General features: G+C 38.0%; 5 protein-coding genes and 1 long non-coding RNA gene across 9 annotated transcripts; 3 read left to right on the top strand and 3 right to left on the bottom strand.

The window, feature by feature from the left end:
- Positions 1-12,959: 12,959 nt before the first annotated feature.
- On the top strand, positions 12,960-37,128 carry rgs17 (regulator of G protein signaling 17). 2 transcript variants are annotated; one of them, XM_026933348.3, is made up of 6 exons: positions 12,960-13,314; positions 15,280-15,524; positions 25,564-25,694; positions 32,439-32,513; positions 32,869-33,100; positions 34,774-37,128. In XM_026933348.3, the coding sequence occupies exons 2-6, from the start codon at positions 15,522-15,524 to the stop codon at positions 34,957-34,959; spliced, it is 627 nt and encodes a 208-aa protein (XP_026789149.1). In that variant the 5' UTR covers positions 12,960-13,314; positions 15,280-15,521; the 3' UTR covers positions 34,960-37,128. The 2 variants fall into 2 exon arrangements, with proteins under 2 accessions (XP_026789149.1, XP_053088936.1); XM_053232961.1 differs by lacking the exon at positions 12,960-13,314 and adding an exon at positions 13,682-14,071.
- Positions 37,129-46,390: 9,262 nt separating this feature from the next.
- Positions 46,391-76,178, bottom strand: pcnx2 (pecanex 2). The gene is given in 48 exon segments (XM_053232958.1): positions 46,391-48,094; positions 49,574-49,804; positions 50,108-50,286; positions 51,168-51,331; positions 51,672-51,946; positions 52,966-53,196; positions 54,240-54,384; positions 54,793-54,896; positions 55,102-55,335; positions 56,392-56,645; positions 57,252-57,467; positions 57,905-57,963; positions 58,153-58,282; positions 59,123-59,179; positions 59,182-59,225; positions 59,658-59,755; positions 59,757-59,783; positions 59,785-59,839; positions 60,312-60,384; positions 60,387-60,452; positions 61,315-61,366; positions 61,368-61,393; positions 61,396-61,425; positions 61,428-61,481; positions 61,901-61,976; positions 62,058-62,163; positions 62,296-62,309; positions 62,311-62,385; positions 62,387-62,445; positions 63,059-63,136; positions 63,221-63,289; positions 63,292-63,331; positions 64,235-64,428; positions 64,520-64,553; positions 64,665-64,700; positions 64,702-64,755; positions 64,757-64,804; positions 64,807-64,822; positions 64,900-65,045; positions 66,463-66,598; positions 66,789-66,867; positions 66,995-67,137; positions 68,101-68,242; positions 70,755-71,858; positions 72,378-72,411; positions 72,512-72,626; positions 72,840-73,042; positions 75,752-76,178. Coding segments are annotated over 48 exon segments (6,123 nt in total). The 5' UTR covers positions 75,905-76,178; the 3' UTR covers positions 46,391-47,929.
- A 2,857-nt stretch (positions 76,179-79,035) lies between these two features.
- map3k21 (mitogen-activated protein kinase kinase kinase 21) lies at positions 79,036-104,268 on the top strand. Of its 3 annotated transcripts, none has more exons than XM_026942835.3 (11): positions 79,036-80,811; positions 90,759-90,939; positions 92,432-92,580; positions 93,456-93,631; positions 95,107-95,347; positions 95,471-95,593; positions 97,003-97,101; positions 98,455-98,605; positions 99,707-99,801; positions 99,894-100,577; positions 101,978-104,268. In XM_026942835.3, the coding sequence occupies exons 1-11, from the start codon at positions 80,013-80,015 to the stop codon at positions 102,370-102,372; spliced, it is 3,093 nt and encodes a 1,030-aa protein (XP_026798636.3). In that variant the 5' UTR covers positions 79,036-80,012; the 3' UTR covers positions 102,373-104,268. The 3 variants fall into 3 exon arrangements, with proteins under 3 accessions (XP_026798636.3, XP_053088761.1, XP_053088762.1); XM_053232786.1 differs by having other exon boundaries at positions 79,039-80,811; positions 101,981-104,268; XM_053232787.1 differs by lacking the exon at positions 97,003-97,101 and having other exon boundaries at positions 79,041-80,811.
- A 1,126-nt stretch (positions 104,269-105,394) lies between these two features.
- Positions 105,395-110,550, bottom strand: il22ra2 (interleukin 22 receptor, alpha 2). Its single transcript, XM_034303158.2, has 6 exons — positions 109,941-110,550; positions 109,712-109,844; positions 108,707-108,885; positions 107,740-107,909; positions 106,133-106,291; positions 105,395-105,791 (listed from the first exon to the last, which is right to left on the bottom strand). The coding sequence occupies exons 1-5, from the start codon at positions 109,999-110,001 to the stop codon at positions 106,145-106,147; spliced, it is 690 nt and encodes a 229-aa protein (XP_034159049.2). The 5' UTR covers positions 110,002-110,550; the 3' UTR covers positions 105,395-105,791; positions 106,133-106,144.
- Positions 110,551-111,251: 701 nt separating this feature from the next.
- LOC128318050 (uncharacterized) lies at positions 111,252-154,617 on the bottom strand. The gene is made up of 3 exons (XR_008301493.1): positions 154,509-154,617; positions 128,486-128,587; positions 111,252-112,419 (listed from the first exon to the last, which is right to left on the bottom strand). It is a non-coding gene; the product is annotated as an uncharacterized LOC128318050 (long non-coding RNA).
- On the top strand, positions 117,704-183,835 carry prim2 (DNA primase subunit 2). Its single transcript, XM_026945162.3, has 14 exons — positions 117,704-117,821; positions 119,782-119,935; positions 120,046-120,158; positions 120,778-120,881; positions 121,530-121,650; positions 123,494-123,589; positions 123,956-124,093; positions 145,329-145,396; positions 152,792-152,864; positions 154,564-154,749; positions 170,726-170,852; positions 171,738-171,820; positions 178,255-178,323; positions 183,239-183,835. Exons 2-14 carry the CDS (start codon positions 119,791-119,793, stop codon positions 183,461-183,463), a joined length of 1,548 nt encoding a protein of 515 aa, XP_026800963.1. The 5' UTR covers positions 117,704-117,821; positions 119,782-119,790; the 3' UTR covers positions 183,464-183,835.
- Positions 183,836-225,986: the final 42,151 nt, after the last annotated feature.

Here is a 225,986-nt window from a genome sequence, read left to right on the forward strand (position 1 = left end):
AATAAAACACCTCTGTATTGTTCCCAAGCCTGCCTCCTGCTTCCTCATGGAGCTGGTGCGAGCGTCAGTGGGTGGCCCACCTGTTGCCGCTCCTGACTGATGAAGCCCAACTCGCGGCCCAGCAGCTGCCATTCACCAACATGCTGGACTACCTGGACCTGAAACAGGTAGTTTTGCAACTGGTCGGCCACACCCCAGAACAGCACCATCAGCGCTTCCATACCCGTGTTCGCCCAGAAGCTCCAGGACACCTGCCGGAGGTGGCTGCTGACTGAGAGTCTTGGCACCGAGGATTTGATCGACCTCGTGGTAATGGAGCAGTTCGTCGCCCAACTTCTGGTAGGGACGGTGGCGTGGGTCCAGTGCCACTGATCGGCGTCGCTCGACGAGGCAATGCAGCTGGCAGAGGACCACATGGGGCATACGAGCCCCTCCCTTCTCCCTCTCTCGCTCTTGTGTCTCTCCCCCTCCTCCTCGCCCTTTCTCCATCCCTTCTCCATGGAAACGGAGGCCAATTCCCCCAAAACCCATTCCCCAAACCCGTCCTTTCCCTCCCCCTTCCTCTCCCCCTGTGTCTGTCACCTCTCCCCCCAGGTGGGTGAATCTAGGGCCACAGGTGTGGGAGTAAGGCCTGAGAAAGTGTGCTGGTGCTGCAGGGAGCCTGGGCATTTCTAGGACCACTGCCACGTGATGGAGGTGGGGGAGTTGGTCCAGATCCCTGACGCACCGCAGGCCACCCCCAATCGAGCCAGGTCGAACCACATACCAGTTAGTGTTCAAGGGGGGTACATACCACGCATTGATGGATTCAGGCTGTAACCAGACCCCAAGTCACCAATGCTTGGTTAAAGGTGAGGCACTGAGAAAGGCACATTTGTTGAAGATGAGTTGTGTTCACAAATATTTGCTAGTGCCAGTCAATATTCACTTCCTGGAGCAAAAATATAGAGTAGAGGTAGCGGTTAGTCCTCGCCTTACCCATCCACTAATCCTGGGGACAAATTGGCCTGGGTTCCAAGCGTTAGCAAGAGAAATGTTTGTGGATGGGTCCTGCAGTAGTGAAAAACTGTGTGGGATGTGCGCAGCATTGGCTGGGGAGGCTAGGTGAGGCGTGGCTCTCTTTTATTTGACACTGGATTTGACAAATTATTCTGACGTCACCAGCCCCCTGACTGATCTCACTAAGAAGGGGGCGCCAGATCTGGGCCAGTGGACGGAGCCGTGCCACCAGGCTTTTACTCAGGCAAAAGCTGCACTCTGTAGCGGACCGCTCTTGCATTCTCCTAACTTCTCTCTCCCTTATATTTTGCAGACTGACACATCAGACAGAGGGCTGGGGGCCATATTGTCCCAGGTGGTGGAGAGGGAGGAGCACCCCATGGTGTACATCAGCCGCAAGTTCTCCTTGCAAGAGATGAAGTACAGCACGATAGAGAAGGAGTGTCTGGCCATCAAGTGGGCGGTCATCATCATCCTACTATCTGTTGGGACGGGCCTTCACCTTCTGTTCGAACCACGCTCTGCTCCAATGGCTCCACTGCATGAAGGATGCCAACGCGCGGATCACTCGTTGGTATCTGGCACTTCAGCCATTTAAGTTCGAGGTGGACCACAGGCCGGGGGCGCAGAAGGCTGTGGCAGATTTCCTCTCTTGGCAGTGAGGTTTAGAAGATAGGTCAGAAGAGGTCCATGGGTGAGGAAAGTGAAGAGAAGAAAGTGTTATGGGTTATGGGTTAGTTAACTATTTGACACTGCTAAAGCATGCTTTTTAAGTAATAAAAAAGTAATGCTTTTGTAGCATAATTCAATAAAAGACATTAAAAGGGATGGGTGTGGACATATGAACAGGAATTGATGAATGTTTTAAAATTATTACCAAATAATTTTTTGATTGTTTTTCAATACATGTTCTTCGGTTTCAAACCTACAGTGACAGTTCCAAGGTAAAGTCATCAGAAATCACTGGAGTGTCAAGATCAGAGGAAGATACATGGCCTCAGGAGGTGTGAAGTAGCTGTCATCTCAGATATAGGCATGTGGATTCAACATTCTCCCTCATCTTTACTCAACTAAACATCCACATGTAAAAATCAATCTTCCATTTTTCTTTTGCTTTATAAAAGTTAACTTATAACTGCTGCCAGATCCAATATAGAATCCGTCTGATAAAAGCACTAATGGGTAATGGGTGTTTATAATGTGAAGCCCCTTTCAGACCAAAAATACATGTGAGAGATTTGTTAATACACATTTCCCAGCACAAGGTCAAACTACTGATTAATAACAGTTTATCAATGGAGAACAGGTGGTTTATTACACATTAATGAGTCAAATGAAGCAAATATTATCATCTATAGACTTCATTAAAATGGAACCAACACTGACCAAGCCTTGTGCCAGACAAAAGAAAAACATACATATTAGTTTGATAAAGAAGTAAACAGTCCACGTTAACAGACTTGGGCTTGTTTATTATCCCTATTTCTTTTATTTCACAGAAAAAAAACATTGACTGATAAGCAATGCTCTAAACCCACATTATATTCTGTAATATTGTGGCAAGACAGCCAATCACAAATGGTTAATGAGTCAAATGAGGCAAAAATTATTAACCTCCAAAAGGTATTGAGGTGAGAACTAAAAGCAATCGATAAAATCAGAGCTAAAGTTCATTACATTTACATTTACAGCATTTGGCAGACGCCCTTATCCAGAGCGACTTACAATAGTGCTTTGAAGTCTATCAAAAATACATTCTGATATTGGCTCACTAGGTCACAAACTAGGAATACCATGAGTCCAAAACTCTGTTGGGGATTTTTTTTTTTTTCAGAACAAGCAGGTGTGTGGCTACTTTGACCTTCTACCACTGCACCATCTTATCACACAGAACAGGATGTGATATGAAAGCCAAAATCAGGAATGTAGGAATATTCACTGAAAAGGTTATGTGTCAAAATATGAGGAGAGGTTTTCTCCTGACCTGCAAATATAGGAGCATAAAAAGGCTATAGCAGAGAACTTGCCATTAAATTTATACTATTAAAATTGCATTAGTGGACTAATACACATACATGAAAGTCGCTTATTTTCAAATGACTGTCACCAGTCTATGTACACTCTTAGACTAAACCTGGAAAAATTGTTTGGTTAGTCGCTTCGGAGGAACCCTCAAAGGTTGTGTAGAATCCTTCAACATCCTGATTAAGTATTCAAAACACCATCAAGGAACCTCTTTATAAGAGAATATTTTGTACACAGTTTGTTGCAAATACATAAACCTACATAGCCAAGATTATTCTGGGCCAGAAGTATTTGAGGTTAAGTCATTACATCAGTTTATTCCACAGTGTTGTTGATTTCTCAAATCTGATTGGTCAGAAGGTTTTGATTAATTTTCTATAACAACAAGGGTTATATTTTTACGTGCTCATTCTAATACATCCACAGGGGCCTGTATGGCAGGATTAAACACTAATAATAAACAAAAAATGTATTTTCATTGATATGGTGAAGCTTTCTGTAAGGAGACATTTGTTTTTCATTTATGGAAGGAGTGTCCAGTGTTTTGAACTATGGGAAAGTCTTTTTGAGGGCATTATGATTTCTGCTTTCTCTTTAAAATGACAAGCTGATTTCTTTGCCTTATTAACTTCAAAATAGAGAAAAAAGAGAAGCTGATGATAGCTGCTATAACACAAGTGATAACACAAACTAACTTGTTTCATGGATGTTCCACAATATTAAATGTAACTACAAATGGTTAAAGAGAATGACGTGTTGTTCATTAATAAATGAAAGCTTATAATCATTGGCAAATTGCAGTGGTATTAGAGGAATAAAACATATGTGATTTTGGAAAATAATCAACGTTGCTTAATCAATACCACCCTAGCGCTGATGTTTTAAAATGATAACAAATACATTTTTGTCTTAGTGCACGATTCTAGTAACAATACACCTGCTACATTCAGCCCATTTAAAAGCTAGTTATTTGTATTATCATCATCAGGAGTGGATTAAACGTTTATCACAGAGAAAACTCAGCTGTGTTAAATAAATTTTTGTCAGGGCGAACTCATGCCTGGTGTGTGCTGTAGGCTGCATTTCATAACTGTTGTTGCTGTATACCTTCATCTGAGTTCCATTTGATTCCTATTTGTATTAAAGCATGATAATGATTAGTGATTACTGTTTCTCATTATAGCTTTAAAGTAGTGAAGAATACTTTTAACATCTAGGATCTTCCTTTTAAAAACAGTTCCAATACTGTGACATGGACCATCCAAAAAAAAAAAAAAAGTTAGTAACCATGTTTTCTAGGAGCCTAGGTGTGTTTTCTTTTGCTCAACAAAATAGACTTTATAATAGTGAAAACTATAATGAATTTTCATGGTGTCACCCAGATGAGGATGGGTTCCCTTCTGAGCCTGGTTCCTCTCAAGGTTTCTTCCTCATATCATCTCAGGGAGGTTTTTTTTTCTTGCCACTGTTGTCTCTGGCTTACTCACTAAGGATAAATTAATAAAAGTAAAATTTATATCCTGAGTTTATATATTTCTCTAAAGCTGCTTTGTGACCATGTCCATTGTTAAAAGCGCTATACAAATAAATTGAATTGAACTGAATTAAATTCATAAACCTTAATGGGTGTATCTCTGGAGAACCCCTAATAGTTCTATGTTGTTGCTTCTGTAATGCACCAAAGCCTTTGAGAATGCTATTTTGTTCTGCTGTACACTTGTATATGGCTAGAATGACAATAAGCCTCTCTAATCTATTCTAATGTATTCCAGTGATATTACTTATCTCTAGTAGGAGCTATCCATTTAAAGTGCTCAGCCCACCTCAACCTCATCCTCTTAATTCGGAGGAGCAGCGGCTCTACTCCAAGGCTCTCCTGGATTGCTAAGCTCTTCACCCTGTCACAGAGAGGAAACCCAGCAACCATGTGGACGACCCTCATTTCTGCTGCCTGTATGTCTTCTTTCAGGCACTGAGGGGTTTTCGTAGCACTGGAATGATGATTGACTTGCGTGTGTGTTTGTGTGTGTGTTTAGTTGTGGTCTTTGTTCTTTCTACAACCATCTAACACTTGTTTTTAACTAGTTGGTGGACACTTGATCATGCAGCACTTGTATTTCTGTCATTATTTCTTTAACAGCCGATTGCTTGGATTGAATTCTGCTTCACTTGCTATACTATCCATGGTAATTTGGGCATTGCTGTATATTTGTATACACAGTGTGCATATCTCTTATTTGCATATATGTATATTCGTATACCTATTATATTTTTTATATTATAACCTAGTGTAATACCATTCATATTGGTATCTGCTCAATAAGTTATGTACATTTTCTCCACCCATAGCCTTGTGCTTATTTATTTACTGTATACAGTACTCTGCAAAGGTCTTAGGCATGTGTACAGCAAAAGAACAAAGACGCCTTCAAAAATAATGAAATTAAATGTTTCTACATTTAAAAAATACTATAAAGAGCAGTAACAAACAGTAACAGTAACAAATGGAACAAAGTCAATATTTGGTGTGATGACCTTTTGCTTTAAAAAAAAAAAAAAAGAGTAGTCTCAGGTACAATTTGTGCAGTTTTATAAGGAAATTAGAATATATAATATTCTATATTCTAAACTAAAATCTACCTACCTATACATATATATACACATATATTAACACTGGAAGTATAAATTTATGATTTTTTTTATCCTGCCTGATTCTCTGTCTATGATTTGGACAGATATATGCATACTTCAAATCTCATTTATAAATATAAATAAGCAGGCAGTGAAATTTTGGAAGGAAGACTGAAGTTATAGGTTGGATAGGTGGAAAGCTATGGGAAAACATGGAAGCATGTAATTCTGTCTAACTGCAGGACTAATCATATGCACATATATTAGATTATATATTTTAAAACACACAATATACAGTACTGTGCAAAAGTCTTAGGCACCCTATTTTTTAGTACAAACTCTGTTATAGATTTGTATTTTATGACTTCTACATTATTGATTCAGTACAAAAACATTTTAGATTTCCAAACATTAGTTTTCCAGCACAAAATTAAATGCTACAGAACAATGTTTGTATGGCAGTAAAGAAAGCAGAATATTACATAAGAGACACTTTTCAGACAAAAAAAACATAATGAAGGCTGCTGGGTTTTGCTGCAAAAATAAGAAACAAGTGCAACAGTCAAAGTCTCCTTTGTTTCCTTTATTACTGTTTACTGCTCTTTATAATATTTTTTTAATGTAGAAACATTTAATTTCATTATTCTTGAAGGCATCTTTGCTCTACAGCATTTCTTTGCACGTGCCTAAGAATTTTACACAGAAATGTGTATTAAAACCACTACAGATACTGTGGGATTTCACTCAGTTAAGCTTCCTTAAACAAAAACCAACTCCACAGAGCTCTTTTGAGATGCTCTTAGTAGTATTCAAGTCAAGTCAAGTGGAGTTTATTGTCATTTCAACCATATACAGCCAGTTAGTACATTGTGAAATGAAACAACGTTTCTCAACGAAACTTGGTTTCTCTAGGACCAAGGTGCTACATAAGGCAAACACAGAACAACACAGAACTACAAGGGACTACATAAATTTATACATAAAGTGCATAAGTGCAAACATGTGCAGACAGCACAAGACAGTACAATGACTATTGGGATAGACAATGGGCACAGTAAGTACCAGTGCAGCGCCGACCAGTACACAGTTCTATTAGAAAGTGAATCCAGTGACAATAGTGCAAAGAGTACAATATGCAAAGAGCAGCCTATGTTCAGTATAATAAATATTGTAGCAGCATAATGTAATGTGCAAAACTTGCAAAAAGAATTGCAAAGAGGATGGAGGATGCTCAGTTGTGTGTGTATATATGTATGTATGTGTGTGTGTGTGTGTGTGTGTTCTTTCAGTCCAGTTTCTTGGTGTTTAGGAGTCTGATGGCTTGACTGCAATAGGACTAAAGTCTGATGGCTTATTCTGTAATAGGACTAAAAGCTAGTATTTAGTATTTTAAGGCTGGCAACAAGGACATTGTGAAGGACATGCCCTGGGTGTAAATTGTGTTTGTGGTATAGAGCAGTGATGATTAAACTGCCTCTCATCAAAATCTGTTCAGAAGAATACTATTGGTGTATAAATTGACACCATCTGTGCTGCTGTCAACATCAGGTCTGGTGATGATGAATGTGTAAATGTTATCGAAGTATCATGATGGTATCCAACTCTGTTTAGACTGACAATGAAACTCTCTTCAAAGGCAATATGGTTTGGAAGCCATGGTGGCTTCAGATAATAAGAAATCTCATTAGATTATTAGATATCTCATAATATATAGTGGTGTCCAAAAGTCTGAGACCACTAGTGAAAATGCTTCTAGTTGGCATTCTTTTTCAATTTAATGCACAGGTTTTCATTACAAATGATATTATCAGCAAATAACGTGAGTGAAAAGTAGAATCTTAGAAATATTTACATGTATTTCAGAGTTTCTTACTATTTGGTATGTCCCCTTTTTGCTTTAATGACAGTGTGCACTCGAGTTGACACAGACTCCATAAGTTTGTGTGAAACCTGATCATCCATGTAAGATCACATTAATCAGAGTGTCATCTGAACACTTGCTTCAACGGAAGGGATAAAACTCACTGAAAATCTGACCTTTTCTACAAAGAAGTTAACATGGTCAATATCACAAATTTGCTTACATTTATATAGTGACCTAGAAATTGTGCAATATTGAATAGTCAAGATGTTGCACGTTTCCTTTTTTGTTTTAGAATTTTCCTAATTCTAAAGCTTTCTGTTTGTTTCCAGTTTTAAATTTAAAAATCCAAGATTGTCTCAGACTTTTGGACCACACTGTATGTACATATTACAAAATCTATGCCATGTAAAAATAGCCAATAAAATAAAAATACATCTATTAACATGCAATTATGCACACATAAAAATTATTTTTTGGAACATAAATGAGCAGGCTGTATGTATTTGGAGGGGACATAGAGGTTAAATGTTGGATAAATTATAAGCAATAGGAAAAGAAAGGAGTACTGAGATCCAAGGAAGCATGTTAGACTCTCTAATTGCTAAATGGAGGGAGTTCCTGGAGAGTAACGGCTATTATGCAGAAGGCAGACAGCTGGAGAGAGTCAGTGGAAAGATGGAAAATGTTCCAGAATATATAGCAGACTGAAAGGTTGAGGGAAAAATAAGCAAAGTAGGAAAGTAATTACATAAAAGAGAACAAAAATGGGAGTGCACATTTTGCAGATGAACATACTTCTGCCAGCATTATGACCATCCCTGTACTGAGACTCTATAAAGATTTATTTTGTTGTGATTTAAACCACTCACTGGGCAACTAAAGACAAGCACCAGTTGAACATACAAAATAGGGGCCATTTCTAGTCATACATGATGGATCTCTCCCTTTTAAAAATTCCCACATAAACAAACAAAAGGCCCATTCAGGAAATAAGTCACATGTAAACATCCTAAATGACGCTAAGGTTTTTCTATCATGAGGTTGAAAAGAGATCGGGGTGGTCTGGGAATTTACTGTATGTCTGAATACACAACGTTGATTTTTATCCAATGCATTATGTGTACTTGCAACAATATTTGTTACTTCATTCTCTTTGCACTCTGAATACATCAATAAAATCTCCATAGTTCCATCCATTAGAAGGTCCACTGCTGTTCATCAAAGCTAAACTGGTCCAGATCACTTTCTAAAGGTTTAAGCAGCCATTTTTTGTTGTTGTTGTTGTTTTTTTTTAAACTATACTGCTTCAGGTAAGGAGGCAGGAAGGCAGCTATGGAGTCTAGGTCAGGGAAACTGCTGAATATGGTTTCACTTTGTACACCCTGGCAGCAAAAATTGGAATGAACAGACCAGAATGGAAAGTGCCTAGCACCCCAGTCTCAGTCGGAACTCATCTGGACAGACAAGAGTTCTCTCTCAATGAGTTTATTCTGCCATCTCTTAAAACTGACAACTTGCTTCACAATAGACTGCCTCAGCCCATGGTCAAATCCCTACCATCGACCAAGCTTCACATGGACAATGAGGTTATGATAAGCTTGCGAGAGAAACTGTGTCTGAAAGAGGATCATTCAGAACCAAATGCACTTCATGTCTGCAGACCCAATATTCATTCACATGTAATACTCGGTATCAAGAAAAGAAAGTGCACATTTCCACTTGTCCAACATGGTGGTAGAGCTCCTACCTGGTGCCTTGTGAAGCAGAGCCCATGCACTGTCTGTCCTGAGACTAGAGTTGTGGAAGCTTATATCAGTTACTGTATGCCCTTTTAGAGTCCATGCCCCTTCCTTGCTGTCCTTTTACTACAATGTTGGTGATAAGTGGTGTTACAGGTGCAATTAACTTTGAGCTGCTGTGGTGGCACAGTGGTGCACACACTACGTACATAGCGCTGCTGACTCAAGGTCCCCAGTTTGACCTGGAGTTTGGGTTACTGTCTGTGTGAGTTTTGCATGTTCTCTCCATGTATGCATAGGTTCCTTCCTGGTTCTCTGATTTCCTACCATCTCAAAAAAAAGAAAATGCCAGTCTAATACTACAGTAAATTCCTCCTAGGTGCAAATGAGTGTGTGAATGTGTGTCAAAACATAATAACAGATTATTATTGGGAAATGGTTTTTAATGCAGTGGTATCAGAGCCCTCTGGAGTATTTAATGGTCACTGGTCTTTGTGAATTGTGATTCAGGCTGTTTAACAGAAAAAAGGGATATTATTTAAAAACACATTCAAAGGTAATTAAAAAGAATGATCATCACATAAGCTATTATTCTATAATTATTTTTTATCTATACACTCTTAGAAAAAAGCTTCATAAAGGGTTCTACCCGGAAGCGTCTCTGGTGAGGAAACTTTCTGTGGTGTGGTTCTACACAGAACCTTTAACCATTCCCGCAGAGATACAAAGAAATTCAATGTGCTTTAACCTGTTTGGCTATGAATGCTTTCTGATTTTCAATAATTATTTTTCACTTTGATTTTCCTCAGGCTTACACAGGCATTAGGAAGCAAAAAAATGTAGAAGTAAATGTGTACAACTCAGAAATGTATTTTGCTGTGAGTTTAGTGCCTAAGGGTATGTTCATTATTTTATATTATCACATAATTGGGCTGCTCAGCGTGAACAATATTTTAGATTGATTTTCTTCAGGCCTACAGTCAATTAGGGGCACGAGCTAAGATTCTATGCTAGCACAGTAGCACAGAGAAATCAAATTTTATATATGTATATAAAAATATATATTCACATAAATATGTAGTGAAGTCTGGAGGTCGGAGCATCATGATATGGGGCGGCTTCTCTGCCAATGGTACTGTGGCATTACATGTCATCTAAGGAAACACAAATGGAGTGATGTACCAGGACATATTAGAGGAGAATTTAATCTCATCAGCCTAAGAAACTGAATCTGGGAGAAGATGGACATTTCAACAAGACAACGACCCCAAACAGACATACAGCCAAACTTAACAAACAGCCAAAATAACCCAAGACAGGTTTCTAAAAAAAAAAAAAAAAAAAAAAAAAAGGAAGAAGATGAAGGTGCTTGCATGGCCTAGCCAATCTCCTAACTATTTAAGTACAAAGTCAAAAGACATCATCTGTGTACACTTATAGTGGATATATGCACTGGAAGTGTATTAACAATAAAAAAGTCTCTGAATACTTATTTCCCGTCACTGTATAGACATATGATACAGGACTTTTGTTTGAAACATCTTCTTTATCTGCAAACTTTGTATACTAGGCTTAACTTTTTCTACATCTATGATTATTACATATTATATTACATATTATTACATATTACAGATTATTACATACATAAACATATGCATGCATATATGCATACATATATACATATGTACTGTACATGGTTTTCACATCTTACAGCCTCAGAAACACTTTACTGATGAAGAACATTTGACCAAAACATCAATTTCTGTGTATAAATAAGTAACTACAATCCCGTTAAGATTCAATAAAACTTCCCCTCAGATGACAAAATGATTTATTCATTTCATACTTTTTGGGCTATTTTATAATTTTTTTTTATTTCAATTTAGCTTCCAAATGGAAACTAATTTAACATGATAATGGAAAGTAATCAGAAATATATTACCAAGATAATGGAGTGCTTCTAGTTACTGATTATGGTTTTAATCAGGCAATCAATAATATGTACCGCAGTAGAAATTTAGAAAATAATATTTCCACTAAAGTACTGCAGACTTTTCTCTTCTGGGAAGATGTATATGCTATAAGCATCCAACACAATATAGGCAACATCTGAATCATTCAACAGAGCCACTGCAGACATAATGTGACACTTTTATAGTCTATTCTTCCTAATGCAATGTTCCCCGGTTGACGTCTATGTTATATAATACAGTAGTCTACAGGCCACTAATGTAATAGATATCCCGTCATAGATAGACAAAAAAAATTTTTAAGACAGCAGTTAAATTAGAAATTAGAAAGAAAGGGTACAGGAAATCATTTAAAGGAAAATGATAGATGTCCCAAAACAGACACATTTATTTTATCCGAATGCTAAAGTTATAGGAATATTTTCTACTCTCATTTTAAGAAATGAAATATTGAAATAACTACTGAAATAAATGATTGCGATAGAATTAGTTTCCAGTTTTATATTAAATCTTAACAAGTCGACCAAGTTTTTCATAATGTGAGTATCACTGCCCAGAATTGCAGTTACACAACACATCATTTGTGGAGTTTCACCTGTTCTCCCTGTGTCCATGTGGGTTTCCTCTGGGTTCTCCAGTTTCCTCCCTTCTCCCAAAAACATGCTTACAGGTGGACTGGCTATGCTAAGTTGCCCCTATGTGTGAATTCACTGTGTCCCTGCTTCCTGCACAGTGTTCCAGGGATACTCTCTGGATCCACCCTGACCAGGATAAAGCAGTTACTAACGAAGAATGAATACATTTCCAGTGAAATAGAGTTTCAAAGAGTATGATCAGTGCTAAGAAGCTGATCATATTCCCTGATACATAAATAGATCATTTAAGATGAATTATATAACACTTTCAGCACTTCTATATGTCTTTCCATCCAATTGAGAGTTGAATGTGTATTATAAAGGTGTTTGATGTCTTAAAAAGTAGAGTCGTGAAATGTGTAGCAAAGTTCAGCAACTAATGTATCAGCGCCTCCTAGTGGACATCCAGGCTGTATTGCAAGAGCAGAAACCAAAGCAAAACCAACACGCTGTAATGGTGTTCTTAACTCATACACAGGAATCAGACATGAGCAGCTTATAAATGTGTGTGCATAGAGATAAACCTTGATGAAGCATTAAAATGTACGCCTCATTCGGCTAACTTTCCTTCTAATAATGAATGAATTCATAAAAAGATTAATTAATAAAACATATATACAAGATACAAGATCATCTCATCTTACTGGCTATTTTTTTTTTCAACTTATTGCTACTGTTATACGATAACACAATATGGTATTTATTTATTTATGTGTTTGTTTATTTATTTAACTGTTTTTTTTTTGTTTGTTTGTTCGTTTTTGAGGTCGCTTAATTACTGTAGATCCAATGCATTGTCATAAATACTTTTTGCATATTACATAATTTTATTAATTTAATTTAATTTAAAAAGATCTTGTGAACTTTACGGATGTTAGGTGCAATGAGATTTTTTTTTTTTTTTTTTTTTTTTTACAAAGCTCATATTTACATTACTCCTATTACCACTATTGTTTTTTTTAAGTATTAAGTCTGAAATATAAATATGTGAAAGAAAACACAGACATATTAAGCATCACATTTTTGCTGTCATGTGAGAGCACATACAGTAATCCAGGTATGCTAAAATAACTTTCTCTGCATGGCCTTCGTCGTGACTGTGAGCATGCACCGCATACTACCGCACTAAATAGTCTAAACAGTGCGACCCTTGGGTTACTATAGTTACCGTACTATTTTTCCGTACTGTTTAGTAGGGTAGTATGCGGGTTTGGACGTATAGCCTGCAGCTTTCGGTCCGTGCGCGTTGACAGCTGGAGCCACGCGGCGCATGCGCAGTGCGATCCCCACTGGCTCGGTGCTGAAGTTGGGCGGATGGCAGAAAAAACAGGGTGAGCGCTGATGGAGATAAAACGGCAGGGCGTGCGTTCGCCGCGTGACACCGCGAATTTCGGTCAAAAACAACTGTAAAGTCAACGCATTCAGAAGAGTAACGCCAGGAAAAGAAGAGGGTAAGGCGAGAAATGTTCTTTTGCCGGTTTCAAAATGTCCCGCTAGCTCTCGGCGGCTAGCAGCGCTCGCTAGCTCGTCGTGTAGAATATGAATCGGCTAACGTTAGCTAACCGAAAAGTAGCCGTCCTGAACAAAATGCGGTTCTGCTGGTCGTGAGCTCGAAACTGTAAAGCGATAGCAAATAATTATGGTTATATACGAGCTGAAAGACATGTCTCCGTGGCTTTGCGCTTTTTTTTTTTTCTTTACCTGCAGTGACTTGGTTCAGATGCACAAATCAAATCTTTTCACAGCTGCAAAGTGAGAAGAGCAACGCCAAAGCGCTTCAGCAATCCAGCCCTCTTCCCATCACACACAGAAATCCTGCAGGGCTGGAGCTATTCCTGACCGAGTGCTGCTCATTTCTCGCTCACTTGCACCCGAAACACCAGCGACTACACTGGACGGGGTTCCTTTTTTTCTTTTTTCTTTTTTTTTTTTTTTTTTGCGTGAAAAAATCGAGACCCCTTCATCCTTGTCGTTTTCCCACGCTTCCAAACAGTAGCTATCCGCCCACTATCGCTTCTTGAGTCCCCTTCCTTTTGATCGCCCATCTGCTTTCCATCAGCTCCTTATTTAAGACCTGACAGATGAAGCACACTAAATAAATAGTCCTTCTTACCTACAGAAGCACTGAGGATGAACCAAGCTGGGTTATGCTTCACTTTATTAATGCTGTAAAGTGCACTGGGCCTGGACTGGGTGAGACTTCTTAAGGTGAAGATGATCTGATGATGGTGATTGCACCTCTTACACTTTTTTTTTTTTTTAGACATTTCTTTTCTCTTCTTTTTTTGCCTGTAGTTTGCAGGTGAGAGAGCCAACAAGGTCTCACACTAACAAATTCATAACAATTCAAACACACAACTCAAATCGTATCAAAAATATAAGCGTTAAGGTTAGAATTAGGGGCTGGGTTGGCATTCGGACCTTTACGTTTTTTTCTTATTTAAAATAAGTTATACCACAACACTTTTGAATTCGTGACTCTGAGCAGTCAGGTGTTGATTATTTTTCGATAACAGCAGCTCTGACAATAATTTACGTCGCAGGTTTGTATTAAAGCACTTGTTCTAGTACGCTATTGTTTCTATAGTAACCGCACTTTCAAAAAATACGTTTATAATCGTTGATATGGTGAAGTTTTCTGTATTATGGAAGGAGTCTCCAGTGTCAGCGCCTTCTTGTCCCACCCCGAGAGAGTACTTTCTGGTGACTTTCCACTTTCCGGTTTCTCGGTAACATGACAAGCTGTGTTTTTTTTTTTTTTTTATCTTATTATCTTCAAGAGACAGAAAAAAAGAGCGACTGATGAGGTAACAGTTGTTTATACCCACCGTAACATAAGTGACAGCAGAAACTTGTCTCCACAACTTTAAACGTAACTATAAATGGTTAAAAAGCACAACTTGTTCATTAATAAGTTAAAAATTCAAATCGTTTGCAAATGTCTGTGGTAAAAGAGGAATAAACGGAAAACGGAGAAAGCGGAGCATGCCGTTTTAGGAAAATAGCAAGAAATTATTGATTGTTGTTGATTATTTTCCTACAACAGCATGTCCTGGCATGTTGTATTACTTGCATTTTATTAGTGCAACCACATCGCCTTTGTTTATTTCAATTCATCCGAATTTCTCCTGAGATCAAGATCCTGTTTCTAAAGGAAGCTAAAGTTCAAAATTATAACTGGTAGAGAGAATATTCAATGTGATGGCCGCTCTAGCGTGTAACAAGGATCGTTGTGTTGCAGTGGCTTTGGGAAACTCGACCCAGGTTGGAGAGCGGACAGGATTGACATCTTTCACATCTTAGTTCAGTCAGTTGGTTATTGACCACTGATGGATCTGTATCTGGCATAGCATGTTAATTAACATGAATGTTTCATTTTGCTCGCACACAAAAGTAACAGTTTTTATTATTTTTAGATGTTTTATCCTGGTGTTCCTTGCCCTTGATTGAAGAAAAGGATTTGCCTGTGAATACCAGGTGTAGCAAACCTACCTCTACCTACCACACCTTCTCTTCAAGCATCCTGAACCAGTGATGGTAAGAGAAGAAACGAGAGGCCACCAGTGCGTTTGTATCCTGGCACCGTTCCTAACTCAACGTTCGACTGTATCGCCATGAGGTTTCTGCCTGATCTGTGGATGGAGAGCTGCTAATTTGCATGGTAGGTTTTGCACATTATGACACTTTAAAAACTCCTTTGTGAGACTATTGAATGAAGTCCTGTATAAAAAGTTTGTGCTTTCTGAGCCTGTGATTCCCTTTTAAACACCAGGGCTGCAGAGGAAATCGCATACATTTTCGTGAAATCGCATACAAAATCACAGTTTGTTCACATCACTAACCACACTGGACTGAGTTCTCTGAAAGCATCACAGCACAAAGATCCTCTTAAAATGCTAGAGCAAGCATTAAACACCAGTTTAGACCATCTTAACTTTACAATGCTTTTGTGAAACTGGGCCTTGAACACGTGTTGCTCTGTTGGGTGTCTGATACACAGTGATTGTTTGCAGTGCAAAAAAGCATTTTCGATTTATTTGATTCAAAATGCACTACTGAAGTGGCAGATATGCATGGGTATTAAAAAGCACTTCCTGCTTGGTGAATGAAATATGCTGATGTTAGAGCCTTATTATTTCATTCAAAGGGCCTGATATTTTTTGAGATGTAGTAGTAAAATATGTGCAGCAGTTTCAGAGTTTAATGAGGCCAGTTAAGTTTCGCCTGTTTAATATTGCCTTGTTGAAATTAATGATGATGAACGTCTAAGTGATTTAGTACAGTGTAGATAAAGAGACAGAGAAAGATCCATTTAAATGCACAAATTTCAAGTATCTTGAAAGCTTTTATTTTAAAATAAATTTCTTATCAAATTCCTTATTTGGAATTTAAAATGATTATCATAACAGGGAATAATCATTAGAGATTTGCCCTAGAGGAGAACGTCAGTAGAGTAGCAAGATGTTAAATGTTCATAAATGTTTTGTTTCACATTAAATGGTTGAAGTAAACTATAAACAAAAATACAGTGATGTTTGTCGCAGCACTTCACATTTACAAGCCACATTTAAGATTAATTGATTATCTGTTGATTAATTCACATGACTAATCAATTATTAAAATGATCTTGTTACAGCACCCCTAAATATTATTGTGCTACACTGCAAAAGAAATCATTTATGCTGTGTCATAACTAATTTGCTCAAACTTGCTAAAATCTCAGTTTAGTTGTCTTGTCGGGAATTTGGATTGTGTTTCAGAGCAGGAGTAGAAAAGACTTTTTCACATTCTCCTAAAATACAGAGTATTTTTGTAAGATAATTGAAAATGAATTAATCGGCACGTGTTGAATGTAGCGGTTGTATCATCAATATACACAATCTGACTCTATCAAAGTGATACATTCATCCTGCCGTGTTGGCAGAGAGGGCTGAAATGCAGTTTAGTCAGATGAAATTAGTGGCTAATACGATAGAGAAAGATGTTTTCAAAATAAGATTGTATCTGTGTCATTTGTGGGATGATTTTTCCGGAGTTCATCGCTGTTGCTTGGTTGTAGTTATTAAACACTAATGTGGCACCGCGGCTTGATTAATCATGTTGTGCGTCGAGTAAACAGGAGGTCCTGGGTTTATTTTGTCCCTTTTATTCTTAAATTCTTTGACATTTATATTGTGCATCTTTTGAACGTTTTAACACCTCTTTATTGTATTACTGTAGAGACAAATATTTATTTTAGGTAATGTAGGAAATAGAAGAGCTCTAATTCTAGTCACATCAAATCAACTTTTGTTATTCTGAACACCATGTGTTAAAGAACTCGCAAATTATGTACTTTTTTTTTTTTATGTAACCAGTTTTCCAGCTATAGATCCTTTTCACACATCTGGGTTCTATGTGACGGAAGTCATCAATGTAGGGAAAACATGACCGCAACGGCACTATTTATGCATTAACATATTACATTACTACACATATCTTAACATCTAAGCATGAATCATACACAGTGGATATAAAAAGTCTACACACCCCTGTTAAAATTGTAGGTTTTTGTAATGTAAAAAATGAAACCAAGATAAATTGTGACAGATCTTTTTTCCACCTTTAATGTGATATAGCAACCAACAAAATTCAAGTGAAAAGCAAATAGAAATGTATTTTGAGGAAGAAAAAGAAAAAACTTACAATAGCCTGGTTGCATAAGTGTGCACACCTCTTAACTAATACTTTGTCAAAACACCTTTTGCTTGTAATACACCACTCAGTCTTTATGGGTGAGAGTCTACCAACTTAGCACTTACTTACTTTGCAATTTTATTCCTCTCTTCTTTGTACAAATGCTCAATGAAACAATGAGATCCTGTACATGCTTTGTAACTTCTTTGTGGATCATGGCTTAAGCAGTCGGATAACACTAAAAAGATGTTAAAAAATAAATAAATAAAAAATCCTACAGCTGATCTTTATTTGGGCTTAATCAGAATCACTTCATTAATGACAGCTGTATGATAATTACTCCTGAACATGAGTTTGAATGTGACTGATTCATTCTGAGCACTGTCACATGACCCATTATAAAAGGGTGTGCACACTTATGCAAGCAGGTTACTGTAAGTTTTTTCTTTAACAGGGGTGTGTACACTTTATTAATATTCACTGTATGTTGCAAGTGAGTCAGTCTGTTTTATTAACAGTGTTTAGATTACTTATTTATTTGTTGTAATTGTGTTTTGTTCACAGCGCTTTGTGGTGCAAAGGTATTAGCGCTGCTGCCTCTACAGTAACAACACAGGCCACAATATGGTAGCTCAGTATGCATCTATTAATGTTTTGAGCCCAAAAGTCAAGAAGTGTCCTGTTAATCTTATCCAAGAAACCGAAAAATGTAACATAATTTACATGTAATCAACAGTGTATTTTTGTACTGTTTGCTATCATAAACATAAAGCACTAGCATTTCCTGTATGGAAAGTCAAGTTCATTATTACTGTCATCAAATTTATATACACACATATAGTATGTAAGTGCCTATGGGATCACAGTACAACATAAAAGACAGTACAAATAGTGTGACAAGTTTATCACAATACAGTAAATAGGCACCAGCTAACAAAGCAGAACAAGAGGAGAAGCATCAGGATAAACATAAAGGTCAGAGAACATGTAGGAATCAACTTCTTTCCCTAAACATTGTAATTCACTGAAATAATTGTGAATCATACCTGGGTTTAAAATTTCTTAGGAGTAGATCATGTAGGTTTTCAATGGGTACTCTCATACTTTCTTCTCATTTTCCAAACACATACCACTATTGGCTGATCTAAATTTCCACTAAGTGTGAACGTGTACATACTATATGTCTTTTTTTTTTTTTGTGATCCAGAGTGTATTTCTGCTCTGCCTCCAGTGTTCCTGTGATAGGCTCTGTATCCACCGTAACCCTGACCAGGATAAAGCAGTTACTGAGAATTGATGAATGAATAATTTTGTTAGGAAAAGGCCAGCATACAGCACATCTGTCTCTTTTGGGGCTTCAATCAGAGATGATGACTTAAGTTGTTGACTAAGGTTCAAAAGTTATATCACTATTTATGTGAAGAAAGTTCTGTGAGTTGGTTTACACAAGTTACAGCTGGATAATATTGCAAAAAAAAAAATGTAATCTTGATTTTTTTCAAATTTACAAACAATTCTCATTTACAATTTCAGTTTTTTAATTCTTACATAATGCAATTGAAAAATAATGCAATATATTTCAAAGGTTTTTTTTATTAGAATGGACTTTGGAAAGTGTAGATGTTCAAAAATAGTAACAGCACCATCTACAGCAAACATTGCAATGTTTATTTTAAATAAAGGATATTTAAATGAAGGATATTTAAAAGAACCATTGTTTGCCCTATTTGCTATAGATGGTGCTGATACTATATTTGCACAACTTAATGAACCCTTCTTTGGCACCATGTCTTCTGTGATATGAAATGCCACCGCATCAGTAATTTCGTTCCCCCAGGGCATGGGGGGGAAAATGAAAATGTTTCAGCTAATGCTGCGTTCGACTAGAGGTCGCAGCTTGTAATTCCCAACCTCCATCCAGTGAAAGCTAAACTTGAAATTCCTACTCATCAACTTGGGGTAGTCTTCTCAACTGCGAATTTCTTTCCCATTTAAGGAGTGACGTCAAATCAGCATGGCTGCTCAGAGCATCAGCAGTAACCACAGCAGCACTTCTTATCTTTAAATGAGTTATACTGTATGTACAAGTATTTGCTTTAGATCATTCAACATGCAGACACATTCGCTTTCTAAATCTATAACACTGACTATACAGATCGCTGTTTGAGGAGGAAAATATACATCACTCAACACAGTTAGTAGGCTAGCTTGTTCTTAATAAAAGACGAACACGGAGGCGAACATTTTTTCCACTTGGTCTGTCGAATGTGCCGAGGTAGAAAATGACGTAATTCTGGCGAATTACCACTTACGAGGTAAGTTGAATGCAGCATTATATTTTACATGAACTTTTTCATGTGACCTTTCAAACCTGTACCAATTCCATATCTCCAAAGTGATATTTCCACCTTTCTTTACTATGAGTAAAGAGGCTGTTAAGGCACAGGCTATAGGAGGAGTTAAGAAGGCTGTCTTTTCCATTCATATTGGTTTAAAAAAATGTTAATGTAATATGTACAGTATATGTAAACGTGAATATACAGTATATGTAAACAACAATCTTGATTAGAACATTTTGAAAATCGTGTTAATTAACATTAATTAATTAATTGTGAAAATGTGGTCCTTTTTTGTCTGCTCCCCATTCAGATTATTAAAATTACCTGTGTGTAGCCTCTAAGTTTGCTATATTTTTTTGTGAGTAGAAGCATCCTTACTACATGTATGTAACTCAACTCTATTGATTAGTACATTGTTATTTAAACAGATACACATCAGAACAAACATACTCATTTCTGGATTTGAAATATATCTAAATCCATCTTTTTATCAGGTATCTTAGAAGCTTCCTAATAATTACAGCTGCAAAAAACAAACAGAATACCAAATAAGTAGGATTTGTATTACAAGGCATCTAAGCATTGTTGAAGTGGAGCTACAGGAAGTAATCAGCAGAATTGATGCTAATCTATTTTAAGCATTTTGTCAAAGCATTGATGCAGTTTATTGTTAATAAATGAATGTGAGATGGACTCGTTCTACTTCACATGGGGTGTGTGTTGTAACATCTGTCTCGAGGGCGCTAACACTGTGCAGTCAGCCATCGCTGTGCTTTGTGCTCTGCATCACTTGCTGCGCTGGAATGTGTGTACAGTAAAGTGTTCAAGAACGCAGAACACTTCCATGGGGACTGTTAGGGAAAACAGGATAAAGGTACAAAAACACATACAAAGCTGTATGACTATGCAATTATAAAGATGTTTTTCAGACTTCCTGGAAACAAGCTGAAATATAGCTGAGGCAGCAATTGCCAAAGAACATGAACATTCTTGCGTAGTCCCAGCATGTGACAAACAAATACACCAAATATGGTGTCAGTACACAAAAGCTTAGCCAAAATATGACCTCAGTTTTTGTTTCCAATAGCAACCCTCCAGTGAACAAAGAACACCAAAGTCCATGTTGCTAAGTTCATGGCCTGTTCATGTGTTCTCTTTAGCATCATCACCATTGTCATTGTTAATACATTATAGGTATAAAATATTAAAAGTTCTATTGATTACTTTTGTCAGGCGACATCTGAATATCAAATTTGATAATGATTTGAGCAGGAGTAGTGAAAAATTTAAATTCTAGATGGCTCTGTATACAGTGGATTCAAATCTATATGGCCAAAGAGGGGCAACTCCCTATTAATGATGCCCATTGTTTTGGAATGGGATGTTCAACAAACACATATGGGTATGATGGTCATTTGGCCATATAGTGTATCACAATGTTTCTTGTACTAGGATTACCAAAGAAATCATATGAACAAAGAATCATGCTTTTATGTCAAATGCCTAAACAATTTCCATCATATTTTAATCAGACCGCCAAAGTGTAGTGTCAGTACACCAAGTTTACTGTCAGTACATTAAATAACTCTTGAGATTGAGTATGGCCTTACTTCCAGTTTGCTGTTTTCCCTATAAGTGGTCACTGCTGTTAGTTCTTCAGCTCTGAATAACAGAGAAGACTGAACATAAAAGTTATGGTTATGGTCCAAGATGGTGGACTTAATCATAATGATTTGACTTATAGGCAGTTGGATTGTTGTTTGTCTGATAAATGCTTAAAGTTATATGTAGAAATGTATGTCCAAACATGGCCTGTTGGTGGCACTAGAGGGTTTAAAGGGCACACCCAAAAAAAATAAGTAAAAAGATTTATTTTTGGTGCAAGATTTATTTGTAGTCTCCTCCAGGATGACTATGCCCCCATCCATAGGATCACTGAATGGATTGATGAGGCTGAAAATGATGTAAATCATATGCTATGGCCTTCACACTCACCAGATCTCAACTCAGTTGAACATCTGTGGGAGATTTTAGATTGACGTTAGACAGCGTTCTCCACCACCATCATCCCGACACCAACTGCGAGATTAGCTTTTTGGAAGAATGGGGATCATCCCTTGAATATACTTCCAGAACTTTGTAGAATGTGTGTTAAGACACATTTAAGCTGCTCTGGTGGCTGGTGGTGGCACAAGACCTTACTAAAACACAACATTCTATATATGGGTGTAGTGTGTCCATTATGTTTCTTTTCAATTTGACTGAACTGACTTTAAGGTGGTGCAGCAGGTAGCGTTGGTGCCTCACAGCTCCAGGGTTTCAGGTTTGATCTGGTCATGATCTGTACAAAGTTTTGCATGTTCTTTGTTGGTAGGTGAATTCACTTCTAAAAATTGCCTCTATGTGCAAATGAGTGTATAAGACTCTGGATTAGGGTAAAGTGTTTACTGAAAATGAACGAATGAATCTATGAACTGAATACAGATCTGTCTTTCATAAGGTCTTTGCCTTTCTATGTTTGCTTGTATGGAAGTTTGATTGACCATGGTTTGCGTCCCTGACTTAATTGTCAATTGGAAATAATGGTACAATGATGTTCTAAAAGAGTGTACTGACATGCAGACAGTAAACCTGACACAAATAGCACTGTTTACTTCCTTTGTTTACTTTACAGCTTGTTTAGATCATTGGGAGTCTGTAAACAAATGAGATTATTCACGTTGAGATTATTCAAATGAGATTATTCATAAATATGCCGTAAAATCCAGTTCCTGGTACTGAATGCCAGGGATGAATCCAGTTGACCTGTGTTCCACATCGATGTCTGGATGTATGGCAGTTTCACTTTGGAACAGAGTGCAGTGATACTCATAACGTTGCACAATCCATGCACTCTGCTTTAATAAGTTTTCTAAAAAAGTGACCCACTTGGATTTGAAATGATTCCCAAATCATGGCAATGTATGCTAACCCAACACACATGGTGCTAATTCAATTAGCCACACCCAAAATGTTGAACCGTGGTTTAGAAAAGTACACAGAGGCTCTTTGTCCATTGGTGACTTTCTAAGCTAGTGTTGAATTCTTACAGCACATGGATGAGGGAAAAAAAATTACAGATGGAAAGTACAGGTTAGAAACGCACCACAGATGTCTTCTGAACCACTGCTAGTTTATTGTTGTTTTCTCTAGCTCACTGAGAGCTTACTCTTTTGCATATTTCCCAAAGTATTTGATGAATACAACAGGCATAAACAAAGGAGTTCCTCACCATGTTTTGCATCAATATGCATGTTTTCCACTGCCTAACTGGTGCTGGCCATGCATTGTATGTCTACCTTTAATGACATGAACGAAGTCATAATACACAACACAAAGGTGCTCATTTGTGCTCATTTTAGCTGACCTTTGATTGCTGCTCTTGGATCACTATGAGAAATGCAGTGTATTGTAAGGTTTGAAGACAATATTATGGATTTGCGGGTAAGAACATCACGTCATTTTACATTATGTTGTATTCTACTGAGTAGTGTGATTCTTCCCTGAGTGGGGAAGAAGACTTTTTTTGTTGTCTTTGCTATATTTTGTACAAGAGGGTAGGTTGGTTATCCATGGCTATGCAGAATGCTGCACTGTATTCTTGTTATGGAGGACAAGTTATTGCAGAAATGATTAAGGTACAATACTACAGAGTGTGTATTTGTATTTATTTTAGCTGAATATCTTTGAACAGCAGACACATTCTCAGTGGTTCTCTCACACATCAGAATTTTTGTTGAGCTTTTTTGCTGTTTTCTTTATATGAAAGTCCGTTGCTGAAAAAATCCAGTCACCCATTTAAACAGAATGACAAGCAAAAGAAGATGCTTGTAAAAAAAATAGTAACTTGAGACTTGCAGGCTTAGAAAAAAAATGGTAAATGTAGAACCCTTAACCCTGAATTCACACCAGATTGAATGAGATCATGACGCTGTATGTGACATGTGTACACTATGCTTGTGCGGTGTGTCTGGTATGAATTGGCCTAAAAGATTCTTTGCATTGTCTCTTTGAAGGTACCTTTAAAAGAGACAATTCCACAAAAGACCATACAACAAATGGTTTCTCCTTCATACAGGGTATTGAAATTATCGAAATATCGCAAATGCAAATATTGCGATATGCATATTGCAAGGGCCTTGCGATAACCGAATGATTTTAATACTTCAAAAAAGTTATGAAAAGTCAAAATCTTAGGGCAACGCAGATAGCAGAGAATGCTTTCTTTTCCTCAAAAGAACATAAAACTTGTTGGTTATGTTATTTTAAGTTTTTAAATATATATATATATATATATATATATATATATATATTTATAAGTATAATTTAAATTGATTTTATACACTTATAGCATTATCATACCGCATATCTCATTATTTAACAAGTTATCGCATATTGCATTTTTCTTCAATATCGTGCAGCCCTACAAGGTAAAACTATTTATTAAGTTCAAAGTTGAGTTCAAATCCCATCACCGCGAGCAAGTCACTACTGAGTCATTGATTAGAACCCTTAACCCTCCATTCCTTCGACTGCATTATTTCTCAATAGGAAGCCGAATGAATAAATAAACAAACATGAAAGTCAAGTTAGAGGACTGCAATTAAAAATGCTATCTACAGATAAATTGACAGCAAATCATAAAAGAAAATATGTAAGTCATGAAGGTCATGAAGATTTCCTTTGAATTGTAGCCAGCTTAAGTTATACGAGCAGGAAAGCTGTAGCATTTCAGCCTCAAGATTTTGCTTTAATGGCTAATGGCTCTTGTTAAGACGCTGATGTGTTTCTCAGATGAGTGCTACTGTTCAGGCATGTTTGTGCAACTGTCTGTCCTGTAGCTACTGTGACTATAGACTATAGACAGTTACTTTCCTGTTTAAGCATATCAAAAGTATTACCCATTATGCAAATCATACCTGTAACTTTAAACAAAGCATATTTAGATTTGCGCTGTTCCTCCCTTCGTTTTAAAGCCCCGGCGCCCAATAGGATTTCGGTAGTTTCCATGATCTGTTACTATTTTCAGTTTAATTTGTTTTATATCACGCATGTCTTCCTTGTGTACTAAAAAGGAAGCAGATAAAGCAGCATCATGACGCTGATACTTTTGTAGTGATGTAAGGAAACCTGAACAAACCAGTGTGTTAGATGAATACTCTTTGAGCATCTTACTGCCTGCTGAAGTAGAGAATATGAAGTTGGAACGTTTTTGTGGATTTTCTGTACAGAAAATTTGAGATCACAGAAAAATGCATAACCTTTTGAAACTTTTCTTGGTCTTAGCTGTATTCACAAAGGCTCAATGCCCAATTATTTGATTTGAAATTATTTGAATAATAAGTATACAGACATTCGGAAAATTTGCAATCCATGCCATTTCCTGTAGCACATGTTAACTTGCCAATGACTATGATGTCTCTAAAGTGTTCTTACATTACAATTAGACCACGAAAGCCTCCAAAAAACTAAATTTAAAATCCGCATTCTAAGATTTTGTCTAAGTAAAAATTGAATGTAAAAATTGAAAACTGAATGTCTAAAATCTGTTTGTTTTAACAAGATATGATCTCAGTTAAGTCTTCGCTGCATTAACATGAGGTGTTGTGATGAGTTTAACTGAAGGTTGTCCTGATGTTTGTTTAGCCGCAGAGTGTGAGTGGAGTTGAGATGAGGAAACAGCAGCAGGCCCACATTGAAGGACCCCCTCAGGCCCCCGGGCACCCGAGACCGAACACCTGCTGTCTGTGCTGGTGCGGCTGCTGCAAATGCCTCTGGTAGGTCACGTCCTGTTACAGGAAAAAAGCCAGATACGGAAATTAGATTGGATAAAACTATTAGTTGCTATGTGTATTGTAGCTATTGTTAGCTGTTTGCAACTTCCACTGGAATTTTAGCCATTATCATTACCAATTCTGATCAAATCCTGGATATCATTTCAGTACAGGGCATCACATATTCCAACTGGGATGCATCAATACCTTTTTTTAAGACCAAGTACAAGTATGTGTTGTTCGGTAATCTGATACCGATGATACCAATACCTAAACTGATACAGAAATGAGTAATCTACTTAGTATTAATCAGGATTGTCACAGAACATTTATTTCAGATCTGTTTACATTCCCCCGGGTTAAAACTGTGGCCATGAAATGCACGCACGTGTGTGTTCATGCGCTGAGGCTGCTATGCCTGTTGTTCATAAGGTACATTTTTGTTTTCATTGTGTTGGAATCCCTCGTTGTCAATAACCAATATTGGCTGTTTGCCAAGAACAACATATTCCGTAAGCGCTGTTATTTTCACTTAGTGTTGTCTGTAGACTGGTTCAGCTTCAGTTCCTGCCGTATACTGCAGAGTTTTAAGATGTTTTTTTTTTAATCAGGTTATTGTAGGAAGATGCTGTAGTTCCTCCTTTTGATATTTTCACCGAGAACAGTTTGCAGTCTGCTTTGATTGATTGCCATCATTAATCACGAAATACGTCCAGATCGCTGACATTTAATGTCATCTGTTCAATAGCCCAACAATGTACATAAGGCTTATGTCACATAGTATCATGTGATATTAGATGCTGGTATCAGAGCATTTTTCCATGTGTGAGTAAATGAGCAGTGCATTGGACCGGTACCTGATATGATTATCTGTATTGATGCATTCCAAATTGAAATATTAATTAACATAAAGCTTAACATTAGTAGTAACAAGTGTGCATATAAATAGTCGTTTGGTAATATTACAGCTTATTAATTCTTTATTCAGGGTTCTCATATAGGTGTTACCTGCTTCTCATTAATGAATACCATTTTTTTGGAAATGTATTTAAACCCCTTATGTAAATTGCTACCAATATTTTAATTGTTGTAGAAATAATCATGTGATATTGCTTTCAGCTTTAATTCAAGGGGTTTAACAAAATATAGCATTAACTGATTAGGAATTACAGCAATTTTTACAGAGTCCCTCCATTTTCACAGGCTCATGCTGAGACAGAGGACTGTGAAAACACTTAAGTGTTACAGACATATTACTAATCATTACTTAGCCTACACATTGCCAGAAAATGAACTTACAATATATACACACATATTAGCTATGAATTAATGTCTGCTATGTGACCCCCACTAAAGTGTTACCAAATGCTGATTAGTTACAGGTTTGATCAGAGCTGCACTGTGCTACATTTTTTGTGCAAACTCTGAAAGAGTCCAGAAAGCAAAAACAGTATAACCTAAATAATACTGATAAACAATATTTCTTCTGTTCCTCTGCAGTGAAATACAGTACTGTGCAAAAGTCAGTTTGTAGTTGCTAGAAATAGCTTTTTTTTGCAATGAACCACACTAAAATAGGAAGTTCATTCTTTTACATACTTTTCAGTGTGAACAGTTTCAGCCTGGATGTAAGGCTATTCTACAGGCTGTTCTCTTGTTAAAGCTGTGTCTTCTGAAACCTTATTCTGTTTTCATAAAAATATTCTTAACTTGCAGCACCTGGGAAATCTTTTTTTGAATATTTATTGTTTTACAGCCAAAAGGTAGTAGCTCTGGGGTCTGTGTATGTTGCATTCATTCATTTTTCCTTTAGAAATTTTAAAAAATATATGCAAATGAGATGTTTCTTGGCAATCCTAAGCCACTATGCCACTAGGAGGTAGTAAATAGCTAGTAATGTAAGCTAAAGTAATATGTCGTTATGTTGTATTATTTAAAATAAAAGCACTTTTCTTGTTTATTGTTACGATAGTTATGACATTTCTGTACATCCAACCAAAGAGCTCTGTTATTGATTTGTATTGATAGTTTAAAAAAAAAAAAACACATACAGTCATACAGTCAGGTCTATAAGTATTTGGACGGTGACACAATTTTCATAATTTTGCCTCTGTACACCACAATGAATTTGAACTGAAGCAGTCACGACATGATTGAAGTGAATTTAACAAAACTATTGCATGTTAGGAATTACAGCCATTTTTTTACATAGTCCCTTCATTTTCACAAGTTCAAAAGTAATTGGACAAACAAAGACAATCATAAATATTAGGATTATTTTTAATACTTGTATGCAAATCCTTTGCAGTCGGTGACTGCCTGAAATCTGGAACCCATGGACATCTTCAAATGCTGAGTTTCATTGAGGTGCTTTGCCAGGCCTTTACTGCAGCTGCCTTCAGTTGCTGCTTGTTTGTGGGTCTTTCTGCCTTCAGTTTTTTCTTCAGTAAGTGAAAAGCAGCTCAATTGGTTTGTGGTCAGGTGTCTAATTCTGCCGTTTAAGAACATTCCATTTCTTCACCTTAAGAAGCTCTTGGGTTGCTTTCGTGGTATGTTTTGAGTCATTGTCCATCCGTACTGTGTCTAATCTGTTTTTTCTGTACTTGATTGTTACCAGTGGTTTGCATCTTGAGGTCAACCATCTGTATTTACATTCATAAAGGTGTCTCTTGATTGTAGACTTGACAATGATACCTACCTCCTCCAGAGTGTTCTTGACTTGGCTAGATGTTGTGAAGGGGTTTTTCTTCACCAGGGAAAGAATTCTGCGATCATCCACTTTAGTTGTCTTCCGTGGTCTTCCAGGCCTTTCAGTGTTGCTGACCTCACCAGTGCATTCCCTCTTTTTAAGAATGTACCAAATTGTTGATTTGGCCACTCCTAAAGTTTCTGCTATCTCTCTGATAGGTCTGTTTTGTTTTTTAAGCCTTATTATGGCCTTGACACTTGCATCGGCATCTCTTTGGACCACACAGTGAGAGTTCCCATGAACAACTACCAAATGCAAATGCAAATCCAGACCTTTTATCTCCTAAATTTGTCAAGAAATAATGAGGAAACAGGCCGCATCTGGCCATGAAACTGGTTATCAGTCAATTGTCCGATTACCTTTGAAAATGGAGGGACAAACTTACATAATTATAAGGATTATTTCTAATACTTGAATGCAAATCCATGGAACCCATGAACATCTTCAAATGCTGTGTCTCCTCCCTTGAGATGGTTTGCCAGGCCTTTACTGCAGCTGCCTTCAGTTGCTGTTTGTTTGTGACTTTTGACAAAACTGACAGTTTTGTCTTCAGTAAGTGAAAAGCATGCTCAATTGGGTTGCAGTCAAGTGACTGACTCTGCATTTCATTTTTTTTTGCCTTAAGAAGCTCTTCGGTTGCTTTCGTGGTACAATTTGGGTCATTATCCATCTGTACTGTGAAGCACTGTCCTAACAGTTTTGCAGCATTTGACTGAATCTGAGCAGAAAGTATAGCTCTGTGCCCTTCAGAATTTGTCCTGCTACTTCTGTAGCAGTCGCATCATGAATAAACACCAGTGACCCAGTTCCACTGGCAGCCATACATGCCATAACACTGCCTCCACATGTTTGACAGATGATGAGATATGCTTTGGCTCATGAACCCTTCCTTTACTTATCCATACTTTTCTCTTCACATCATTCTGGTACAAGTTAATCTTGCATCTTGAGGTAAACCATCTGTATTTATATACATGAAGGCGTCTCTTGATTGTAGACTTTGATAATGATAGGCCTACCTCCTCCAGAGTGTTCTTGACTTGGCTAGATGTTGTGAAGGTGTTTTTCTTCAATAAGAAAAGAATTCTGCAATCGTCCACTTTAGTTGTTTTCTGTGGTCTCCCAGGCCTTTTGGTGTTGCTGAGCTCACCAGTGCATTCCTTCTTTTTAAGAATGTACCAAACTGTTGATTTGGCCCTCCTAAAGTTTCTGCTATCTGTCTGATAGGTCTATTTTGTTTTTTCAGCCTAGTGGGGCCTCCTGCATTTGCATCAACATCTCTTTGGACCACATAGTGAGAGTTCCCATGAACAACTACCAAATGCAAATTCAACGCTTGGAATCAATTCCAGTCCTTTTATCTCCTTAATTTGTCAAGAAATAATGAGAAAACAGGCCACATCTGACCATGAAACTGCCTATGAGTCAAATGTCCAGTTTACTTTTGAGCCTGTGAAAATGAAGGGACTAAAAATGGTTATAATTCCTAAACAGTCAATGCAATATTTTTGTTAAACCCCTTGAATTAAAGCTGAAAGTTTACACTTCAATCACATCTTGATTTCTTCATTTCAAACCCATTGTAGTAGTATACAGAAACAAAATTATGAAAATTGTGTCACTGTCCAAATACTTTTGGACCCAACTGTATAGTATATTTACTGTATTAGTTTTCTATTTTATTTTTTTCTTTAATTGTAATTAATTTTCTATTTTTATGTAGTATAGGGTTCTTTATAGCTCCTTTTCTATTTTCCAATGATGGGAAAATTTTCAGGCATGCCATTTTTTCTCCTTCACTTTAATCCCTACACTCATGTGAACACAAATATCACAAAAAAATAAAGAAAACATTGGGGGTGGGGGGGTGAGGGGGCACAAACCTGTGTTTATAAGGTCGGGTTTCCACAACCATTCCCTATTATGCTCTGTATTTATCAGCTGTGTAGGCCTCTATTTCTGTCCCCACATCACATGCAAAACAGCTGTGTGGAACACTTTATATATTTAGAGTGCTCTCAGCATGTGTGGACCCCTTTGGCTAGCAAGCTCAATTATACTTACACAATAGAGACTTTGAGAAAGGAAAGGCAGCCTCTCTTGTCTCTGAACCCAAAATAGAAAGTCTTGAATGGCTTTGGGAATTATCAGATCGGTTAGTTGAGTGAGAGAAAGTTGCTTGGGGGGGGGGTTTTATAATCTTTTTCTTACTAATCATTTTTCTGGGAATTGTTTACACTTTGGAGATTCTAGTTTAAATTCTTTTCAAGACACTTTGCCACAAAGGGAAAACCTCTCTGGAAAACCCATCGTTACTCCTGCTGCTCTTAGGGCCATTAGCAACATATCCGGAGTTCCTATTCCTGTGTCTTCAGTGGATTGATTCAGACCTTGAACTCAAGCCACCATCATTAGATGAATGGATCTTTGTGTAGCCAATGGCTTACCTGTGTGATGAAAGGAAGCACTGCTTTGCCTTCTACATTATTCACCCTAGCATAGCTGAATAGTCCATTCACTTCTACAAGTGGAACTGAAATAATTTTTTGAATACTGCTGTTGTTAGATACATCTGTAGGATTTCTTTCCAGCTTTTCAGTACATCCCTGGGCCTGTAACATCATGTTAGAAAGAAACAATGTAGTATAGCTTAATTAACCTCAATTTCTAGGGAAATGGCACCCGCATGTCTGACCACCAATAATCAGGAAAGGTTTTAGGCTATGTTACAAATTCCAGCCATGTGAGTCAAATAATTATTTAATCATCAAATTATATTTCCATAATTACTAGTAATGCACAAAAATAAAAATCTTGGCCATAACCGACTTTCAGAATACACCTTCCAAAAACCAAGTGCTGGATTTTTAATTAGCCTTTTTGTAAAATTTCAGAGAATATTTTATTATTCTTGGGAATTAAATCAAATTATGTTACATTATATTAAGTGTTGATTAATTTTCTGTAACAGCAGCTCTGGCAGTTTTGACTGCAAGACAAGTCACAGGTATATATTAATGAATTCTACTTTAATATCATGTCTATAGTATCAACTCATTCACAGAGACATGTTTGGTGGATGATAAATATAGAGAGGAGACATGTATTTAACATTTATGGATGGAGTCTCCAGTGTCAGCACTTTGTAACAGACAGTAGTTTGCCACCATTGGAAAGTCTTTAGACCCGAGCACTTCCAGTTTTCAGTTCGACAAACATGACAAACAGCGGGGTTTGTCTGTTTGTTTGTTTGTCTCATTAACTTCAAGAGAAAGGAAAAAGTGAGGCGGGTGAGGGAACAACTGTTTATAACTGCTGTAATGTAAATGATTACAGGAACAAACTCGTCTCCACAACATTAAGTGTAACTAAGAAATAAAGCACAGCTTATCATCCATTGATAAACTGAAAATTGTAACCATGGGCAACAATTTCTTATCCTGAAGTATAAGAAAAATAAAATATTTTAAGTGCTGTTATAGGAAAATAATAGCACTTCAGAGTGGTAACTCTAACTCTGCTTTGTGGTAAGCTGTGTCACACCACCCTGCTGTGGATTATTGTCCTGTAACAGCACATTCTGTGTATGTTTAGTCCTTATTTAAAAAAACCCACAAAATCACTGATAAAGATAAAATCACTTATATTTATTCTACACAAGCAGCATAAAATGCTAATCCAGCTCTACAAGAAACACATAAATATGAAGGTTTTTTCATCCAGCCACTGCTGTAAGATATTTATGCATGCATGGTACAGACCAGGCATTGCCAGGAAGTGTGATGTAGTGTATGCGCTTATGAAAATGGCACACGCGTGTGATACCAATCAGTCAGAGGATACAGACATTTTAAAATCTAGAATGAAAAGAAATGAAATGAAAATAAATTTCATTACTTAAAAATAATGTGTGCCCTTTTCTTACTGGGTGATGCTAGACTGGTTTTCTTCACAGAACTCAGTGCTTTTATTCAGCCCCATTGGTACTTCCCCTTTAGGAATGAAGAGAGTAGGGAACATCCCGAGCGGCAAACATGTACAAAAATGGACAGCATAGAAGCAACAGAAGAACAGTAAGTAATCAGCAGCTTTGTTTTTAATTCTCCACTGAACAGTGAGCAGGGATCTATTTGAGGGGTGGATGCAAGGTGATTCCATAGTATTTTTGCAACAAAATAAATTAAAAAAAACAACACTGACAAGAATCATCCTCCTTATTCTAAATTGTTTTTAATATTATTAATATTTTATAAATATAAATTATGGTTCTTTTATATAACGCTTCTCAAAGATTCTCAGCCATTAAAGCTTAATAAAGTCCTATTTTTATCCCTACAGTTTTTCAATTTTTATCCCTACAGTTATAACAGTATATTATATTGGTTATTAAAGCCTTACTGCCTGTGTTGCATTCCTCTCGTGCTGAAGGCATCCCACACTGGATGAAGTTGTAGCCTGGGCACGAAGCTTCGAGCTCATGATGCGCTCCTCAGAGGGCAGAGACATTTTTCGGCAGTTCCTCCGGTCCGAGTACAGTGAGGAGAACCTGATGTTCTGGATAGCCTGTGAGGAATTAAAGAAGGAAACCAACCCAGCAGCTATAGATGAGAAAGCAAGGATCATTTATGAGGATTATGTTTCTATCCTGTCACCAAAAGAGGTAGGATGTCAATATTTTAGTCTGTATTTTTTATTCCAGCTTGGATTGAGCATGTCATGACTGGCATGTCTATAAAGGCTATATAAACACCATCGCTGGGAGAGAAGCTCTCATGGCACATCATTTCATTTCCTGACACATTCATTATAACTTACTGCTAAAGGTGTAGGAGTAAACAAAGCCTCTAATTGGTGAATATGTGTGATTGTTATATTCTGTTTCCATGTAATTCGGATGAGAAGCAGCTGTCTGAAATGCAGCTCTAGCAATAACTCGAGCTTTCTAACTTTTAAAATGTTGACCAGTGATTCCTCAATGCTACTTCATGCATTGAATACACTCTTATACTGAGACATAGAGGTTTGTAGTGCAAATTTACAGTTCAGCAGATTGGCTAATGACTAGGGCACAACAATTTCAAGATTGCCAGAAACCATCAAAAAGATTACAAATGCCACTCCATGCCTTTTTTTTTTTTTTCAAATCTAGGTGATTAGAAAATAGCCCAAAGATGTTTGAGCACATCAGCAATGACCAGTGCAGGTTGTTACATTGTGTACCATCACCTACAGCAGGTTTTATTATACTATCTACTGTATTCTTTATATGTATTTAGAATATATTTATATGAAGTTTGTATTTATATAGCATTATACATTTTGTGGAATGGCATTCTTTAACAATGTTTCTGCAATTTTTTTCCCCAAAAACTTTTCAGATGAAATTTAGACGCATCCCTAGCATTTCTAGTCTAAATAGGACATAGTGACTAATAATTATTACATAGACAGACCTGCTAGCCTTTACGCATTTTGGGTAGGAACTATGCGTCGTAACATCGGAATATGCGTCGGAATACGTGTTATCACTCTAAAAAATACACAAAGTGCATTTCCTAATTTTTCCCCAATAAAAATGGCAGATGAGTCAATCAACATGTGAATCTAGAATGACTGACAGTTGTGTAGCTGTTTTGAACTCTCTGATATTAACTACCACCTTGGAAGTCCTGCCCCCTTCCCCATCTCACATTAGTTATCCCTCGTGTCTATTTCCCCACGTGAATGATGCACTGACGCCGTGGCCTCACTTTCTGTCAAGGTAAATAGAGAATGGTTTGAGTTTGTTAGCGTCTGTTTGTCTGTGTATATTTGACTTAGCTAACATTAGACAGATATATAGTTAACATCATTTAACTACTGAAAATCTCTGGCGAATATAGTAAAAAATTGCACTTTTTCACCCGTACGAGGCACTTTTTGTCCACTCATGCGCTTTCCTTCGAGAGGTTTTATGCCGCCCTGTGGCCACAAAAAAAGATGATAAAATCCAGAGTTCAATAAATAATTCGATTTTTTATTTATTATATTTTAAATATTATTCACCATAAACAATTCTTCCTAAGCTTTGATTGCTAAACAACATAACAGACAAAGATATGACTTGATGAAAAATGACTTGGTGATTAGGATTACTGATATTAAAACATAGCGCATTTATACAGAATTTAGTTATTGTGATGTGGTCACAGGTGTGCATATACAACAGCATGTACAGTTTTACAGCAGCTATGAACATGGCTCAGCCAATCAGATTTTAAAACCGAAACAATCTGTTTTATACTGTTTTTCTTGCTATATATGTAAGTTATAGAAATATGTTGTGTTTTGTAGGTCAGTTTGGATTCCCGGGTGAGGGAGGGCATCAACCAGAGCCTGTCAGAGCCCAGCAGCCTGATGTACGAGGAGGCACAGCTCCAGATCTACACGCTCATGCACAGAGACTCATTCCCACGTTTCCTCAACTCATCTGTTTACAGGGACCTCCTGGAACGAAAGAGAGCCTGCTTAGACACCTAAGGTTCCAGCCAAAAACTCAAGACAAAAAAAAAACGTCCTAAGGTGCCACTACGGAAAGGTGTGAGGTTTCCTATACATAGAGCGAGTAGTTAAGCAATTCTTACCGTCCAGTAGTGAGCCCGAAGTTCACTTCCTGTTTAAGTGCCAATATGAGCTGCTCAGCCAACTGTGACAAAAAGAATCGTGTAAGGAAAACCATCCGAGCCCTACTTCCTGTTCTTTACTTCTCCTTCCCTCTGTCTGTCTGTCTGTCTGTCTCTCTCTCTCTCTCACCCTCCACGTGTTCCCCTTTCACTTGCCTCATGTGTTTGAGGACAGCTGAATAATGATCATTTTTATGATTGGATAAGAGTTGTTACAACAGGTAACGCCTGACTTTGCATGATACAAGATTTTGGAATTGGTTCTAGCTTTGACGTTTAACTCCTGGCAGGACTGCAGTGGTTTTCGAATAAGAAATGTACGTCTTATGCTGTCATGAGGAAAGAGCCTTTAAAGCTCTTGTAAGCTAAGGGAAAATGTAGTTTTGACAATTTTTCTGTTGGAAGCATTACCACTGTCATCCGTCTGCCCAATTTCTCGTCCGTCGTAACAACTTTTTCACTGGGATATGTAAGGGCTAGTGTTGTGGTTGGGCAGCTAAACAAACCATGAACATGACTTTCCTCTGCAAAAATCACAATGCCTCGATATCGATTAAGGGCACAGAAGCTGCTGACGCTGACCAACAACCACAGTTAATTGTGCGCGTCCTCCCAGGCCCTCCCAGTCCACTCGTCCCTGAGAGAAGCACAGGTACTGTATGTCACTTGTTGTAAGCATTGCTGGATTAAGAGTTTTGCTTGAAAATAAATCAGCAACATCTCAGAGGTACGTGAGAGAATTAGAACTGTCATTTACATTGAAATGCCTTTTTTTTTTAAACCAAGTCTTAAGGTTGTGAACACTGCCTTGTTTTTAAAGGCATCACTGTATTTGAAATAATGACTTATGTCTTTGTTCAGGCACTGCACAATGACACATTTTTCTCAGAGGTGATGTTAAGTAACATGCTTCTGGTTTTAATATAAAAGTTTGTTTTGTTTTGTTTTTGTTTTTTTGTTTGTTTTTGTTTTTTTTTGTGGACTGATTTGTATTGATGGTTAGCTGATTATATGTGTAGGCTTCATGGACTTGTCTGTATGAAGCTCATGAAGCATTTTGACTGTTGGCCGCTTTGTGGTGATAGTGTTTTAAAGAGGCCACCAGGAGCAGTGCACAGCCTGTTAGCATGCGTTTATGTCTTTGTGCACTGAACATGTCAGAATATACAATCCGAGTAACCACTATGGATGAAATTGCGCTAACCATTCTTGAAAGCGTTTCTATACGGTTAGAATTTTTGTCCCTGAAAATGATAGTATTTTCAGCTCAATTTTCTTAGATTCAGACTTGAATCTTTTGCTGTCAACTCGATGCCAATTTATTTCCTGTTGCAGCAGCCAGTGCATGACAAAACAGTATATAAATGCCTGCTTGGTATCATCACGTTCTCGTCTCTTAGCTTTTAATAAGAGTAAATTACGCCGATCGTATCCTTGTTCAACACGCTTTGAGTTTGAAGATGGCACTTTGATGAAATGGTTTGCTAATGAGTGAGCCCGAGTTCGTTTTGAATTTCCTTTTTTTTTTTTTTTTTTTGGTGCTTGGAAAAGCACTTAAAGTGCCAATCTCTAGATGTACAATAATTCACTGAAGACCTTTGTCACTCAACCAGCATTGCACTGATGCCATTTTTAAAATCACTGTTATAGCATTAGTGGATTCACACATCAGCATCAGCCAATGCGAAGAGAGAACTAGGTCAGCCTGCAAGCCTTTACACGTCTTACTAAAAAACAACTTGCATGCGTTTCCAGGATTTGGACCTGAATTGAATTGGAGTGCGTTTGTTTCTCATTCAAAACGTGAACTTGCTGACTCAAAAGACAATAAGGGAAATTTACTGAATATAACTTGTGTGTATTAATATATTTTTTAAAAATACAGCTATTGTTGGAGGGGCCGAGAGACGTGTAGTGGGAATCAGTGACAGTGTTGAATCATCTTAGGTTAGTACAAGTGCTTTGGCCTCTTAGATATCAGTGAAAGTCTATGGTGAGTATTTTTAATAAAAGTGGTACAAGCCCACATTCAGCGTGCCATTGTAAGCTCTTCTCTTCATACAAAACCACGTGTGCCATCCCCCTGATTAGTGTTGGCATACGTCACATATTACCAGTTTAGAATTTAAAGCATGCAGCCTCTTTTAATGGTTATTTTACATTTAATACACATTTATTTCTATTGAATTTTTTATTAATGCTGAAGCATTGGGAAGTAATGGCCTTGAACTGCGTTTACATTTAAACAGTGTGCCATGCAGTTTGTGAGCGATGAGTCAGCAGGGCACAGAGTTTGAGATGATTGGCTGGATGTTTTTTTTTGGATATGTCACATAAAAAATATTTAAAAGCTGAGAGCAGTGTGCTGCAGATGTTTGTGTTTTGGTGTTCGAGCCAAAAAAAAAAAAAAGTGATAAATTAATCCATGACGGATTTTTTTTTTATTCACTGGAATAATGAATTTCTAAGGTTATATTGTTACACACAGTAGACAAAAACAATCAATTGTGTAAATGTTCATTTTACTTAAGGTACTGAACAGACAAAATAAAGATTAATTCTGATGTATCTCAGATACTGAGTAATATTGGATATACTAAAATGTTTCAGCTAGTGTTCACATAGGAACTGATGTGTGATGTCATGGATTAATTGACACATTTAATTTTTATGCTTTGGTTGATTTTATCCTGCCATAGGAGATGAAGAGTTTTTGCTTGAAGGCTGTCTCAGGGAACAGCCAGCTGTTGACTGATAGTTGCAAAACATGGCATTGTTTGAAACTCTCTTTCTGCATTTCTTGCTGAAAGGCTCCTTTTTGTAAACATGCGGAATGGACTCTTAGATCATGTGTGATCAGAGGAGCTTTGTAGTGACTGACATGTCTCGGAAAAATTTCACTGGGTTTCCTCTACCTCTCATGTTGCATTTTTTTTGTTCACATTTAGTTCAATTTGTTTTTGTTTTCTTTTTTTTGTTTGTTTGTTTGTTTTTTTTTGATCTACTTGAAGCCTAACACTGTAAATGACATGTGCACATGTATACTGAGGTTTGACAAAGAGTAGCTATTATTTGTTGATTTTATTTTTTTCACTCAGCATAATTAGATAAAGATTCAGGAAACACACTGTTTAAGGGCTAATCTCATTTTGCCTATGCAAATATGTTAAGTGTCAGATCGGGAGAGACGATGGTCGAGGGACGTTTTTCAAGAAATTGGATGGAACATGGTTTACATTTCCCTTTGCTGATATTCTTCAGTCTAGGTCGGAAAATATGTTTTGTTTTATTTCTGTATATATAAATATATATATGTATATGTATATATATATATATATATATATATATATATATATATATATATATATATATATATATATATATATATATAACAAATATATGAAAATAGTATACCTTATTGATAAAAAAAGATACTCAATTAACATTCAATTAAATAAATTTGTGTTGTGTCAGCTGTGGTTGTTTTTAACATCTAGTTGGAGAAAATGCACACACTCAATGTACAAGTGTCCAAAATATTTTCAGAGCAGTCTTCTGTATGTGACAGGAAGGGTTTGGGTGTGAGGTGGTGTCAATACCGTAAATTACAATCCAGTCATACAGAATGAACGAATCAACACTCAACGTGTCTAGTTCTAGTTTTTATGGTGCTTCAGTCTCTTTGACACAGGTCAAAGGACTGTTTTAGGCACTTTAACATGCTTTTCAAGAAGATCTCTACCTATCTACCTCTGTTCTTTTTCATTCATTCTATCTTGCTTGTAATCACAGTAAACCATCTCATATCTCGCTCATGTCACCTTTCCAGTTCAGAGGCATTAATTGAAGGTGAAAGTGTTTTTTTATTTATTTTTTTAACTTTGTACCTGTGAATGGCACCTCATGTCAAGAACACTGCGAAATAGAAACCTCACAGAGGAAGGTTTAATGAGTTTAAAACAGTGGCAGCTCAGACATTAGGAGTCTGTAGTAGTGAGAGGAAGTACCACCACACTCACAGAATAAGGGGCACTAAATCCTGTTTCCTTGTTGCTGGGGTGGTGGTATCTTTTGTACCTTTAATATGTCTGTAACCTGGAAATGTGGATGTAGTGCAGCTCTAAGAAAGATTTAATGAACACAACTGAACTGTAATGACATTTTAGAGGGTTTAAAGGTACACTACATGCATCTTTCTAGGTAAAAGATGTATACTAAAGGTACTAAAGATAACAGGATCACCACAGTGACAAGGAAACAGTTTAGTACCCTTTTTTTCTGAAAGTGAGAGAAACAATGATCTTAACCCTCTTGGAGATGCTGTCTTACTTCGACTTCTTTTCAGATAAAAGTGTCTACCAATTAATGTCTTGTACTTAAAAATAGAACCATCTATGACGAACTGAAGAAAATCATTGTACTAAATCCAACTAATAGTTGCTCTAATTTTTTTAATGACATGATGTTCATGGTAATGTTTAGTCTCAATACACTCAGCATTCAGTCAGAGGGTCAATATCCTTTACTGGAAGATAAAGACAGGCCAATAATGTCACGTGACCACACCCCAAGAGAAAATATTGACTCAGTGTTGCACCTTAGCGCCGCACCCTTACATGAGCCAGTGTTTTATGGCTTGAGAACCGCCGAAGGAACTGAAATTTTATTAGTCACATTCATGAACACGTGCACTAAGAACACTAAGCAGACAAATGAACAGATCTCTATTTATCACTTCACTTACACTTTTATTCATTAGACTTTCAGAATTCATAAGCGCTGATGCCGAGGCCAGGCTTGCACATTGTCATCGTCACTGTATAGCGGATCATTTCCTGCTATTTCCTAATGCCATGCATTAATATTATATATTTCTCATGAACAAGATTTAAGGTATCCATGCTTTTTGTGTAGTTCATTCATTACAACACATCAACAGTTTTTTTTTTTTGCCTTCCTTTGATTTATAAGTGCAAACTTTAGCGCTGATGTGTACTGTATTTGCAGCAATTTACAGATTTATTACCTGCCAAATGTTTACCTAATCTGTCGACATGTAATAGCATGTAATAACATGGACAGTTGAAAAGGTTGAACTTTATTGCTTGTGAAGAAATGGAAAGAAGTGAGAAAAGGGTGTGTCTGCATGCAGAAGGATCACACTGATTCAGTTTGAGAAATATTTTATACAGTGTGAAGAGGTTGGAGAACGCTTGAGGTTACATTTGTTTAACTTGGACATAATTGTGAAGCAGCATGCAAAGTGCATGAGCAGATATACACATTACTACAGTTCACTAATTATGATATTAATGTATTTCATCCCATTTTACTGGATGAATTTATAAAGTAAAAACCAGATACATACACAACACAGTTGATGTTAAGAACTGGGTATGCAATTTGAAAAGGTTATGGTCGGTAATTTAAAAAATAAAACAAAACAGTATTTATACTACAGAACCAGGAGGAACTGTTGTCAAATAATATTTTTTTTCTTCCTATTTAAGGCTGCTTCAGGTTTAAAGAGTCTGTGTATCTGTTTTACAGGAGTGGTCTGATGATGCCAGGAATGTTCTATATCATTTACATTGGTACATTTGTGCTGTTTAATTCAGATACAGAGGAACCATCTGTTACAGATACACAATTTGTTAGTTTTGTTATGGAGGTCATAGTGCCCAGACTTGCCAATTCCACTGACCAGAGGCATTATTACTGACTAAAGAATTTGTCCAAAGATCCGGCATGCATCACTGTATACTCGAGGTCACCCAAAAAAACTCCCATAATGAGAAATAATTGGGGCAACTGAGAGATCTTTAGATGATTTTAACATTTAAAAATGAGTTTCATCCCAGACGTTCTGAGTGTCTTCACATGTAGACCTGAATCTTTGCGTTCTGTTACATGGGAAGATGTGTCAGTACAGATAAAATAATGTAAAAGAAAAAACAACTATGATCAAAATGACTGCTAATTGAGTGCAAATCTAATTCTCTACATTGTCTGTGCTGTTCTACTTTTCAGCCCAAACTTCTATAGGTGAGTACCAGCAAATATGCTGTTTGAAATGTCTGTGCACTCTGGAATTACATTTTCCATCAGTGTAATTCTTAAAAATATCCAACAAGCATGTCTGTTTATTATGGCTAGAAGATTTGTGTCTAGTTTACTGACTTTCCTCACAACAACCAGGATGTAATGCCATAAAGCAGCTGCATAAACAAAACCCTGGAACAAAATAGGAAGACAGACTTAAATTTACTGACCTTTCTGCTTTTGTAGGTTTGGTAAGACCTTTCCTCCTACTCAAACTGCACCAGTAGCTTCCAACAAACTACATCCTGAACCAGTGTGTGTTCCATTAAATGTACACATCCTGTAGGGCTTTGGGTTGAAATGAAGTGCAGTATCACTTTAAAGCTTTAAAGTCACAGATAAAAGTTTTAGAATAATTACACTGACATTTGCCTTTCAGACTTTTTGGGGAACATGTCAGATTCATTGATGGACTCTAAATGAACCATATAAATAATTGCATATAGAATATATTACAAATTACAAATACTACCAAAAAACATTACAACATTTCAAACATTACAAAAAGGTCAGGGAGAAATAATACTCCAATTTTTAAAAGCCTCCACACTTTTTGTTAAATCATTTAAATTAAAGATATAATTACTGTTTTTGTTGTTGTTGTTGTTGTTGTTGTTGTTGCCAGGGATAGAAATGACAATACCTTTGTATACACATATTAGTGTGATTCAATCCTATATATTCAGCTTGCATTTGCTAATTACATAGTTGACTTATTGAGAACACAAAAGACTGTGTGAGTATGTGTTAAAGTACTGCAATATGCAGAATTTGTCCAATGGTTTTTTATTTCTTTCTGTCTTTAAGTTGGACTTAGGGGTAAATGTTTTAAAACTATAACATGACTTTGAAACCATGATATACCAAAAACCTGGTATTGGTTTTAACTTGAAAATACCACTCCCACTCACAATAGTAGGAATGATTAAAATTCTCTTCATATTAATGAGATGATTGGCTGATGCTAATAGAAAAAGTTATTCATCCTAAAGCATATTATTTAGGAACTATAATGAAACTAATAGGAAAGGTACATAGTTATGAGAATGAAGGTCTGGGACCTGTTGATGAAATTCTCTGACATTTCTGCTCTTTTTGTAGGTGTACAAATGTGAAACTTGTAGTCAAATTGAAAATACTGGTGCTTTTGCTCTGTATAAGCAGTATTTGCAGTACTGTACTTCATAAGCTACATAGCAAACCAACTTTAAGAAATAATTGTAAGTATCTGTTAAAAAATATTATTTTTAAGTAGGTGCTTGTACACTATATGGCCACTATAGTTTGTGGACACCTGACCATCACAGCCATATGTGGGCCTTCCCCAAACTGTTTTAGACACAAATTTGTAAGCTCACAATTGTATAGAATGACTTTGTATATTGTGCAGAAAGTGATGTCCATGAAGTCATGGTTTGTCAAGGTTGGAGTGGAAGAACTCGAGTGGCCTGCACAGAGCCCAGACCTCAACTCCACCAAACACCTTTGGGATAAACTGGAATGCCGACTTCACACCAGGTCTTCTTATTCAATTGGCACCTAACCTTTTGTGTTCTTGTGGCTGAATGATCGCAAATCAGACTGCACCCCAGGCCTCCTCACCCAACATCATTGCCTGATCTCACTAATGCTCTTGTGACTGAAATCCCCACATCCACACTCCAAAATCTAGTGGAAAGCCTTCCCAGAAGAGTGGCGGTTATTATAACAGCAAAGAGGAGACTAACTCTGGAATGGGATGTTCGAAAAGCACATTTAGGTGTGATGGTCAGGTGTCCAAAAACCTTTGGCCATATAGTGTATATCAGCATACAGGAGGGAGGATTTCCCCAAAATTGTAGCATGTACTGTATGTGGTGTGTGGGAAATAATGGACTGCATGGCAAGTGTAGTGTAGTGCTTCTACATCCTTCATGGAGGATCCTCATGGGCTCTCTTTTGAAAGGCAACTGAATCGGACCTATAAACGAAACCTTCTTTTTGTGAATTATGTAAAGGCTACAGTGATTTCTGATACTCTGGAGTGCATGTTAAAGTGTTCGACGTTGTCATTGTCTGTGTGGGAGGCCAAGCTATTAGCATGCACACGTTTGTTCACAATGTTCCGCTCAGCATAAAGATTACCTTTAATTATATTTAATTATATTATATAACATCCTAAATTGAGGTACGTTTAAGGAAGTGCATTAGTGTAACTCATCATCCACTTACTTTTTTGTTCAATCAGATTCAAATCCAGTGTCATTTTTTGCCTCTGTGGTAAAACCTACTTATTTGTTGAATTGTTGTATTGTACGTCTATCTGAGTTTTAAATATGGGCACCAACATGCATTTTAATGCCAGATGATTTCGTCCGTTCCTCTATAACTGGCCTGTAGTATCTGTGTCTCTAATAATGGTGCAAGGAGGCAATTGCTGACTCATAGCTGTGTATGAAATCTGAAAATAAAACACTTTTTTTCAGTGGCACTGAGCCAATAATTTTGGGATTATTTATTCATCTTGTTTACAGATTACAGGTGGCTTTTTTTTCTCACAGAAATAATGCATAATAATTTAGTATGATCCCCTGTTTGATATCAAACAGTGTGTAAGGCCGTAGGCTACTCTTGAATGTTCTTTTGTATTTTATTCATTTTTGTGTGATTCAGATCTACTATATTATACACTCATCAGCCACTTCATTAGGAACACCTGTACACCTGCTCATTCATGCAATTATCCAAACAGCCAATCATGTGGCAGCAGCACAATGCATAAAATCATAAAATCATAGTCAAACGCTTCAGTAAATGTTCACACCGAACATCAGAATGACCAGGTGATGTCTTTCCAATCATCAACTGTCCAGTTTCACTGACCCGTGTCCACTGTATCCTCAGATTCCTGCTCTTGACTGACAGGAGTGGAACCTGATGTGGTCTTCTGCTGTTGAAGCCCAAGGTTCAGCTTATTGTGCGTTCTGAGATGCCTTCCTGCTCACCACGGTCATAAAGAATAATTATTTGAGTTACTGTAGCCTTCCTGTCTGGTCATTCTCCTCTGACGTCTTTGACCAGTGTGTTTCTGCCAACAGAACTGCCGCTCACTGGATGTTTTTTTGTTTTAATCACCATTCATTGTAAACTCTAGAGACTGTTGTCTGTGACAGTCTCATGAGATCACATTTTTCCCCATTCCGCTGTTTGACGTGACATGTATCTGCATGATTTTATGTATTGCACTGCTGCCACATGATTGGCTGATAATTGCATGACAGTGCAGGTGTAGAAATGTTTCTAATAAAGTGATCAGTGAGTATATTATATTGTAACATATATATATATATATATATATATATATATATATATATATATATATATATATATATATATATATATATGTATGTATGAGAATGTTAGAGAAAATAAGAAAAGTTTGATCATTATTTGTAGTGTTTATACATTGTCATTTTTCCCATTCCTGTGAGGGATGCCAGATATTCCAGAGTTGACTGCAGAAAGATAAAGGTGTTATTATTTTTCATACCTTTGCAATAAGGTAATAATTAATAAACAGACGTTTAGTAGGTCTGTCGAAATCGTGTACATACTGGCAAGTCTGCAGTGTGCAGAATCCACTAAACCCAGCTGTTTCTCTCGCGTCTGTCTCTCTCATTTTTAGCCAAAATCTGTTGAGCAAAATTTACAGCATGATAAAGTCTCTCACCTAACGAGCTTACACAATACAAGGTCATAAATGATGGAGCCTTAACTTTTTCCCTTTCAATTATGAAATTATTTCTATGTCCATAAAATCCTTCATAAAAACATATTCCTGTGCGGTTTTATTTATTTATTTATTTATTTTTGTTCTCATGTGGATCACTCAATGATGTCATATAGTGACGTTTACCAATTGAGAAAAAACCTTCATAGAGAATTAATCTCAGAAAAAACTTCCATCCTACCTTCCTATGTCTTTTTAAAAATGCCTCCTAATTGCATCAAGCAGCTTTTAGTAAGCTCGTTCTTTTTCCCTTTTTGATTATGAGTCAGAGAGCAACGGAAATGGCATGTCCATGACTGCAATGTATTTGTACATCAAAAAAAACTCAAATACATTCGTGCCCTGATCTACTAAGATGCCAAATAAAGAGTCCTAATTTCCGTGTGCAATCTGATAAATTGGGTATGTAGTAAGTGGATGTCTTGCGGGTGATGCACAAAAAATAATTGCTTAAATCACATCATGTTCAAAGAATGTAGAGAAAACAATATTTATAAGGTTATGAGAGTTATTTTTGAGTGTGCTAATTGTTTTCAATCACAACAGCCAGTCCAGATCACAAAGAGCCTACCGGGAACGAAGACGATGGCAGGATATAAGTAGAAGAACAAAATAATAACTGGCATATAATAAAACCTCAGCAAATAAATACAGTGTCAGTTCAATAAAAACAGCAAATAAAACAGCCTCTAGGAAGCCTGTTTTCATCACAGGAGGAAATTAAAAATAATACAACTTCATAATAACAAGCAAATTAATACTTAATGCAAATAATGCAAAAGTTTCTCAAAATTACTAATATTCATAATTTTGAAAAATGTTCACTACATTTTGAGAAACTAAATTACAGTTAAAAACTCATAGTCATAATTCTGAGAAACTTAATCCTTATTATGAAAAACTGAGTCATAATTTTTGAGAAACTGCCAATTTTGAAAAACTTAATGATTATTATGAAAACCTGAGTCATAATTTTGAGAAACTGTCATTATTATGAAAAACTAAGCAAAGTTTGAGAACCTTAATGTTTATTATGAAAAACCATTTTGAGAAACTTTATTATTATGAAAAATTGTCAGAATTTTGAGAAACTTGATTATTAACATTATTATTTTTTAAAAAAAAGTCAGTTTTGAGAAACGTAATAGATATTCTGAAAATCTAAGTCATAATTTTCAGACACATTGCTTTGTATAAATCAGAAAGTCAGAATTCTAAGGAACCATCTTGTTAAATATAGTATATGGTTTTTATTTTGTCTTTAATTGGTTAATACCTGCCCTTCAGCTGTATTCATTTGCACTCATAAATGCTGTTCATTCAGGGTGCAGTAGATCCTGCTGCAGGTGCAAATTAATTGGTAATAAATCAGCTTGGACATTTTTGTGGGTTTTATGAAATTTATTCTTACGTGTCTTAGTTGGCTGCATTTGTTCTAGGCTTCAGTATGTGAACAGAACAAGGTTGTTAAAAGTTTATTGTCCAAGATGACTGCTAGTGTGCATGAAATGATGAATAGTGAAATGAGAGTTCGTAGAAAAGACTAGTCAGCAGTTTTGTTTTATTAAAAACATGTTGAGGAGTGGATTCCTATGTTTGAGAAAGTGATTCCCATGTTTATGAGCTTTCAATCGTTTAGGATTTAACAATACCAATATCATTAAACAAAAAATACAACATGACATACACAGTGTATTCATCTTGTGTACACAAAGGTGAATACTATCATTAACAGACGATTCTGAGTCTCCTTCAGTGGAGTCATTTATCTACATACGTGTCCAAATCTGTTAGACAATATTTGCTTGACAGTCCGAATGCCGTACAGACCCATTGTAGCAGATACTTCTATTAGATGAGGTCATTTTTGTGAGGTACTATTGACACTTCAGGCTTAATTAACCATCACGCTACCATCTTAATTAACGAAAAATAAAGCACATGCTGCAGGTGCCAAATATGTTAGACTGTCACATAACAGATGTGGCTGCTTATGATGCTGAAAATATTTAAAATCCACCAGCATTGTATTAAAATCTGAAAAATGAGAAAAGATCTTAATGAAGATACCAAGTGTCTTAATTTTTGTGGTTAAATGCACATCGGAATGAATTTCTTGTAGTGTCCATGCTTTGGGAGCCATTGTGCATATATAAAGCAGCGACACGATGATGATCATGTTCCCGTCTAATGTCCAGTGATGAACTGCTAAGGAAATTATACTTCATTTTGTTCTTGCGTTGAATATTCTGTGCAGGGTGTCAGAGCAAGCATTCCACTTCTCATCCTCTTTTATATTATTTGTCAGTATACAAACCCCCTAGAAGTGACGGACAAATTTCAAGTGACTTGTTGGTCTGTTTGTCGTTTTTATTTTCTGTAAAGGGAGGCTACATGCGTCAGTGAGATCTTACAGTCTGTGGATGACGGTAGTGTTGCCACCTCACAGCTCCATGGTCCCCGGTTCGATCCAGATCTCAGGTTACTGGCTGTGTGTTTTTCACATTCTTCTTGTGTGTGAGTGGGTTTCCTCTGGATTCTCCAGTTTCTTCCAACCTCCCAAAAACATGCCAGTAGTGAACAAGTGTGCAAATATACATATATGTGTGTGTGTATGGAATATACTGGCATCCCATCCAGGGTGTACTCGAGCCCAGTGATTCCGGTATAGGCTCCAGATCCACCATAACCCTGACCAGTGTAAAGCACTTGAATAAAAGAATGAATGTATGAAAGAATGCTTGAACACACAGTTCATCGTCTCCTGATCACAGTCCCACAGGACATCTTTCACTTTCAGTGCTCAGATCTGCTACACTTCATCCAACTCAACACACTAGAGTCTTACTGGAATGTTTACTACCCCATTCTATAATGTATCTTTAATATCGAACCTTTACAGTGATTTAGTTTATAAATCATGTCTGGTGAGTTGTGTGGACATGCTGAAAAGCTCTCAGGTGCTCTTCTGCTCCGAGTTCTCGTGGAAGGCTGAGCCTGAGCCCGAGCCCGAGCCCGAGCCTGACCCTTCCTGGCTCTTCTCACCTGATGCTGTGTTGTCTTTTGGCCCTGAAGTCACAGTGGACGTGGCGTCTATACTCTCATACGCTTCTGATGTCCACTGGCAACAACAAAGAGAACAATACTAATTTTACACTACTGTTTACAACTTAAGAAAGTATGCCTCATTGACACTAAGCCATCACTTTTAAATGGAAAATCACTGATATGGAAATAGAGATGCAAAAGCACAAAGGTTGGAGTGTAAATCAGAGACATGGGTCAAGTGGAACTGTTTTGTTGCAGAGTTGAGTCATTTTAACACTTCTCTTTTTGTTGTCTGTAATATAAATAGGATTTAAACTAAGTCATTAGTGTGTGTTCATTAGAGAAACAATTGGTAGGGCTGCAACAACAAGTTAATACAAGTCGATAGCAAAAAACAGCTGGCAATAAATTTCATTATTGATTAGCCGGTGTATGTTATGAAGTACGCCACAGCATGCATCATGACACATCGTTTCACAGCACAAGTAGCAAAACTATTTGAAACAATTAGCCTATAATTAGTTAAACTGATAAACATTAAATCATTTTATTTTCTTAAATTACAAAATATCTATTTTTAATATATGTTGTGTGTCCTGCTTTCGGTTCACCTTGAAGGTGCTGGAAGTCGATCTCAAAAAGAGTCGATTCTCTGATTCCAGGCACTGAAAACTAAGAGTCAAGTCCAAAGCTTCAGAGTCGATTCCACGCACCAAAAGCACATGATTTAATGTTGTTACAAAAAGTAAAATGTTGTGCGGTCTTTTGATTTTATGTGATTATGCTGTATGTTTTTATTGTGCTGTCCTATGACTATTTTTTATTTATGTAAAGCATCTTTGAGTATCTTGAAAAGCACTCTATAAATAAAATTTATTATTATTATTATTATTATTATTATTCACTTTACGCCAGCACGGCAGGGAGTATGAATTTAGCATACAAGTATTTCAGTGGATACTGGCCTTTATTTTTATTTGACTGATTGAAATTGAACAAATCAGGACTTGCGATCCAGTAAGACCCTCTTCCAGTGATTAAGACCATCAATCACTGATGTAAAAAAAAAAAAAAAAAAGTGTGCTGAACCAGTAAAGAAAAATGAACAGAATACCATGACCTTATGTTAGATTGGGTGTTAATTTGGAGGGGAAAAAAGTGGATGACAATCAGTAGTAGTGACCTGTTATTTATTTAAGACAGGTTAAGAGTTGTGTAGTTGTTTTAGTTGATTGAAATGAAAAAAAAATGTTAGTTGGAATATTTAAGAAATATACTACATATATATATATATATATATATATATAGAGAGAGAGAGAGAGAGAGAGTGTGTATTTCTTAAATATTCCAACTAATCGATTAATTGAATGGATTAAACAATTATCAAAGCAGCCCTAATTTTAGCCCTTAATTTATTTATTTATTTATTTATTTCCGCAAGAATATAAAATATAAAACAAACATTATGGTTAAGCAGTGTAAATTGCTATGGCACTATAAGTCACCATCATATTCCTCACACCTGTGTTAAGATGTGTGTGTGAAGCTGTACCTGTGTGTGTGTGTGGCGTACTGATGGTCCCGGGGTGATGATATTGACGGAGCTGGATGACTGTGTGTCAGTGCTGTTTCCTCCCTCAGCGGCGGAGAGACCCGACATGACCAGACCGCTGGAGAAGCTGCGCTTCCCGAACAGCAGGCTGAGAGTGGAGCTGGAGGAGGAGGCCTGACTGCAGCGTGGCTGAGCTGAGAGCACGGCGCCCGCCGCAGAAACACGCGGCACCTACAACGGAATATGAATCATCATCATCATCATCATCATATCACCATCAAATAATTAATTAACCTGCAATAATGAATAATAACCTGTAAATCAATAGCTGTATTCAATAAAACTAAACTAGATATGAAATACTTTACAGAAAGGTGAAGTTTCTGACCAGCAAATTAAATGTTGTGGTTTTTTTTTAAGGTTTGCACAGGAGCTACGAGATGAACGCAGCTATCATGCCCTTGCTGAGAATATGAATTTGCCTGATGATTTTTTTTGTGGTAGTGAGCTCTGCGCATAAAAAGCACAACGCACCTGGGAGAAGACAGAGGCGATGGAGGAGGTGTTGAAGGACAGCTGACTGTTGGAGAGGCGCTGCATGACGCCGTTAGAGCCTGAGCCCTGCTGGAGATCCAGGATCGGCCCTGAGCGACTGGTGACTGGGGCTCGCTGACACTGAGGCTGCACAGAGCCACTGCGATACTCACGGCGTCCTGCAGGGGGAGACACGCCCGAACATCAGACAACTCAGGAAAGAGTGTGACAAGATTAGTCTTGAGGACATTTTGAAGGTTGTAGTGCTCAGTCAATGTGATGAACAACACATGTTCTTATTCAGTATTACATTATCTTTTAAAATCTTTTGTATTACTGAAGCAGAACTGGTGAAGGTGTTGAAGGTTAGACCACAAGTGGAGGTTCATCAATTTAATACTATTAGACAAATCTGTGTGATGGGCAAAGCATTTTGTTTTGTCATATTAGAATAATGTGTGAATATTTGTAATGAGGAAACTATGAAGAAAACCTCAACCACTGTTATAATATTTTACCGTCTCCAGTATATTAAAAGAGCAGTAGAAACATGAAGTTAAATAACGATTTTCAGATTTCAGCACAAGGTTTAATTGTTACACTTTAAAAAAAATATGCTATTTTCTATATCTGCCATGCTAAATTTATAAATAATATTTGTAGTTTTCATTCATTCTTTCATCTTCAGTACGTGCTTCTGGTCAGGGTTGTGTTGGACCCGGAGTCTATCCCTTGAACACTGAGTGTGAGGCAGGACTACTACACCCAGTCCTTCACATGGCACCATGCACTCATACATTTACACGTAGAGGCAATTTAGAGTCGCCAATCCACCTACGGGCTTATTTTTAGACAGTCGGAGGAAACCCGAGAACTCAGAGGAAACCCACACGGACATAGGGAGAACATGTGAAACGCCACACAGATAGTAACCCGAGCTCAGGATCAGAATTAGTACAAACCTGATACAGCAATGCTACCCGCTACACCACTGTGCCGCCATTTTGTGGTTTTGACCTAATCAGTTTGTCTATAACCAGATACACAGAGGCACTCTGACCTGTACTGTGGTGTCGGGTGCGTGAGCTTCGTGGATGCGGCTGGTGTGTGCTGGTGCTTTGGGATGTGACGGAGTTGTGAGTATGACTAACAGAAGAGCCAGCACAGTCCACGTCTTCCATGTTCACTCCACTGTTACAACTCGTCAGATTGTCCTTCCTTACACTGACAGAGAAGAGCAGAGATATCAGGGAAGATGACAGTGTGTTTATATTCTATACAACTCAAATCACACATTGCTAATGTCATCAGGAACTGCATTTTTCTTTCACTTAAAAGATCAGGCAAAATGAAATGTATCAACCTTCAATCTTGTAACTATTCATACTTCTGTACTACTGTTTAATTACCTAATATATTTCTAGCCTTTATTTTTCTTTACCTACTTTTATTATTCATACTAAAATTGCCTTTTATTTTACACTTATTTATGTTAAGGTATTAATAAAATGCACCCTGATCTGCATTTGAAATGTAAGAAACGTGATATCTCACTGTGACGCACCGGAGCCACCGGGAGCAGAGCCATGTGCGGATGCCCTCGAGGCTGAGCGTGCCGCCCCAGACGCTGCCCGTGTGCTTGTGTGTTCCTGCGTATGAGGTGGTGAGGGCAGACACGAACATGGGGTAACCCAGCGGCTGGTCACATGACGAGTTGATCATGTTCCGCAGTGCCTGCTTTGAGTTCTGGATGCTTCCTCGCTCTGGATTACGGTTACGCAGGAAGATCAGCTCCTGCTGCTGTCCTGCCCACAGCCCACGCACACACTCTTTATTGATCTGAGAGAGAAACAGAGAGATGTTAGATGTAATGGCTATTAGAACACTTCATAAGTTAGTAGGTAGGGATCAGACCCTGATTGGGGCAATGAAGAAACTTCAGTTCCTTAGATAAAGCAGAGTTTTTAGTGTTTTCAGCTAAAATATGTTCTTATTAGTTCTTAGAGGTTTTTATGTAGCAGGTATATTTATCATACACTGGCATACTTATATGCCTGGTTTTGGATTATTGTTTTAAAGTTGCCTTAAGAATTATTTCCAATTCCACTGAGAGACACCAATACACTGCTATGTATTTATTTAAAATGAATTAAATTTCACATCTAATGAATAAAATATAATAAGAAGAAATATCACCATGGCAATCAGTAATCAATCAAGAGTTCTGAATGCCTCATCATTGCTCTTGACTTCATTGATCACGCCGTCTACTTTTATATCAGTGCTGAAATAATTGCTTTAATTCAGTGACTTTTGTTCTGTTGGCTAAATTTCTCATTTTTTATTAGCATTCAAATATTACAGCTTTGTTTGCTGCCATTTCTACACAGTAGATGTGCATCACAGATCATTAGACAGCTAATGTTTAGACCATTTATAAAAGTGAATTTATTAGGTATATGTTTATTTCGCTATGGCACACAATCAGCAACTTGATCAAGGCATAATTATGACTGCAAGCGGAAAGTATTCTTAGCTAGCTAGCAATTAAAACTTTTTCAGTCTTTAAGCAGTCTGACCATTTTTTTTTTCTTTGTTAAACTGGCTCCTTATCTGCATAACATGATCTTTCAGGCAGTAAGTTTGGAAGGATAATAAAAATATTACTACATTGTTTTGGAGAAATTTACAATATTTATATTAAAGTTGATGCATCAAAGTAATAAAAGTTATAGGCAGAAAATCCCAGTTTTAATTCTTTTCAGCTGTTTGCCACAATTGACATCCAGCGGGTTTTCCCAGATGACTACACATTTGTGTAAATGATCTATGTTCCAGAAAACATTAGACTGTCTTACCTTTATGACTTTAAAACTGAGGTAGCGTTTATACAGCATGATGATCTTGTATTCGTCGTTGCCGTCGTCCAGTGTGTGGCGTAGCGTCAGCAGTGTATCTCTGCTGGACAGCACGGCCTTACGCCACGCCGGGTCGCCCTCGTCACATATCACCAGTGAGCTCCTGTATGTACTGATGGCCTCGTAAAGCACGGCCGGCTCCTCGCTCTCCTCCAGACTCGTGAAGTGGTCCTGTCATCCATATGCACAGCAATGGATATTAATCAGCTTGCTTTCAGAAGATGAATAGGTTGCTTTTGTAGAAATGTGCAGTGCAGTAAACTAAGCAGGGTCTGAGCGGCATGTGATTCCCAGCTCAATGTTTCAGTTCTTCACTTAGTAGGTATGGAGGAAACATTTATAATCTGTGTATCCAAAGTATACATATTAACATGAGTGTTAGTGAATCTGACAAAAGAGCCCTTTTTCATCAAGCTTTATAAGGGTGCTTATAATTCACATAAAACTCATATCAATTTTTATTCATTCATTCATCTTTATTAACTGATTTATCCTGGTCAGGTCTGTAGTGGATCCGGTTTCTGTCCCAGGAACACAGGCATGAGGCGAGAATAAAAGTCCCTGATGGGATGGCAGTAAATCACACCTCACCTGTTCACACTCCTGGAAATAACCTGGACGTTCATTTAAATGTCTCACTCCTGGTGTTTACTAGTGACATGACTGAGCCTGCTTATTGTGTTTGATATCCTGGATTGACTCTGGTTTGTTTTTGTTACTGATTTTGTCCCTGCCTAGTTTAATCTGTTTGCTGATCACCTGACCTGTCCCTATTCTACATTTGGGTTTGCTTTGCACTTTCAACTTGTTTTAATAAGTGTTTTAATAAGACCTGCATTTGAGAAAAATAGTTGATAGTACTTTACAGCTTATAATGAGAAATAAACACATGAACTACTAAGTGATTAAATGTTAAATGCAATTTTTCAGTAATTCATGGTAAATGTTATAGGGGTTTACAATCATTCACAGGTCATTACTAGTCCTAACTTCAGTGAGCCAAGCCATAATGCATGTTCTTAAGTCGTCATAAGATTAATGATAGCAATTTATTTTGTCGCTTTACTTTTTTTTCATTTTAGAGTTTATAGAAATTCTTCCGAATACTTTGTTACAATTTGGAGCGTAGTCGTAATGATTTATGAATTGGGGACGTCAGTTTTATTTCAGTTTCTTGCTCCCTGTCTTCCTAGCAGCACTCCACACATTCATACCTGATGAAGTTTGAGGCTCATCCTAACCGCTGGTGCAACCACCTTCTGGAGCAGATCCATGTCAGCAAAGACCCACTCGTCCTTTGTGGCGACGCGGAAATCTCCTTTAAACAAGGTGCTGAAGCCGTACAAGAAGGACTCCAAACTGAAAGAGAAACAACAGTGAGAGCTCATTAAACACCTGATCCATAATTAGATTGAGACACTGTATAACATTCTCACCACATGAATGAGTGTGTCTGTCACTCTGACCTCTGACGCAAAAAGTAACACTTTATGTGAAAGTATTATAAAGGCTTACGCTGGGCCCTTTCCAAGAACTGCATAAATATTTTACAAACGAGTTGGGCTGATACTTTTACCATATCAACTTGCAGCTAAGATAAGATACATCTGAGTATTTGAGGGTTAAGGGTTTTGCTGAAGAACCCAACAGTATAAGCTTAGCAGTGCGGGGATTTGAACTAACAACACTCTGATGAGCAGGTAAATGCCTTAACCTTTGAACCACCACATCCCTATTAAGATGGACACCAAGCAAGGAAGAAAATACCTGTTGGACATGTTATGCGAGGCAGTGCCTAGAGATCTCCTGCCTAGGACCGACAGAGCAAAACACAACGTGACCAGCAGAGAATCCTCATCACAGTCCACCGGCTGAGAACAGAAAAAACACACACTCACTTCACTACTTGGCCATAAAAAATTTCTGTTAGCATAAATGAATCGCAATATAAATGAATTCAAATACTCTGATGTGATGTGTCTCAAAGGTGTAGTTATAACTTTGAGATATTATTCCAAAATGCAAAACATATCTAAATCTTTCAGTTGAAACAATACTGTGATAACAGTATCTCACTTGCTCCATCTTGCCGGCGCAGTACTGGATCCACTCGAGATAGACGTTGCAATAGCTGGCCCTGGTGACGCCTTGCAGGCAGTGGACGTAGTCCTCATCAATCTTAACACTGAAAACCACTGGGTCTCTCTCTATATGGTGCCATTTACTGTACGGCTGCAGGGCCTCGTGGATCGACTGCTCCTTAAGCCATGTCTGTAGCTTCGGGTTGATCACCAGATAGTAGATGATACTCTAAAGACAGAAAATGTAGCATAGAAATTCTTTTGTGTCACGTCAACTACTACATCATAGAACATCCCTCCATGCATTCCCTTACTTATATGGTACAGCTACTGAGCTAAAGTCCAATACTCCACAGTTTTATTCTTTACATACTGTATGACAGACTAGGCATGATAAATAGAGACATGCATCTTGGATGCTTCAAATTATAATCAGTGCCTCTACATTCCATTTAACAAAGCTGAGAGGTTTGAAAGTATTTGTGACTTAGCAAATGTCATGCACATCATGGCAAAAGTGAGGACATTTGGCTGAAGGGCAGGCATAAATACTGTAAATTCAGGATTTTTGTAAATACAATATTGATGTCAAAACATACAGGCAATTATTGAACATTCGGTTTATGAACATTCAGTATCAGCACATTGCCTTGTATATTTCTATTTCTATTTGCGTATCTTAACTTTGCTCTACTTTGTTTATGTCAGCTTCAGTACAGCAAATCTGATCATTATGATCAACACCCTATCTAGCTCATGGGTAGTGCAATACAGTAGGTTTAAAATTAAAACCGTAAGCTAGGGCTGCGTATTTGTCAGTGAATCTCAATATATCATCAAGTATATAATGTACTAGAAAAATAGCCCATGATTCATATGACACAAATTAGGAAAAAAAGGTCAGGAATGAGGAGCCACACCTCTTTAGATGCCCAAATCAACTCAGTGGCATATACCAATATACTTTTTCTCAATAAATGCTATTTTGAATCAGAATAGCTGTATAAATACCAAGACTGGTGCAATTTGAGACAATACTCCAAGCTGACATGTTGTCAGTGATTTATGGAAGAAATAAAAACTATCCAAGACAAAATTCAACAGCTGTTAAAGTCATGCTGTCTGGTTGAATCCACTCTGACCTTATACTATAAGTGGAAATAATATTATAGTTATATCCATCATACCGTGAAATAAAATATAAAACATACTATGAACCAGTCCAACCTTGTGATAATTCAGACCTATGGAAACAGGTGTAAGGCAGCACTAATGCAGGTGATACCTTGAGGTAGTAGGTGATGAGCAGTTTGCGTAGGTCATAGAGCTGCAGCATGGTGGCTGCGTTGTTCTCACTGATGCTGTAGCTCTGAAGCACGTACTTGGTGGTGGTGAGCTCCCAGGCGAGCCAGCGCAGATTAAATGCAGCATTACACGAGAGAACATGGGCCAGGTGACCCGGCTCGCAGCAGCAACAGCCCTCGTCCTCCTCCACGCCCTCAGTAATGGCCTCCACCTCCCGCTGCTGACAGTACGTGCCTGATCAGTTAACACAAAGAACAACAGTAAGTGTTTCTACTAAAATATTCTACTTATTATAGTTTATCAAGTGATTTTATGTCTTATATCTGAGAGAGACAGATGGACATGGACAGATAAAAAGAGAGGAACCAGAATGTGGTTTACTAAAATAATTCCATTTGAAAAGTGCACCACAAAAGATGTTCCTCAAGGGTTCTTTGGATGGTTAATGGTTTCAGATTTCTAAAGAGGTTTTACTTGGAACATGTTTTAAAACATGTTCACATCCAGACCACAGTTCACCAGTTGATGACCTCTGCTTTAGAGTTTATATGAATTCTGTTTTCCAGTGTCTACACTGACTTTCTACACTGACTTTCTCCCCAATCCTGGGTAAAGTCTGAGTAAGTTTTTCCCTCACCAGTCACAAGGCTGTATTTTTAGAATTAAACTTGACAGTACCAAATGTTAAAATATATTGCAACTGCTTAACTGTATTCTGCATTGTTTTGATAATAAAAGAGGGTAAGCCTCTTGTTATATGCATTTAATAAAATATGCATTTTTTGAAAATATCCAGCCAACATACTGTCAAGTTTTCCGTCTCACTCTATACCTCCTTACCCCTGAACTCAAGACCTCTCAGCTGGAAGGTGACAAGGCCGTTGCCAACCTCTATGATGTGTATGAGAGCATTGAGGTAATCAGAGGCCAGGATGAAACAGTCGCCTGTGCTGTAATTCCCCCAGCGGCCCAGCAGCAGATCCCCGCACAGAGAGTGCTGCAGCGAACGTGTCAGGTACTCATAGAAGATCGAGTTCAGATTGTTATCATCACAGCCTGGAGGGAAAAAATGATTTCTTATCAAGTGAATATATCTAGAACATAGTCGAATTTGTCATGATAAGATTACATCAAACCAATCATTAAGCATATTTCTAGAAATGTACTACTAATTGTAAGTGTGAAATATGTCAGTTGGCAGAAAAAAATGCTTAAGATAAGCAAAATTATCTGCCAATAGAACGAGATTTCATGCTTGAACTGTCTAGAAATAGCCTTAATAATCTAGTACATTCAGGATTCACATACACTTCATATCCTTTTGCAGCAGTGCTGGGACAGGGTGCTTTCATTGTAATGGCTTTATTAGATGTGAAACAAGGCTTTTTTTAATATAATCTATCAGCAATCTGCTGACTCAAGAGCAAAACCATTGTTCTCATGTGTACATCTACATTATCTGCTCTAGAGTTAAGCATGTAAAGGTTATTTACCGGTATCCTTGTCAATCTGAGACATCAGTCTGCTGTTGGAATTGTCGATACGTTTTGTGCTGAAAATGACAACAGCCTCATCAACTCAGCTGTACTCAAGCATGAAAAGTAATTCTGCAGTCATTTAAAAAAAAAACATGTGGACACTAGCATTTGAATATACAACACAGTAATCTGAAAGACTTGCTTCTGCAAAACGTTTATATCTAGTCATTGAACCCTGCATTTTGAGTGCAAGAGGCTCTTACTTGTAGTTTCTCTCCCAAAACTTGACGGGACGTGGGTAGGATGTGATGAAAATGGCACTGCCCAGAAACGGGCTCAGTGGAGTGTAAAAAACGGTGGTGATTAATGTCTGCACCAGCAGCATGGCAGAATCTGAGTGCCTCTGTTAAGGAAAATCCAAACATCTGAACTAATGAGTAAATAAATGGTTATTTAGCACTCAAGCACTAACAATAACTTGAAAGGCCGTAAGTCAAAAACATTAATATAGTGAAAGTTACACATATTCAGAGTCGGGTTACACACCTGCCTAAGTTGAATTTATGAGCTCCCCATTCAGATTATGCAAAATAACTGTGTGTAGTTTATATCTTTGAGATTGTCAGATTTTTACTGAGTAGAAGCATCAGATATGGGGTTCTTCAGTAGCATCTAGACCACCGCCTTTAAACATAAGGGCTTGCTTTTAGGTCCCAAAAAGAGATTGAAAACATGGACTAAAGAAGGATTTTTTTCTTTCCTGTCAAATATAATGTGATTTAACATAAAAACAAGAGACAATTTGAAAATGAAAAATAAAAAAGCATAATATGATGATTTATAAACGAGAAGATGGCAAGCACTGAGATAAACATCTAATATCTAATACACTGACAATATATTGCTGCATATTGTGATTACATCAAACTGTCAGACAGTGGCACTGTGCCGATATACTGTAGCACAACAAAATGGGCTTAAGTCCAAGTTTAGGCTCATGCGTAACTGAGACATGCCTTTACTTTACTCAAACATAACTGCCTGCAAAGTGCTTAAGTCTGTAGGTCAGAATACTGGGCAATTTCGGTAATAAATTGTCATACACATGTTTAACTCAACTCTGAATACTGCCCCAAATATGTATATGATATTCTGTTTTTCCATTCAAATATTGGTCAGTAACAGTTTTTACACACAGTAATTACAGCACGCAGGTCAGACTGTAAGGATCACGTGGAACGGCGAAGGGCTGGGCGAAGGCGTGAAAAGCGCTGCCCCATGCTATCTGCATGGAGCGATGTAGACTAGAACAAAGTGCAGCTTGTGCAGAAGATCCAGAGCTGCAGACAAAGACACAGACCAGCTGACAATAAACAAACACTGTTATTTGGGCCCTTAAGCACATTCTGAGCTGACTCTGCAATCAACATGGATAACTGATACTGCTCTACAAGATGGCAAAAAAACAATGGAGCTGCTTGACTGAAAATCCGCAGTTATGTTTTAGACACAAATGAATGCACTATAACTCTATAAATAATGAAGAAGTAGTTCAAGTAAGCATGTCATAATTATCTAAGGAGCTTAAATCCCCTGGACCCTGGAGTTGTAAGGTGGCAAAGCTACCCACTGCACTAATGTGCCCTCATCCATTTGTATGTAATGTACAACAATTAAAACTTGCTTACATTTCCTACAACAGTTTGGAATACTTTGGAATGAATGATTCTGAAGTTGTTCTGTGCATAATGTCTCAGCCAGCAGAGCTCACCTTGTGAAGACTATGGACATGAGGAAGAGGAGAGTGACAGAGGTCTCAGAAGCCTTGCTGTAGTCGAACTCGAAGAAAACGATGGTGAAGATGAGCCGTGAGGAACTGGTAGCTGGGGTTGCAGGAAGGACGAGCGCAGAAGCTTCATCCCAGCAACTGTCATCAATAAGACATCACAGCTGGAGCGAGACACAGACACCTGAGAAACTCAGTGCAGAGGCAAGACACAGCCAAGCAAAGCACAGAGACATCAGGACAGGACGGGAAGCTAACAGCTAACTCTGACATGCGCCTAATGCTAATAAGAGCCAAAAACTAAATTTGAGCAAGAACTGATGCTAACAATACATACATATAAATATCTTTAGATTTTTAAAAACTCATTTTTTACTTGTTCAAATCCAGAAAAATGTGGAGTGATCTTTTTTTGCCAACTGCTTGGTCACAGTGATCATTCCAAGTCGAGTTATTTTCATTTATTAGTTTTTAGTTTTGGGTCTTGTTTGTGAATTAAAAGCCAAAGTAAAAATGTCTTTCCTGCTCTACTAGGACACATGGAAATTTGACATGAGCTTCCCTTTTTAAAAGGTTGTGCTTAAGTGTATAAATTATGAGTGGGATTTTCTAATCCAACGCTGCACAGACACTTACTGTATACCCAGCTTTTTCCGGTGGCTGAGGGCGAAGCCATCATTAGTGAGGGCACTGAGCACAATGGCAGGTACACCACATACTTCTCAAAGCTCAAGAGTCCTACATAGAGCCGCTCGAACCACATCAGCTGAGCATCCTCTGAAATGCATCCATGAGACACACACACACACACACACACACACACACACACACACATATACAATGAGGCATTGCTAGATACAGTGGTGCTGGTGATGAATCAAAGAAACGTATCTGCAAAATGTGGCATAGTAAAGTCCGGAGCAAATAACAAATGATCAAAATATGAAATCCATAGGGCCATGTTCCACTGTACATTATGCAATTTTTGGCCCCATAAAACTGGAACTGTGCTTTTACGATTGGCCACAGGCCCAGTACAAAGGTTAAAGTTTTACAGATTAGTGTGCCTGTCCAAAATTGGCACCAACAGGACCTAATGGCCAGTTACATTGGTGCTATGGAATACTATGTATTGTTATTGTGGACGTCTGTACAATTTTGTCCGTCAATTTTGCCAACAGTGGGTTAAAATTAAACTTATCATCGCCAGCAAGGGATTTTGTCTTTGATGAAGTTTCAAAACCTTTTATGTTCTCCAATGATGAACTGAACAATGATGTTATTGGCAACAATGGTGTTATGCCCAAAATAATGGCGTAGTCACTTTTTCATTTGTCTCTGAAGTTGGCAGAAAATGAACTAGTACTAGAAGCCCAGGTTACTCTGTCCTGTTTGAGTATTCCCGTTATTGAATGTACACTGGAAAAAAACCAAAGAGTCATATCTGCCAAGGAATGTGTAATCATAAAACATGAAACCATACATTATAATCCAACTACTAATACTGCAAGTAAACTGTGTCGCTAATGTTACACTGAACATTAACCCAGCCTCATCTTATTAATCACTTACTCATACTAAAGTACAATTCACGAAATGTATTTACGAGAGTGACGTATAGAATAAGGACAGCACTTACCTGTGGGTTCAAACTGGGAGTACTCTTTACTCTTAAGCACTGGCTGTGAGAGCCCACAACCAGGGATGATGTTTGCGTACTGAGGGATGAGATAGTGGGTGACGAAGCCACGGTTTGCTGCAGGGCATACAGCACTATGGTGACAAAGGGCTGTATTTAAAAAAAAAGAAATGTTATTGAAATGTCGCAACCTCATTTACTATGCATATGCTATAATTATAATCTCCAAAAATGATTGCATGACTAAATTAACTATAAGCACCCAGGACAAAAAACATTTTGGAATGTGTTCTGCTTGGAAACACTGACCAATAACTGACCATTCATCCAAATGCACAACCTAGTGATAGTGAGCAGTAAGGCTACTGCTATTGGTTGATGTAAGTCGTTTTTTTTTTTCTGGAAGCTTATGTTGTTCATAACTAAAGCTTATATCATTAGGATTGGGAATCATACATTAATGTAGTCTGGAAAAAAATATCTATGCCATCAGCGCTCATCTACTGTCCAAATAATTTTATGATATTTAATTTAAAAAATCAATATTTTAAAATCAGAAAAGCTCACCCTTAAAGAGGAGACAGGACGTACTGGCGAGTAACAGCAAAAGTCAAAACTGAAGCGACGGTGCATACAAGCAGATCAGAGATCAGTATCTCTCTCTAAGAAAGGAAAAGAGCCACAGTCAGGCAATCAGACCAGCAGGGCTCCATCTGCACCATATTAACCATAATGGTCCTTACCACTGAGCTCTGGAGCTTCTTTGGAAGAGGATCTTCATTCTCAGAGGGCTCTTCCTCCACCTCGTCTTCCCCCAGTGCTGGCATGAATATGGACTTAAACAAAGTGCTGAGGTGAGGGACACAGAAGAAATAGTATTTATTAATTAGGTGTGTAATATCAGATGTATCTGGCTCTTGCAGAGAAGCATAATGTAACACTCTAGCTGAGAAATACACTATGCAAATAGGGTTTTCTTACAATAGTACAGACGGGGTCACTGCTTTGTCGACTGAGATGATAAGACAGGGCTACCAGCAGAGCACAAAACCCAGAGAACAGGGCTGGGACTGTGCTGCTCGTTCCAAGGTTCCTGCACACATGAGCAATGGCAATGAGAAAGAAGTCCAACTTCACCCCATGGTGACAGTTGTATATGAACTGAGTGTGTCTGACTAGGCTTAGAACTGAACCCTAACTAAACTAAACTGATTATTTCCTATAACATCACACCTCATTGTGTTTTATTCCTTACATATTAGATATTCTACTGATTCCTATTAATTATCAGATGTACCAATGCGTAATGATGAGTTAGCTGACTGATTCATACATTTAGAACTCACCAAATGAGCGCAGTTGTTCATATTTGTTACAAATAAAATCAATCACTCAGTTGTATGTAGTTAGTAGTTGGTAAAATAGCCTATTTATCTATTTAAGTGGGTGACATAAATAGTCACATCCATAAAACTAGGCTGTAAAAAAGGGGACAGGAATTTTACAGTTTCACTTGAAATCAGAAAAATACCATTGAACCTTAGCCACAAATGCCACTCCACTTACGTCAGAGCAGACGTGTTAATTCCTGACCACAGAAATATCAACTAGGCAAGAAAAAACTGGCCCATGCCCCACTATTCAACCATCCAGCTCTTCTCGTATATCATCCTATAATTACAGGGCAGTAACAGTGTAACACAGAATGTTTTTTAAATTAAACCACCACCTTCAAGCGCACCACGACAGAATCCATACAGTAATGTTAACACCAACAGACCCTCCCTACTACAGTAGAAGGCTGAATACAGTCCAGTTGCAGCTAAGAAGAAAAGAGAAAAGGTCAGTGACAACCTCATTAAATTGGTTTATAACTTGTACTAAATTACAGAAAATTGTTACAAACCTGTTCCACCAAAAAAGTGTATATCAATTTGCTCGAGAAAGTAAATAACAAATGTATTGATTTGTGGGAGAGGGCAAGAAGGAAGGTTATTGGAAAGCAGTATGATAAATCCTAAAAGGAGCAAAGGTAAAAGTAAAAGTAAGTATACATACATACATACATACATATAAAATACAAATACTGAAATACATTTTTATATTAAAATAAAAATATTAAAATATATATTCTTTTTTGCTTTTTTATCAGTGTATCTCTGAGTGGTCATTTTGATTAAACACCTCCCACTGATTTACTTTAAGTTTAATATTTCTACTGGTCCTTTAAATACTAAATACTATTACATTTAGCATACAATCTTTTCTCAATTTTTGCATAAAAGTAATAATAGATAATAATAGTAACAATATTTCTCCTTATTCACTCTGACCAATGACCCTATATGCTGCACCACGTGGCCTTACCCAAAGAAAAGGGGGGGAGAAACAACGTCAAACAAGGTATGAATTTTCATTTGAAATTTACCCAGAATTGTTTGTCCCAAACAAATGTTTAATATTTATCTAGACTGAATATTAAATTACCAATAAAAAAAACAACATAATGCTCAAAACCTGCCAGGGATGTATTATGCCATAGAGCATGTTTATCAAGACAGATTTTCACCCACAAGTAGCTCATGAGCCGCTATGGGCCGAAGAACAGAACAATGACAATGACTATGACTAAGTATTTAACCAGCCATAATACTGCCTGCTTTCATTAACTTTGGGAGGACACACTGTGCTCTCAGCACGCTAATATGATTAAAGTTTTATACTAAACAGCAGTTATTTTTGGCTATTCGCAGTACAACTGTGCCATAAAAACAGCAATTCAAAACAGATGAGGAAAATGTAGCTACTACTCTACTACAGTAATGTAAGAATTTAGTAAATATACATATTGTTTCTTTAGAGAATGAGAAAAAATGAGAAAAATCTTAATACATCTATTATTTAAAAAAAGATGTGCAACCCTTTAATACATCTAATACTTACCAATTAAAATATCTTGTACAAACTAGGAGCATGTCGACATTACAATCGTAATGCCGTATAAGGTGAACACAGGAAGGTCTGATCTTTTTAGCTTCAACTCCAGAATCCAAATAAGGCCACAGAACATGCAGAAATATGCAGCTCGACTGTAGGCAATGATTCGATTATGTCCTCCGAAAAACAACAGCCATAAAAGGTGGTGAGTCCTAAATGAACCCCATTACATGCCATAATTAATGCTGTTCTGATTCGATTGCACTCACATGAGTAGGTGATGCTGCGTCTGGCTGGACACTCTGCAAAAACAAAGAACAGTTTATAACAGCCTATAAACAGCAACAAGTCGTCCATTTACTGAACAGAGCTGTAATACGTTAGAGACAGTACAGTACACAGAGCTACACTACCTTTAATAAGGAGTACTGACAGCTGGCCATGACCAGGACAAAACTGGAAAACCCAAAAGTCCTTAAAGGCAACATGGTTCAGGAGCACAAAAGCCCAGAAAAGCAACCAGGAATGCTAAAAACACAGCAGCCATGTTCTCCTCTTCCAGTCCTGATTCCTGTAAGAACCAGGAAATGCTCAGTTTGGTTTCAGATGCTTTATATCCAAGTTAATGTACAACAGTAAATTTCTGACCTGGTCCAGCAGCGCCATTTAAGGTCAGCCGGATCGTACAAGATGTTGATCCATTTCCCAGGAAAAATTTTCATCTTATAGTAGAGCTTCCGAGATGGCTTCTCCTCAGTAGTCGTGTCAGAGGAGTCGTCAAGAGAATCCTCCTCCTGCAGTCGAACAATATAAGCACACTATGACAGACGGACCTGTCTTCATCTGAAAGCTGCTCATTTACATACAATTAATAATAATGTGTAAATATCATAACAAAGAAAAACCTCACAATACAAGTAAAAAAATCTCTGTAGAATTCGCATTACATTTATGGTATTTGACAGACACCTTTATCCAGACGCGACTTACACTTATCTCATTATACACCTGAGGCAGGTGAGGTTAAGGGCCTTGCTCAAGGGCCCAGCAGTGGGCAGGTTAGCAGTTTTGAACTCACAACCTTCTGATTGCTAGTTTAACAGCTTAACAATGAGCTACCACTTCTCTAGACATCTTTAATGACATCAGTGGACCACTCCAATGACATTTATCTACACATTATTACACAATAGAATTTTTGATGACCCATACACATAACTAAATTCACTGTACAATGTCAGTAGGACACTCTATTCTCTTATTAAGTATGTGCATCTATTCTGCTCTATTCTATTTTACTCTATGTTACATTATTCCACCCTAATACATTCTATTGTATTCTACTCATCTATTCCATTCTACTTGACTCAATTCTATTTTATTCTCTTCTGCTCTATACTCCATTAATAAGTATCTATTCTATTCTATGCCTTTCTATTCTACTCCCTTAATAATTATGTATTATACTGTGCTATATTCTTTTCTATTCTATGATACTTTATTCTACTTTACTCTAACACATTCTACTGTATTCTACTCATCTACTTGACTCTATTCTATTCTATGCCATTCTATTCTATTCCTTTAATAATCATGTATTATACTGTGCTATATTCTACTCTATTCTATTCTATGATACTTTATTCTACTCTAGTGTAACTCATTCTACTGTATTCTACTCATGTAGTTGTCTCTATTCTATTTTATGCTCTATGGCCAGTATTAGCTTTGTATAAATTCTATGGCCAGTATTAGCTCTGTATAAATTCTATGGCCAGTATTAGCTCTGTATTAGCTCTATGGCCAGTATTAGCTCTGTATAAATTCTATGGCCAGTATTAGCTCTGTATAAATTCTATGGCCAGTATTAGCTCTGTATTAGCTCTATGGCCAGTATTAGCTCTGTATAAATTCTATGGCCAGTATTAGCTCTGTATTAGCTCTATGGCCAGTATTAGCTCTGTATAAATTCTATGGCCAGTATTAGCTCTGTATTAGCTCTATGGCCAGTATTAGCTCTGTATAAATTCTATGGCCAGTATTAGCTCTGTTTACTGCTGATATATTTCATTTACTGATTAAATTTTTCATTTCAATATTTTTACTATCACTGACATCTCACCTCCCTCAGTATATGGTCTAACACATGAGTCTGTGCTGAAGAAATGCATTCTCCTGTCCAACTGGGAGATGAGACATAGGATTTCTTGCCTGAAAGATCTCGGGGTGTGTTCTCCTGGGCCGAAGCCGGTGAGCTGGAATCATGCGGCGCTGAAACGGACAATCGGGATGCCCACCCACTAACCCATCCTGGCCCTCCGAGTTGGAGGACGTGGAAAGGAGATCACTAACCGAAGGTAATAAGGCAAAGCAAAGGGAAAGATAATCATGCAGGTCAACATGCAGATTTGAATTTCTTTAGCTACAAGCAATGGCTGCAATCTCTGCCTGGTGACCCAGAGCACTGAATATTAGCCTTAAATTTTTGGAATAGGTTTGACAAAATCTGATAAGACATTCCAGACTTTCCACTGTACCATACGTTCCCCGTGATCAGTTCAGCTCCAAGAGGTAAATTTAACGCCCTTTCATTGTACAGCTTTCGAGGTCTGTCTCCTGAAAAACATTTCCCATTTCCTATTAGTCTTGGCTCCTCATTTGGAAATGACTTAATAAGAATAATTACTACTTTTGCCATGTTTAAAGTGTCACATTGGTATTTTTTTTACTATCTGTCACTTACTGTGCACTGTGTGGAAGGTATAAGCCTCCTCTTTAGATGTTGCTTCTGGTCTACAGATGACCTGCAGCATTGAGCTCTCTGATTGAGACGTCTGAGAGGGCAGAGAGTCATAGTCTGGATCCCTCTCCTTATCTGTCTGAGGACTGGAAGAGTGAAGAGAAAATGGTAATTTATGCATTGTTTTTGACTGTTCAACAGTATGGTTTTGTTAGTGTGTTAGTTGGTGTGTGTGTGTGTGTGTGTGTGTGTGTGTGTGTGTGTGTGTTGGGGGGGGGGGGGGGGGGGGGGAAGAATTATTGGTGAAATTACAAACTAGCTAGGGCTCCATAATATTGACAATTATATTAGTGTATTATACGTGTTTTTGCTACAGAAATACTGGGACTGATATATGAGTGGTCCAGAATACCTTTAAATTCTTGAGCTAACTTGATACTGGTTAAAGATAAACTAGAATGTTCTGATAATTATGCGCTTGTTGTACAAGGTGTTTACCATAAAATCAACTACTAAAAGAAAAACAACAGAAATGAATATGTTTAAGACTCATCTGTAAACTACTGAATAGAAATGTTCTGTCTGAATAGACGTCCAATAATTAAGGAACAAAGCATAAAAGGGTGTGCTGTTGTAGGAAAATAATCAACGACAAGGTGGTGTGATGCAGTCCGATGTGAAATGGAGTTACTGTTATCCGGGAATCTAGTATTTTTCAATAACAGCATGTCTGGAAGTGTTTTCTTCCTCTTATTCCACAGTAATTTGCCAACAATTACAATTTTTAATTTGTTCCTGAATAACATTTCATGCTTTTTAATCAATTATAGTTACATATAATGTTGTGGAAAGTCTGCAAAACAAGTTAGTTCTTGTTATCACTTACATTATAGTAGCTATAAACAGTCATTCCCTCACTAACCACCCTTTTTTTCTCTCTCGAAGTTTACTGTATAAGACAACAAAACGCTGCTTGTCATGTTACACAGAAACCAGAAAGTGCAATGTCCCCTGTCCTGAAGACCCTCCTATTGTGGAAAACATTAATATTAATTGCCACTTGGAAAATATAGTCCGAGCTTTGTGCATTGAAACACTGTAAATCCCACCTGTCAGGAGAGACGATGGGAATCCGTTTCTCTGGAAGGCTGTGCAGTGTGTCCGTAGCCAGACTGTTCGGAGGGTTTGGAGGACCTTGCTGTCCAGCCTCATCTGTGCTTTCTAAGTTCTTCACCAGCATTGTAGTCTCCTCTGATAAGAATCAGAACCAGGACCAATAAGAACAAAATACCTCTCATATCATAGCGTCAAAGAGAAAAGGCAACATATCCGTAAAAATTTCAATTGCACTGTATGTACAATTAAAATAAAGTGATCTCGAAAAAAATAAAACTATGGTTTATCAAAAGCTGACATTTCAATAGCCTATCAAAAAGCACTGATTTGGAGAATGTTACATTGATGTTACAGTTACAAAACATACGTATTCTATATATTTGTGAAGTGACTTACCATTTCAGTTTGTGCACACTTTGGCTTACACTCTCTCTCCATATATTTCCTAAACTATTATCTAAGCCAATATCAATTCAGAAGTTCATCGGGATCTCTCTACCCACCCTTGACACCTCTAAACATAAGTACTGAATCCACAAGGTCACCAGCATTGTGGATGACCCCTCTCACACCTCTCAAGGACTCTTTATCACTCTGCCATCTGGCAGAAGATACCGGAGCATCCACCACTAGACTCCCCAACAGCTTCTTTCCTGAGGTGCTCTCCAACACCCGCCTGGACTAATCCCAACTCCCACCATCATACAACCATCAGTACAACCTTGCATCTTAAAATTACAGCATGTCTATCTGATAGACAATACTGTTGTGCTGCAATGAAACCAATCTTGCTGCTACACTTTTTCTCCGTCTATTTTTCTATCAGAACTGCATTACGAGGTAGCATCTATAAACAATTGCACTGTTTTTTTTTCCACAGAATACAGTTCTGTTGTCCTGTTGTTTCGCAATTTATGTACTCCTGTATACCATCATACTGCACTGTGTTGCAGCATGATTCTGAAGAAACAACATTTCGTTCCAGTGTTTATAGGAGGAATGATATCCAAGGATATTCTTCTTTGATAAAGGCAAAAATGTCCTGTTACTGTACTACTGTAAATTTTCTTTGACCTTGTTCTTGATCAAACTATGGCAAGTTTCAGACACTCCTTTTATTGTTGATCAGTTTTGATTGTACTCTACACATTTTTTTAAAATTCACTTTTGACTCCCAAACGATTAAATGTAAATATAAATCCACTTATGTCTTCTCTTTTGCTGGCCAGCATGGACATTATTAGTGGAGCTCATCTCAGTGGTTTCAACATCACACAGCCTCACAGTGATCCTGATGCATCCATTAACTGCAGTCCATTAACTGCAACCCATTACTGTGACATGATGATAAAAGTAGCTGGCGTATGTTTCTACTGAACTGTATAGGCTATTGCCTTAAATTCCAATTTGATTTATAAAAGATCTGATTTTTCATGTTTACACATCTTGATCAAAAACAGATCTGTGTCACATTTTGGGTAAACATCAAATCTGCACCACTTTAGCCCTGTAAAGTGGATGTAGTCTATGCATTGCCCATAATTTCTGCTTATATCACAGTAAAGCACCTATATCACAGTAAAGTTAGCTGAAATCCTGGAGGATTTTGAAGGCAGTTCTTAAAGCATGTATCCAGCAATGTAAAATCTTTCCTCTGAAAATATCAGACTGATTTTCATTATCTCCAACAGCTAATGAATTTTACTCAGATTTGAAACAGCTCTGTAAGTTCTTTTCTGGGTTTATACTAATGTATTGACGATCTTATTAAATTGTCATAATTTACTGTGGAATATTACTGAAGTAGATACAATGATCTCTGTAATAGAAACTTTCATTGCTATTCCAGAAGTTCATTGAAAGCTGCTGTTACAGCTTGTCCACACAAACATGTATACGTTTGGAAAAGTGATTTTTGTATCAAAATGATTTTTTCTGTGTTGTTGTATCATTTCCAACATGTTCTCTGTACACACTATAACACAGAGAAGATGTCCATATTAGGAATTTGCAAGTAGCATGCAAAACCATCTGTGCATGTTTTCTGCATGTCCGTATGGGTTTCCTCTGGGTTCTCCAGTTTCCACCCACCTCTCAAAAACATGCCAGAAGGTGGATTGGCTATGTTACACTGCCCTAGGTGTGAATGAGTGTTTGAATATATTTGTGCATGGTGCACTGTTGAGGATTTCCAATATAAACTCCCAGTGTTCCAGGAATGAGCTCCAGATCTACCGCAACCCTGAGCAGGGTGAATGAATGAATGCAGATCTCAGTCGTATAACAGTGAATAAAAAGTAATGCTGTGTTTATATGTCATAGCTTTGTTCAAATGAATGACCAAAACAGCACCAACACAACAATCAAATTAACTTATCCTTCATTTTAGATGTATTGGGTTGGGGTCAGAGGACAACTAAGAGCTAATCACCAAATGACAGATATCAACATTTTTAAATATCTGGACAGTATGCACAGAAGGCCAAAGCAAAATAAAAATCTTTAAATGTATCCGTATTACTGTGGACAGCATCTTGCCCTTACAGATGCATATTGCAAATCTAAAATTCTCATTGCAAGTCTGTGGATAATAGATGTCTCATAACAAGCCAATCATACCCCTCCCAAAAAAAGACTAAAGACTGACCATCTGTTTTAATTTTCTGCTCCTCCTTCTGCTCATCCTCTGTCTGCTTCCCTCCCCCACTTCTGGTACTGTTGATGGACTCCAGCATTGAAACAAACTCCACAAAGTTGGACTCATTGGGCAACTGGCCCTCTTTGTCCTCTAAGTCCGACTTAGATGAGGTCATGGTCTGCAGCTTGGATTTGGCTCGGTGGCCAATCAGGACAGCGTCCCTTCCACTGTCAATGCTAAGTCCTCTTGCATGCAGCCTTCCTCCTCCACCACACCTCCCAAAGCCAGAAGGGATTTGCAAGAATCCATCAGTGTCTGACTTCAGCTCAGTGTGCTCGCTCTCATCTGGATGGGAGCGCACATCAATGCCCGAGGAGCTGTTATTAGTGTTCGGACTGGGATTCTCTGCCTCATGTTCATTGGACAATACTTCCTGTTGGGCAGAACTGGACCCAACTGGCTCATTTGGGTCTTGACTTTCATGAGCCACAGCCTGTTCCTGAGGAGACAATTCATTAGGATTTAGCCTCCCTTCTTTATTATCTTTGACACAGCTTTCTTCTTCCTCTCGAGGTGAATCAAAGGTAATGACTGGAATTTTGACAGGAGCATCCCCCATCTGGTCTTGCTGAGCTAGGCGGGATTGAGCCGACTCCAGGAGGCTGAGTCTGACTGACTCCTCCAGCTCCGCTGCTGTCTGAGGGTCACAGCTCATTGTGATAACGATCTTCACAGTATCATTCTCGTCCAGGCGGGTCGATAAACCAGAATTGTCAACCAGTACCACAGAGATTTCATCCGAGCAGTAGGTCTCCTCAGGCTTCTCTTCCTCCTCAGCCTCTTTAGCCGCCGAGGACCTGCTGCCAGTGTTGACGGGCTCTGGAAGTGGTGGTGTCTCTTTCTCAGCTTCTTCTTGGATCCTCTCCTCTTCACTGCTGGCAGAAGGGGGCAGGCCTTCATCAGCTGTGTCCCCTTGGGTTGGCTGTCTCTGCTCTGATTGCAAGAGTGGGGCTGATTGGTCAGTATTGGGACTAAATGCATCTTCAGGGGTCAGTTTCTCCTCAACTTCGGTTCTTTCCCTACCCGTCTTCTGAGAGGATGTGTCATCTTGGCCTGCAAAAGCCACACAGTCAAATAATTCACATCAGTGCTAGACTCTGTTATAACATTTAGTAGTATTGCTTTACGCTACACTGTATTGTTAAAAGCGTTATACAAATAAACTTTAATTGAATTGAACTGAACTATCCTCTCATCAAATAGCATTACAAGGACTACATAAAACAGATCCTCTTCAAGGTCATATGCATGGCATACATTAAAATAAAGATACCAAGAACTGTCTAGCATGACACATCTTCCAGAAATCTTGTTGTTCAAATTAAAACTGCTCATACTGACATAAAATTACCATTGAATACTGAAAGAATTGATCTAGGCTTTAACTATTTTTAAATACTGAGTATATTAAATGCATCTTAGTTATGCATGCCAGCTCTAACCCAATCCATCAGTCCCAGAGCCAGTAAAATTGTCACCTTCCAGAAGAAGGCCTTGTGGAAGAACAAAAATCACAATAAGCAAGTGCTTACACATTATGGCCAAATATAGTTCAGTGTGATTATTACTTACCCTCTATGTGTTTTGAGTCCTTTTTTGAGCACTCCTGCAGTTTTAACAGGATAAAACATATTGTTGAGCATAAAAGTATGTTTTCCCAAAAGCATCCTACTTCTATTAACCAGTATGAGTAGGAGACCACTCACTCCAATCAGTCCCGGGTCTGTTTCAGTCTGTTTCACTGTGACTTGGATTACTGGACTTGCCCTGTTTCTAGTCAATACTGTCATGGCAACACTATCAGGTACTGTGCTGCTCTTCCTGTGGGGAAAAAAATGTTTTATTCCACTGGTGTAATGACTGACATTTACCCAAACAGAGCTTCTAGATCTGTCCACAGCATTCACTTTGATTTTAAACGAGGAGAGTAGTATTCAGCCTGGTGCACCTATTAATGAATATCCTCATTGAGTATTATAATCCGTAATAAACAAGTTATCATTTTATAAGAAGAACTCAACTGTTGTGTCGTACCTCAAGCTGGCTGGACGACAGGTGTCTGAGGCATTACTCTTTTTTTCTGCACCTTTGCTGATGTCAGACACACTGTTTCGGGGCACAATTTCACCTTCATCAAACATTAGGTGAAGGCGATAGTTCACCATCTTAATGAGGATGAAGAAAACAGTCACTGAGGTACAGTAAATACTGAGGGCCAGACTGGTGGGTGGAAGAGCCTGAGGAACAATTGTAAAAAAATAAATAAACACACACACACACACACACACACACACACACACATTAGATGCTCTGTATACCAATGAGATGTTTCTGAGAATACAAGTAGGTGCCCTTTTTTTTAAATAAAGATGCTTTAGAAGATAGCGTTGCAAAAAAAGAAGAAACAAAGAAGAGTGCACTGTCAAAGTGTGGTATAGGCTTATGTATAGCTATATGTATATGCTTCATTTTATATATTTCTGGCAGATAATATACTGTGGTATTCGTGAAAAATAACCAGGAAGCATTGCAAAAACAATGCATTTGCTCTTTTATTGGCAAATAGTAACCTTATAACAGCAAACACTTATGCTAAATAAAACAAAGACATTAACTACCAACATAATGGGCAGCTGCAGGGGCTCATGGGTATGTAAATGAGCAATGCTGCAATATATTAGAAGCTAAAAAGTTAGATCCCTGGAAAAGAACTGATTTCAGTCCATATTTAGTAGCGCTATATAGAATGAAACAAATATTGGGCTGAAATTGTTTGTATTGTCTGACGATGCCAAGACGGCATTCGCAAGATTTTTTGGTGTTCACCAAAAAAAATGCACCACTACTATTCACCTTAATCCTCAATGAGAACGATGCATTGACAGACAGATCTTAGCAAAATTATGCTCGATCATTTCAAAGTTGAACGTTTGACTGAGCTGAACATTTGACATTCATATAAGTTTTTAGGAAGACAAAGCAAAAACTATTCACGTTTGTCAATCCGCATTCAAGGCCGTACGATCCCGTGCTAAAAATCTGTGCCGCTCACAGCTAGACTCGGCTTTATACAATATCAGAGTGTTTGCATATAACACAAAATACATACGTATGTTTCACCTATTATCAATTTTTTCACCCACAAACAGGCCTTCTAGATACCAGCAACACGTCAATTCGTTTTTTAATGGAGATGAAATAGTCCTTGTGACTTTATAGGCTACGCTTTCTAACTATTGCTTGCTTATTAACTATTGTTATGGTTGAGATTAAAATAGCCTAATGGGGTGCCCCGGGTGTCCTGTCTTATCGGCAAAGGAGCGGTTTTCGTTCCAACCAAACAGGAGCCACACCTGATTCCACCTATTTAATGAATATATCTTAGCCTTGTATCGACTTTAGAAATTTTGAGAAAATTTTAGAAAATTTTGAACCCTAGTTGTCCTTCTGGGGGAACTCTTAAAGTTACTGTGTAGAACCCTACAATAAAGTGTTTCCCTATCATAAAGGGTTCCAATGAGAACCCTTATTGGAAACTAACATCCTTTAATTATCTATTGAACCCTTAAGGAACCCCTGAAGAACCCCTTACTCTACGAGTATATAAAAGCTCTTGGAGGATTGGAAGGCACTTGTGCATATTAAAAAAAAATGACTGTGGTTAAAAATAGCCAGCATGATGCTACTAGCAGGCTCTGTGCCACAACCTTGTTTAGCAGCCCTGAGTACACTGCTGTGATTCCACTGCTCTGTCGCACATGACTCAACCATTCAGTAGTTATCAACCCTTTTATAAACTGGCATGTTAAAGCAGGGAAAGCATAGTGAATTGTGTAGTCTGACTGAGATACTTACTCAATACAAATGAGAATCAAGGTCTATTAAAGTAAATTTTAAATGCATGGATGTGAAAATGTATTTTTCAGATAGGTGTGATCCACAATGTTATGCCACGTTTGTCCATCTCTTAGACAGCATGCAGAGAAAATGCGCCAAAGCCAGACTGCTGGCAGCCAGAGGCAACCGAGTGCAGGGAATAGTGGAGCTGACTACTCAGGGCCAACATGGGGAAGGACTTCAGAGAGCCTGCTATCGATTTACTGTGCCTGTACGGGTTTTTAGGTAATGACAGTCATGAAAATTTGAACCTTGGCATAATAATTAGGTCAGTAGAGTGAACTTTCTATCCATAGAAACACTAAAACCTCTGGGGAATTGTGTCCCCTCTCAGAAGCACAAATGGTTCTGTCCGGGTTCCTCATAGATTTGTGGCTGATGCAGGCGTTTAAACCCGGCTTTGGCGTATTAAAAAAATATCAGAAAGGCAGAAAACAATGAAAGGGTGACAGTATTAAAAAAAAAAAAAAAAAACTGCTGTGATTTAGAAATCACAGTGACAGAAACAACTGAGAGTTCATCCGCATAATAGTATAAATACATATAATACTTTATATTCGATACACTGCAGACAGAAGCGTAACAGTATTATTATTATCAGGAAAACAGGGTGCCATTCCCTGCAGAGGTGGTACCATCAAGAATATACCTTTAGTAGCTTTAGTAAACAAATGCATTTAAAGAATTAGTGTAATAGGTAATTACAGTGCAATTATGTAGAATAAATCATGTTTAAAGGTACAGGTGAAAGATACATGTTAAAGGTATTATATAGAAAAGCATTACAATGAAAACATTCCATAGACAAAGAAGGGTGGATATAATGAGTGGATTGTATTACACTAGAATTACTCCACGTACAGTAATGTCCATGTCCTGTGTCCATGCTGGTGATTGGACCCCTAAGAAGTGTGTGTGTACTGCATATCAGATTGAGAGGAAATCCCAGTCTTATTTATGCTCATATTGCCTGTATTGACTGCTGACTCATTTCCATCCTCGGCGGAAATGCTGAACCACATGTCGTGCCTGCGCAGTGTTTTACTCACCAGATGCAGGGACAGAGGCAACATGAGCAGGAAGAGCCACAGATAAAGATGGCAGGAGTTGTTGAATTTATTCTGCTCGGGGTCGTGGTACCATCCGCCGGTCAGGGAAGCCCACACCCCCTGCCGGAGCGTCTGCAGCGCCTGCGAGCCCATCCTCACTGAGGCAGAGACTAGAGCCACATCGCCCTCACCATCGCCATCTCCTCCACTGCTTCCCCCGGGAAATCAGAACCCTACATGTTGCGGATGGTTCCACTTAGAATACAGGACCTCGAAATGCGTCGGCTTTTCTTCTCGTCCTCTCGTCGTCTTGTTGGTGTGCCATCATTAAAGGACCGTGTGTGTGTGTGTGTGTGTGTGTGGAGATCAGGAGTGTTTGTTATGTGATGTTCCTTTCTATTGCCCTCAATGAATCTTGCGCCCCCACCTCTACTCTAATTCACTGCGGTCCAGCCCTCAATCACATGTGCGCTGATATTATAAGCTGTACGGTAATGCGCTGTATAGGCTGATGCCGAGCTTCGCTATCTATTCACTATCTATCTTCACAAAAAATTACCGTAAACAACTGTAAAACATATTTACACTGAAGTACTGTAATATCTTATAGTACATACACTCCTGGGAAAATAAATAAATAAATAGGAGAGAGAGAGAGAGAGAGAGAGAGAGAGAGAGAGAGAGAGAGAGAGAGAGAGAGACAAGCCCAAAATGACAATATTAATCTTGTAATGGTCTTAACAGCAAATCATTGGTCAGGAAATTAGCAAGAATTAAACAGATGCACTCCTGAGAGCTCCTGTGCCACCATTGCTCATTTACTTTTGCTGCAGTGAACTGTTTGGGGAGAAACTAGAAACAGGGAAATTCACTTCTATAGTCTTGTTTTCCAAAAATATCTTCTGGGATGTTTTTTTCTTAAAAGATTAGTCATTATCTGGTTATCTGCCACACCTGATTCAGCCCATCAAGAGCCAAAAGACTTAAACATTTAAAGAAATCAAAGGGAAAAGCTCTCCCATGCTAACTTCCTTTATCCAATCGTTTAATTTTTGCTCATTTCCTGACCAATGATTTGTTGTCAAGACCATTAAAAGCTTAATATTTCACCATTTTGGGCCCAGGAGTGTAGTATAAATTAACACATAATCCAGGACATTTGCTCATAAGGCTGAGGGTTTTGTTGTTGTTGTTGTTGTTGTTGTTGTTTTTTTTAATGACGTACAGTTGATGCAGGATACAATGAGCTGAAGGTTAAGGCTTTGCTTAAGGACACAACCATGGTGGTTTGGCAGTGCTGGGACTTGAACATTTTTGCTCTGTAACTCAAAGCTTTAACCACTGAGCTACTAAAGCTAGCACAACTAGCTTGCATTGATTCAACCAGTCCTACATCTGAATTTACTCGCACTAAAAGATTGCTAGTTGAGCTGGTTGTGGTGGCTCAGTGGTTAAGATCAGAAGCGTGTGTGTTCACATGCCAACATAACTCTGCTGCCAGTAAATGACTGTAAAATCTACAGCCAGTTTTTTCAGGGGTTTTTTTCAGTGTATAGGCTACAATACAAATTACTGTAAATGCGCTCCATGATGGCATAAATCACCTTCCCAACATTCGCGAATGTTTTTTTTTAAACTAATCTTATAAGAGATGAAGTTATTCATGAGATGAAGGGTTCCAGAAAGAGCAGTGCTGTTCAATTTAAGTGGAACTATATGGAGGTCCCATGGAAGAAAAAAAAAACAATCCAGATATTTCTATAGAGACATGTTTCTGTGTCAAGGGCTTAAGTTAACTATAACTGTTTGGTCACACCTTCGGTATTTCTTATGTCAGTTTTGGTATCAAAATATCTTCTGATTCATTTCTGGGAAAATGGATATACATAATATAGTAAAGCCTTTAAACTAACGAAATTAAAAAAAAATTTGCTTTAATGATGCAACATATATATACAGCAGGTAACGACACTTTAGCATAGGGGATACATTCACAGAAATGAATCAGTGGCTGAATTTCAGTTCAAATCCCAGAATCACGGCCTCCACTGTTGAGCCCTGAACCCTCCACTGCTCCACAGTATCTCAAACATGTCTGACCCTGCGCTCTTACACTAATTTCAGTCTCAGTTGAGGTATTGCATTTTTTTGCTCCAGGGTCCCTGATTCGATTGTGAGCTCAGGTGGAGTTTCTGTGCATGTTTTCCCCGTGTCCACATGGGTTTCCTCCGGGTTCTCTGGTTTCCTCCGACCTCCAAACACATGCCAGTAGGTGGATTGGCTAAGATAAAGTGTCCCTTGGTGTGAATGAGTGTGTGCATGGTGCCCTGTGATGAACAGGCATCCCAACACTGGATCCGGATACACTGCAACCAGGATATAGTGATTACTGAAAGTGACTGAGTGAGTGAACTATAAGAATATAAGTATGCACATACAGTATGTGATTTAAAGAAATTGAATAATATATTATTAAATTGGTCTCTCTATCCTTGTAGTAAATCATACTATGGAAAGTGTGGTAAGAGAAATAGATATTCATAAAACATGTGGCAGCTATAGATATTTGTTTTAGTGAACCTTTTTGTCAGTGTGATACTGCAAGCTATCCCAAGGACAAACTGCCTCCTTCTAATAGTTTAGAAATAAAAAAGAAATCAAGGTTGCTCAAAAAATCATGCTGAGACAAAACTGACTGTCACTTTACATAAAACATGAGTTTTGCTCTGCATCAGAAAATTTTAAATGAAAAAGTGTAGTTTTGATGAGGTCATAAAAATCAGACCCAAGGATGAAATTTCAGTGGAGTGGTTTTTAAGATGCAAAAAATGAACTGGAAATTAATTTAATGGAAATTAATTTTTCATGCAGTTAAAAACAAAATCCCACAATGTTTATCAAGAAAAACTTTACTGAGACAAACTAAATTCCCCCCTGACAGTGTAACATTACATTCATTACTAAAAGTATGTGAAATGCAGAAATACTTTTTTTCTTTTTATGCCTGTTAGTGTCCAACAGTTTTAGATAGTAGATTTTACTATACAGGTGTTTCCCAACTTTAGTAAACCTTTCCTGGGAAAAATTAGACAAAATTACACTTGCCAACAATTCCAAGTAGATGACTGTAATTATTTCGAAACATATAGGCTTGCTGTGATTATGGCTAATTCCAAGTTCCCAGACTGAGGTGTAAAGATCACGTGGGTTTGCGTAACCAATCGGATTGCATTTAATCGCTGCCATGAAGCATGGGAATGCTTCAGTAAAAAAAAAAAACAGCAGTGGGCGGAGCGTGGGACAGGACGCTGTTATGTGATTGGTTGGTGCTATCAGTGATTGACCGTGGCCCCGCCTCTGAGTGTGTGTGGCTGGCGTGTCGGTAGGGTGAGTGGCGGAGGCAGGCTGACGCCATGGCGCTGTTCCGCCGAGTTTCTCCGCCAAGTTACTGGACTTCTGGGACTCTCTGCACTTAAACTACTCGCTTTTACTCGAATTTTGGAGCTTCGGATTTTCACTTGTGCCCCGGTGTTTTTATTGTGAGACGGAACACAAAGTTTGTGCTGTGTTTTCAGACGTGTGTGTGTGTATGTGTGTGTGAAGTGGAGTCAGGTGAACTCAGCGGCTGTATTAGTAAACTTGGTAAAGAGCTACGTTTAGCTTACTCTGCTAGCTTACTCTGTCGAACAGACGACACGATGCGTAAAAGTGGGAAACTCAGAGGTAGTAAAGACGTGTTGTCTTTTTAATTTGTGTTAAACACATGTGTATGTGTGTGTGTGTGTGCTCGGTTTGTGTGGTTTATTCCGCTGGAGTGGGCAGGTAGGAGATACTTTGCACCTGTTAAGTTAAGCTCGTTGCTAACGTTAGCAAGCTAATAACTCAGCAGTGGCCTTTACAGACCGGGTCTTCTGTCTGTTCAGCTTTAGAGAAAGTTAACTAAACTTAAAGAAAGTTTAGTTTAGGTTTAATAAATGACTGAGTTGTGTGTTTAACAGCGGAAGTTGAGTGTGTAACATTATCTCGGCTGAGGTTTGGGACGCTACAGTGTCAGGTTGGTGTAGCTGGTTTATGTGGACAGCAGGCAGCTCACACTGAAGCCCTGAACGGATCAGACGCAGACTCGCGCACTGAGTAATGAGGCGCGCGCCGGCTGTCCCGGTGCTTATTGCATGTCTGGAGACGTAACGCAACCCCGGTTTACGTTCATTTTCCGCTCGGACATCAGCGCACCTTATGGTGCCGCCGCAGGCGCCGAGTCATGGATGTTCCCCGGGCCGTTTTCCCGAACGGTGAGGGGCGACTAACGGAGCATGGCTGGCCGGAGAGCTCCACTTCCTCCTCCTCCTCCGCAGCAGCAGCAGCCACCGCCGCCGCCGGGACATGTCGCGCGCACTCGGCGCCGGCGCGCACGCGCTCGCTGTGGACTGCGGCGTACGACTACGAGGCGAGCGGCGAGGACGAGCTCAGCCTGCGGCGCGGTGACGTGGTCGAGGTGCTGTCCAAAGACGCCGCCGTGTCGGGCGATGAAGGCTGGTGGACCGGCAAGCTCAACCACCGCGTGGGCATTTTCCCGTCCAACTACGTCACCTACAGACCAGCGGCGGTGTCCTCACCATCACCATCAGCAGCGGCATCGCCAGATCCCTTGAACATCCCGTTCAGCGCGCTCGTGCTCGAGGAGATCATCGGCGTCGGCGGCTTCGGCAAAGTGTACCGCGGCACATGGCGCGAGCAGGAGGTGGCCGTGAAGGCGGCGCGCCAGGACCCGGACGAGGACATCACCGCCACCGCGGAGAGCGTCAAGCAGGAGGCCAAGCTGTTCGCCATGCTGCGCCACCCCAACATCATCCGGCTCGAGGGCGTGTGTCTGGAGGAGCCCAACCTGTGCCTGGTGATGGAGTACGCGCAAGGAGGCACGCTGAACCGCGCGCTCACCGGCAGACGCATCCCGCCACACATCCTGGTCAACTGGGCCGTGCAGATAGCCAAGGGCATGCAGTACCTGCACGAGGAGGCCGCCGTTCCCATCATCCACCGCGATCTGAAGTCCAGCAACAGTAAGAGAATTGCTATGACAAATATCACCATATCTGAAGTTTCACAATACACAATATATCACAGTATGTAGAGTTGCAAAACAGTAGAGCATTAAAAAAACTGAAAAGTTATGAATTTAATAGTTTTAAATAATCGTCTACCAATGCAAGAATGCACACTAAACTATTTGTTTACTTTAAGTGGAGTTATAGCTACAATATCTCAGAAAAGAGTATTGTTATTTATCACAAGATCAATATTATATCATCATATCGCTCAGCCCTGTATAGCACTATTAATACCAAGTCCCCTTATCGTCTCTCATAGGGCTGCTGCAGTTTGTTCTCCTGCATCACTCACTCCAAGTTTGTCACGCTGTTGTTGCCTTTCGCAATTAGTGCGTTAATCATTCATTCTCAGGCTCATTTTGCAATACTGTCCCCAAATGTTACTTAGGAATGAGGGCTTTTCACAATGTTAATGGTGTGAAACTTTCATTCGGTGTCTGAACCTGTGCTTCAGCATAAAATGGGTTCAAATTAATGAAGGTTTTGAGAAGGACATGTAGGTTATGTCCACTTTCTGGGCAAATAACCACTTTGGCCCTGTTCCCAAAAACAATCAGTTTCACTTCAGTAACTACATGGGCTCAGTACACAGATAGAGTAGGTTGGAGATTACAAACCTCTTTGCCTCATGACCAAACTTGTGTAGGTTACACTGTCTACACCACCTAAAGTGCTTTTCTTGTGGAAAAAGGAATTGGAATTTGGTACTTTGTGTATTAAGCCCTCAAAACTCAAAACCTAAATGTTAAATTGTTAACTCATCTTAGAAGTCTGATATTATGTGTGTTGATGTTTGGGTAAAAGTGCTTTAAAATAGAGACTTTCTTAGTAGTTCTGTGAGGAAAATTTTGGGAGAATTTGTTGCGTGTGATCTGTGCGTATGAAGTTATGGGCTTATCATGTCCGATATTAAGCAACGTAAGTGATAAGCAACATGTGGTATATTTTGACACTCAGATATCGAAATGCAAGCTCTGCAAGTGATGGCAGTCAGAGCATGGGGGTGTTTCCAAATCACATATTCATGTCCAGTAGTAGATCCAGCCAGTTTCTTGACAACTTTAATGGTTTATTAGAGAGAAAAGTGTTCTGCTTGTATTAATCTGATGTTTAGATTTAGGTTTTTCGGTCATAAGGAAGCGTTGCAGTGAGATTGTGCAGGTTTCGCAGAATGGCACTCAAAGAATGAAGGTAGATGCACCACTTTAAATCAGCTAGACCTTCTGAAATGACTAAAGATTTCTCTGGCACTATGAACGTTAACTCCAAATGTATTTTGCATTTTCTTAAGCCTAATTTGTTAAAGTAGCAGCAAATGATGTAGGTAAATATGGTACTTTGGAAAGTGTTCTCCACAAAAAACATGAAGGCTTTCCCTTTTTGAGGAAAGGCAGGATTGTGGAAAAACATGGAACTGACTTTGAGTTGACTATATTTCCACCAGTATAGACGACTTCACCTTTTCAGCAGTTTATCATCTTTGAAGGTGTTGTCATCTCTGAAAAGTGCCATGTCCAGCTGTCTTGTGTGTGTGTGTGTGCGCCTCTGGTTGGGAGTTGCTTGTTGGTTAGTCCCACTCTTATGAGGATGTGAAATGAGGTAAGGGTTTGAACAGCTGGTCTCCTTGGAGGTGATGCCTGCATGCCTCTAAGCTACTAGGGCTACAACAAATGGACAAAAAACACCATGCCTATGAATGATTATAATGTAGCTTGCTATGCCTGCTATGAAGTAGTTTTTATTTAATGTATTTGGTCATGATCGCCTGCTGTTTCAAAGCGCTTTAGTGAATGCCATTAGTGAATGGTTCGATTGTGGCTTAAAGTGTTAGTGTTGTAAAGTTCCCACGTCAGTGCCTTTGCCAGTTTTCCCCCAGCACCACTGTGATTCAGCAAAAATATGTGTTATTTTTAAACTTTGGAATGAGGACATACCTGCATACCTAGATTTAAAAAAGAAAGAAAGAAAGAAATATCTCAAACAGCTGTTTCGGAAATAACTCATGTTTACCTTTTGCACAGATGTAAAAGGTAGAGGTCAAGCAGCTTTAATAAGAAATAAGAATAATAAGTGTTTCCATAATAGGTTACATGTAGCTGTAAGTAAAGATGTCTGTTACTTTCTTTATAAAGTAGGAAAGCTTTTAAAAAAGGTCTAAAGATATTTAATTTTTATTTTCTGTTTACATCAATGCCATGTACAGTACTGTTTGAGTTCTACAGCTGATGTCAGGAAATTTTGTGTATCATCTGATGCCTTAAGCATTTGTTCTGCTTTCTGTAGTCTGATTATTTATTAGCGTTTGGGTTTTGCACCAGCGTTCACCTGTGTTTTCAAGGAATTGTTGGATATCCAGGTATTCAGCAAAGAAAATATGGTCATGCAGCACTGCACAAAAAGGAATAGTAAATATTTGGTGGATTTCACACAAAACATGGTCTTCATGCTTAAACAATTGCTTCTGATGGTTTGTGTGATGGCCCACATGATTAATTCGGCTCCACCTGTGCGCCAACAGAGTCTCATTTCTGCCACATTGCTTCTGATGTTGGCTGATGTCGTGTAAACATTGTGTGTAACATCTTGGTGTTTTTCCTGAGCTGCTTTCTCAGAAGAAATCAGTATTTGCATGACCCTCAGGATTCCCACTGGTCTAACGCTACGACTTAAACAGTGCTGCTAATCCTTTAACCCTGAAAAGGGCAGATGAAAGTAAATTGACTGCTTTGCATTGTAGTGTTTCTGATCCAGGAGAAGCAGAGCATTTTAAAGTGTGCACTAGATATTAAAATGTTTGCTTTGTTGCTAAAACGTCCACGGGAGTTTATAATGAAGTCACAGAAGCCTTGAACGATGCACATTCACAAATAGTTGTCACAATCTCGAAAACTTGATTGAAACATATCTGGACATAACAATCATTTTAATCTGATGCATTGGTTGATTTTTATTTAATTCGTTCTTCAGAAAGCTTTAAAAACGTGCCTAAGCAGCTGTACAATGCAGCAGTGTCTACCCCCGTGTTCCTGTGTAGCATCTACTGTTAACCCAGTTCAGTTTGTTTGTCCTTCCACGGGTTTGTGACGAACAACACTAGAAGCTTGCTGACCTTAATTGAAAAGTAGTGTGTGTTTGCACAGGTCTGCACTCACGCCACCACCCACTGTGCGCCAGAGCTTTTCTGTCAGGCCACGCTTTCAGCTCGCCTCGTAAGGAGGAGCACGGTGAATAAGGCAGCCCACGGGTCATTCATAGTGCTATTGTTCACTAGGGAGAAGGTGAAACATACATTGTTAGACAAACACACATAGCTTTCTCACAGCCCTGGACGTACTACTCTCAAAATTTAATATCATGACAATTTAGGATCTTCTTTGGCCACATGTAGAGATCTGCGATTATCCTTAAGACCCAGGGAAAAAGTCAGTGAAATAGTGTTTGTGTGCTCTAATCTTTTAATACCTCACTCGAAGGAATGTCTCTAATGAGGGGGCAAAAGCTTAACACAAGTTTGTACAATGGAGTGGTCAAGCACCGGTTGCTAGGTGACCACCGTCCCAAGAATGGCCGACTCCTCGGGCTGAAAGGCTTATTTTCCATTATATTTAATCTCCTCAATGGCAGCTGCTTTCTCTTTCGAGGAGCATGTGTAACGCAGAACTGCAGACAGCAGTCGTACTGAAACCTGGCCCAGTGCCAGAGCCCCAGCACACACGTTAATATCGAGTTTCAACCACATGAAATAAAAGTTCGAAGAATCTCAGGAACGCAAGGCTTTCGAGAAGGCACATCAGTGTAGCGAATATATAACTTACTGAAAGCTAAAGTCTGTTGTTAATCTCAGGCTTGTGATATGGCTTCAAGATTAAAGATTGTACTAACAAAACATATTTCAAGGCTTACCTCCAGTGAATATATATTAAAAGTCTCAAGTGATTGAACAAATTCCAAATCTAAAAGAGTTTACTACTAATAAATTGTTTAAGCTTATTCATGTTTATCAAGTATGTTTCCCAAATTGATGATTATTCCAACGTCATTACCGAGAAATTATATCAGCTGTACAAGGTAGCAACATTTTTTGATGCTTTTTCAGTACTACTGCTTGTTCTATAACTTTCAGTCCTACATTTAAATGGGCCATCGCTAATCTGATGTGTTTTGCCTGAAGACAAATAAAATTGTGCGTGTTTGAGATGTACACAGTGGCTGATTTAAAAAAAAAAAAAAAAAAAAAGCTCAGAGAGCAGTGTGGTGGGAAATCTGGCCGACAAGATATTGTGACAAGATATAATGGCTCATAAAGCTTGTCATGCTTCTTCACAATTGCCATTACAAATGAAAAATCTTTACGTATTTATGTATCATTTTTATGTTGCTTAAAATTTTGAAGGAATGTGATAAAATATTGGTGATCATTGAGAGAGATAGGTGTTTTCAAGCAACATATTCACAATAGAGATATGTATTCATATAAAAAGGAAAATACCTTGGCACTAACAGTCTGAATTATGTATGCGTCTGTTTAAACTGATTTTTTTTTTTTTTTTTTTTTTTTTTAAAGTTTGGCCATAGTATTGTTTTTTTTTTTTTTGGTGTCAAGACTTGCAATACTACACCTTAGTATCAAAGCCAAAGTTTGACAGATGGTGGGTGGGGGAAACCAAACTGACAACTCTGTAATACAAATTCTGTGTATTATAAAATTGGATTATAAATGTACAGATCCTTTAAGTGCTGTAAGTTGCGAGGTGGAGCCTCCATCTGTCGGACTTGTTTGTCCAGCACATCCCACAGATGCTCAATCAGATTGAGATCTGGGGAATTTGAAGGTCATGTTCCTCAGACCATTTCTGAAAAATTTTTGAAGTGTGGCAGGGCGCACTTTGGTACGTGCCAAAGTAACATCCACATGAATAACAGGACACAAGATTTCTCAGCAGAACATTGCCCGGAGCATCACGCTGCCTCCGCCAGCTTGCCACCTTCTCGTAGTGCATACTGGTGCCATCTCTTCCCTAGATAAGTGACGCACACGCACCCGGCTGCCCAGGTGATGTAAAAGAAAACGCGATTCATCAGACCAGGCCACATTCTTCCATTGCTCCATGGTCAGTTCTGATGCTCGCGTGTCCATTGTAGGCGCTTTCGGCGGTGGACGGGGGGTCACGATGGACGCTCTGACCGGTCTGCAGCTACGCAGCCCCATACGGAGCAAGCTGCAATACACTGTGTGTTCCGACACCTTTCTATCATAGCCAGCGTGAACTTTTTCAGCAGTTTATGCAGTAGTAGCTCTTCTGTGGGATCAGACCAGACGGACTAGCTTTTGGGCGCCCATGACCCTGTCACCGGTTCACCAGTTGTCCTTCCTTGGACCACTTTTGGTAGGTACCAGTGCATACTGGGAACACCCCACTCAGTGTGCTGTTTTGGAGGTGCTTTGACCCAGTCGTCTAGTTATCAGAATTTGGCCCTTGTCAGAGTCACTCAGATCCTTAGGCTTGCCCGTTTTTCCTGCTTCTAACACATCAACTTCGAGAACTGACTGTTCACTTGCTGCCTGATATACCCCGCTCCTTGACAGGTGCCATTGTAATGAGATAATCAATGTTATTCACGTCACTGAAAGGTGACGTGAAAGGTGATGATTGTTGTATAGTTATGAACAAATTATATATAAAATGTATTATAAATTTATGCTAACATGCCTTAAAAAAGGATTACATTTTAAAGATATTGTAATTTACATTATACATATAAATTGTATTAACCAAAAAAAACAGGAATTTGTCATTCATTACATTTTTTATATAGACCTAGTTATTACCAGCTTATTTTGTTACAGTACCATGTTACTGTTTCTTTGTTTGATCTGAAGCATGAGTGTCAGTTTCCAAGTTTCTAAAGTATTACAGAGAGACCAATTCAGTTTACAGCTCTAGAGGTGTACTTTGGGGGTTTTAAACTGGTTGCATAATTACTGTTTTGGATAACATTTATAACAATGTTCTGCTGCCAGTGCTTTAACTACTGGTTCCTAAACCTTCTCTGATTTCAAAATAGGGTTGTGGAAATAAACCTAATTATTAGTTTAGCCTGTTTGTGGTATTTTTACTGCTCTCAGGTTGCAGCTGTATGAAGTATGAATTCATTGCAGAACCCTTAACTTTAACTCCAATGAACGCTAGCACTTGAGCACCTAATCTTGTCTGAAAGGTGCTTTCCTTTTCATAACTCTTTAAGCATTCTCAGTGCTGCAGGGAAACAGCTGTGATTCTGTAATGCAAACCACCCAAACCTGTTTAAAATAGTCTCATTATCATTATCTTCCTGAAGGGCTCAGGATATAAAAAAAATACTAGGCGCCAGCCTTCCGTCTAAATGACAGGCGGACTACTGTTCTGAGTTTGTTCATGAAATTGAAAATGTTTGCATTTTGCATTCACTCCCAACTGCATAGTCTCAGCTTCAGATGCACTTTCTCATAGTTTTTGTACACTTCGCTGGCCAAAAGCCTCAGAATGTTGATGGTTGCAGTCTGCTGTGTATGCAGTTCAGAGCTCTGGTCTCCAGCAGGAAAACGCTCTTTTCAACATTGTCGTACAAAGAGTTTTTTGAGCAAGACATATTCACTGGATTAAAATCATTTAGAAGTTAATCTAGAGTTTTGTTTGAAGCAGTTAGCAGTGAGTAAACAAGATCATTTCACATTTGCTCAGTGGTTGGTGGTTGATGCCAGTCAAATGTCCTCTTTCTGTGAAAGTCAGGAGTTCTTGGCCTCATTTAGTAACTAATTTAAAAGCACCAGACTGTAGTGGATGCTATGGACTGGCTTCTGAGAACCTCACTGACTCATCGCCACTCATAAAATGTGAACTAGTTTAGACAAATATGTTTGTCTTATGATTACGCAATGCATCGCTTGCAATAGCAAGCTCTCTAACAAGTTACAGATCATGTTCAGTGATATGGGTGTTTTGTTGACTTGTAACTATACCTGATAAAAGTAAATACTGATTACGATGGAGCAACTGAATATTTTTTGTTGCTTGTGAAATCATCTAAAATCTAATTTTACCATGGAAAACAGTAATTTGTCAATCACACAATTGTATGTATAAATCTTGGCTTTAAGATCTGGTTTTTTGGGTGATCTTGATACATTAGCCCCATGGGAAATGTTGTCGTGGCTTTCCCAGGTGATGCTGCAGTAGCCTAACTCAGACAAAGGGTTCTGAAAGGGTCAGGGCCTTGTCACAAATCTTCTGCACTGTTTACTTTTCGATAGGGCTGAATGCTGAGGTTTTTTCACGTCTTTTAATGTTGGTGAGCCGACAGTAAAGTGGAAATGTGTTTCAGGAGGCAAATATACACAATTTGAAATAGTACAAGATAAAGAAATGCATTAGACTGACAGGTTTGGTTGACTGTACAAAGAATAATTTTTAAAAAAATAATAGCTTGGTTGTTAAGGTAATATTGTTAATGTTACAGGAGTGTCCCACTATATTTCAGTGGTTGCAAGGGCCTGAATTTCATTAAGGGCTTGTTGATAGTGCGCTTAATCTTAATCGTTTATGCAAGCCCAGGGTTTGTAACGAGGGAAATTCCCACAGACGTTTTAAGCTATAGCCATGTCTAGATATAAAATGGAAAAAATGAATCTGAACAAATAAATCAGTTCAAGCGTTCGTGCAGTACAACTTATCTCATACGATGACTTGCACTTTGGTTGAAGAAGACAGACGTGGACTGCTGCCTGTAACAACGTCATTTGAAATAGATTAAAAAAGCATAAGAGATAAAATCGCTTAATAGAGACGCAAACAGTGGAAGCTACCTAAATGAGAAACTTGTTTGCATAATTACAGGTTTGACTGTTGCTGTAGGTCATTCATTTCCTGAAAACACCTAATGGAGTGGAATTTTTTTATCTGCCATATGAATGACTCAATATTTATAGTAGATTTTAGTGTTAATTTTAGATGCCTGTTCTTGTTCTGACTAAAATTCAACATAGAGCCTACCAGATACCAGACTGTTATGAAACTTGATAGGCTGTATTATCATTTGTGTGTCTGTCTTCTTTTTTCTTACACTTTTAATATTTGAAAGAATTGGGACCAATGACACTGAAGATCACTGACTTTGGATCGGCTAGAGAGTGGCACAAGACTACTAAAATGCATGTTGCTGGCACGTACTCGTGGATGGCTCCTGAGACACAAACTATGGAAGCTACCTAAATGAGAAAGTGTGTTAGAAATGCAGCAAGCTGCTGCAGTGGCACTTATGCATGACCTTGACAAGTCTGTGCTAAAATGTAGTGTCTTCCTTGGTACTGGATGAAAGCACAGACATTTACAGCATTTAGCAGACATTCTTATCGAGAGTAACTGACAGAAGTGCTTTATAATCTCTATCAAAAAACAAGACATAAGTAATAAAACAAGACTCATTAGGTATGTGATGTACATAGACAGCAGCAAAATGAAAAAGGAAAAGAGTGAACTATTTTATTTGTGGGTTTTTAAGCTAAGTTTGACTTTCTGAACTCCTGTTCCTTCTTTGTCCCAGGCAAGTGTAACACACTCTGAGTGAAGAGGGCCATCTGCACTCTTCCACATACTTGAGCTCATAGATGCCCACGATTGGCTGGTGTCCCTCTGCTCAGAGTGTGTATGCCATCCCTCCCGCCCAGAGAGCACAGCCAGTTTTGCTCCCTTGGCTCTTGGCCACGGATGGCTATAACCTTTCTGAAATCCAAACGCATCATGCCCATCGTAATAAAAAAAATCTTCTATGTGAGGCTTTTAAGGAGTGTCCCCCTTTACAAAAAAACTGAATTTCAGGTACTAACCAATAAAGCAGACCCTGAAGATTTTGAAATGATTTTTGTGCTTCACGTAACAAAAGCTTCTCTATTTGGGGTTGGTTTTACGATGTAGTTTTGTTGTGTATGAGAATAGTGAATATTTCCGAAAGTGCATCACAAACAGTAGCTTACAGACTAAATCTATATTGTTCAGTATTTGGAGTTTGTCTTCACCTTGTTGATCTTGTATATTGAGCTTACACTTAAAGAGCTCAAGACATTGTGCTTACTTTGTAGATCTTTGATATCGCAGAAGTAGAATCTAGGACTTCCCCTTGGTCTCTGTACTTGTGCTGTGTGAGTGAAATTATGGTTTAATTGATAAGTCATGAAGTGCCTGAATAAAACTGTAGATAATAATGTGATGTTTGCTTTCTTTGCGTATCTCTTTGTTGAGTGATTCAGGGTCAGGATGTTCAGTAATGTGTCAGTGTATTTAACTGTAGACAGGAATAGGGACAGACATCCACAGCTTGGTGACCTTCGTTCTGTTGTTGTTGGAGGCTAGATGGATGTGTAGCAAAGTGGGAGGCAGGGCTATCATGCCAACTTTTAAAACTGAAAGAGGTTTCTTTCCAGCATGACCCCAATTCTTCAGAATGGCACAGTGTCACATAGTGACCTCCACTGAACTACTGCACAAACACTGCAGCTTGCCAGCTCATCTTCTCTTCACCACTATATCATTCACAGCCCCAGTACTTTGTATTTTCTGATGGTGCCATTTTTGCAGTTTTTTTGCATAATTATGGGTTTGACTGTTGCCGTAGGTAATTAATTTCCTGAAAACACTTAATGGAGCGGACTTTTTTTATCTGCCATATGAATGACTCAATAGTTATAGTAGATTTTAGAGTTAATTTTAAATGTCTATTGTCGCTCTCGCTAAAATTCAGCATAGATCCTACCAGATACCAAAGCCAAGGACTGCTTTTACCAAAAAAACCTTTGTAACTGTTATGAATCTTGATAGGCTGTATCATCATTTGTGCATCTGCTTTCTTTTTTTTTTTCTCTACAGTTTTAATACTTGAAAGAATTGAGAACAATGACATTGGTAGGAAGACACTGAAGATCACTGACTTTGGCCTGGCTAGAGAGTGGCACAAGACTACTAAAATGAGTGCTGCTGGCACGTACTCGTGGATGGCTCCTGAGGTCATTAAATCCTCCCTCTTCTCCAAAGGCAGTGACGTATGGAGGTAAGACAGTGTGCTGAAATAAATTAAATGAGTACAAATGTATGTTTGAATGTTGTCAGAGCACTTGTTGTTGTTGTTGTTATTATTATTATTATTATTATTATTATTATTATAAAGTAATAATAATAATTATAATAATAATAATAAAGTTACGTAGTACTGGGTGATATGACAGTTGATCTGTTGCACAAGTTGTAATTCTTCTTAAAGTATTGTTTTTATGCATGCTATAATACAGTTACGGAATGCTTTTAAATAAGAAAACACATTACAAACAGTCCACTCAGAATGTAATGTGACAGGGCAAAAGACTGAACAATGTGAAAAACTGATTGCGTGCACCAATAAACTATTCATTCATCTAATGCTCAAGTTGTCTCTATTTAACTCCTCTACTCAAAGTGCTCATTGGTCTGACACTTTATTAATGAATTAATTAATTAACTTATTTAAATTTATATCATGAGGTTTTGGAGACAAAAATATTGTGAAAATGTATTCGCATTGAGGGGAAAGGCTAATTACTATGTAGTCTATTCTCTTTTGCTGTGTTGATAAAGAACCACTTATTAGAACATACCGATGTCTCCATCCACAAACTAAGATGTTAGCATCTATATTTTTATATCATATTATTAGAAACATCCTACCCTCTTTCTGAATACATTCTAGGAAAAAATGTACAGCATTGGAGCTGCCTGTTTTTGGTTTTATCTTTTTTTTTTTTTTTTTTTTGGGTACATTCAACAAGTTAAATATTCAAATTGAGTTTAAAGAACCATATAAATGTGAAGCTTATTTTGTTTTTGTCATTCATTCAACTAGCAACCAAAGAATAACACGTCAGTCAATACATATAGTCCTTATGAAAATAAAATCACATTACACTGTGATTTAAACATATACCATGATCATTTAAACTGTATAGTAGCATACTTTTTTTGGCCATACTGCCCCCTACTAAAGTACTAAACATATTGTTTCTTTCTCAAGCTCCCGATTGCTTTACAATTTAACGTAAAAAAAAAAAAAAAAAAAAAAATCACATTCAGCCAAAGAAACCTTAATGGAGTTCGTTGCTCATGCCTAAGCACTGATTTGATCTTACTGTAAAGATGCATGTAATTGTAGGGGTAAACGAAACTTTGTAAGCCCTTTTACAAACCAGTCTTTAAAACATTACAAAAACAGTGAGGTGAAATGATAAAAACTCTTTGAGGGAAATGATAAGAAAGCTTGGATGAAGGTCATGCATGTGTGCGTGGGAAAAATGGAGAGGCAATGAGACAAATTTAAACATAATATTGCCGCTAATGATTATAACATGCAGTGTCTTTATTGCATCCAATATGTTTCTCAGAAGTTTCTCAAACTCAGTTACTTTCAATGCCAAATTAAAATGTAAGCCCTAATTATTTACTTGTTATATATTTATTTCTTATGTGCATTAGCAGAAGGAACCTCATACAGATTTGTGTTTCCCTCTTCCTAGTTATGGGGTGCTTCTCTGGGAGCTGCTGACAGGAGAGGTACCTTACCGTGGTATCGATGGGTTGGCAGTTGCCTATGGAGTGGCTGTCAACAAGTTAACCCTCCCCATTCCATCCACCTGCCCTGAGCCTTTTGCCAAGCTCATGGAAGGTATGTGTCATTTAGTTAATTAGCCACTATCTTATCTTCAGTACTTTCACAAAAACTGAAAGAGATATAGTAGTATGTTCTCTACTTTTGTCGTGCTAGTGAATGCTGAATAGTTTCCATGAACAACACTGTAATTCACTAATCTAATCAGTTAGCCACAAGGGAATAAGGGACTCCTTTATATTTATACACACACATATATATATATATATATATATATATATATATATATATATATATATATATATATATAAAACTGTAGAACTGTGTGTAAATGGGAAAACTCAGGAGACAGACAGATGTGCCACGGAGCTTTAAGCTTGCTTTTATTTTCGCTGGCGCTTTTCAGTGTGTTTTCCAAAAACTCATTATATCTCAAACAAAAGCAAAACCACCCAAAAGGGCCAACACTTGCTTACGGCTTTCACGTCGTACAAGTTCAAAGTAAAGTGCACATAGCGCTTAAGATCACGTTCTGTGTGTGTGTGTGTGTGTGTGTGTGTGTGTGTGTGTGTGTGTGTGTGTGTGTGTGTGTGTGTGTGTGAGAGAGAGAGAGAGAGAGAGAGAGAGAGAGAGAGAGAGAGAGAGAGAGACGTGTGAAAACTCCGCCAGCTTTATCTCCCTATCTCAGGCAGTCACTGAAAGCACAAAAAGCAAACATCAGTAGGCTGGTGGTAATAAGACACAGGTGAGAATCATCACACTTTACCTGATGGTTCACCCCGTCTCCTCTCCGTCCGCAGCCGACGCTCGACCGTGCCCCCCACTGCCACAGTATCTTAGAAACAATTTGCAGTGTAGCAACTTTGATGAGGGATTAAACATTGGTGACTGACTGTACCCTCCAGCTTAATGCGTAATGTTTGTGACCTCAGAATGCTGGGAGCAGGATCCCCACATCCGACCGATGTTCGCCACCATCCTGGAGCAGTTGACAGCTATAGAGGAGGCTGTGATGGCCACCATGCCGCAGGACTCCTTCCACTCCATGCAGGAGGACTGGAGGGTGGAGATCCAGGAGATGTTTGATGAGCTGCGAACAAAAGAGAAGGTCAGTTTATTATTTGCCGTTAAATACTTGCTGGTTCTCACTGAGTGAGTTGAGTCATGTCACAATGGCAGGCCTGGTTTCTCAAGGGTTCACTCTTCCACAGAAATGAACTTTCTGCTTATTGTACAGGTTCAGAATTTTTAAAGTTTGCTGATGACCCTATGCTCTGACCCCAGCTTTCTACAAGTTTGGAGTATGCAAAAAAAAGTCACAAAACTTCTGTGTGAGAACATTTTCATTGTGTTTCTAGACCTCAAAATAATATGGAAATATGAGTCTGAAAATGTGTGTGGTCACACCTGCAGTAGATATGTCTATATTTAGTTGATTGTTTAGTACTTAGTACAGTTTATTAACTCTGAAAGAATATTCTAGCACAGGGGTTGTTAACTGACAGAGCGCATATTATTTTAAAGCATTGAACCGAGCAATTGCAGCAGAATTGAACAATGAATTAAAAAAAAAAAGCTGGGCATAGTTCAGTGACTCTAGTTTCTTTATAAACACCATCATGGCTTGGATAGCCAGATCCTGCATTGCTGCTTGTTATCGCCAGTCACATGAATTTATGTAAATTATTTAGCTTAAGGCAGCTCATCAAGAAAAAGAACGGTTTTTGTAGCCTTGCATATATATTTACTGGGACCTTTGTAAGCAAGGACTTTTATAAAGCTGGAATTTTCCAAACTTTAGTTGAATACTCCTATTCTAGCACTTTATCAGCTTGGTCTCTATCTACCGCATATGTAAAGTATTACCACAAACAGGAATTTTGGCACATTTCCTTGTCCTGAGAAAAGAACATAAAAGCTGTTTATTCAAAACTCTGGTATAATCGGAGACTGAGTGCTGCTGCTGAACTCGGTAAATATTTATAATACACAACCTGTGTCTGCGGTGCATGTTGAAGCAATGAGTTATAAATCCTCCCAGATATGTTTTCTTAGTCATCACTTTGCCTTCTAATCTCAGCATGTTTTGTAACTCAGTACAGATAACATTTTCCAAGGGATTAAATGTTCTCTATAAGTAACAGGTCTGTTTATAGGAAAATGTGTGTGTGCACGCTTTTGTGTGTTAATTTTTAAGCTTGTCAGACAACTTGGGCACTTCAGTGTGTTCAGTTGTTACTCTGAATGAGTTATATAAGTTAGTTACTGTTAGTGGAGAGGTGTTCATGGATCAGCGATCAACAAAAGGCCCTTTATGGGACACTGGCAGGCAAAATCTTCTTGATGAGAGGAAATAAACTTACACCATCTTCACTGTTTTTTTGTGTGGTTTATTTTATTTGTTTAATTTTCCCCCTTATTTATTTCCTCCACAGTATTTAATTGAGAAACCTACAGAGGGATGTCATGGTTTCCGTTTGCTTGAACTTGCTGTGTTCGGGTTGAATTATTCTTGTAGAGGTCTAATGTTAAGCAGGTCCATCACCTGTAGCAAGTCGTTGATCTTTCCATGTGCTTCTCCAGGAGCTGCGCTCTCGTGAGGAGGAGCTGATGCGGGCGACCCTGCAACAGAAATCGCATGAGGAACTACTGAAGAGGAGAGAGCAACAGCTGGCTGAGAGAGAGATCAATGTGCTGGAGCGTGAGCTCAACATCCTCATCTTCCAGCTGAACAAGGACAAGCCCAACGTCAAGAAGAGGAAGGGCAAGTTTAAGCGCAGTCGCCTCAAGCTGAAGGATGGCAACCGCATCAGCTTGCCCTCAGGTGGCCCACTTTAAGTGAATTCACTGTCTGTTATGCATGCTGTTGAATATCCGCTGCTTCAGAGAAGTATGTTGGCTAGTTTTTGATTATTAATGTGTATTTGTGCTTGTGTTTGTGTCTCAGATTTTCAGCATAAGATCACAGTGCAGGCCTCGCCATCGATGGAGAAGAGGAGGAGCCTGAACAGCACCAGTTCCAGCCCTCCCAGCAGCCCCACTCTCATCCCCCGTCTCCGGGCCATCCAGCGTATGTACTGGTTACACACACACACACACACACACACACAATACACACACACAATACACAGTGATCATGCACCTCAGTTTGGGTTACTTCATTTGATTTCTACACTGGTTTGCCAACTTTTTATTGCCAAATATGCATTTTAGCTTATACAACTATATGAATTGTGATCATGATTATTTTGTTCAATACTGAAATAATTTATCAGAATTATTTTTAGGAATAAAATAGTTTTTATTCCATTTCAACCTTACCCTGCATTCACACTGGCAGCAGTGTAATGCGACAAAGTGTCCACGTAGTTATTTTATTTGCAATGACGGCGGGCAATTTCTGGCAAAACCATCACAAGTGACACGAAGTGAGTGGGGCAAGAGACGGCATTGAGTGAAGTTTAACTTTATGCAAATGAGAAACAAAGCAATTTGGCAACTAGCAATAGGAACGAGCAGTGGTGGTATGTAAAACATTATCCGTGTTTTGTTCTACGTATTTGCAACTACTCACAGCTCCCGAGTGTCAGTAATGCTCGCTCTGCTGCTACTGTTTGTGCTGATTTACACCAAATTGAACAGTGCCAGTGTTTTCACTGTTCTATTTCGATGCATCAAGCCCTTTAAGCAAATCAAAAAAAGGTGCCAGAAATTGTAAAAAGCAAAAAAAAAAAAAAGTAAAATTGAAAAAAAAAGAAAAAAAAAAAGGCTCTGACAGTAGTAGTGGATGCATTTCTTATCAGAATATAAATTTTTATTAGGAAAATCAGAGTTTTGAGAACAAATGATTTGTGGTTAAATAGGTGGTGGTGTTTTTTTTTTGTTTGTTTTTTTTTTTGGTTTTTTTTTTTTTTTTTTTTTTTTTTTTTTTTTTTTTTTGTACCCATCATAATTTGTATGGATATTGCACTAGCCTGACTCCACCAGTAAATAAAGATAATATTGCCTTCGACTGGGTGCAGTGTATCGTGATTTTGAGTAAGGCGATATGTAAAACTGCAGCCAATGTGAATACGGGATAAGTCGCGATCATTAAGTGTATCTTTAAAATACTAATTGTACTAATTAATTGTAAACCCAATTAATTAGACTCACAATACAAAAATAAATGATGATGCCAACACCAAGTGCAAGCAGTTATAGAAATATAAATTGTATGAATGTGGAAGTTGTTAATTTGTTAATTTTCAGAGGCAGCCAAACTACCCAGTGAATAGGAATGTCATACAAACACCCATATTGATTTTATTATTATTATTATTATTATTATTATTATTAGTTCCTGCAATCCATTCAGGAGACAGCTGTCAAATACAAATACATATACTTTAATACTTTATGTAATCCAAATGCATCAAAGACGTTGTAACTTTGTTCAGTTAAAAAAACACACTGTTTCACACTGTTCTTTCCCTTCAGTGAGCTGTTCCAGTGACTCTACACAAAGGAACAGTATATATGTGTATCACCAAGATGTGGATATCACGAACGAGTGTAAACCTCGTACAGGGAGGAAAGGCAAGGACCATGTGATGCTAAGGCTCTTTTTCTCGTGTTTCCTCATCACAAGGGCTTGGCTTTTGTACCTGTGTGCTGCGGTTAATCTGTTATTTTCAACCAATTAACACTTACGACGGGGTTCAACCTAAGTGGCTTGAAGTTTCATTTACAGTCTGTGCTGCTCCTCTTCACATTTCACCAGTCATGTGTGTGACAAGCACTTGTGTGGGGATGCTCAAAGGACACCATCTTGCTTTTTGTAATCACCTTCGTGACCTGTTAGGTTTCACCTGAGCATAACTAACATTTTGCAGGGTGTATTCCAGAAGTATGCTGACAATACAAAATAATTACACAAAGCAAGATTCTGTCTTTTGCCTGTAATCAGTGAACCAACATGACTTGGAAATGTCACACTGTGTTGGAAATGGCACCCTAATCACTATTATCTACGTAGGAAAATCAACAGCACTGCATTGAACACTATTAAAGGGAACAGAATTAGCTAAAGTAAATATTTTCTTACATGTTCGTGTTTGCTCATCAGTCTGAAACAGTAATCAAATTCTAATCAAAGTCAGAAACATGCACAATGTTTTGTTAACTCGAAATCCACACAATTATTTGATCTGTATCATATGCAAGAACAAATATAGCTGCAAGTAGTGAACTGTGGGGGTCCAAGCACAATAAAGACCTTAGAAGAAAGTATTGTTCAAGGTTCATGACGGTAGCTCAATGCTACTCGTGTGACCTGCCTGCCAAAATCTGACTGACCGATGGTGGCCATGTTTCTTCAGTAACCCAGTCAGTCATCATTAGAATAGCATTTACAGTTTAGCACAATGATGCAGTATACCAAATTTCAGCTTAATCAGGCTTCTTGAGAAAGTTATTTGAATTTAATATGAATCTATGCAACCAGTCCTGAGTTACAGCTCCACCCTACTAGCACTGATTGGCATGTGGTGGCCATATTGCTTACAAATTTCAACATAGATAATTGTTTAGGGGTCACAGGTCCCTGAGTATTTTGACACTGACTTTGGGTGGATTATAGAAATAAACATTTTTAAAAACTTAGCCTGCTGTTTCCCCTCAGTGAAAATCTACACAAATCAAACCAAACAACGCAGTGGATTATGGTTATTTCAGGGCTGCAAGACTTCATGTGTACACTGTGTTTTTGGACACCACCCTAAAAACATTGCACTATAATAGTGAATAGGACATAGTTTCAGACACAGTGCAAGTCATTCCATGCTGAATAAAAGAAAATTCAAAATGCAAACCTGCCTGCTTGGTAAATGTTTCACACTGTGATTGGGAACACTGACCATAATAATAGATACACTTCTCTCCACTGCACAGTAACTCTGGACGAGAGCAACAGGACGTGGGGCAGGAGCACCATCTATAAGCCTGAGGAGTTTGAGGATGCGAAGAAGGGCATAAAGAAGAAGGTTCGCACATGGGGTCCGAGCTCCATTCAGACCAAGGAGAGAGGAAACAGTGCTGAAAGGTTTACCACTGATCTTTATTTGTTCATGGTTTCTGATGCTCTATATGAACAGCAGATTTATATAAATTGAAACTGGTGGTAAGTTTTATTGTGACAGGAAAATCACGAGTCCAAAAATGAAAACGCCAACAGACATCATAAATAAATTGCAAATTGCATTTCTTAGTATAATTTTTTGTGTATAAGGAGGATTTATTGTTTTTATTCGCAGGTTTAGTAAATTTAACATGCATCTGTGACTATTATAAACATGCGTTACCACATGTAAAATATAGTTATTATTAAATATTTAATAAATTAAGTTTATATGCTTGTTTATATAGTGTCTCTCTCTCCCCTATCAGTCACAGTGACACTAGCCAATCATGGCTCATGCATGCGGAATGAGACAGATAACATTTTCTTCCGAGTGTGTTACGCTGCCCCATGATGCAGCATGACCTATGTTAACAAATAATGTTTTTTAAAAATCTCCTGCAACCCCATCCACATCTCGAGCGACCACACGTAGGGTCACGACCTCAAATTTGATAATCTGTGCCCTAAGTCACTAAGTCAGGTATTTTAAGCATCTGAGTCCAGCAACTGCACTTAAAATTTAATTATAAATGAGTTTTGAGTAAGTGAATTATTTGTTCATTACTGTTTATTAAGTCAGAGAAATGTCAGTTCTTGTCTGTGATCACACATGCCCTACAAATGCCATATTCCATTAATACAAACAGCTGCAAAAGTTTGCATATTTTTTTCACTGAAATCAAGATGATGAAATTTAATTTATTCAAATAAGACATATAGTTTGTTGTGCCATACAAGTAACAAAAATGCTTACAGCTTGATAAGAAATGTATTCTAAATATACTCCAATTTGCCAGCCCTTTAATTTTATAAGCAGCTCCAACTTCTTTAATATCCTCTGAACCACATTTGGATCCTCTCAGCTATTATATCCAGATATCATTTAACATTGTGGTATTCAGGTTTTTTGTAGGTAACTTGAAGAAATTAAAACTAACTATGATGAATGCAAACCTGCCCTCAACTGTACTTTTGTCAAGGTATTAAGTGCCTGTATTGTTGACGTGATTACTTGGCTTCCAGGGTTCGGCCGCTCTCGGATGGAAACAATCCTTGGTCTACAACTCTGCTGAAATCCCAGAAATCTGTTCCACTGGCTGCATTATTTGCTGAGCAGGGTAAGCAAGAAACAGCACACGGTTTAGCTGCCTTTTTTTTCCCCCTCCATTATCTGCTTACCTGCAATAACTTAATGAACCTCCTTGTGTAGGGACGGCTAAAGATGAAACAAGCTCTCTCGAAGGTTCAGACAGCAAACCAAAGCAACTCAAGTTCCCCAATCAGGTCTATATTGATCTACCTCTGTGGAAGGACGAGCAGAGCGAGGGGCCTGGGGTCGGTGTAGGGGGCGGGACAGAGAGCCAGGAGGAGCCAGCCACATCCACCAGCTCAACAAGCACAACGCCGCAGCACACACCCACCAACAGTCTGAAGCGCGCAGGTGGGCGGCGGCGCACAGACACTGTGCTGTACGGCTGCGCCTCGCTCCTAGCTGCTGTGGCTCTGGGCCTGGACCTGCGTGATGCCCACAAGGCCACACCCACTGATGAGATGGAGCCTCGAGAAGACAGGAAGAAGCGAGAAGGCCTGTTTCAGCGCGCCACACGTTTCCGGCGCAGTTCCAGCCCACGCAGGGACGACAACCTGCTGGCCATGTCTTCTATCTCAGAGTGCAACTCCACCAAGTGTCTCCTCCATTCGGACTCTGAGGGTCTTGAGCACAGCCCTGTAACTGAGGCACCACTTAATGGCTCTGGATTCTGCAATATCAGCCAGTGCGGCAGAAATGTGGGCAGGACTGATCATCTGTGCCCACCGTTGGTACCAGAGCATGGCACCACCTCTGGGTCCCGGCTCAGGAGGAAGAAATCCAGTCCTGCTGTCTGTCAGAATGGTGAGTAATACAAGATACTTCAACTGCAGTTATCATCTCTGGTTGCATTTACATTGCTGTTAGTTATTTAGTGAATGCTTACACGTAGACATATTATTTAAGGATATCTTATTTGAATATCTCTGTAAAGTCTTGAAATCAGCTCCAGAATTATTGGCACCCTTGGTAAAGATGGATAAAAAACATTTTAGGAAAACTTGTCTGTGGCTGATCAGCTTAGTATCACACTGAGATCATGAGAAGTCCGACCTTTACTTGAGGTAAATTTATTCTAAGTAATTTTAAAAACCCTTATGAAAAATATATATTACAAAATCTTGTGTCACTAGATTTGCATCGGCACCCCTACAAATTCTTGTAAATTAAATGTCAACAAACCAAAGCACATTCTTTCAATGTGGGCGTGGTTTGCTAAACAGCACACTTTGAAGTTTCTTTTGAGTTATCTATTTATGCCTTTTCTGCGTATTGTAATAACTCATGTAATTGGATTTAACAAATAACTTATATGTGAATTGAAGTTTAGTTATTTTTCAATAGGGAACCAAAGGACATCAAAAACACTTGTCAATAATTATGGCAAAAATTGAAGGGGCATCACATTATCTTGTGATATATAAAGCAATACTGTGTCAGTTTTAAGCTGTACTTTTATACATTTTTGGCCATACTGGCAAAAACTTGTACACTTTTCTGCCCACAAGCTTCAGAATCTGATTCATTTATACTGTGTGGCAAAATGTTTGTGGACACCTGGTTTGCTGACACCCATGTGTGGGTCTTCCCCAAACTGTTGCCACGAAGTTCGAAATGCACAATTGTATAGAATGTCTTTGTATGCTGTAGCATTACAATTTCCCTTCACTGGAACTAAGGGGCCCAAACCTGTTCCAGCATGACAATACCCCTGTACACAAAGTGAGCGCCATGAAGACATGGTTTGCTAAGGTTGCACAGAGCCCTGAGCTCAACCCCACTGAACACCTTTGAACCGAATGAACTGGACCGCTGACTGCACCCAAGGCCTCCTCACCTAACATCAGTGCCTGACCTCACAAATGCTCTTGCAGCTAAATGAGTACAAATTCCAACAGCCACACTCTAAAATATAGTGCAAAGCCTTCCCAGAAGAGTGGAGGTTATTATAACAGCAAAGGAGTGGGATGTTTAGAAAGCACATATGAGAGTGATTGTCAGGTGTCCACAAACTTTTGGCCATATAGTGTATTTTAACAAGATGATCTTTTTATAAATATTTTTCGATATTGCTCAGACCTAGTACATAGAACTCCATCATTTCATCTGATTTATTTTTATGTAGGGTCAAGATAAGCAGGCATAGTGCTTTAATTTAAAGTACCTGTTTAATTAGGTTTTAATACTGTGTGTTTTTGTTTCAGCAGCTGGCACCAACTGTTCTGTGTCTAGAGCTGCTGCAGATGTCCCTGTAGTCTCGTCCTCCCAGAAAAAGAAACCGGACAGAGAAAGCAGCCAGGAAAAGCAGACTGCTTCAGACTCTGTCTCCAGGCCCAGGCCGTTGTCTCTGAGAGCCAAACCTCACTGCTGGGGTCTTCTGAGGAGCCGAAACAAGAGCTACTCTCTAGGTCACTGCTCTGGAGAGAAGAGTGCACAGAGCCTGGGCATAGTGCTGTCCTCCGAGGTCAAAATGGGCTGCTCTCTCTTAGACGTGGACACCGAGGGACAGAAACGCGATTGCACCGTTCCCCTTTGCCGAATCCAGAGCACACCAAGTCGCCTGTCTGTCTTTGAACTGGAAAAAGAGTTCTTTTCCTGAAATGAGCTGCCTCTCCTCTCCTCTCCTCTCCTCTCCTCTTAGAGCACAACCCAACCTTCTGACTTCAATCCAGTTACAGTTATATGACGAAAGATTCTTCTGTGTTCAGGACTCACAAAACATTGTGGCGTTTGTGCCCAATTTTAAGATTTTGCTGCTGGAGTTGTCATGTTGTACTTTTTTATTTATATTCACTTTATTTTGATAAGTAATTTAATATGAAAGGACATATGAGCAAAATGATCAGCATTCCGTTTTACTGAAGAATGGCCAGTGCGTAGCGCATTCCATATATGTGTATATATACATATACATACATACATAAAAGATGTCGGTATACTACTGTATTTCAAGATTTTGTAGATTTATATTTGTATTAGAAACAAAGTTGTTTATTCAACCTGGATAATCCTGGATATTAGAGGTTATTCTGAACTTATAGTGAATGAAAATGGGTTGGTTTTTTTTTTTTGTTTTTTTTTTTTGTTTTTTTTTTTATATGCTACTGCAGGTTTTTGCCCCCTGGTTGATCAGAATGTAGAGGGATTCTGCTGTATGGTGCAGACGTGAACTTACAGCAAATCAGACGTATTTATGGAAAATACGTTAGTTCCCTGAGGAAGTTAGATGGGTCATGTGACGTAGTGACTTCCCCTGTATTGCTTGCTCAGTATCTGCTTTTCTTTAATGAATTTGCCAACAATAAGATTTTCCGTGCTCTCTGTAATATTTACTCGTTTTAACCCCGAGTAAAATGGTGCAGTCAGTATTACATTCTCAGTGAGACAGTGGTCTCACTGTCTTTGGGTTCCCACGCCACGGAGTTGGCTGTTGTTTGCTTGTTGCTATTGTTCCCAGGTGACCTTTCCTTTTTCACCACACCTGTGAAACGGGTACAGAGTATTGTCTGTCATATTGAGATTGTGTGTCTCCCCTGCTTGCTATAGAGCTCTTTGTGCTTTTAATGTGTCTGGTTAAACTGATTTCTCGAAGTTTACAAGCTATAGCTGCACTGTGGTTTCAGACTTTTCATATGATGAACACAGAAAGCCCTCGTTATTCAGTTAAATATCCAACATGAGGAAGGGATTAATCAGCTTATAAAATACAGACTGACATTCCTCTGAAGATAGTCTGTGAGGTTAGAATGTATTTGTTTTGCTTTTGCTTTTGCTTTTGCTTTATCTGAACAACTCAATTGGGAATGCCAAACAGAGGTGATGAAGTATGTGCAATGCATTTTCCATTCAAACACATTAGTTTTCACTGAAAGTGTGAAAATCTGTTTTACTGTATTACCTGAAAAGCAGGTAATGAATTCAGTAACAGAATGGCAGTGATTACCTGCCCTGTGCCAACAGTTCTTGGTTTTTAAATTAAGCATCTTGATTACAGCTCTGATGTTGTTTTATGTATCATGTTAGTGGACCAAAATATAATCTGAATTTGATTAGCTTATTCCTTGACTTAAAATGGACTGTTTTTATGCATTCCTTCAACATAGTTTAATATTAAATGTTCTTTTTTCTTTTCTTATTCCTTACAACTATTAGCTTCTCTCATTCGTCTCACCTGGCTATTAAATTGAAAGGTTTTTTGAATTGCAATCTAAGCATCTATTCGCTAGTAAAGAGCTCCATTTTAGCTCATTAAGTGTACTCAGAGCTGGCACACACTGATCCGCTCTTAAGTAGGTTCTAGCTCAAAGCTCAGTGAAACTAAGCAACAGGGTATAATCTGAATCCTTTCCACAATGTTTGTTTCCTTGTAATACTGTGCAAAAGTGTTACCACGGTCATCAGACCTTAAGCTTGTTTAGAAAAGGAGTTAAATGTTTGTTTTTTTGTAAACTTCCTTTATGTGTATTAGAGAATATTAAACAACTGGCTCTGCTGAGAGGAAGCAGTTTTGTAATGACTCCCAAAACATTCAGGTAAAAACAAGCAAATTGATTTTATAGATTTTGTACCATCTGCTTAAACTGTGTATGTACATTCATAAGCAACATTCAGTCAAAAGTGTAGGTGCAATTGAGCTTTGGGTTAAAACGAGGTGTTTTAACTTTTAATAAGTGGGAATAAATTTCATTCTGTGAAATCACCTCACACGTTTGCAAGGGTTTATTATCCATGAAGGCAACTGTCCCTTGTGATTTGGAGCATCTGTTATAACATGCCCTGTGATCATCTCATAAGAGCTTCTTATGTAGCACTGCAATTTTGAAATAGTGATTGTTGATCCTGAACTGCTGATTTACAAGATTTTTTTAAAATGTGAAATTAATGTGGTGATGTCTCTTACAGGACACCAGTGAGGCTGGAACTGCAGTTGCACGTTTTGATTGCATGAGAACAAAACACTGAAATGTGTGATTCGGGATACTGTAATTATTTTTACTAAAATGAAGTAGTAGCGTGTCTGTTGGAAAAGTACCAGATATATATTTTTTTCAAGCAGTCATGACTACAGATTTGAATAAAAACTGCACATGGACACTAAAAGACACTAAATGATATTTTCTACTGGATGAACTTCTCACCAAAGTTGCCCTTTCTGTCCAGCAGTTTGGTTTCTGAAAGTATTTTTTAAAAAGCAATATTTGTTACATGGATCACATGTACTGTATATACATAATGATTATGATGACTTCCGCAATTATTTTAGTGTCTGTTTGAGCCACATGACCAAATCAACGTTGAGGTGGTTTGCTGGTGCTGTTTTAGATCACAGTGCCAGTGAGTGTTGGAAAGGGTTCATCCTGGAATCACTGCTGTACTCAAGTGACCAATAAATCCTTTATTCCTCAAGTCATCTGATTTATTGTATATGAATAGCTAGTTTTCTCTATGTTGCTATGTAAGGTATGCTCTATGTAAGGCACTGTGTTGGGGTGTGTGTGTGTGTGTGTGTGTGTAAGTGTGTAAGTGTGTAAGTGTGTAAGTGTGTAAGTGTGTAAGTGTGTAAGTGTGTAAGTGTGTAAGTGGCCAGTTACCTGGAAAACACACAATAACCTATATGTTTAGAAACCTAGCAATAACCGCGTTCTTCTTCAGGGTTCAACACTGGGTGTGAGGCAGGAACATCAGTCCATCACAGAACACCATTCACACACTCATTCACAGCTAGGGATAATTTAGACTCACCAATCCACATACCAGCATGTTTTTTGGGGGAAACCAGAGAACCCAGAAGAAGACCATGGGGAGAACATTGCGAAATGCAACACATATAGTAACCTGAGCTCAGAAACAAACCGGGAGCCCTGGAGCTGTGAGATGGCAAAACTACCCACTGCTCTAAAAGTAAAGATGACTAAAATGGATCAGATGGTTTGCAATAAATTTATTTTTCACATATATTAAATCTTTATAGAAATTTCTGGTTGGTGTAATAGAGAACATTGATGATAAAAACAGTGCCTGCGGATAGATAAAGACATTTGTGTTACAATCTCCTGCTCTAAAATGCCAACAGAGCATGTCCTGTATCAAATGTCAAACTAAATTTAGCCAGAACAAAAATGGCGTCTTTAGTTAAGGCCTAAACTGAGCAGCTCCCAACAAGACCATATCCTAAATGAGCAATCCCTGGCTATCAGGTGACGAGAAGTGTGTAGCGTGCAGGTTCATCCCTCCCCTAACCTGCTATTGCTCCCTGTGGACTGTGTGGACAAACATAAAGGCAGGACTGCGTGATGGACACCGGCGGTTGTCTCAAATGTCTCCGCTGCTGTAGCGATCCAGTGTAGCGAGGTGTGTACCTGTGTGAAGCTTTACAAGGTGCTGATGCAGGACTCGGGACTCCTCAAGCTTGTAAGGCCTGAGAGGGGCATGACGGTCACAGCCTGAACACAGTAAGTCGTTTGAGGGCTTAAGTGCTCAATCAGGAGCTTCCTCGGGCAGCCTTCAGTTTCATGTATCTGTGGGTCAAATGTAGTAGACAAGGGGAATGGTTACAGGGAATATGAGACATACTTTTGGCCATATAGTGTATATGATGATATCTGATCACTAAATGAAGGACTAAATGGAGGAAAGTTCCATATACAGCAAAATGTCTATAAGTGTCCAATTATAGTTGAATAATAAAATCCAAAAGCATCTACTACCAACTGCAAACAGATTTGTCTTTCTAAAACAAGATATTAACATCCGTCACTACTATAAGATAAAATAGCTTGTTCATACTGACTGAAAGCACCAACGATTAAAAAATTAATTCTGACTGAATGAGTATGTTATCACTACTAGCATTATAATGAAATATGGAAGGAATGAAACGTCATTATTTGGCTAATGATCAATGATGTAGCAGTGTAGTGCTCTGACACAAAGCAGAAATGTTTTATTCCTCTTATACCACAGCAGTTTGCCAACAAGTGCAATTTTTTTATTTCTTAATGAACAACACATCATAGTTTTTAGTTTAGTCATAGTTTATAAACAGTTCTATTTATATTTACATTTAACGTTGTGGAATGTCTGCAAGATACGATCATGTTATCACGCTACTGAAAAAAAGAAAATGTCATGTTAGCGAGAAACCGGAAAGCTCAAAGCTCTTTTTCCTGAAGACTAATGTGGCGGAAAATGTACTGACTGTTACAAAGTGCTGACACTGGAGACCATCAAATAAACATCTCCTTCCCCAAAACTTCACCACATCAACAACTATACATTTTATATACATGTTAAAGAACAACACAACATAACACATCCTTAGTAACTATTCATTCTTAGTAACTATTTCATCCTGGTTACAGCCAAATACAATATTTTATTGATCACACACACAACCACACACACAGTACGACGTGCAGAGAAATGTTCTCTTTCGACTGTCTGTGACATAATATAGACTTTACATAAACCAGAGGTTTATAGTCACAGTGGTTTCAATTATTAATTTGTTTTTATTTTAGGAAAGAGAACCAACGAAGATCATTAGAAAATAACGCAAGCAGGTAGAAACAAGAGTAATAACAGCTTGTGCAGCTGCAAACCAGAAACCACTGGAAGTGTATTTGTAAATGATCTGAAAGTTGGAACTGAACTGAATGAGCTGAAGTTGCAGCTCTGCAGGTGAACGCTGTTAAAGGGAGCGGGCAGAAGTAGGAATTAAAAAAAAACAAAAAAAAAACAACACATCTAGTACATGGTCATGAAATCAGTCATTTGGAATCAACTCATATATATTTTGGGGAAACAAATGAAAAATAGCTATGACATGTTTCATACCTGTTAACTGCTCAAACCTGCATCTTCCTTTTTTTTTTTTTTTTTTTTTTTGTTTTAAATATGTAGTGAATCCATATGTGGAAAATATGGCTGATGAACTGAAGAGGGCTTTAGGTTTTGTCTACTGTACCTGTTCCTCCCCGTTATGCATGAGGTAAATCCTAAACATCAGCTTCAAGAGTTTTGTAACTGAGATCCTGCTGTTCCTCTGTCCCTGTAGAGGGGTCCGTGGAGGTCTGATCCAGACCACAATGCCTTGCTCTGTCACATTCAGCTTGATCTTTGGTGGGCTGAAAGTGGCTGTGATATAAAGGGAATCATTTCATTTTTTCTTAGCACACATATTTACACATATCAGTGTATTTAAATACACGTGTGATTATGTATAAAGACGCAATCAATCAGCCCTGAAAGAGCCATCAAGCTTTTTTTTTCACGACTTGCTTATAACAGACACGCTTTTGAGGTTTTTTTTGTCTAGTACTTGGATCAGTGAGATATTTTTCATCACAGAAAAAAGTACTGTCTATAATTTTTTCAGTTATTTTTTTTAGAACATATCAAAATTCAAAGAAACAACTTTGTAGGCCATAAATGCACATAAATGTAGATCACACTGCAAAAAATGACATCTTAGTAAGTGGAACCATCTTTAATATAGTCAGTCAGTTATTATCTAGTATTTCCTAGTATAAGATTACAATTGCACTTGTACTAATTTCAGGTTTGAAATAATCTTGTCCTGTAGGCATAATTTTGCTCATTTTAAGCATTTATTTCTAGAAAGATGCAATTATCTGCCAATACAGTGAGAAAGTAAATGTAAAGCTTGAAATTAGTTCAATTGTCCAGAAATAGTTTCAATAATCGTATATGTAGTTTACTGTAATCTTATAATAGGAAATATCAGATAGTTTCACTATATTCTAGTTATTTCCATTTGCTAAATGACTTTTTTGCAGTGATGGGTTTTTAACCATATCCACTATCAAAAAAAAAAAAAAAAAACCTTCAAACTGTGCAGATCAGCATCCAAGCAGAACTGGAGAAACAATGTAGAGATAAAAAAAAAAAAAAAAAAAACATTTGCCACTCACTGTCCCACTGAGGGTAAAACCTGGCGCTGGTGACCCATGGTGAGAAACCTTTGGAGGATCGAGCCTGAACCCTGGCATAGTACCACTGGCGCGGGTCAGACGTCTCCTGACTCAGGTCACACTGCAGTTTATGGATAGCCTGGCAGGGCTCACACACACTCCACTGCTTGTCTCCATACCTGTGACCACGATGACACACAAATTCTCAGTCTTGTGTTTAGCATTGTTTGACTTTTTTAGTAGACTCATATAGTTTGTGACAAGGCGTATCCATATGCAACAAATAAATAAATAATAAATAAATAAATCTGAATCTAAATCTGGATTTTCACCACCACTGTTATTTATGTCTGAACCATAGTTATATATTTACTATTTTTATGCTATTTTGTTATTTAATTCCAATCTTATACACATATTATAAATACCTCACAAAAATCTCTATAGTTATACACAGGTTATGTTTTCTATTTTATACATTGTACATACTTTATATTTTATTTATTATATTATTACACTTTTCCTTCATGCACCATGTCACCGAGATCTATTCTTTTTTAACTACCTGCTTTGATTTGTAACATCAGAATTTCACTCAGCTTTTATACTTTTTATCCTGGGTAAACTGTGTAAACTGAGATGTGCCAATAAAGACTAAAGTCTAAAGTCTAAAAATCTACTGCAGCATTCACAAGAATGGGCAAACTAAGAATTTCATTGTACAAGAAAGTTCATGCATATGACTATAAAGTTCTTGAATCCTGAATGAAAAACATTTGCTCTAAGCTGTAGCTGTAATGTACGAAGTTATAAGATGTTGCACGTTAAGAGCACAGCTGAAAAATTCATTTCTGCATTCTTCAACATCAACCAACCAAACTATGTATGCATTTTTATTTTTTTCTAAAAAAAAAAAAAAAACCTGAAAACCTTGAAAAAACAGAAAAAACTTGACCCTGTTATAAGAAGTTAGCATACAAAAATAGTGTTATAATACAAGCTTACACTTTATACTGCACAAAATACTGCAGGTCATCTGCTGCCTCAGGTTGGGGTTTCCAGTGCAGGACATTTCTGAAGTTCACTGAGTGGAATTCCACCTTCAAGGGCTCCGTGTCGTCCTGAAGCTGAATACTGCCTTAAAGATACAGAGTGCGATAAAATCAAGGTTATAATCTCAAAAAGCAGCACTTGCAGAGCTAGTAAAAGAGCTGCAGAGGCTACAGTGACTTACTGTCTGCAGCACAGAGGAGTGCTAAGTCCCACAAGAGCAGTAGTGTGCTCAGGACGCACATGTTTCCAGCTGAAATGAGTAGATGTGCGTCAACTCTTCTATGTTTTTAATTCCTCTTTCAAACCCCTGACTGAGGAAGTCTGGTCATCCGAAGCAGCGCAGTAAAACAACAGAAACCGTAGGTGTTCATACGTCATTCATATGATTTGGGTAGGATTTCAGGTCTTTTAAGGTCTGATCCATGACACTTTGGAGTAATACATAAGTAGATATATTGTAGGGAAAAATAAAAAGAGATTCAATCTGAATCCAGATGTGGATAACAATAGACATAGACAAAGCTATTTATCTCCAGCTATCTGTCCAGACAGGTATAAATGATTATACTGCAGTGGTGTTGAATTCTCAAATCTGACTGATCAGAAGGTGTTGATTAATTTTCTATACCAGCAGCTCTGACAATAGTGTCAGCTGCAATTGAAATCACAGGTTTATATTAATGCTCTCATTCTGAAACGTTATTGTTCTAACAACTACAAGGACATATACAGTGGACACGCCACATAATCGAAGACTAGTAATAAATCCATTTTAAAATGTATCATTATTTAGCAAAGAAAAATGTATAATCGTTGATATTTTTCTATGGGAGATTTAATATTTAACATAGTTAACATTTATGGAAGGAGTCTCCAGTGTCAGTGCTTTGTAACAGTAGATTTTCTGACACTTTATGCATTTAGGGAAGAGAGCTTTCCGGTTTCTTAGTAACATGACAATGTGCATTTTGTCTTCTTAACTTCAGGAGAGAGAAAAGGACAATTGAGGACAATTAACTGTAACTATAAATGGATAATAAGTATGACATATCATTCTTTAATGAGTAGAAAGTTGTAAATGTTTTGGCAAATTGCTGTGAAATAAAAGGGAAATAAAACCCACTGGATATGCTGTCATTGGTGGTAAAAGCCCTCTGCTCTGCACTACATTATAGTTGGTTATTTACCCTTAACAGCACACCCCATTGTGTGTATTCCTTACATAAGTTATAAATGAATAGAGAAAGTATTGATAGAAATGAATTTAAATACACTAACACATATTAATACAAGTCTTATGCTTAATATACTTTTAAGGCAAACAAGAAGTTAATTATTAATACAGGATGTCTGAATTGTACAAACTTTACAACTTTGATACTGAAAGTGAATTTTTACTAACAGACACATACTGTAGAATTACCAGTCAAAGGAATTTAGACAGTTTTTTTTCATAAAGTAACAAAGATGAAATCATTCAACATTAGCGGTGTCAACGATGCGCAAAAACATCCTGGTGATAATCCAAATGCTGCCATGAGAAAACTTTCAAAAGTTGTTATTCAGAAAAAAAACGTAATGTGTGTCTCTGTAAATAGGACAACATATTTCTACACCTCAGTGGTTTACATCCATACATTCATATCTTTGGTTTAAGTCACAATGATCATTTTTGGACACTGTATTTCATCTCAGTGTAAATGACAAACCACACAGGAGTATGTATTTAGCACGTACACAGCCAGTTTTTGAAGTTTTTGAGCACGTTGAATTGAATCAGTATTGTCCCTGCCTAAACAAAATAATAGAGACTAAGGATTAAACAAGGAAACTAAAATCTTTGTGGAACTTAACTACTCACTCTCTCATCCTAATGATACATTTGGACAGTAAATGTGTTAAGCCTATAGATAAAAGACTCACAGGCAATGCTAATATTTATTTTAAAACATAAACATCTGTGTATGGTCTGGCCAAAGTGTCTAATTCGAGTGATAAAGATTTTACAATTACATTTAATCTAGATTGTTCTAAAAACATAAAGTCATTTCTAATACTTCTCACTTCACTAAACAATTAATAATATTTAAACATTTCACGATTCACATTGTCAGATTGTCAAAATTTCGGTTATTTAAATAAAGTCATTTGCACAAAAATAATAAAATACTGTATATAGCCTTTAAAAGCAGTGCATCACTAAGTACAGTTAATGTTATGGCTTGCTGTGTCATGTCTTTTCTAACCATCCATAACACACTTCCTAGTATCATGAAAAATTTTCCTTCATTTCATATTTGTAATAATATGGGTTAAAATGTTATCTCTTATAAGGCTAATGGGAAATTCCTAAACAATTGCTGTCTCCTGCCTTGGGCATTAATTTTATTGCTTCCTCTTCCAAATGATCACTCTTTACTGCAGTTTCTATGCATCATAAAAATCACAATGTAAACCACATAAAGCAGAGAACCGCATTTCCTCCTTTACATGAGTGTGGTGTAAAGTGACTCACCTTCGCTATTGTAATACAGGTGACCTCAATGATTTCCCGCTTTACTTACGGATTGCTCATGACATTAAATGAATATTCCAGGTAAAGATAATAAACTATTGTCATGGTGATTGTAAATCATTTGGATGTCATCAAGCATCAGGAGCTGTCAGATGGGAAATATGAAAAAGAAAAAAAAAAAAAATCAAATAAAAATGTCCAGGACTGGTCTTCAATAAAAAAAAAAAATTAACTAATTACAAAAAAGACAAAATTAACATAAACACTTTAACATAGTTAACATTTATGGAAGGAGTCTTCAGTTCTTGCATGCTTAATTATAAAAATATTGCCCCTATTACTAACTGTATTATACAGTATCATTATGTAAATACAGTAGATATACTTATGCAGAAAAGAGAGTGTGGCCGTGGCAGGGAAGCAATACATATAATCATGCAGAGACAGGTCAAGAGCTTCAGTTAATGTTCACATCAAACATCAGAATGAGGAAAAATGTGATGGTTGGTGGTGCCAGAAAGACAGAACTGTCTGCTCTCCTCGAATTTTTACACACAACAATCACTAGATTTAACACAAAACGGTACAAAAAACAACCAGTGAGCAGCAGTTGTGTAGGCAGAAACACCTTGTTGATGCGAGAGGTCATAGCAGAACGGCCAGACTGGTTTGACCTGACAGGAAGGCAACAGTAACTCAAAAAACCACTCTTTACAAACGTAGTTAACAGAAAAGCATCTCAAAATGTACATCATGTCTAACCTTGAGGAGTAGGGACTAAGGAAGAAGACCATGTCGGATTCCTCTCCTGTCAACCAAGAACAGGAATCTGAGGCTACAGTGGACACAGACTCAGCCAAACTGGACAGTGGAAGATTGAAAATTCATCACCTGGTCTTTTTCCACTCTGTCCAGTTTCAGTGTTTAGGGAGAAAACCATAATAAAACTCTACATTTTTACAGTGTATCACATACAGGAAGATCATTTTTACTGTCTCACAAGTAATATATTAACACACATACATACTCGTGATAACGAATAACATGTGAGAAACCTATCACAGTAAATGTCTTGCTGATTTCATCATTTTGAAGTAAAGGTAAGCAAACCTTTTCTTCTTCAGTAAGAGCTTTATTCTGGTCAAGATCATAGTGGATCTGGAGCCTATCCCAGGAATGCTCTGCGTGAGACGGGAATACACTCTGAAAAGACATCATACGTGTACACTTTCATGCACTCATTCACACCTAGGAGTAAATTCAAGTAACCAATCCACCTTCTGCCACATGTTTGGGAGATGGAAGGAAAGCGCAGAATCCACACGGACACAGGGAGAACATGCACCAAAACGCCACTCGAAAAAAGTAACCCAAGCTCAGAATCGAACTGCACCCACTATATAAGGATATTTCTCTAAAATGCTTTCTGAACTAGTGATAAGTCACTAACACAGAATGATGACATTTGAAATACTGAAGACGTGCATTATAATAATAATAACATACACTCACTGTCCACTTTAATATTTAATGCAGTTATCTAATCAGCCAATCATGTGGCAGCAACACAATGCATAAAATCTTGCAAATAAAGGTCAGGAGCTTCAGGTAATGCTCACGTCAAAGATCAGAGTGAAGAACAAGTCTGATCTCTGTGACTTTAACCATGGCATAGTTGTTGGTACCAGATGGGCTGGTCTAAGTATTTCAGAAACGGCTGTGGGTGGAAACGCCTTGTTGTTAAGAGAGGTCAGAGGAAAATGGCCAGATTGGTTCAAGCTGCCAGGAAAAATATAATAACTCATATAATCACTCTTTACAATCATGGTGAGTAGAAAAGCATCTCAACATGCACAAAACATCAAACCTTGAGGTGGATGGGCTACAACAGCAGAAGACCACATCGAGTTCTACTGCTGTCAGCCAGTAACAGGAATCTGAGGCAATCAGGGGCACAGACTCACCCAAACTGGACAGTTGAAGATTAGAAAAATAATCACCAGGACTTTTTCCAGTCTTCAGCTGTCCATATATATATATATATATATATATATTTTTGTATGTATGTGTGTGTGTGTGTGTGTGTGTGGGTGTGTTATAATGATGGCATAAAAAGAATGACGCGGGGAAAAGTATTAAACGGACTTAAAGACAGACAGCTGCAGGCGTGATTTTTATTATTATTTTTGAAGTCCATAATGCTCTGCTGGCTTCATGCCATACTTCCTACCAATACCAAATGTATTAAACTGAAAACTTGTAACAATTTCATTCAAACCATCTTTTACATATTTTTTTACCCCCCAAAAAATCCAGTATTATCTAATCCAATTTTGTATCTGCCATAAGACATTTGTTAACAGCAGATAATCTGAATAGCCACTACCTGTTAGCTCTTGTAACAGCTAAATGCTCTGCCTATATTCTGTCTTATATGTAAATAGCTTCAGACTGGATTCTGAATAAACGTAAATACTGAAACATTAAATACAAAACTAAAAAAAAAAATTACAAGACCAGTGCTTGTCTGACCTCGATTTATTTTCTTTACTCAGAGACAGTTCACATGTAAAAATATAAAGATTTGAAGATCCTTCACATGGAGTCAGTAAGGAGATGGTAAAGACTGCTTCTATGGCTCTAGACCCTTTGTTACCCTGCTTTTATTGTTCTCCCAACAGCTGGTCTGCACCTCCACCCGACCCAGCTGTGTCCTATTCTCCTTCCGCTGATTTACAGTCCCTGCTTTTGACAGCTTTGTGTTAGTGGTGAACTGTGTGGCATTCTTTCTTAAGATGCCTCCCACTAATATTTAGAACAACAATAACAAAAAAGACCTCAGAGGAATGCTCTTTTTCTAGCATGACATATCTCATCCTGCATCCAAGCCTCATTCAGTAAACAAAGGATGATTTACAGCAGTTAGAAACCGAAAGTTAACTGTCTCGAACCTGCTGCATTCCTTCCTCCATGAGAAAGTCAAAAAGGTTACCCTGACTTCCACCAGCTCACCCACAGCACTGCTGCAGTTTTATTTCTTGTGCGCTATTATCAGATGCCATTTAAATGTTTGGAGAAATGTTGACTTCCCTTCCTACTCATAATGCATGCCCTAGATGTGCAAATGTAAGGTCATGAAGTTTACCAACACGTGAACAAGATGAGATTACCTTAACAGAGAAGGAATTTTAATGAAAAACATTGTGCTATTATAGTGTTGGGTTTATAATTTACCAGCAAGCATTTTTGTCCTGAATAATATTACTGAAATTTTAATATATTATATTTCAAGGAACAAAGCAGTTAATACATGGAATGAGAAGCACTTACATACTTGTCATATTACATTCTTATAAAACATTTGTAATGGCATTAATCTAATTCCCAAGTAGTCCTAATAACCACTAAATAGTACAAGTAGATTAATATTAGTATTTGTCTCATTTATTTATTTTTTTCCACAAGTAGACACCTTTAATATTTGTGCAGTTCTTGAGGATTATTAACGGATTTCAGCATGTATAGAATTTCACATATTTTTCATTCATTCATCTTCAGTAACCCCTTTATCTGTGTCAGGGTTGCGGTGGATCTAGAACTTATTCCAGGAACACTGGAGGCAAGGTGGAAATCAGCCTGGGCCTGTCGCACAACACCACACACACACACTCACACACTCTGCTACATCTAGGGCCAATTTAGAGTAGTAACTCATCAGCATGCCTACTGGCATGTTTTTAGGATGTGGGAGGAAAGTGAACAACCCAGAGGAAACCCACACTCTTTAAAAAATGCTGTTATTTTAACAGCTCACTTGCTGGGTTTAGCTTGTTGGGTCAGGTGGGTGAGTTGACATGACCCAAATCAGGCTGATAACTGGAAACCCTGCACGCTGGGTTGGAGATGAAGACCTGAAAGAGAACATGCATGTCATGTCAACTTCCATTTTCTGGAACTTTCCACTGCGACTGTTCAGACATCGCTTCATGATGGAAGACTTCCCGGTCTCTCTGTAACATAACAAGCTGCATTTTCTTTTAACTTCTAGAGCCTGTTTACAGCTAACGAAAACAGGAACTTGTTTTGCCGACATTCAACAACATTAAATGGTTAAAAAGCATGAAGTGTTGTACGTTAAGGAATTTTTAAAAATGTAATCATTAACGAATTGCTGTGGTATATGAAAAATAAAACATATCGGGACATGCTGTTATTGGAAATTACTTTGTTGTTGGAAGCTCCACCATTTTGGAGTGTCTATCGATGTTCCAGTTCATCCCAAAGGTGTTCAGTTCAGGTCAGGGGGCTGTGCAGGCCACTGGAGTTCCTCCACGCCAAGCTTGTAATCCAAGTCTTTATGGACCTCACTTTGAGGCCAGGGGCACAGTCATGCTGGAACAGGAAAGGGCCTTCCCCAAACTGTTTCCACAAAGCTGGAAGCATACAATTGTCTAAAATGTCTTTATGTGCTGTAGCATTAACATTAACATAACCCTTCACTGGAACGAAGCGGCCAAACTTTACTGTTGGCACTATGCATTCTGGTAGGTAGTGTTCTTCTGTCATCTGCCAAACCCAGATTCATCCATCAGACTGCCAGATAGTGGAGCGTGATTGATCACTCCAGAGAACATGTTTCCACTGCTCCAGAGTCCAGTGGTTGCATACTTCACATCGCTCCAACCAACGCTTGACATGCACTGGTGTGTAGCTGCTTGGTCATGGAAAACCAAGAACTCTGTATTGAGTAATGCAACAGAGGATAGATGACAGATGATAAGTTTTTTATGATTTCTACTCTGTGAGTTTGCGTGGTTCTACTGCATCATGGTTGAGCTGTTGTTGCTTCTAGATGCTTCCATTTCACAATAATAACACTTATAATGGATTGGGCAGATCTACCAGGGCAGCAAAGCTGACTTGCAGCAAAGGTGGCATTCTGTGACAGTCTCACTTTTAAAGTTATTGAGGTCTTCTACTGCCACTGTTTGACTATGGAGACTGCCTGGCAATGTGCTTGATTTTATGCACCTGTTAGCAATAGCTGTGGCTGAATCTCCTGAAACAATAATTAGGAGGGGTATTCACATACATTTGGCCATATTGTGTATGTAGTGTAGTGTATTGGTGAGGTGAATAATGAAACTTAAGCCCAGGCTGCAGCACAGTAATATTAATGCTGTATGCTTGCTGCATTGAGAAAGCAAATATGTAGCACCTTGCTGGTCTGACATTTATTTAAATAGATTTAGGGACAGATTTATTGACAGGGAGCCGTTTGGGATCCAAAAGAGTCGGCTGTGAATTACTGAAAAGAGTGGAAAAAAAAAAAAAAAAAAAGAAGGAAAGCAGCCCAAACTGCAGCCAGATCTCTGAGCACGTGATGGCGCTGTGATTCCGTCTACACCGCGTGACGCTCAATGAGACCACGTGACGCTACCTGGCTCTGATTGGTGCGTTTTGGGTGTGACGTCATGTTCCCCGCGCTTCATTCAGACCAGCTTGTTGGCGGGATTTTGACGTCCGGAAGTGAGAGACCGCACCGGGGTAAGCTGTTGTTTTGTTTTGTTAATATTATGTTGTCCTCTTAGTATTCGTAAAAACATTATGTGCGTTTGTTATTATGTTGTAAAGAACCTCTGCTAGCTAAGGCTTTTAGCAAGAACAGCCGTGAAGCTGTTACTTCATCTGTAGAGTTAGCAAACTTAGCTCAGAAAGCGAGCTGCAGGTTTAGCGCGCTAGCTGTTTGTCCACAACAGTAAACAGGTGTTTATTGTTGTGACGTAACTAAAATTATTTTTCAATTCGTCCGTTTTAAAGTGTAATCCTGTGCATGAGGTAAAACTTAAACATTTATAAGCTGAATACAGAGTATTCAATCTAACTCAGGGTGTTTTGTAACAGTGGGCCATTTTATAGTCGCAGCACAAATGTAATGTCTGAACCTGCAGCAGCTGCACACACGTGTGTGAACTCATATTTATAACCTTCCTGATCTTCCCACTCACTGGAGTCAAACCCTTTCAGCTGTGTTAAAGCAAGACACTACAGGATAGGGTCTTTTTCAAACACACACACACACAAACAAACATGTATCACAGTCATTCTCTGCCAGTTGATTGTTTACAGTATTTTATAAACTGGAATTTTTTTGAATAATTTACTTATTAATGAAAACAAAGCTTTGTCTAAGTAAATGTTTATAATAATTCAGTTTACATACTTAATAAAACCAAAAACCTAGAACATGGATGTTATGTAAAGTGGTTTGTAAGTGCAAAACACTGCAGCAAACCAAAAACACAACTGTAAATTGGATACATGACAACAAACACAAAAACAGTGACAGCAAGTTCATGAACTTGACAGCAAACCCATAAATATGACAGCAAATTCTGACATAAGACAACAAACCCAAAAACACAACCGCAAATTCTGACACAAGACAACAAACCCAAAAACACAACCGCAAATTCAGACACGTGACAACAAACCCAAAAACACAACCTCAAATACAGACACATGACAACAAACCCAGAAACACAACCGCAAATTCAGACACATGACAACAAACCCAGAAACACAACCACAAATTCAGACACTTGACAACAAACCCAGAAACACAACCGCAAATTCTAACACACGACAACAAACCCAAAAACACAACACCAAATTCAGTTCGTCAAAAACAAACCTGAAAACACAACAGTAAATTCAGACACAGCACAACACAACTAGAAACATCACCAAATTCTGACACACGACAACAAACCCAGAAACACACCACCAAATTCAGGTACACAACACCAGTAACTCAAAACAGAAAGTGTAGGTCCTTACTGAACATCACATGCTTGTTGCTGATTGGCTACAGCACTCGTCAGTCGTGCATTTCATAATGACATGTATGAGGAAACAAGCTTTTCATGGATATGGACATGGTGTGATTGTGCTGAGTGGATGGAGCTTAAATACTTCATCACTGTTGCTACATTTCGTGTAATGTAGTTGCGAGTGGACAAAAAACAGTGGAAACATTTTTCTGTTGAGTTTTGTTATTTAATTTAAATGAAGACGTTATCTATAAAAATGTGAAAAATGATTGATTCCAAAACAAATTGTCATTTGGTATTATATTTAATTGTATTAAATTATACTAATATAATTGGTATTATATTAAGAGCACATTTCCCAGTTTTATTAAACATTTTTATTGTACTCAAATTGACATTATATTTACTTGCTCTAAGTTATTAAACTCTGGATTAAAGTGACCAGTCTATTAGTCATAACTTAATAACTATATAAGAACTCTAACGGCATTGTTACTGGTTTGATTTCTGTGTATTCTTCAACACAATAAAGTAATATTTAGTGAAATCATCAACTCACCAGGGGACTCTGAGGACAGTGCACCTAGATAACTGTGTTTTAATCAACTTAAAAGCAATAACGTATGGATGTACTGTACGTTTGGTTTATTTTCTTTTTCTTATTTATTGGGCAGAAAATCATCATGCAGTTTTCAGGCAGGAGGAAGAAGGTGACACTAAATCAGCAGCATGAGCTGTATGGCCACTGTCTGCAGTTCTATTGTCAGCCTCCACTGGAGAACATCTCTCTGACCGAGTTTGAGGGCTTTGCCATAGACAGGCTGAAATGTAAGATCTTCCACACAGGGAGTGTTTTCTGAAACCACATTACCACCTTGTTGGAGACTGGAATAGTGTCTCGCACCATAATAGCCTTTTCTTAATTCTTATTCTAATAGTGCTGAAGGCAGTGGAGAACCTTGGGGTGAGCTATGTGAAGACGACCGAACAGTACAAGAAGAAGCTCCACACCGAGTTCGCCAATCTCGGTTTCCCACACAGAGAGGAAGTGGTGAGGAAATGTTCCCACGTTTCCTTCTAATTAGAGATAACTGATATGTTCAGAAGTTCAGTTTATGTTTATGACATTTTAATTCAGTGTTTTGATATTGATAGTGATATTGAATTGATAACATTCTGGTTTATAGTTGCACAGTTTATTCTAAACTACCCTTTAAAAGGGGTTTATCTACCCTCTTCCACATTCTTGGCCACACTTAACTAGTTTCACTCTGATTGACACTGAGGAGAGTATCGCCATCCCTCCCATCCTGTGAGCACGGCCAGTCTTTCCCTGGCTGTGGCATCATGGGCATTCAAACTTGCGATTTCCCACCAACAGGGTGAACACTATTCTGTTGGGTGTTTGAGTGGTACGGTCATAGTTTCTAGCTAGAAACAATACAAAACACAGTAATATAACAATCTGCACAGTACATGGGTGATATTTCATTCTGTGGCTTACTTTGTTAGCATGCACACCAGCACATTTATAAGCTTTATGTAATGTGAAATTTTTGCGCCCTTAAAATGGGATTGCTGACCGAAAAAGGATGAGAACCCTTGCATAATTTATTTAAAATGTTTCGCTCTTCACTAGTAGTGTTTAACATTCGGCTTTGATTAATTAGGATGACTTGAACTCGAACAAAAATCTAGCTGGGCCCACGGAATATGAGAAACGAAGGAAAGATCACATCTCTCATTTCATCCTCCGCCTGGCATACTGCCAAACGTAAGTGCAAGTCTTTCCTCTGTGCAGTTGAGTATTTTGAAGTGGCCAGTATGAGTTTCTGTTTCTGGCAATATTTATATATTTATAAATGTATAATGATTCTAGTGCTAATTAGTTTGACTGGTGCTGTATTTTCATTTATTCGTGTCACTCTAACATCACAGGGAGACAGACACTCATCGTCTCACTGTATCGTCTCACGATCCAAAATACAGTAGTACCTTCTGCCTTCAGTCAACCAACAACATCTAGAGTACACTTTTACACTGTTTTTCTCTCACTCCAGCTGTTCTTTGCAGTTGCTTGCATCAAATGTAAGTGTTTGATGTTTGCATATAGAATAACCTATGACAATTACCTAGAGTGACTATGCTTAAATTAATTTTTACACTACTTATTTTTTTTGGAAAAAAAAAAACAAAAAACATCAGTACAACACAAAAGTTGGAGTAAGTACCAGTACTCAGGAGTGCTACTACAAATGCTGGTCCTAATGCAGACAAACTGAATGTTGCAAATGATACAAGATACCAAATATTATACATCGAAGAAGCCTATAATATTAGTATCTATGTATTTATAGTATCTTATTCAATATAAATATATTTATAATATCTTTAATGTTGTATATATGAAATCTGATTTCAGGGAGGATCTCAGGCGGTGGTTTATCCAACAGGAGATGGATCTTTTCCGCTACCGTTTCAGTATGCTTCAGTCAAAGTACAAGACTGAGTTTCTACACAAAAATAATCTGAAATATGACACGGTAAGGCAGTTTTTCTTCACCTTGCTCGTAGTCCCTCGGGGTTCGAGGATTTAAAAAAAAAAAACCTCTGTAGGAGTCAGCGTGTACCTCATACTTCATACCTCATACTTCATACCTCATACCTGTACTGTAGAGTTTTGTATGTTCTAGAGAAAACCAGAGAGAAACATTTAATTTCTGAACATGTGAGAGTTTCATGGCTGAGTGACACATTGTCACAGATCTGTGTGTGGAGATAGGTTACAGGAGGAAAAGGGTGCTCAGTTATGATAAGAGAAAGAAGTATTTAGCTAAAGAATGTATTGTAATATGCAATGCAGTGTAAACTGTATGTTTATTTTATGTGAATAAAATACCACTGTTAAGACTACACACAATGAACACACAATGTGGTGTGATCTAAATTACTTTCTGAATTACAGAAACACTGTAACTATAGAAACAGATACTATATAATCTGTCACTCTTGTGATTTTTGGTTTATTTTGCAAAATTAATAAAAGGTTAAAAAAGGCAGTATTGAATATTGGATAATAGGAATGCACCAAACTACTGGAAATGTTTGCAAGACAATGTTCAAGCCATTTGAGTAGCAACAGATGAATAGTGAAAATGTCGGCCATAATCACTCTTTATGCCAAGTATCAAGAAGGGAGTGTGTACGCTGCACAAGGACCTCTCCACTATAGGTTTGACAACACAGCATCCTGCTCAATACGCAGAATACAGCAAACAGAAGCATAAAGGAAAATCACTGCCAGCACTCTGATGCTATCTAAAGTCACAGTTTTTGCAAAGATGAAAAAATTCACAAAAGACAGCCCCAAAGTATGAAAAAAAAAAATGAAATTCATTGCCTTGGATGAGCAGCTGCTCTCTGGTGTTGAGGAAATTTCACAGGCTAATAGGGCACATTGAGCTTCTTTGCTGTTTACTTCCAGCTAAAGAGTTCAATTCAATTAATTGGTCACATACAGTATGAAAAATTACATTAGCTGATTAGTAGAATATAATGTAATAATTGTATCTAGCTTGGTTTTGTCTAATTGAAAATTGATAATAAACGACGTTTTGTTTTCTCTAAATTATTTTGCAGCTTTTTTTAAAAAAAAATTTTTTTATTAAATAATGAAAAATAAACTTTTTTTAATTTTAATTTTTGGTGCATCACTGTTTGTAATATTGGTAATAATGCTTTATCTTAATAATAGGGATCAGTTTGCCTTGAAATCTTTTGTGTATTTATTGCATATTTTAATGATTTACTTAACCACTGTTTCAGTGAATTCTGTACTAGGAATATGTATCCAATACACATCAGAGTATGCAATCATTGATCAGATGTACAAAAACGTCACTTACGGCAGCCAAAAAAATCAATACGATTTGATATCGATGTGGTGCCGTATGGGATTTTACTGATACAGAAGCTTGTTTCATAGCGTCATAGCAGGTATACTTGAAATATTATGACCTGTTTTCCAGCTCACCTTATGCACCTAGTAAGTAAAAATCACAGCCAGTGCACTATATGTGATGTGACCAGCAGGTGGAGCTGTGAACTCATCAAAGGCTGAGCACTGAGCAAGGAGAAAAAAAATAAGGTCTTGGCTGTAAGCAGCCACTGGAGAGTTTCTGAGGAGTGAATTTCAAATGACTCTACATTATGCAGAGCTTTGATGCTGTGAGATTAATGGTTATCCTTCTACTACATTTTAATTGAAATACGTCTAAGTATAATATGTCTTAGATGATGCACTTTTTTTGTTGCAGTGTTTGATGCTTGTTGTCTGCATAGATTTTCCCTTAATGTCGGATTTGTCCTTTATCTTCCCTTTGACAGATAAGTGCCGATGAAAAGAGTAATCTAAAAGACCAGCTCATAAACTCCAGTTACGCCGTCAGTGGAATCACTGTTGCTGAGCAAGACTTCTACAAAGTACGACTTACTGCAGCACATTTGTGCAAAGCCCTCAAAATGATAATAAAATATATTCCTAATGGGTTTTGTGTTTAGCCTTAACCTAAACTAAGGTAATATTTAGAAAAGCCTTTTGTAATTTTTATTTTTTTTTATTTTTATTTTTTTTTGGTATATCCCATCATGCTCTGTTTCTTTTACGTTTTATTTTTAATGCTGAAATTGCCTGCAGGATTTATGTCCCTGGAACACGATATGTGAAGGCGTAGGATATCTTCTGATGACTAAATTTATGAGGAAATGCATCTGTTATATTTAATCAGAGCCTCCAGCTGTGTGAAGAAAGCCTTGCTCATAAACAGTTATGATTTTATTTTGGTCCAGGTCCCATTCCAGGACGCTCTGGATTTAGTGCGGACGAGGAAAGTGTTCTTGAAGGGTGGCTATGCCTACATTCCTCACCAGGACATCGTGACTATCGTTCTCAATGATTTCCGTACCAGGCTCTCCAAAGCACTCGCAGTAAGTCACTTATTTATTAGGACTGTGTTCATTATATGAACACTGAATAGAACTTATTGTGTGTTAGGTAAATATTACACACATTATTTTTGTTCTGGGTTAGCTAATTATCGAGGCCCTTTTCAGTCTGGGCTGTGCTGGTGGCTCAGTTGTTAATTGTAAGTAGCTTTGATTAAAAAAACATTACCATGGGAATAAATGGAAGACAGTCGTTCTGCCTTATAGTTGTGTACTAAAGGGCCTAATTATCCTCAGTTTAAGTGTTTAAGCTGAAAGTACTCTTTTACAGAGATGTATTAATTCCAAAAAACTCCAATAAATTAATTTAGAAAATTAGCCCTAGAAGTTTATCAATATTCTGTCACTACCAATATTTCTGCTGATGTCTTTCCAACAACACAGATAATCCAGACTTAATAAGAATCACATTAAAATAAATACATTTAATAAATAATTATTAAAATATTAAAATTTAAATTATTGATTTTGATATGATTAAAATGCATATCTACAAATTGTTTAAAATTGATATATTGCATATTATTTTAAATGATTTTAAAACTATTATATTATTTATTGAGGGCAATGTTTAATATTTCGAACTGAAAATAATCTTTAACATAATCTTTAACGCTATTCAAGAGAAATTTTGCTGTCTACATGGATGAAGTTTATATATGGATACTGCAGTTTGAGCATTTTCACCATTTCAGGTTTAAGGAGAGTAGAGGCGTAATAATATCAGCTGTGCTGTTGGGAAGTGTGGCAATCACAAAAACTCAGGTGGATGGTGGATCTTTATGCGATTCTGCAGTAATGCACCGTAATCAGTTTAAAAAAACATTTCCGATGTAATCCTTTTACAACTCGGCTGTCTAATGTCCACATTGCCAACATTTGGCCAAAACAATGTATTTAAGCACTTTCTAATTATAATCACCATTAACATTATTTGTAATGTGTTAGATCTGACCCTTCATTGTCGCCTTGTTTATGCTTTTTGGGTTGAAATCTTTGTCCTCAATTCTCTTAGGGCCAAGAAATGAAAGTCTTTTTTGCCTAAATTTTTTGGTGGCATCCCTAAATAAATAAGTAAAATGTTGTTAAATATATACTTGTCTAATGTCTAAGTCAAACATACACAGATAGATTTTTAACTCGCATTAATGAACTCAAAACATGCTCCATTTACCATGACAGAAAGTGGTTGAGCCAGGGTGAGTTGAGAGCAGTTCGTGTAAGTAGAGTAGGCTTCCAGGAAGTGTCTGTTAATATTGCAGAGCTCAGAACACTTGTGCAGATCATCGCAGATTTACATGTTGATTGGCTCATCTCTCATTTTATTCTTTTTGAGGAAGAAAAAAAAACACTCTTACGCTCTTTTGGCGTATTTTTGAATGATAACTCATACTAGTGTACTCCAATGGTTAAAATGCGTAACGGTTGGTAGATCTGGTAATATAATATAATGACTGATAAATGTCACTGGTTATGTGGCAACCTGATGTGGTAATCATGTTAATATTATCATATCACACAGGCCTGCTGAATGAAGAATAGTTAGTCCAGATAGATAATAGACTTGACTCTTATTGCTTTTGGTGAAAATGATTTTTATATTTTCATTTAAAGTTAAGCGTTTGAATGTATTCTAACATATGGTATATAATAATGAGCTGTTAGAGTATAACTAGGGCTGCATTGATCCCATCGTGTCCTGGATCCATCTGTGTTGTGAAGTTTGTTGGCAGAATGTTGTCCAACTGGCAGAAGTGGATGTATGAGGGGGATGGATTTCTTCACAGCTTGGCAGATGACACTTTATTTATTTCCTTGTTCTTCCTCTAAACATCAAATCAGACTGTCAGTCAGAATTTACTAGAGCCAGTTGGTGAGACTAAATGTGTTTCTTGTACTCGTTTGAATTAGTGCTATTCAGTGAAATTCATTACACACTTGGATTAAATTATACGTCATTTGTACGTCACTTAAGATAAAAGCGCCTGCCAAAATGAATAAATAGAAATGTAAGTGTGTAAGATGAAACTCGCACTCCTAATGAGCTAACAGTCTTTTATGGGTTTTTGTGGCTTCAAACACTAAGAGAAAATGAAATGTCAATCATCAAGACAGGCACATCTATATATCAAGCTTGGATTGAGATGCTCTGAAGGTTGAAATCAATTCTGACACCTGATATGAGGGTCACCACCTCCAGCTTTGCCATCTTACTCTGCCTGCTGAATGAAACAATTTGATACGCAGGCTGTGGACCTTCATGTGTCAGCTTCAGCAAACAGACACAAGAATCGGCTGTATAGAAGTAGAAAGTCCTTTTGGGTAATTGAGCTGTTGAACATTATCACTTTTAGTGATTTAGTAAGTTCATATCGAGTTCACAGCATCACAGCGCTTCATGAAGCTGTAATTATTCTTTTTTTGCGATGAACGAAGTCAAACCACAAGCAGCAAAGTGAAACAAGATCTAATTGAAAACTCAGAGTTTAGTAGTCTTTTGGTGGTGATGTGACAAGATTTAGTTGTTTTACTGTTATTTGTATTTATTTAAATTTTTTACAAAAATGCTGCATACATTTATTACCATAAGAATATGATGCATTTTCAGGATTTGAGCTTATAACTTTCTACAGGCTTGTGATGTCAAGAAATGAGCATAACTAGGATGCATCAGTATCATTTTTTTTTTTTTTCAGACTGTCTCTGAGTACATAGTTTTTTGGTACTCCTAAATTCTGCTACTGACACTGAAATGAGTAACCTACTTAGTATTAAGCAATAAGGAGCATCATGGAACATTTGATTTTTTATTTTTTTTTCCTTTTTTTGTTAGTTGTTTTGGTGAGCCACTCGTGCTGAGTTTTTTTGTGTAGGATGTTATACCATTTAAACAGTATTGGAGAGCGTGAAGGCAGCTGTTCTGAGTGCGCAGCGCACTGTCGGTGAGTATGGTCATTGAAAATAAGTACAAGGTGGCGTAAATTACATCTTGACTCTCAAGCAGTATGCAGACGCTGACAAGGAAACGTGTGTAGCTCAGTGCTCGCAGAAATAAAGTGCTACAGTCTCACATGCTACAGTTTCCCAGCACTCTCAGTTCACTTCACTGCTCCACTCATATGAGTACCTTTGTTTCTTTAGAAAAAACTAACCATTTATTACTTAGGGGTGGACAATGATAAATTGATTAGCTAGCGCACAAGTCAGCTGGAAGCTGGGCAGTCTCATGGTAAGCATGTAGACATAAGTTGCTTGCTTAAAAAGTGGTAGCTAATATAATATAAGATGATATATGGTGAGCTAGTTAGGTCAATTAATACAGACTACAGACTAGTTCCTTAGGATGGACGAATGAGTAGCCGTAGTCTTTATTTTCTCCTTATAGAGTTTTTGTTGTAGCGCATTGTGTTTGTGACCTCAAAGAAATGTCACATTGGTGAATGTTTCTGCTTGAGCTTGGCTAGGGTCTTTGTTTTATCTCCATAAGTTTAACTGTGAGGTGATGTGTGTATTGTGCAAGAGACTTACACTATATGGCCAAAAGTTTGTGCACACATGACCATCACACCCATATGTGCTTTTCGAACATCCCATTCTAGATTTATTCCCCCTTTGCTGTTATAATAACCTCCACTCTTCTGGGAAGTCTTTCCACTAGATTTTGAAGTGTGGCTTTGGGGATTTGTGCTCATTCGGTGACAACAGCAACAGTGAGGTCAGGCACAGTTAGCGTTACACTTCATCCCAAAGGTATTCAGGGACTGAGGTTAGGATCCTGTGCAGTTCATTCGAGTTCTTCCACTCCAACCGTGACAAACCAAGTCTTCATGTCAGGGACACTGTCATGTTAGAACTGGTTTGGGCCTCTTAGTTCCAGTGGAGGGGAATTGTAATGCTACAGCATACCAAGACATTCTAGACAATTGTGTGCTTTCATCTTTGTGGTAACAGTTTGGGGAGGAATCACATACAGGTGTGATGATCAGGTGTCCACAAACTTTTGGCCAAATATGAGAGATTTGAAAATGACAGTACTGCTCGGCCGATGTGTGTAGGGTAGCAGGTGCTGATAGCAGGTATAAAGATACATACCAAATGAACACATTTGTACTGCAGAAGTCAGTAAGGAGAAGGATTTATTTTACTTCTCTGGTTGTTAAACTTGTTTATCTGCCAGGCAACTATGAATAAAACACTAATAGCCTGGATATTTGTATCGCTGTTCGACAAATCAAAAGCTGTGTCCCTAAGAGACATTATGCTTTGAATAAGGCGTTGTACGTTAGAATTTAGATAAGCATTAAAATTCACATCAAGCTGGTTGTGTGTCCTTGATAAATATACAGAATATCTGACGTGTGGATGCACTCTTACCTACTCAAGCTGAGCACAGCAAATCCATCAAACTGCTGTTAAATCTCACTCCTGTGAAAGTTGGTGCAGATAAAGTGGTCCAGTCAGCAAATATTGGATATCCTGTGAAAAGGTTACCTGATATATTATAGCTGTCATTGGACCGAAATATAATCCAAAGCTGAGCCTTGTTTTGAATTCTTTACCTGACTGATTTATTTAGTTTCCTTGCTGTAATGATGTTAATGTGATTTGTTTTAGAGTCCTCTCAAACTTAATATGGGTGCTGCATAATATTGATCTGTGTTGATGTACATATTTTAGCTGCACTCCAGGGGTGATATTTATGGACATAGGAAATTATAAATAAATAAATCCCATGAATATAAATAAATAAATCCCATGACATTGCGTACCTGTGTTTCCTTGGCAAGTAAAGTAAGTTCCCCCCCCCCAATCCTTAAACAGTGGTCACCTTGAGTATAGACATTTAGCTCTTAAAGTAAATTCTCTAATGGTATGGGCTCTTGCTGTTTTGGAGCATACCATGGCAGAGATGATTAATATCTTTGAGAAATACGCTGAGCCTACAGAATGTGAAGGATGTCCATTAGGGACGCCTACCCAGGTGAATCCAGGTGAAGGCTGTGCTTCCTAATTGCTTTCATCTGTTATATCCACTTTGGTAAGTGAAACTGAAGGATAGCGTAGAGGCTAAAGAAGAGGTTTTAAGGATTGAGACATTGAATTGTGTATGACCTAGAACAGTCTAGAGAAAGATTTAAGTGCCTTTGAACAGGGAATGATGGGTGTCATGCATGCTGGCTTGTGTGCTGAGCATTAAAAATCAAAACACTTTGTTGCTCTTCTTGACACAGTGTGTTGACTGCAGCTCACGCTACACCGCACATGATAACGAGCTCACGGCAAGTCAAAGGTCAGGGCTGACATGAATTGTCCAGATCCATAAGCAGCCAACACGAGTCAACTGACTGTCATTTGGGGGTAGAGGGCAATAATACAAAAGCGTCTCTAATGAGATGCTACACTACAGGCCAGGCATGCATATAGCATTCGAAAGAGGAATCCTGTAGCATGAGTTGAGGAACTGTATTTGAGGATGGAACTGATGGAGTGAGGGAAGCTGTGAGATCTCTTAAGCCTAGGTAAATACTCATTGGATATTTACTAGAGAATCTCAAACCACTTTACAGTTCAGTGTAGGATTTCCACTGGCAGTGAAGCAACAGTGTGAATTAGATGGGACCACCAAAGGGGGTGAGGGACCATGGTACGAAACTCCCTGAGAGGACACGAGGAAGAAACCTTGACGTGACTTTTTTTTTTTTTTTTTTTTTTTTTTAAATAACTTTATACTATAAAGACTAAGTGTGTTGATGTTTAGTACATTGCGAATAAGAGTTCTGGGATGAACACAGGACAATGCTATTATTTTTCTAAAAGTCTTCCGTATCCACTGAAACAAGGGTGACATTTGGGCATAAAAACAAACAAACAAAAAATGTAATTCCTATTCACAGCTCCAGAGCCACACGACATGACTATCGCTATGCTGCTGCAGGGTTTGATGTTTTGATTTACGCAAAATAGAACATCACTGGTGTTTTATACACAAGCATTTCCCTCCAGAATTTTTATTTCTAGTCATAAGACATCTGCTTTGTGGTCACTGGTGACCCCAATAACTGGTGGTTTTGTAGCTTTAGCAAATATCGTTGTTTGTGTGGTTATTGCACTAGCCTGGCGTGAAGAGTGAAATCGTGACCAGTATACAGCGACTTCAGCGTCATGAAGGGAAAAATCGCTGATCGTCACCAACTGCGAAAGATTGCCACTTGGCTTTGCTTAAAAAGAGCTAGTGTTTGTGATTACTTAAGTAAAATATTTGAAAACGTACACCTCCTTCAGCTTCCTGGGTGCAGAACGTATTTGTTAATATATTTCCCTAACATGATGCAAGGGATTGCTGAAGTTTGCTGAACAACAGTTACAGGTTGGTAATTGGTATAATGACAGCCCCTTCTGTCATTCTCTGTTCAGTGTTGCCTGTAGTCAGAAGCGCTGCCTGACAGCTTAAAATACTGCTTTGTCTCCTCGATGATTCTGCTTTTAGTCAGGAATTGTTTAGCTTGAAATTTTTTTTTTCTCAAAAGCTGGTATAAAGTAACAGCATTAAAAACAGTCAAGCAGATGTACCATTCTTCAAGCTTTTGTGTTATCATTCAAAAATAGAGAGCACTCTTTCCCCCTCCCCCTCCCCACCTGATAAAAATGGCAGCTAAACCAATCAGCGTGTGAATCGGGAATGATTGACTGTTGTGTAGGTGATATTAACTGACACCCCCTGGAAGCCCCGCCCACTTTGCCCATCTCAGTCCTTTGGCTGGCCCTGTCACCTCATTTCAGTTGTCCTGCTTGAAAGATGCTGTGTCATGGCATTGTCATTTCTGTTGGAGTCAATGTTTTGACTTCATGAATATGAAATAAAACGTGAGTGTATGTTTGACTAACATCAGGCAGATATATAATTAATTAGTTAACTATTTATTAGGGATGCACTGAAATTTTTTACCAAAAAATATGCAACAAATTGTCAAAACTGACAAATAATGTTAATGTTAATGCTAATTAGAATGTGACTCATTATTCCTCTTCAGGGTTGTCAGGTGTGAGTCGGAATCTTCTATAACAAGGCCATTTGAAGGTACATAAGGTTCATACTGCAGCCTCATTTTCCTTTGTACACTCAGGGGAAGGGCGTCTCTTAGACTGCAGCATTTGTCTTTTTCTTTTTGCCCAAAAAAACCCCACACATTTTCAGGCAATCCATAGATTTCGCTGATTCAGCCTGTGCTATTGAAGCAGCGTCAAATGCATACCAACGTGGAGCTCTTTCTGTCTATATTTACTCACCTGTAAGAATTTAATTGCAAATTAGATTGGTTTGGAATTTGATTTAATTGAGATAGGAAGAGGAAGTGTAGTGAAGCTTTGTTAAACAGGAGTTTGGCCTATCTTTTACTGAAAAGCAATCACTCTGTCAACCAGCCACTTGCAAGCCATAGTTATCACTTTAATTCTCTACTTCTCTCTCATGCTGTCTAATAAAAACCCTAAGCTAATAAAGCTCTTGAATATTTTAGAGCTATAATTATTGAAGGTGGATGTGTTAAAAGCTTCAGTGTTCTTCTGAACATTGTCACAACACTAAAGGATAAATCCTTTAATGTTTAAACATCATTGCACAAGCTCTTGGGAGGCTGTTACGGTGCGCCATTATCGTCTCATTCCGTTGTTTTTCCCTTTTTCTTTCTTTATTGGATACTTTTCTCCACTAGTAACAATTACTGACTACTGTTCAGTTTTAAAGGCTTCATGCCCAGTGATAGTCAACCAAGTTTCAGCCCCAACGAGGGTAAAATCTGTTTTTCTCCTAAGACTTTGTTCATTTATTGAGTTCATTCATGCAAATCATAGCATAATTGAACTTTTAAACACGTTGGATGATGTGATATCCTGCAATAATACCACATTAATATTACCTAGCATAGCTTGTTGTAGAAGTGGGATGCAGATATCATGCCTGGACTAAAAAAAACACATCCTATGGTTAAGTAAAGCCACCACTAACATGGAGATGGTTTCAAAAATTAACTGCAGCTGTTTAGAACCATTTTTGGGTTTAAATCCGAGTGAGAGGGGAGACTGAAAAAAATACAGTACATACAGTTTGCACCATCTTAAGGGTGTTTAAACGGTATGTTTAATAGAGAGCACATGGACGACTGACCTGAGTGAGTAAAGCTGCATCAGCGAGTATGGTCACTAAAAACGAGTGTAAAATGCCATGATTTGTGTGCACGCGAAGATATTCGCCTCACGTGTAAGACCGCTTCACTTCACCCTCTACACTTTGCTTGTGAGCTAAGTTAATTATTTAAGTAATTGAGCCATGGCCTAAAGATAATGTAATTTGTATCTTTGTTTTACTAGTACTAGTGCAATTTGTGTTTAAATAAAAGTAAAACAAGTTGAATGGAAAATGCTTATTTTCATGCAAAAAAAAAAAAAGGCCTTTCCCTTGCGTTGAAGTCCACTTCAACACCCCCATCCCCATCCAGTTTAACCAATTACCGTGATTATTTTCCACATGCTTAACTGAATAAAATGATTCTGTTGCTGGTACTGCATTTCTATGATTTCTTGTTTTTGTTCTGTGTAAGTCATGGATTTTGGTTTACCCTCTGACCTCCTACAGGCCTGAACTCAATCCAAGACGACACGACATGCTTTTTTGTACGGTCTAATTGCTTTTAACTGCTGCACATTTACATCAAATGACATTTTGCTTTAAGCAGTGTTGCAGATATTGAACACAGTAACATCTTTGTTGCAGTAGAAGGTTACAGTTATTTATTGGTCTGATGAATAGGCCTCTCTTTGTTAGTTATTAATAGGCTGTGTGCTTGCGCAACAAATCCTATGATGTGACAACATTGACATAACCCATTTATACAGGACTTCCTCCATACTAGAAGACTTTTCAAAAATGTGCATATTTATACACTTCTTGGCCGCATTAATAGGAACATCTGTATCTCTGGTTAACTGGCCAGTTGAAGACCAGCTGATCTTTAGCTGTCTAGTTTCGGTGAGTCTGTGCCCATGATGGCCTCAGATTCCTGTTCTTGGTTGACAGGAGTGGAACCAGATGTGTCTTCTGCTGTTGTAGCCCATCCATGTCAAGGTTTGAAGTTTTGTGCATGCTGAGATGCTTTTCTGCTCGCCACGGGTGTAAAGAGTGGTTATTTGAGTTGCTGTAGAATTCCTGTTAGCTTGAAGCAGTCTGACAATTCTCCTCTGACTTTTCTCATCAGCTAGGAGTTTCCAGACACAGAACTGCTGCTAGCTGCATGTTTTTTTTTTTTTTTTGCACCAGCAGTTTGTGAAATACTCAGGCCAGCCCATCTGGCACCAACAACCATGCCATGGTTAATGTCACAGAGTTCACACTTTTTCTTCATTCTGATGTTTGATGTGAACATTAAATGAAGCTCTTGACCTGTATCTGCATGATCTTATGCATTGGGCTGCTGCTATATGATTGGCTGACTGGATAATTGCTTGAATGAGCAGATTTACAGTGGTAGGTGAGTAGTTCGTGTCCAGTTTATGGTGGGAAAAAAAACAGCTAAACAGACCACAAAGGATTTCAATTTCACTGCAGTGGTCTGACCTGGATGGTACACTAGAATCGTCCTCCTGTTTTTAAAAACTTTGCTTGATGAGGACTTGTCTATTCTGTAATTATGGTGTACTTTTGATAGGGACGTTTATTTATTTTGAGATTTTTTTTCCAGTCAGAACAGCAATCAGAGGAAGGGCCAGCATTTCTGCTGTCATATAAATCAGGCAATAAAAAAAGCTTACATCTAATTTAATTTAATTAGGTGTCTAGAGTGAGAAATAATAACACGAATGATTAAATTGACACACTATAATTTAGACTATTTACAATTTGCTTGTTTTTGTAAAGACAGCTGCAGAATTTTATGCACTTTGTTAGTAATAGAAAACTGTCAATCAGAGACATTGTGCAGATGATTTAAAAAAAAAAAAAATTAAAAAAACAAGCACTGACCAGGGACAGAGAAGAGAAAAGAAATTTTGCTTCCTTAATTGAAAGGTGTTTTTTGTTTGAAGAAAAAGAAAATCACAAGCAATTTCGTTGATGCCAAAATAATTTGTGACGGGCAAAGATATTTAAATGTGTTATGTTTGAATACTAAATAAATAACAGTTTGGTAAAGTACACAAAAGTGCTAAATAGTTTGCTTCTTCAAATGGAGGGCAAGGTAAGGAATTGTAAAAGTTTTTCCAATGTGGATCAGTTTAGAGCACTCAGCATACTGCGCTGTCAAGCTTTAATGGCAACACAGCATTTCTGCTACTTGGCCTGGAACTCCAGTGCATTTGCATCAAATGACATTTTGCAATATTGCTAACAAGACAGTGTTTTCGGCTTACGAACGGCTTGATGTGAGCAGCGGGATTCTTTGGAAATAAGAAGGATCATTAGAGCCCGTGTGTAAACACAATACCAGCTACTCAGGGAGCAAGCTTTTCAAGCCCTGGTTAATTTCTGACACATGGGCCTGCTTTTATTTAGTGTACTTGTCCCAGATCATAGGTATTAGGAGGAAGGAAGAGAAAGGTGCAGGAAAAAAAGTCTACAAAATGGAAGAGAGCGCTGGTCATTCACTCCCCCCCACCTACAATCCCTGCCGGACCTGAGACTCAAACCCACGACCTTCAGGTTCACCTTCAGGTTACAAGTCCGACTCTCTCAAAACTCCCAGACACATTGCTTTTCTGAAAAGTCCTTTTAAGCTTTTAAATATTTTATTGTCCTGGGCTTGAAATTCAGCCAATACTTGGTTTTGTTTTGGCTGCAGTAGGAAACAATAGAAAGAAGAAGGAAGAACACTCTTCCTGCACACTGAAAAAAAAAAAAAAAAAATTCATAGATCAACTTGTTTAAATTAAGGGCAAAATTTCCCCTTCAGTAAAGTATGCAAGTTCAACAAAAAGTAAATAGGTAAATAATGTCAAGCTTATATTAAACTTATTAAATAGAAATGTGTACTTATGAACTTAAATTATTATAGTAACATGGCCGTCATATCAATATGTAAGCACTACTTAAGGCCATAAGCATGTTTTAGAGTGCATGGTGTTATGTTTTCAGTCTGTAAAAATGATTGACATGACTAATATGGACAGGACCAAAATCCCACAGATACTCCAGGAATAATTCCTTTTCCCCACCTCCCCGTGTAAAACTAATCCAATCCGAGCAGAGCTGCATTCAACTCATTTCTCACTCTATCAGCATGAGTAGTTCATGCTGTTGTGCATTTCAACTAAACACTTAGAACCCTAAAACTTCCAGGTCTTAAGGTAGGGTTATAATAAATATTTGAATATGGCTTGATTTCTACTTTAACTTCAGCTTGTTTGTGAACATTTAAGTTTTGAGAGCACAATGTACTCTTCATAAGAACTTATAACAGCTGTCATCTCCGTCCTCCTGGATGTGTTTCCATATCTGTATTGGACAGATGCCCCATCATGTTCTCAGACTGTTAATCTTGTCGGATCAATTTCCGTATTACTGACTGCTTATCAAGACAGCGCTGTCTCTGTCAACAAAGGGAAGATGACTTTGCTGCTTGTTTTCACACCGTGATGATCCAATGCTCGATACAGCCTATCACTACAGGGGATTAGCAAAGCAGCGGCGGACATGCTTCTTAACAGCAGCTGCTTATCCTTCTCCGGACGTGTGGATGTGTGGTCTGTTCAATAAGTTATCAATAAATCTTGGCATATCTAAAACTTTGGAAAAACTCTGTTTTTAGCCACAGATGTGTTTTCTCAAAGTTCCTCAGTGTTGGAGATTTAAAGACCTCTCAACTTTTAGTTGAAGCCATGTTACTCGTGTAGAGAGCCATATGACCAGTTCATTATTATTCATAGAACCGCTCATCGTAATGTAAGCCGCTTATGGCCTTGCTTGAAGTGGCAGTTTCTGAGCATGAGTTTTAAGCTTAAAATACAAGAACATCTTCTAACACCATTCCTGTCCATACAGTGATCTTTTCGGGTGATCTCTCAATATTTAGGTTTACGTTTACTTTTGACAAATGTGACTAACTAGTCATATGGAAATTGTAAAACCAACCGAAGCATTGGAGGTGTGATTTAAGGGCTTTGCTCTGCAGGAATTCCCAAACTATTTGGTTGACCCCTATTTTTGGCCCCTAACTATTTTTTTCTGTGACCCCAAGCCTTGACCACGCTAATTCTAGATTAACAATTTTATAATTCGTGTAGCATTTGAACATTTTATTATGTCAGTAACACATCCACTATAGTTGGAACATCAGAGCCAGAACGTCCCTGCCTGTCTGGTTTCCAAGTCGAATTGTAAAGTGTTTAACGATTTCATACACAATGACTGCCTCAATTTGTTTCTCTTTAAAACTACCTGCTGTCAGAGAGTTTGTGCTTTCCACTATGTCATGGGCTGCGTCTCAAATTGAAAACTCTGACCTTTAATTCAAAAGTATTTACTAATCTAGACAATCCGGAAGATAAAACGGACCTTTTGGTAAGCTTGAAGGTGACATGAGAGGTTTTTAAAATTCATACACTAACTGAAGAATAGTTATGTTTTTTTATTACAGCTCTTGGAGCTCTTCTTAGGTTTCATATTATCAGCATGGTATGGTATGTAATTTTCAGACTTACTGGAGCATGTTGCAGTTCTCAAGAATCATGTGTTGATGAAAAGCTCCTTACAATCCAGCTGTTGTGTTTGATCATGGAGACAGTTTTATCTGTGTGCTCACCTTGAGTTAGCAGCCTAAGTAAGATGTTTAGAGAGAGGGCTTTTTGAGTATGTAGGCAGTTGAGGACTGAACATTGAAGGGACAACACCTGTGTATGTCCTTGAAGCTTCAATAGAACTATTCCTCTTCTCCAAGTTTGTGCCTGCTTACATCTTTATTAATAAAGAAAGAATAGTACACAAGTATGCGATTTGAGACACAATGCTAGTGTGTTTAGTGGATGTAGATGCACAGGGAAATGTGTCCATACTGCTATAAGCAGTTTCCACACCACCCTGTGCTCTCAGTTTCAGAATCAACGATTTTAGCTGAGCTGCAAACTTGTCCACACGACTGCATTTTAAGAACTGATACTTCCTTCAGTAGTGTAATGTGATTAATAGTTTTATTATTTTGCACATTTATTATATTATTTTCTTCTGTTGTTGCGTGTAGCCTAAAACAGCATTGAAGTTGGAAATTTTTGCTGCACAGATAAATGGCACAGATCATTATAAATATAATACTGTCCTGAATGAGTTTTTTTTTTTTTTTTTTTTTTTTTTTTTTTTTTTTTTTTAAAAAGAAAAACAACGTCTTTTTGAAAAAGATGACTAGTCAACTGTACAATGAGGAGGTACCCTCAAATGTACATGTGTAGTACCTGTAGTTTGTATATTTCATCAGAAACTTTTAAAATGATTTACAGGTAGCCACTATTTTACCTTAAGTTAGTTTTTAGACTACAGCTCTAAGTGTACACTACATGTACCTTCCCAGGTTAAAGATAAATGCTAATGGTGCAAAATATGTACCGTTGAGGATACCACCCTAACATCTAGAAAAGGTGTGGGTCATTACCTTTTTTTTTAATTTCATCTGAGTTCACGGTCCAGCAGTTCTGGCATACAAACTCTCAATCTTAGGGTCACTAGATTAGTACCTTCACTTCTGAGCTGCTGTCCAACACTGTCAAACTTTTTTGCAAAAAAAAAAAAAAAAAAAATTCTGCAAAATGCTGACTTTTCTTGTACAGCATGCACCATTAATGACAGAAGTAAATGGTCATGAACTGTTCAGACATCTGGTTAATGGTAAAATTTCATCATCCGCTCTGTCGGCTAAAGTCATTCACTCGTCTCTCTTTTCCCCGAGGACGACCAGCTTCCTAGAGACCTGCATCACGTCCCATTTGGCGTGCGTATTAACAAGCTACGTCTTGGGGACATAGTGCTCCTTAGAGAAATGCGCTCGCTTCCAGTGAACCACACTAATGCCAATTAGCTGGAGTAGCTTCTCCGTGTTGCGCACGGTCTCCTGGCAGGATGTCAATGGCTTGAGAGTTCAGGTTCCTGATGAGTACCGCTCTCTAGAATAGCTTATGTTTCACTGCAATTGAATCACCATCTGGCTGGGAGCACTCATTAGCTTTTTTGGTTTTTGGATATATTCTGCTGTTTGCTGTCGCCAGCTCTTAAATGAACGGTGGCTGGTTTGGCAGGGTTTTTATTTAATGAGCAGCATTTCCAAATGCAGTATTGCTAACCAGTTTGCCCACATCTCAAAGCTGAGGGGAGTTTTCTTTTTCAATAACAGATGGCTTTCAACAAAAAACAGGGCTTTTTTTTTTTAAACATCCCAAAAGTTTACACTAAAGGAAAAGTGTTCACTGTGATATTTCCACTGTGTGTTTATTTTCATGGAACCCCTATAGATTAGTGAAATTGTGCTGTGTGTAGTTCTTGCTGTATCCTAATGGAGGTGCTGTCTCTTCATACTCCAGCCTGGTTCTCAGACACATCTGTTCTTTTAAATTATTTCAGGAAAATAAGCTGATTAACAATTAGAAAACCACATCTCGCAATATTGACTTAAGTGGTTGATTTGTTCTTGCACTTTGACGTGCTGTTTCTGAATGACATATTTACATGTTCCAAAATGGCAAATGCACAAGTGAGGCTCTTATTTTAGGTACTTAATATTCAGACCGTGTTAACATATTAAGATGCTTTTCCCATTTGCCGGTAATTGCCCATCTAAAGACAATAGAGATTGTTTAATTATGAGGAAAAGAAAGTGCCTAGGACAGAATGTGGTCGTTTCTTCTCGCAGCATTGATCCGTTTCTGCTTCAAAATAGAAGCTTTTGTTTTCTTTACTTTCCATGAGATTTGCGAGACAAAAGAGTTCATGATGCTGAAAAGCAGCCTGATGACAATCTATTAATCAATACACCGATAACGCAGCCTAGTCGTCTTTTTCAAAAATCTTTTATCTTTGAAGCTTTTGTTTTAACCCCTAGAGAAACACTTCTGGTAGATAAAGGAACTTGTGTGTGTGTGTGTGTGTGTGTGTGTGTGTGTGTGTGTGTGTGTGTGTGTGTGTGTATTTAAAGGAGTCTTATTGTTGCCTGTAATTTCATGTTCAGGTGAATTGCTGTAGAGAGTAAAAAAAAAAAAAAAAATAGAAATAAAGAAATAAAAAAAGTAAGTAGGTCATAAGTATGTAAATAAGTAATTCAAAATTTTATACAACTGTGTCAAAGATTTTGTTTGCTTCTAGGAAGTTGTTTTGATTGTAATGTCAGGGAGCATTTTGTGTTCGAGCATGTTGTAGGGTTGATGGGCATAAAGCTAAAGGCAGAATGTGATAAAACCTGTTAGTGTCTCAGTGGTCTTTGCTATGCCAAAATTTCAGTTTCAGTTGGAAGCAAATAAACATCGACTCATAAACCTTTCCATGCACAACAAAAAGTGAAATTTGATGTATTTCAGTAATGCTGTCTCTGAAAATTATTCATAGCTGGAGTAGGTTCAACAACCCGAAAGAGGAAAAAAAAAAAAAAAAGTCCTCGTGATTGACTTTTACAAAACCAAGAGTTTATATTTGCTACATCGTTTAAACTTAATGTACTTCCTGGTGGTGAAACTATGGCATATGCTCCTTAATACACTACGCACGTTGGCCGACAGGACTGACTGACAGAACGATTTTTGCTAGGAGGATTAATTAGCATGCATGAGTGATAGATCATCATGCAGGTTTGTGGAAACACTGACAATACCCAAGCAAAATAAAGTGGAGCATAAAGCCATCATATCCTGCATACTACAGCCTGTAGTTAAACATGCTGACTGAAAAATAAAGCTACTATCCAGAATTGAATAGCTTTTACGTGCAATGCGAGATGAACACGCTAGAGCTGTTAATGTTCACCTAAAATATTCGCAGATGACTTGCTGACTTTTTGTTGTGGTGCCAAACACAATTAGACGAGGAGGTTTTACTGTAGCTTTTACGTGCCTGATAGGCTAGCCAATAAATTTTTACTGGTTTATTTAAATTATTGCCCATTCTGTCAAAGTTCAACAGCCTCATTTTATATTGTTCGTGATGGCTGATTCTGCCAAATCTGTGATTCATGTGAGTGTGTTGACCAAAAGTGTTGCTTAGTAAAGATTTGCTGAACCTTTGGGGGGGGGGAAGAATGACAGACTGGCTGAAGGTGAACGTGAAGAGTAGCAGAATAAAAGAAAAAACATCAGGACTATGTGAATCAGTTGAAAAAGATGCTGACAGCTTTGTGGAGAAAGCTGAGAATGCAGCAGGGAGTATGATAGCACAACTAATAACTAAATCAAATTCACTGACAAGATAGGAGGAAAGAAAGTAGTGTTGGTGAAGCTGGACAAGCGCTATGGCAGATCTGATGAGCAACAAACCATGTTCATCAGTATTCTATTTATATACAAGTTAAACCAGTGAAAATACTGGCAAGGAGTTAGAAATAGCACTTGCGCAGACATTATTACATGTTTATTTTATCGTATTTAAGTTTATTTGGGTATGTCGTGGTGGGATTATTTTTCATTTGGTCTTAAAAAGTATTCATTCGATTTTAAAAAACAATTTTTCCTACCGGAATGTGGACTATGTTTCTAATTATCGTTGCCACCTGTGTGAAAACCTGCTGTCTGCAGTAGATTCTACTTTTTATATTTTTTCTTGTAACTCAGTTGTTTTAATTGCACATCAGTAGTGGAAATGATGTTTATGCCGGATCAGTCAGTTTAGTATCGGTATGTATTTAATACAGTAGGGAATATGGAAGGCCATTTTAAATTCAGGGAATATACCCCCGTACCTCATCCGTCTCTCTGGAGTCCTGCGCTCGCTGTTGCACTTTTCTCTATCTGACTTCTATTTCTTACCAATTATCTGGATCACCAACATGGCAGCAGTGAAGTAATGATTCTGCGTCCCTCCGGACTGTTAGTGAGCCGTTATGAACGCTGTGTGTGTGTGTGTGTGTGTGTGTGTGTGTGTGTGTGTGTGTGTGTGTGTTTTGCCCCTAATGGCTCCTCGCTGCTGTCTGTGTTGGCCCGATGGGAGACCTTGCACGGAAATGTACGCTGTTCCCATTTGGCTGAATGACTGTGACTCATAGTGTTTCCTTGAGCTTTGTTTGCTGGCTGAATTTTTCTTTTTCCAAGTGCAACAAAACAAGACCTGGCTTACATGCTATACTAAACTAAGTATTTATTACTTTTTTATTGCTTCTCATGGCCAATTGTGTAGCATTAGATATGATATTAGTTATATAATATGAAAAGAATAACACACGACAGGCCATGCTGTTAAAGGAATTTCTTCTTCTTGTAACACAGCAATTTGGCAACGATTCCAAAGAATGACGCACTTTTTATACATTTATAGTCAAGTTTAATGCTGTGGAACATCCATGAACCAAGTTAGTTCCTGTTATCACTTGCGTTATACCAGCTATAAGCAGACCTTCTCTTCAAGTTAATAAAACGGAGAGATTTTTTGCTGCTTTAGAAATGATACTATACTACATAACATATTTTGAATGCATTAGAAAGAATAAAGTAATAAAACTGATTACAGAACAGATTCTTGAAGCTCTGAATATTAAAATAGTTTGTATTCGAACACAAATATCAGAATATTGGCTTTTACATTATGCTACAGCAGAGAAAACTTATTAACAACAGCAACTATTATTATTATTATTATTGTTATTATTATTGTTATTATTATTATTATTATTATTATTATTATTACTGCCTCCACCATGTTTGACCATGTTTAATTGTTATCTAAATTTATTTTGTTTTTGTACCATAATAAATTATTTATTTAATTTTATTAATTAATTATTTTAAACTCTACCATCTCCCTCTTTGGAGGACAATAAGGACTTTATTAGCATTATATATACATAGAAGCATATAAATGTATACTATTAATGCCATTCCTAGGAGAGGAGAGATATGCATTTGTACCAATAGTTTTAGCTTTAATAGTACATTCCCATGATCTTTTACAAAATATTACATTGCTACTGTAATCTGTGTATTTACTGTTAACACATGTCTATTTAGTGTATATTCTGCTTTGCAGCAGACTCTGCGGGGGGAAAAACCTGCAATGGTCATGTAAAAGTGTCTGTATAAAAAAATAAAAAACAGACCATCAGCTGTTATGTATGTGCAGAACTTGTTTGTTTTCTTTACTGCATGCCTTGTTTAACCTGTGTATGGAAGTAGAAGCTAATTTATTTGGGCAAACTGGTTTTTGTGATCTTGAGAACCCATATTTGTTGGAGTGGAAATGTTGCTGCCTACGCTACAATCTGCTGCTTCCTTAGTAGTTTGATCATGTTCATCCAACACGTCTCTTCATCACTGGCTTCGTCTCACTTCAGTTAACAAATGCACTGCATCTTCTACTGCAGAGCAGAGTTTATCAGTGTTCTCATATTTATGAGCTGAGGTTGTAGTGAACTACTAGTTTCATGAGTGTGACAGTTCATGTTGTCTGTTTAGTCTTGAGGTTCTTTTAATGCGATATGTGTAAGGAATAAAACATGATGGGACATGCTGTTATAGTAAAATAATAAACAACAGGTTGAAAGTGGATTAGAAGTTCATTCGTCCTATTACACAGTTTACATACACTTTAAGTATCACATGTTGTACCTTAATCCATAAGTATTTGGACAGTGACACAATTTTGGTAATTTTGCCTCTTCAATGGATTTAAAATGAAGCAATCATCAGTGCTTCATCAGTGACTGAAGTGTAGACTTTCAGTTTTAATTCAAGGAGTTGAAAAAATATTGTATTAACCGTTTAATGACCCAGTTCCATTAGCAGCCATACATCCCCATGCCATAACACTGCCTCCACCATGTTTGACAATGATGTGCTATGCTTTGGCTCATGAACCCTTCCTTTCCTTTTCCATACTCTTCTCTTCCTATCATTGATACAAGTTAATCTCACATCAGAACTGGTCAGTTTTTAAAAGCAAAGTCTAATCTGGCCTTTCTGTTCTTGAGTGTTACCGGTGGTTTGCACGAGGTAAACCATCTGTATTTACATTCATGAAGGCATCTCATGATTGTAGACTTTGACAATGATACGCCTACCTCCTCCAGAGTGTTCTTGTCTTGGCTAGATGTACCACATTGTTGATTTGGCCACTGTTTAAGTTTCTGCTATCTCTCTGGTCTCTCTGGTCTGTTTTGTTTGTTAACCCTAATGACAGCCTCCTTCACTTGCATCGACACCTTTTTGGACCGCATATTGAGAGTTTCCATGAACAGTTGCCAAATGCAAATTCAATGCTTGGAATCAACTCCAGACCTTTTATCTCTTTAATTTCATTTGTCATGAAATAATGGGGAAACAGGCCGCATCTGGCCATGATCTTACTTATCAGTCGATTGTCCAATTACTTTTGAGCCTGTGTAAATGGAGGGACTCTGTTTTTAAAAAAAAAAAAAGAAAAGAAAAAAAGCCTGTAATTCCTAAATGATTAGTGCAGGATTTTTGTTAAACCCCTTGAATTAAAGCTGAAAGTCTACACTTCAGTCACATCTTGATTGCTTCATTTCAAATCCATTGTGGTGGTCTACAGAGGCAAAAGTACAAAAATTGTGTCACTGTCCAAATACTTATGGACTGATAACTGATACAGTTACATTTAATGTCGTGGAACATCAGTGAAAGTTAGTGCCTGTTATCGCTTATGTTCTAGCAGCTATAAACAGTCGTTCTCTCAGCAACCTCTGATTTTTTTCCTCTCTCTTAAAGTTAATAAGGCAAAAAAAAACCAAAAAAAACTGTAACTTGTCATGTTATGGAGTAACTGAAAAGTGCAAACTCCTCTGTCTCTAAGACTTTTCCATGGCAGAAAACTTACTGACTGTTAGAAAGTGCTGACACTGCGGACTCCTCCCATAAACGTTAAACATCTCCTCACAGACATCATCACCATTTCAACAACTCTACCTTTTTATTTATTTATTTATTTATTTATTTATTTATTTTTATTTTTTTAAATAGCAACATTTTAAAAATCCATTTATTAGTCTTCGATTATGTGGAGCGTCTGCCAGACAAGTCCCTGTGTAAATGCCTACTATAGAAATGATGTCTGCAACCTTGCAGATGACATTACTGTCATAGCTGCTGTTTATCAACAATTAATCAACACTTTCTGACCAAACAGAATCAAGAATTCAACAACATAGTAGTATAATGCTGCTATCAGATGCTATATTATTATTAGTAGTAGTAGTTATATAGTAATAATAGTGTTATAATAATGATAAAGGTCATAACTCGGGACCTCCTGACCTTCGACTAGGAAAAAACAAAGAAAATGTCCCCTCAACTCAGAATTCCAGCTCAGGATGGTCTCCTCATCCCCCGAGTTCAGCAAGTGATGTCAAATCAACATGGCTGCTCAGAGCATCAGCAATAAATAAAGTAGCACCTCTTACTTTCAAATAAGTTGAACAGTTTTTTCCTAGTATTTGCTTTAAATTAGTTAACATGCATACTTGTTCGCTTGTTAAATTTATTACACTGATCATACAGATCGCTGTTTTGAGGAAGTAAATACATCACTACTGTTAGCTTGATAGATTGTTACTAGGAAAAGACTAACATGGAGGCATTCATGTTTTCCCGCTTTGTAGCTCGAACACACTGCGGTCAAAAATGTCCTAATTTCCGATGTCCCACTTCCAAGTTAAGTTAAATGTAGCATTTGTGTAAACAGTCCAGTGGATAAACACTGATGAAAATGATTTGTGTTTTATAGGATTAATAACCAAGTAGATAAAAAAAAAAAAAAAACCCATACTGTAGGTGTTTAAACAACTGAAGGCATAAATGAATTAGGTTGCAATAATACAGTGTACATCACAGACAGGTTTAAATAAAGATGAGGTTATAATATCTGACTCAGTAATACTTGCCATTAACACCAAACAGGGAAACAAAGTAACACCTTGCTTTACTGATTTTTCATATTATTAATGTATATTCCTATATTTTCTTTTGGCAGCACAAACACATTTGATCATAAAGATAACCTTAACATTTGACCCTCGCCCGCTGTTCTGTGTGTTTGCAGCTGACGGCGCGCTCTTTACCAGCTGTGCAATCTGACGAGCGACTCCAGCCTCTGCTGAACCACCTCAGGTAATTGGGATCATCAGACATTTTTCAGCTCCTCTGATTTACAGCTCTGCTATTTATCATCACTGTGTTGTCACTGCTGTTGCAATTCAGCAAGCTTGATGTCTTCTCGGGCAGTTTTTTTTTTTTTTCTCATTCTGTGATGTGACAGGAAGCTTTTAAAATAAATGGCATAAATATCATTACAAAACGTCATCTTTCTATAGGAATCTATTTTTTGTTCAACTTTTCTCTCAGTTGTGGCCAGTTGCCATGGTACTGCTTGTTACTATATGAGTATAGGACATTTATTTTAGTGAATTGGTCTACTCATTCTCATAGCTAGTAGTGTCATTTATGACACTATCATACTGACAGATTAGCTATTTTGGGAACATGCATGATTTTATTAATGCTTCCTTAGGAACTACCTACCCATTTTGCAGTAATGGTCTTGATGTTAAAAGGCGTTACAATTTCTGTATCAAAGCCTCCTCACATTAGTTTGAAACTCTTGTCTGTTTAAGAAACACACTGCATGTATAGCTATAATACAGGGGCACTTCTATCACTATGTTTGAGTTTATAGCTGTTAATTTTTACATACATTTGAGAAATGGCTTTTTCTTTTTTTTTTTTTCCAAATCCATTTGCTTACATCAAGCATCAACTGTCTTTTGACCGCAAAGTTTGGACAGGCGTATTTTAGGTGTAGGTCATGGACTCGCGTTGTAGATTTTTGTTTTTTTTTTTTGCCTTAAAGTTTTGAATAGTATTTATGCAGTGAAATCTGTTCAGACGGCTCTAATAGACACAGCATGGTCCTTCAGTCCACTGTCAGAGCAGAAGCATTGAAGCAATAACGACCTCTACTGCATCTTGTACAACTTCACTTCATTTGTTTTGTGATTTGATTTTTTTTTCCCTTTTGTTCTTTCTTTCACTGTTTTTGTGCATGACTTCTGCACAGTGAGTGGTCAGTGATTGGTCCAGAGTGTGTAAAACCCGGCTGTTCTGACTGATGTGACTGACGTAGGTGGATATTAAAGGGCAGCCGCTCCACAGGCGTCCACACACAAGGGTGTCTTTTCTCTCTCATGTGGAGTAAAGGAACAATGGCAGTGTGCCTGATTGGCATCACAGCCAGCAGCCATTTCAATTGTTATCCAATTAAAGCAGCTGCAGTTCCCTGAATTCAGCTGCTTTAATTGAATTTGTCTGTGGGGACACACAGGCAGCGGTTTGAGGCTGAGAGACATTGCTGTTTTTGCTGTGTGTCATCGCTGGTCCGGCCTGATAAGACACTCGTTTGACCCTCAGCAGTGCGAGGACGTGTCCAATAGGTTCAATAGGAGGCTGTTCTCACAACTGTGTGTGTGGATTCAAATGTTTAGATACAAATCTATTGAACTTCATCCATTTCAGTTGGCCTCAGTAGGTCTTGTGTGGCTGAATACTAGTACTACTGGCCAAGCAAATATAGCACTGCATTATTCGGTTGAATGCAAAAGTTTGCATCCCCCCATGTTTTTTGATTGAGAAACATAAAATATGCGTTGATTGATGTACAGTTTGCGTACAAATAAAAAGAAATTAAGACTGAAATGTGGATGAATCCTTCAACAATACAGTGAATATTACAAATAGATCTAAGAGAATCTAAAGCAGCTTTGAGTGTACAAAGAGGTTGGAGGTAGTTATAAAGGCAGGGGTGCTCATGCAAGATAATGGAGCATATTCAGAAAGTTAGCAAATTTTTGAACTAACGTCATTTTGATTGTTTTACTATTAATATATTATATACAATTAGAGTATTTTTGTTACTTGTTGAAGGAATGTTTAGAAGAAGCTTTATTGTCATTGTAACATGTACAGTGAAATTTTGATCACACTAAACGTTTTCATAGGTTCCAACCCTGGGGTCATGACCCCACATGGAGTTACAGGAGATTTTTATTTATGGAATGTTTAATAATAATTAAAACTGTCAGGTTTTTAATATTAAAGTTTCATTAGCCTTCATACATATTTATTATATGAACGGATATTTCCATGTTATGTTTGCTAAACCAGTGCAAGAAAGCTCAGAAATCAATGCTCCACACCCTAACACATGGCCCAAGATGCTTTTAGTATAAAATTGGCTTCTCAAAATATCATGTGATATGATCTCCGTGAACCCAACTAAGCCAACAAACCCAACCATTTTCTTGCACTAATTTATGGGACGGAGGAATCAGTGCCCTTGTGTGTATCGGATCAAAGTTGTGATCAAGGTTTGATCTAGGTAACAGCTGAGATGAGACAGTTATGTCTTCTGAGTGTAATAAGCCATAGCGTGATGCAGAAACATAGTTCTCGCTTTGTTTTTGTCATTTTGTCTTAAAGGGAATATAGACTTTTGCACTCAACTGTAGTTAGTATGTTTGCTTTATCCTGAAGTGTATATAGACTTTTGCACTCAACTGTAGTTAGTAGGTTGGCTGACTTGCTTTGGTATGCTTTGTCCTAAAGGGTATACAAACTTTTTCACTCAACTGTAGTTACTATGTTTGCTGGTATGTTTTTTTTTCCCCCTCCTGGCTTTGATTCGGGTGAAAATCGTGATTTGTATTTGAATCAAGAGAAAGTGCACTCAGCTTTAGACAAATGCATCTCATTTGTCATTCAGTTTTATGTTGTGCTGTCAAATGTGTCTTTTCCTGACAAGACTTTAACAAGAATTCATCTCTTTCCAAGGCAAAAAAATAAAATGGAAAAATGCTTGGTGAAAATTGTCAGTTCCAGTTAGATAGGCCTGGCAAATAGTTCATCACTGTGAAGCCACAGCAAGTGGAAAACCAGCGAGTTTATCGTGCAGTTAATTAGTGGCTGCTGCAGTGTGTGTGGTAATATTGGTAATAAAATAAAGTAAGCAATAACGCACAACCGACCTTAAAATAATGCATGCATTATATTTGTATAACCATACAATCTGGAGCATTTTATTCCACTTATACCCCTGTGATTTGTGCACGATTACAGTGTTTCATTTATTAATGAACATCACATCTCGCATTTTAACTGTTTATAGTTAGAGTTAATTTTGTGGGAGAGACAAGTTAGTTCCTGTTCACACCTATGCTAAAGCCTGCCTCTCTCTCTCTCTCGCTCGCTCTCTCTCGATATGATCTTTCTCTCTCTCAGTATGATCTCTCGCTCTCTCTCTCTTCTGTCACTCTCTTGCTCTCTCCCTCTCACTTGATATGAACTCTCTAGCACTGTCTCTCTCTCTTACTCTCACACTCTCTTTTGCTGGATGATCTGTCACTCTTGCATGATGATTTCTCTCTCTCATTCTCTCTCAAACACACACACACACACACACACACAATTACTTTGTTAAACAAAAAAACCTAGATTATGTGGGGTGTTCGCCATGCAAGTCCCTGTGCATGAGCTGTTACTATAGAAACAATAATCAGACCAATCAGATTCAAGCGTTTAATCGCAGTATGATATGTCATTTGAGCCATGTTTTACTGTATTATATAACTGAACCAAATGCACTTTGTTGTCTTTTGGCTTGACCAGCTTATCAAACGCAGTATGACATAATGTCATTTAAGTTTTTCCCATCTGGCTCATTTGTAAGTATCAGTGGTGGCTTTCACTTTTAAAATCGCATTTCTACACAGATGCAAAACAAAATGTAATATAAAAGATACATCTTATCTTTGACCATAATTGACTCTGTCTTGAACGATTTAGCACCCATGGACATCAAACATCATAATCAGACTAATGAGCATGTTCTAAATACTAAATATCTCTGATATAATCTTATTAGAATTATACCACACTGCTTGAATCTTGAATCTGGTTGGTCAGAAGGTGTCGACTCATTTTCTAAATTACAGGTCTATATTACTGCGCTTATTATAATACGTTATTGTTTCTATAGTAGCAGCTAATTCACAGGGACTTCTATGGTGACATTGTTTGTGAGAAGACATTTATTTATTGGAAGGAGTCTCCAGTGTCAGTGCTTTGTAACAAAGGTAAAGCTGTAATTTAGGATATCTGACATGAGAAAGTCTTCAGAACAGAGGTTTTTCGGTAGCATGGCACGCTGCATTTTTTTTTTTTTTTTGTCTTGTTAACATAAAGCGTGAGGGGGAAAAAATAAGGCTGGTGAGGGAACGACTGTATAGCTGCTATAACATAAGGGATAACAAGAACTAACTTGTTTCATGGACATTCCATAACAGTAAATGTAGCTATAATCAGATAAAAAGTATGACATGTCGTTCTTTAATAAGCACATTTTAATTGTTGGCAAATTGCTGTAGTATAAGAGGAATATCCTCTTCAAGACATACTGTTTATTGGAAAATAATTAACTTCAAGGTGGTAACAGTAACTCGCAGTAACTGACAGTTTCGAGTCAGGCAGCATCACACCATCCCATCATGGCTTATTTTCCGATAAAAGCATGTTCTGTTTTGTTTCATTCCTTACATAACGCAAAATCTTAGGAAATGATCATGATATCAACAGTTCTGCTTGGCAGCTGTCTCTGAATCACGACTCCACTAGCTTGAGAGTGTGCAGTATGGAGTTTACCTTTAGGCTAGTTTGAAAGCATTCAGCGAATCATGGTGCTGAAACAGGAGCAACTTCAATAATGCACATGCATTTATTTCCACTGCTGAGCTTTCACATTTAGGAGAGGGGGAAGTGTTCTAGCAAGGTGCTTACCTTCAGAATCTCAATAGGAGCGCAGCTGATATGGGAGATTAACTTGGCTGAAGTCCCAACTGACGAATAAAGAATAGAAATGGTTGCAAAGCAGTGATGGACATTGATCTCAGGGGAGCCCTTGGAGGAGTATGTGAATATAAACAACTGTGTGCATTGTGGGAAATTAAAATAGTCTGCTTGTAATCCCATTATTTATAGTTCCAGTTATATCTGGTGTTATTGTATGCTAGTTTAAATAACTTGGAATTTTTTTTTTTTCCGGTTGTTAGGTGCTTCGTCTGAATGCTCCTTCATTTTAAGTGGAAATTGCACCCAAAATGTTTTGTTTGTATTTGTTGAGAGAAAAATCTTCTGAACTTTTGGAGAGTCCTTATTTCCTGTTGTTTTGATTCACAAGGCTTGTCAAGTAAAAATGGGCTCCTATGCAGTCTTGAAAAATATAGAGTGCCTCAAAAAGCTTTTTTTTCGTTTAGCTTGTTTGTGACAGTTGAGTCAAATATGAAAACTTTTTTTTTTTTTTTTTGGGAGAAATGGCCCTTATTTAAGGTAAAGCTCTTTGTTTGAAAATAGCTTTTTTTTTTTTTTTTCCCACCCTCTGTGCTTTTCCACTTTCAGCTGTCCTATGCATTTTAGGAATTCAATTTTAGCACCAAAACAAATTATATAACCAAAATGGAGGACTGAGATCTGTCTGTAAAATCCAGTGCCCATGGTCAGGAACTCTGGGGGTATACATCCTATATTTTATTGTTTGCACAGACATTTATTATCATTCTTTAAAGTAGCATCTTATTGTCAACAGGGTAGCCATGTACAAGAGACAGAAACCTCAGCACAGGTTTTATTTTTTATTACCATGCTCAGACTTGTCCAGCAATTCAAGACTGGTTGGAAATAGAAGTCTCATTCAATGGATCAAGGACTTTCTAACCAATCATCTGCCCAGAGTATATTTTAAAAAAAAAAAAAAAAAAAAAAAAAAAAAGGCTTTTCTCAGATGAGACGGTTTCCTGAGTTTCTTTACAAAAGCCTGCACAAAAAACTTTTGAGTTGGAATCAAAGTGTTCAGGGTCAGTGTGGGTATTTTTACAATTTCAGCTCAGTGGAGAGCATTCTTGTATTTAAAATTTATTTACAGTTATTTACAGCTACTCTGAGCACACAGTGTTAAATGTGCTGTTAAACAGCTGGGGAAATGAAGCATACAGACCTAGCAGTTGTCTGATTTTGTACGACGCAGCTGTACAGAGGAAAAACCTTAGCAATAATGAGAGATGCCAGCCATCCTATTTACAACGAGTTTGAGGCGCTTGCTTTGGGCAGACCTGTACTAGAGCCAAGTAGCATTTAGCGGAACAAAATCGGCTATTATGTCTGTGTGTCTGCCGAGTCTATGATTTTATGTATTGTAGGTATGGGTTATTGTGTCTAAATTCCAATCTTGGTGCCTGGTGTCAGACAACGAGAAAACGGGTCAGACAAAGAGAGAGGGGTGCAAAAACATATGACAGCCAGCAAGGCCCACATTCTGGCTTTACATTTTAAAACTAGATAACAGTGCCATGTGTGATAAGGTGATGACCCATACATCAAATCTACTGAACCCCGTGATCATTGCCACCACAGCCACCACTACTGCAATCACCTCATCATTGCTGCCACCATCACAGTCATTACCATCATCCCTATCATCACAATCACCATTGTCACCATAACCCCTGTCACTGCCACCACAACCACCACCACTACAATCACCTCATCATTGCTGCCACCATCACAGTCATTACCATCATCCCTATCATCACAATCACCATTGTCACCATAACCCGTCACTGCCACCACAACCACTACCACAATCACCTCGTCATTGCTGCCACCATCACAGTCATTACCATCATCCCTATCATCACAGTCACCATTGTCACCATAACCCCTGTCACTGCCACCACAACCACTACCACAATCACCTCGTCATTGCTGCCACCATCACAGTCATTACCATCATCCCTATCATCACAGTCACCATCGTCACCATAACCCCTGTCACTGCCACCACAACCACCACCACTACAATCACCTCATCATTGCTGCCACCATCACAGTCATTACCATCATCCCTATCATCACAATCACCATTGTCACCATAACCCCTGTCACTGCCACCGCAACCACCACCTCTACAATCACCTCTGTTATCACCACCATCTCTGTTATCAGTCATCACCCCTCCATTCCTGTCATCAGTCATCACCCGCTATCACAAACACCACCATGACCTCTGTCATCACCATCACCCCATCATCACCACCACCACAGTAATCATCACAAACACCATCGACTACACGACAGTAACCATTTTTTTTAAACGTTACAACAGAACTTGGGCAGGACAAATAATGATAATCTGTCATATTTTCATGTTTTGCCTCATCTTCCCCCCTAAGTTGTTTGAAATACTTTTGTGGTGGAGCAAAAACTTTGACCCTGCCATTTGAGTGTTGGTGTCCATTACTAGCTGGACATAAAAAGTCTTAGGCAAAGAATGTGCAAAGAAATCCTGTAAAGCAAAGAAACCTTCAAAAATGAGGAAATTAAATGTTTCTGCATAAAACGTAGTCAGTATTGAACATTTTCGCATTATATTCACTTTTATTCTTGACTTGTTCTGTGTTACAGCCATGCCTACGTGGGCCAGGATTACAGCATCCAGAAGAACATTGGAAAAGTCTCGTTGGAACAGATTGATCCAGTGAGTACTCAGGAACTTAAAACTTCTAACTTGCGATGTGCTCAACCTGTTCCTATTTTTTCATGAACAAAAAATGAAAAGCATTTTTTTTTTTTTTTTGCTGTTTTCACTTCCATTTTAATCACTGTCTAGAAAAGTTTGCTTAACTTTGATGTTCCGTGAAGCACCGAGTGCAGGCACATCTGTATTTTATAGCTTTAATTCTAACTGATTTCATAAAGATTCACGGTTCTTTGTAGTGAAGTTTGAAGGTTGAGCTGAAAGTGAAAAATGTTTAACCTACACTTTTAGATTTACTATAATTAATATTATGTTTATTTAATGTCTTCTGAGTCATCTTGCATTTCAGGATTTTTGTGCAGAGTTTAAGCTATGTGGAGCGGAGTTTAAAATAACTGCCAGTAGATCACATTATTTCACACTTTGTTTTGTATATATGATATACTGTCATACATATGACCAGTGTGACAGTGCATCACAGCAATGACACCATGAGCAAACACCATGAGGGTTTAAAACAGGGTTGTTTACAGCTCAAAGAAAAGGACAATAGAGACATCAGCACTTCTAAATACACCATAGCGGTTCTTCAAATTGTTTATAAAGTAAAATCGATACTTTCCTTAACCAGGTAAATGTGTACTTGCAGTGACAGTGTGGTATTAAGTGGTTGACATTGTGTAGTAAGGTACAACATTGCCAATCAATTATCTATTTACATATCCTGTTGATTAATTATGTAATGAACAATCAGGTCTGTCACCTTCAGTTTATTGTCATGTGGTGGTGTCTGTGTATTCAAGCAGTAGTTCTGTGCTATTTTATCAGGCATTTAAGATGTTCTAAAACTAATGTCCTTTTCAAATAGCACAGCTATTTTGAATTATTCGTTTTTATTTATTTATTTTTACATTTATTTTTTACAGTTATTTTTATTTTTACATTGGTGGTGTTTTAAGTTATTTGTACCACAGTGCAGTTGAATTCTGTGTTTTGATTGGTCTTGATTTTTAGCAGCTTTGACGTTGGTGCCTGCTGCAAGGAAAATCGCATGTTTTATATTAATGCCCTCGTTCTAATACGTTACTGTTTTGTATAGTAACAGCTCATTAACAGTTAAGGAATGAGTCTCCAGTGTCGGTGCTTTGTAACAGTCACTAATCTTTCTGATGGCACATTCTTCAGGATAGAGGGCTTTACACATTCCAGTTTCTGTCACATGCCATGTTTTTGTCTTATTAACTTTGAGAGAGAAATGAGAGAGGCCGGAGAGGGAGCAAATAATAAACAAACTATAATGCAATTAGAAATGTATAAAAGTATGATGTCATTCTTTAAGTAATGCAAATTTGTAATCATTAGCAAATTGCTATGATATAAGAAGAATAACACGGGGTAACTCCACCTCGCACCACCCCTGTGGTTCATTATTTTCCTATAACAGCACATCCTGAAGTGTTTTATCTACCTGTCAGTCAAAGTGTGGAGATTTTCACTATTTGCTCTGATAAATGTCCTCCATCGTAATGTAGTGGAAGTAACTAGGGTGCTGTTAGACTGTAATATTGGATTGTGAGGTTATCATACTCTGACTTGATCACATCACTCCACTCTATTCTGTGTGTTAACAGATAGCTTGCTTACCAGCAAGAATGTCTGCCAGGATCTCCTTTCATTCCTCCTTTTCTTCCTCTATTAGCTCTCTGGCAAGTCGTTCCCTCTGTGCATGAGGCAGCTGCACAAAGCCCTGAGAGAAAACCACCACCTGCGCCACGGCGGCCGCATGCAGTACGGCCTTTTCCTCAAGGGCATCGGCCTCACCCTGGACCAGGCGCTGCAGTTCTGGAGATCTGAGTTTATCAAGGGCAAAGTGGACGCAGATAAGGTAAATATAACCACGCCTTTAACCCTCGCTTGCCCTTGCGCTCATTTGGCACGCTCTCCGGTATCCGTATATTTCACACTCTTGTTGCGCTGATGTACGTCTCCCTGTTTGTCCTTCAATGATTCTGAAGTCTGGGTCACTCAGACAAATGAGAGCTCTCGTACTGTGAAGGGGATGCTGGAAATAATTTGGCACCCTTCCTCTGTGTCCTTAATTAAGAAATTCTGGAGAACGCACTGTTTTTTGTGCCCATGGTACATTTAACAAGAAAATTACACTCCCAAGCCAAGTCCTCTGTTTGTCTCGTCATCTCGTTCAGCGAGGGAATGTGTATTCCCAGTTGATTCTCAATCAAGAAGAAGCTAATGGCATTCACATCCTTACCTGAGAATGACTGTCCTGATGGGAACGCATTTGAATATTATTCAGTTTCTCACCAGTCAAATGAGTGCATCCTGAATGCAAGAAGAGCTGCCTTCTGTAATATTATGTATTGTAATTTTCCTGATTTCATCCTGGGCTTTGTTCTGCAGCATTGTGCATGCAAGCAGTGCATTTGAATACAAAGTAGGGTTGAAACAGTGTCACGGTTTCACGGTTAGTCGTGCTGTATGATCAGATATTATTTCATTGTTGACTTTTTCAAAATATAGATTAAATTGCATCTCCACCTTCTTCTTCTTCTTCTTCTTCTTCTTATTATTATTATTATTATGGATGATTAGTACAGTGATACTGTGAAACCACAATATTTTTAAGCTGGGTTATCATATTGTGAAAATTTCAGACTGTATCACAGATAGTACAGAGTGGACAAATCATCTTTGGCCAAACCATTTGCAAATGTAAAGACCTACTGCAATCTACTCAGTATTACTAGCCAATGCTGACTACCGATACTATGCCAATATTAACTACTTAAGGAAACATTGTTATGCATACATTTCTCATATGCCTTATATTTTTTCTCTAACATTCTGCATAGCTATAATTTATGAATTAAGGAAACACAGTTGTACGGTGAAAGGAAACAAATACCGCAGCCACAGTGTTTTCTTTTCCCATCCCCTAGACCCCCCTCCCCCCAACCCTAACGTGCTGTTTTATCTTATAAATAAGCATAATATTCTGCTAAATACATTATTCATGCCTGAGGCCACACTCGTTGCAGCATGTCTATTGAGCCATACAGTGCCAGTAATGCTGTGATGGGTTGTTGCTTCCCACTGTGAATGGAGGTGAATATCTGCACCTGAAGTAATCTAAAACCAATAAACCGAACAATAGATCTGCGCACACTGCACTTCCCTTCTCCATCTATGAAATGGTGTGCAATTTTCTGTGACAACATTGTAAAGGCAAAGGGGAGACAAATTAAGCTTGTTTTCCACAGAATGGTACATTTCCCATTTTGGCAGAAATAAGATGCCACTTTGCGTGACAAAAGCAATAAATGAAGATCAAGAGGACAGCAAGTTTGTAAATGTGTTTTCAGGCTGCATTTCAAAAAAAGAAGCACACATCACCAAGATTTCACTAATTTAGAGTGACATCTTTAGGACGTGAGAATGTTTTATCATCTTTCGCTGAGAACAAGCAACCTTTTCAATAAAATAGATGGTGCTGACATTTCTGTTCTCTAAAAAGTGAACAATGCAGAATTTTTTTTTCTTTTTCTTAGGTAGATGAACTGCCACTGCTTCTGAGTACTAAAAACTCAGAAGTCTTTTTTTTTTATGCCTGATTATGCATGTTTATATATGTTCAAATTAATGAGACTAGAAGTCCATTCAGAATGAAACTGTTGGATAGTAGAGCTTCAGTAAAACCTAGGAAAACCCTTCAGGCAGCCTAGGAAAACCCTTCATGTGGTGAAAATTGGACTTTTTCTACTATGTGTAGGGGGGGAAAAAAAAAAAATGAAAGATTCCATTCCAGCTGAGGTACAGGGGGATGGTGGACATTTTACAGCTGGTACCTGATTACAAACTAATGTCTTCACTAGGACATCTAGCTGTCCAACAACTTAATCAAAGCATGACATTTATTCCCTGTGTGAGGAAATCACTCTCAGTGACTAAGATTTTAGACATCTTTAGGCATAATGACTGTTTTTACTGCTGTTTTTGTTAAATCGGTTCCTTTACCAACATGAGCTTTGCAGGCAGAAAGCCAAAGCAAGGTCAGAAAGTAAATAAAAACATTTCCACATCATTTGGATTAATTAAAGTTGAAGGGTCAAAGTATGTTATAGGCCAAGGGTGTCAGACATGCGACCCATGGCATGCTAAAGGTTTTATTACGGCACGCCAAATGAATTTATAATCCATGGTCTAAATTAAATTTATGAGGAATTGAAAGCTTTGGGGGGAAAAAAAAGAGCTAGTCTCTGTTATTCCAGTAGATGGCCAAATAGAGCAATAAACTCAGGGCTATAAACCCAACTACTGACAAATAACATCCTCATCCATCCACCCACCTTGTGTGGATCCGGCGCCTATCCCAAGAACACTGGACATGTGATAGGAATACACCCTGAATGGGACTTCAGTATACTGACAAAATGTGCCTGTGATGTGTAATACCTCATTAGCAAGCATAAAATTAGAAATTTAATCCCAATTATCTGCATTTTTGTTCATTACAAAATGTTTGCATTACAAAACATTATGAAGTGTTTTAAATGTTATCTCACACTGTATGGGCAGAAAAAGTCACACTTTAGAAATTTAGTTTTCTTGACAATGGATTGTACTGCGTTCATCTGCTTTGTAGGTGGTATGTGTAATCTGTGTTCTGTCTATGTAGCAGATAAAGGTCGATAAATGAACACACTTACATTGGACTAAGTGTAATGTGGCCTATTATTTAAAATAAGTTTGACACCCCTGTTATAGGCAGAAAAGCAAACTTTGGCCAAAACTTGATTTTTCATCTTTTTTGGCTGTTTGCTATAATTTCGCCATATTGACATCTGTTGGGTTTTCCCAGACCTCCACACAATTATTGCATTCTGTGACTATTTGATTTTATTTTCTCCTCAACTTTTGCACTAGATGTTGTGGATTGTGTACACTGCTGTCTGTGATCTCTGTAATAATGCTCCAAGGCCTTGGAGAATATGTCATTGTACTGTACTTATATATGGCTAGAATGACAATTAAAAACACTGTAATTCTCTTAACATCAAGCAGGTTAATGAGCTGTCAGATTATCAGTCTCTCCAAAGATGGAATCCATTTTAACGATAAAATTTGGGAGTGGGCTGAGCAAGGGAACAAATAAGCCATGCAGCATGGAAGCACCACATCCCTGTGAAGTGGAAAAGCAATTACATTTTCTGGTGAAATTGTGTCCTTGAGCTGTGCCAGTGTTTAAGCTTTGCTACGCACTTAGTATCAGTGCTTCTTTCTAGCAGCACCATGCTAACTCTTTCTGGCGCTAAAGCCCAGGCCCTCAGTGGGGCTATGAACAGGAGGGCTTAATACACATATGAATAATATAGTGTGGCTAAATGAGATCATGCACATCTCTTATGATAGAATCTCTGCAGCGCAAAGGCATCTCATTTAATAGCCTTAAAAATGTTGTATATTTCTTGGGCTCGATTACTGTAGACAGCTCCGTTCTAGAAATAGTATTTATTAAATTAAAATATAAATCTCATTTGATTGAACTGATATGAAGCTGAAAATCGAAATTGGACATATAAATTTTCAAAATTTTAATGTCTGAGACCCCCAGTGTAAGCCCTACATATATGAAATATTTTTCTCCCTTCCTTTTTTCTTTTTTGAATGGACATTATTGAGCCATCTAAAATCCTCTCCTCTGAGATTTGACCAGTGCTATGAAGCACCAAGCATTTTTCCATGCCTCACAGCTGGCAAGGAACAAGCCTCAGTTCAAAGAAGCATTTCGGCTTTGACTACCACTAAGCCACTTTCACACGCTCAAAAGCAATCTGAGGGTGTGTGTTTACCCCACTCGGGCTCTCAGAGCTCCATCCGTTCCACAAGTCAGAGAAGGGGAAGGAATTATTCAGGCATTCCTGTTCTGTGGTGGTCATGCACCACCACTCACCAAAGTGGTCTATTTTTGGGGTGGCTGCATCTTCTCAGTGTGGCTTCTCAGGTGTAACTGGGTGAGATCACACTTTCCAAACACTCTCTGCCTTCAGAGGCACAGGATGGAGTGATGTGCAGCTCCATGACTGATGTATGTGAGGTGTCTGTCACAGCAGAGCATGCCAAAAGCCTCATTAATATTCCACTTCTGCTGGGGAAAAAAATCCAACCTGTTACCTGTGTGATATTTTGTATTTTGCATTTATGTTTATTCATTTAGCAAATTCTTTTTTTTTTTTCCAAACTGTCTTTCAAGTCAGGAGAAATCAAATGCAAACAATTATAGCTCTTAAAACTGAACACAAAGACTGGAGTAAGTTCTACACACATTAACCACACAAAAGAGCAATAGAGTGATCGGCAGTGATGGATAGATATAAATGGATGGATATAGAGGGATATGGATGGAGCTGGATGGATATACATAGATGGAGATAGATATATATGGAGATCAATTGATTAATGGTTATAAATGGATGGATATAGATGATATGGATGGATGTAGATGGATGCTTGGAGATGGATGGATATGAGTCGATATAGATGGAGATTGATTAATTGATATAAATGGATGAATGTAGATCTGAATGGGTGGACTGATGGATGTAGATGGATGCATGGATATGGATGAACAGAAGTTTGGATGGAAATAGATGCAGGTGGATTGATGGGTGGAGATGGATGATTAATGGATAGATGAAGATGGGTGAATTAATAGGTGGAGATGGATGGATATAAATGGAGATGAATGAATATAAATATAGCTTGATGCATTAATGGATGTAGATGGAAATGGATGGTGATGGATGGATGGATATAGATGGAGCTCAATTGATTAATGGTTATAAATGGATGGATGGAAATGATGATCATGGTATGGATGGATGGATATGAGTCGATATAGATGGAGATTGATTAATTGATATAAATGGATGAATGTAGATCTGGATGGGTGGACTGATGGATGTAGATGGATGCGTGGATATGGATGAACAGAAGTTTGGATGGAAATAGATAGATATAGATGCAGGTGGATTGATGGGTGGAGATGGATGGATATAAATGGAGATGAATGAATATAAATATAGCTTGATGGATTAATGGATGTAGATGGAAATGGGTGGATGGATGTAGATGGAGATGGGAGGATTAATGGATATAGAATGAGTCGGAAGGATACAGGTGGAAATGGATAGCTATAGGTAGAGATATTTGCATCGATGGATGGATATAGATGGGGTTGGATGGATGAATGCATGTCTATGGATAAAGATATATGGATGGATGAATAGATGGATGTGGGTGGGTACATATGAATATGGAAAGATTAATGGATAGATGGAGATGGTTGGATATAGATAGAAATGGATGGATTAATGCATATATGTTGATAAAGATAAATGGGTGGGTGAATAGATGGATGGCTACAGTGAGAGCTAGAGAGATTAGACAGAGATGAATAGATATGCTGTCGACACATAAGTACGCAGGTAAAGAGGGAGAGAGATGGATTGACATGGATATAGTTAGAGACATAGACATGTACACACCCTCACAGGAAGTGAAACAAGTCTTTAGGTGTTTCTTGAAGGCATTTCTTCCAGATTACTGGAACTGTTGTCGCTTTTTCATTTCTCACTCTGTTGCGTTGAGCCACGGCTTTTAGCTCAAGCTATTTGAGATAAAGCGCTAGAATTCTACTGCTGTTTTGGTTTATTTTTCCCCTCTTTCCATCACTGACGTATATTAAAACCCTCATCCACTTAGCATGGGTGCCACTGAAACACTTAGCAGGAGGGCCATTAAGGATTATGGCTTTTTTGTTTTTTTTTTTTTCTCTCTGCGCTAACAGCCGAGGTTCTTTATGTGCTCGCTGGGATTTAATCACCCTGTAGAAGAGGAAAAGTGGGTTTGTCATTTCAAGAACTTCCATTCTTGCCCCGTTCACCTTTCTTTTAGGCATATGATATAAATCCTGTGTGTGTGTGTGTGTGTGTGTGTGTGTGTGTGTGTTCCATTCTGAATTCAGCAAGAAGTTTGATTTTGTGTTAATAAATAATGACTAACTCTGTGGCTCCTATTCAGCTATCAGGTTATGACATCTCATAAATATTGCATGAGCCCAGGTCTCCGAAAGCTCCTGTTCCATATCACTGGCCTATGTCTTGTTCTTTTCTGATTTGTCCTGTAGGCCAGGGATCCTGGCTTCTCTCTAGCTAGATTTAAAGCTCGATTCATTTAGTGCTAAAAATCTGAGTTGTGTACAGACGTGAAAGATTTGCACATGCTTGCTGTAAAGATCTTCATGGCGTTAGCTTCAAGTCGCTTGACGTCACCGTGCACCAGAAGCACAGATTGTTTGATTAACAAGCTGTCAAAACGCATCATCTTGCTCCGACACTGACAGACTTGCATGTGAGCAAACACCGAGAGAGAGGGTGGAAAAATAGCATGTCTCTGTCTTTGGATCACAAGAAAGACAGCTCGAACAAGGACGAAATGTGCAATTTGCAACCATGGTAATAATATTTATCGGTAAAGTGACAGCTGTTAGCAAACAGTAACCTTGAGTTAATTGCGCTTTCAACTAGTTGAAGGCAAACATGTGACCTGTTGGATTAAGAAAATAAAACAAATGCACTACTCTGTTATTTGGCAGATAAAATACATCAACTACTTAAGCTGCTTCCCCCCCCTCAAAATGGTGGAAAAAAACCCATCTTGCTAAAGAAAGAACTGTAATTGACTAGCAGCTTTGCTACTTACAATAACAACGCAACAAGAAATCTGATTGTTCGGTACCAGGTTCGGGTAACTCACGTTCACCGCAGGTTTTTTCTGCAGTTTTAAGAGTATTTTGTATAGTTAAACATACTTTGGCGTGGTGGTGAAGCAGTCCCTGGTTCAATCCCGAGCCTGGGTTACTGTCTATGTGGAATTTTGCATGTTCTCCCCATGAACATGTGAGATTCTTTCAGGTTCTCCAGTTTCCTTCGACTTCCCAGAAACATGCCAGTAGGTGGATTGGCTAATCCAGGGTTTCCCAACCAGAGGTTTTTGAATCTGTGATGGAAATGTCAAGGTCAAATTAATTTAAATTTTAATAATATATCTTCACAAGCAAAGAACTAAATTAATTAAAACAATTAATATTCTAACATTTCATTGTAACTTCATGTGGCTTTTGACCTCAGCTTATTCACTAGTCATGTCATGTGATAATAGTTCAGACTTGTACAAAATGCAGAAAGTAAAGCAAAAATGTGGAACGTGAGGAGGTTAAACCCAGAAATATTGGTAATATATGTTGCATTTTAAAGTAAAAGACTAAAAGAAAACTAGTGGATGCTGTCTTATTAGTGAATGGTGAACAATTTTCCTTCACTGTGATTATACTAACACCATTTTCACCTGTAAATAGCATTTTGCTTTTAATAGATGGCTATTATTTATTTTTAATGAAACTGAATGCAGGCTATGAGTTAGTTTTTAATGAAAATGAACCCCTGTTTAGTGTAAATATAAAGGCAGAAGATTTAGGACCGAATGTACCAGTTAAGAAGTAAGACTTCTCTCTGATCTAGCTGGAAGAGTTTCTCATCTGTGAGATGAATGATTTTGGATCAGATGATATAGAGACCCATGCAATATGAAACTTCCTAAAACTAGGCTTCTGTAAATAAGCAAATCAGTCTGTGTATACTTGAGCAGAGCCGGTTTTTAAGGTCAGCATGTATATTCCATTTTAACTCTTATCCCTTATTGCCTGTATTTATCAAGCATTTTTCTAAATGTATGTTCTCTGCATTGTTGCTCATTGCTGAGATTTTAATGCTCAGCTTTGTTACGGAGTGCAAAGCACACGGAGATGTGTTTTGTAAATCTTCATGCTTAACCTAGGCATCAGAAAGCAACCTTTGTTTTCTTTTTTCACTGTATGACTAAAAATAATAACTCCGATATTGCCAGAGTTACAGCTCGTTCCTGATCTTAATTTAATGCCTTCTGATTTACTTTGCTTCAGAGTCTTATTCTCGTTATTCTCTGAGAATATGTAATTACATTTTTTCTTTCAGCAAAAAAAATTGAAGGTAAATGAAGAAAAATTGGGTAAAGTTTTGAACCAGTGCTGTGTGTGAAATTGCTCACTTGCTCACTATTTACTGCACAGACTGTCTTGTATAAAGCCGCAGTAAAGGAGATAAAGGACTGAATTCAGACCGCACTCATTAGCGAATGCTCTGGAAGCATATCATGTCCTGCTATTACATAAACCTTTCAAAATGACCTGCTGATCTGAAAGCACAAAAATATTGAAGCAAAAGCATTAGATCATTTTTCTGTATTACATACACCACTAACAAGTTCCTACTGGTTTTAGGTACTGAGTAGAACATGACAGGATGTGCTGATGCGTAACCATCCTGAAAGATGATTATTTTCCTTCAACAGCCCACCTAGTGTTTTATTCCTCTTATACCTCTTATATACCGCATCAATTTGCAATTACAATTTTTTAATTGATTAATGAATGACACATCTTATCTTTTAACTGTTTAGTTACCTAAATATTGTCTAGTGTTCATGAGAAGTTGGTTCCTGTTATCACTTACATTATAGCAATTATAAACAATCATTCCCTCACTCACTTCTTTTTATTTATTTATTTATTTATTTTTGCTCTTGAATTTAATAAGAGAATAAAAATAGTTTGTGGTGTTAAAACCTGGCTTTCAAGAAGTTGAATGGCCAATCTCGTTGAAAGTGATGCCATGACATCATGCGTAGGTGAACCTCTGTAGGTTCTGGGGGTGGAGTTTCTGTACATGGGCAGGAATGTGTAGGGTGTAGGGGAAGAGCTCAAAAAAATTTATTCAAATATTATTCAGCTCCACCTGTTTAACTGTTAGAGACCTAATCATGACAAATCTTGCCTAATGCTCTTTTAAGCATCCCAAAAGAACATTTATTCTCTGAAGGTTACGTGAGTTTAAAAAAGTAATTATAGGGCAATTTAGCCATTTGAAATAACCTTTTATGTGAAAGAATTATTTCTTCTGTGAGGACGGTTAACAGGATGGTGGTGGAGATCATGACTGTAGAGAATTTCAGATCTGAAATGTTTTCCATTTTTATGTAGAACGCAGTGCTTTTTAATGTTCTCTGTCACAAGGCAATCAGCTCAAACTGTGCTGATTTTAAATTATGTAAATGCTCATTGCATCATGCTTAATCAGAAATCAGTGTGTTTGTCTTTAATACCTGGTTTATCTGCTTGGTTGGTTCTTTTACTTTTTTTTAAAAAATTACATGTTGCATTTTCTTATGGTGTCCCTTGTTCTCTGTCCCTCTGAGACAGAATGGCCTATAATTTATGACAGAAACTTAGCTTCCCCTCCCCAGTGTCAGGAAGGTAAGTGGGGTACAAAGAGCTGCGGCTGGGACAAAAGCGGCTGCACTGTTGCTAATGGCTGCTGGAGTTGTACACGCAATCCCCTCACCAGCTGCCTGGTTAATTAGAGCGCCGATCCCCTCGAGAGTGCTCTTCCTGCGTAGAGCAAGTCTGGCCTCCTCCATCATTCGGCCTGTCCGTGTTTACGCAGTCGAGTCCAAACACACCTCAATGGCTTAACCATGCTAATTGACACATGGAAGAGGCAGGATGAGAGAAGGACTGCTATGTATTCAGGTTACAAGCTAGATAGGATATTGTCAATAGTCTTTTTTTTTTTTTTTTTAAAGAGTCCAAACACAAACTGCTGGAACCCTGTTGTTTTTGTTTGGGCTTTTCTTTACTCTTTATTCTTAGTAGAATCTGAACCTTAATAATTTACCAAAAACATGTTGACATTTTTAAATGCTGTGGCTACCACAGTCCAGTCAGCAACTGTAAGTAATGATTGAATGCATGAATTTGCATGAAACTTGAAAGACATATACAGGACAAGATTGCGAAGTCACATGGAAAGGTTGGTCATGGTTATATGTAGAGGGTGGCACTAAGCCCAGACAGCTTTCAAGAAATTTGGTGTACTGCAGTGGTGTTTGTAATAGGATTTCTAATGAGGACTTGGTTACTTAAAAAAAAAAAAAAAAAAAAAAAAAAAAAAAAAAAACACCACCGCCATCAGCCAGTCAGATTTCAGCAGCCGTTTGACATAAGTAGCATTGAGCTTATCAGAAAACTTGAAGTGCCTTGGCAGGGACTGGCTACTGGGGGATATATTTGCAATGGATGCTTGGACCCCACAGATCGCTGCTTGTGGCTACATTTTCTGCTTGTTTTTTTGCCATTGTTTAATGTATGGTTTATAAGTGAAAGGAAAATTCTAATATGTTGTCTAGAGAACTTGGATCAAACGAGTAACAAAGCATTCAAATCAAATATTACCCCGCCAACATAAATTTTTGATGAAAAATAAAACCTTTAAGATTTGTCTATGAATTTTTTTTTTTAATAGCTGCTGGATGCAAGATTTGAGGAATTAGCTCGACCTGTGTAAACATCTGTTGTCTTTAAATAGACTTTACACTGGAATAATTCACACATTTAGGCCAAATCTTAAATGCTTAGCTATTTACTTTTTAAGTCACGTACGTAAGATACAACATAATGGCATATCCATGTAGTGCAATCTTTGTGCAAAAGCATGCCATGTAAGCATGTCATATATCTAAGCAATATCACACGAGCAAGAGTGCGGTTATTCTAAATATCGGCACTGCTGCGATTCGGCATAGACACGAAACCACAGGCTGAGTGCTGTAGCTTTTACAATAGTTCTATAAACAAGAACTTAATATCGAGTATGTGACATTTCAGACATAATATGGCCAAATGTTCTGTTTATTTTTGTGCAGTGATGGAAATAGATCCTGAAGAAGTCACACTCACTCATTTGTAGCCCATCAGCTAGCTGGTAGCTAGCTCACCTTGACTTGTACATTCCTGTTAATGGTGCAGCTGTTAAAACTGTCTTCCCTGTTATCTTTTCATCTTCAGCTGTCAAGCTTTTATATTTTACATCAAACATTAATTTCGTGAAAAATGTATCACTTGCCATGACTGCTGATGATGTCCGTAACACTGTAGTAACGGTTTTGAACTAGGAAGTGGAATTTTATGTTGTGAACGTGGACAAGCGGAGTGATACACAGTGAAACGTTCCAGTGCAGTTATAGGAAATAGAAGCACTCTTGGAGCGATGCTCGACCAAACAATTTAGTGGTCTGGAACTAACTGTTTTATAAGATATGCATATATTACATTTTGTTTTTCTGTCATGTAAGCTGTTAAGTATAAATAAATATTATTTATACTGGCAGTCCTAATGGAAATACATTATATTTAATGATTGATGGAAAATGTTAATGTTTATACAGGGATAATGATAATGAATGATAATATAGGCTATAGAAATCAAACATTTAGTGGCGGAAATATTCAGTCACGTAGTGGCATCCAGAACCAAAGTTGGATCATGAAGTTCCTACCTCTATAAATCTTCCACTACGTTTAGAACAAAAAAATAGTAAATTTTGGGTTTAGCTCAAGAATATCTCACAGGATGGCGCTCTCTAGAGATTTAAAAGCTTTTGCAAACAAGATCAGAGATGTGTAAACAATAGATCAGAGCGCCTGTAGTGACACTTCTGCAGTGTAGAAAGGGCATGGTGATGAATGATCACACTCATCCTCTTATTACTACCATTACCATTTACAGTAAACTGCACCACTAAGGCTGATCTGGCAACATGACAAGCAGGAGAAGGACGATAAATGCGTCTGCATGCTTTCTGATTTAATTGTTGGTGAGAAGGTCTTACATGCGTAATGCTCAGTTCTAGGATCTTGTAGACGGCTTTAGAGAGAAGCATGAATGCCTTTTAGTGCACTTTAGCACAAATACCTGCATTCAGGTGGTCTGGAAGATTTCCACCAATTTCTGATGAAATGAAATGTCTCGTCTCTTCGCCTTCTCTTCTCTCAGTCTTCTCTTAGTCTTTTCTTCTCTTCTCTTACTCTTCTTATTCATCTCTTAATCTTCTGTTCTCGTTGCCTTCTCCTTATCTCTTCATCTTCTCTTGTCTAATTCTTCACTTCTCTTTGCTTCTCTTTTTATGTCTTTGCCTTCTGCCTCTCTCTCTTCTACTTTCCTCTGCTCTCCTCTCCTCTTTCCTTTCCTCCACCTTTAAATTGTATGACTTTGTTTGCATGAGCTATTGTTTTCATGTCAGTAAAGGTTTAAATGAAATGGAAAGTTTTAACAGCATTAACGTGTAGACGCTCTGGCAGGTTGCACATTATTGAAAATGGCCTGTGTGTTGGTAGTCATGTGACCTCCTGCCTCTGTTTGAGGAGCACAGGAGCACAATGGGGATGATCTGATTTATTTGTAGGTGTAAGTGTGACTGGGGGTGTGTGTGCGTGATTTCCTCTGGTGGCTTGAATCCTAGCAGCAGTCCCACAGGGCTTAATATTAAATTCAGTGAGCTCGGTTACTGTTTTTCTGACCCAATTACTTACACAATACTTCAGCACCTAATCCTTTTAGTAGAGTTTGAATCCCCCCCCCTAAATAATGAACTTGATTGTGGTGAGAGCATAAACATTTGACTTATACATTTGGCAGCTATTGCTAGACGCTTATCAACTTTAAAATTAACATTACGTTCCTCTGTAATGGGTATATACTGTATATAAAATAGTTACATCTTGTCCTTCTGAATTTGACAGATTGTTAAACCAGTTGCTAGCTCTCAGATATGAACAATCCTGCTGTCAAAAAAGCATCTCCTGGCCTGCTGCTGATTCAGAACAGCTAGTGCCAGGAGTCTTTTTACATGCCACTGCAAATTCATGACCAATTACCTCTCCGATTTATTTCAGTCCGGATTTTTCCAAGCTTCAGCTCGGAATACGTATGTAATGCCACCGATGCGCATTTGCATACATTAAAGGGGCGACGGTTGACGTTTAATACAGCAATTAGTTTCCATTTTAATGAGCTCAGCATACAGGGAGGGAGATCCATTTGGGACTGTGTGCTTATATGGTGGCAGGAGGCTTAGGAAAATTACACCTAGTAGAATTTGGTGTCTTTACTTTTTGTATTGGTGCATGCTTTAATCTTATTATGCTGCTAAGATTGAATCCAAACTCGACCTGAGCTACACGGAGAAAAAGCGTCTGTCACAATATGTCCTTACAAATGCAGTTTTAACAATACTTCTCACCCCTTATCAGGCTTTTCAAATAAGAGACTTGCTAAATCCATAAACTGTTCAAGCCCTATTAATATGGATAGGTTGATTTTATTGCCTCTTTAACACCACTTCGCTTGAAGTCACCTTGCCTAGTTTGCTGGTTTTATTGTAGTTCTAATGGCTTCTGAGTGCAGGGAAATGATGAACACTCGTTTGCAGGCCTGACAACCAGCAGAGGGAGGCTGGATTTTTCCGTTTGGATGGTTCCCCGAATGTATGTGATTGGTGTATTGAGTTCAGCACTGAGATTGAGTGCAGTGACCCTCGTCGAATGCTAACACTGTAATGGTTTCTTAAGCATATGCAATATTTCTCGAGCCAGGGAGTGCACACATTAGAGTTTTCTTTTAGCCATGAAATAAAACTTTAATGTGTATAGGGGTAGATTTTTTTTACATTTGGATTTTGATTGGCATTATAATAACCTTGTGAGGGTGATGCCTCACAATTACTGCCATCACATTTCTTATCTACCATGCAGTAATGATCACCTTTATCGTGTCTGCACCTTTTTATAACTTATTCCTCTGATTTAAATGTCTAAAGACTTACATGTCTATGAGTCGCCCTAGTATATTATTATTGCTTATTCTAACAGAAATGGCATAAGTCCTGAAGATCTTGCAGAAGTCATGGAAATTTGCACTATATTTGCCGGTCGTGGAAAGGTTTTCAAAAATGGAAGTCATGGACTTTTTCATTAACCTCAATGTTATCATTGCCTTTTAAAGTACTCGATTATGGTTTAATATAAAAAAGAAACATGCATTCTAGTCATGATTTGATTCGATTCACAATACTGGCTCCATGATTTGATTCAAACTGATTCTCAGCAAAATTTTAAAGAGAAAAAATTGAAAAGGCTCCATTTTTATTTCTGAATCATGAACACTGCAAAACAGTGTGCATTCTTGTCTGTATAAAACTAAAATCAAACATTGCGTATGAACAGAGGTTTAATATTGTAAACAAAATGTACAACACATTCACTGCATCTTAAAAATAAATAAATAAATGTATAAATTCTCCATCTCCAAAAACTTTCCAACTTCCATGTCGTTTGGGAAAAAAAAGCTATTTAATGGTTATAATGTGTTTGGGTAACCATATATCCTATAATGTGTGTCGCTCATTGTGATCCGGAGCTGTCGGCCACTACACAAGTGCAGATGATTCCTGGTAATGGTGCAGGCTGTCCACGAAAGAAACTGATCATGTAACCAGCGTGCTCTCTATATTCATTAACTCTGTGGGTTGCGCAGATTGGGACCTCTGGGGCTCAAACAGTGCAATTGATTTAGATGCATAATTAATAGAATGCTGATTCCCACTATGTGAATCGCTTATTTCCCCAGTGCACATTGTCACATTTTTGCTTTGCTCCCCTATATAACATAACATGTACAGAAGTTAGTTTAGAGAATAAATGTGCAGGATGAGGGCCCAAGGAATGAGGAAAGGAATCAGGAAAAAATACAAAAAGTTAAGGCTCAAGTTTTGACATTCACATCATCTTGTTTCCTGTTAACAAACATGACAAAGTGGATTACTTTTTATTTTTGTGGAACCAAGAACAACAGCATGGAACAACAGGATGGAAGAAGAAGCGAGGCTGGGGCTGATTTCTTTGTAGCCTAGACTATACAGTCAAGAAACCTATCAGTGACAGTTGTGTCAGGTGAAACGCCCCCTAGATTTGGTGCAGTTCATTGAAGCCCACTTTCCCCGACACATCCATAACACATCATCAGCATGAATTAGAAGCACATGTAAAATATAATAAGTGTAATAAAAATAAATGCTGTGGATTACTCTCTCAATCACTGAGTGTTCAAAATTCCTTTGGAGAAAGTAGAAGTGAATAGACTAAGCAAAATAGCAAACACTGCATGATTACAGACTTGACACATTGCCATTTTTGTCATCAGGAATGGTGTTTCTTATATACGTATCTTTCAGTGAGTGTGTCTTTATGTATATGAGTAACAGTTTTATTCCTGTAATGCCTCCCTGTGCTATAAAGCTCAACCATAATGGTTTCATAAAATAACCCTGAGTTCCTAATATATAGTAGAATTTGTTTTAGCTCACTCATTCAATATTGTGACCGACCAACCAACCTGATTAAATCGCTAAATCGTGTAAATGTTAGAAGTCCTGTAGCAAATGGAGGCTTTATTCAGGAAAATTTTGTAAAATGTTGAAAGTTATGGAAAAGAAATGTGTTTATAAAATCACATAACGTGATTTTCAGCTGATAATATAGATTGGTTACAGGACACTTGTGTGCGCCTGAAGGTGGTTGAATAGAGACATGTGCGAGAGAGTGGACACATGATCCATAATCCAGTCGCAGCTATCTGTAGTTTGGCAACGCCACTGCAGCAGGTCTCTACTAATAGCTCTATATTTCATAGTGGAAAGCACCCTGCCACAATCCAATTGATGAACGACTATGTCTCTTTCACCCCCAGCTTCCTCACTCACGGCCCACAACTCTTCCCCCATGGCCCTCTCACTGTTCACGTATGTTCTCTTCATCTGACACCATTCTCTCTCTCTCTCTCTCGTTTGCGCCTCAGTTTGACAAAGCATATGCCTACAGCATCCGGCACATGTTTGGGAAGGAAGGCAAGCGAACAGACTACACGCCCTACAGCTGCATGAAGGTGATTTTATCCAATCCGCCCAGCCAAGGCGACTACCACGGTGAGCAGAGTTCTTTTAAAAATGAATCACGATGCTCTGTTTTGGGGGGGGAATCAGGACAGTTTAGGATAATGACTGGATCAAATCTTTTAAAAACATCAATAATTAATTATGGCTCATATTGCAAACCAGAATGACTGGAATAATAATTACTACTACTACTAATAATAAAACACATTGAGGTGTTTGGTTATTGGCAAATAATCAGTGACAGGGTGGTGTGGCTTGACATGAAATGGAGTTACCCCAAAGCTGATTATTTTCCAACAACAGCACACCTTATATGTTTTATTCCTTATTATACCACAGCAGATTGCCAATGATTACAATTTGAAATTTGATTAATGACATGCCATATTATCTGTTTATAGTGACATTAGTTCCTGTTATCGCTTACATTATAGCAGCTATAAACAGTCGTTCCTTCACCAGCCTCAATTTTTTTCTTTCTTGAAGTTCTTAAACAGAAACATAGAAAATGTCCTCAAAGCGCTGACACTGGAGACTCCTTCGGTAGAATAAATGTTAAATAAACATCTCCTTACAAAAACTTCACCACAAAAAAATTACACATTTCTCTTTAAGTAACACCTTTTTAGATCTGTTTATTAATGGTTTTAAATTATGTGGCACTTCCACCATCCAAGTCCCTGTGATTGAGCTGTTACTATAGAAACAATAGCGTATTAGAACAAGCACATTAATATAAACCTGTGATTTGTATTACAGCCTGCACTACTGCACTCAGAGCTGCTGTTATAGACACTAATCAGCATCATCTGACCAGAATCTAGACTTCAGCAGCACTGTGGTAGTATAAACTGTTATAATCTCAGCCAGTCTAATGTGTGCATTTCTCCTGTCATTCTCATGTCCTCTTCACAGGATGTCCATTCCGCCACAGTGACCCAGAGCTGCTGAAGCAGAAGCTGCAGTCATATAAACTCGCTCCTGGTGGGATCACGCAGGTGGGAACAAGCGCGCGCGCGCGCGCACACACACACACACACACACACACACACACACACACACACACACACACACACACACACACAGCCACCTGTGTCGTACTGGGACATTGGACACAGGATAAAGGCAGCTGTCCTTCATATGAATACTCCAAAGGCTTTAAAGCTGAGCTCAATATCATTTGCTGCTGTAACAAGTTTATGAGTTTGTTCAACCGAAAATAATGCTCTAGGTTCGTGCGTTTGTTCTGCAGCCGAAAAGCGTCTTCACAAGGAGCTGATTTTACAAGCGCAATGAAATGAACTTGAACGTAACTGTAAACAAGAAAGCACCAATCTGTCCTGATTCATTTTGTTGGTAGAAACAGGATGTTGACCCAGTGCTCACGTATGTCCTGGCAGTTTTATTACTTTCACCTAAGTAATATAAAGTGAATTTATGAGCCGAATGCACTTTAAAAATGGATCATAAACAATTTTAGCCTGCTTTGTGTGGTTCAAAGTTGCACTGAAATTAACTGAAATTGTTCAATGGTTAGTGTGACGACACCCAACAGACAAATTGGCAGATTTTACTTTGGCCAAAATTGTAATGTACGTTTTAAAGAAAGTCATCAGACACTATTTACAGTTAGTAACTATTAAAAGTCGGACACAGATCTGCCCTTAGTCATTTGCATTGGTTATGGTGTATTATATCCAGCTTAGTAAATGCATAATGCTGTTATCATGTAAAGGAGAGAATGATTAAATTATAGCTCAGTACAACAGTTTAAATGGAATAAACCTTAGAAACTTTCGCAGAATGGTACAATATTTATTTACTGTGTTATAGCTCTAGGTAGGGCTGTGCAATATGGCCAAAAATGAATTATAAACATTTTATAATAATATCTGTATATCAGATTGATATTGATAATTATTAGTGATGCACCGAAAAAAAACAAAACAAAAAAAAAAAAACACTTTTATTATTCATATAGTCAGTCCTTTCAACAGGCCAAAACCAAACCGAACATAAACTGTCTAAAAGAATTATGTTCTTTATACTTTATCCAAAAATATACAGTAATCGTATAAAGAACCTGCACGTAAACAGCAAGCAATAACAATAAACAACAAGGCTCAAAATCTAATGTCATCAACAAAAGAGAGTGGTTCGTCATACAAAGCAAAGCATTCCATTATTTTGTAGTTAGACTTCAATTAGGCGCAGACATTTATGAATTTTTTCATCTTTTCAATAACCGTGGCTACAGATGGCATCAGCGTGCTAGCAGTGATTTTCCTTTTTTGCTTATGTTTTGTCATATTCTGCATATTGAGCAGGATGCTGTGTTGTCTAGTGGTGTATCAAACCCTGTATTGGAGAAGTGCTTGGGCGTCGTACCCCCTCTTGATACTTGGCATGAACAGTGATTACAAATCGCTTGTCTAATGCCCCTCGCAGAAACCGTGAAATGGTTCTGAACACATGAGTGGCGCAGGCGGACGAAGGAAACAAGCATTGTTCATCACCTTCTAATTTTCATTATGGTTAAGATTATTTGAAAATTATTTGTTAGATTTGATTTGTAGGCCATTTTTCACCAAAGATTTTCAGTGGCTGAAAATTTGGGGCATTCCTAATAATTGTGTTTCATTTTTCATGCTTGGTTTTCAGTTTAAATAATATTTTTTGCACAGAAAAAAATGCCTTGATCTGCTGTAATATAGATTTACCTTAATATAAAGAATTCTGAAATTATAAATACAATATACTGTATTAACTGTAGTAACAGTGTAAAAAAAAAAAAAAGTACTCAAATTGAATTTGAAATAAAATAAATTGAACTTGTTCATTAGAAGCAAAGAATTTATGGCTAATAGTTAGAAATAACTGATATTAGTTAGAAATTCAATACTTCACTGATGTACTACTGAAAAATGAAGTGTGCAGTGTTGGGCACTTTTTACGCCTAGCTGTTGCAACCTGATCAACGTAGCGTGAGGGGTCAAGTCACCGGAGGCCTCTGAGGTAAACACATTGCTAAATGGCTGACACCTAGCAAGAACTGCACCCCACTGAACAAAAAAGAACAAAAAAAAAAAATCAGGTGCTCAGGTACATTATGTATACCGTTTAGGATATAGTGCATAGTTTGCTCATTTGAGATTCTGAGAATCACTCAGCAAGCCTCCACTTCCTGGTCAGGAGGTCTCTGTAATGAAGGGTAATTTCACTTGGTCGTTTTTAATTCTGTGTGACCCAGTGTTTAAAACCCAGTGATTTAAAGCACACATTTGGCAACTTTTAAGACCTGAAATTATGTTATAGCGCATAAGCAATGAACTGAGGTCACTGGTTATTACTGGAATGTTCTGATGTAGTTATGGGCCTCAGACACCAGTGCATTTAATGGACTGTTGAAAATTAGCCTATTAAAGCTCAGTCTTAAAAATATATATTCATAGTGCCATGAAGAAAGTTTGCTCAAGTCCCTTTTTATCACATCTTATTGTGAAAGCTTGGAAGTTTGGTGTTTTATGTAAGGGGGTGGGGGAGGATTTTTATTTCGGCATTATACCATGTAAATGCAAGTAGTAATTTTTCGGAAAAAGCATGAAAAACCAAGAACTAGTTTGGTACTGCTATCCTCTATCAATTTGATATTGGGGGGGAAAAGGTTTTACATGTTTAGTGTTGAACAAATCATACATTTATTATATACCACTCACTATAGTTACAGCATTGAGGTGCGTAGTGAGAGGCATGTTAAATTTAAATATGTTTTTCAAAGGTTGGTAGGAAGAAGTTTTTTTTCTTTTTTTTTTTTTTTTTTTTTTTTTTTTTTTTTTCTGATTGTTAAACTTACTTGTTTGCCAGGCAACTATTAATGAAAGAATAATATCCCAGGCGCCCAGGCTACTGATTTTCCCACCCCTCATGTTATACATCATACAACTAATAATGGCTAGGAATATGTTTCTCTACATAAAAGTACCATTTAATTCAGGAGGAAAAGTCCTCACAATCTCAACAAAAAGTACTGCAGTGTGTCTAAAGGAATCACGTGCACTTTTTTAGATAAATGTATATCTCTTGCATATCTTGTGCTGGCCAGTTTGTCCAGGCCCTCTTGCAGTGAGGCTGAGGGAAAACAGTGAACAGAGCGCTAACTTAGTTTGACAAGTTAGCCCATTGGCTGCACGCTCCCCGTCAAATTAAATTCACTATTAGTTCAGTGACCCGAGCAGCCCCTCGTAGTCTGAGGCTGTTCCGAGAGCCTGAGACCTGTGGATTTGAGGCCACGAGCTCTCACTGCAGCACTCAGCCCAGTGCGCTGGATAATTAAAAACTGCAGCAAATGTGAGAGTGGTGATTAAAATGCCGAACAGCAGTCGTCTCAGTCACCCTGTCTGGTGCCAAAGTGACACCAGAGGCCAGAAGGAGCAGACGCCAGCCGGTGTGAAGTAGCGCAGGGGCGCAGAATTAACCTCTCTCACTCTGTCAATGAGCACCCAACACGGTGTGACTCTCACCTCTGGAGGTGTTGAAGGACTTGAGAGCCCCACATGCTTCTTATAGCTTGAAGAGGAAGGAGAAGAAGGTAAATCGGAAAAAAATTCATATGTTTAGTCCTTGCAGTTCATTTGGAGTGGGACATAATTAACGTATTTGATGAGTTAGTGTCATTTCCGTCCTTTACAGGCAGTGATTTCTAGTCAAACACAGCGCCATATGTCAAATAGGAAGAAACATTCGGAGGTGATTACAGATGTTTGCACTGAATCCTGATCATAGAGCTATTCACACAAAGCATAACATTATTATTGTGCGATCAATGCTAAACACAGTAATTCTCATATCATATCCTTCCTTCTCATGTTCACTGTAGTTTCTATATTTATTGTAGTGCACACTGTTTTAAAAGTATGAGGGTCATTTTAACACACATTCTCAAATCTAATGCTGCAACTGGAAGTGGGAAATCCAAATGTGGAATTAGGTCATTTTCGACCTCTGTGCGTTTGAAAAAACACAGACGCCTCCATGTTTTGTTTTTTTTGTTTTGTTTTTTTACTGTAGCGAGTGATGTATATTTAGATCCTCAAATCAGTGAACTGTGTAGCCAATATTATAGATGTAAACAAGCTAATTTGTCTGTTTGTTGATTAATCTAAAGCAAATACAAGTATATACAGTATAATTCATTTAAAATAAAGAAGTGCTATTTTGTTTACTGGTGATGCTGTGAGCAGCCATGTTGATTTGATGTCACTTGTTGAATTCAGGGTTGAGGAGACTGTCCTGAATTTCCGAGTAGCAATTCCAAGTTGAGGGGGCGTTTTCTTGTTTTTTTGTTTGTTGGTTTGTTTGTTTGTTTGTTCATTTTCCCAGTCAGAGGTCGGAAATTTTGAGTTACAAGTTTTAGTCAAGCTCGTTTACACCCAGTCATTTCCTGTATCATGTATCTGCATATAGGATTTTAACCGCATGCATTTACACTTGTCGTCAGATTGTTGTGTCCAGTTAACCGGATTGAAATCTGATTGCTTCATCTTGTGTAACCTGCAAATTTCACAAAGTTCACTTAGATTTATAGGTAAAATGTATAAAGTATAAGCTTACTTTATACAACCGTTACAAAATTAACATGTCCATATTATATTGCACATAAAAATAAACTGTGTACAATGATAGTGAAAAATATTTACCAACTTATTTGTAGACATTTATAGATCTGAGCATCAGTGCACTTTTATTATTGACATTAAAAATATTCATTCAGCCAACTTCCACTTTTGTATGCCATCTTTAATCTCCTTAAAGGCACCAACTTTGGAATTCATGCACCATGTGTGCTATGACAAAGATGTATTGGGAAGGGGTTTGCTGTCAGGTGTTTGAGTGACACTGAGGCATTTACATGTACACGCACGGTATGCTACATCTGGCTGAATGCATCTCAGAAGTGTAAATTTTTATGTTGATAATCTACTCAACTTGCATGAAACAACCACAGAGGTACCAATATATACAGTTTAGCTGTAGCATTTGCTGTTTTTAACCTCTTGCTACAGCCACATTGGAGACACCAGAAAAGATAGCTCTTCTGCCTTCTGGCAGTCAAGAAAAAGACACTTTTGCATCTATTAGCCATTGCTTTAACTTTGAGTCAAACTTACTGATGTGGGTTTTGACCAGGGAATTCAGAAACCTTTTGAGTCAGCAGAAAACAAGAAGACAGACTTTGGTCTTTGGGCAGGGGAAAAAACTAAGAATCCACTATTTAAGAAGCTATTACACTGGCTGTTTACCGTACTCTTTTCTCACTGTTTGGTGCGCATCTGCGGAAAATATCCAAACAAATTAGCTAGCTAAATTTACTCCTATGTTCTCCCCCAATCCACATTCTCCAGAACTTGTTGATATTCGTTATCACAGATCAAAGTGCTACTTTGAGAAATTGAGATGGATTGACTATGGGGGGGGAAAAAAAAAAAAAAAGATTTTTGCATTTCTGTAGGATGTGCTGTGTCAGCATTTAAAATTTATTTCAGTATGTAGACTAAATATTCTGATTAAAAAAAATAAATATATTGAGTATTTAGTGTTCCTATTTGGACAGGCAGTTTGATATTTTCCTTTAGTCAGTAATAAAAATATAAAGACTAATATTTACATTGTACAAATGTATCAGTAAATATCTTTCACTAAAGGTGTAGGCAGTTTATTACTATCTTATATCTCCGGTATAATATGTACATGGACTGGACTATAGAGTGGCCATGCACTTATATTCATTTTATAACAGTTACATGAAGTAAGCTCATACCCTGGTTGTTTATAAATCCAAATTTCTGCAGATTGCATTAAATTTAATGACTTGAATATGTTTGGACAAAAAGATTACTTCTGCCCTGTGTAAAACCACTTTAATGACAAACATCAGCTTTAACTTTTTATTTGTAATCGAGTTGTAAAAATGAGCCTGAACCACACATCCTTACAGCATACTGCTCTGATATGTGAGATAAGAGCTGGATGTGGGGCTCTTCGTGATCTTCAGCCTCTACCACACTCTGTCACACTTCTCACAGTTGGTGGCAATGACAGGTGTAATGCTTTTCAGCGTATGTCGATATGTTGCTAAGCTGAATTCCTGGTGGGAATACATGCGCAACAGCACTGCCTCAGGGAAAACATGTTGAACTGTAAGGATGTTGTACACAGCATTAAACATTAATCAAGCGGTTTCAGTTCAGTTTTAATATATCTTTATAATTATGCAGAGGCCTTCTTTGTTTTTTGGGGTTTTCATTTTGTTAGTAATAAACTGTACATTGGAAAATTATGGCCTTTATGTCAAAGAGCAAATGAAAAGCAATTGAGCGCTTAACAGTTCATCCCTCTGTTTCTCTCTCTCTCTCTCTTTCTGTTATTCTCACAGATTTTGGACCTTGTCAAGGGAATGCACTATCAGCTGGCCTGCCAAAAGTACTTTGAACTGACACACAATGTAAGTATGCCTTTTTATTCTGACCCGCTTTCTGTTTTCCGGCGGCTCTGGGACGACCCTGTAATTCATCCAGAGTGGTTCCACCGAGTCCGGCCACTGTAATCACATCCATCATTATCTGTCACAGCCACTTTATTTTTATGGGTTTATTAGAGCACTTAGGATTGAATTACATCTGTGTGAATTTTTTATTTATTTGATCTAATGCTTTTTAGCATCAGACCTTTTGACTCGGCAGTTTGGGTCACGTCTAAAAATTCAAAATGATTCATATTCTGTTGTTGCTTGAGAGGGCAAAATTGTTAAACAAGCTAGAACAGGAATGGCTTGGATGCTAAATTTGGTAGGTCGTTTCTCTATTCTATGAGAAGCAGCTATTGACGTTTTTTTTTTTTTTGTCTCCAGAGTTCAGTAATGCGTACTGTAAAGCAAGGCATGAAAGCTGCAGATTTGTGGGTCAGAGCCAGTGGGATAGCAAATGAATGAGTAAACATTTCACTGTGTGCTGATTTCTTGTGGTGTTTCAGCCCCTGCTGTGCTCATGGTGTTTAGACATAAAGCTGTGAAGACCGTGTTGATGCGACACAATACCCTCAACACACACACACACACACACACACACACACACACACACAGTAAAGTTCCAAAAATGTGTCAGTCAGGATTAGTGCTGTCCTGTCCCTCCGCATCAGAAGGCAGGCCCCCAGCTGACAGGTTATGGACGAAAGTACGTGCGGATACCTGAGCTGAGCAAACAGCTTGGTGACAAGTTAATTTAAGTGAAAAGGAGCAAATCTTTGATATGAAAGTGAGAGCTAAACCTTTCAAATGCTTGTCATTACTGTCACGTAAGATGTGTTTGAGGCTTAGGGTTGAAGGAAAATACCCAGAGTATAGTGTCAAAAGGTTAAACAACTCATCAGTTTGCAGGCCAGAGACTTTTCAATCTAACTGGTGGGGAAAATCACTTCCTAAAATGGATAAAAAGGTGTATGGGCTGTGTATTTGAGCTGATTCATGTACAGTAACAATACTGTGTGTAAGGAATAAAACACGAAAAGAGTGGTGTTAAAATGAAATGCGGTGTGGAATCTTAACTACCCCATATATTTTCTGTAACAGCATATAAAACAACTGTGTTTTATTCCTTTTATACCACAGCAATTGGTCAGTGATTACACTGCTTGATTATTATAAGTGACATGTATGTTTTTCTCTGTTTATAATTACATTTATTGTACTTTTTGTGAGGCTTAGATTATGAATAACCGTCCAACAATCCCTGTGAAACGCTGATGTATTATGAAATTACATTAGTATATGCCTGTGGTTATCAGCTGTGCTATTAAAGGAAATGACCACATTCGACAGCGCTGTGGTATAAAATGTAGCATAATTAACAGTCCAAATGAAGTGTTTTTGATGTTTGGTGATACCAACTATGGAATACATTAAGGTAATGTGGAAATGTTTTAGGTCTCTGTGCCCCAGCTCAAGGAAATGTGATCACAACTCATTGTTGTGGTGTGATTCACATTTTTAGCACTTTCATTTTAATGTGTTTTAAAAGCCTCGATCTGTGGCCCCAGATCCCTCTTGTTGGAAGAGATGTTCTATGTGCATGTTCGTGGCTGGATTTAAAGAGCTCGGTGTCATCGATTAGATTGAACTGCTTATAATGGATAACAATGAAAACAGCAGTGCCTCTGAACCACAGGCCCTGTTTAGCAGCTGATGACTAATAGCCAACAGTGTGAACAACTTGTCTTCCTCCTAAATTAAAAGACAGCCCTCCTGATGAACAGCCTAACTGGGCTTGAATGATGAGCTGTCTGTTCCCGCAGACAGTGAAACGCGCATATATCTGAAAGTCAAGAGTCATATTTTAAGTCGGTTGTATGAAAAGATATCACTGACGTTAATGTGCACGATAAAGCATACTTATTGACGCATCAATAGATTCCCTGCCTCCTTCCACCCACTGTCTGATTTGATATGCTGGAGTCATCACGGGCATAAAGACACGCTTGTTATGCCACGTGGTGGGACTTTAATCACCGCCATATGTCCCACCTGCTCCCACAGCCGTGAGTTAGAACGCATAGTTCGCCGCCGTTCCTCCCGCCCCGGCAGCGTTTATTAAAGGTCAAAATGTAATACTTCACCGATGTAATATTTACACAAGGGCAATAAATCAAGCGCTGCAGAGAGTAATGAAAAGGCAGCAGAGAGGTTTGGAGGCATTGCAGTTCCCCTCCTCACTACAAAGCAAGGTGGAACACGATCTCACTCCAAAATTCATCTGGATTGATTCATCCTTATGCATTTTTTATACATCACTGAGACGGTGCCTCAGTGTGGTTTCCCAACATTTTTGTCAGCTGAACCCCTTCAACCTAAATTATTTGCCGAAAGTACACCTTGAAATTTTATGTAGGCTAATGTTAAGTGAAACTTTTTAAACCAATAATAATGATAATAATAATAATAAACAACTTCATTTTAAGTAGCACATTTAAAAAGGCTTCTCAAGTCGCTTTACATGCGTCAAAGACATTTAATAATAACATACAATTCAGAATAATAGAAACAATAATAGTAATAATAATGATTAAATAATTTAAAAAAACTAATTCATCAGTTAAAAGCTATCTTAACGAAATAAATTTTGAGAGAAGATTTAAATACACTAAAAGACTGGGCTTCTCTAAGTTCAGATGTTAATGAGTTCCACAGTTTTGGAGCATAAGAAGAAAATGACCCATCACCCATAATACGTAAACGAGTCTGAGGGACAGTTAAAAGACCAGAATTGGAGGAGCGGAGATCACGGTTTGAGGTGTAATGGGTTAAAAGCTCAGCCTAATACTGGGGAGCCAGACCATGCAAAGCCTTGTATGTAAGCATGAGGATTTTAAAATCAACACGAAACATAAAAGGGAGCCAGTGCAAGGACTCCAAAATAAGAGTGATATGCTCACTTGTCCTGGACCTAGTCAGGATTTTAGCTGCCAAATTTTGCACATATTGCCGTTTATTTGTTGTAGACTCGGAGACTCCAGCAAGGAGCGCACTGCAATTAATCAATGCGAGAAAAGACAAAAGTATTGATCAGCTTTTCAGCCACACAGAAAGATAACAGAGGGTGCAATCTTGCAATATTTCTGAGATGAAAGAAGGATGTTTTAACAATATTCTGCACATGTGAATCAAAAGACAAACTCGCATCAAATATAACTCCTAGGTTTTTTTATTTTTTATTTATTTATTTTTTTTGAAACTCTGAAGCAGAGCCATCCACTGTTAAATTTAAGAGCCAGCAGTATGAAGCTGGTGAGTAGAGCCGCTGAACATTACATCAGTCTTATTACTGTTAAGACAAAGACAATTTTGAGCCATCCATATTTTTATATCAGAAATACAATGTGAAAGAAAAGTGACTACCACATTATCACCAGGTTTAGAATTTATGTACATCTGTGTTGTCTGCATAAAAAATTATATTTACGGCCGAATGATCTTAAGAGATGACCAAGAGGAAAAATGTAAATGCTAAAAGGATAAGGATCCCATGATTGAACCACAAGTGACACCAAAGTGAACTGAACCCATCTCTGACCTGCATCCAGAGAGACAAACTGCCTACGATCTGAGAGATAGGATCTAAACCAATTTAAAGCAGTCGCCAAGACACCAAAGACAGTTTCAAGACGGATAAGTAAAAGTGTGTGATCAACAGTGTCAAAAGCGGCACTGAGATCAAGAAGGACGAGAATAGAAAGAGAACCAGAGTCAGAGGCTATTAACAAGTCATTAGTGACTTTAACTAAAGCTGTTTCTGTACTGTGGAGTTTACGGAAGCCGGACTGAAGGGGCTCAAAAAGATTGTTAATAATGAGGTGATTGTAAAAGTGAGAAGCAACAGTTTTCACAAGGAAAACTAAACCACTAAATGGCAGGTTTCTTTTCACTTAGTAAAATAAAATATCATTACTATTTTTTTTTTTTTTTAAGTAAAATTTGAGCTTCTCGCTGTTTTTCTCCTCAAATTTAGCTTGCCAATGCCCACCTACTCGTTAACGCTCCTCTATCATACAACAGATACCAGTTGGAAAGGGTGAAGGCTATCACATGCTTCTTCCGAGATGTGTAAAGCCAACCACGGCATCTTTTGGAACTGCTGCTCGTGCTGTGTCACAATGCAGTGTAACACACTCGGTGGAGAGTGCTATTGAAGTCACACACTCGTGATTAGCTGTTGATTGACAGGGGAGAGAGTATAGAAAAAAAAAAGCACAGCCAATTTTGCTCCCTCGACTCCTGGCCGCAGATGGCTGGGGCATCTTTGGGATTTGAACTTGTGTTCTCCTGACCATAGGGCAAACGATGTTCTATTGCACCACTCAGGACCAATTTAATGTGCCATTGGCATTGCTATGCCACCATGAACCCCGTTTTTGGAAACCATGCTCTAAAGCATTAACCCTCGAAAGGATCTGTATGTAAGGGAGCGCTCAGCTTTGCTCTTAAGCAGTATTGTTAACCTGGGCACTCTCCTCTCCGAGGGTAGGAAGACTTCAGATCTGATTTATTTTTGGAGGACTAGGAGATGTACAGTGTCCCAGTGATGTTGCAATGGTTCACGTTCAGTTAAACAGTCTACTTCCCTTTACTTTAAACGATGGAAAAGGACTCCAGTCTACAGACAAGGCAGCACAGTGGGAGTGTTCAGTGTAACTTCAAAGTACATCAGGCTTATAGAAAGGTAGAAAAGAGGGCAGAGCATGTCTTTTTCACTTTGCAAAGGAAGTTCATTTCCATAAACAACACCGCTCTAATCTCAGTATCCTCTCTCACTGTGAAGTGCCAACACAAGGTTTTGAAACTTTCCAAATGTTCTGATTCCTCCAAACAGATTGACGATGCTGGGTTTTCTCTGAATCACCCGAACCAGTACTTCATGGAGAGTCAGAAGCTGCTCAGTGGAGGAAGAGAGGTCAAAAAAGAAGCGGAGATGCCTCAAAGGGGACAGGAAAATACGGCCAGTAATGGTCCCAGTGCCCCTCCGTCTTGTCAGCACAACACCACTCAGCCTCTGGATGATATGGGCGATTTAGACTCGTACTTCCTCGATGAGTAAAGCGTATAGTCAAACAAACTGACTATCCTTTATTCTACACACTTTTGAATGCTGAAATTTTTCATGATTTTTCATTGTCAAATATCTTTTTTTTTTATATGTTAACTACTAGTGGTAACAATATTTCATATGTTTTGCTGAGTTCACTAAAGAAAAATAAAATTTCAATAATGAAGACTAAGCTGACTGTTTTTAATTTGATCTTGACATAACTCCAAAAACATTTCTAAACTATTTGCAATAATGCGTGTACATTCTACAGTGTTTATGTTCAAAAAGCATGTCTTGTTCTGTCAGTTGTGTATTTTTGTATACATTAGGTTTTTAAAGATCCAGTTCAGTTTTCATGCACCAAATAAGGTCTTAAATAAATCCATTTCTATGGAAATAAGATGCAGTATTCAATTGTAGAACTGTTTTGATTTTTTTATTTTTATTTTTTTTATTTTTTTATTTTTTTAAACATCTAAGCATTAATATTAGGATACACAATACATAGTATTGATACTATCGATATTAGTGATGCTCTGAAATAAAGGTCATGGCTGAGGGCAATGAAATGAATAACAAAACTAAAAGGCGATGAAAAGGAAAACCTAAAACCAAACCTAAAACCAAACAAACCTAAAACCAAACAATTCTTTAAGCCATAAAATCAACCTTCATGCACCGGGTTGTTTGTCCATTTAAACCAAACAAAGCCAAAAAAACCAACTCTCAGATACAGTTTCATTATTTCCATCAAGCAAATAGACATACAGGCTATAATCCACGCTTTCAAGTTGCCTTTTATTGGTGCTGTGGTCAAGCTAATATAGGATATGCACTGGTTCTGTCATTATCTGTACCAATTATTATTTTTGACTCCTTGCTTCAGGAGTCATCTAAAAATTCACTCAGTGGAAAAGCCAATTCACTGAAGGGGAAAGGATGTGAAAGACGACTTTGTCTAGGTGAACATTTGATTTTAGAATTCGCAAACCTCTGAAAATAAGAAGGCAGGACTGATCTCTTCAGTCAAAAAAAAAAAACAAAAAAACAGCTAATTAAGTATGGGTCACACTGGACACCTTGGTGGGTTTATTTATTTATTGGCTTGTTGCATATCCAACAATGTACAGCAGGGGTTTTGTGGTAAAATTATTATATATTTTTCTCTCTGTGCTTAATAGGATATTCTTGTTAGCACATCACTAACAACATTGCTCTGTTTGAATATCTGTAAGATAGGGATGTAACAATACACTTCAGTCACAATTGATTCAATTCACGATACTGGCTTCATGATTTTGATTCAATTCAATTCTCAGAATATTTTGAAGAAAAATTATGACTAAACAGACTATTCAGTCTATTTATTTCTGAATCATAGACAATGCAGAACAATTTGCATGTTATGTGTATAAAACTGAATAAACCAAAAAATTGCTACAAACCAGAGTTTTAATATTGTAAACAAAATATACTACAGGTTCACCATATCTTAAATAAATTATAAATTTATAAATTCTCCCCAAAATTTTGATTGAATAACCATAGTGTCTGACCTGGTGACTGAAACATAATGAACTCCAAATAGAGCAAATAGAGCTCCAAAGTCGGCTAAAATGCCTGATTTCCGTGGCCTTTGGTTTTGTTTGAAAGCTACTGAAAAGTTCTTTTTAACCATTATGACATTGTCATGTAACCTTATACCATATAATTCATGTTGGTTGTTACAATCTGGAGTTATCACGCCATCGGTTACTTCACAAGTGCAGATCATGCAGACTCTCCCTGAAGGAACACGATCACGTGACCAGTGTGCTCTCTGTATAATTTAACTTTATGGGTTGCACAGATTGGGTGTTCAAACAGTGCAACTGCATTATATGCATAATTAACAGAATATTGATTTTGACAATGCACGTCGTTACATTTTTGCATTGTGGTGCAATGTATCATTACACTCCTACTGTAAGAGTTAATGAATATTTGGTTACTGCTAGGTGAGAAGGAAAAATGAAATTAATGTGGTGCAATCAAGTGTTAAAAGTGCTTCTGGTGTAAAATTGGAGTTTAATACTTTGAATGGAAATATACTGGATGTTACTGAAAATGTATTATTGTTCTTTTGTCCTGTGAGCTTCTTATCTGACCATGTGCTCCAGTCTGCATGAGAGTCAAAAATGCCTGCCCCCATGCACACCTCTACCTTCTGCTGCTGTCTGGTTTTCCTTTTTCATATTTTCTCACCATCCTCACAGAAATGAAGGGCATGCTGGCTGATCCAGACATGGATACTCACCCAGAGGGTTTTTGTGTTGTGCTTTGCATGGCCTATTGATTGGGGCATTGTGCTCTTACATGCTGGAGGATTTCTCTGCTGCTGGGCTGTTCTTGCTAGACCGAGTGGTCAATAAATATCCTGAGCAGAAAAAAATGGAAACTCAATATATATTTGATGAAAATATTTGGCATCAATACTCATTCATTCATAAACCATTCATCTATGTATTGAACTCAGTATATTGGTTGGCTAAACCTTTGGTGCATCCCTAGTTGAAACTCTACATACTAAAGGAAGTGGTTTAACAAATTGTATTTCTCAAAAGCTGGTGTGAATGTCCTCAGAATAGATTACGGAATCGGAAAGTGAATTCCTAAGCCTTGCCCAAAATAACAGCTGGATAAGTTGTGCTCACTTCTGAGAACAGAGATAGGGTGCTCAAGGATGTTCGCTTGCTCTCCATTGCTCCTCATTTGCCTTTTTGCAAGCACATCCTTTGGGTTACTCCTCTAAAGCATTTACATCTAAGCCATTAAACCTTCCCTTGGGTCTGCTGGAATTTGGCTGAAAGGAGAAAGATCACTATGTAGACATTTTTTGAATGTCAAACCAATAAGAGAAACAGCATTTGTTCTTCTGTTGCCATTTGTATGTATCGTGTTCTTATTGTTATTGTGAGAAACTTGTCATTTCGCACGCATTCCAGCTGTAAATGTGTCCTTGGGCATTTAAATATGCCCTTCGTCTACTCTCTCACTCCCTCAGTAATGGTCTTGTCTGCCCCTCTTTCACCGTGTACCCAGGACAAGCTGGGCTTGCTAAATTTAGAGGCAATTAGAGGCTCTGCGGTGTCGGACCTGCATTGTGAATGCAAATGGCTCCCCCCCCCCAGTAGGCAAAGAAGTAATAGTGCCATTAAGGGACAAAATTTAATGAATACTCCTAGCTTTGAATATGCATACGCTTTCAGCCTAGTTCTGTGTAACGCTGCATGGTGTGCGCTTTTTTTTTTTTTTTTTTTTTGAGCTCTTTGGTCATGCTGGGTTAGTGCTCATATATAATGCTAAGATTCCCACTGGTTTTTATGCATTTAGAGGTTGAATGGTCTCCTAAGTGAAGGCGCCCAGTTGGTCCTCAAAAGACTTGACCCCTCTTAATGAAGAACTTTGCAGTGCGTGGAGTTATTCATTCTGCTTGCAAGCGTATGGCCTACGTGTGGTACAGCAGAAAGCATTTATGGCTCTGGGTACAGATGTAGCTTTTTATTATGAGAGAGAATCACAGCAACTCAAAAAGCATTTCAATGTATAAAAGAAAAAAATCATGGTATGATGACCTAGTCCAGAAATATTATGATTTCACTTTATCACTGTATTAAACAATTTATTTAAAACATACAAGCTGGTGTTGAAAATTAAAGGAAATATATATTACAAAATCTTTGCAAAATACTATTAGCACATCCAGCAAACAATAAGATCAAATCCACTTTCTGTGGGATAAGATATCCGGACGTGTGTTAAGTAATGTTGCCGAAGGATGGCTGTAATAATTATGATTGATTCCAACAGGATAAGCGAGCTCTGTATAAATAACAGAGGTTATTTATAAATAACAGAGGTCTGGACGATGTACAGATGCTCGTCACACTAAAAAGTCCATCTGTATTACATACACCTCGTTCTGATGCAATATTTGACCTTTGTTGCTTACCTAAAACCTCAGAAAGTGTTGCTTCTCTGATGAATCATTTTAAGCATCTATATTTCATTGTTCTGCATTATATAAACTTGGTTTCGTTTCAGACAATAGAAAAGAGCACTTCCTAAAGAAAAAAAAATTCCAAAATGCTCTTTTCCCACAGAATATAATGCAGTATGTACCAACATGTCAATTTAGATATGTGTATATTCAGACAGGATATGCACTACAAAAGTCTTAGGCACCTTATTTTTTATGTACAAATTTTGTTATAGATGTTTATTTTTTTTGTTATACTTATGCATTATTGAGTCAGTACAAAAACATTGCATGTTTCCAAACATTATTTTTTCAGCAAAATTTTAAATGTCACAGAAAAAATATGTATGTTTGAAAAAATGTCAGTAAAGAAAGCAACATATTACGTAACAGACCACTTTTCAGACAAAAAAAAAAAAGAAGGCTGCTGGGTTTTGCATGCAACAACAGTAGCAAGTACGACAGTCAAAGTCTCCAGAAGAACTGTGGCAGATTCTACAAGACGCACAGACAAACTTACCAGATAATTCCCTTATAAAACCTTAGAAAATGTTCCTGAGGCTATATATATAGTTTGTTTAGTTTATTACTGTTTACTGCTCTTTATAGCATTTTTTAAATTTTGAAGTGTTTAATTTCGTTGTATTTGAAGGCATTTTTGCTTCACAGCATTTCTTTGCATGTGCAACTTTTGCACAGTACTGTATATTACCTGAGGTTATTTTACTGGTCATTTATAGAATGTAAAATACGGCGTAAATGTTCCAGACGTGAATAAAAATTACTGATGCATTTGGATGGGCCTAAAATCCAGATACTCCAATAATATTTAAATTACTCCACCTACCCGTGGAAAACTACTCCAACCTGAAGAAGACTTAGAAAGATATGTCATTTCCATAAAATCTCTTACATTGTCAATATTTATCCTTTTGTCATTATATGATGAACGAGTGGCTGTGGCTATATGCATGCATAAGAAAATGGGAATTTATTTTAATTGGTATTTTGTAGAAGTCAGCAGTGGTGATAACCCTCTGATCATGTACCATGACTAACCCTGTCAACCCAAATATAATACATATATATTTACGTTTCACAAGAGCAATAGACTAGAAGCTGACTGGTACACTCAGTGTGAAGGTGCAAAATAATTATTGCTCATTAGGACATTTAAATGCTGTACCCCTTTGTTATCCAAATGATGAGAACTGGAAAACAGCCGAATTCTCGGTTACATTCGCGAGTTTGGCATTCTGAGCGAGGAGATCTTCACTCGAGGTCTCCTCGGGGCACAGCACTTGGCTGCAGAGCGTGTTACACAGTCGAACAAAAATGGCCCGGTTTTGCTTGGATCCTGACACACTCCCGGAATTAAATTAGCTTTCTGGATCTGAGCGTGGAGCTTGACAGAGAAGGGATTTACGCCAAATAATAAGGGAGTCGGATATTAAGAGTGTGCAGCTCGGCTATTGTCGGCAAGAGCCCTTGATGTTTAATACTCTTTGGGGCTCGCCTGCAACTGACAAAGCTGCCCGTTCTTTTCTTCACACTTACTTGCAGCATCAGGACAGTAGTGTTATATTCACCCTGGTGAAAGGATTTGCAATTATTAATCATATTATAAAGTATACAGACTCACTGTTATTCATCTACTTCTATTACTTGCTACTTGGAGCAGGCCTTATTGGGAATGGCAGGGTGTGAGGTGGACACAGTGAATGCTCAAAAGCTGTGACACCTTTTTACCTACTTGCTTGTAGAGGTAATTTTTTGTTCAGTTATGATGCCAAAGTGAGATAAATGACTTTCCACTGCTTACAAATATTGCAAACAGACTGTGCACTGCAGTGTACAATATTAACGCCTTTTACCTAGGCACATTGCTGTGCTGGTATTTGCTCAGTCCAGTGTACAAGCAAATTTGGAATTTTTGACATTCCAGAAAAAATGCCAACTTTAAGGAAATATGGACCTAGTGGCTCATTTAAAATGGGATAAACGCAGCACCCTGAGTGCTACATTCCACGTTCGTGTTCAGTAGGAGGTCTAAAACGTCCGGGTGGCAATTAGTTCCATCTGTCACTCCTTCATGAGGTTAATATTAGTAAGTGAGTAGAGAGGAAGGAGAGAGCTTTATGAGGAACTGTTTGCTTGCAGCTCCCTTTCTCACAAATTCCTGTGTTGAAACTTTTCTCAACGTCATGACGTCCCCCCCCCTTTACACACACACACATTTTCTCTGTAATTTAGTCCTATCCAATTCTCACCTACCAGCCTGCTCTCCTCTATCATATGAAAGCTACGAACCTGGGAGGATGAAGGCTAACATGTGATTCCTCCAAGACATGTGAAGCCAGCCAAACACATTTTCAAACTGCTGCTCATGCTGCATCACAGGGCAGCGTAGCACACTCGGAGGAAAGCGCTATCTGCCCAAACACCCATGATGACCAGGACATGCAGTTTTCGTGTTGGGACTGTTCATTTTTTATTCATAATTCCTTGGGACTACAAGAACAGAACACAACAGCTCATAGCCAAAAAGTTGCTAACAACTTGCTGAATTTTTTGTCGAAGTTATGAATACAATGTGCTACATTAGAAACATTGTTAGAAGAGGACAATGCTTATATGTGTGCATTACATTTTTAGCCTAGTGACAACAAACATGAGATGGATCAACACTGAAATTTTTTTGATCCATTTTTCTTAGTATTTCTTAGTATGATTGTCCACCCTGTGTTAAATTTCCAAGATGTTTCTTTATCAATAATTATGATTATGACAAGTAAGATACTCCTAGCAAAAAGAACAAAAAGATCAGTTCGTCTCTCTTTCTGAGGGTGAGATAGATAGATAGTGCCTTGCAAAAGTATCCCCCCCTTGCGTTTTTCATATTTTGTTGCATTACAACCTGGAATTTAAATGGATTGATTTTCAAATGATTTACATTTGATTTACACAACATTTCTGAGATGCAAAATATTTTTTATTCTGAAGCAAACAAAAAATAAGACCAAAAAACAGAAAACTTGGGTGTGCATAACTATTCACCCCCTCAAAGTTAATACTTGGTAGAGCCACCTTTCTCTTTGGGTATGTCTGTATGAGCTTAGCACATCTAGCCACTGGGATTTTTGCCCATTCTTCCAGGCAAAACTGCTCCAACTCCTTTAAGTTGGATGTGTTCCGCTGGTATACAGCAGTCTTTAAGTCAGACCACAGATTCTCTATTGGATTGAGATCTGGGCTTTGACTGGGCCATCCAAACACATTTAAATGTTTCTCCCTAAACTAATTGAGTGTTGCTTTAGCAGTGTGTTTAGGGTCGTTGTCCTGCTGCAAGGTGAACCTCCTTCCCAGTCTCATCTCTTGGGCAGACTGAAACAGGTTTTCTTCAAGAATTGAGATCTTTGCTGTGAAGCTCTCCAGCTCCTTCAGGGTTATTGTTGGTCTTTTGGATGCTTCTCGAATTAACGCTCTCCTTGCTCTGTCTGTGAGTTTTGGTGGGCGGCCCTCTCTTGGCAAGTTTACTGTAGTGCCATATTCCTTCCACTTTGCTATGGTGGATTTAATGGTGCTTCCTGGGATATTCAAAGTTTTGGATATTTTTCTGTAACCCAACCCTGATTTATACTTCTCCAAAATTTTGGCCCTGACCTGTTTGGAGAGCTCCTTGGTCTTCATCGTGCTGCTTGCTTGATGCTGCCTTTTGCTCAGTGGTGTTGCAGACTCTGGGGCTTTTCAGAGCAGGTATATATGTAAGCTGAGATGATGTGACACTTAGACTGCAGACAGGTGGACTTAATTTAACTAATTATGTGATTTCTTGAGTTAACTGGTAGCACTAGAACTTATTTAGGAGCTTCATAGCAAAAGGAGTGAATACAAATACACACACCAATTTTCAGTTTTTTATTTAAAAATTTTTTTTGAAATGAGTTTTTTATTTCATTTCACTTCATCAACTTGGAGTATTTTGCGCAGATCCACTACATAAAAGCCAAATGAAAATCCTTTAAATTCCACGTTGTAATGCAACAAAATAGGAAAAAGGCGGGGGGCACGTTTGCAAGGCTGTGTGTATGTGTGTGTGTATATATATATATATATACACACACATACATAGCATGTTTCTGCTGATTTATTTAATTATTCATTCGTTCATTCTCTAGTTATGGGATGCATCCTCATTTCCTTTCTAACGTCTTTTCCATTAAAATAAAATGTCTAATGTCTTTATAGGCTAATGTGCTTTTCTCTTTCATTAGGGGAAAAAAACACTTTACATCCTCTTTTTTTTTTTTTTTTTAGCTTTTAATCATTGTGTAAAATGTGATTGTAATGCGTTTGTTATTAATGCGTCTGACTCTGCAGCTGCTTACTTTGACCTCGTGATTACCAAGCCAGTACTCAAGCCACTCTACACTAATCTGGGCATCTTTAATTTTACATATTGCCCTGTCCTCATGTTAATATAAACAAACCCACACTACTGCAACCTGTTCAGTGCTATCTTTATGCACAGTACTTTTATTATAGTCTCCATGCTCAGTGCATTTATTAAAGCGTGGTTTCTGTGTTATTGTGTATCATGTGGCAGCAGCACAATGCAAAAAATCATGCAGATCCAACTTCAGTTAATGTTCACATCAAACTGCAGCAGCACGTATGTTTTATGTGTTTTTAACAAGAATCTGAGGCATAGACTCACCAAAACTGGACAGTTGAAGACTAGAAAAAGACTAAGTGATATTTTTCTAATCTTTAACTGTCCAGTTTCAATGAGTCTGTGCCCACGATAGCCTCAGATTCCTGTTCTTGGCTGACGAGTGGAACCTGGTGTGGTCTTCTGCTGTTGTTACCCATTCACCTCAAGGTTCGAAGTTTTGTTCATGCTGAGATGCTTTTCTGTTCACCATGGTTGTAAAGAGTGATTATTTTAGTTTCTATATGCTTCCTGGCAGCTCAAACCAATCTGGCCATTTTCCTCTGACCTTTTTTATCAACTCGGTGTTTCCGCCCACAGAACTGCCGCTCACTCTGCTCATGTGTTTTAGTTTAGATATAGACACTACAAACATTTACATGCATGCTTTTTTTTTATTAACTGCTGTATGTTACATCGTTTTCCTAGTAAGAAAGAAAGTATGCAAGTAAACTTAAAGGCAACTTTTTTCCTTCCAAATACCTGCTGGTTCCTGTAAAACCCTGTATATATGCACACTTGAGTTTTTAATGGGTTGTCCAACTGTATCGCAAATTTATGCTCATATTTATCAATCTTTCCTACTCTATCAGAAAAGAATATCTCATTGTACTTTGGTAAAAAAGTCAGTAGATTAATGGCTTATCAAAGTAATTGCAGGCCTAAGAACTATTTGTCCTTTTTTTTCCCCTATATGTACAGTGTGAGAGTGGGTTCTGTGATTTGTCTTTGTTTTCCTAGAAGGAAGCAATAATAAGGTTTAGAACATAACTGTCTAAATGTTTTACTGCTGTGTAGAGTTTGTGATTTGGCTTTATGATAGATTTTGGTTTTGAATTGTGAAGCAGGATTTGTAATGACTGGTTTATTGTCTGAATAGTGTAGCCTAACAGGTGTAGATTGCTACAGTTCCCCATTTGGAGCACGTTTCCCCTTCACATCCGAGATGAATCAACATCTAACATTGAATCTCCCAGCTTGTCTACTTCACACTGAAGTGCTTTAATCTGTACTCAATGTAGCACTTCATTGGAGTGGTAGGCAGAGATGGATATGATATTGCAATCTTATCTTCTATAAGGCAACATATTGCTGATCAGCACATTGCAAATTTGGAAGGAAGTCTTGGAAGCGCAGTGAGAAAACTGCTTGGTGTTAGCGCAAGCAATTATTTTTAAAGTTATGTCTGTCTTTGACACTTAATGACACAGTAGGTGAAGCACTCTCCTTCTGCCTCTGCACTCGAACTTGCTCCTAATCTGTCCAGACAGTGACTAATTAGCAGGGGCCTGAGGTGCATTCACTGGTCTGGAGAGAATTGCACTTATCTCAGCTTGGTGTTCGCTCACCTGCTCCTGCTCATTTTTCCTGGAGGTTTCCCTAACGCTGCTCTCTTTTCTCCAAATTCATGTGGAAGAACTAGTATTTGTGGGTTTTTGACAGTTCGCTTCTCCAAATGTCAGAGTTGGGGATAAGGAGTGTGTGGCAGTGGAGTTGGGGATGCACTTGATCATGCAGTGTGTGACAGAAATAGCCAGAACAAAGCTCATACTGTTAGGACAGAGGAAAAAAAGGCAATGTGACAAGAACCTGCACTTATTTCAGTTTGAGATGTCCAGGGCTTGATCGCTGCGAGGATGATGAGGCTGGCTCTTTGGAGGCAACTCTTATGAATCACACTTCCCTCTGTCTGTCTTTGTATTACTCTCATAGTCTGTCTCTCTGTACCCAGCACTAGTACCAGAGTTCAGCTCAGCTGCATGTGACATACTGACATCCCAAGCGAACTGCAAAAATAGCTTGTTATAACTGGGCATCTTAACTCTGTGCAAATGAGCACTTTAATTGTTCTTCTGAAAAGCCATTGGTTCACCAAAGCACTGACTTTCATGAGCCTCATGTTTTTGCAGCAGCAGTATTTATGTAAATCTACGTTCATATTTGAATGTAGTTCACAACACAAAAAATGCTTCCAAATTCGGTTGTACTTTGATCGACACGGAAATAATTTAGCGTTCACACCCAGGGTTCAGTGTTGCAGGCTTTAATCTGTTCTTTCCTCTGAGTATAATCAGCCAGCCTCCTCTTGTGTTCCAGCAATAGATGCTGCAGATGATGTGAGATGAGAGATTGTCTTCCTCAGGTTAGAATGAACAACTACAGAATTATTGGCACCCTTTCAGGGAATAGGAAAAATTATTATACAGAAAACTAGCAGACACAAGTCTAGGTTTCTACTCAATTGCAGAAACACTAATAAAAACTCATTTACACCCATGTAATATTTAAAAAAAAAAATCCAAATTGTCATGATTTAAGAAAAAAAAAAGCTTCTGGAGAGATGGAAGAACATGTCCACCACCCACCACATATAAAGTATCTTGAAATGTTCTGCATTGCGGAGTCTTCCAAGATTCTTCTAAAAGTGTATTCTCTCCTGGAGAGAATGAAAGAAATAGGTCTCTTCTTTTACGATAGGAGAAGCGTCACAGAATAGTACCTGTTAGGGTGGCAATAATTTTGCAGAAAAGAAATATTGCACTAAAGAAAATGTCATATTTTTTATGTTTAAATATATGTTTAAATATAAACCCTTGGAGTTTCTATTCATTTTTGTTTCTTTATCATCCTTTCTTTGTCCTCTTATTTCTATATATACTGTATGTATTCAGAACACACATGCTCACATAAAATATATCACTTAAAAGATTGTCCTAATACAACAATACACAACAACCCTTGAGATGTCACATTCCCAAACCACTCTGTATCATCGACCCTTCACTCTTTACCAAACCACCTAGTAAGTGAGAGGCTTTTCAAGTCAAACCTGTATAGCACTAACCTAGAGGCTACTCTACAGAAGCCTCGTGGGTGTTAACACCACTGACAGATGCCTCTAAAAGGCCTTCAGGCGAGGGGCAAGGTGGTAATGCTGATGTTGGCTGTGGGTGTATAGGGATGTTCAAGACCCTACTCATCCACTATCCTCTTCATCCACTTTATCTCCTTCTTAAATTGCAAAAAGCACCTAATCAACATATCTACAGTCTTATCATTGATGCTACCTACAATTATCATTGCCATCATTTGAGTTCACTGTTACAATATTTTGTTTTTTGGTATCATTAACAGCATTGATGGCAAGGCTGAAATCAAATATCCATCAATATCCTGACAACAGAAGTCATCAATGTTATAGTGAGAATCAAGTGGGGTAAACTATTACACACACATAAAGGCAGATAGGCAACTGCATACATGATTTTTATTTTTTAAATGTGTTAGATGTTGCAAGTGTGCAGTGACCTACTGGGTTCGTGCCGTGTTTCGTTAGAATACCAAACATTGTAAACAGAATAGGTGTAACTATTTTGTTCAAATGAAACACAATGAATTTATTTTGCCTGTCCTTAAATGTCATTTGTACTTTGATTGGAAACATTGTAAGACAGAGGGACTTAGCTCTGCTAGCCCATTTATACTAGACCTGACTAACAGAAAAATATATTTCAGTATTTGTTTAAAAAAAAAATTCCCTTCCTTTCCTTTTCTTTCTTTTTCCCCTTCCTCTCCTTCCTTTCCCCTTCTACGTTTCCTTTCTTTTTCCCTTTTCCTTTCCCTTTTCCATTTTCGTCTTCCTTTTCCTCTCCTTATTTTTATTCATCTCTGTTTTCACAATGTGTTTATGTTCTTGTTAGTATCTTCCCCCCTTTTGAAGGCTGTCCTTATTACTATGTGAGCTATCAAAATATTATTGCTAACAAAGTCTCAGTAGTCCTCCAAAGAGAACCAGTGTTGGCGGTCAAAAAAAACAACAACAGACAGACAGGGAATAACCGCTGGTTTTTACACCAGATATTTGCTGTGCTGAACAAAAGGTAGAAGGATGATGGCATTTCTCGGGGGGAATCGAAAACAGAGATTTACATAAAATCCACCCCACAATACGACTGAGACATCAGTGGATATGTTGGAAAAACATGGCTCAAAAATATATTGTTTCTCAAGGGAATATATTATGCTTGTTGTGGACTCCATGGCTTCAGTCTGAAGCATTCCACATTAGATTGTATACACCTGTACACCTGCCCATTTATGCAGTTATGATTTCAGCCAATCGTGTGGCAGCAGCACAGTGCATGAAATGATGCAGAGACAGGTCAAGAGCTTGAGCTAATGTTCACACCAAACATCAGAATGGGGAAAAAGTGTGATCTCTGTGACTTTACCCATTGCATGGTTGTTGGTGCCATGTGGTCTGGTCTGAGTATTTCAGAAACTGCTGATCTCTAGGGATTTTCACACACAACAGTCTCTAGAGTTTACACAGAATGGTACAAAAAACAAAAAAACATCGTGTGTGTGGAAGGTCTGAGAGATCAGAGGAGAATAACCAGACTGGGTTGAGCTGACAGGAAGTCTATAGTAACTCAAATAAGCACTCTTTACAACCATGGTGAGCAGAAAAGCATCTCCGAACGCACAACACATCAAACCTTGAGGTGGATGGGCCATGTGTTTTTTTGATCAGATGATCTTCACCTGTCCAGTTTCGATGATAGCCTCAGATTCCTGTTCTTGGCTGACAGAGGTGGAAACCAATGTGGTCTTCTGCTGTTGTAGCCCATCCATCTGGCTCTTATCACCAAGGCATTTCCACCCACAGAACTGTCACTCACTCAGTGCTGTTTGTTTTTTGCACAATTCTGTGTAATCTCTAGAGACTGTTGTGTGTGAAAATCCCAGGAGATGAGCACTTTGTGAAATACTTAAACCAGCTCATCTGGCACCAACACCCATACCACAGTCAAAGTCACTCTGATGTTTGATGTGAACATTACCTGAAGCTCTTGACCTGTATCCGCATGTTTATATGCATTGTGCTGCTGCAACATGATTGACTGATTAGATAACTTAGCAGGTGTGTGGGTGTTTCTATTAAAGTGGATGTTGTGTGTGTGTGTGTGTGTGTGTACATATGTGTATGTATCCATTCTTCTTCATTCCGAGTTACCTCTCAGATATAATGCACTGCACTGCACACACGTGACATTAAATATATTTGAGGCAATGGGAAAGGCTTGTGTGTCAGATCACACTACATTTTCAAAATTGCATTTAAACAAAATGTTAAGTACATGAAGGCAGATCACTGGTGGATGATTATTTTCCCTTGTTTTTGAGAGCTTCTTTCTCAAAACCGAGCATCGGATGTCCTCTGCTATAAATCATGTTAGCTTGCTAACTCCCTCAGGATGGACTGTTCTGAATACCCTGAGCGGTCACTTCACAGTCACCCTCAATTTATTAGTTGTGCTGTTTTGACCTGCTCACCCGAAAAGCCCACTCAAGCTTGATCCTTAGGCCAAAGATGCACACTAAGATGAGCCCTGGATTTATTTTGTGTGTGATCAGGAAGATCTTCACATGATGCTTTCCACCCACTTCCTTTCCTTTCATTACATATTTTATAATAAGCATGCATACTTTATTGTGAAAGTAGTATAGACCTCCTTTTATATTGTACAGTTAATTACACATCAAGCAGCGAATTGAATGTGTGCCGAGTGGAGGATGATGTATGCACCACATCAGCAATGGCTTTCTGTTTCATCTTGATTTAACACCTAAGTAAACACTTCAGACTAACATTAAGAGAGAGGCTTCACAAGTGCCCTTGAAATCAAAATTGCTATTTCAGAGGTTTTTGCATATGTCCTTTAGTGTTATGGACACCAATATGACAGTATACCTCAAAAACAATATGAAAAAATTGTTTTGGGGATATTCTCATTTTAATTTTTTAGTTAATCACTTCTGGGATTTTTTTTTTTTTTTTTTGATAATTCAACCTGTAATTGTCTTGTTTTCATCTAAATAAATGCTTTGTGGAACGTACATGTCCCACTACTTGCTGCTTCTGGCTGTGCGTCTTGTGCACACTTTTCCCTTTTTCAGCCATCCATTGCTGGAAAAAAAAAAAGTTTGGGTTTATTCATTTCAAGTTGGTGGTTATGTGACAGGCAATCTTCGGAGGAATGTTTTGCCAGCGTGGAGTTGTTCAGTGCCAGAATGCCGCTACCTCAGACAGAATGCAGTTCTGTCAGTTGCTCTCCATCACCATTAGCCTTGCTGACAGTCTACCATGGTGCAATCATACATGGCCTAGCTCCATAAACACACAACATATCATCATGTAGGATATCATGACGATCGAGGATGTTGTGGATGAAGGTGACAGCGAGAAATCCTCCACGGTTAAAAAAATGCTTCTGCTGAACTCCTTGCTATTCTTCTTGCTATTCTATTTAGCTAGTTCACGAAGCTGATAAGTTTGTTTAGATTTAGTGAGATGTGATCTTAAACACTATTGGCTGTTGTGTAAATCAGTCAGTCACTTCAACACACTGCCACTCTGACTTCCTGTTTCAAAAGGAAATATGTCAACATACGGAATCAGATCTCAACCCATTTTATGGGGACTTTAAATATGCAGAAAAAGAAGTTTAGAAAGTAGACATTGGGTTTCTCTTGCATGTTCTGGAGCTACCCGAGAAGCAGACATGAACTCAGGAAGTAGGCCATTATGTCGGCTGGCATATTTCCTTGACAATAGAAAGCCAGTGGGAGTTAAGGACCCTGATAGCACTTCGGTGTCCTGTCAGATCACTAGTTTCTTACTCGTCCCTGAAATGCAAATGAACTCGAGAGGCTGGTGCATTTGGAACTTATTAACGCTCTTGAATTTTTTTCCGCTCTCGCCTCTAAGGACAGAAATGTGTAGTTTTGACAGAAGAGGCGAGTGCCCGTAACCTGCACTGCTGTAAACGAGTCCCTGGAATGTCTGATGGGAGAGCTCTGAGCTACTGACTCGTTCCTCCCAACTCCCACCTGACAGCCAGGAGTAACACACTCAATTTTTCATGACATCTGCTTCAGTGAGTTCATTGCCTTTAAATGGGACATTTCCACCATATTACCCATTTTACCAGGACTGTTTTGGCACGCTTGATTGATGAGAGAAGAGTAGAAATGTAAGGATGTTCGAGGGAAGGAGAGAATGACATTTTTTTATCAAGGACGACCTATTTGCAACCCTCTATATTTAGTAGCTGGCAAATATGTGTTTGAATTCCTGTTTGACTCTGCAGGTGGATGGTATCTACCCACTCGGGTGTATGATGCAGTGGGAGGCTGATAGAATTGCATGCTTTGGGGCTGAGATCAAGTATGCATCTCTGCATCCCTTTGTATTCCTTCTTTTGCATGGTACCCTCCTCTGGGATTGCCTCTCTGAGAAAATCCTTAAAGGTTCTGTATAGAACCCTATCTATGTCCCTCTACCATCCCTCTCCATTTCAGAAAGTAGAGACAGCTAGAACTGATAGCCATCCAAGGACCATTACTATCACCATTGCTGTTTTCTGCTTCTTTTCTACTATTTCTCTGTCTGGCTGGATCCAGAGGTCTTATTGGATGTGATTTTGTTGTTTTCTTGCTAAATTTTGTCGATTTGTATTTGGGAATGAACAATCCACATTCATTGCACACATCCTTGGATTCAACCTTGCTCACTTTGCTGTTCCTCTCATTATATGCTGTTCTGGCTTGTTTCGTGCATACGGATGATGATGGCATACAGAGATTGTTCTGTGTGTAGTATTAAATGAGCCGTTTATAATAGTTATAAACAACAGTTAGCATAAACAAGCCATAAACTTAAACATTAGCACGCCATAAAGTAACATTGACAAAGTAACTAACACATTGTATGAGCTTGTTTTTAACACTCTGAGTAAGCCAAATTATTAACACCTGCAATAACTAATGTTCTTATCAATAAGTAAAAATAAGCGCAAAATAACCAATATGTTTAAAGTTTGCAGTTGTTAACTGAGTAGCAGTGTTCTGGCCAGGGACACTTCTTTTCGGAGCAGAAAACACTAGCTAGAAACACTGCGAAGCATTAACTTTACCCTTCACCTGAACTTAAGATATTTAAGATGATATATTGTTAGAGTTGGACTGATACCAGTTACTGATTGTAATTAAACATAATTGGCTGATGCTGATTCCGATTGGGGGCGGGGCCAGATGCTGCAACCCTTATCTGCTCAGTTAAAGGTACCAAACCTGGTTTAAATTGGTTTAACGCCAATTAAAACAATTGCTGGAATTAGTTTTTGTGGCCGAAGGATACACTTTTTTTCCACAGTTGTGATATTAAACATGATAGCCCTGAATTGTAAAAGGTGATATATTAAGCAACAAAATCCCACATCCTTCTCTGTCTAGTGCGATAAATGCCTTACCTGTGGTCAGGATTCCTTTAGCTTTTGGACTGCTACTGTGGTAATTTTGTGTACTCTGCACAGTCTGGTGGCACAATGTTAGTGCTGTGCTTTGCATCTTTACTTGTTCTGCAAGCTTTTTATACTTACTGTACTTGGTTGCATGATGTACTCTTAAGTTTCTTTAAATTCTTCTGCTTTGCTTCGCCAGCGAGGCACCGTCCAAATAGCACTGGCTTGGAATAAGACATTTGATGATGATTTGTTTCACTTAAGTGCACTTTTCTTCTTTCTCACTTAAGCTCACGTGCACAATTTTCATTTGACCAGATTAAAGACATATTGGCTAAATATAGGCCAAATATTCTGCTCTACAGCTGATCCCTAGTTGTTAGAAATGTATTTAAATAGTAGAGTTGATTTGGAAAATGTCCAGCAGAGAGTACAGAGAAACCGTTACAACTATTCAGAGCTCAGAAGCTAATTATAAGACTTTCTCCGAAATTGTGATGCAACTGTAATCACATTTGTAGACTCCTGCTTAGTTAAAAATCATTCCTAGATTCTTTTCTCATGAAAAAATAGTCTAACATGAAATAAACTGCTAACCCTGGAAGTGCATCTGCTATTAATTTCTTAAGGTACAACAGGAACAGATGGCCCGTAGCAGCAGCAGAACTTTTACATCCATTCTAATAGATAAAATGGAAAATACACTGAGCAGCACAACCTTGACCATACTTATGGAGAGTGTTGGAGAGGAAGTAGAGAGGAATGGAACTTACATCTAGCTGAAAAGATACGCAGGCACTTATACTGAACAGTGATTACTAGGCAAAACACTTTCCTGTATTCAATACAATGTTAGGAATGCCAATATATGGTTACAGAGCCACAACCTTAGGGCCTGAAGCCTTGGAGCCCCCTTTTTTTTAACACACATTTACATGTGAAAGACTTCTGGGCTTCTCATAATTCAAAGTGGCAGCAATTCAATTTTTCATAACATTCTTCAGACTTGAGATGTATAAGTAAACATTTTTATGAGCAAAACAGATTACTATTGTGTTATTTTATCAAATGCTGCAATGGAAGATGCAGTATTGCCTAGACATGATGAATAATTTAGCAGGCTACAGATTAGAGCTTCATATGGGATATTAAATAGTTATCTAAAGTGTTGATATGCTAATCATGGAGTAATTACTTTTAGAATGATAAGCTGATGAGGATAAACGTCTCCACAGTGATAGGCTCTCGCCTCTCGTGTTTCTTTCAGTCTTTCTCCGACACAAGGACTCGCTCCAGCTCCTAAGTCTGCTCTGAAGCCATTCAAAATTGAAACCCAGTAAACAAAATAATGAGATTTTTTGGCCAGGTGGCACTAAGGTCTATATCATACCTATATTTATATCTCTGTACAATATGAAATGAGATATGAGGTTTGTGTAGCCTTGCCGAACCTAATAAAGAGTGTCCTGAGTTGTCTGTAGTGAACCCACACTTCACTCTTAGTCAGAAGGATAAATAACCGCGGCGTTCTCGCGTCATCTTCACCTTCACAATCACACACTGCATCAGGCAACAGCCACCTTTATTCTGCAAGCTAACATGGTTACACCAGTCAAACATGGCACCCGTCCCTGGAATAAGTGTGTGTGATGTGCAGGGTGTGACTGGGTGAACTCCCAGTGGGAGGAGAACATGGCTGCCAGGTGGCTCCGGTCCTCTGTGATAAACCGCTGAGGAAAACAAATGAGCCACTCTAGGTTTCCTCATTCATTAGCGCCTTTCTCTCTCTGCCTTTCCCATATTTCTCTGTCATCCCCCCCCCCACTCTCTCTCTCCCCTCTAAACCTTTCCCTTTCTCAATTTTGTATTGGCATGGTTCTTAAAGTGAGGTTTAGGAAGCATAGCCAGGGGTCAGCTGTGTTTTTTTTTTTTTTAAATTACAGTGGTGGAATCACAACCTACTGTGATCTAAGTTATTATGCCTATAAATAATGTCAACTGGAATCTAATGACAGTTTTAATAAAAATGGCTTCAGTGGGTGGAAAATTCAGAAATTCCAGTTTGTGATGTTGAAGATCGTGTCTAACTTATTGCTGAATACTTTAGGAATTCTTTGGTGTAGAGACTTACTTTAAATTGTCTTTTTGCAGAGACCCATTGCTTTCTGGGGAAAAAAAATCACCATTGCAAATCCACTTTTAGATTCATGGTTTAGCAGTAAAAAACTTTTTTTTTTTTTTGTTTATTTAGTATTTATTTTTTATATTTTCTTTCATCATTCATTCATTCATTCATTTATTCATTCATTCGTTCATTGCTTTTTTGTCCAGATTATATACAATCACTCTACTTTCGTATTTCTTATTTATTTTACGAATGTTGGTTGGGTCAAAATTACATCGAGATCTGTTCTATATTTAGCCATTTTGCTTATTAGCTGCAGTCAGGTGACCCACTTGAAGATATAATAATCACATTGCCGTCTCTGTGCTTAAAACATGTTATAAAATATAAAATATATATTTAAAATATAGAAGCAAATTTTATTCATTGTTAAACCTGGGTATCTAAAATGCTCAAAAATAAGCAGGCACCACTGGGGTTAAAAATTTGGCTCTAATAATATTATATATATATATATATATATATATATATATATATATATATATATACATATATATACTGTATATACTGTATGTGTAAATATATATATATATATATATATATATATATATATATATATATATATATATATATATATATATATATAATAGTACATGTTAAGTGACATGCCTTTTTTAAATCTGTACTCAGGGAGTATATTTTTTCAGGGTTCTTGAGTCTAAGGAATATAAGAACCTGTGTTTTACTGCTAAAGCTGTCAGTCAGTCAGCCTTTTTGTTGATCCGTTGATAACCTGGGTTTGCCGATGTGTATGGCGTAAAAGAGTAGACTAGACAGTGCTGTCTGAAGAGGTACACTGTATGGCCAAATGTTTGTGGACACCTGACCATCACCCATATGTGGTTCTTCCCCAAAGAAGCACAAAGTTAGAAGCACACAAGAATGTCTAGTATATCTTTGTATGCTGTAGCATTACAATTTCCCTTGAACTAAGAGGCCAAACCTGTTCCAGAGTGACAATGCGCCTGTGCACAAAGCAAGCTCCATGAAGACATGGTTAGCCAAGGTTGGAGTGGAAGAACTCGAGTGGCCTGCACAGAGCCCTGACCTCAACCCCACTGAACACCACTGAAATAAATTGGAAAGCTGACTGTGCCTCCCCGCCCGACATCAGTGCCTGATCTCACTAATGCTCTTGTGGCTGAATGAGCACACGTCCCCACAGCCACACTCCACACTCTGGGAAAGACTACCCAGAAGAGAGGAGGATATTATAACAGCAAGGAGAGATTAAATCTGGATTGGGATGTTCAAAAAAGCACATATGGGTGTGATGGTCAGGTGGGCAAACTTTTGGCCATATAGTGTATCTGTCTGAACTGAAGAGGTATTTACTTGTTCACCATTGAGAACACAACATTTAGTATTTTAAGGCTGTATTTGACTTTAGTTGGCAAAAGATGGGACTATAGTTAAAGGGGAAAACTGTATCTATGCTGCTGCTATGCAGGGGTGTAACTTGAATCTGTAGGCAGCCCATTCAAATGATTGAAATTACCTGTGTGCGTTTTATGCCACTAACATTGCTAGGTTTTTCTTCAGTTGTGCTCTCAGGCCAGGAGTTTTTCAGTACTGTCTAGACCAGTGGTTCTCAAAGTAGGGTCTGCAAGGCATAGCCAGGAGGTCCATGATTTTTTTATTTTGTCATAGCAGTGGAAATCAAAACCCACTAAAGTTATTATATTTATTAAAGCTCTGTCAAGTAAATAGACAAAATATTAGTGTACACATTTGAATAATGAGCCTAATATTTGAATATTTAGATTATGTTCATTAAATAAATCGGTGCTTTATGGATTTTTTTAAGCTAAAAGGGTCACTGACTGCAGAATTCTGGTCTAGACAACAATCTCCTGCCTTTAAGGGTGAAAAAATCAGGGGATAGAAGATGCATAAAAACCCATAATGCCTCAATGTTGAAAGAGTCTACCTTTATCTCTGTTTATTTTCCATTTTAAAGCCAAACCACACTTTCAACCTCGTTTCTATAGTCTTGGATGGTTTATGTCTGTGGATGTATGCAGTTGATATGGGCACGTGTACGTTCTGTTAAGAGCCCTTATGTTTAACAAAGACACTATCAATTATATCTTACTTCTTCTTTTTTCATTGCTATAATTATCCTCATCATTACTGATTAGCATTATGGTGTCGACTGGGACAGAATTAGCAAGGGCATCTACTGTCTGAAAGCCCTGTAGATGCAGAGATTGGACGCGGCTATCCTGAGGCAGTATGTAAACTCTTCATTAGTCTGTTGGGGTTTGCTTCATTAACCTTTGCTCCACTCGCCCTCTGTGGCACGTTTGATTTACTTCACTTCCTAACTCCTCGTGCTGAGCCTCACCTGCAGCACTTTCAATGTCAAAACCGATTAAAGCAGCAGACAGACATAAACTAGGAGAGAGGGATTCAGAACGAAGCTTACAGATGTTTAAAACAATATCCAGCTTGAAGGAAGGTATTTAAGTTTGAGATTGAACCAATATATACAGCACTGTCTCTTTATCTTTGTGCTTTGTGCTTCAGTCATTACTGTGTTCTTAAAATAACACTGACCTTAATAAGCACATGGTGCTATTTCTGAGCATGAGCCATCGTAGACACAAAGTGTGGTGCTGGAATGAGTCTCTTTTTTCCATACTGACGGAGTGGAAGACATTTGTCTCCTTGTCTCCACAGTCTGGACTCTATTTTCTCCCCATGTCTCCTTTCCCAAAAGAGTCACTACTGGGCATGTAATGAATTTTAACTGGAATTTAAATTGACAAATGCAGACAGAAACAGCATCACCCAGCAACAGCAGGCAGTGTGTCTCCGCTCTGTCTTGTCTAGGTCGTTCCCATTGGGAATGCACACTTATTGTAACTATCTCATGCTTATGAGCAATCTTAAAACATGTCTTGAGGCTGACTGAATGCACATCATGGTTTGTCATGTCTATATCTTCTCTAGACAGCCTGCCACTGGCGATGTCCAACTTTACAGAAACATTTGTGTCCTCCTATTCCTCTGTTCTTCATGGTTAGGTGAATTCTGTCACACATATTAAAAACCAAGCCAACATCACAATTGGATACATCAAAGCAGGGGGAAATGAAAACCCTTTGTTAATAGAATTGTGAATTCTGGATGCTGCTGAGTCCTTGGAGAATATTGGCATAATGGTGCTGACAATCAAGCTGCTGAGTGCCTAAGGCCTGCTTGATACTTCTGCAGTGCGTATCTACAAGCACGTCAAAACGCCATGCACATAGTTGTCTGCCTTCATATCTGCATGTAACAGTAGCATGTGCAAGGGCAGTATGGTGGCGCAACAGGTAGTGCTGCCACCCAATAGCTCCAAGATGCCCAGTTCCTGATCCTGAGATTTTGAACCTGAGCTCAGGTTATAGGTCTGTGTGGAGTTTCACATGTTGTTTCCAATGTCCGTGTGGGTCCTTCTCAGTTCTCCGGTTTCCTGCCACCTGCCAAAAACACGCAGACTGGTGGATTGACAACTCTAAATTTCCCCTAGGAGCGAAAGTGTGGGTGCCCTTTGATGGACTGGTGTCCCATGCAGGGTGTATTCCCACCTTACACCCAGTGTTCCCGTGGTAGGCTTTGAATCCATCACAACCGTGACCAGGATAAAGAGCTTACTGAAGATGAATGAATGAGTGTGTACACTAATGCCTAGTGTTAGTGGAATGCTGGATTACAGTTAAATGAGTTGTTAAATATCTAAGATCTGTTTAAAATCTGAGATGTTAAATTTGAGTTGCTATAGTTTACATCATCTATGCTGTGTCTTTATCTGGGAGGCTGTGACATGCACATCCTGGAGGCTGAGTAAATTAGGCATTAACAATCAGCGTTTGCCTGAAGTCTGGTTGCCCACAGCACCACAGATACACACACATACACAGTTAAGGTTTTGGAGCACTGCATGTCTGACACTTCTCAGTCATCTCCTCAGGGTTTGTTGAGACTGTATTGAGCATTCCCTTCTTAGCAAGGTATGAGCAGGTTAGTAAGCAGTCACACTATGCTTTTTTGTCTGTATCCACATATTACCTGTTTATTGCTACACTGACCATACAAGCCGAGACTAACAGCAACTAAATACTTCATCCATGAATAATAAATATGTCTGGAGATATGTCATTCATTTTACTTTGCTCTGTCAGACAGCAGCGGCAGGTGGGGGTGTGGCATGTGACATTTTGTACAAAATATGTCTTAAAGTGGTAGTACCTAATTTGGCTGTTACACATGCCATGTTTACTAAAATGTTTAAACACAAATACACTTCAACTCCGAAGCATAAACCTAAGTCACGCTCTTCTCCAGCTGTAAGTGCAGCTGTGAAGCCTGAGCTGAGATAAGCGCCAGGAATACGCTTGGAGACCCAGTTAGGAGTAAATCAGGCTCACGGCCCTGTGACATTGACAGATTAATAAGGAAGAGAAGACTCGTGCGCTGAGGGTTGTCTGAACGGCGTCTCCGAATACATCAAGATAAACCTCTGATGTCTGAGGGGGTTTTGGTGGAGGAAATAAAGATATCAATCTCATTCTGAGATTGCAACCATCATGACTTCCAAGTCTCCATTTGTCCATGTCGAATTTCTACCTTTAACAAAGCAAACAGCAGAAGAAAATGGCCTCTTGTTTCCCACAGGGTTTCTGGTGATAAGCTGTATTGTGTGCAATGTGTGAATTAATAAATGACTTGTTTGGCTGTCTCTGTGGAGGAATTTGACAGGCCTGGCTGAAAACATGCTTAGTGATGATGAATATATTGCATCCTCTGTAGGTGTGTGGTAATTAGATTAGCGAGACATTGCTCTCATAGTTTGGTTTCACAAAAACAAATGCGATTCACAAAGTTTCTTCTCTCTCTGTTCCTGTGCGCGCTCTTATTTGCTTGTTTCATCGTTTCAGCTGTAGTTAAGCATTAAACGTGTTTATATGAACTATAGTCAAATACTAGTTTTATTAGTGTAACTAATTATGATTATTAGCAGAAATCCGTGCCAATCTGAAAAATGGTAGATCAGAAAAAAAACGTATGCAATATCAGATCATGTAACAAATGGAAGATTGAAACTGGATTTGGACACACATTAAGAGACTGCTTTTTCTATTGTTAGTATTGATTTTATTATTATCTTATTGATTTAGACTTTATTATCATTTTTATTTTTACAATGTAAGTGATTTTTGTGCAAAAGAGTTAAACTGTGAAGTGCTTCAGCTAAAAAAAACATTTTAAAGCTTAGTAGTTTTGAAAAAAAAAAAAAAAAACAATATTGGATGGAAATCAGTATCGGTTGATACTCATGGTTCCAGTATCGGTATCAGAAAAGAAAACATGGTATCATGCTATCCTTAATTATTAGTTCCTTATTTTTATACTAATTAGTTTCTAATTATTAGTAGATCACTGAAATAAGTGTAAAAATTAAAGGTATTAGCCATTAAAAGCTAATGGCAGTAACTGTAAAGCTGCCAACGTTTACACTTCTGCTCCCTGCTACAGCGATACAGGAGATACCCAAAAACAACACTTTTCCTTTTTTCAGCTAAAACAGACCAAACAAATCAAATTCACCCTGCGGAAAAGCCAAGTCACTGAAGGGGAAAGGACATGGGGACGTGAAAAACGCATGTTTGTTTCTGGTAGTGGTTACTTACACTTTATTTAGGCAAACTTTGACCTGTGAATTTAGAAGCCTCAGTCTTGGGACACAATAGAAACCGTGTGAGTGGGACTGTGGTCTCTGGTTGGTAAAGAAAATGGAGGAGCTGCTATTTATTAAGTAGCGGTCACATCAGACTTTTGCATCGCTGTTTTCTAAATGTTGCTTGGCATGTATCTGGGAAGAAAAAACATACACTATGATTTTTGGGGTAAAATTTTGTTTCTTCTGTCAGCCTGCTTTTTGTTTGACTTTTGGATATAATGTGGTTTCCCAATTAAAATGTGCTGGCTGGCAGCGTGCTGGAATTAAAAGAAGACAAGCAGGGATTGATGGCCAACACTGAAATCCCACTAATAAGACAGACATCAGCAGAATTGTTTGGAGAGTGGACGAAGTACAAATCAGCGGAAACCACAAAGCAGCAGCTTGGCCGTGAGAATGGTGATTATTTTCTGCTCTGAGTGAGTGACAGCTCAGGCAAAGACCTTCTCATTAGAGCTGAGTGTTAATGATGGTGACTTGCTCCACCTTTATTTCATCCTACTGTCAGTTTGACTTGGCACAGCCAACTTAAAAACTTTCTACAAACGTTCATCTTCTCTATGCTTATGCTTTTTAAACCGAACTTGATCACCGTTAATGCATTTTTATTTTGTTCTGCTGAAATGTTAAACTTTTCTTTCAACTCAGAGCCAACAAAATGTCAATAAATATCAATCCTGTATGCAAAACCATTATGATTTCCCATTATAGTGTTTGGTTTAAAGTTGAGTCTTCTTCATTATCCTCTTTGCTTCTTTTTCTTCTTTTTAGTCTTCAGTGTTGTGTTCTTAACTACCATCTTCTTCACTGCCTTTGTCAGTCTTTTTTGTCTTCTCGAATGTCTTCTTGTCTTATTCAGCATGTTCTTTATCTTTGCCTTCTTCAATGCTGACTTTTGTTTTATTCATTGTCTTGATCTTAGCCACCTTTGTAGTCCTTGTCTTTTCTTTTTTCTTCCAAATCTGTTTTTTTTTCTTGTTTGCCAAAAAAACACTACTACTACCACCACCACCACCACCACTACTACTACTAATAATAATAATTAATAAAATAATAATAATAATAATAATTTTATTTATATATATATATATATATATATATATATATATATATATATATATATCTTCTTATAATTACTATTATAATTATTACTTTATATAGTATATTATTACTACTACTACTACGACTACTACTAATATTATGAGATTATTACTGTTCTTGTTGCTATTATTATTATTATTATTATTATTATTATTATTATGCCTTGATGAAACCAGCACTGTCTTGCTTTTTTTTTTGTTCATCTGTTTCTTCTACCATGAAATACAAGAGACTCCTCTACAGCTTTCAGATGTACTTTGAATCCAGTAAGACTACTGACATGAGTTTGCAAGACTGAAGCGTAAACCTGCCATGAAGGATTCTGAGTGTTTGCGCTTCTCTGTGATAAAAAAAGACCACATATTGAACCTTTATTCCTGGAATTCTCTGACTTATTTTCATCTTCAAATTTTTTAAAGACATTTTGTGTGTGTTCCTTACTTGTTACCATAGGAACCTCTAAAGGCATTTTTATTGGATGATGCTGTACACTTAAATCTTGCCCTGTTCTCCTGGTGCTTGGTGTAAAAATGAAACAACACTTAAGGAGTCTGGCAGTGTTGCAGTGCAGAGGGGTTCTGAAAACACTTATTGGCAAGAAGTCAAAAGAAAAAAGAGAAAGCTTGAACATAACTGAAAATATGTCTTTTAGAACCATTGTTTCTCATCGACTACAGTGTTCTCATTTCTGATGTGTATACAGTAGAGGAAAATGAGGAATTACTCAGAGTAATTAGAAGCTGGCTCAAGACCAGTCCCAGAATTTCATTACAAAATAAATCGTGGACATTATTGAAGGTCACTTGTTAATTATAAAGATTAAAATGTAAATTGGTGTGGGCCCAGCTCAGGAATGTTGGGAGCAGAACTAGAACAAAAATATGGCCAAATATGGTTTGCTAGAATACCAGTTGCCTTCTTTTGTGTGTCCAGTAACATCACCATCTACAGACCCCTGGAAGAAAAATACATCATTTGTGCCTTTACTTTGAGAAAGAAAAATATCTTGTATCTCCGAAATTTGCTAGACGTTGCGAGAACAAATGCTCACTTTTTGGGCAGTCCTATTACAGCAACAAAGGCACAGGGGAGAAAAATGCACCTCCTATGGTCCATTTAAACCAAACATTTCAACCCTATAATTATTATTATGGGAAGCTGGAGTAGCAGCATGCGACATTTGTTTAACCTTTCATTTCTCACTGTGGAAATTCATAGCCGACTTTATAAAGAAGTTATAAAGTTTTAAAAAACTTGCCTTTCAACCCACAAAACATGTAGATTAAAGAGTCAAGGCGAAAGATGGCACTTTTACTTATTTGTTTGGCTTTTAACCTACAGGCAGTGATCAAGGACAAACCCTGACAGCAAGGCTATGTATGGAACTCTTATTTCTTTTATGATTGCATCTGTCAGGTTAGAGTTTTCCCATTTTCAGCGTTTGCTTGAAAGCCTTTCACAGCCATAACAAGCTGAAGATCTGATGTGAGATCCAAAGGACCATCAGATGTCATTCTTTAGACAACCAAACTGTTTCATCAGAGGTACAGATGTCACCAGGTCACACATTCAGAGACTGTCAACATTCTGATGAACCTGAAAATAGCTGAGGGAAGACGCACAACCGAGAGCTGCAAAAGTCCATGAGCAAATGGAGAGCGAAAACACTGACAAATGTCAAAGTGTCCCTTGTTGCGTTCCTGCAGATTTTCCTTTCATTCCACACTGAAAATTGAGGTGCAGTGTTTTCTCAGTAGACAAAGCCAGGCCAACAGTGCTGCAGGGCTTGCCACATTGATAAGGTGAGGTCAACATGAGCACGTAATCGACTTCAGCAGCTTACAGCATACGCCCTCTGGGAATTCACGCACACCAACAAAAGCAGTGCAGCTGAGGAAGTAATAATCCAGTGCTATCTGTGCTGAACCATGGGACTGCCAATACCAATGGCTTCTGATGGAATAGAGTTTCTGAACAATTCCCCTCTTGATGAGTGATTTTTTAAAATGATTTATCAATATAGAGTGAAGATTTGACTTGAATTCACCTGAGTGTGTTTCCCAATATTACCACCAATCATGAAGTCAAGCGAAAGCTGTTTCATTCTTTCTTAAATGTCAGTGTAGATAAGCACGCTGCTTTCTGTGCTTGATTTGCAAGTAATTTTTTCCCCAGACTGTCAGGAACGCTGCATACAAATGCACACAAATCTGTCAGGAAAAGGGGCATCTGGCTGATGTTAATGACTCCCTGTCAATTTGTAAAATATTAAAGAAAATAAAATAAAGAACAATTCATAACAATACTAAATGCCAACTTGTGCAAATATGGTTCTCTAGGTCAAATAGTTCTGAAAATCACAGGAAATGTGTTTCGCTTTTGCATCTATCTCAATCACAAGTAAAGTTTTAGCATTTTAAAGTCTGTTTGGATTGAGTGCATTTAAAGATTATAATCCGACTCCACTGGAAGATGCTCCACCTATACACTTATAACATTTAAAATATTACCATTTTTATTTTGGCAAAGTTTACAATGGAAATGAGTTCTCACTTTGATTATCAACCTCATCTATATCAGTCTCTGTCTCATCGCCTGAGGTAAAATCACTCAGCATTTAAAACACACAAATATACAGGTGCTGGTCATATAATTAGAAAAGTTTATTTATTTCACTAATTCCATTCAAAAAGTGAAACTTGTATAATGTATATATTCGTTCCACACAGACTGATATATTTCAAGTGTTTATTTCTTTTAATTTTGATGATTATAACTGACAACTAATGAAAACCCCAAATTCAGTATCTCAGAAAATTAGAATATTGTGAAAAGGTTCAATATTGAAGACACCCGGTGCCACACTCTAATCAGCTAATTAACTCAAAACACCTGCAAAGGCCTTTAAATGGTCTCTCAGTCTAGTTCTGTAGGCTACACAATCATGGGGAAGACTGCTGACTTGACAGTTGTCCAAAAGACGACCATTGACACCTTGCACCAGGAGGGCAAGACACAAAAGCTCATTGCAAAAGAGGCTGGCTGTTCACAGAGCTCTGTGTCCAAGCACATTAATAGAGAGGCGAAGGGAAGGAAAAGATGTGGTAGAAAAAAGTGTACAAGCAATAGGGATAACCGCACCCTGGAGAGGATTCTGGGGATCCTTTTGTGAATCTCCCCCCGCACCCTGGGGGAGATTCACAAAGAGTGGACTGCAGCTGGTGTCAGTGCTTCAAGAACCACTATGCACAGACGTATGCAAGACATGGGTTTCAGCTGTCGCATTCCTTGTGTCAAGCCACTCTTGAACAACAGACAGCGTCAGAAGCGTCTCGCCTGGGCTAAAGACAAAAAGGACTGGACTGCTGCTGAGTGGTCCAAAGTTATGTTCTCTGATGAAAGTAACTTTTGCATTTCCTTTGGAAATCAGGGTCCCAGAGTCTGGAGGAAGAGAGGAGAGGCACAGAATCCACGTTGCTTGAGGTCCAGTGTAAAGTTTCCACAGTCAGTGATGGTTTGGGGTGCCATGTCATCTGCTGGTGTTGGTCCACTGTGTTTTCTGAGGTCCAAGGTCAACGCAGCCGTATACCAGGAAGTTTTAGAGCACTTCATGCTTCCTGCTGCTGACCAACTGTATGGAGATGCAGATTTCATTTTCCAACAGGACTTGGCACCTGCACACAGTGCCAAAGCTACCAGTACCTGGTTTAAGGACCGTGGTATCCCTGTACTTAATTGGCCAGCAAACTCGCCTGACCTTAACCCCATAGAAAATGTATGGGGTATTGTGAAGAGGAAGATGCGATATGCCAGACCCAACAATGCAGAAGAGCTGAAGGCCACTATCAGAGCAACCTGGGCTCTCATAACACCTGAGCAGTGCCACAGACTGATCGACTCCATGCCACGCCGCATTGCTGCAGTAATTCAGGCAAAAGGAGCCCCAACTAAGTATTGAGTGCTGTACATGCTCATACTTTTCATGTTCATACTTTTCAGTTGGCCAAGATTTCTAAAAATCCTTTCTTTGTATTGGTCCTAAGTAATATTCTAATTTTCTGAGATACTGAATTTGGGGTTTTCATTAGTTGTCAGTTATAATCATCAAAATTAAAAGAAATAAACACTTGAAATATATCAGTCTGTGTGCAATGAATGTATACTTTATACAAGTTTCACTTTTTGAATGGAATTAGTGAAATAAATCAACTTTTTGATGATATTCTAATTATATGACCAGCACCTGTATGTATGTTTTTGGATTTTTTCCCCCAGAATTTACTCACAGACAGTTTTTTTTTCAGGCCAACACAAATATGTCAAGGGTAATTCTAAATCCTAAAACTAGCAGAGAGCTAGCATTGAGCCCTTGGGCAAGCTCCATTACCCCTCATATGCACAACCTGCACTGTAAATGTAAATGCATAAATGTACAGAAAGTTCCAAGTACCAAGTTGTGCATTGTCTTCTTCCATTTGTCATCTAAAATGGGTTATATACAAACTGTTTTTTGAGCAAAATTGATTAAGATCAAAATTATCTTTTTTAGGGATATAAATAAAAGATACCTTGGAGCTCAGAGTGAATTGTTGTCATTATTTAATATAATTGGTAAATTACTTATAGCTTGTATGGAGCTCAAATTTAGGATTCCATTGTTCCCAGTGCATCTTTGTTCAGGCCACAGTTGGAAATATGAAAAATATCTTTCATACTCATATATAATGTATTCAGCAACCTGAATAACCAAGAAAGCATTTAAGCACTTATTACAGCTTTAGTATTCTTGCATTAATGAGTCATTTCTTTCAGATATGACTAACATTACCCTTTGCCTTTCAGAAACCATTTTTGCACTGACATAAGATTAGTTAAATACATCGTAGGCATTATGAATGATGGCGTATGATGACATTTAGACAGTGGTTTTGGACAGTAAGCTTAAGTCCACCTAACATTCCCGTTGAGTCTGATCCTTTAGAATCACCAGTATAAAAATGCAGCAAATTGCTTAGGTGTGAACCATCTGCCAGTCACCACCAGATCATTAATCATACATTAATGTCCAAAGCTAATGTGCCATGCTTCAGAATTGAATGTTGTGTGCTGTAAGATGAACAGACCTGATCACAAATGGCTGTTTATTGAAACGTTTAAGGATGTAATTTTGATTTCAGAAGTGGGGTGGTCTAACCCTAACCCTAACACTGCTAAACCTAAAATTAGACATAGCATAAAAGATATGCCATTAAGCACAACCTATTGTCCATTAGCAATCAAACATAACAAATATACAGATTTGAGTAAATGGTTACTATTTGCTTTATGTTGATACACTGCTGGATTTTTTTCCTTCACCTTTTTGATTTGTCCATTAACAGTGTGAGAATGTGAGCAGGGGTGTGTTGGGTTGGTTGTGGGCTGTTCATGTGATAAAAAGTTGAAGGATAAAACACAGCCCTATATGACCTTAAGCTAACCTTCAAATTGGCAGGGGTCTTTGTTGGAAACCATGCCCATGGAAAAAATTCTTTAGACATGTCTTCCTCCTTCCTCTTGTTCTTAATTTTTTTAAAATTTGGAGATAAATATACCTCTTCTTGAAAATCTTAGTGGAACCACCTGGTAGCTATCTCAGCAACAATGTTTTACTGTTGTTCGTCGCATATCCTGAGGAGATATACTTTCATTGTAGAGGCATGAACAAAGCAATCTCGGACTACAAACTATGACTTGTAAAGTTTTATTTATCCAGCTATGTGTCTTGATCCTGCTTGCAAGTACTCCAGTCTCTGTTCACTGAAGGGGAAAGGACGCAAGACGTGAAGGACTCCTTTGGTTCTGGTAAGATAAACAAATACATGTTTTATCATTTGTGTTGTTAGCATGGTGCCGTCCCATCCGCTGATATATGCTAGGGGTTCTGTGGTAAAATACTGTGTTTACTCTCCTCCTGCTTGGATTTTCTTTTTTCGCAATGTTGGCACCTCTGTGACAGGCCATAACAGGATTCTGAGGGAATCTCACACCATGAAGATCTGCTAAAAATCTTTATGTGGTCCTCTCATCTCTCAGGAATTGATGTGCTTCCTAAGTCTTGACACAGCAGTCTGTAGCCATTAGGCTCAACTCCAGCTATGTTAAAGCTTTCATTCAGCTGTGGCAGGTCTGAAATAGAGCAACACTGCTTCGGCTGGCTCTGACACTGAAACCGTAGCTCCTGCGAATCCAAGGCCTGGCGAAGGACAAACGGATACCTGGTACACACTATTTCACAAAATGATGTGCATGTCAGCGGGAGTTCTTTGTAATGAGTCCCTCTGCTCCACTCACTAGTTCTGCTGCAGATTCAGTCCATGAGTCTTAGCATTTTAAGGCAGTGCTTTGATACGGCTCAGTGTTCTTGCTGGTTTGGTGCGTTGCCTGTTAGAGATCTGTACTTAGCTTGGAGCTCAGGCTGAACTTCTCCAGTAATCACTTTAGTTATTGCTGATGGATGCTACATTTTAAATATCAGTGACCTTAACTGTGTCTATTGAACTAGCAAAGAAAAAATGCTTGTACAAGAGTTTTCTATAACTTTCAAGTTTACACACACAGCCACATCTAGAAACCTATAAGACTGACACTATATAAGTTTGTCAAGACTGCAAAATTAATTAGTGTGCCAAAACTACCACTTTTAACAAAAGTTGAAAAGATAATTAATAGAAACTGGTTTGAGTGCAGCAGTTTTTTGGAATGCTAAATAGCTACCTTAGCTCTAGAAATTGGAGGCATTCACAAAGATTTTTAAATATATATAAATAATGAAAAATAAACTTAAGATTTTAGACATATAGTTGTCAAAATAATTTGATGGGCTGTGGTTTAGGTGTGCTTAAAAGCTAAACTTCATGCTTATGCATTGTGTTTTTACTGCATGCAAAGTCCTGTGCTGCATTCCAATACTCTTGACACTCATTTGTTGACTTTCTCTCATCATTTCATCTTAGTTGAATCATTTCATCACTACATTCCATCTCAGTGAAAACTTCACCAAAACAGCAGTTCCATTAAATCTTAAGTGAAGTTGGGTCGATGTTAGATGAGACTTGGAGCAGTACTTACCCACGAGAGATCTGACCTGATGCAATTTCATTTCCATAGTAATGGATAAAGGTGTGAAAAACAGCAGTAGCCTGCACAAGTTTGATTAAGAGAAAAATATATTTGAAGCAATGTCTTAACCCAGAGAGATTTTGGTAAGTGTGCAGTATACATACAAACAAACTGAATGATTGTTTTGAGTAGAAATATCGTACATACCAAACCATTCTAACTAAAGTATACTGAAATATCTGATGTTCTAGCTAATACGGATGTGAGTATGTCATACGAACACCAAAGAACTGGATATATCGTTTTTTGGTATAACATACCAAGAGAGAACTAAATTTCACTGTATACTATTGTATACTAAAAAGAATAGAAAATATGCAGTATAGGACATAAAGTATATCTCATAATTTATTTATTATTTCAGACCAAGGTGCTTAATAGAATCCTACTTACAATAAAGTGCAATATAATATGATATGCTTAAGCAGAAAATTAAAAAAACAACAACAACAAACAACTCAAACCTAAAAAGGCAGTAGGTACAACTGTTTTTCTTTTCTGGTGCCTCCTACTAATTCATTTAATTTCTATATTATAGAACTATACTGTAGAACTATAATGTAGAACTACAGTCAGGTCCATAAGTATTTGGACAGCGGGGCAAAATTGTGTCACTGTCCAAATACTTACAGACATGACTGTAGTTCTACTGTATAGTTCAACAGTATGTGATTGAAATGTGGACTTTCAGCTTTAATTCAAGGGATTTAACAAAAATATTGCATTAACCATTTAGGAATTACAGCCTGAAGTCTGGAACCCATGGACATCATCAAATGCTGGGTTTCCTCCCTGGAGATGCTGTGCCAGGCCTTTACTGCAGCTGTCTTCAGTTGCTGCTTGTTTGTGGGACTTTCTGCCTTCAGTTTTGTCATCAGTAAGTGAAAAGCAGTTTTGTCATCAGTAAGTGAAAAGCTGTTTGACAGATGATGTGGTATGCTTTGGATCATGAGCCCTTCCTTTCCTTCTCCATACTATTCTCTTCCTCTCATTCTGTTACAAGGTAATCTGGTTAGGCTTTTTTTTAGAGTTTTTTTTTTTAAAGCAAAGTCTAATCTGGCCTTTCTGTTCTTGAGTGTTTCCAGTGGGTCTGTATTTACATTCATGAAGGAATCTCGACTTTGACAATGATGCATCTAGCACCTCCAGAGTGTTCTTGACTTGGCTAGATGTTGTGAAGGGGTTTTTCTTCAACAAGGAAAGAATTCTGCGATCATCCACTTTAGTTGTCTTCCCTGGTCTTCCAGGCCATTTGGTGAGGCTGAGCTCACCAGTGCATTCCTTCTTGTACAAAAGAATGTAAAAAAAAAATGGTTGATTTGGCCACTGCTAAAGATTCTGCTATCTCTCTGATAGGTCTATTTTATTTTTTCAGCCTAATGATGGCCTCCTTCACTTGCATCGACATCTCTTTGGACTGCATATTGAGAGTTCCCATGAACAACTACCAAATGCAAATTCAACGCTTGGGATCAATTCCAGACCTTTTATCTCCTTAATTTGTCATGGAATAATGAGGAAACAGCCCCCTTTTTGGCCATGACCCTGCTTATTAGTCAATTGTCCAGGTACATTTGAGTAAATGGATAGGCTATGTAAAAAAAAAAAAAAAAAAAAAAAAAAAAAAAGGCTGTAATCCCTAAACTGTTAATGCATAATGTTAAACCCCTTTAATTAAAGCTGAAAGTCTACACTTCAATCACATCTTGATTGCTTCATTTCAAACCCATTGTGGTGGTGTACAGAAGCAAAATTAAGAAAATTGTGTCACTCTCCAAATACTTACGGACCTGACTGTATACTGTGGAACTAGACTGTAGAACTATATTATAGAATTATAATGTAGAACTATACTGTGGAAATATACTGAAGAACTATACTATATAAGCATACTGTAGAATTATACTGTTGGACTATACTATAGAATGACTGCTTCTTAGTATAGAGAATACAGTGTAGCTAATAAAAACATTCAAATTAGGGATGTAACTTAATAAGAATACATTACTCGGATTGAACAAATAACGTGTTCTAAATGGATACAAATACAGATAAGAATAGGAGGATAACCAAATTAACCAAATAAGCTTTGTTTAAGCTTGCCAGAAGTTCACAGGATTTCTGGTTGAGAATAGAGGTGTACAACGGAGCTCGACAAAACATTTGTGCGAGCGGGAGGTCTTTACTTTCACGTGGGTACGAGTGGTCATATATGAAGCTCGTGAGAAAAAGAAAGACCATGATCATTAACTCCCACATTGGGCTCAAATCTGCAGATACAAATATTTTCAGCACTGAATTTACTGAGTAATTTCAGTGAGACTGAAATAAAAGTATTATTCCTTATCATTTAACATTAATACCTGGATATTACTGCTTTTTGTCACTTTTTATATCTTAAATGTGAAATTTTCAGAATCAAGTCTAGCACATGAAACTTGGTAATGTGAAAAACTGGCATCTCTTTATGGCAAATTTTCATATAATGTATGCACCGGTTTTCTCTGTTTTTATTCAAATCAGTGGAGCAGCACATCTACAGCATTGTGCTGCCTTTCAGAATCAGCTATTTGAAAGTAATGTGGTACTCCAACAGAACTGCAGTTACACACACCTTCTTTGAATTTAATTATGTAAATTATATCAACATTATTACAGAGTTGGAGATGATTTGCTCTAAGTATTGAAGACAGTGTCTTTTAGTGGTTTCACCTTTGCATTGGTAGCAGTGTGATAAAAAACTTTTCCATTAACATGTTAGGCATGAAAAAAACGAATATGACTTTGAATAGGTACAGTGTGTAAGGTGTAAAGGGAGCTGGAACAGAGCAAATATGTGGACTAGCAGAGCTCCCTGTGGACTAGGCTGAGAATCTGTGTGTTAGATGATGGGGAAAGCTCAAGGTCAGCTGTGAGAAAGGCTTTTGTTGGCTGTAGGAATGAGCCAGTAATGCATGTATATAAAGGCAAAATACCTGTTTCTCTCTGTGATTGAAAATGGTTCAGCTAGAAAAGCCTCAGTATGTGAATGAATTGATTTTCCTATTTAAAAAAATATTTAGCTTTATCCTAAATGTGAATAATATGCTATTTTTAATACATTTTCTAACAAGGGTAAACAGTGCTCTGTTAAATCAGGTTACTACTAGGATTGTTTCAGATGTCAAATTATTTTAAATCTATTTATGTTAGAATTTACAGCTTAGCTACATTTGGGGTCATATGTTTACATAAGCCTTGCACAATCTGCAAAATGAACAGTGGGTGGTTTAACTGCTCAGGACAAACAAAGGACTCATGAACTATCACAAAACATAAAAACAGTCATTGATCATCCAGGTAACAACACACAGTATTAAGAATCAAGCGTATGTAAACTTTTGAACTGGTTAATATCTCCTATGTGAAATAGTTATAAAACAAAATGCAATTTTTATGATCCCTCTCATTTTTAAAAAATTTTTAACATTTTGCAAGATTCTGCAAGGCGTATGTAAACTTTTGACCCCAACAGTATAAACAGAGAAGTTCATCACTACATTTTTAACAGATTAACCTCTAGTGTAGCAAAATGCATGATACAGAGCATGTATTCAGTTGCGTACAAATATTTGCATATCTTTTGGAAAAAATGAAGACAAAAATATAATTTATAGCCACAAGGCATTTACTGTGTTAGGTTTCACAGACGCTCCTTTATTATCAAAGTTTAATTTGCACCCTCTGAATGTAATACAAATGTTCTCTAATATCTTGTATGCCCAGCCTTTGCCTTTATAACCAACTCCAACATCTTTGTATATTCTGTGAGGAGGTTCTGAATGCTCTCAGATGTAATATGGAAGGATGCCATCTTTTTCCACTAAATTGTGTGCACATACCAGACCATGTGAATGTCAACTCATAGTACAGAAACGCTTTCGTTTTGGATACTGTTGTTTGCTGTGGTGCTGATGCATAATCAATAAGTCCTATAATAATCAGTAAGTCCTTTTAGATGGTTTTAAAAATCATCAAAATCATATTAGGTGTTGATAATTTTCTACAACAGTAGTACATGTTTATACGTAATACGTTAATATGTTCATAACGTAATACGTTATTATTTCTATAGTAACAGATTTTTCACACGAACTTGTATGTTGGCCGTTTTACATAATCTAAAAATAGAATTAAATGGCTTAAACAATGTGTTGATAGTAGAATTGTAGATATGCTGAAGTTTTTCTGTAAGGAGACATTTAGTTAACATTTGTGGAAGGAGTCTCCAGTGTCAGTGCTTTGAAATAGTCATTTTTTCCAACATGGGAGAGTTTTTTTGTACAGAGGAGTTTGTGCTTTTCATTTTCTAAGTGAATGACAAGCTGCATTTTTGTTTTATTAACTTCAAGAGAGTGAAGCAAAAGTGAAGCTGGTGAGTAAATGACCGTTTATTAATGCTATAACAAGAACTTTCTTGTTTTACAGCCATTCCACAACATTAAATGTAGCTATGAACAAATGGGACCACCCTATCATTGATTATTTTCCTATAACAGCACACCATGTCATGTTTTATTCCTTACTTAATTGATATGAGATATTTCACACCAACCTGAAGATGTAGGATGAAAACAGTGTAAGAAGAGCTATATGTAGGCTGATCTAATGAATGTCAATTCTATTTATGGCCAAAAATGAGTCGCAGTCAAGCCCTGAGCTGCCGCGTGATCGCAGTGATGAACAAACGTGAAGCTTCTTTGAACTGTCATCCTCACATCCTCTTTTATATCTTGGAACCCACTCCAAAAAAACAGAATCATCTAAAAACATCAGAGAGTTAGCACTGTAGAGTCTCTGTGCTTTTTGAACTCCAGGTGATGAGATAAGAATCGAGCTCATCAACCACAGATGGCTGTTTAAATAAAGCAGAGTTTGCTCAGTTCCCTTCTTCTGCTCAAGAAGAACGAGTGTCTGCTGTTCCCACGTTCACCGGTTACTCCCTCTCGTCTGAAAGATCAATATTTACATCTGTTTTCCATAGGGCAATTCTTCTCCTTCACTTCTTTAATCAGTAAACCAAACAGAAAAATCACTTCTAGCAGAAAAATGAAGAGATTACTATTCATGTGTTTTGGATAGAGGTGCTGAGCGGAACTATGTTTTGTTTAGCAGTGCAAGAAAAGTTAGATATTAAAAACAGATAATGAGGTTTATTTGATGTCAGTTGAAATGGCACAGTGTGATGTGTATTCAGGAAGATTATACTTCAGCAATGCATATGACATTATGTAAGCATGTTGGAAGGTCAACATGATAAAGATCTACTGACTGAATAATGGATAGACTTGGCCAGTTATTAAATTGTTTTGCCTTCATCATCACACCAATAAGCAATATAAGTAACGAGGATGTTAGCATTAGTTTGAATTTTTTTAGCGATCAGAAAACCTGTGAGCAATGAGAGGTGAATGCTGAGAAGAGAATTCTGGATTCATTCTCATCACGTCAACCTCAAACTGGCAGTGAAAAGAAAATGTTCTGCCTACTTTACACTACAAAGATCACATTTTTAGTGTAAAGTAGGCAGTGAAAACACTAAACTGAAATTATTAGCAAAACACTAATAATTTAGTGAAAACACTAAATTGAAATTATTAGCAGTCTGGTTAGAAAATGGTCGCTTTAGTAGTAACAGAAAAAACACATATGTTATTGATAATCAAAGTTTAAGCTTATTTTTAATTATAAAATATTAAATTATATTCTTTGTCTCTGCCTCATCTGTTTTTTCTTCCAACAGGACACTTTGTTGTGTTTTTAACTGAAACAGGAAATGTATGTAATAAATAAAAAAGCATTAGCATATTTTGTAACATAACCTCCCTGACCTAAAATGTTGTACCAGTAAGAAAGACGTGCATGTGATGGGTGATCATCCATCATCACAGTTGGCAGATCATTTCTCTCTGGTGCCATGCAGTTATGCTCCAGCTCTGTAGATGCAGTCAGCAGACGAGCGTGTTTGCTGTGGGAGACAGGGGCAGAAACGGGCATGCGGTGAGGCCACGGTGCAGTGCAGGAAGGAGCATCTGTGACATCTGGCCTGGGTGCCAACGCTACGCCCCAGTGTCTAATGAAGGAATGTGCTGGCATTTGGCACTGCTTTACATGCTGTTTATTAGAAGCCAGCAGGCTCTGGTGTGACACACTGGCAGTGATGTCGCCATGATCACATCTGACATGCTCATCCATCCTGCAGCTTTAAACATTTTCACCAACTTCAAGTAGTAATTATTAAATACATACCGAATACTAATAATTCATCCAGACCATGTCATTTGCATTTGTGTGATTAATGCACAACAGTGAACATGAGGGAATAAAGGATTTTATTATTTTAAGTAACAACAACTTGTAAAATCACTCTTCAGTCTTAATCTTGATGGAGAAGCAGGTTGTGTAGTGGAGGAACCGATGTCCATTTAACATTCCCTGAAACCTCTTCAACTGCCACACAGATACCTGCAACCCAGAAATGCAAGTATAATGAGATCATTACTGCATGTCAGTGGAAAATAAACTCCGTGGCCAATTATCAGGTAACCCTACCACATATGTGTACTTTGTAGTTATACAATATATTTACTGACAGTTGCTCTTCTGTTGCTATGAACAGTTTTTCAGCCCCATCCGTCAATGGATAAGGACCACCATAGGAGCGGGATATTTTGGTGGTGTAACATGGTGTAACTGACAGGGTACTGTGTGGTTCTGGTACAAGTGTGTCAGATACAGCAGGGTTTAGAAACCAAAAATCTCCTGCAGTCTGAAAGTGACACTGAATTCATTCTGACTGCAAATTGCGAATGAACTATTTATATGTATCCCAAACTGGGCAGTCTGTAGACAATCTCCTTTTATTTATGCATGTTATGTGTAATCTGATACAAAGTTATGTATGGAGCAAGGTTTAGTGTCAGTGTTACCAGAACAACGAGGAGCACGAGTCCTGTCAGCAAGTTCAGTTTTTAGTCACGCTGGCTGTTTTTTAACGAGTTTTACATTATTTCCATCACAGCAAAAACCTCATCCAAGTGTAATTATGGAACAGACAGAAGGAAGAGGTGTGTGTGACTGCAGTAAAGTTGCTCAGCAACTTTCATATATGGCCAGCATTCAAAAGCAAGGACGCCCGGGTTATTGAAAATAACATAAAATTCACACACGATTTATCGGTATAATGCTTTTACTCATCTTCTAATGTTATCAATATTAAAAGCCATTATTTTGGAATAACTGCACAAGAAATATGGGTTTAAGTAAAGTTATGTTTAATTACAGACAATTGTGCATGGAAGAAAATGGGTGGACCAACAAGCTCTTATTATTAAGCTTCTAAACTAAAGGAGTGCCTAATAAAGTGGCCAGACTGCTCAGAAACACTGCTGCACCTGCTGCACCGATACCACACACACTAGCATGTTAGTGTCAGTGCTGAGCTGAGAATGAGAACCACCCAGAATGAACCCATATCTGCACAGTGGTGGTCAATTCCAGCGATGCCTAGTCACAGGATCAGCTCATTAACAAAATGCTCCTATGTGGTAGGTTTAAAAATGTCATTCAGTGTAGCTAGATGTACCTGATAAAGTGGCCACTTTATCAGAAATAAAAAACACTCATCTACATTCTCAGACCTAAAAACTGGTCTCACCTCATACTGGATCAACTAGTCAGTGTTTTTGATTGAATGGCGAGTTGATTAACAATCCCAGTGAAGCTGTGTAGACTCAGAAACAGTGTACTAAATTGGAGATTTACAGCATAAACACTTGTACCCTTAAAGTATTTTGTACATAGAGGAACATCATTAAGGAGCATAATAGGACCACAAGGACCACTGTTGTGCCTTTGAGGCTAATTTACATTGTATTTTGTGGAACAGCAGTGTTGTATGTAGATACCGCATAATTAAGCTGGTGTACACTGTATTTCTTAGGGATGTGTGCATGCAGCATACAGCCATTTAATAACTAACAAAGATAAGCCCATTCAATAAATAATTAACTCTAACCTTTTAAAAGCACACACAAAAAAGACCATGATGGATTATGTACATTAACTGGAATGTTGTTCACAGCATATAAAGTCCTTCAGAAATTGTTTTTGAAAGGTAATGAACTTTATTAGAGACATTTTGACTATTATATATCTAGCAACATACAGTGCACAACAGAACAAACTATGCTTTTGGGGCAGAATACATTTCCTTTTTAAAAAAAAAAAGATTAATTACAAGAGTAAACAGTGCCATAAATGATTACGACCCTGTTTTCTATCAGTGCTATCGCTAAGTGTGCTTGTAAGAAAAGCACCATTATCGCTTGGCTCAATCTGTAGTAGGGATGCATTGATACCACTACAAACATCTGATTCTGTGTGATACTATGTGATGTAAGCCTAGTGTACAATGTCACACTAATGAACAAACGACATGAAATGACAGCAATCTGGACGTGTTTCATGATAAATGATGGCAATCAAAGCAAAGCAGAATGCAAACAGTGCTCTGGGAAAATATAAAGAGGAGGAACTACAGCCTCTTCGTACAATACAAGTAACCTGATAAAACATCTTATGGAGTTTAAATAGTATCTTTAATAGAGAGCAGTATTAGCAATATTTATAAAAGCAGTATTAGCGAGCATGATCATTAAAAAATGATGTCTGCACACTACAGTATTTCCGAATGTGAAGCAGTGAAGTGAGTGTGAGCTGCACGTTAGAGAGAGCACTTCAGTTCTGCAAGCACTGAGCACTCAGACATGTGCACTTCAAGTTTACTCATGAGGTGCATTATATAGCACCTGGCTCTCATTTGGAAAAAAGTTCTATTTAATAGTTTACTGATTTACTAGTCTTACCAGCCCGCTAGACTTCAATAAACTACATGGCTATTTGACAACTTAGTTGATCGTTCTGATCCATGCATTTTACACAGCCGATGGATGGACCTCTTTCCAAAATGTCCAAAATGCCTGAATCTGTGTACCACACATACTTAATATGATATAATATAATATAATATAATATAATATAATATAATATAATATAATATAATATAATATAATATAATATAATATAATATAATATAATATAATATAATATAATATAATGATTATTAGGGACAGGCAATATGACAAAAATCACAATTTTCAAACCATTTCTTTGATACATGATATATATCATGATATATAGGTTTGGTCCCAAACTGCCCACAATACAGTAGTGTTGCATTTATAAAACACCTGCTTGATTGTTTATATAAAGTAAAAATAAA

Source organism: Pangasianodon hypophthalmus, chromosome 3 (genome assembly GCF_027358585.1).
Source record: "Pangasianodon hypophthalmus isolate fPanHyp1 chromosome 3, fPanHyp1.pri, whole genome shotgun sequence".
NCBI classification, from domain to species: domain Eukaryota; kingdom Metazoa; phylum Chordata; class Actinopteri; order Siluriformes; family Pangasiidae; genus Pangasianodon; species Pangasianodon hypophthalmus.

Excerpts from the sequence above, each read along its gene's own strand:
- map3k21 (XM_026942835.3), top strand. The coding sequence starts at position 80,013 with ATGGATGTTCCCCGGGCCGTTTTCCCGAACGGTGAGGGGCGACTAACG. Across the intron at positions 92,581-93,455 it reads TTTTGCCAAGCTCATGGAAG|AATGCTGGGAGCAGGATCCC; the intron begins GTATGTGTCATT and ends TTGTGACCTCAG. Across the intron at positions 98,606-99,706 it reads AGAGGAAACAGTGCTGAAAG|GGTTCGGCCGCTCTCGGATG; the intron begins GTTTACCACTGA and ends CTTGGCTTCCAG.
- rgs17 (XM_026933348.3), top strand. Across the intron at positions 25,695-32,438 it reads GGCTGCTGCAAATGCCTCTG|GAATGAAGAGAGTAGGGAAC; the intron begins GTAGGTCACGTC and ends CTTCCCCTTTAG. Across the intron at positions 33,101-34,773 it reads CTATCCTGTCACCAAAAGAG|GTCAGTTTGGATTCCCGGGT; the intron begins GTAGGATGTCAA and ends TGTGTTTTGTAG.
- il22ra2 (XM_034303158.2), bottom strand. The coding sequence starts at position 110,001 with ATGTGCGTCCTGAGCACACTACTGCTCTTGTGGGACTTAGCACTCCTC. Across the intron at positions 109,845-109,940 it reads ACTCCTCTGTGCTGCAGACA|GCAGTATTCAGCTTCAGGAC; the intron begins GTAAGTCACTGT and ends TGTATCTTTAAG. Across the intron at positions 108,886-109,711 it reads TATTTTGTGCAGTATAAAGT|GTATGGAGACAAGCAGTGGA; the intron begins GTAAGCTTGTAT and ends TCGTGGTCACAG.
- prim2 (XM_026945162.3), top strand. The coding sequence starts at position 119,791 with ATGCAGTTTTCAGGCAGGAGGAAGAAGGTGACACTAAATCAGCAGCAT. Across the intron at positions 119,936-120,045 it reads TGCCATAGACAGGCTGAAAT|TGCTGAAGGCAGTGGAGAAC; the intron begins GTAAGATCTTCC and ends TTATTCTAATAG. Across the intron at positions 145,397-152,791 it reads CCTCTGCTGAACCACCTCAG|CCATGCCTACGTGGGCCAGG; the intron begins GTAATTGGGATC and ends TCTGTGTTACAG.